Genomic DNA, 288,358 nt, shown 5'->3' on the forward strand with positions numbered 1-288,358 from the left:
ATGGTAGAATATTACAACAATTCCCTTCATAATCCAAGATACAAAAGGAAATCCTGTTAGAAGCTAGGCTCTGTGGTCAAACCTGCCTCCTGATTGCCAGAGGTCATGCACAGTGGAGATTGGCTGCCTGTGGTGTGCTGGGCTCAGGCCATTCCGCCATCCCCTGCTGCAAAGGTCAAAGGCTATGCGGAGCTGGGGTTGCCCCCTGCAGTTGGCTGGGCATAGAGTCTATCCAATACCAATGGTCAACAGCCATTTAAACCATAATTCGTTCTTCAAATGCAATGGTTATGACCTCACATAAATGATAACTAACAGCACCTAATGGAACAGCATCATGAAATAACAAAACATACTCAAACCGATAAATAATGCTATATTCATAACAGTCTCATTGACAGTGATAATGGCAATCTTTAATCTGTAAGATCATTTGACATTTGTAATTGCATTTGTCACATCAATGGTGAGGTCGTGAACACTGCGTTTGGTTTACAAGTTATGGTTTACAAGACTAATGTGTGAGATTAGGTTTGCAGAGTTTTAGTGTTTTTTAATTTTAATCCTTACCCATAACTATAATTTAACATGTGCATGTGTGTCTGTCTAGCTGTCGGCCAAATGAACACAAACCCACATTGGCAATCCTAAGCCTCCATAGTGTCTAGGGCATCTCAATACCTATCTCAATCAGGTACCTGAATGGCTGTACCCCCAGGAAACTAGGGGGCCTATTTACTAGGAGGTTTGCTTCTCATTTGCACCACACAATATAGTACATGCGCAACGCAAACCTTAAGTGAGATTTATAAATCCATGCAACGCTACTATGCGTAGGACCGAGTGGCTTCATAACTCTGTAGTAATGCACCGCAGTGCAAATCGCTGCATTGCATTACTCTCCCCTGGGAAAAAGCTCCATGGGGATTGCGTGGCTGTTTCCACACAACTCCCATGGCTTTTGATGCTTTCCTAGTTTTACCAGTGCTGGTAAACCTTTAAATGCTCCAAAAACGTATGCCTTCCCAGGGGAGGCGTAACGAGGAGATATATCTCTACTTCTCCTTGTTTCTTCTTCTTTCTATGCGTGCTACATTCTGCAGCACACATACAAAGAGGAATCTGCCTCCCAGGATTGTTTTTTGCAGGAAGGTGCCCCTTCTTGCACAAAAACAATCCTTCATGCAACACAGGTACCCTTGTACTATAGAGCAAGGTGCTGCGTTGGGGCTAGGCAGACCATTGTTGGCCAGTGCATGGGAAAGCTCAGGAATGTTCAGCATTGCCTTTAATACGGCGCATTTCTGCCCTTTCCCTGTCATACAGTGCAGCAAGTCACAGCGCATCAAGGTGACCTGCTGCGCTACACTGTATGACTATTTTGTAAAAATGTCCCTAGGTGTTATTGGGAAGGGTAAGTACAGAGAGATAGAGACTCTGCCCCTATCTCTGAGAAACTGACCAGCTTTTGAAAAGCAAGTGCACAGTGTTACCAAATCTTCAAAGCATGCTGCCACTAAACATTCAGCAATAAACAAACAGCAACTTATCTCCCTGAAGGTTAAAAGTAGCTGGTCTGTGGGAAACTGGAAGAGGTACACAGAGATTTTAGCAAACTTTGTGATACTCCTAGGGGAAATTCATAAAGAAGGAAAACAACTAATAGCAGCAACAAGTGCTCCAAAATAAAAGCAAATAGCAGGGCATGTAGAAGTTCAAGAAAACCCATGCTGTGATAAACATAGATATGAAAGATGCTATTAGAAATTGCATGTAATTTCAGATTTTGCACCAAGTACCTATAGTTTAGCCTGTGCAGCGACTAGACCTGAAGTTTCTTTTCGACCTTTGCTCATAATAACATGTTTGGTGCAACAGCCTAACATTGATGTCATTTTAGGAATGTGCTGACTGTAGTATTACATTAATGTAGTTCCTCTTTTCCCATGTTAGATAATTTCCAATAAGAATAATAAACCTATTAAAACCAAATAGAATAAATGGTGATGTAGACTTTGAATGTTACTATAATATTAACTGTATATCAGTTTTCACTTTTGCTGACTAGCCTTTGTTTCTGCGCTGAAACTCACAATGCGTCTTTAGCTTAAGTAAGAGGGTTATCATGAGAACCTTCTTCATGTAGCAATTGCACCAAAAGACTGTATCATTGTGGATGAACCATTTTGATTAGAAATCGAGGGAAGGCATCAACATAAATGGATACATGTGTTGAATGGTTATAATAACGAGTGTTCCTAGCTAGTAAGACCCCCTCACCTCTACTTTCCCTCTTATCCGTCTGCTAGTCTTGCTGCTGGATCTTGCTCAAAACTCTTGTACATGGAGAGTTGATTCCTTTAGAACTTTCAGGGGACTTCTTTATTCATTTTGTGATCGATGTTACAGCATTATTCCGAAAGTTGCTATTTCAGCTTTAGAGAACTCAGCTGAGTTTCCAGAACTACTCTTCAAGAGGAGTTTGTCTTTCTCTTCATCACTCTCTTCCAGCAGAGCCCTTTATGGGCTCTTATTTAGAATAGGTCCTTTAATTAGCTGATTGGGTTTCTTTATGGAACAAGTCTTGATTGCTAATTTCTAATCTTCTTTACATTTCTTTTTATATACCGAATTTGAATAAAGATATTTGAAATCCGAACCATATAGATAAATAAAGTCTTTGAAACTAAATCCAACCTCTCTTCATTGACTCAACGTAATTGTTAATGTCTTTGATGTTTAATGACCTTACTTTGAAGGTGGCTCTGATTCTCAACACAGTGGAAAAGGTCCATCTGACCTCCCCGAATCCTGGAGTATTCTTAAGATCTAAACCATCGAGGAGAGTCATTTTGTGCTCCAGCAGCCATCTTGGAAAGGTTCCTATGTATATTGGGGTGTCTGATGAGCCTTGATGCTGAGAGAAAAGAAAAATAGTCCCCTGACGGCAGCAATGGAAGGCTGCTATGCATCATCAAATGAAAACATGGCGAGACTAAAATTACTCTTCTTGTTTGAACAAATACAAGACTATGGAGGCAAACTATTCAGTTTCAAACAGGGAGCCAAATTTGACAAGGAATCATTGAATGATGAAGAAGGGTCAGGTCCCTCTTCCACGCTAAGCATATATAAAAGTATAGAAATGGTATGTTTGCAGACATCTAAAGCTGTTGATACAGAGCTGAAAATGAGACAAAAGTTTATGTGATTAAATAAAATGCACCCATGAACAAATGGAATGAATTTGAAAAATAATGAAGGACGCTTGGTAGTGTACCAGATTATGAAAGCCGAAGAAAGACTGCAACATTTTATCTGAGACAAGTAGTTGTTCAAGAGTTCCAATGTGAGCGAGGATAAGTGCTTCCCAGTGTGGACAAGCCTGAGTGGAGCAGAAATTCGTTGGCTGTCTCTTTAATGTTTCTTTCTTAATAGCAGGCAAACCTGATGTTGCTGAATGTAAATAATAAACAAAGGATGGAGTATTGTCCCTTCTGTTTTTGATGGAGGAAGGTACAAGGATGGACAAGGGTACATTCACATACATATAAACATGTATAAAGAATACATAAGGGTAACTGTAACATATATTGAAATCATAAATTATGAGGCCAAAAGCCAAGTGTTTTGAGACGGCAATATAGGACCATATTATACATGGTACCCATTGTATAGTTTTTATATCACCTGTTCATTTTGGGTCAGTTAGCTGGAAGAAGCTGTTTCCCTCAAAGTGCAGCCAGCAATAGGCACTGAATGGAATGAGAATATTCAGGCTTTGTTTACTTTGCTTGAAAAAATTGTTAATAAAACAATGGGCAAAGGTGAGTGTTAGTGGGTTTAGGTTATTCAGTGACTGCAATATTTACCACCTGATATTCTATTTTCTGCGTTTACCACAAAACATGCATATTTAACAAACACATATTTTTTTGATCTCAAATAGATTAAAATAATACTGACAGTGGGATGCATAGTTTGCATATTTTTTTGGCTGCATAATTTTGGCCATAATTTAACCTTGCCGCTTGATTTGGTCCTCCATGCTGCATAATGCTTGCAGCCATGACAATGTTAAAACTGTGGAGTGGGGCCTGCCGTTACGTTCATATCCCTATTTCACAGGCAAATGTGGAATATTTCCGAAATGTCATGGTTCTCTCTGAAACCACAACAGAACAGATTGCACATGAGATACATACATCGCTTTTGTATAAAGGCTTCTTAGTATGAGCACAGATATTCAACTGCTACATTGCAGCTTTACAGCTTCATTTTACTGACCCTTCTTCTCAGAATAGAAATCATCTAAAAGAAAGAGATACAGAACTTTTCTATAGCTACAATGTTTTCAATTCACAGTCTATAAATGGGAACTGCAGCTCGCATATTAAGGTAGCTCCCTTTCCGTCTAAGAAATCCTGAATACTTACAGCAATGCAATGGCTCTTGTAAATTGGAAGCAGCCGTAAAGAAAACCAAAGAGACAGAAAGGTGAGATTGGACCGCTTCTCTTTGTGGATCTTACAAAGAGGAGGATCTGGATTTGAGAAGTATTCCTTCAGGGTGTAACTAATAGGAACACTGTGCCTGTGGAGATTTTGAAGAGCACTTCTTCAGTTAAAGAGGGGCCGGTGTGCTCTGTGGTCTATCACCAATTACCGGTGAAATATGAAATAACATTCATTGATAACGGAAGATGACCTGGCATAGATGATGATGGAAGGCTATTCAACAAAAAAAGTATTGAGAAATATTTAAGATCTTCATGTGACAACTAGGACCAGATTTACTAAGTACTTGCGTTGTTCTTGCATGACGCAAATAATCTCGAGGTAATGCAAGAGCTAAGCTTTAAGTCTCTCCTAAACCACATTCTCTCTCCTCCATCATCCGCAATCAAGGTCCCCTCACATATACATCTAAGCTGTCACCAATACTCATGTTACTTGTCCTACATCAAATCTCTGCCTAATAGCCACATTCAAGTTATCATCCTTCCCGCCAGCACAGAAGTCCACTTGGACCAGCCAACTTTGGAAACAATTTCGCAGCATCAAAGATATGGGGAATGCATGTGTCACACATATGTCTAACTCCTTGGATGTAGGTGCTTTTGCGGAGGCTGAAGAAAATGTGTTTGTACCTCTGGTTTAGTCAAGGTTTATTTGTGTTGGTACTCATCAGAGGACCACAAAAAGAAATTTTTACATTTAAAAAAAGATTCAATTTTATCAATACAAAGGTAAAAAGGATTTTAAAAATGTGTACAAATTATAACAAACAAATTCGTTCGGAGGTTGTTTACACAAAGATATAAGTTCTCTCACCATTGTGATTCTACAAGTGCGATAGATAGGATCTAAGAATCTAGTACGGGCTAAAGTTACTTTCTGGTTTGGACATACAAATAGAACATGCTCTAAAGTCTGATCGCCCCCTGCGCACAATGTACATATTGGAGATCCTCCCGGAATCCATCTTGAGGTATATGCTGATACGGGTAGGATGCCCAAACGAAGCATAGCAATTGCCCTCCTTGCGCCATGAGTCAAAGTAAACACGATATAGGCCCGACTTTGTTTATAGTCTATTGAGTCGGCAAAGGGTTTATAAGTGGCTAGTTTGTTACAGTGTCGAGAGTCCACTTCGTAACTCAATTTTGGGGTGAAGCATTTTAAAAACAATTTTACTTGTGCTGGTGTCCAAGTAAGCAGCAGTTCTGTGTTTATATTTGCTATACGAAATGCTTCGATCATATTCTCTAAGAAGATTTGCTTTTTAGCGTCAGACCCAAAAGTCTCTTTTTTCAGCAATGTCCTTAAGGTGTTCTCTTTTGCATGTAATAGGTTGTAGGCCCACCTGATTACATTTGCAATTGCTACAGCATAGGAGCTTGTGATTGATAGTTCCAGTCTCAATGCTTGAACAGGTACAGCATCTGATACTTTCATGATTTTTCTTAAAAATTTTCCTTCTTTGCGATCCATAAATGCCCATTGTTTTATGGGGATGTACTCTGTCGCATAGGATAATACAGGTGGTATTTTTACTCTGTAGATGTTTATCAGTGAGGAAAAATGCCTGCTCCCTGTTGCACTATAAAGTCTCTGGAGGGCTGCAGCATGTATGTCAGATTTCCTTTCTAAATTCTTCAACTGCGCTGTATTTGTTAAATTTTTAGAAAGGATCCTTCCGAGGTAGGGATAATCATTGACTTCTTCTATCTTTTCTCCTCCTATCCTCCAGGTATATTTGGCGTTTTGTTTCCTCCTCGAGAAAGCTATCACTTTTGTTTTCTTAATGTTTGGAACTAAGTAGTTTTCTTTGGAATACTTGTGCAGAATATCCAATGATATTTGTAATCCGAAAGGAGTGAGATCCAAGAACACTATATCATCAGCATAGAGCAATGCATGTATGCTATGATTAGCAATTTTTGGAGGTAGGCTGGAGCCTAATTGCAGATGGTAACACAAGTCACTTAAGTAGAGGGAGAATAGGATCGGGGCTAGAAGACACCCTTGTTTTAATCCGTTTTCGTTTTTGATTCTTTTTGTAAGACCTTTCTCCCCCCCCATTTGAACTTGACACCAGGTATTGGTATGTAGGCTTACTATAGATTGTAGCAGTTGTTTGTGTATTCCAAGCCTCCTCAGTTTTCTCCATAATGTAGGTCGATCTACCCGATCGAACGCCGTAGAGTAGTCTATAAATGCTGCGTAAACTACCTGGGTTTTTCGGGTTACGTATTTATCAAGAATGACCTGGATAACTGCAATATTGTCTGTTACCGAATGTTTGGGTCTGAAACCTACTTGAAACATGGGTATCAGACCTGTCGAAAAAGCCCATTCTTTCAGGCGGTGTAATACTTCTGCTGCAAATACTTTTCCCACAGCATCCATGAGTGCTATTTGGCGGTAATTACTTGCTTGAGTTTTGCTTCCCTTTTTGTGAATGGGGATGATTATGCTTCCCTGCCATGATTGTGGTACCTGGCCTGTATCAAAAATATAGTTGAAAAGGGGGTGTAGCAACTGACTCCATTCCTTCGGGGCGACTTGCAGTACTTTGATCGGGATCTGATCCGGGCCAGAAGCACCCGTTGTTCTTGCATTACGTATATTCAGTTCAACCGATATAGCTGTAGTTTTAGTTATTGGGCATTTATCTTTTCCTGAGGTATTAACCTCACTACTTTCAGATGGTATTATTATGTTTTCTTTGTAAAGATCTGTCAGAAAAGTTTCTCAGTCATTTGGAGGGACCGGTATTGTTTGTAATTTCTTTTTTGATCCAGTTAGTTTTGCAATCAGAAACCAATATTTGCGCTGGTTATTCTTGTTCGCTGCTATCTGAATATCGACCCAATTACGATCTTGTAAGGCTTTTTTATTTCTTTGATTCTCACGTCTCAATTGATTTTTCATTTTATTTATTTCCTTCTTCATATATGGTGTAGAGTTCATATATTGGGCGTGTATGAGTTTATTCAACTTTTTCTTTACTTTTTCTTTACTTCAGAGTTCTTAGAGATACGCATATTTTTATCTTTCTTCTTGCTGTTACCTACTGCCTCCTTTGTTATCATATTTAAGATGTGGTTTTTGTAATCTTTTATAATGAGTTCAAAGTTTTCAATAGGATTTTCAGAAAATAGTTTTGTTAGAAATTGAGAGTGATCAATCAATGAAGTAATTTTATCGAGAGTCGAGGAATTCCAGAAGATGCGTCTCTGTTCGCTGTTTATCACTATATTACTTTTGTGGTAGATGATATGACAGGCTGGTGAGGATTTAGGTATCCAATCACTATTATTCCATGCAGGTTAGTCAATGTTGATAATAGCAATTTACCTCTTTTATCAATTGATATACCCTCAGGAAATTGCGGGGTTATAGTTTCCATACCTTCTTCTAAAAATAGTTTAGCCCACTTATTGATTTCAGAGTTAGAGATTTTACTATTGAAATCGCCAGCGATTAAGAAGGATGAGTAGGGATGGTTTTCTGTTATTTTCACGATCTTTTCCATGATTTCAAGGAATACTATATCATGCTTTTTACCTGGAGGGGCATATACATTAAAGAGGAGAATTGTCTTTAAAGAGGCTGTACTATATGTTTTTGCGGAGATTTTAATGCACTGTAAGTTTTCTAGATTAGTATCTACTATTTCCTGCGCCCACAGATATTCTTCGCTCAATAAAATGGCTAGACCACCTTTAGCGTGTCCTCGTTTAGTTGGTGTTGCTAGGATTTCGTATACGTAATAGTTTTTAAGAGTGATAGGTTCAGTTGCCCACGTTTCTTGTAGGATCAGAATATCTGGCAAATTTCTTAAGGCTGTGGACAGTTTGTTCTCAATTCTACCAGCGATATTCCAAGATGTAATTTTTAAGCCGGTGCTAAACAGATTGATGTTGAGAGTTCTTAATTTTATTACCATTCAGAGTCTCAGAGACCCAGGCCCAGGACTTTATGCTGTTACTAATATCGAGTTCTTTAGGTGCATGGTACCAAACTGCCCTTTGTCCTTTATCCACCGAAATTTTTAGATTTTCTTGCCCTTTAGAGTATGTATCTAAGTACGTGATTTCTTGATCTTCTATCATGTCGAAATTTCTCTGATATGCTTTCAAGTGTGAATTGGAGAGTGCACGTATTTGAGCGTTATACCGAATTGAATTTTTACTAACCGTTGGTTCCACTCTTTCAACCACATCATATCCGTGTTTATGTAGTATCTCCTTTTCATTGAGTATGATCCCTGGAAGAACAGACGACCAGAATGTTACCCTTACTAGTTTGATATTGTCTTTATTAGGAAAGATTACTAGATCAAGTTCATTACTGGTCATTGATTGCAAGGACCTTATATGACGTAATAGGTATATTATCCTTCCTCTATTAAGTGGAGCAGAATCGGTAGGAAAAAGTTCCTCAAATTGTAGAGTTTTGGTGGAAGGCTCTTTCTCCCTTTGATTGTACCTGTTTTTGACTTCCCCAGTATTTTTGTTGTTGCTTTGGTCTGGTTCCTCTGAAAGTCTGTTTGGGACATACTCTATAGCTCTTGGATCTAGTTGAGTCATCTTTTCTTCAGGGTTTTTAATGATTCCTGGTTTTTCGGTCTTTTGAGATGTTATTATATCGTCACATTTTTCCTTTTCAAAGTTATGTATTATAACTGATTTTTGGAATTTTAGTTTGCGGATTTTCTTTTTTTGAATCCTTCTTACTGGCTTTTTCCTCCTTTTCCTTCCTTCTGTGTTATTTTCCTGTGTCGTTTTAACTATCATTTCTTCATTTCCTTGATTTGATATATTGGTAGTATATATTTCCTGAGTATCTGGTGCAGAATCATTTATAAGATTGTTTATTTCGCTTGATTTTGTAAATATTGGGAAGTGTTTGATTTTTTGTTGATGTTTTTCTTTGAAAAGTTTTTTTAGAGAATATACTGTTGAATCGTTTAGATTATCCGGTTTCTGGTTTTGTTGTATTTGGGTATTTGATGTTTGAGTACCAAAATCGCGTATTCTTTTCTTCTGATCTTTATTATATTCTTTTGGTATACCATTTTGCTCGATTTTGGTTTTCGTTGATAAATTATTTTTCTCTGCTGTGAAGAAGTCTTTTTTCTTTTTTTCTTCAACTAAATGTTTTAATATCCCTATTTGAACGTCCAGAGTTTGGTCGGAATTTTCTAAAATGTTTCCCAGAAATGAGAGAACTGATTCCAAAATCTCTTGCAGTGAGAACAAAGCTTTTGATATAGGTGAGGTTGTGTTGATCATATTGTTATTAGTTTTAAGATTAAAGGGGTCCAACGAAAGGTCAAGTGAGATGATTGGAGATGTTTTTTCTTGGATATTGTTGCTTGTCCCAGGCTCTAACTTTTGTGACACTAGGTTTGATTTGTTAATGTTTGAGTCTTCAAATATCATTTCTTGGATATTGTTGCTTGTCCCAGGTTCTGACTTTTGTGACACTAGGTTTGATTTGTTAATGTTTGAATCTTCAAATATCATTGAGCTCCCTCTATTTTTTATCGGTGTTGAGGTTTTTAGAGTAGATGTTTCCTGGTCAAAGTTTTGTAGATCTTTTGGGGTACAAAATAGTTTGTTGCTTGACTCAGGCTCCAAGTAACCCATTTTAGATTGAGAATTAGGTATCGTTGGAGTACTTTCAGTTTCCCCAATGATTACTGAAGAGTTGAGAGATATTTCTTTACCTGATGTATGTGATTCTTGAGTATCTTTAGCTATAAGCGTGGAGAAGTATGTACTAATTGTCGGGGTATGGGTTATGCGACCAGGTTTTATGGCTTTATCGGAGGATTTCCGTACTGCATTCTCCGTCCCCATTCTTTTCATAAATATAGTACGGGATCGCAGTTTTTTGAGACCCATTTGTTCACCGATAAGCGTTAATTAATTAAATTTGTATGTCGCTTAATTCGCCAAGGATTTGATGGATATTATACTGTTGTTTGTGGGATATTGGCTTTCCCCGGCTCTCTTGCAGGGGAAGAACTTTTTCTGTAGAGTTGAGCAAGATGAAAGGGGGGGGGCCCGTCCCGTCCTCGTACGTCCCCGGACGGCCACAGACGGCCCGCCCTTTGCCCGGGCTTCGCTCCGTGCGCCGACCCGCGCGCGTCCCGCATCGCGGTGGGGTTGATGGTATTAATATACATTTCGCCAGTGGGTGTGTCCGTGGGCGTGGCGCCTGGGGGAAGAGGAACCAGCTGGTCAGTGCCAGGAATGCTGGTCCTCGCAGTCCCCCGGGTTGCGCGTGTAGTTCCGCCCTGGCCTCTGACCCTGAGGACTCCAGCTGGGAGCGCTAAACAGAGCTTGCCGACTGCAGCTCTCGCTCACACCAGCGAGTCCTCGGGGAGGCAACAGCTGTGAGCACGCAAAGGCTGTGAGCACGCGAAGGAAGTTGATCCGTCTTCTAGCAGTGACAGCGATAATCCAGGAACAGCAAACAGCCAGAACAAGTGAGTGGCGCCCGCGAAGCGGGTGTCACGAATTAAATTGCCAAATCGCCAGTGGGTGTGTCCGTGGGCGTGGCGCCTGGGGGAAGAGGAACCAGCTGGTCAGTGCCGGGAATGCTGGTCCTCGCAGTCCCCCGGGTTGCGCGTGTAGTTCTGCCCTGGCCTCTGACCCTGAGGACTCCAGCTGGGAGCGCTAGACAGAGCTTGCCGACTGCAGCTCTCGCTCACACCAGCGAGTCCTCGGGGAGGCAACAGCTGTGAGCACGCAAAGGCTGTGAGCACGCGAAGGAAGTTGATCCGTCTTCTAGCAGTGACAGCGATAATCCAGGAACAGCAAACAGCCAGAACAAGTGAGTGGCGCCCGCGAAGCGGGTGTCACGAATTAAATTGCCAAATCGCCAGTGGGTGTGTCCGTGGGCGTGGCGCCTGGGGGAAGAGGAACCAGCTGGTCAGTGCCGGGAATGCTGGTCCTCGCAGTCCCCCGGGTTGCGCGTGTAGTTCCGCCCTGGCCTCTGACCCTGAGGACTCCAGCTGGGAGCGCTAGATAGAGCTTGCCGACTGCAGCTCTCGCTCACACCAGCGAGTCCTCGGGGAGGCAACAGCTGTGAGCACGCAAAGGCTGTGAGCACGCGAAGGAAGTTGATCCGTCTTCTAGCAGTGACAGCGATAATCCAGGAACAGCAAACAGCCAGAACAAGTGAGTGTACCTCTGGTTTAGGGAACTCAATTCTATTTGACATTGATAATTTTAAACCAGCATTTGATTGCTAGACACGTTAGCAAAGGTAAGCGATAAAATGGAAGAATAAAATTACTCCGAGGTGTTCGCTTGTTGCAGTTTTTACTGTGCTTTCCTCTCAATCAACTAAAATATAGTGGTTAAAAACATACATGCCAACATTTCTGATTTACACAGGAGACACATAAGTTTGTAGACCATAAATTGTTTTATTTTACGCTTTCATGCATAAAAACTTCCTCCACTTCATTTCATGTCATTAGGGAAATTAAATCACCCCAAAGTAGTTTCTAATTGTCCCTCTTACCTTTTCCCAAATGTTAGAGTGTATGTAAAAAATATACAGTTTATCTCGACATTGAATGCTATCCCGCTGAAGCCTACTCCTACTATTCCTTTCTATGCCTTAAAATTTTCAAGCGTTACGATAAAAAACTATAAAATGCAATTTTATGGTATAAGGTAAGTAAAACATGAGCAGAGTACATGTCTAACATTAGTCACTTTTATATTTTAAGTAAGAATAGAAGGAGAGAAGGAGGGGATAGGAGTGGATTAGAAGGAGAAAAAAGGGAGAAGAAAAAAGATAGATGAAAAGAAATTTGGGTAATGAAGATAGCGAAGATAAGATTGCGAAGATAAAAACTTTTTAAAGGGTATCCAGAGTAAACCAGATTACAGTTTCTGCGATAACGATGAAGATAAACAGTAGATATTCTATGCTCATCACAAATAAAATTCCACTGTGTTTATTATCTCTCCAACAAGTAAGACTAACCTTAAAAGCAAGTGCAATAAAGGTCAAATAACATTCATTTCGAAGAGCTGTCATGGAAAGACATAGTTCCAAGAAAAACATTTTGAATTGATGATGGAATATGGCACAAAAATATCTTATAACATTTAGTACAAATAGATTTCGAAAAGTTAAAACCATTAGGGCAATAGTATATTAAATGAAGTAATGTGCCATTAGAGGAAAGCCTTAACCAGCAAAGAGGTGAAGTAGAAGGATTGATTTTATGAATAAGAACAGGTGTATGAACAAAATAGGAATTGAGAAAGATTGGCAGCTTTGAAGGTAGTAAACAATTTGTGCCATAATTTATACCATTGTTGAGTCGAGAAGGACATAGAGAGGTCTTGTTCCCATACTATTTCAATTGGGGATTTAAGTCTGGTGGAAATAGGAGCAGATAAGTGTTTATATATGAAAGTAGCTTTAGGGTTAGAATCAAAGGCAATATTGTATAAAAGTGTCAATGGAGTAAACGGAGTAGAGTCAACAGGAAAGCATTTGGTTAATAAAAAAGATTGAAGTGCCTGTGATAATTGGGAATATTAGGATAATCAAGAAGAAGGTAGACCATATCGTTCTTGTATTATAGTGAAGGATAAAACAGAATTTTGAGAGACTAATTGATAAACATATAAGATACCCTTTTCCTTATGGCAAAACTTAATAAATGTGTTATACCAGATAGAAGAGGCAAGGAAAGCTTGGTAAAAAAATTAGAGCCAAGGGTGAACAATGAATGTAATAGATGCTGGGGATATTTTAAGTTAGGATGCATGGAAATAAAAGTACAGTTAGTCATAAAAATATTGTCATAAGAAGAAATTTCATGTGATAGTGTTCAAAATTCATTCATCCAGCTGGGTATAATGGAGTCTTGATATTGTCTTATCTAAGCATAAATTTGTCTAATTAAAAAAGCAGTATGATATAGTTTAAAATTAGGAAAACTTTCATTTTTTGGTTTAATTAATTTGGATAAAGCAATACGGGCAATTTTATTATTCCAGAGAAATTTTGTACAAAGAGAATTAATTTGAGTGAAATAATAATTAGGAATTTTGAACATTAGCAGAGAAAGTAAAAAAAGAATAAGAGTTGCAATCATCATTTTAATAGTGTCCAATCTACCCCACCAGGATAAATGAAGAGGGGACCAAGAGGAGAGTGAATTTTGAATTTTAAGTTTTATTGCACTAAAATTGTGAGCGAGAGTGTGGGAAATGGTAGGTGAGAACCACACTCCAAAATATTAAATCTTAGATTGACACCACATACAATTGATATCAGAGAACATAAATTAATAATATACGGATTTTAAAGGTAAGATCTCAGTTTTAGAGAAGTTTAATTTGTAACCAGTTATTTTAGAACATAGATGAATCTCCTGTAAAATGGGAGGTAAGGAAGTCAAAGGGGTTAGAAAGGTAGAACAAAATATCGTCAGCATAAACAGATAGTTTAATTTCATAGGAGTTGTTTTGGAAACCTGTTATCAAAGAGTTACTGCAAATACGTTCAAGAAAAGCTTCTAGACAAAGAAGAAACAATAGAAGTTAAAGTGGACAACCTTACCTGGTACCTCTATGTGAGTTGAAATAAGGGGATAGAAATCCACTGACGGAAAGACAAGCACATGGTTCTGAATATAATAGATTGGTAAATTAAAGTGATTCGGGGCCAAAACCAAACCAATAAAGAGATTTAAACATAAATTGCCAATTTATATGGTCAAATGCTTTTTCAGCATCAAGAGCTAATGCAACAAGAGGGGCAGGATACCCTTTCCCCAATGTATGAATATTGGAAAACATCCTAGCATTATCTAAGGTAAGCCTGCCTTTAATAAAAGCAAGACTGGTCAGGTTTAATAAGAAGGGTAATAACATCTTCTAGTCTAGAGGCAAGAATCTTTGCAAAAATATTACAATCGTAGTTAATTAATGAAATTGGGCTGTAATTTTTACTCAGGGTATGATCTTTATCAGGTTTAGGAATAATAACAATGAGAGCATCTAAAGAGGAAACTTCAGGTTTGGACTTCAATAAAAAAGAGTTAAAAAGTTAAAGTCAATGCGGCGCAAAAATAGATGAAAAAGAGGAAATCATTTCAATGGAGAAACCATCAGGACCAGGATCATTGGCACTATTCAAACATTTGATTGGCATCCAAAATCTCCTGCAGAGTTATATCATTTTTAAGGATAGCCAGGGTGTCTGTTATAGAGAGTGGAGAAGGGAGACTATTAAAAAATGATTGAAAAGCATTACCAATGTCAAAATCAGAGTTTAGTAGATTGGTAGTAAGGTTATTTTAAATAGGTCCAATATTTTTCTTTTCCAAGTTGACTTTTAGAGAATTAGCCAACATTTTACCAGCTTTATTTAAACCCCCATGATATTTGGATTTAATTTTCAGTAGGATGTTATAAGCATCAATCGTAGCCAATTTGTTCAAAGTAGATTTGGCTTTAATAAGATCCCGTTGGTGGGAGGAGGATTTAGAAGCAAGAGTCTTGATGTGTTTGAGAGTGGAGAGGTACTGGGAATTCAACAGCTTTCTCCTTCTGGCATTTTAAGCAATAGTACAGGCTTTAAAAGCAACTCAATTTTTGGGAACAAAGGTGTCAATAGATTAGTTAAACGGCAAAAAATTATTTTATAAAGGAAGTAGCTTCTAAAATAAAAGTTTGATCAGATAACAAGGACTTGTTAAATCTCCATCGAGCATGTTTGGTAGCATCAAATGATGAAATCGAAAGAGGATAAAACAGGGGTACAGAGAGAGTAGAGATTTAGGGGCACATGCGTCAAGCTTTTTACTGGTTGCAAACAGGCTGATTCTCATAATCGGCCCGTTTATGACCAGTAAAAAGCCATTTCAGATCCATTAAACCTCAATGCATTCGCAAAATAGGTAATCGTAATTTTAGCGATTATCTATTTTGCATTTAGGGATTTGCAATTTGTGATTTCCAAAATGCAATGCATGAAGCATTTTAAAAATGCAGCTTTGCATTTGGGATTCGCAAATTACCATCAACTTCAAGTTGAAGGTAATTTGCAGATCCTTAGGAAAATGCACAAAAATGCATTTTTCAGAGTTCCATATGGCGCATACAAATGCCCTTAGGGCATGTGTGTGTGTCACATGTGCAAACATACCCTTTTGGGGGTGCATCAGAGTGGTCTTAGACTCCCTAGCACCCTTGCAATTGCATTCACAATTTGCAATTACCTCGTTGGTAATCGCAAAAGGTGAAGGCTTTCCCATTCATTCCTATGGGCATCTAGGCCCATAGAAATGAATGGGAATGCATTCCCTAATAGCGAACTGCAATTTGCGATTCGCTATTAGTGAATGTGTAGGAATCGCTATTTATTTTGTGATTCCGAAATGCATAAGAAATCGTGACTCTTAAATAGCGATTCCTTAAAAATCGCTATTACGTATCTTGATGCATGTGCCCCATTGAGACCAAAATTCAAGACATAGTATGATGAATATTTGGAAAAAATTTAAATTCATATGTATCAGGGTTACAAGTTTTCCATACATTGTAGACTGAACGAAAGGCAATAGCAGATTTAAATGGTTCATGTGATTTATCCAGTTTAAATTTACAATTAGATTTCCTATGAGAAACTGGATTAAGCCAATCATTGAAATCGCCAGCAAAAAATATATTAGGATAAGTAATGGAGGACAATTTTAATTTAATACGATGCCAAAAATCCAGATCAGATTTAACCAGGCCATAATATATTAAAAAGTGACGTGTTTTTTAAAGATAGAACCGTAAAGCAATACCCATCACCCATTCGTATCAGATTCAGTTGATAACATTTGGATTTTTAACAATTTGTGGCATAGAATTGCAACATTATCCTTAAGGTTGACAGCAGGGCAAAAAATAACTTGACCCACCCATTGTCGCTTACGTTTAAGAGATTTATCATGATTACAATGATCTTCTTGCAAAAGAGCAATTTGACAATTACGTTTCGATGAATGTGAGAGTACCTTTTGACGTTTAACAGGATGGCCTAGACCACGGACGTTCCATGAGACAATAGTAAACATGTTTATGAATAGAGACAAGGGTACAGGAACATTGATGACAAACTGCAAAATCAACAATGGAAACAAAAAGACATCATGCTTCAATAATCAAATAACACGAAGATACTGCCAGAAAATAGAGAAGAGAAACAAATAGATACCCATACAATTACAAAGAAGGGAATGGGAAGGAACAACAGAAAACATAGAATAGAAAGGAGAGTAGAGAGAAAGAGGAAACAAAAGAAGAGTTAAAGAGAAACAAGAATGAAGGGACAGATCAAGGACATAAAACCAGATCTGAAACAAAGGGAAAAAGAGATGAGAAATAGGCATGTCAGCACTCAGAAGCAAGAACAACAATGGAAAAAGGAAACATAAAATAATAGGAATATTCTGACTATAAAAAAAAGCATATTGAAGAGCAAAATAAAAACAAGAAGAGAGATGCCATACAGCATTAGCAATTTAACAACTTAAGGGCATTGTGTGTTTGTGTCCATGAGTTGCTTTGTGATATTTTGCAGGGACACTTTTAGTTTAATCGGATCTTCAAAAGGGTAAGAGACATCTAATTTTGCCGAAATAAGGATGTAGTATGCCATAGCGAATGTTCAGAGATCTCAGTTATGGGTGAAGGGCTAAGAATTCTTAACGTCTGGCATTGGTGCAGTGAAGATATCCTGAGAAACTAAGATGTTATGACCAGACCAAACAATACAATGTTTTTCTCTGGAAGTTTTCTAAACACACATCAAATTGGTGACTTTCAAAAAGAGCATCATAATACCACGGAGTCTGGTAGAGTGAGGCTGAAGGCGGCCTAAATGCTGGATATTGAGAAGAACAGAAGACTGAAGGTTAAGAAGATCAGGTAGATTTTTCTTAAAGAACGAAAGGAGATCAGGGTCGTCAATAATCTCAGGTAGACCATAAAGGCGAAGATTGTTTCTTCTACTGTGATTTTAAAGATCTTCAATATGTACTTTGAGCTTTTGAATTCCTTGTTCCAGCCACAGTATTTTAGTAGCCATGTCCTGAAGATGGCCAACACGCTGTTCCATTCCCATCATTTTGCCTTCCATAGTAATCCAGCGGTCTTCATTTTGTTGCAGTTTTTCCCAGGTAACATGGTACATGTCCGACACAAACCTTAAGTGAGATTTATGAAGCCATGAAAAGGCACTTTGTGTGGCCCTGAGTGGTTCAATAAATCTGGAGTTAGGCAACGCAGCGCAAATCACTACATTGCCTTACTCTCCCCTGTAAAGGCATTCCATGGTAGTTACGTGTCTGTCCCCATTAAATGCCCATGGATTTACATGCACGCCCAGATTTACAAGAATTGGTAAACCTGGGAATGCGCAAAAAAAAATGCCTTCCGAGGAGTAGCATAACGAGGAGAAATATCTGTATTTATCCACGTTACATCCTCTTTCTATGTGTGCTACATTCTGAAGTACACATTGAGGAATATGCCTGACAAGATTGTTTTTGTGCAGAAAGGTGCCCTTTCCAGCACAAAACACTCCTGCATGCAACGGAAGCACCCTTCCACCATGGTGTCAGGGTGCCTGCATTGGCGTTAGGCTGCCAAAAGGGCACCAGCATAGGGGAAATGGCAGGAACGCTCCGTATTAACTTACATACAGCACATTCCTACCCTTTCGCTGTCACGCAGTGCAGCAAGGTGATATACTGTGCTGCACTGCATGACAAATTTGTAAATCTACCCTTAAAATTGTGCTGGATGTGCAAAACAGAAGTTGTTTTCTACTGAGGAAAAATGGGGTATAGAGTACTAAAAAAGGTGATGAACATTTTTGACTGACTGGCTCCCTACAAATACATTGCTTGAGCTGAAAACAGCAATTTGAGGGATATGTGGAGATTATACAACAGAAGTTAAAATTTGGTTGGGAAGAGTGAAATTGGAATTGTTGGCGTCAATGAGGGAATTAATGTTATCCATATTCCAGGATAGGCATGTAGGACTCATTAGATCTGAGATACATATATGGAAAAATGTTGGTGGTACTACATCGCAAAAAAAGTAGGCCACATTGGTTCTGTAAAGATGTCCTAGAATACTCTTTAGGACGCCCTCTTGTTCCAGCACTCCACCCCGTAGGGCCAGCAAGTAAGCCAGTATTTTAATCCACCAGCAGTAAAGGATTTGGGGCCAAGTCCAGGACCGGGAGTGTAGCGAGTGGAGAGACTACACTCCCCAGGGTCCTTTGCATCCAGCCACGCCACCGCACACCCGCTGATGCCATCGGAGCGCCAGGAGGCGCATACTAAAGAGCCCAGGGGCTCCCGCAGCGCGGGACGCCCTCTTGACCCGGTACTCTGCACCATTGTGCCAGCAAGTAAGCCAGCTTTTTAATCCACCAACGGAAAAGGATTTGGGGTCAAGTCCAGGACAGGGATTGTAGCGAATGGAGATACTACACTCCCCAGGGTCCTTTGCAGCCAGTGACGCCACCGCACACCCGCTGACGGCATCGGAGTGCCAGGAGGAGCGTACTAAAGAGCCCATGGGCTCCCGCAGCTAAAGACGCACGTGGGTGTGCCCGTGCCATGCCTGGGCAAAGCCCGGGCCAAGGACGGGCCCATCTGCGCCCGTCAGAGCCAGGAGGAGACTGGGATGAGCCTCCCCCCCTTCATTGAACTTCTGTTATACTGGTCAGCATTTCTGTTATAAACTGTTCATTCAAAGTGCTTTTGAGTACCTGTTACCAGTATTATGAGTAAGGCTAAATGTAAGGGGATGGGAGGGCCAGGGGTGGTGGGCACACTGGATGCTTTTTTGACACGGGCAGAGTCTGTCTTAATACACAAAATTGAGTTGACAGAAAGGAGACTTTCACTAGATTCACGTAGAGCCTCCCTTGAGGCTTTTCCACCTCCTCCATTACTCATCCCGGAGCCAGGCATAGTTACCGACTGCATGCCCACGGTAAACTCCCCATGCCATGTGCCCCAACCCAATGAGTTGTCTGTGGCAGTTAGTATTCCCTCTCTCTCACTCACACCTCCCGCAAAGACATTTACTCGCCACCAAAGGTCTTTACAACACACAGGTGGGGAGGGTATAAATAAAAAAAGGAAGGCACATGGCTTGCTCAAACCAGGTATGCAAGATAGCAAAAATAAAAGCAACTATCTCGGGAAGTGAACCGGGGCGACTGAAATTCAGGTACCTAGTGATTCTGAGGATGTCATTGTAGCTAAACTGGAAGAGAAAATTGCTGCTATGCGCGACCAGCTGTTGATAAAACGGTCCAGTATAGATTCAAGATTAGCAAAGATTGAGCAACACTTTTTTTTCACAACCCCTAAGACGAGTGAGGGTGTGTCTGATAGATCGGTTGGACACAGACTACCAAGTGTGCCTGAAGTTGGTATCCCGCTGATGTGGTTGGTCACCCTACCCTCACTAAAGTGAAGGATCTCACTGTAAATTCACAGAGCATTCATGCATCACAACCAATATTATCCCTCATAGTGATCGAGTAGAGTGTCAAGTCTTAAGGCTGTTACCAGGAGGTGTAGTGAGTCCTAACAAATCTCTCCATCTTCCACCTGAAGCTACACCATACACTATTATTTTATCGAATGTGCCAGTACTTTCCCCAAGTGTTGACAAACACTGGTCATCACTCAAGAACAAGGCCCTTCATCTCTTGAATGCCAGAACTGGGTTGGGTAATCACCTATCTACAGAATTTAAAATTATACATAGAATTCCCTGGGTAGGGAAAATCCCAAAAACCTTTACAGGTGACTGCGTGGTCCTGAGCTTTGGGTCCCTGCGCCTAGTCAGAACCATTTTAGATAGGGCTGGGGCAGGACACTTAAGCAGCGGAAATATTATTATTTTGCCATTAGGCTTCTTCTATCGGAATAATCCACCCAATGTAAAAGGCAGAGGTGACTATAGGAATGCAGTGCCACCCCCACGACTCTACGATTACATGGTTCCCACACACAATAGATTTATGCTTTTCTCTAACCTGGAGGATATTGACTGACTAGGTTCATGTATGGGTATTAATAAGATTTTGCCCCCCATGGTTGAGTTGGGTGAGGAAGATTGGGATTTAGGTTTTAACACGGTAGGAGGTCCATCCCCACCAATACAGAATGGTAAAAACTGTGGCAGTACCCACGTTGCATCCACGGTGGTCAAGGCAGGGGAGTGTAGCATCCAACTTGCTGGTAATTATTTGAACTTAGGTGTAAGTGTCCCAGTGGAGGGAAGTAGTTCGTCTTATCTGCTGGATCATAGCTGTAATCAAGGTGCTAATGTAGGTCGCACATTAGCCTCATGGAATGTAGCTGGTCTCCAACTAAAAACGGTTTCAGTAGAGTGGTCCGCTTTCATCGAGGCCCACAATGTATTGTTTTTGCAAGCAACTTGGGCGTTGGAGCATGTATTTCGACAGAACGACTTAAATGTTGCTAAGGGTGCGGAAGGTGGGCAGCGAGGTAGACCAGGGGGGGCCTTACAACCTGGGTTAGACAATTAAACCACTATAAGGTGGAGGAGATTTATAATAACTCTAGGGATATCCTTATAATTAGGATACAGCAGGCAAACATACCTGACCTGCTTTTTATTAATGTCTACTCAAGGGGTCTGCAAGGTGGGAAAGCCTCTCCTACCATTGATATTTTAGACCGGCTTTTAACAGAACATAGAGGTGACAATAAATTGATAATAGCTGGTGATTTTAATTGTACGTTTGAACTCCTGGACCTTTATGATGTAAACCTCAGTGCAGAGGAGGATGTCCAGGTGTCTATTCCATTGTTGGATCTTCCCCAAATTAATGGACAAGGTTCATCCTGATATACTGGTGTGTTGTAGTATTAGCGGGAGGTACAATTTATGCAGCATTTGTCGACCTTAAGTCGGCTTTTGACCTTGTACCCCATACCAAGATGTGGCGTATCTTCTTGGCACTGGGAATGCCACAAGATCTTTTGGCTTTTTTGGTTAAGCTACATGTTGCCAACTATACGCAAATGAGATGGGATGCGCAGGGGAGTACTACCAAAATGTTCCCTGTAGAGAAGGGTGTTAGACAAGGGTAAGTTTTAGCACCAACCCTCTTTTCACTATAGATTAACGGGGCAGTCAATATTTCCACAATTATCCCACGAATGCACCATCTTTAGCCGGATTGAAGATCCCTTTGCTTATGTTTGCAGACCATACCCTTATAATTTATAAAAGACATGAAAGGGCCTTCAGCGTGCCCTCTCAAGATTTGAGGAGATCCATCAGGACCATGATCTTGTAGTCAATGTTGAAAAAACAAAATGTATGGTCCTTCGACAAACACAGGACTATCAAGGGGAGAGTCGAGATGAGGGAAGGTACTCTGGAACAAACCCAGGTTTTTACTTATTTAGGAGTAACCATTGGTAATAAATTAAGTTGGAAGCCTCAAATAGATTTGCTCTCCATCAAGCATGCCCAACTTTCAGGAGCCTTGTTAAAGGTGCAGCGACTATCCTGTACCAAATCCACTGCTCCAGCATTACATATTTATTCCTCAAAAATGAGCGCTTCGATACTGTATGGAGCTGAATTGTGGGTTTACGCCCACATAGACTTATTGGTAACAGCACAAAATAAATTCTTGAGGTCATTGATTGGCCTCCCGCAATCTACCCCATTGTTGCCTTTGTTCTTAGATCTGGGCTGCTATTCGATTGATGATGTGGCACATTATCGGCCTGTGGCCTACTGGAGAAGGCTATGGGTTACACCAGGGGTTTCGCATTATGCCCAAGCCTTAATTGAAGTTAGGGAGGCTGATGGTATGAGCAAAATCAAGTGGCTAAAACGAGTAAAGGTCACCCTTTGTGATATGGGGATGACCTGTCTATGGGCTTCCCCAGCTGATAATGTATTTCCGTCAAAAATGAATTAAAGGCAGCATATGCTAGTTATGAGGCAATTTGCTGCTCTAATGGGCCCCTCTTTGTCTAGAGACTGCCTTGACTTTAAGCACAAAGTGAAATATGAGGGGTATTGGGATTTGATAACTACCCCTAAAGACAGGAAACTGTATCACCAGTTTAGGGTGGGTTCACTCCCTACTAATGTGTTTACCAGCAATTGGTGTAGCTCGAATAGTAGCAACTGTCTATTCTGTCCTAACCCCTACGAATCGCTGGCACATATTCTTTTTGCTTGTCCAGCCTATAGAAAACCCAGGTCTAGGTGGTTGAAACCTGTATGTTTAAACCTGGGGACTAGGTCAAGTAGCAAGGCATTCAGGATTTTAAAAACATCCTATAAGACTATTTTGTGATTGCTGACGCTAAGTTCTTGGGCTGGGTTTGGGTGATTTGTTCAAAGAAGAGGAGCTGTTAGTAAATGTTTCATGCTCTATAGTTTCTCTTCGGACGATTGCTTATGTACCATTTACTTTTAGTATGACTTTCAAATGAACCTGAATCTGATTGAATTAAGGAAAAATGGTCAGCCTAGAGGTAGTGTTTCAGGGTCGAACTTCTTAGCTGTTTTGTTTTAGCTGTTTTTTAACTATTTATTGTATAATTATGTATTTTTAAGGAAGGAGTGATTTAAATCCATGTAACACACCTGTACGTTTAATTCAGCCATATTCTTATATATTCTCACCTCTATGTACAATGTATTAACTTTTGTGATTTTATAAATCGAAATAAAGTTTTTGACTGAATACTCTTCGAAATGTTATCCATTGACATATTAGACCCTGTACACCTCCTGGTGAATTTCAAAATATGTAATTGCTGTAGCTTAATTGTATTAGGGATCGGCTAGAGCTGGGAGCGGCTGATTTAATAAGTGCTCAATCTATGAAATTTGTAGCAGAGGTCTTTCATAGAGGAGAACAACCTACATTTTTTGTGAGTGATAATGATGTCAAATTTAATTTAGAGGCGGCTAAGTTCAGAGTTGAGTACAAATGCACCTTATGTACAACCTTAGTCATAATGGCTGATGGATAATTTCAGTCAAGTTTCAAAAAGCATCATTCACTTAGCAGACAAGTCCAAAAGGGAATGTGATTATTGCGGAATATTTGGCACATAGCACCACCATGTTTGTTGCCAACGCTTATTCCCCATTCAATCACATCAGAGGAGTACTCACTACAAATATAATGCTGGGATACGTGGTTCAATCTGGGCAAGGGGGATGCAAAAGTAGTACAAGAATGTTGGCCATTGCTCAAGGTAACTAAAAAAGTTTAATGACAGAAGTAGGAAAGTTACTGTATTAAAACCATGGTGAAATAATGGCTAACGGTATGGATGGTTAAGAACAATGGTTACCAAATGTTTTAGAATCATGACTCACTTTTTAGAACAACTAATTTCTGCACAACCCACTAACCTTTAATGGACACGAGGCGGGCGATTTTGAATGTAACTAAAGCATCCCATGGAAACACATTGTCCTTTATAAGCATCATATTTTTCCCTGAAATGGCCACTACATTTGCACAAATATACAGTTTTACTGATAGAACTCTATAGCATACAAATGATAATGTGTGAAAATCGGGTTTCTGTCAATATTTATCATTAGTTAATCACCAAGTAAGTGTTTTGATTTGTTTCGATCCTAAAAAAAATCTGTTTCCAGCACACTTCCGAATCACAAAACAATTGCTTCATTTTTTAGTTTTTAACTGCAGGATGCATACAGTTTATTTGAAGGTCCTTACATTTTGTTGCGTATTGCAAAAAACAACATACTCCTTTGTCACATAGTTCACATTAAAAACTCTCACTTTGCAGTCAGACAAAGACCAATCCCCATGTTAGAAGAATAAAGCAGTCTGAAGTTTCAACTCTTTCTTTGAATCAGGGCAAATGAAACAAGTTAAACAAAGAATTTAAAGGCACCTTTATTTATTGCTCTTTCACGACCCACCAAAAATCAGCTCACGTCCCGGCATTGGGTCGTGACCCACAGTTTGGGAAACACAGGTTTACAGCAAAGGCGATGATGATGATGAAGTAGCAAACGGAGAATGTAGTTAGTCATGAAGAATGTGTTAAGCATTCCTCTAGAGTGCTGCTAGAAATTATCATGGGACTGCTAATGTTGGTATTTGGGGACTCTAGAGAATCGGTTTGCTGCACTATGGAAGATAGATGGCTCTGACTGAACGTCTGCAAGACCCCTATCTGAGCCGCAAACATGTACTTAGCCACTGACTCACACTTTGTAACTTGTTGCGACCAGGCTACAATTCCTTCGACAAAGAAAATGCTTCTTAAATGAGCAATGCCTTGTCAAATAAAAATAGTTGTTAAAATAAAAAAAAACACATTAAATAACAAGCAAACATTTAGAAAAAAGTTACAACATTTTTGAAAATTGGGTAAAGGTATTGAATGTTATAAAAAAAAGTAAAAACCACCCCATGGGAATGTTCGGGGAAAAGGAGTTCACAGTTATCTATGATTTTATTTTATTTTTTTAAAGAGAAAAATACTGTCCCCATGCAGTTTCTTTTTTCACAAAATCCAAAGTTTTCCACAAGTTCTGGTAGCGTTCCCCATCTGTAGTTCCGTAGTTTGAGGGCCTGTGGTTCGATGTTCTGAACCCGTTCAATAAAGGTTGTCGGAAATAGACGATTTTGCTATCAGCGAACCGCAAATGATGAGTGCGGTGTGTACAAGTGTTTTCGTCAGAATCGATCAATGAGAACACTATGTATTTAGGGATTTCGTTTTGAACCCTCGGGTTCCATTTTGTGTACGGCAGCCATTTTGTGTGGTTGCCCTCACATAGGCCGATGACTACGGCCAAGCGAGTTCTTAGGACACGTACACCTTAGCTGACTTCTGTATGACCTGGACGAATTGATTTCCTTGCCCGAAACTGATCTCACTGAGCCAGTTCCTTGTTGAGCAGCTGGTCAGATAAAGATCAAAGAGCAGGACATGCCGAAGTTTACAGTACACTGCACCCACCTTTCTATCTTGCTTCCAATCTGTTTCTGCTCCTTCTTTTACGATATAATCACTGATTTGGGTTGAGGCTTTATGATGGGTTTTGCCCGGCCCGTCCGAACAGGAATGTTGGAATTTGCTTGGTCATTTCTGGTGGGCTGGACAACGGAAAGTGGGATTGTCGCCATGCGATATGTTTGAAATGTCACTTGCTCATTGGTCAGTTGTATGCTAGTCTGGAATGTTGCCTAAGGCTTGATTTTTGGCATAAAAGACCATGCTCCGCTCATTGAATTTGTGCAGTCTCTGTCGAACCACCCGTGTTGTGCTTCGTAGATTTCTGTTCCTGGTTGCAACCAATAAACTTGGTCTTTGACGTCATCGAGAAGTGTCCCGTGTCTCTGTTTGCCGAGGCAGGGGAACTCAAAGGCATCGGGCGTTTTCCCTGACGCCGCTGGGCTCTAAAAAACCCAGTCCTTCACACCTTGAGGAAAAGTTTTCAAAGCTTCAGGACTGGCTCTACGTGGTTCACCCGAATTCTCTACAAGAAGCAATAGCTTCCTCTGTTTTTATCACCTCCTTCAGTCCTGTCCCACATTTTTGCACTGAATGCAACTTCACAGCATTCCTTTGCACTGGCGGTTGCCTTACAAGGGAAAAAAATAAGAAAACTTGTAAAACGAAAAACACCTATATATTTAAGCAAAGTACCTGTCTTGGAGAGGTGCGGCCAGCTGGAGCCCAAGATGTTGGCGCATTTTATAGGCTTCTGAATAGAGCAATGGTTTTCCATCTGTCAGTGACCCTCCAGGAGCACCAGTGCCACCAAGGCCAGGAAGTGAAAAAGGGTAGAAGGGACAACACTAGCAACAGACCTCAGTTTTTAGAATGGTGGGCACGTTTCAGACACTTGTCCCTTTGACTGGCTGTGGAATGCTGCAGGCCCTGTGGCTTTGAGCAGAGTAAGAGTTCCCCCAGCCGGTGAGGCACTGTCTCGGACTATTGTGGACAAAGAGGAGTGAACCTGATAGGCCAACTGTGTATCGCAGCCTAACCTGGGCTGCAGTGGTTGTCTCGATGGTGCCCAGGGTGAGCGGCAGCTGGCAGACCTAGCTAGAACAGGATGGTCCTTTCCCTCGGGTCCTGATAGCTTAGCAGTTTTGTTCTAGACCCTACACCACCCTGAATGTTAACATCCATGCAAACAGTGGCTGTGCAGTTTGAATTCTAGACTTATCAAGGTTACCTATAGTTGACCTGCTGGCAATTTCCTGATCGGACTGCTGATTCGCAGAGGACATTGCATATAAGAGGTAGAAAAAGGAGGACTTCTTTGACTCTTGTGGCAAAGCAAAGGGCAGAGTCAAGGGAGAGGCAGGAGCCTACACCAGGAGAGCAAACACTAGAGTGTTCTTTCATCGGAACGTGGGTTCAAATGTTGGAAACCTTAAGGCGCATTGAGAGGGTTGTGAAATATTTGGAAGATAGCTGGAAGGAGTAAAGAATAGAGTAATAGGTATGGAAAGCGAGCATAAAGTGACAGGGGGAACAATGAAAGAGATAAAAACTAAGCTTAGAGAGGTGACCTCTGTTGTGGAGAACTTTAAACTTTATAAGCTACAGTGATAGAGTTGCACTGTTGGATTCTAGGTTGGAGCATCTTCACAACTTCTCCTGGCAGTCCCTGATAAAGGTGTTGTCAGTTCCTGCACAGATTCCTGTTAGTTTTTTTCAGGATAAACGATGTACTGTGCTGGGGGACTTGTTGGGTCTGGAGATGAAAAGGATCTAAAAGGTGGTGGTTGATGCCACCAGACTACAGAGAAGAGCCGAGAAATCTACTCTGGAACAGGTGGGACTGTGCCGGTCTACAGAACGAGGATTGGAGAGGTAAAGAGCTAGGAGCAGCGGTTGAGTAGCAAGTAGATACTTGGTGGAGTGTAGCTCCTCTTCTCAAACCTCAGCTCAAAAACACTTTCCAGGGAACGTGCTCTCCTGGCGATCAAACACCAACTTGCAGCAAGTGGTTTAAAAGCCTTCCTAGGGTTCCCTGTAAGGCTGAGAGTAGACAATGCATGTAAACTAATTTTGTTCTCGCAAGTGGACTCAGCCAAGGCCTTTTTGATAGCACGCCTAAAGAAACCTCAGAGTTATCATTCTAGATACTGCTTTTCACACTATGTATCTCTGCATCACCTTCCATCTGGGCCATTAAGCCTTCTTTGCTGGGTGTCAGAGTTATCTTGCAGAGTATGGTTTAAGTTGAATTTACTCAAGCTAAGTATGCTTCTCTTTTCTCCACCAGAATTAGGGAACCTGAAATGGTTACCTATCCGTGGCATTTATGGAAGTGTAACTATAGTTTCGTGTTGTGATTTTAATAAAACAGATTTTAAATCAAAGCACCTTTTCTGGGTTCATTTGGGAGCTGTAGCAACTGATGGAGCAGATTTCATCTGCAGTCAGGCATTGTTTTATTTTTTGTGCTTCAGACAGACTGCATTTAAATTGCCACGCACATTTTGGTGCAAGTTAAAAACATGGCACATGAAAAACATGAAAGTGAGGCCTATTTAGTCTGAAATGCTTTTGCTGAATTAACATGTGTTTTTGCAATGTAGAGAAAAGTGGCCTTTTTAGCTGTGAAGATTAATAGAATATGTTTCCCTCTTCCCAGCTCATCCCTAAATCCACTATTTCTGTCTTAATAGACTTTGACTTGTTGCATATTTTGATAAATATTTTCAGTTAATAACATCTCTTTTTCTTTGTTGCACATTGCCATGTTGTCATAAATAATAGAAAAACTGCTTTACACTAGTAGCTTGGCTAGGTAAACATTTATACATGACATTAATATTATCTTTTTGTTTGTTTTATTTTGGGGCCTACCATTAAATGGCTGCCTGTGAAACCAGGCTATGGCTTGCTTTGAAAGAGAAGAGAGCATGCGCAGACTGTGGCATCTTGACTCAAACCACGAAGAAGTCAAGGACAGCTTGAACTGTACATTCTTGTGACTGTGCCAATGTACCAGTTAGTTAAAAGTATCCATCTGACTGCTCTGTGGCAGGAAGGAAGGAAACTATAGAAACATTTTTCCTAGTAAATGTTGCAAGTGTTTATAAATGTATTATTCATGTATGCTTCTTTTGTTAAAACTAGTAAAGTCAGGTTTTTTAGAATGTGTCAGGGTTGTGAGAACTCATGCCATCATGACAGACCAATCACGTACAGGTTTTCCTGAAAGTTGAAACATTTTGTGTAGTCTGCCAAAATTTTGTGTATAAAAACTGACCTCTCCGGCGGAGGGGCTGGCTTTCTTAGCTCAGCTGGCTTCTTGCTCATTTTGGCTTAGGCTTTGCTTCATTCTATGGGTTAGGTACGAGAAACGTCCCGGGAGATTGCTGAAGGGAGGAGTGGCGTCTGAGGAGTGTCAGGGGGAGGTTTCTTGCTTCCACGTCATATCTTGGCACTGCTGGTCTGGTGAAGGACGGGCTGTCTCCCTCCCTGCTTGCTCTTTAGACACAGAGATGCACAGGGCACCAAACAGATAGAAAGGTTTTTTTAGATTTAGATGCTAAACTTTCAGTTATGCTTTGACTAATGTATTAGGTCTGAAAAGATGTATTTGACTTATGCATTTATTTCTCTTAATGGGAGATTTTTGCAAACTATTTGATTTTTGATTAGCCTTGCAAGACTATTTTTCTTAGAAACTCTTTAAGAATTTTGAATGACATTTTGCGCCACATTTTCTATCCTATATGTAATGCTTATATGCAGACTGTAAAATGTTCTGTATTAATGCTATTTTTTCTGTTTTCCAAATTCTGTAACCTGATTGATATTTTACTAATGAATAAAGGGTCAGAGAAAACGTAACTTTTGACTAGAAAATAAAACCCTTTAAATACTCAACAACTCTCTTTATTGGCTTAAAATAATAATTGCATTTTTGACTGTTCATGATTATTAAAGTCTCCTGAAGGTAATACATGGTGTGAAGGGCCCAACACCTTTTGAGCGGTAAATTAGAGGTAGCATGAGGGTTTTGCATTGAGAAATTACCAGAAGAAATTAACGCTCCATCACAACTACAGGGGGCACAATAACAGCTATCTGGGGGAAAACTTGGGGCATTCATAGAAAAAAGATGAAGTTCATTTCTTGGGCATGTAAGGTAGCTGTCTATGAAAGTCAATGCTAGGGGTTATACCTACTGAGCAAACTAGTCTACACTTACATTGCAGTGTTCCAATTGTTGGTTCACTTCTTGATAAACGACATTGAAAACAATATTCACAATGCAAGAAAGTACTGAGTAGAGAACAATCATTACAGCAGTGGAAACACTGTCAAAATGGTGGATTATCTGGCACCATCTCTTTAGTGTTAGCAGCAGGCAAGGCAGGCAAGGGTGCATTACAGGTGGGGTGGTGGAGGAGAGACATGGCCATGCAAAATGGAATTCATATGCATTTTGTACTTGTACTTTCTAACTAGGAAAACTCACATAAAACAACTCCTACTAAACGCTGGTGTGTCTTTTTAGTTTGGAATATAAAGGATATTTCATTTAGGTGAGAGGCAAGGGCTTTCTCAATGAAGTAAATGGCAGTGGAGGAATACAGAATGTAAAATTAACGATGGGTAACTGTTCCTATAGGGATATCTCTCTGGGTGGAAAAATGGTACAGGTGAGGGGATCTTCCTATTTAGGAAGTATTGCCCTCACAAACGAGTAACGGTGTCATGCTGCATCATTGGGCTTTTTCACCTCGTGGAGTAGGCGCTGCAACACTCCACAGCCTCGCAAGAGAACTTTTTGGCGGAGATCTTTTAATCAAATAGCCGTGATTGCGAATGCGGGTATGTGGGATCGGTGGAGTGGTGAGTTAACACTACCTAAGGAGTACCAAAAAATTATTTATTACGGTATCCCCGTGGTAGGAATAATAGCAGTGGGGTAAGTTAGTTCCTAATAAAGAGGAAAAACAAGTCAGCAACGGGTGTAGGTCATGTAGACCGACATGTTTCAAGCCTCAGTGGTCCAGGAGGGATCCTTTGTATTTCATCAGGACCAAAAGTAGAATTAACTAATATGCCTACCCTTGGTTGTGGTGGGAAGATGAGTGCTGGTATAAAATGATTACCACACCATACTCACAAGTTGAAAAATACCTAGTAGGGGTAAACCAATTGCAGATGTCCGATGTTCCAGGCTAAAAGAAAGGCTGTAGATATTCAAATGTTAAACAGTCCCTGGGTTGCCCTAATGGAGTAAATACAGGTGTACAGACATCATATAATAATAAAAACCGGCTGGGAGCGCAATGCAAAGCTCCAGTCATGCCTCGGGTCACACATCCCAATGTGTATAGAGGAGTGACAACGGCAATCAAAAATCGCACAAGTGTAATAGACAAACACAGACATACAACATATAGTGAAATATCCCTTTTGGCAAGGGTAGGGATTTCATCTTACCCTGCAATCATAACAATTGTGCCCTACAGGTCATAGCAGATGACCGCATCAATGCTGCTGTGTAAACTCTGGAAGGGTGAGTGATTGATAAATAGTCATAGAAAATGTAGTGGTGTTCAGGTTGACTGGAATGTGCCTCTCGGTTTGTATCTTACTTACATGCTTGGCGCGGTGTCGGGCATAATCACTTACCCCTACTTTTCCGAGCCTGGAGAGGTGCGAGTACTGTTCGCTTTTCATTTAAAAGTGTTCTCCAGGAGCCAGTGGGGATAGTGTCCGCCTCACCTCACTGTGAACGTCAGCGCGTTGCTCAGGTAACGTGAGGGTAGGTACAGTGGGGAAAAAGGGGAGAATAAAAAATTTGCTAGCATTTTCACTAAGAATTTTCAATTCTATTAAGGACACGGGGGCGAGGATTATGGTTTCTCTTTCTTTACTGCAAATAAACAGCAGCCAATAAGAACGTTTTTAACATATTGAAAAAATTACATTCCCAGAACGCTTAGCGTAACACTATCATCAACCATAGATACTAGCCCTATAAATGACTCTCCACACCGGAACACTTCCTTTTTCTTTGCCCAATGAGCAAAGTCCAACTTGAACAGATTTATAGTCCCAAAAATATCAGGAATGCATCCAGATCACATCCGACCGAAGACAAAACAGGAACTGTAGAGCTTGCACAAGAAGGCTGAAGACCACTCCTTTCCAAGAGACCATGACGACTGTCTCTGCCTGAAACAAAAAATGGTACTCGTAATAACTGACATAAACCTGTTGTTCAGGGATGGTAAAAATGCCAATTATGCATCATAATATGTATTTTGGGCAGGATAATCCTTGCCTCCGTGTCCTTAATAATATAGAAAATTCTTGGCGTGAATGCTAGCAATTTTTTATTCTATTACAGGACCGGAGGCTTCAGATTATGCTAGTTTAACGCTCATCCAAGACAACAAAAGCAACATCGCCCACAGGTTTATAATAAAATTGCTTGAAAGTAGAACTGGAAGACCAATCAGCCGCTTTCATAATATCATGTAAACTAGTGCCCAACATAACTGATTTTGAGGCCATAGCGCCTCTGACTGAAAGTGCTCCGAATAAGCCAGTACCTATACCCGCCTTCTGACATTACATATCTAAGCCACCTGGCAATTGTAGCAGCGGTACCGGGTTTGAAAAGTTTCTGCAAAGCAATTAATAACCTTGAACAACCGGCTTGTCTAAGAGACAGTGTACAATTTTCATACACCTTGAGATATTTTACCACACAAAGTTTCTCATTCTATGGAAAAGCATTGCAATCAATAGATTTGGAAAATGTTTTGGTGCGAGCTGTAATTACAAATGACATGACTTCACACAAAAATATTCTACCCTCCAATTCTAACACTTTAACATCAGAAATCCTGCGGCATGCAGATAAACAAAGCAACATGGCTAACTTAGCTGACAATTGCTTTCTGGACAGTAAATCATTAATAGGCCAGTTCGCAAACAAGTTCAGCACTTTAGAAACATCCAATAAAGAGGTATACTTAGCCTTAGGAGGGTTTGCTATACGTATTCCTTTCAGAAGTTTACACACTACCGGATGCATACCCACGGGTCTGCCATTCAGATGTGCATGGGCCGCGGAGATGGCTGAATAGAAATTGTTCACTGATCTAAAGGATAAACCAATCGCGGCTTTCTGGGAGAGAAAGTTATCAATTTGAGAGATATCTCCTTCCACAGGATTCACGTTCTTCTCCAAGCACCAACCCAGCCAGGTCTTCCATGCGGGACCATATCACTTCCTGGTCGAAGGCGCCCAGGCTTGTTGGATAAAACTGAAAGCCTGCTCCAAAATTTCTGGCAACGACCATTGTTGCTGGAAAGCCTCCAGGCCATCAGGGATAGCTGCCCCGCAAGGACTAGCGGGTGGAGCTCTCCCTGAGGGCCCTGGAGCATCAATGGAAAACACAGGAGACACATTGAAGAGTCGCATGCCATCTCCAGCAGGACTGGAAACCATGGCTGAAACTTCCAAATTGGGGTGACCAACACAATATTGGCTTCCTGCTGAGACACTTGATTCGCTACTCTGGGTATCAAGACAAACGGAGGAATTGCACAGTGGAGACTCTGAGACCAGTCCTATGTGAATGCATCTGTCGCTCTCGCCAGTGGATCTGGCCTCCAGCTGAAGAAGCACTCCAGCTGATGATTCATCTGGAGGCAAAAAGATCTATGTGGAACAGACCCCACAGCGACTGGAACCGGCGAAAGAGGGACGGGTGAAGCTTCCAATTGCTGTAATCCTTCAGGTGGCAGGACTGCCAGTCCGCTACTGCATTGTCACGACCCAGAAGGTATACCGCATCACTGTGATTTGATGTGCTAGGCCGTAATGCCAGAAGTCTTTGGTGATCTCCGCCAACATCGGGGGCCTGGTTCCCCCCAACTTGTTTATATATCGCACAGCAGAAATATTGTCCATTCTCAATAGAATGTAACACGATTCTGTTGCAGCTGGATTCTTATCTAGATTTTCCTCTTACCAATCTTTAGAATCCTTGGTCGCCTGGACCGTCTGCTCTGCTAAGAAGTGTGAAGGGAAGAACATCAGGTTCATATTAACTTTATATACGTCCAATGAATCTAAATCAAAGAACCACTGACTACTGAATAGCATTTTAGGGGTTTATTACAAAGCCAAAAATAACTGAACATAAAGGCACCTCAGCAAGAGGTTGAGAAAATAAACCAGATTTAATACAAACATAATCCTACGCAAAAGTCTCAGACGACTCAAGATAATCACTAAGGTTATCTCTAAAAGCATCAGGCAAATGATGACAGTCCCTGCTTGAAGCCTTGACTGCATTTGTTCAAAGGAAAGAAAAGAAAGTTAGTCTGTCCCTTCACTAACACTAAGTAATAATGAAGTAACCCAGTAATCAGAACCTGAGTATGAAAGTTTGAACAATAATAGTGGTTCTGTCGGGGATGCAATCGATTTGAAACACTGTATTTAATACAGAAAAAGTGTGTGTATGTATTAAGTACAGTGTTTCAAATCAATTGCATCCTCGACAGAACCACTATTATTGTTCAAACTAGCATCTCTCCCAGGCAAGAGAAAACGTGTCAGCAGTGAAGACTTCCTCAGAAGTACACTCACTTTCCATAGGTAAGTAGCCTAAGCAACAGAGCTCATTCTAAGATGTCCCTTCAATTCTCCTGCCCTCCTCCTGCCATTCTTCTGCTATTCTGATATCTCCCTCGGGGCACTGTCCCTAATACAAAATCCCAAAATTGTTAAACACCCCCTAAACACACCCCTTCGGCAGGTCTTCATGCTTGTAATTTTCCACCGTACGTCCAACTTCATCCAAAAACCGTTGGTGTGTCCTTGGGTCCCAGGCACCTTCTCCGCCAAAAGTATCATCTTCACATTCCAATGTCCTTCCACATCACTCGACTCTACCATCCTAGCACCTAAAACAAAAGGTTATTCTGCCTAACTAAACGTGTGTCCTTGCACCTGCAACAGAAAGCCTGTGAACGAATTGGCCTTGTACACACACAAATTTGCAATGCAAAATTCGACTAGGAAAAGAAGCCTTCCCAAGGAAAAATACATTTTCAGGCCTACAGTCTCTCGACAACCCAAGAAACCCCAGTTAGGCCTCTTATTAATGCTTTTCATAAATCAGTACTTTACACATTTAAACACAATTCTAAACTACATTATGAACGTTACATTCAAAATCATGTTAATGCATTACAATTTACTCATGAATAAGCAAACCTACATGTGCAACTTTTATCATGGTGCACGTTTAAACTTAATGCAACGTCTTATACGTGAAGCAATAATTTCTACATTACTTAAGGCACTTTCTCGTGTTAACTCTACATTCATTTTCAAACGAGATGAATATTCCTAAACATTCTAACATAATTTGATTAATTACTACGTTTCTAATGATCACACATTAATGCTGTCCTCTAAATATGCAGGTGCTGACTACACATGATTATGACGTACTCCTACAATTTATAGAATAACATGGTGCTCTATCAGTTCCCCCCTTTGATGACCTGTGTCATCACCAAACTACACCATCCTTGGGGAAAGAACCTACTTAAACAGAACGTGTTGCCATTCTCCCTCACCTAAACATCTCCATGTTTCTCATATTTCGATATTGACTGTACTGCAGTCTTTCCATTCGCCTCTCTTGTTCTCTCAATGACCTCTCAATCCTGTTGGACTTATACCACTTGTAAACCCTAATCAACCCCCACATTCTGATCACACAAGCCACAACTATAATAAGAGGTTTCAACACATAGCCAAGGAACTCTTTTCCCAAGCTCTCAAACCAACATCCCACCCAAATTCTTTACCACTTTCTCCTAAACACCTTCCTCAGTCAGATCCTCAATCTCATGATGAATCGTAGTGATGTTACTTATATATTTATCCAGATCCTTGCTGTTATCTGGTATATAAGTACAGCACTCTTGAACCTTCAAAAGTTTACAGACTCCACCCTCCTTTGCCAAAAGGACATCTAAAGCAAGGCGATTTTGCAAAACCATAGTCCTTATCAACAACATCTCTTCTTTGACCAACACCAGTGACTTAGCTGTATTCATTGACAATTCATCAACAACAGTCGCCAGTCTCCTGCTCTTCACATCCTTCAAAATCACTCCCAAACTTGGTATCATTGCTCCAAAAACATCTCCAACTATTGATGCTGCACTTTCACCCCTTTTTACTCTCACATGCTGTCCCCCTTCCAAAAGCTCCAGATCTTCTGCATGATAAATCTTTGGAAAAATGATCGCCAAATAACACGTGCCATACCATTTCGCAGGCAATCTCACATAGGCATTCCTTCCACAGACATATTACACAGTTGGTATCACTTGCACCACACTCTGCAAAAAGTCCTTAGCTGAATATTCTATGGTAAAAACATGATCACATGAGGTCTGTCCCATATTAACATTCTCATAATATGTCTGAGGATGCCTTATGCATAGCTTTCCTTTCTGCTTTTCATCTAGTGCTATTGGACCATAAATCCCCTTTGATTTGTGCAACTTTTCTTCATCCGTCCAATCCACTCTACCTTCACCTGAATCTCGTAACTGTATCTGTTTTCTGTATCTACCTTCTACTTGATCTATGAACCTTTTCTCTACATCTGACAACAAACTGGTCAGATTATGTCGATGTGCATAAGCTGTGTCTAACTCTGAAAAAGGTATTAAATATTTTCTAAGTCTATCTTCTGTTTTGTATTAATCATACTTATTCAAATGCTTACAAGCTGGCACCTCTGGAAGCACTGTATCATAATTAGAAAAGAAATACTCAAAATTAGTTCGCCCATAAAAAATGCTAATGAAGTATGGGAAGGGGTCCCAGTAAGCATGTGATAATAACAAAGGATGTATAGAAAATCAAAAAAACAAATCATGAAGGCACATTGTTTTATTCACAATGTGCTAGTATTTCGCATATACTTGACTGTTAAGCATTCATTGGTCAATGACAGTTTTACAGTGCCCCAAAAGTTGGGAAAAAAAGGGGAAGGGGATGTGATATGTGCGGGTAATAGGTGAAGGAAAAGGGTTTGCAGTGACAGTAAAATCAGCGAATAGGACAAGTTCAATAGAGTTACATACTCATGTACCCAGAACCAGACCAATAGGTTCATACAAAATATTTTACAGAAATCATACTCCAAATGCACAATAAATGAGATCAATGCGGTGTGGAGTTGACACGAAAGAGCAATGTGTTGTCGACGTTTCGGCCCTCGTTTGCAGATATGTGTATTGATCTTGCCGTGGGGTCTTCCTCAGGACTAGGGAGTTGGGGACACGTGACCTAATTAATGTACAAATATACATGTATTATCTTACAGGGACACAAATCACCGTAACTTACTCAAGCGTTACATAACACACAATCCATTAAATGGAAATGGCTGAAAATTGACATGGAGTTTTAGGGGTAGAATAGATATTGATGTAACAGATATGTCGCTAATGACATGACTAAAAACAACCAATTAATGTTTTATTAATCCTAAAGTGAATATAGTAGTGGAGCCATAGAGCAGTCTGGAGATAGGTCTAACCGCACAGGGGCAGCCCATCCACGCACACCTGAAGGCAACAGGTGAATGTTACTGATAAGTACGGACTAGTTGTACATATCAGACGTGTTAAAATCTCAAATATCCCATTAATGACTACTAACTACTGGGGTTAATATCGGTAGGGCTCGGAGTGGGTGGAACTTACCACTAACGTGGTGTGCACCGGACCCGTTTGGTGGAAGGTAGATATCTAGACTAGATCTGTAATTAAAAAAATATAAAATTTACAGTTCTTGTGTTGCTGAAAATGCAAGGTTTCTAGAAAAGCCAGGGTGGCCACATTGTAGAAAACTCACCGAGGTATTACTCGGAAGCGCCGTGTAGGTTAATGGTGTGGGGTCCGACAGGGCATCAATAGGGTAATAGCTCTAAATGTGTAAAGAGCAAGAGGCAGATATTAAAAATTAGAAGTAAGGTCAGACGGGTTGACCCCAAAAAGCGGAGAGCCAGTGGTTGACTTACCCGGCAGCCGTTTTGCGTTAACATGCGGCGTGGGGTAACGGGCACTCGCGCTGAAGCATCGAGTGGGTTGCAGGACTGAATAAAGAAAAAAGAGAAATGCGAAGCGTTACAAGTATGTTGATAGGGCTGGGGGACGGAGCGTGCACTCGAAAGGATGCCGACGCTTACCGGTGAGTGGAATGAATCCGAAGCCGTTCGCTGCTTGCAAGAAGAATGGCGAAGCAGAGTTCCGCTTACTATGGTGTTGCCAGGGTGACATGTCACGTGATACATCGACATGGAAAAAAGACTCATTCAGTCAGTGGATCGCGTAGGGCCAGGCAATAGGTGGAAATAAACACTAGAAGATTACAGACAATGCTCATTATGTAAATGCACATAATGATTCAAAGCATTAAAGCTGCCAGGAATTGCGTATTGTGCAACAAGGTAGCCCTCACGGCAGGTAGATAATTACATGTGCAATAACCCCTCCGATGGTGATGGGATCGTAGTGTCTGGGCAGAATTGTGCAGAAAGATGCTGGACAGAGGAGGCGATCTCGTGCTTATGAGGGAGAATATCGGCGTGGAAATGACTCTAATCATCTATAGATAGTAACTTCTCAAATTCATTACTGGATGTTGTTCAGACATGAATAAATGAATAGTAACATCACAATCAAACCATAAATGTCTCTAAGCCAAATGTCCATAAACTAGGCAGAGAGCACAAATCAATGGCGTACCTCGCACAAGCGGGTATAGGCCACTGTACCTCTTTCATGTAACTGGATTAGCCCCTATATTTAAAACAAAGTGTTCACAATTACCCAATCAATTACGGGGTGGTTTCATAGTTTGTAGATAGACAAGAAATCAAACTTACTGCAGCATTATGGTGGTGGCGTACCTCGCACACGCGGGTAAAGGCCATATACACTTTGTGGCTGCTGTTGATGCACAATACAACTACCAGTGTCTTTACTATGTGTGGATAGAGGCTGGACGCAATAGACCACCCTTTAAGGTAGATTAGTCTAACGGAAGGGTGGGACCTCTGGCTCATTGTATACCTAAGTGTAGATACTGGACATGAACCATAGCATAGAACCAATCATCAAAAAAAAATGCTAAGCAACAAACTACACGTAATACCATATGTCAGTGGAAGGTGGTGATATCTAATACCTTCACCCACTGAGGCGGGCAACTGCATACACACATAACAATCCTTCACATCCACAGCATCAATATATTCATACAACAACTTGGCATACGCATTAAGCTTAAAGTCACTTCTAGAAAGATCTATATGAAACCTACGACTCACTTCTAGTAGCAAAGCTCTTTTGTCTCCTATTTTGACCTTTTTCTTGCTAGGAGTGGTGGGTGTAGGTGTTCCCTGTACCTCCACTGCCTGCTTGTGTGTAGCTAAATATGAAACTACAACTACTAGAAGTATGAAAACAATTACTCCTCCTACAAGTGTACCTGCTATACACCTAGACCTACGATTTGTATTCCAGTCTCCATGGTCCCAAAAGATCTTCGATATTCTTTATTAAGCAACAATGTTCAAGAGTCTCTCTTCTTCTCCTTCAGTTGCTTGCAAACCAACTTGAACCACACCCTGAAATCTGGAAGTCCCCTGATTTGTTTTCAGTTCCTTATTTACATCAACAAAAGGCTTCCTTAACCCTTCTCCAAAATCTACAGCCCCTGAATTTCTTCTTCTTCCACTCAGACCTAGGTTATCAAATTGAACTTATTTACAACAAAGTGTCTTTAATACAAAATAAAATTTGCTCCAATCGCTTCTAGAACATGATGTAATAGTTCAAGACAAAGAACAATAGTTTCATGTGACGGAAGTTGAACCTCAAATGTAGGAAATATCAGTCTATTCAGTATCAGATTACGAATTATTTTCAGTATCAGGGGATTTAGAACTGTGATGGTCAGTACTTCCTCAATTTCAAGTCCTGGCACCAACAACACCACGTCCAATTTCACTTTAGGGCTGTTACTAACCACTGTCATTGCCCTCAACCTTCCGGATCTCAGCACTCCTAGCATCAGTCACAAGGTATGACCACTCTGGAGTTGTGTATCTCTGACAAGGTACTCTCGTCCATCTTGATCTCCTCAGACCTCCACATGCTTGCCCTTCTTTGCCTTCGTTTGACTCAGAGGCTTCAGCCACTTGAGCATGATCCTTCTCGGATACCAGCCGCAGATTCAACCGCCTTTGTCTCTCGGGCCACTGCTCTTCTGCTCGCTAGTTCTCCTGCTCTCTTTCTGCTCACCCTGCTCATAACTTCCCTCCGCTGAGTCTAATTCTGGATCACCTTCTCTGCAACTTCCCCTTTCTGATGCAGTCTCAGTGTTGCTGTTGTCATGACCCTCCTCAGCCGGATCTGGTGAGCAACCAGCTTTGACAGCCACCCTCACAGCTTGGCTTGTCCCCTCCTGTGGCTCTGTTACCACAGCTGGATTTTCATTCAGGAGAGGAGCTGTTTCTTTCAAGGGTGCTGAAACTCAACAGGTGTGAGAAGCGTGCACCTAGGTTGGCAGTCCTCCACACTTTACTGCAGTATTCATACCCAGTATAGTTTGGTAAGGGCCCCTCCAGCGAACATCCAGGCAGCTTTCTCTCATGTGCTTCCGAACCAGCACCCATTCCCCTGGGCTCAGATCATGACAGAGATCACTTGAAGCTGGAACCACAGCAGCCTGCACCTGATGAGACACATAACGGACCACATCAGCGAGCCCCTTGCAATAATCAAGGATCAGATCATCTGTGATGTTCATCAAAGCTGTGGATGGCACTGCTGGTAATCTAATAGCCCTCCCCATCAACACTTCATGAGGTGAAAGACCAGTTCTCCCATCTGGAGTACTGCGGATACTTATGAATACCAGAGGCTGAGCATCAGGCCACTTCAGGGATGTGTACGAACACACCTTCGCCATTCAAGCTTTCAAAGTCCCATTAGCCTGCTCCACTATCCCAGAAGCCTCTGGATGGTAGCTACAATGGAGTCTCTGGTCAACATTCAGTGCTGTGCAAATCATCTTCATGATTTCACTGTGGAAATGCGTTTCTCTATCTGATTCCAAAGAGGTCGGAATTCCCAACCTAGGTATGAGTTCCCTCAACAGTAACTTAGCTACAGTGAGTGTGTCACACCTACGTGTTGGATAAGCCTCTACCCATCTTGAAAACACACACACCATGGCTAAGATGTACCTCAACCCATTGCACCTAGGCATCTTGATGAAATCTAACTGCATCCTATTGAAAGGTCCTCCCGACCTCCCAATGTGACTCAATGTAACCACAGTCTTTTTCCCAGCATTCATCTATTGACACGTAACACACCTCTGACACACAGCTTCAGCCACTGCACGAAATCTCAGGTTATACAATACCTGTCTGAACACTCGCACCATCGCATCTCTTCCCAGATGCACTGCACCGTGAATCTGCCTTGTCATTGGGTTCGACAAGTCATCTGACAACACTGCTCTCCCATCACTTGAAACCTAAATGTCAACATCACCTTTCACACATCCTGACTTGATCCACACACTTTTCTCCTGTTCTGAAACCTGTTCCTGCAGGCACTTGAGTTCATCCCAAGTATCCGCCATGGCCATCATCATGTTGAACTTTGGGGCATATTATCAAGGGGGTTTATCTCTGCTTTTTTGGCTTTAAAAGCCAAGAAAGCGGAGATAAAATTATCTCCCTATTACCTAGCTGTCGCTAACACCAGTTAGCGAAAGCTAGTAGGAGATAGCGACCATCTTGGGCCCCACTTTTCATTTCTGTGATATTTATCACTAATGACATGCAAAGTGGGCGTGCCAAGATGTTAGCGACTGAAAACAGTCGCTAACATCGCTATATCCTATTACCAACTTTTGGGGATATTCGCGCTAAGCACGAATATCTCCTAAAGCTTACACCTGCCCTGAGCAGTTCTTAGCCATGTTATCCAATGGGAGGTGGATAACATGGCTAAGAGCATTAGCTCTGTAATGCATGAATATCGCTGACTTTTCAGCGATATTCATGCATTGCAGCGATTTTTATCGCATTTGCGATAAACCTTGGTAATACCAAGGTTTATTTGCTGTAAAAATCGCCGCAGCTCAGCTGTAAATTTTTGTCTCTAACCAAGCAATAGCGATAATTATCGCTATTGCTTGGTAATATGCCCTTTTGTTCTTTCTTGGCTCTCTCCTGTGTGTCTCTCAGTAAAGGTGCAACCTTGCTCGGCACAGAAACGTGCAACTTAGTCAGCGTATCGGTTTCCGAGTGAGACCAAATCCGTCCCCTCTCCATGAGCTGTGCATTTGACAACAGCAATTTCTCTTGGGCGCTGTAAGGCCTCTAAGAGCAGCCTCACAAACGCCCCATTCCTGATGGGTGATCCTGACGATGTCATGTAACCTCTCTGGGACCATAGCTGTCCGAAGTCATGCACAACACCAAATCCGTACTGGCTGTCAGTGTAAATGGTGATTCGAATCCGGTCAGCTGCCAAACAGGCGTGAGTCAGAGCAATAATTTCAGCTACCTGAGTGGAGTATACACCTTCGAGGCAAGCAGGTTTAACCACTCGCGTGATGGTGCATACAGTAAATGCTGCTCTCAACTTACCGACACTGTTCCGTATACATGAACCATCAACAAAGAAAATCTCATCAGGGTTCAGACAATGGTTTATCGACAATGTCTCAATGTGACTGAACTTTGCACCAAGCCGAGACCTGACAGTCATGGTCCACACAATTTTCATCAAGGGTGTTTGGTAACCGCATCAAGGTAGCAGGATTCAAAACAGAACACCTCCTAAGAGTCACATTCTCTGCAGCAAGAATACCTTGCTTGTAGTATGTGAACCTATTATTGGTCAGGTGCTGTTTCTTGGTCCTTGTCATCAACAATTCAACAGAATGCGGTACATAAACAATCAATGAAGGACCCATGACAATGCTTTCACATCTTTCAATGCTGACACCCGTTGCAGCAACGGATTTGAGACATCCGAGCAACCCCGAAGCTACTGGATCTAAAGCAGCTGAGAGATAGGCAACTGGTCTATGGAAACCTCCATGATCTTGGGTTAAGACTGACAATGCACAACCCTCTCGTTCACAATAGAATAATGAAAAAAGGCTTGTTGTATTCAGGCATTCCCAGTTCCGGAGCACGACAAAGGTCCTCTCGCAACTCTAGGAACGCCGCCATACAGTCATTGTCCCATGGTACAGGATCACTCACTTCCTTGCATGTCAGTCTCTGTAAATGTTTCGCCTTCAGTGAGAAGTTGGGAACCCACTGGCGACAATAGCCAACCATCCCTAGAAACATCCTGACTTCCCTCTGTGTGGAAGGCACAGTCATGCTCATGATTGCCTCAATTCTGTCAGATGACACCTTCCTTTTGCCTTTTTCTATTTGATGACCCAAGTATTGCACCTCATTCAAACAGTACTGTAGCTTATTTAGCGACACCTTGTGTCCATTTTCGGCCAAATGATTCAATAAGGCGATTGTGTCAATCCTGCACGCATCCTCAGTTTTTGACGCGATAAGGAGGTCTTCTATGTATTGCACAAGAACGGAATTCTGCAGCAATACAAGACTCTCCGGATTCTTTTTCAAGATCTGATTAAAAATTGATGGACTCTCTATATACCCTTGAAGGATACGACACCACGTTAACACACGGTTTTCCAGCTTCAAAGCAAAAAGATACTGGCTTTCCTTATGTAACGGTAGCGAAAAGAATGCTTGACAAAGATCAATCACAGTGAACAACTCTGCTTCACATGGGATCTGAAACAAAATCACTGATGGATTCGGTATCATCAGGCAACATGGAACAACTATATTGTTGACCTTTCTCAGGTCTTGCACAATCCTGAATTTCCCACTCGGTTTCTGCTATCCCATAATAGGCGAGTTGCATGGACAGCCCATTATCTCCTTCAGGATCCCCTGCTTAATCATGGAATTGATCACAGGTTTTATCCCTGCAACCGTTTCTGGTGCCAGATTATACTGGGGCATTCTTGGGAATTCAATCTTCTGCTTAACCTGAATTTTGACTGGCTCAACTCCTTTGATTAATCCTATATCTTCCCCTGTAAAGTCCCACACCTTTTGCGAGACTGAATCTGTAAAATCAAGTGGAAGCTCATCCACTGTCACTACAGGGTACATCTCTACGCATAAGTGCTGATTTGCAACTTTAAAGGTGGCACCATCGTCATTGGTTTTCAATTCCACTTCCTGAGAGGTGCAATAGTTTGTGTAATTGAGCTTGCACAGAAGATCTCTTCCTAACAGACAGACAGGACTTGAGTCGCACACCAAAAATTGATGCCTGTTGCGGAAAGTTCCTATTCTCACAGGAATCGGTTCAGTCAATGGATTTGTCATTTTCTTGTTTGCAACGCCTGCAACTTGGATTGACTGTCCCGAGAGGGTTAGGTTGGGAACTACTGCAGATCTCACAGAAGAGCTAGTAGCACCAGTATCAACCAGAAAGGTGGAAGGGTGACCATCAACATCAGCTTCTACAAACGGTCCCCTCTGGTCTACCTCCAAGACTGCCGCAAGAGTGCAGTCTTCCTCCCCCCTCGGGCACCATCATAACAACGGGTCTGAGTAGTACTCATCATTTCCATCAAAAAGAGGCATCTGCTGGTACATCTGAGTCAACCATGTAATCGCTTGCTCATACTTTTTCATGACAATTCATGATGGACCATTCATGATAGCATCCCTGTCCAGTTCTGAAGGAGGCCACTCAATCACAATTTTACAAGCTGCCCATAGATCACTTAGGACTACTATATCAAAAGGTTTATTCAAATCGATCCATAACACTTTCGAAATTTTGACAAACCGCTCAACCTGCTTGTACCACTCTAATGGACTCTCCCTCAGCTCAGGGAAATCATTTGTGAATGCTGCCAAATCATCTCTACTCCAAGGCACATTCTTCTTGTACTTCTCGTAACAGGTAGGTCCCTATTTCTGACGTTGTCCCTCCCGGAGGAGGTACCTCTGCCACACTCTTCCTGGTACTCTTTTTCTTGGACCATCTTTCTTCCCACTTGTCAAGTCTGTTCCATGCTCGTATCCCTATGATCAGTTGTCTAATAGGAGTCTTTAACCCAATTACCCTCTTTTTGTCCAAATCTTGGTCACTGTACTGCAACCTGTGATTACCTTGTAAGATCTTCGTTTTAGACAGATCCACCTCACATCTGTTTGCCAATTCAGTTAGTTTCTCATGTGCCGACCTTGCTGTGCAAGTCACATCCTTTGCCACAAACAGCAATTCATCTGGGTCGTAACGTTCCACTCTTTCCAGTGGTAAATTTCCCTCAACGATCTCATCTACCTCTGCTTTTAACCGTGTCACATCTAACCTCTTTGCCTTTATTGCTGCTTTCAGTGTACCTCGACTTGATGTGCAACTCGACTCCCTACAATCGCTATCCTGTTCTCTGCACCTATTCACTTCAGGTGTATCTCTAACACCCATCCTGTTCTCTGCATTCCCATGATCCCAATCCTCCCTTGCCATGACACTCTGATTCCCTTTGGATGAATCCCACATCCTCAGGTCTGATCTTAATTCAGCAAAGGATTTCAGTCTTGGCCCTCTCAGATCCATTGGTCCCCTGGACGAGTCTGCCGTAGCTGGCAATGGCGTACTCGATCACACCGGTATATAAGCCAATCTGCTCACCACACTATTCCCTCCTATGCTAGATCTCCCTTCAGGCTCCAGTCTGGGATGTATTTCCACTCCTCACCTAATCTGGATCATACATCGACACTATAGGACCAATGGTAACCGGCACCGTAAGGGCATCTGGTAACCTCCTAGTATCTGTGTTCTCTGGATTCTGCGTTCCCATCAATCCTACAGAGAGTTTCCCCGCAACCTGCCAACTCAGCGGAGCCTGCAATTCTCTGGCTTCCTCCAGCCGGGCTGATTTCCCCCTCTGACTCTGGGTTGTATGGAGGTGGTCTCTCAGATAGCAGCCTTTCTATCAAGCTATCACCTGTATCACTGTCATCTTCATCTTCAACCTTCTTCTGGGTGTTCCCTTCCTTGATTATCAGTGGGAACAACTTATCCCCCTCGATTGTTTGTACTCTCCATCTTTTCTCCAAGGCATCCCACCTTGCATCTTGAAATGCCCTAACCGACCTTTTCACTCTTTCTTGTCTCCTGTCCCTGTTTCATTTGTGTGCCACCCTAATCCATGCATGTTGTGCCTCAAACTGTGTTGGTCTAGCTAAAGGTTTTAAAAGAAGCCATAATCATATGCAACTGGTATAACACTTCCAAACTAAAGGTTCCATACTTGGGAAAGGTCAACTCCTCATTTCCCTCTGTCATTTTGCACCAATTTTCAAACCAAAGTATAGAATGTAAATCCACATTCGTGGCCATTTAATGAGCTGGGGTGCCCTCGGGCGGAGCCTCTTCTCCTCCCTGAGTAGCCACCCTCTTTTCTCTTCTACACAAATCTCGCAAAAATGTAAAACATTTGATGAGGAAACTAGCGTTTGTCCTTTTGCAGCGCTCTTTTCACTCCCTGATGACAATTCACCAATACCAGCGTGACTTCACACCAACCGCCCTATCGCAGCGCGGCACCTTTTGACGTCACTTTCCTCCGCTAGCGGCAGCTCCTCTCCTTTACAATTCGTCTCTCACCCACTCATGCGTCCCATTCATACGCTGAAATACCTGTCTGTCCACGAAACGACCGGACAAGTTACTTCTCTGACTGTACATCCACAGTCTCGTGTAATTGTCTACCTCAATCTGGCAACTGTCTGTCCAAAAAACGACCGGACAATCACCTCAGCTGATAGGTTACAATTGCACAATGTTCCACATACAGCAACCCACGACCAGCGTCAGTAACTCACGCACTCACACATTCGCTCCCCCAATCTCAGTCCAGGCAGTCAATGGTACCTCACGACTCCCTTCACAATGGTCGACAATTACTCTGGGTGTCTACACTACACTACAACCACTTAAGCTACTTGTCGAGCCTAAGGTTTTCCCTGGTTGCGCGCACTCACAGTCTGATCTCGCAATCACACAACAGTCATTCCAACTCCGCAAGACATCAAAACATTTAAACACCGTAATCTAACAACACTTGAACCTATTGATACTCACTCTCCCACGAACTGCTGCTTTCACCGCACCGTCACTTTCTGTCGGTTTCCATGAAATGCCATCTTCCGCTGACAATCCGCTGGGCAATCATCACCTGAATTCTATGGGGCTCGGGAAAATTTTATCCTAATCTAGGACTAACCTGGTAGATCTCCCCTTACTCTCAAGACTAACCATCCTCTGCAGCTACCAATTGTTGCAGCCAGATTCTAATCTAGATTTTCCTCTTTCCAATCTTTAGAATCCTTGGTCGACTGGACCGTCTGGTCTGCTAAGAAGTGTGAAGGGAAGAACATCAGGTTCATAATAACTTTATATAAGTCCAACTAATCCAAATCAAAGAACCACTGACTACTGAATAACATTTTAGGGGTTTATTACAAAGCCAAATATAACTGAACATACAGGAACCTCAGCAAGAGGTTGAGAAAATAAACAGGCGCTAATACGAACATAAATCCTACGCAAAAGTCTCAGACGATTTAAGATAATGTCTAAGGTTATCTCTAAAAGCATCAGGCAAATGATGACAGTCCCTGCTTGAAGCCTTGACTGCATTCGTTCAAAGGAAAGAAAAGAAAGTTAGTCTGTCCCTACACTAACACTAAAGTGGCATCTCTACTTAGCATCCCTCCCAGGCAAGAGAAAAGGCGTCAGCAGTGAAGACTTCCTCAGAAGTACACTCACTTTCCATAGGTAAGTAGCCTAAGCTACAGAGCTCGTTCTAAGATGCTCCTTCTATTTTCCTGCCCTTCTCCTGCTATTCTTCCGCTATTCTGATCTCCTCTCATGAGGCACTGTCCCTAATACAAAATCCCCAAAACGTTAAACACGCCCTAAACACACTCCTTGGGCAGGTCTTCATGCTTGTAATTTTCCACCGAAAGTCCAATTTCATCCAAAAGCCATTGGTGTGTCCTTGGGTCCCAGGCCCCTTCTCCGCCAAAAGTATCATCTTCACATTCCAATGCCCTCCCACATCACTCGCCTACCATCCTAGATCCTAAAACAAAAGGTTATTCTGCCTAACTAAACGTGTGTCCTTGCACCTGCAACAGAAAGCCTGTGAACAAATTGGCCTTGTACACACACAGATCTGCAATACAAAATTCGACTTGGAAAAGAAGCCTCCCCAAGGAAAAATACATTTTCAGGCCTACAGTCTCTCGACAACCTAAGAAACCCCAGTTAGGCCTGTTATTAATGCTTTCATACAATCAGGCCTTTACACATTTTTTTTTTTGAAGTTCAAAAAATCTTTATTAGTGTACATACGTAAAGACACAGCCAATCGCCTACAACCCTGGGGCCGGCTGCGTATTTTCATTCACCTGTATCTGAAGTTACATAGCCTTTCAGCCGTCAACCCATGGGTCCGGTGGCGACTCCGAGTTAAGTATATTAGGCACGTCTCTAGAACAGTATCTTTCCAGTATAAAGCAGTGGTAGAGAACTTCATTTTCATAACAGCCCACGGTTGTGTGGGAAAGGTAAAACAAACACAACAAGAGACAATAAAGCCAGAACATTTCTGCATTCTTCGTCTATGAGTGTGTGTCATGATCAATGAAACTCATAGTGACATTAGGTCTTGTCTGCCAATGGGCACCATTGTAGGCATATTCCTAGACTTGGATATCAGTAGTCAGGTGAGGAAAATATTAACACCTAGTGCTCTGTGCCTGTGTCGGCGGTTTGCAAGAAATCTGTCAGATAGCACCAGTAATCTTTAGGACGTGACTTGGCTGGCAGTTCTTCTTCGTAGGTAAGTAGTCTATCCCTGCAATAGGCCATATCTGTCAGCCATTGCTTAGGAGTCGGTGCAGTTTTGCCCCCCCAACATTTAGATACTTGCCGCTTGGCGATTAAGAGGGCAACTGCACAAAATGTACGCTTCACAGCCTTGACATTCGACAATATACCCAACAGGCACACCTTCATGGAGCAATCAATGCCCACACCCACCATAGCACTCAGTGTATCCGTTACTTTCACCCAATAGTCTTGGATTTTGACGCAGTGCCATGCTAAATGGGCAAAATCAGCCTCCTGGGCTCTGCACCTCTTACAGTTGGCGTCCTCCCACAGCCCATATTTATGTAATTTCAAGGGCGTATGGTACGTTTGGTGCAAATATTTTAAATGTGTGATGCATAAGTTGCCATTAGGTGTTAGTAGTTTGAGTAGTGTGCACGCTGCAGACCAATCTACCTCCGATAGCACCTCTGGTAGAATCTCATTCCAACGCTGCATTGCTTTAAGTGAGGTATATGGGATTTCACTTTGGGCTGCTGTGTACAGTCATGATACTAGGTGTGAAGTGTTGGACAATGTCAGAATTAGTTGCAGTGTTTGTAAGCTGGGCGGTTCTGCTGGGTAATATGGGTGCAAATCCTGGATCGCCCTCTGCAACCTATAATAAGTGAAACGAAACAGCAGTGTGGGGTTGCTGATGTAGGATAATTCATCCAGTTGACGAAATGTCCCATCATTATATAGATCTCCGAATGTGTCTTCCCCGACACGTCTCAGAAGGTCCCTACCGACCTTTTCAGTGGTCACTGAAATCTCCGGGTGATGTTGAAGTGGGAGTGCAGGTGCATACAGTGGCAACTTGTGTGCCAGTCGTCCCAGTGTACGCCATGCATGCGTGGTGGTGTCTATAGTGTTGATATCCGCTGAGTGTAATGGCGGTCGCTTGGGTGTGATAATTGCAGTTAATGGTATCGGAAAAGCATCTCCTTCCTCGACCGCTGTATGCGTGAGATAGGGGGTGGGATGGTACCAGTGTGCCGCATATTGCGCTTGTGCGCACAGATAGTAGAGGAAGAAGTCTGGGACACAAAATCCTCCCTTTTCGTAGGGTAACATCAATGTGCATAGTTCTATGCGTGCTTGTTTGCCTGCCCAGATTAATTTCAATACCAAGGAGGTTATGTGTTTGAATACCGCCTTCGACAGTGGTATCGGTATGTTATTAAATAAATACAAGAATTTAGGGAGGACATTCATCTTTACTATTGCGATACGATCCGCTAACGATAATGAGAGTTAGATCCATCGACTGACCTTCTCCTCTAGCTCAGAAAGTACCCTGTCATAGTTAGTAAGTATAACTTCCTCAGGGTCTCGGCTGTACCAGATCCCCAGATACCTAGTGGGTTCTGTCTGCCAGCCGAGTGGAAAGTCCGGGACATGGGGTGTCGTGGTATCAGTAAGGGGAATAATTAAAGATTTGTCCCAATTAATTTGTAGCCCAGAATGTCGACCAAATTTGACATACTCTCTCAGCAGTGGACTTAGAGTTTGGCCAGGATCGCAGACGTATAAAAGCATATCGTCTGCATATAGGGATATATGCAATGGTCGCCCAGGGAAGTGGAGTGCTGAGTGATTGTGGGTCTGTCGAATGATGCAGGCCAGAGGTTCAAGGGCAAGGGCAAATAGCAACGGGGACAGCGGGCAGCCTTGCCTCGTGCCTCGTGCTATGTGAAAGGGTTCTGATATGAAGCCATTCACCCGAACCCTCGCCACCGGATTTGTGTATAATAATGTTACCCAAGTTATGAACCGTATAGGAAATCCCATGCGGTGCAGTATCATTTGCAGATATGACCACTGAATGGAATCGAAGGCTTTGGCTGCATCTAACATCACCGCCGCTGCCTTGGTGTGGGGATCCAAATAGTGAGCAAGCGCAAATAGGGTTCTTGTGTTATGTGATGTGGCTCTCGTTGGTATGAACCCAGCCTGGTCGGGTAGGATTAAATTTGTCATCAATGGATGCAATCGACTCGCCAGGAGTTTGGCCAGTATTTTTGAGTCTACGTTAAGTAAAGATAAAGACCGGTATGACTCGCATAATTCCGGATCTTTACCAGGTTTCAGGAGAGTGATCAGTACGGCCTCACGCAGTGAAGGGGGTAGTGTTGCTTGATCGAATGCATCACCGTACATGGCTACGAGATGAGGGGCTAGGAGGTCTGCATACGTTTTGTAAAACTCGCAAGTGTACCCATCAGGCCCAGGTGCTTTTTCATTAGGAAGGGAGTGGATGACTGCAGTCACTTCCTCTGCCGTATGGGTTGTGCTAAGTATTACCTTTGGCGATCGGATAACCACGCGATGGCGATGTCATGCAGATAGTGAAAAGTGTCCTATGGGGGCGCTGCCTGTTGGGATTTATATAGGGTCTCATAGTTATGTACAAAACTGCGCAGTATTCCCTCAGGTTGAGTGTGTAGTGTACCTGTCTCATATCGCACTTGCATTATGGTTTGAGGGCCTTTTCCTTCACATATTTTCCGTGCCAGCACACTACCCGGCCTCCCCACTTCACCAAACTGCCTGGCAAACGGTCTTTTGGTTATATATTTCAGTTCATCCGCCGCATAGGACTAATGTTCGGTATAAACCTGCCTGATCTCACCCAGCAATGCAATATCACCTGTGCTTTCATATTCCATTTCCAACTCCTTCATTCTGTTTTCTAGCCGAGTAATCTGAGCTCTAATATCTCTCAGGATCCCTATAGTGGTACTCATGCACACTCCTCTCAGCGTGACCTTGAACGCCTCCCAAAGTGTACCAGGGTTTTCAACTGAATTAACTTTTATTTGGAAGAACTCCATAATGGCTGTCGAGATGGCCTCCGCATATAACGGATCTAATAAAGCCTTCGCATTAAATCTCCAACTGAAAGGAGGGGGTGTGTAATGAGGTAGTCGCAGTGTTAATAGAATCGGATTGTGGTCAGACAAAGTTCTGGGTAGCGTGTTGATCGTCGTGGTCCACAATACAACGTTGTCTGACCCCAACCAATAATCTATCCTAAACCAACTGCCATGCGACATGTTAACGTGCGTTGCACTCGATGCAGCTGGATGTTTTACCCTCCATATATCCTTGAGAGACAATTCCACCATGATGTCACACACTTTTCCCCTCGCTCTTCTATGAGGTTCTGAGGACTCCGAAGAGCGATCCAGAGCATTATTTAGTGCTATGTTGAAATCCCCACCCCAAATGATATTCGTGTCGGCGAAGTCAAGCAAATGGGACCATATCTCTAGAAAAAACTCAGGGGAGACGACATTCAGCCCATACACATTTACCAAGGTTATACACTGTCCTCGCCGCATAACCGAAACAATCATATATCTACCTTGCGTGTCCAGGATTGTGCGGTCAATTTTGTAATTGATGCCCTTCTTTATTAATATCATAACATCTCTTGAGTAAGACGAATATTCAGCAGAGTGCCTAGATTCCGCCCATCTCGCCCCAAAGTTCCTGCATGTGTGTGGAGCAATATGAGTTTCCTGCAACATCGCTATATCCACATGATGCCTGTCTAGGCTAGCGAATATTTGTCTAATTTTCTTGGGATTTGTAAATCCCCTCACATTCCACGTTAAAAGGTGTAGACTGTTTTTACACAATTTACCAGTCCAAGGTTACCATATACATTTGGTCACATTTCCACATAGTCACATATGACCTAGTAAAGTTTGACATAGCCCTGGTAGACTTTGACCCATGTATATGCGTCACACAATGGAGGTCAGCAATGCATCTTAAGTGTCCTGGCAGTACCATAAAACGTAAACCCCAACTTACCCCAATCCCACCCACTCCAGCATCCCAATTGTATCGAAGCCATGTTTCCCTTTGAACATCAACAAGGAACATAACTGTTTGGGGACCACCCATTTAGAGGTCCACCGAGGGTACACTACACCGCCCCAGTAGAAAGGACGGGGGCAGCTGGATAAGTAATTTGCAGATCACACATGGAACAGATTTCAGTAGTAGCAAGAAGTGGTCCTTCACCTATTAATGTTGAAGAGTTCTGTCTCAAAGCAGGAGGGAGCGGTGCTTGTTTAAGTCGCCTTTTACAGTGCCTAACTTGAGCCCTACCCTCCCAGATTTGGCACCAATGTGAGCATTGCGTGACACCCAGCTTATAAGACAGGTGATGTATATTGCAGCCCAGGCAGTGGCTCAGCAATACAACAGTGCAGCAACTACAGGTCTCCTTATATCTCCAACAGTCATTGCACAATGCCTTGCCAGTGACCAGGCCACAGGACAAATCAGCGACAGAGTAGATCCATGGAGCCCTCGAGGTACACAGTATTAGTGCATTTTGCGCTAAGAGCTCTTACCTTCAGTCCGAGTCTGATTGTCTGTCTCTCTGTTCCCCTCTCTTACCCTTGTTCGCAATTTTCTTGACGAAATCCAGAGCAGCTTTGGGGGTGGCTAGGAACACTGGTTTGTCCTCCTATGGTATTTTCAGACGTGCTGGGTACAGCATAGCATAGGGTATGTGTAAATCACGAAGCTTAGCCTTGACATCGTTAAATTCCCTTCTAGCCTGCTGCACTGCGACTGTGTAATCTGGGTAGAACTCCAGTTTGTTTCCTTGAAGATGGATATCCCCTTTTTCACGTGTCAGCCTCAGAATCTGGTCGCGATCCCTATAGTTTAGAACTCGTGCCACTATCGGCCGCGGTGCAGTACCAGGCGGCGGTCTCGGGGCCAAAGATCGATGCGCTCTTTCAATGATAAAGATGGGGAAACTGCATTCTCACCAAATATATCCTTACATAGTTGTTCAACATTGATCTCAATGCGGCCCGTGTTGGTGGATTCCGGCAGGCCAGCTATGCATATATTATTGCGATGTGATTGTCCTTCCAACTCCTCCGCCTTCGCTTTGATCACATCCAGAACCTTCTCCATCCCTGCGCATTTGGCTGTTGTTGTTTTAAATTGATCCTCCACATTTGATATTCGGGTTTCTGCTGTATCTAGTCTCTTACCCTGTTTGTCAAGTTTGGCAGCCATGGTGTCCATTCGCCCTGTTAGGGCGTCGAGTTTGACATTGATTTCTTGAAGGTTCGCTTGTATGGCTGTAAGAATACTCTCCAGGTGGCCACCTGCTGCAGAGTTGGCTGCTTGGTCGTCTTCCGTGGGCTCACTCTGACCCTTTGGCGGTTTACGCGCTTCGAAGGTGAGTTTGGGCTGTTGCCTGTCTTGTTTACCAATGGTTATTGGCAGAGTAGCTGTTTTATTCCCCAAAAAAGAAATTGCAGCCGTAGTACAGGAGTAAGTTGTAGTGTTGACAGAGCACCAAAATGCGGCATCCAGAACGCACGTGGCCCTGGAGTGCCGAGACTAAGAGGCCTGAATTTGTTGTCGTGGGTCACAGTTCCTCAGTGCGGCAAATCCGTAAGTACACGCGTCAGCGTGATTCCTGGTATAGAAACGTGTTGGTGAGCGATTGAGGGTTGTCTGCCCGGGTAACGACTATTACAGTCAGCATTTAGTCACAGTGGACACTGCAGGGATCCCTGGAGGGATTCGCCACCTCGGAGCTCCCCCCTCCTCCCTACACATTGATGTCGGCGCACTGCGTGACTGGCCGGTGGGACGTCTCTGGGCGACTGAACGCAGAGGAGCGCTGGAGAATCAGGATCCGCAGTACGCCACCCTCGATGCAAGACAGTGGCAAAAGCGTACTTCACCCGTGGCATGGAGCTGGCATGTTAGGCGGACAGGTACCAACCTCACCACGCGTCCATGTGCACGGTTGCGAGGGCGCCGCCATTTTGACCCTCCATCCCCAGGCTCAGTGCGTGGTTGCTCAGAACCGGAGTGAGAGGGCTGGGAAAAGCAGATGTCACCCAGCACGCAGTATGAACAGGTACGGAGGTGCACGGGCCGTGGGAGCAGTTGGGACAATCTGTACACCAGACGGCAGGCATAGAGGTTGAGTGCTTAGTCCGTCAGTAGCCACTCGGCGATGTGGGCGCCGCCATTTTGAGTCACGGAGCTCGCTCGCATAAAGTTACCCAAATACGCTCCGCAAGCGAGAGCAAACACACTCTGTTACAAGCAATCACTCGTACCTTCCGTCCGGCATAGGAGCTCCGAAAGTGGCACTACCTGCGTTATTCACTGGCCCCGGCAGGTCACTGCGCTCCTCCCCGAACTGGCCGAGGTTTCTGCCGCCATGTTGCTCCGCCACAGCCGCTATGTCCACGTAGTTATTTTAGTGGTTAGCATGTCTTTACCAGCGCCGATCGATACTCCTGGCATGCAGCACTTCTTCCCATCAGCAAATTTATATTTCATTCCCGTCGGCGATCTGTTTATGCCATTATTTTTGCTATGAGTCCAACTGCCCGGCGGAGCCGCTCACTTAAGCAGCAGTCACGCTGTGCGCCCCCTAGCGCCTCAGGCCTTTACACATTTAAACACAATTCTAAACTACATTATGAACGTTACATTCAAAATCATGTTAATGCATTACAATTTACTCATGAATAAGCAAACCTACATGTGCAACTTTTAACATTGTGCACGTTTAAACCTAATGCAGCATCTTATATGTGAAGCAATCATTTCTACATTACTTAAAGCACTTTCTCATGTTAACTCTTCATTAGTTTACAAACAATATAAATACTTCTAAACATTCGAACATAATTGGATTAATTACTACGTTTCTAATGATCACACATTAATGCAGTCCTCTAAATGTGCAGGTGCTAACTACCCATGATTATGACGCACCCCTAAAATTTTTAGAATAACATGGCGCTCTATCAATACCTTCCTGTGAGAGAGTGTGTGAATCGCAAATTATCCCGCCAGGAGTTCGAGACAATTGCTTTGCAATTCCAACTCCTGAAGAGACCATCTGCCCCCTGTTGCAACTTCCCGTAGCGGGCTCCCCAACCCGTCCTGCTGCCATGACCAGCTCTGGGTGAGATCCGAAGATTGCCCGACCATTCCAAGCATCCACGTGGGTTAACCACCATTGAATCTCTGCTCGGACTTAATCTGATCAGGGAACCTGATCCGAATAAGAGAGGTCCTTCTGGAGGTGTCTGATCTTGAGACCCTGAAGCGCTTGATAATGCCACGGTCCTGGAAATATCGCCTGTATGGAGGAGGCTAACAGGCACACCGCCCGTAAGGACATCAACTGTGTATCTAAAGTATTCCTCAATTCTCTCTTCAAATCTCTCAGCTTTTGTTTGGGCAACTGTAGCTGGGCTATCTGGGAAATGATTACAAACCCCAAGAACTCCAACGACTGCGTTGGAAGTAGGATCAACTTTGATTTGTTTATGACAAAGCCCGGACTCTCTAACAATGTCATCGTTATTTGTATCACTAGGTGAGCAGAGGGAGCCAAGATCAGCATGTCGTCGAGGTAAACTATTAGGCGTATACCCTACTCCCGGAGGTGTGCGATCACCGGCTTCAATAACTTGGTCAAACACCAAGGAGCAGAGGAAAGACCAGAAGGCAGGACCAAGTATTCCAGGCGCCTGCAGTGCCATTGAAACTGCAGGAACCTGCGATGGGAGGGAAAATAGGAACCTCAGATATGCGTCTTTGAGATCGAGACGGACCAACCAATCCGCTTGCTTGAGGATGTCCACTAGAAGATGGATCCCTCCATCTTTAAGTGACGGTACAGTAAAAAATAATTGAAATATTTCAGGTTCAGCACCAGCCTGTAACTGCCGCCCTTCTTTTGGACCAGAAAGATGTTGCTGCAGAAACTAACAGGCTCCCCTACCTCGCAATAGGCAACTGTGTGTTTCTCCAGCAAGACGTCTATTTTGTGATCCATAAAAAGCTTGTCTTGTTGGGAAAAATACAGATGGGTTGGTGGGACTCCTTGCCGGGGTGTTTGAAAGAAATCTATTTAAAACCCTGCACTGTCTGAAGGACCCAAGTGTCTTGAGTATTAGCATGCCAATTGTGAAAGAAGTGGCGAATCTGACCTCCCAGAGGATATAAAGACAGAGACAGTGGGTTTACCTGCTGTAATTTGAGGTTGGGAGTTCCCTCTGTGACCTCCTCAATGGAAGCGTTGACGGCTAAAACGTCCTGTGGGGTAAAACGTGCTGCCTCTGGTGGGGTCCTGATAGTCTCCTTGACCCCAGCTGTAACACCTCTGGAAGGGCCTTGCTGGTATTGGCGGCCTGGCGAGCAGCCCCTGCCTCGTACGTCCCGTCCAAAAAGGCCCACGAGGAACACCCACTTGATATTTGCTTGGGCCTTGTCTAAAGAGGTGAAAGTCCCCACATGCTTGGAGACGTCTTTTACAAATCGCTGTCCGAAAAGTAAGCCGTCTGCCAAGGCACCCCGGTTCTGCCAATGCCAGCTCTGTTAAAATAGTGTCCATAACCATCAGGAGGGATTTTCTGCGCTCAGAAGAAATGGCGCCATTTGCGTTATCCAAGAAGCAGATGGCAAGCTGCGTCCACCCAGCGAGAATATCCAGATCAATCGGATCTCCAGACTCCTTGGCTACTAGAGCCAATTCCAGGATCTTCAACAAGGGGCAGATGGTGTCTTGCAATTTATCCTGGCACCCTCGCCAGGCTTTATCGATGCCTTTCTTGGGATCCTTCTGAAATTTTTTCAGGAAGGCAAACATATTAGGATCAATATCAGGTGTCTCCGTGACTTTGTCAGGCACATCTGGGCGAGGGCATTTCGACCGCAGCCAGTTCCTGACCTCCCTATCAAAACTGCGCCGCAGATTTTGGTGAATGTAATCGGTCACCTGCGGAGGAGCGGCTCAATCGGATGACCTCGGGTGCACTATGTCCTGTGGGTTGAAGTCAAATGAATTCGTGGGCTGGGAAACAGGAGGGGATTGTGGGCGGATTGAGGCTTGCTTAGTCTTCTTTTTCCTACGAGACACGGTGTGTCCAGTGGAGTCAGTGTCCCTACTAGTGTCAGTATCCGTAACCAACTTGGATGACAAGGAGTGGAGTCAAAGATCTTGAGTACGGGTGATCCCTGGCAGAAGGGGCGGTGACTTAGTAAGGGCCTGCGCATGCGGCCAACAGGGCGCCTTAGTGGAAGCAGGTTTTCCCCCTGCAGAAGACGTGGAAGAATTTGCAGCATCCTGCTGAAGCATACCGTGCATTTCTAATTGCGCGGTAATAGGTTTTAATGTGGCCGCTAGCGTCTTATTAACGGTTTTAGGAACTGCTCCCTCCCCCGTCTTGTTGATGGAATCTTGTACCGATGCATCCAGGGCCTCCACAAGGTTGTCTTCTAAGAGGGGCTAATGCTCCTCCTCATAGTACCCATATTCATCCTCCTTGAAGTAGGCCCAGTCTTCCATCGCCAAACGTACAGCAGAAGACACTTGTATTAATAAAGCAGATCACAAAGGAATCAGTCAAGGGGGAGCAGCCCTGATGCAAATCACAATCAGAAATTAGAATATAGAAATGGTCCTCAGCAAAGCTGTAGTCCACAAATATCTCAGCCCAAAGGCGTCAAGAGACACTTTTTATAATACAGAAAGCCTGAACATAGCTTGGGGCCTGCCTTGTTATTCAGCCCAGGAGAGGCATCAGTGAAGTTCACAGAAGAAACAATCTCCGCTCTGGACCGCGTTTGAATATGCGCGCGGAGCGAGGGGGAAACCATATTGGCTGTTGCGTAGCCCAAAAATAGCCCAAAGCAAGCCCAATTGGGCTATGCAAGGTGAGGCTCAACCATTATGCGGGCCCGTACGAGGGAAGGCGCCGCAGAGAAGAGATGTGGTAAGTTTCTGAGGAGGGCAAGGGCATGCAGGAGGTGGAGGCGTGTGATTTGGGTAACCGCCGCCTTCTGAGAGCACACTGTGAAAAGGCAGCGCGACGTGCTGTAAAAATATGCAAAGAGTACAAGGAGCGAATTACAGCCACACAAAGCAGAGTCTGTTCACAATATAATCGTATACAATATAAATATAACAGAAATAGCATGAACAGTAGCATGCGCGAGTTATAGCAAGAAAATAAAGTCAAGCACTTAACTCTAGGTGAGCAGCAAAGAAAGAGGAAGTTTTCCGGTGTGAAGAGACATTTATAGGGCTAGTATCTATGGTTGATGATAGTGTTACTCTAAGCATTCTGGGAATTTAATGTTTTTAAAATGTTAAAAACGTTCTTATTGGCTGCTGTTTATTTACAGTAACGAAAGAGAAAGCATAATCTGAAGCCTCCTATCCTGTAACAGAATACCAGGAACAGTAGCGGCCACCTTAGAGCAGTGGAAATACCATCGAGAGTAAAGTGTTCTAAAGGTATTAAGTGGCAGCTGAAGTTCTAACATGGAAAGAAGGTTCTGGTGGCTCACCAGAAAAATAGAGATCTATCTCCTCCAGTGATCTGAGAATAATTAAGGAGCTATTGTGGCCATCTTTAAAAATGGATGTATCTTTGTCACTGTGGGATAAGTGAAAAAAGGTGAGAACGAGTGATGATGCATGCAACTCCCATCTTGGGCGATCATGTAATGCGGTACATCTGACATCTGAACTGCAGATGAGGAAATAAAGGAAAAGACATAACTAGAAGGTCCCTCCTAAATTTTTTTGATTGATTTGCCATCAGTCTGGTCATCCTAAGAGCTCACACAACTGTAGGTAAAATAATGGGATGGGGGCAACTTGTTTGAATGGAAGCATGCCTTTCATTTATGAGGGAAACTATATATCAGACCATGCCAGAACTGGCGTCGGTTCAGTGCGGAGAACCATCTATATGTTCAGTAGGTGCTGATGAATAACAAAAGTGGATCAATAGTTACCTGGTGCATTTTTACCAGGCTATGTAATCATTGAGGCTGTGGGTATGTGTCATGAGACGGAAAACCAAATGCTGCACTCTGAAAACCTGAGATTCAGAGCTCCATCTGCTATTGGCTTCAATGATAGTCCACCTTATATTATCTGCCTTGTGGTTCAGTTCTAAAAACTGTTATGACTTCTTAGTGGTGGCCTTTTTGCAGCAGATGTTGCTTCAATGTTCTGTGATCCTAGTTAGGTCGAGCCAAGCAGCAACGCCCATGCGCTACTCACTCTGCGAGACTGCTGTAGTAGAGTATGGGAGAGAAGCCGTGCCCACTCTCCTCCCATATTTTTCTTTGGCTTGTGTCATTGCCTCTCGTAAATGCTGCCTTTGGACTAGTTAATAGGCTTGTTAGTCTATCCTTAGTATGACCTTGTCTTCATTTCCACCTCCCATGGGGAATGGCGTGGCCCCTTTACTTCAGTTGTTACAGGGCACCTGTTATTTAGTCTTTAAGCACTATTTACTTTATTGAGTTTCTCTTACTGCAGGCCGGACTTGCGCTGCTTCAACTGAAACTGCTTGTGTTTTTTTAAGCAGCATGGCCGTCCCCGTATCATGGGCACTTGCTTTCAATCACTTTAACCCGGCATTCTCTTGTGTCTGTTTCAACCCCCAAAGTAATATGGATTTAGAAATAATTAGAAAATGAAGTCATGAGAATTCCAGGTAGCACATACTCCTGTGCTTATGGGCAGAAGCTGACAGCAGCACACCTGTGTTACATGTCATCTGCACTAAAGCCACCTGATGGGTTGTTTACAATAGCCTGTTTTATTAACAACACCACCACCAATTCCACCTCCACCAGTACCACCGCCACCACCAGTACCACCACCATTGCCAATACCACCACCACAGCCAATTCCACTACCACCACCATTACCACCACCCGCAATACCACCACCAACACCAATACCACCACCAAAACCTCTACCACCACCATAGCCAATGCCACCACCACCACCACCACCAATATCTCCCCCACCGCCAATAACACCACCAATACACTACCAACACCAATACCACCACCAATACATCTCCCACCACCACAGCTAATACCACCACCAATACCACAACCATCAACACCACCACCAATACCACCACCACCAATATCACCACCAATACCACCACCTCTGCCACCACTAATACCACCACCACCACAAATACCACAACCAATACCACCACACTCAATAACACCAACAATACCACCACCGCCCCCAATACCACCACCAACACTGACACCACCAGTACCACCACTACCAATACAACTAACACCACCAATATCACCACCACCACCGATACTAATACCTCCACCAATACAGATACCACCACCAATACCACTAATACCACCACCACCAATACCACTAATACCACCAACACCAATACCACCACCATCAATACCAATCCCACCACCAATATCACCACCACCAATAACACCACCACCAATACCACCACCAATACCACCACCACATCCACCACCACTAATACCACCACCACAATACCACCACCAATACAACCCCGACCTCCAATACCACCACCACCTATACCAACAACACCACCTATACCAACACCACCACCACCAATACCAACACCACCAATACCAACACCAATTGCACCACTGCCACCAATACCACCACCAATACCAATACCACCACCACCAATACCACCACCACCAGTACCAAATACCAGCACCATCACCAATACCACTACCACCAATACCACCACCAATAATAACACTATAATCAATACCAGTATCCCCACCAATACCACCACCAATACCCCCACCACCACCAATACCACCATCATCAATACCAATACTACCACCTATTCCACCACCACCAAGAACACCACCACCAATACCAATACCGCCACCACCAATACCACCACTAAAACCACCATCACCAATGCCACCACCACCAATATCACCACCACCAATATCACCACCACCAATACCACCACCAATACCAGCACCACCAATACCGGCAACACCAAAACCAATACCACCACCACCAATACCACCACCTCTACCACCTCCACTAATACCACCACCTCACTCAGCGCCTCTCACTCACTAGTAATGGCAGGGGCACTGTACGAGGCCGGAACTGGAGCCGAGACCGTCTCTCCCTTCCTCCATGCCTGCCATAAAGCACAGCCCACCCTGCACCAGGAAGTGAAGTCAGGGCCCTACTACAGCTGGAGTGTTTTTATTAGGCCAAAGATAGCATTGACATTACGCAATGCCACACTGCACACTCAAATCATGGAAAGTGCAGGAAATAGCCACCCCTCCCACTCTTCCTCCTGAGCCGCGACAGTGCAATCACTGAGCAAAAGGTGGAGGAGCGCTTTGTTAGTGTTTATAACTTAGATAATCTGTAACTCTAACTTCATACTTTGTGTCTGTGTAACTTACAACACTTAGACATTTTCTTCACTTCATTATTAATCACTACTTTGAAGACGTCGCAGGCCGGTCTCTTCCTCTGATTTTTACAATCTAACAAGCGGCCAAGAAGGCAATGCAATAGGTCTCACATTTGCAAGAGTTTGAGCTATTAGTATTTTAAATGACAATGCCTTTTATTTATGTTTTAAAACCCAAAACATAAATATAAGGCATTGTTGTTTGCAATGACAATAGCTCAAATGCTTGTGAATGTGGGACCAATTGCATTACAAATGCTTGTGTTTATCAACCTGGTGGTAATCCCCACTTAACGTAGTTTGCAAGGGCAAGTGATAAGATAGTTGCAGTTCTTAGCGTAACAGTTCGTATGGTTCCTCTGTTCCCATGGGCAGGTTTGTTCCAGGCCAAGCTCCTTTGTTGCTTGCATGAGGGTGCAGACTGAACATCATCCATGACCGGTGGTAATCCCCAAAGAGTCTGCTGGGAGTTTTTAGGAGGGGCTGGGCGTGTATGCACAAGAAGATTTCTCAAGTTGCGTGTGCGCTTATACGGAATATATTAAAAGAAAAGAAAAAAACATGTGTGCATATTTCTGCCAAACCTACTCCAGACAATTATCTGCTGTGCCACTAATTCACTGGAGCACAAATTGAAGACTAGGACAGTCGCGGCCAGCATGACTCGTGGGTGGGGGTGGTGAGGGGGAGGCTGCATGGGGAGGCGGTAGTGCGGGAGGGAGGCGGTTAATTTTTTATTTTTTTTTATGTGATCTTACCTTCAGCTCCGGTCTTGCTCACGTTTCCTCTCTCTGCTCACAGGTAGCAGAAGCAAGCAGCCCCCCTCTCCTCCCCTAAGCCACTCACAATGCTGCAAAGGCAGCATTGTGATTGTCTAGGACAATGACCCCACAGTCGTCTATGGGGAGGCCATTTTCTCTAGGTAGGCTGCATAGACCCTACATAGAGAAAATGCAGAGTGCGTATGACTGTTTGGTTGGCCCTGGGGCGGACCACACAGTCAGCCCAATCAGAGTGGGCAAGCCACTTCTCCCCTGGACTCCTGCAGCACCGACCATGACCCACCCACTCACAACCAGGCATACCCTTCTGCTTTCTCACAGTGCGAGAAGCAGAAACATAAAATGGTATTTAAATAAATACCATTTTATGTTTCTGCTTTTCGCACTGCGAGAATTCAAGGGGGCGACGCTCTCCGCCCACGTGGAGGAGCCGCCCCTGACACACTCTTTGAGCGTTTTATGAATCCTCAAAAAATGTCTAATTCGGCGCAAATCACGACACGTTTCTGCCTACCGCATCGGGGGCCTTATTTATGAAGGCTTTGCGCCACTGGTACGTCACTTTTTCCCATTTTAAAAGTGACGCACCGGCGGCGCAAGACTTTCATAAATAAGGCCCCGAGAGTGCTGGGGCTGGGCGGTCCCACCCTGCTGAGCATCACTAGCTCTTACACGTTCACTGTTAGACAATGCTCCGTTGCTCAAGCATTGGGAAAGGCCCCGTGACGACCACGACAAGTTAATCAGTAATGTTCTCTCAGTGGATGCTATAAACCGAGTCCAAACTCCCTCTCAGGCATGCTATAAGGAAGTGCTCGCGCTAAGCAGCTCAGCTGTGCTTGAGGACCTGCTGTCAATACGCGCACCTGCAGGTAGCAGCATGGCGAACTGCCGTGGATTTCTGCTCCTTGCTTTGATGTTGTCCAGTAGTTTGCTAGCTGCACAGGCCTCGGATCGTAAGTGTTTAAATTAAATTCAGTGACTCGTTTCTGACCTGCACTTTTTCTCTATAATTGTACATTGAAATGAAAACGTTTTTCATTGTTTTCGCATATTATGAGAAGCTTTTACGATCGCCATGAATACAGTCTGTTGTGCAATAAATAGATTTTACTCAAGTATTTTCTTAATGGAAGTTGTGCCGTTTCATGGACACATATGAAATATTTTTTTATATTATGACTACATTTATGAGTGAAAAATACTATTTTAGAAAATGTGACATATTATGGCCTTGTAATGTATTTATTTGTAACTATGAAATAAAGCTCAGAGGGGCAATTCACAATGGCAGAAAGTAAATACAATTGATCTGGTAATTAGCGTTTAGTGATCATCATACGTGTATTTGCTTCCTATTATTTTCTTAATTCGGGCTAAGAATTCCAAATGTGAAATGCGTTTCGACCCTTTAGTGCTTACCCTCTCTTCCTACACATACTTGCGTTTAAGTCACAGTATTTGTGCACTCCCAACAAGGATAAAGGGTCAGGCGCCAGATGTATGAAGCATTTTACCACTCACAAACGGCCCATCGGGCCATGTGCAACCGGTAAAATGCTTTTTGGCATGTACCAACCCTATTATGCCAGTCAATAACCTATTACCGACTTGCAAAATAGGCTTTGTGAGCCGCTATTAGGAAAGGAAGGGGCGTGTTAAGGGCGTCCGTTCCTAATAGCGAGGCGCACTGGTATGTAGGAATATTTTGTGATCGGGAATGCAGTTGCAAATCATTTGCAGTTAACACCAACTTCAAGTTGGTGGTAACCCATTCGCAAATGGTAAGGGGTCCTAAGGGGACCCTTTCCCTTTGTGATTGTGGACCACAGCATTTTTTCAAGAGCAGGCAGGTGTTCCCCCTTGGAAGAAACCAATAATGTTTCTACAGAAAGTGAATTCTGTTATGGTTTAATCCTAATGAAAAAAACAGTGAGTATTTAGAATACATTTGATTCAGCCGAACCAAAGTTTATTATTTGATCGATCCCAGATTCTGAGTCACACAATAAATAGTCAGGTGAGTGGTGAAAAGATATTGCCTGAGGACTCCAAGTGCTAAGAACCACAACTATCAAAGAAGTAAAAGTGACAATGTGAACAAACATACATGGTATATTGGTTAAAGACAGCCAAAATGCATTGCATATATTTTGAAATAAAGTGGGATCAATCCCAGTTTTAATTCACACAGGAATTAGGTCTGTCTTTGTTGGTGTCTACGATATTTCGACCCGTTATCAGATATCAGGGTCTCATCAGGACAGAGAGGAACCTGGGGGGCTAAGGAGATTAAGAAAATACTGATCTGGACTCAGATTATTCATAAATTGAGGTGTATAAAAGATGGTACATACTAGCACTACTCTTATTACCCCACAGAGTACAACGCAGCAAGATTGATATCCATGCCCCTGCCAAATACCAGCATTGGCCGTCTAGTAGTCTAATTGATAGTACTAGACCAACCCACCAACCATCAGTATGTACCATCTTTTATACACCTCACTTTATGAATAATCTAAGTCCAGGTCAATCATTTCTTAATCACCTTATCTCCCCAGGTTCCTCTGTCCTGATGAGACCCTGATATCTGAAAAAGGGTTACGAGGTTATACCCCCAACTCTCTGATGATCATCTGCGCTGATGCGGAGATGGCATTTGAGGTGTGGGGTGGAAAGGGAAGGCCGACAAGACCACACCGTTCTGTAGGGAAGAAACAATATGTGAAGTCAGAGAACTACAGGGGTTTGTTCTGTGGGAAGTGAGAGGTATAGTCAGCCTAGGGGTGGGTGATGACTGATGGGGCACTCAAATCCTTTGTCTGTTTACAAGAAGAATAGGACCTCTCACACACGCAACATTACAAATATACCCAGTTGAGATATGACCTGCATACTAAGCTGGTGGACTGGGCCTCCCTTCCTGACATGTTCCCGCTGGTTGGACCCCTGGGGAGGGGGGTGATATCCTCTACATAATGAGTACAGCCATGATGTCTTTGGAGGCCTCTGGCGATGATGGGAACAAGCCTACATGGAGTTTACATAGCATGTGACACAATCCCACTGCCCAACTGTCTACATTCCAAAGTATATATCAAGTCATTTTACCACACAATATGGGAATGTTCGAAGATACAGAAATACTGTTAAACTATGCGGAAAGAGTTAGGAGACGTACTAGAAGAGGAGATTCAGTTTAACCACTAATTCATGCTTTTGGGAGTGCAGGTGGGGATGGGGGTAATGACCTGGGCCGCAAGAAACCACTGTTCTGTTTGCTGGGTCTCAATGGTATCAAAGAGAGACATAGGGTGGGTCTGGAGGGCTCAGGGTGTCCCCACTAAGGAACAATGGATTGCAGGAATGGTCACTTGAATGAGGGCTGGAAGGATGATATATACCACATGAGAATATGCCAGGAAATTTGAGCCACTATGGGGCCAATGGATAGAGTTATGTGGTCTAAAATCAATAATAATAATTATTTCTTTATTCAATAGCAAATGCGACCATAAAAGATACAAACATACATTTAAATGATGGAGATATACATCATAAGTTAAAACATTAAATACAACTATTAAACAACCAGTTTTTAAAAGAGTTAAAAGAGGATAAAAAACCTCATGAATTCATAAACAACACACCTCATAAATCTAAATGGTACCACATGGATGCTGGCCAAACATAGTTTATTCAGGTCTAGAGAGCCTAGATCTTTAAGCGCCTGCAAAAAACTTGTCACAGCACAGAGGGTATAAGCATTTGACAGGAGTGGTAAATACAGAAGTGCCGCTCTAGCATCCCTAAACGTCATACTCTTTAACAAGGGATGGAGAAATTGTCTTCTTGGCAAGGAAAATAATTTGCACAATAGTACACAGAGTAACGCATCCTGTGGAGATCTAGTATTGCAACCACAGGGACCTCTTTGATTTGACTGGAAAAATTTGCCGGGAAGCTAAAAGAAAATAGAGACGATTACAAATCTATCATGAGCATTGGTAAGAGAAAAAAGATAATGTTCCATACCCAAAACGGACTTTAACAGTACATGAGTCCTCACAGAGGGTTTCCTAAGTTCAATGTCTTTGTGATGAGGAGAAGAGTATTTACGGTGTAGGTCTTTTACACAATGTTTACATCTCCGGGACCTATAGTATTGTGTGCAAGAAAAATGTCTGGCCTCCCTAGAGCATAAAAAGATTCCTTTGCATAACGTAGTCAAGGGATTTTGTTACCATGCTCCAGTGAAAGGCAGTTGGCAAGTTCTCAATGATGTAAGCCCTTATTTTCACTTTTCCATATCTTTATCCAGCACAATAAAGGTTTGATTGCCACTTGATCCACCAAAAAATCAACCCCTAACTCATCGTGCACTGCCAGGCTGGTGTGCCTTGCGGGACTCGTAGAATCTGCTGCAGAAACTTATTTTCAGCCACCTGTAGCCTGTGTGAGGGAACATACCCCCATATTTCACTGCCATATAAAACCATAGAAATAACTTTGGACTGATATACTTTCAATTTGACCTCAGGCGACCATGATCTCAATCTGCTAGCAAAACTGAAAATAGTGCTCATAGCTTTATTCAAACCCCTTAAATTCTCCTCTAAAAGCGATCTCCACTGTAGTTGATCATCAAATAGCACTCCTAAGAAGGAGAAAACTGGGACCTTTGCTAGGGTGTGACTGCTGGCTTTAACATTTTTCAACTGAAGACCCCGAAGACTAGCAACTACGGCATAAGACTTAGTAAAATCAACAGCCAAGTCCAGCCTTTCCATAAAAGCAACAACCCCATCTATTAAAACCTGCAAGCCCCAAGCCGTGCAAGCCATGAGTACCGCATCATCTGCACAAAGTAAAACTGGCTAAGATCTCCTGCCCACCCTGGGGGAATCCAACTGTAAAGCCAAAAGGGCAGATTCGAGGCCATTGATGTAAATTGAGAATAAAAAAGCGGCTAAAATACAGCCTTGACGCACTCCCCGATTGCAGTTAAAATAATTGGTGCAGGCCCCTTCTTGGGAAATTCTAACAGCCGACGTCATGGGAGCATGAAGAAACGTAAGTAGTGGCACAATGGGGGGGGCAACTCCCAAGGAAATCAATATATTCCACAGCTTGCTTTGGTTAACTTGATCGAAAGCGGACATAAGGTCCATAAAGTTCATGAAGGCTAAACAATGAGCACCTAGTTGTGTCACTGTATATTTGGTTATTAAAAGATAGAGGTTAAGGTATTGGTCCGTTGCTGACATGCCTGGGCAAAAGCTAAATTGAACATCCGATAAAATATGGTTATCATTAGCCCATATGGAGAGTCTAGATAAAAGCACCCGACCCAACACCTTAACTACAGCATCAATAATGGAAATCTTTGTTCCCCTTTAAAAAAATTGGTATAATAGTTGTTGTGTACCAGGAGGGCAACGGCCCTTTCACGGGGAAACAACCTTTACAACGCAACTTTTACAACGCACTACCATTACAACAAAACTTTTACAACGCAACATCCATTACAACACATGCCATTACAACGCAACCATTACAACGCATAATAATAATAAATAATAAAGGAGTTTATAAAGCGCTTGGTGACGCCATCCCGGCATGTCCCCGCGCTGTGGAGAGAGCAGCAGGAGAAAGTGAGAGACCTATAGGGTATAAAGGTGGGTTTTTAAGAGTTTCCTAAATATTGTCTCAGTCTCTGCAAGTCTGATGTTCAGTGGGAGAGAGTTCCAATTTTTGGCCACCAGCGCGCGAAAGGAGCGCCCTCCCATTCTGGCCTTGTTTATCCGGGGGGCTTTAAGAAGACCAATTCCCCTGGAGCGAAGTGCTCTGTTGGGTACGTAGGGGATAGCAAGATAGATCCTTCAGGTATTCAGGGGCTTTCTGAGAGGTTATCCTGTAACATATTAGGAGCGCTTTGAACAGGATCCTCTTTTTTATAGGGAGCCAATGAAGAGCAGCCAAGGTGGGCTTAGAGGCAGTTCTTTTGGGTAGTCTGAGGACTAGCCGCGCTGCCGTGTTCTGGAGAACCTGCAGCTTTCTGATGTTCTTCTCTGTAGTCCCTAAGAGTAGCACATTACCGTAATCGATACGGGAGGTGACTAGAGCTTGGGTCATCGTGCGTCTGGCCTCTAAAGGAAGAAGGTCCAGAGTACGGTTTAAGGTCTTCAGCACCCCAAAGCATTTCCCTACTAGCTTATGGACGTGGCTATCAAAGGAAAGCTTGGGATCGACCCATACACCCAAGTTCTTTGCTTCCTTGCAAGGAGAAGGTAGAGGGCCTAAACAAGGAGGCCACCAGTCCTGAGTCCAACTAGCCGTGTTTCCCCCATCACAAGAACCTCTGTTTTAGAGCCATTGAGCTTCAGGCAGTGTTGGTTCATCCAGCCTGCAAGCTCCTGCATGCAAGTTTTAAAGTTTGCGGCTGCTAAGGTGGGTGCCTGGGATAGGGAGATGAGGAGTTGGGTATCGTCGGCGTAGGATACTAATTTTATGCCGTACGATTGGACCACATCCGCCAGCGGGCCATATAAAGGTTAAACAGGGTGGGGCTCAGGGCAGAGCCCTGAGGCACCCCCTGTTCTAGGGCAATGCTGTCTGAGAGGAGATTTCCTCTCTGAACCTGGAAGCTGCGATCTATGAGGAAGGCTTTGAGCCATCCGAGTGCAGCCTTGGTGACCCCAGCCTGGTTTAGACACTGTAGCAAGATGGAGTGATCTACAGTGTCAAACGCAGCACTGAGGTCCAGCATAATGAGTGCCATCGTATGACCCTCGTCAGCTCCTGCCCGTAGAGTTTCAGTCGCTCTCAGGAGGGCTGTCTCAGTGGAGTAGTTAGTCCGGAAACCAGACTGGGAGCTGTGCAGGGATTTATTAGCTTCTAAGTGAGCCATGAGTTGTTTATTGGTAATTTTTTCGGCCACTTTTGCAAGGTATGGCAGGAGAGAGATCGGTCTCAAGTTTTCCAAGATATCCTGACTTACATTGAGTTTCTTTTTGATTGGCAGTACAATTGCCTTTTTCCAATCTAGCGGTAGGCATGCTGAAGAAAAGGAAAGTTGGATAACGTGCCTAAAGTAAGGTTCTAGTACTTGTAAACTTTCTCTAAGTACTTTCGGGGGGGCCGGGTCACGAGGGAACCCGATTTGACGCTCTTACAGATGTTTATAAGCATTTCAGGAGGGGGAACCGAGAAGCATTGTAGGCAGGACTCAGTAGAACTAACATCTACACTTTCCATAAAATCATGGCCAGATGTCAGGTTGTCAGAGAAGCTGGCATAGATGTTGGTGATACTACAACGCATACCACTACAACGCAAGTCATTACAACGCTGTCTTTACAACGCAAACCATTACAACGCATACCATCACAACGCATAGTACCGTTACACTATCCAACACTTACCCTACTGTTGCACCCCCTGGAGTTAGAATAGTAAATTTTACCCCTACACTATCCAACACTTACCCTACTGTTGCACCCCCTGGAGTTAGAATAGTAATTTTTACCCCTACACTATCCAACACTTACCCGACTGTTGCACCCCCCTGGAGTTAGAATCGTAATTTTTACCCCTACACTATCCAATACTTACCATACATGCAATGTAATGGTATGCGTTGTAATGGTGTGCGTTGTAAAGGTAGTATGCGTTGTAATGGAATGCGTTGTAAAGGTAGTTTTTAAAATTCGTTGTAATGGCATGCGTTGTAATGGAATGCGTTGTAATGGATGTTGCATTGTAAAAAATGCGTTGTAAAGGTATGCGTTGTAAAAGTATGCGTTGTAACATCATACATCCCTTTCACGGCCGCCGCATTTAATACTTGGGTCAAATTTGGGGCCTACACCTCAATATTATCGTGGAAAAGATCCAGTGGTATCCCATCGGTGCCCAGAGCCTTATTCTGAGACAACAACTCAATGCTCGTGTAAACCTCCTCCAGGGAGAAGCTAACGAGGCTAGGGATTATATCTACACGGCGCTCATCTGGAAGGCCTGCATTATAAACACTTTCAAAATGGGAAACCCACTGTTCTCGAGTAATATGATGGCACACGGTTGGTCTCCCTTGCTTCGCAAAACAGGGGCTATTTATCTTCCAAAATAGTGCTGTATCACTCAATTTGCCCACTTTGATTCAATCTTCCCATACCTGTTTCTATAATTGGAGCCTACAGTCTTTCAAGGCCTCTTTGTAGAGACAACGGCAGAGCAACACACTGGCCTTGTTCCAGGGCACCTGTTTCAGAGCTACCTTCAGCCGCCTTCAGGCCCATGAACACTTAGAATCGAACCATAAAGGGGAGGCCAGGCCGTGCCCTGCCACCTGTGTCGATAAAAGATCCCAAAACAACCTGCGTGTTGGCGGCAAACAAGCTTAAAATGTCCTCACTAGGAATTAAGGGATCCAAACACCTACCTGTCTCCTGCTGGCAAATGAAAAAGAGGCTGTTATTAAATGTATTTATTTATTTAAGTATTTATATAGCGCTCTACTAAAGGGGGGCGTCTAGGCACTTGTGAAGGAGGTCCACTTGGCATCTGCGTGACTGGGAGCAAGTGCGAACCCAGTTTACAGTGTGTAAAGCCACGTTTTCAGTCCTTTTCTAAAGGACAGAAGATCAGTGGAATTTCTTAAATGAAGAGGTAGCTTGTTCCACCATCTAAAGGTGATGTTGAAGAAGCTTTTGCCACCCCATCTTTGGAGGCGGGAGGATGGTACCCTCACCAGCTTCAGGGAGGCCGAACGGAGAGCGCAGGCTGGTGTATACCATTGGAAGCGTTTAATTAGGTAAGAGGGGCCTGAGTTCTGTAAGGCCTTGAATGCGATACACAATGCCTTAAACCAAAGTTCCTTCTCAATCGTTAGCCAGTGCAGAGTATTGAGGGCCTGTTAAGCGGATGAGTATTTGGACAGCCCGAAGAGCAGTCTAGCAGTGGAATTCTGAAGAACCTGTAGTTTTGTTATTACTGATGTGTTTGCTCCAACTAGTATTCCATTACAATATTCAAGTTTAGAAAGCACTAAGGCTGCCACCACAGTTTTCTGCAAGCCTGGTGGTATAAAGGGCAGAATTTTCTTCAGGATTTTTAAGCTGTAATAGATGGAAGCAGTGAGTTTGTTTACGTGGTGACAGAAGGAAAGGGTGGTGTCTATAATGACGCCAAGATTTTTTGCCTTAATAACTGGAGTTGGGAGGGTTCCCAGCTCTGGTGGCCACCATTCTGAGGATCAGAAAGAAGTGACTTTCCCAAAGAGAAGTATCTCAGTTTATTCTGAGTTTAATTTAAGACAATTCTCGGCCATCATACGCTGACACATCTCATACACTCCTTAAAGTTCTGTGCTATTTTAGGATTATTACTTGAGATTGATGCAATAATCTGAGTGTCATCTACGTATGATACCAATTCAAATCCGTGGGATTTGATCATACGTGCCAGAGGAGCCACATATAGATCGAAATGGGTGGGGCTCAATGATGAGCCTTGTGGTACACCACACGGGAACCTGAACCATTTAGATTTGTAGCCTACTATTTCTATGAATTGTTCTCGAATGAGCAGAAAGGATCTGAGCAATGCTAGCGCTAAGTTTTCTACTCCCCCTTCCAGGAGCCTGTCAATTAAAACTTCATGATCCACCGTATCAAAGGCGGTCGATAAGCCTAATAGAATCAGGGCTGCTGATCCTCCGTTATCAAGCGCACATCTGACTTTCTCCGTTGCAGTGATCAAGGCTTGTTCAGTGCTGTGATGGGCTCTAAAGCCATATTAAGTAGGATCTAATGTGTGATTATTCTCAATGAAAACCGTAACTTCCTGATTCATATGTTTCTATGATGCATTTGCCAGTAAGGGTAACCGGGAAATGGGGTGATAGTTTCCTAATTTTGTTTTATCTAGGTTTGATTTATTTAAGAAAGGTAAAATTTATGTTTTCTTCCGCAATGTTGGAAAGGTCCCTATTTCAATGGCCAAATTGAGGACCTCCATAAGTGGCAAAGCAACCGACTCCCCTAACAGATGGGTTACTGGAGGAGGGCAGGGATCGAGGAGTGCGCCGGATTTTGTTGCTAATAGAAATTTTAGTGTTTGTTCTTGAGAAAGTGGTGTGAAGTTAGGAAAGCGGGATTCGGTAGATTTGGTTGCCGAAATAGGCTGGGCTAAGGTCGAACATGTGATAACAGATTGGATACCTAGGGGAATTTTTTTCTCCTTCGATTTTTTATTTTTTTTAATCAACTCTTTGTGCTGTGTCAGGCTTGACTCGTATAGTTCCTTTCATTAGGGTTGTGGTGTTTGCGCCAACATCTTTCATGACTACGACAGGGCCTTCTTGAGATCTTTAGTTCTTCCGAAAACCAAGGTTCAGTTGGTACTGTCCTGCTGGTTTTCCCCATTCTTAGAGGGACAGTAGTGCTATCTGCTACTGCTATCCAGTGATCGTACTAAAGTGAGGCTACCTCTGGGTCTTCTGTAAAACACAGCTTATTTTTATTCAGCTGGGCGAGAAAATTGTTACTATCTAGCCTATGCCATTGATAGCTTGAATGGATGCTTACTGGGAAGTGCTTGGAAACCGCTGGAAAAGGAAGAGTAAGAGTAAACATCACGGCATGATGATCTGTCCAGTGAAGTTGAAGGGTATGATTATATTTCAGTAGTGGGCAGTCTGTGAATATAGCGTCTAAGAGGTGACCCCTATGTGGGTTGGACCGGTCACAACTTGCTCAAGTCATTAAGTCAAGGAGGGCCTTAGAGTCGTTATTGAGGAGATTGCCTAAATGAAAATTAAAATCGCCCGAGATGGTAAAATTTTGAGAAGTTACTTTATGTTCCAGAAGTTGGCCCATGGTGTGTAAAAAGTTCGTTCTGAAACCTGGCGGCTGGTAAATTAACATCCCAGCGAATGAATATACATGGGTAGCCAATATCTTAAACAAAAGGACCTCAGCTTCCTTGTCTATTGTGATGTCTTTAAATGACGCTTTCAGATGGTTTCTGTAAATTATTGCCAGACCCCCTCCCATTTTGCCTGGCCAATCCCTTCTGGTTATTACGAATCCTTGTGGGACTGCTGTTACCAAATCAGGACCTGATGCTTCATCCAGGGCCAGCTTTAACGTTGGTGGTGCCCATACAACAATAATTTTTGGCGCCCCCACACTCCATGTCCGCCTCCTCGGATTCTCTCACTACCACTTGGCAAAAGTGCCACTCATATGTTATTGCTAAAAACAGCGCCCCCCTGAAGTCAATGAAATTACTAGTGCCTGGAATGCAGTTGCCAAGGCTTGTTGGTGTTCCATCAGAACACTGACCCCCTAGCACTCGACATCCTTCATGGGACAGCTCACCTCCGTACTTTGGTCCTCGTCGACGTCTCCTGGTCCCCGTGGCTGCAGAGTCAAGCATTGCGTCATCTCACCTGAAGCACTCGACATCAGTGGGCATTTGTCTACCGAACCCCTGGTCACCCTGAAGTGACCCAGACTCTGCCTCCTCTGCTTTCAGGTTCTTCTCACCTCGAATCTAGGCTTGGATTCCACCGGACATTTTTCCTCTTCACAGCAGCAGCACCTTTCAGCATCACACCATTGAAAATGACGAAGATTCCCGACATCACACCTATGCACCCGGCTTCCCTGGGTTACGTGACACACGTACTCCAGTGCTCACAAGGGTGATGGTCTATGTTTGAAAGGGTTTGCTCAAAGTCCTCTCCGAAGTGTCCTTAATCTTTCAAATTTGTCTGTGGGTCTTCTATGTCACTATCTTGGTTGGTTCCTTGGGGTTCCAGCAATTCTACGTTCTCTAGGAACTGTGTCTAGTCAAATTGTGGTTGTTATACCACTTTCTTCTTAGTATATGGTTTAGTCTCCCCTTGGAGCCCACTGTGTATTGTGCTATTTACTGTTGTTCTAGTGATTTAATATTGTGTGCTTTGTTCTCTAATCTCATAAAGAGGTTAGCAGAGAGTGTTTAGTAATAAATACATATATTTGATATATTCCTTGTGTGATTCTCCTTTCATTTGGTCATTCAGAAGGTTCTGATCTGGTAAAACGAACTGCTTTACATTGCTTTGAGTCTAGCCTGAAGTCTGCTCTCCATAGCTACCACTAGGATAGCTTTCAATAAAGGTTGTCTTTAACCTAATCATCTATAAGGGATGTTTGGACTGGTACAAGGTGCCCACTATAATTAGTGGTCATCATATACCAGGCCAACTTCTCACAATGGTGTGCAGCTGTTGGGATTCAAGCTTGCTATTGTTTTACCAGATAAATCTCATTGAGTGATTAACTGAAAACAACTAAAGGTATTAGGTACATATAAATCAAGACTAGAATAAGTAAGTTCTACTGAACTTGGAGTTGGGTAGTCAAGGGTCTAGCACACCCTTTCTCCAACTCAAGAGAGTTTCAGTTCCCACTAGGTTAGGTAGGTGCCTACACCACACAACACTAGTATGTCTTCTAGGGCAGAACCCAGTGGCTCCTTGCCAACTACGTATGACAATCTCTCATTCCAAGAATTTAGAAATATGTGTACATCTAGGAAACTGAATACAGGGAGACATGCAGACACTCAACATCTCATAGAGACTTCTTTGCTTTTAGATGATCTCAGAAAGACCACAGGGTCTGATGGGACAGGCAAGTGGGTGGGACAGCAGAGGGGGAAAGGGCAGGAAGTAAAAACGTCTATGACATGGACTCCAATGCTGACCAAGAGGATCAAGATGATTCTAACCTGGATACTCCAATTGTTTCCTTCAGGTGGGGGAGAAGGCCCCAGTGGCCTTCTCTTTACTCCACCAGGGAGAGTTAGCAGTTTACCAAGAAGATCAAGATCTTCTTCTCAGGAGTCAAATCATTCTGGTACTTCTGTAGGGTCCTCAGCTTCTCACAAAAGAGGATTCTCTTATGAGCAGAAGTGCAGACTGCTTGAGTTTGAGAGAGCTAAGTTCAGAATCAAGAGAAAACATTTGGCCTTAGATAGGAAACCCTAAAGCTCCAGAGAGCTTCCAGAAAGTTGGGGCTAGAGCCCCATGGTGGCAGCAACAGTATACCTAGAGGTAGAGAACATTCTCATGACCATAGGAACCTGAACAAGATTGTCCCTCCCTATCAGAATGGGGATAACATCCACAAATGGATAACTGCACTAGAGAGGGCCTGTAAAGTATAGAGGGTCCCCCAAGAGCAGTGGGCAGCAATATTGTGGCTCTCCTTTGCAGACAAAGGTAGAGACAAGCTCCTCACTGTAAGAGAAGAGGATGCTGATAATTACAAAGTCTTGAAGAGTGCTCTGATTGATAGGTTTGGCTTAACCACTGAACAATACAGGATTACGTTCAGAGACACCCAGAAGGCACAGACTCAAGACTGGGTTGACTTTGTAGATTGTGCTACTAAGGCTCTGGAAGGCTGGTTACTTGGCAGTAAAGTGTGTGATTTTAAAGGATTGTACAATTTAATTATGAGGGAGCAGATTCTTAATAATTGTCAAAGTCAGTTGTTGCATCAGGACCTGGTGGACTCTGATCTGGCCTCTCCCCAAGAATTGTATCAGAAGGCAGACACATGGGTCAGAACCAGGGTGAGGCAGAAGGTTCAGAACAAAGGAGGGGACTCCAAGAAAAAAGCTTCAAAACCCTCAGATAAGGGTGGGGAGAAGGGTAAAGATCAGGAGTCTTCTCAAGGGCCCCAAACATATTCTACTGGTGAGGAGTCGCAATCAAACAAGGGAAAAGGCAAGAAAAAGCCATGGTGTCAAATCTGTAAACAGAAGACTCATTGGACAAGTGATTGTAACAAGCCCAAGGAGTCAACTCCAACCACCACTGCCCCTAAGGTAACTGTTTCCTCTAGTTCAGCTCCAAGTGGTGGTACTCAGAATAAGTGTGTATTAGGGTTAACATTGGGGTCTGAGATGGACTCTGGCCTAGTCATAGTTCCAACTCAGGTTGTGTTGGTCTGTGATGGAGGCATGGATATTGCCTCCTTATTTGTCAGTCCAAGTAATCTGTGCAAATACAGACATCAGCCTTTGATGAATGGAAAAGAGGCCTTGGCATTTAGGGACACAGGTGCAAGTGTCATAATGGTGACAAAAGATCTTGTGGCCCCTGAGCAAATCATACTTGGTGAGATGTACCAAGTGACCCATGCTAGCAATACCAGGACAGACCATTCCTTGGCAGTTGTTAATTTCAGCTGGGGAGGGGTAACTGGCCCTAAGAAGGTTGTGTTAAGTACAGACCTCCCTGTTGAATGCTTGTTGGGCAATGATTTAGAAATTTCAGATTGGGCTGAACTGGAACTCAGGACTCATGCAGAAATGTTGGGTATCCCTGCAGATGTGTTTGCAATGACTAGGTCACAGGCAAAAATGTCTTCCAATGAACAGACCCTGGATCCTGGATCCTGGAAAAATGGACCAGACGCCTTCCAAGAGAAGGAGCAGTAGGGGTAAGGCAGTGTCTTTCCCCCTGACTCGGAGTACAGATCAGTCTCTTGAGGGAGATGATCTTAGTCCTGAAGAAGGAACTGTCTCAGAGGAACTTGAGCCTGATTCGAAAGGTTCAAAAAAACCCTCAAGGGCATGATTAAAGGTCTCCCAGAAGAGGTTAGGCGCAGATGGGACATACTTTTACCCTGCCTTCTCTTTGCCTACAGAGAGGTTCCACAGAAGGGGGTTAGTTACAGCCCATTTGAACTTCTGTTTGGACGTCCAGTTAGGGGTCCATTGTGTCTATTGAAGAAGGAATGGGAGTGGGTGCTACCAGGAGGTTGGTTATACCTCTGAAGTTTAGGGGCTTCCTATTGACACTGGCACATGACATCCCATTAGGCCTGTATTGGGCCACAGGTCCATGCAAGATGGAGAAAGTCCGCTCCCTCTATGCCCCAGTGGGCACAGCAGTCATTCGGGCAACAATTGTATCGATATAATCTCACTTGCGTGTAATAGAATCTCTGTAGACATTTATAGTGTATGATACTAAGTCTGCTGCTAGAATTAATGTGTCAATTTTGCAGACAACAATCTTGCTACTGTTCATCTGTGAAAGGTATTCCCAGTTCCAATTCCTAGCTGGCTCGGGCTCCTCCAACTAGGGGTGGCGACTTGTGTTGGGCTGTATGGTATAAGTTGGAAACTAGGAGCTTCTGTGTAGAAGCCTTAGGCACTGCATGTAAAGTGTCCATGGAATGGGGTTCTTATGAGAAATCAGGGGTAGCAGCTTGCACACTGTGCTGTAGTCTAGTGAATAAGAACAAATGTAATGGGGACGGTAGCCACTGTTTGAAAAATTGTTTGCTAGTGACAAATGCGCCATTAGTATAGGGATCACTCTAGAAGGACACCCTGGCTCTGTGAAGCATTTTTCTGCAGGCTTTTTTGTGTGTTACCTGGATAGAAGGATGATAGTCTATAGGAATCAACGGGGAGTATAGCTGGGGTTTTGCGAGCTAGCGAGCCAGTCGGTTCCTTGCTTTGGCGTAACATGCTGCCATTGAGTATGCCGTCCACGTCCCCAGAAAATAAGTATCGGGCCAGGTAACCTTTTCCTCTGGCCAGGTGTGGCACAAAAGGAGCGGGACTATACCATTGAGCTGCATATTGTGCTAGGGTACATAGATAGTAGAGCTCCATGTGTGGTGCCCCAAAGCCACTCCTTGAAAAAGGCTGTGCAAGTTGGCCCTTCAAAGACAATGCCACAAAGTCACGAATTCCTCTTTTAGCAAAATATATACACTGCCGATATACAATGAACATATGGACAGCACCATGAAGCTAAGGGTTTTTAATGATAATATTAGTGACATAATTGACACACTGGCTCCATTAAAACATTGACTTAATAAATCTCAGAAAAAAGTGAATATTGGTACACTGACGAGTTACGGATGGAAAAATCCAGATGTAAAGACCTGGAAAAAAGCTGGAGCAAATCTCAGTTAGATAGCGAAAGATCTAACTTTAAACTGGCTCTCGTTGCCTAACGCAAGAATTTAAAAATAGCACGGAAAAAGAATGTTATCCTAAAACTGAAACAGGCAGGAACCTCAACAAAGGAACTATATAAAGTCCTTAACGCCTTTACTAAGCCCTCAGCTTGCGCACAACAGATTATCCCCTCTCAGGAAGTGTGCGACAACATACCTGCGCACCTGGAGGATACAATTAATTTGATCTATAACCAATTTCCTCAAAATCCCTGTCACGCGGAGCCCATTGACTATAGCTCTCAAACAGTTATGGATTTGGCTGCAGGCCTGGTTGGTTTCAAAGATTTTCAGATTTCTCAGGTGGAAGCCGTGCTTAGTACGTCGAAATCCGGCTCACATCTAGATGTGTTGCCAGCACATAAACATTCTCTGCTTGCTCCTCTTCTAGCCGCCCTAATGACTGAGATTCTGAACACCTCTTTAAGCGAAGGTATTCTGCCTCTTGATTGGAAGTCCGCTCAAGTACTCCCTATTAAAAAGAAAAAACAATTACAGTCCCATTTCACTCCTCCCGTTGATGAGTAAAATGGCAGAGAGTTATATTAACACTCAGCTAGTGGAATACCTCGACAAACAGATTCTGGGTGCTGCTCCTGAGAAAGCTCTATCATAGGTTTTCTTCTTCCGGAAGATGGGTGGTTTCAGTACAAACTCCTTGGCACTTCTCGCTGGTCTGCTTCTTCCTGATAGTTCAATTTTCTGGGCCAGGTAGCTAGGTGTCCTGTAGTGAAGTGCTTTGTGGGTGATACATGCCATTTTTAGTTGAATTCTGGCTTTGTACGGTAACCAGTTTAATGCTTTCAAGTGTGGAGAGATATGGTCGAATTTTCCCCCAATTTAAAACACGCCACAGGGCGCATTTGCTGAGTGTTGCTAGGAGGGGGCAGGCCTCAGGCACGATCGCGGTGTTTTAAAAAAATATTTTTTAGGAAGGGGGCTGTGTGGCCCCTCGCTTCTTTTGACTTTTTTTGGGCCCTGGGGACCCCATCCCCCAGGGCCTTAACCCAATAAAACAATTGGAATGGGAAGGGGGCCGCGGACTTAATCCCCCAACTTAAAACGCGCCACGGGGTGCGTTTGCACAGTGGTGAAGGCAGGGGGGGCCTGAGGTGACATGTGCAGACACGCCCTGTGGCACGTTTTAATTTGGGGAATTAATTCCTCTTCAATCCTGAGGGCCCCTGGGGGCCAACTAGCCCACCAGGCACCTCCAGTAAGTGCCACTGCGCAGCGTAGCAGAGAGGTGGGCCAGGCCACGCCCCTTCATACACCTCTCTGCAACGCAGTTCTGTGGCGGTTACTGGAGGTACCTGGTGAGCTAGTTGGACCTTAGGGACCCTCAGGAATCAAGGGGAGTTAATCCCCCAATTTACAGCACGCCAGGGGGTGCATTTGCAGAGTGGTGGAGAAAGGGGGCATAGCCTTTGTCTACCTCTCATGAATCCCACTGCGTGGTGCTTACTGGAGGTAAAAGGTAGGCTTGTTGAACCTTAAAGGACCCCCAGCAGTGAAGGGGACTTCAATCCCAATCCAAGAGCGTGTCAGGCAGCGCGTTTGTAGAGTGGTGGGCAAAGTGTGCGTGGCCTGGTACGAGTACTTACCTGTGCTGCTGTGTGGGACTGACTGGAGGTAATTGTTTGGGAAGCTGGCCACGGAGGATGTCCTTGGGGGCCAACCACCCCTCTTGTTTCCTCCAGTAATCCCACACAGTGGGATTTCTAAAACGTCTTCGGAGGCCATGGCTCCCTTTCTCTACCACTCTGCAAACGTGCCTTGTGGCAGACTAGGGGATGGGGAATGAAGTCCAATTTCGTCCTGAGGGAGTTTGGGGGCCAAGAATCTCTCCTGGTACCTCCTGTTAGTCCTACGTAGCTGAATTCCTGAGTGTTGGTTGGACGCCCAGCTCCCTTTCTCCACCACTCTGCAAACGCGACTATTAGTTTAAGTAGCATATTTCTGCACCTCTGACTTAGAGGTAGTTTTAATCCCCCTGCCCTATTATGTACTAGGGTCTTACAGAGGAGGTCATGCTAATCACAGGGGTACCCCAGCGCATAGTGTTCCCTAGTGTATGTAGGTGTTTTCACTGTATTCTAAGTGTCTTTTAGCATAGCTCTGGTTCTAGGCCTGGTTAGTCAGAGTCAGTTACCACCAGTACCCATCTGAAAATGTTGTGGGCACAGGATGATTTTACAACAAGGCCTCTTCTGCTCCTCTGTTAGTTCTTTCTGCACGTCTTGCTTCTTCCTGCACTTTTCTTCGTCTTTGTGGACTTTTGTTGCTTCTTTGCCATTCTTGATCCTTCTCAGTCACGGTTTAGACCTAACCACTCCACAGAAACAACCCTTAATCGGGTTACGGAACATACTAAAATGGCTTTGGATGCTAATAAAGCAGTGATACTAGTCTAATTGGACCTGACAGCAGCCTCGACACAGTCTCTCATCAGAAACTTATTTTGCTACTGAGGGAGGCCGGTCTGCAGGGACAGGCACTTAATTGGCTGGTCAGTTTCCTTGACCAACGCACCCAGACCATCAACTTTGGTCCATGCCGTTCCCAAACCTTGAAACTCACTAAGGGGGTGACCCAGGGCTCTAGTTTGAGCCCAACTTTGTTTAATATCTATGTCGTCCCCCCTTGCCAAGGTTATTAGGGAGTACGGTTTCACTCCTTTTTCTTACACTGACGATACCCAATTGCTTTTGTCCTTTGATAAGGACTCTTAGTCTGTTGATCAGCATTTTACTAAAGGGATGTCAGCTATTGCAGAGTGGATAATGAACCACTGTCTGCAACTAAATGCATCCAAGACAGAAATGTTGTTGTTTTGTCAGCCCAGAATGTCTGGTCTCCTGGGTGGTGGCCTGCAACTTTGGGTTCTGCTCCTACTCCTACCTTGGTGGCAAAAACCTGGGAGTACGCTTAGATGTGTTGTTATCCATGAAGGACCAAGTGATGACCACAGCAGGGACTTGTTACCATACATTAAACCTTTTGCGCAGAGTTTTCCGATGGCTGCCTCTCTCTGTACGAAGAACCCTGATTCAGGCTTTGATCATTTGCTGCTTAGATTATTGTAATGGACTGCTGGCAACTGCAAATGTGTCCCTACTAACCAAATTGCAGATTGTACAAAATGTGGCGGCTCGCTTGGCCTTAAAAATCACCACCTCGCACCTCCTCAGGACCATTGCTACAACAACTTCATTGGCTCCCCATCCGCCAGAGAATTAATTTTAAGCTTTGTTGTCTCACCCATAAAGCTTTATATGGTGCGAGCCCCAGCTACCTGGCAGATCAATTTAAAATCTACTGTCCAAATCGTCATCTTAGATCGGAAGGTAAAAGGTGGCTGGTGGTTCCCCAGTTTAAGAGGTTTAGAACCGGAGGCAAAACAGTTGTCCATCGAACCTCACAATTGTGGAATACCTTGCCCAAGGAACTACGCAAATGCTCCAACTTACTCACTTTCAGGAAACTCCTGAAAACAGCATTGTTCAGAGCTTAAACCTGTCTCCCATGTTTATCTGACTTACCTGCTCCTATAGCACGGAGATACCCCTTCAGGGGTGATTCCTGCGCTTTACAAATCCCAATACAAATATTATTTTTTATTATTATTATTAAAGGGGTTTGTAAAGCGCCTGGTGACGCCTCCCGGCATGTCCCCGCGCTGTGGAGAGAGAGTCTAGGAGGGCGGAGAAAAAAACAGGCAGCTAGAGAGTGAATAGATAAGTCTTCAGCAATTTTCTGAAGGAGGACTCATTCTTATCTAGTCTGATGTTAATGGGGAGGGTGTTCCATTTATTAGCTGCAAGAGAGCGGAAGGACCTACCTCCCATTCTAGCTTTTTTTGTGAGCGAGATTTTAAGCAGACCCATTCCCCTGGAACGAAGGGATCTGTTAGGCTCATACGGTATAGCTAGATCGGACATGTAGGAAGGGGCTTTCTGATAGATAATCCTGTGGCACCAGAGAAGTGCTTTGAAAAGTATCCTCTTACCAATAGGCAACCAGTGGAGGGTGGCCAGGGAAGGTCTGGAAGGAGCTCTGCGGGGGAGTCTTAACACTAGGCGCGCAGCTGAGTTTTGCAAGACTTGCAATCTTCTGATGTTTTTTTCAGAAGTGCCCAGCAGCAGCACGTTGCTATAGTCTATTCGGGAGGTAATAAGTGCCTGAGTCATGGTGCGCCTGGAGTTCAGAGGGAGCAGATCCAGGGTGCGATTAAGAGTTTTCATGACTCCAAAGCACTTTCCTACAGTCTTTTTGACATGGCTGTCATAGGAGAGCTTGTTGTCTATCCAGACGATATACAAAATACGAAATATACGAAATACAAATACTAATGTCCCACCGGAGCTGGGGTTGCCCTCCCGCCCAAGCTAGTCATATCAATGGCGTTTGCAGTGACTTAAAGAAATCGTGCCCTGATGGGTAGGGAATATTAAGAAAGATATATAATAAGTTCAGAAGAAGGACCATTTTCTTGAGGGAGAGACGTCCCGCCAAGGAAAGGGGGAGCGATATTCAGCAAGCAATGTTATCCATTATAGCAGGTAGGGCCGTGCCATAGTTGGTTCTAATGGTTTTTTCCTTGCCACATAACACTGCTATCCCTAAGTAGCAGAGTTCCATATCACACTATGTTAATGGATAGTCAAAGGGAAATTTCCGAGTGACTGGGATAAGAGGGAAAGAATTGATTTACCCCAGTTAATTTTTATGCCTGACAGTCCTCCAAAAGAAAATCCCTCAGTATCCCTATTAAAGCTATCTTGTGGGTCCCGCAAGTAGAGTGTAATATCATCTGAGTACAGAGCTACCAATAAATGTCTAGTTGGATATCTGAGTTCATATTCATGATGATGTTGCCTTGCTTTGGCCACCAGAGGCTCCACTGTCGGAGCAAAAATCGATGGCGACTGCGGACACCCCAGTTGCGTACCTCAAGTTATTAGAAACTGCGCCAGCACCATTAACCTGCACTGTAGCTGCTGGTCTGCAATAAAGAAGTGCAATACACTCCATAAAGGCTAGATGAACCCCATACATCACAGGACGGTCATCAATTAATCCCATTCCAGCGAGTGAAATGCCTTGGTGGCGTCTAAAAGTGTTACTACTGTGGCAACGTCCACAAATAAGGTGCGAAGATTCCATGAGGTGGACTGCCCCAGGACAAAGCCCGACTGGTCTGGCTTGACCAAGAAGTTCATCAAAAGACTAAGATGGCTGGCTAAAATCTTGGCAAGCATTTTAACGTCACAATTAATAAGTGACAAGGGCCGGTAGGACTCACAGTTTTCAGGGGGTTTCCCCGGTGTGACAAGTGCAATTATCTTGGCCTCTCTCATGGATGGGGGTAGGTCACGGCATTCCTTAGCTTAAAGAAAGACAGATTTCAAAATCAGCTTAATCATGCTAATATATGTCTTATAAATGTCTGCGGGCAGGTCGTCACACCCAGGGGCTTTTCCAGATTGAAAGTGCATAATTGCTTCTCAGGTTTCATCATCTTCAATATCTGCAGCCAAAAATTCTCTTTGGGCATCGCTTAACCATCCAAATGCCACACCTTCCAGATATTTGTCAATATCTACACCATGCGCCAGGCGCACAGTGTATAAGTCTTCATAGAACTTGGAAAAGGTATGTAAAATGTCCGGAGTGTCTATAATGTTATTGCCGTCCCCATCTCATATATCAAGGATATCATTAGCGAAGCGTTGTTTGCGCATTTTGTAGCCAATGTGTGCCCAGGGCATTCCTGCTCCCCATATACCTTTGCCTTGGCCTATTTGCTGCGGTATAAGCCTTCTCTTTCGGCCGTTTTCCGGAATTCCATCAATGCTATTCTAATCAGCTTAGATACCTCTGGATTGTCCGATGGGCCCAACCAGATCTTCAGAGATGTAATCTCCCCCTCTAGTTTACGCAGATGGTCTTTAATGGAGCATAACACACCTCCACCCTTGTCAATGCAAATACCTCACATTGTCATTTTTATTACCTCCTGTTAGAAATGGGGTTTCTGGTTGGCTAGGGTATGCACCTAAGCCAAGCATAACCCACCGCTCTAGTCAAGGCAAGGGAGCTACACACCTAAGATAACCCCTGTTCACTCCCTTGGTAGCTTGGCAGAGCAGTCAGGCTTATTCCAGATGCAATGTGTAAAGCGTTTGCACAACACCCACACAGTAGTGACACACGGGCACACCACAAAAAAAACACACAAGGTTATATAAAAATATTCTTTGTATTGTATATAAAACACTTTAGACCATAATCACATAAATCACTGTGCCACTAGGCACGTGTCATCACTTCCCACAGATCATACATCACTTTGCCAATAGGGCAATTGTCATAACAACACAAAGTAGTGCAATCCAGTAACTCCTTGGAGATTGCATATATCACAAAAGTCGCCTCACGGTGCACATGTTACCAAAAACACCATCACTGAACACATTGGTGCCACTTCCTGACAATTGCAAGATATAAGTAACAACAACACATCAGGCAGGACATAAGGCCTTTTTTGTGAGGCATAAGGCACAGGAATTACCAGCATAACATGGACCCCACCCAGAGCCGCCCCTGCGCTCTTATTACAGGTTATGCAGTAACTCAGTTATCTTTCTGGTAGGCTTCCGGGCCACCTGCCCACCTACACCAGTGAATGCAGTCTTTTCTGGGAGCTCCTCCCAACTTTTTAGTCGGGGGCCTTCGTCAAGGTCTCAGCCCGTCACTATCCAAGATCCGGCACCCCCCAAGTACAAGTATTCAAAGGGAGGGAGAGGACAACCTCGCTTCAGGGGAACCCACACCTGACCTTCCCCACAAAGGAGATTGGCTGAAAGGCCGCTTTGGCCACGTTGCAGCTTTTCCAGGAGGAAAAGCTGCTCTCACTCTGTGCAACCAAACATGAATATTGCTCCCCAAAGGTCCACAATGGGACCACGGCCCAACAACACAAACTCAACTGCTGGCACAGATGCAGAGTAACGGGAGCGGCCGTGCCCACCCCCATAAACCCTAACTCACCGGGCCTTCATTGCCGCAATCTCCCTGAGACCACTCTTGGCACTGCCCTGGTCTCCTCATCGAGACTTAACACCAACAACCTCTTTTCTCTTCCCTTTCCAGGTGGGGGGGCGTAGAGTGGAGCCCCGGAGGCTCTGATTTCTCCTCAGGCAGCAGACAGCAGATTTGAGCCCACGAGGTTCTGATTTTCTTCCGGGTGCAGCCGGGCACCGCCTTTCTCTGGCATCAACGTTGCTCCAGCAACGTGGCAGACTCCTGACCGGAGTTCTTACTGCCTGCGCGCCATGGGACCAGGTAGCTCGGGCCAAGTAGCAGAGCCCCGGCTGCCGTTAATCAGTTAAGAGAAATGCAGGATCACCACAGGGAGAGGGAGAGCGCGTTGTCTACTTCAGCTCTCCCCTTCCGGCTTTATTACAGGGTGAGCCCCAGCCTTGGCAGCAGCCATCCACGCGCTCACCATGCACTATTTGTTGGCAGAAGGGGTCCAGTGCTCTCCAGGTGTTAGAGTTTGCAATAATCAAGGGGCATAGCAGCACTCCTTGGAGAGCACTGGGGGCAACAGAGCAGGAGGACAGGGAGTAATCCAGCACACAGGGTCCTTGTGGGCAGGTCAGTACAACAAACAAAGTCCCATGGTGGTTCCTCCTAGCAGCACAACAGCTCCTCCTGGCAATGTGCAATTTGTAGAGCCAGCAACGTTTGGTTACAAGTCTACACAGTGTCTTAATTCACTGGGTCACAGCCCTTGTACTTATAATCGTAAAGTCTTTGTTCTTCGGGGGCACTTCAAACTCTGTTTAGAAGTGCACAACACCCCCATTCATATCCCAAGCCCAGGTCCCAGCCACACTACAGGGGGGCAGAGACAGCATTGTAGAAGACAGACACTGCCTTATTCTGGTGCAGGTGCAACTGCTCCCACCACTCTAAAATGTAGACCAGTCCTATTCAGGTGCAAGGAAATCTCCTCCTGCCACTCTAAATGCAGCCAAAGTCCATTCAGCCTAGCACTGAGTCACCCAGGCAAGGCAAGACACACCTCAACCCCCCTTGTGACAGTCTAGAGTGAATGCACATCCCCTCTCTCCTGTCAGTCTAAACCAGATGGTGAATACGCATCCAGGCAGGGCACAAAGACTCATAACCCCACAGAAATGCCCAATTCTAAAGGTTTTATCAGGTTAAAGTGCCTACAATTAATTCTGTTTCAAAATAGTTAAACAAACATTATCAATATAATTTATGAGTGCCAAAACTAATGAACTCAAATATATGAATTTTATAAATCAATTGATAAAATCAAAAGTGAATAAATCAATCAGCAATTGGCGTATACTTTTTTGTAGAAATGTATAATCAAATAGTTTAATTTAAAGGCTACAAAATAATATTCACATATACATAAGTGAAAGAGATTGACAATCTTCCAGATAAAAATGTCTACTAGTCATTTATGTAGGTAACCTAATTAAAAGGCCTATTTTCCAAACAGAAATCTTTATTTAACATTCAGTAAAAAATTCCTATATAACAATTTATTCACGGAAAATGGATTAAACTGGTCGACGTTTTGGTCTTGTCATTTCTGGATGTGTTACATCTAGTAGACCATCTTCAGGAGAGAAAGATTCTTATGTGTACTGAAGAACTCTTCAAGACTAGATCAATGTAGGACCATGGTCCAAGTAGAAAATAAATGAATCGTAAAAACTTTTGCCATCAATCTGCCATGGACAAATCGAAGTCATAGAAAATTTTTGCCAGCACAAATTGGCATGTCAACAATGACTCTTAATTTGTTATATACAGATGGTGCAGTCTGAGTTCAGCATCGCGGCAGAGAAAGACAAAGCAGGTACTCTGATTGAGACACTAAAAGTGCCATTTTTAAAATAGTAAAGACAAATCCGCTTTCACCAAAAAGCATGATTTATCACTACTATTCCAAACATACCAAACATGACCACGCTACCCCTCTCATATCTCCCCAATGCAAACCTATGAGAGGGCAGCCTCACAGCAGAGAGAAACCAAATAGGCTTTTTGTCACTCCCAGGACATGCCACACAGTTAAGGCATATGCCCTACCTTTTACCAACACAGCACTCTGCCTGTAGGGCTAGCTGTACAAAAGGGGGTGGTGATGGACGGAGCATCTGAATCAATCAAACACTCACACCCAGTCAAAAGATCTGGGTTTAATCCATCACCGTTCTTTAGCCCACTCTGCCACCCCAGTTCAGACATGGCTATAGGCAAATCAGTCTGACCCTGTGCCTCATGGGAACAGTCCAGCCCGAACTGCCAAGCCATGTCTTCCCTTGACCGGAAACATGCTTCCGAGTTCCGGTTTCTGGCATTCCAGCCGTCTTCAGCCCAGCTTGCTTGAATCCAGCGGCAAAGTGAGCAAGGGACTCACGTCTGAGCATACCCTGCCACACTTATGGTGGCCAAAAGCGGTACAAAAGGGGGTGGTGATGGACGGAGCATCTGAATCAATCAAACACTCACACCCAGTCAAAAGATCTGGGTTTAATCCATCACCGTTCTTTAGCCCACTCTGCCACCCCAGTTCAGACATGGCTATAAGCAAATCAGTCTGCCCTGTGGCTCCTGGGAACAGTCCAGTCCGAACTGCCAAGCCATGTCTTCCCTGGACTTGAAACAAGCTTCCGAGGACCGGTTTCTGGCATTCCAGCCGTCTTCATCCCGGCTTGCTTGAATCCAGTGGCAAAGTGAGCAAGGGACTCAGGTCTGAGCATACCCTGCCACACTTATGGTGGCCAAAAGCAGTACAAAAGGGGGTGGTGATGGACGGAGCATCTGAATCAATCAAACACTCACACCCAGTCAAAAAATCTGGGTTTAATCCATCACCGTTCTTTAGCCCACTCTGCCACCCCAGTTCAGACATGGCTATATGCAAATCAGTCTGACTCTGTGCCTCATGGGAACAGTCCAGCCCGAACTGCCAAGCCATGTCTTCCCTGGGCCGGAAACAAGCTTCCGAGGACCGCTTTCTGGCATTCCAGCCGTCTTCAGCCCGGCATGCTTGAATCCAGTGGCAAAGTGAGCAAGGGACTCACGTCTGAGCATACCCTGCCACACTTATGGCGGCCAAAAGCGGTACAAAAGGGGGTGGTGATGGACGGAGCATCTGAATCAATCAAACACTCACACCCAGTCAAAAGATCTGGGTTTAATCCATCACCGTTCTTTAGCCCACTCTGCCACCCCAGTTCAGACATGGCTATATGCAAATCAGTCTGACCCTGTGCCTCATGGGAACAGTCCAGCTCGAACTGCCAAGCCATGTCTTCCCTGGACCGGAAACAAGCTTCCGAGGACCGGTTTCTGGCATTCCAACCGTCTTCAGCACGGCTTGCTTGAATCCAGTGGCAAAGTGAGCAAGGGACTTACATCTGAGCATACCCTGCCACACTTATGGCGGCCAAAAGCGGTACAAAAGGGGGTGGTGATGGACGGAGCATCTGAATCAATCAAAAACTCACACCCAGTCAAAAGATCTGGGTTTAATCCATCACCGTTCTTTAGCCCACTCTGCCACCCCAGTTCAGACATGGATGGGTATGCTCAGACGTGAGTCCCATGCACTCCACACCACTGGATTCAAGCAAGCCGGGCTGAAGACAGCTGGAATGCCAGAAACTGGTCCTCGGAAGCTTGTTTCCGGTCCAGGGAAGACATGGCTTGGCAGTTCGGGCTGGACTGTTCCCATGAGGCACAGGGTCAGACTGATTTGCATATGACCATGTCTGAACTGGGGTGGTGTGGAGTGCAAAAAAACGATGGATTTAGGCCCAGATCTCTGTACTGGGGTGAAAATATGACATTGTTCTGCATTCTGTCCATCAACTGTGGTTTTTGTAGGGCTAGCTGGCGCCTACCTTAGAGGTGACATATATGTAGTAAAAGGGGAGTTTCAGACATGGAACCACTTTACATGCCACGTCACTGTGGCAGTAAAACTGCGCGCTGCACTCCCTGCAGCGGCAAATGCCTGAGACAGGTTTGAAGGGCTACTTCGTTGGGTGTTGCAAGCAGCGCTGCAAGTCAACCAGTAGCATTTAATTTACAGGCCCTGGGGATTTGGGGTACCACTGTACAAGTGTCTTACAGGTAAATTATATATGCCCAACAGGTGTAGATCAATCTTGCCAAGTTTACAAGAGAGAGCACATGCACTTTAGCACTGAACAGCAGTGGTAAAGTGCCCAGAGTAATAAAACCAACGAAAACAGGTCAGAATAAGTACAGGAGTAAGGCATAAAGTTCTGGGATTTGATGACCCTGCAAAAATGGCCAAGTCCAACACCTCACAAACATTTCCACACATCCGGGGCAGAGTCTTTATTCCCGCCAGGAGTCTGAGGAGAGTAAAAACCGCTCCTGTTATCAGCGATATAACCTCAGGACCAATCCACCCCAAGCTAGATGCTCAGCAAAGTCCAATGGCAAGTTGGAGAAGGATATAACAACCACCAGGCAATACCTCCATGGTGACGACATGCCCTGGAACTACACCTAATGCATCCTCTGGCCAAGCGTGGCCAGAGGCTATATAGTAAATGGACAGAGATCACATGCAGATTTCTGGCTCACACTATAGCTCTGTGTGTGTGTATGTATGTCATTCCTCCAGTGTGGCACGCTCAGGCCTAGTGTTTGAAACGGGAGACCCTGTTACACATACTAACAAAAAGCATAAAAAACATAAGCGCTATGAACAACAGCTTCTTGCGTTGTGGTCATTCATGTTGTTTTTGTGCTCCCGCAATAGGATTTTTGATTGAACCGCCTTTTATTGCCAACCAGACATAATGCCCTAACATTGGAAATTTCAAGTAACAAGCAGAACGAGAAATGCCGGAAATGACACAGATTACTCAGAGTAGCGAAAATATCCCAAGTATACTGCTATTGGGCATCCTTACACTTCTGTTATTTCTTCTGGGTGATGCAAGTGATATGTGCAGCCACACCTCTCCTGACCTGAGCGGCTGCCATTGCAGAGATGCCCTTAGGCCCAGCAAGAGCACTGCTCTTTGAAAGAATGAAACATGAGTAAATGTAAAATCGTAGAATCATCAAATTGAGACATTAAAGGCCTTTTCTCGATATTTTGATATTGGCCCCCATATGGAAGGAGCTTGGTTGCTAGAGCCCTCCCTTGCCCCTAAGGGACGCCTAAATGTTTTGACATGCAGACTGCCTGGTCTATCCTGACTTGATTCACAGAACGCCAATGATAATACTTAAGCCAAGACCTGATGCAAACTCAAATGTCTTTCAGCTTTAGATCAGGTCCTTTAAGGAACACATCTCATGTTAAAATGATAGGAAAAAATATTTATATTTTCTAATTTATGAAATCATTTTGTAAATAATCCTAAATTACATGTATCAATAAGTGTTGTTGAAAGCAAATAGTGCAAAATTCTATATGCGACCACTGGGCAACTACATGCGCTACAAGCCAACGTGTCTTAGTATTTGAGCAGGCGTAGATTGCATTGTGAAGAGGGAACACAACCCGCAAAGATCCATAATCCAAAAAGATGTGAGACGTGAATGGCAGAAGAAGTTTTGCACACAGTTTCTGGCAAATTCAGGTATAGTGATAAGAGCTATTTTTTCAGATGTAAAAGATTCAATTTAGAGCCTCATAGGGACACAGGCTTGGAATTAACAAATCTGGCAGGTATCTCCCATCAAAATCAAAACATAAACATGCAGATCTGCAAATACTGGGTTCAAATTGTTATCTCCGATTCCAGGGAAACATCCACAGATATTTACTATGTGATTTCAGCGGGGGGTAAACGTCAGCAGGGCAGGCCACAGTGGATTACATTGTTGGGGAGGGGAGTCAGAAGGGTGTGTGGGCGGGGTCTGGAGTGTTGCATGCTTCTCCAGGCTGTAGCAGTGGGCAGGGTGAGGGCTGAGTAAGACTCACTCTGAACACAGTGGCTTTATCGAGTGCTGACTCAGGCCCAGTAACATTCCCTGTAATGGTCTCATGGAAGGGGGGACACCGCTCCGTCAGATGTATTCAGCCTCAGAAGCATACCCTGTAATGGTAGTCTAAGCGAAGGGGGATACCGCTCCTTCAGCTCTTTATGGTAGCCTAACTATAAAAGTTAATCTTATTTAATTTAGTAGGTTGTCAAAAACGACAGAACATTATGTTGCCCCATGTTATCATCAACTAAAGCTGTCTTTCACAAATATACATTGTTAACTAAATGGAAAAATATTACATTGCGCTTCTGCATTGTAAACAACGCTGTCGAGAGTTTGTATTTATTACTTGTCAGGTATGAGGATTATATTCTTATGAAACTGCTACCAGAGAAAATGTAACTAAGAATGAAAACAGTGTACATAAATTTACATTTCTGACATTTTTGTTTTTTGTTTTGTTTTCCAGCCAACTGTTCCAACGTTCGTGATTTTGGAAAATGTTTGGGCACGACAACAAACTTTTGTCCCGATAACATAGAATGTGCCTGTAAGGATCAGAGGCCATTTTGCAAGTATGTTGTTATGTATCATATTTATTTTTATTTTCACAGAATACTTTGCTGGTGACTGGCGGAAAAATATACAAGTACATCTCTGCCATTCTATAAAACCCACAATTGACCCCCTGCACACCACTTTACGTTGCAAACACCTACACACGCATCCATAACGGAGCCCTTTTGTAGCGGAATGATAATATTATAGGGTGCATTCATGCCGTCCACACCCCATAACACGTATTGTGTATCCTTATGCTCCAAATGTATGTCAGAAGCAAATTAAAAAGGATCATAATCTTTCTTCAAGATGATCCGTGAAAAGGAAAAATGGTGATCCCATTTCTTTAACCCTGCCACCCCATGGCTGTCCTAACTCACAATGCAACCCATTAATGAATGTCCCCTCGGATATGTTTGGATGCGTATTTCTTGTTTACACAATATGTAGCCAGGGGCTGAGCTTCCATTGGTGCAGGAGGTTCAGTGACACCGGGGCCCCGGGGCCTCAAGGACCCACTGAACCATGATTAGTGCTGTACTTGACAGTTCAAACAGTAGCTAGGGGGGGCCTTTTCTTTGTTGCGAGAGGGCCTATGACACAGTGGCTAAACTCTTGTCCATTACCTTGTAGTGTGCACGAGTGCAAAACTTTTACCCATAAAAGTATCTTTAATTTGGCACACAGGCCACTATTTATCAAGGCTTTGTGTCACCCATGTACCATGCAAAGAGGCGCGAGGGCGTCACAAAACCCAAGGGAGATTGATCAAGCCACACAAAGCCCCTTGCGTGGACCAGCATGGCTTGAAAAATCTAGAGTCACGCAAAGCAGCGTAAATCACCCCCTTGCATTACCCTGCCTCCAGCAAGCATTCCATGAGTGTTCCTACGTTTCCACCCACGGATTTTGGTGCATTCCCAAATTTTCCATTAGTGGTGAAACTGAGAATGCATAAATATACTACGCCTCCCCTGGTCAGGCATAACGAGGAGAAATATCTTTATTTCTCCTACTTTTTTCTTATCTCTAGGTGTTCTCCAGAACATTCTGCAGCACAAATAGAAATAGAAAAATGCCTCTCAGGGTTATTTTTGTGCAGGAAGGTGTCCCTTCCTGCATAAAAACAATCCTGCTAACAGTGCAGGCACACTTATGCAAGGGTGCCTGCATTTGCGCTAGGCAGCCAAAAGTGCGCCATCGCCAGGAAAGGACTGGAATGCGCTGTATAATGGTGAATATGGTGCTTTACTGCCCTTCCCCTTTAACATGGTTTGCTGCTTTGAATGAGAACTTGATAAACATTAGCCTCAGTGTTCAGGGAGCCAGGTTTATCTGTGGTCCAATCATAACCACAGTGATGAAAACCAAGCAAGCGATTTTCTAATACATTTCGACTGCTGTAAGAAGGCAACACCAGACTTAATGCATGCATTAAGCCACTGCGTTTGTATAATGATTGCTGTAAAATGTAGCATCTTTTATTACATTGCTGGTCGTTTCTATGAAAAGGTGGTCTGCTGAAGGCCATGTTATGTGAACTTTTTAGCCTGGGCCCCTGAAACCCTGGTGCTACATAGCACATCATTGTCGTAGCTTTGCGTATAAGTGATGATAGAAATGAAAAAGGTTCTACTGGTTAAAATATGAATGTTCTTCGTTCATTGAAGACATTTAGTGACTGTTTCACAAAATAATGAGTAACTTTACAAGAAGTAGGCTTCTGTGACTTGTGCAAAGTTGCTAAGTTTTAGGAATTCACAAATATCCCTTTCAATGTGCTCTTTGATCTTTGAAAATCACATGCTTCCACATGAATACCTATTCCTAAACAGTGGATTTCCCTCTTGCACAAAATCTGCCAATTTTGGATTAGGGTTTAGTGTTAATGACAGGTCGCATTTCGCTTAATGTCTTCTTCTTTTTTGAGGAGAGATTATACATGCAACCTCCCCCAGTGCCACACCACCATCCTCCTACTTGACTTAGAGGACAATGAAGGGGGCGCCAGACAAGGTACCAAAAGCCAACCTGTGAATAATGAGATAAAACTAGGCAAAGATGGAGGTATCTCGGCAGGGGAAAAAGCAGAAATTTGCATTAAAAGCCTCTCCCAAACAATAGTACAGAAAAGCTAAACTGCAACAGGAAAATGTGCAATATAAACAATAAGAAATACAATAGCAAACACAGAAATCCCAAGTATCAAGGGAAAGTAGGAACAAATAAAAGGAGTCCAGTGAGTGAATAATGCAATAAGGACAGATCCTTAAATGTTGAGAAGCAAGGGGGGGGGGGGAGATCTGAAACAGACTCTTAAATAGTGTGACAGTACTATGGACTATGGCCCGCATTCCCGGGAAGTGTTTTTCCTTCATTTTGTATTTGTATTCCTGACTTTGCCATAACAAGTAGAATGGTAACTTGCTGCTACACTTTGTGCAGTAATTCTTACTCTGTCCACTGGATGGCTTACAGACATCATTAGTTGTTCTCACTCCTTTTAGCGTTTTCCAGTTTTCTAAGAAAAATGGCTGGCAAAAGTTTGAAGGACTCGTGAGGTAAGTGGGAGGCATCAGCTATGACGGTATGGACGAGAGGTATGAGCAGGGACAAGCGTGATACTTGGGGTGAAGTGACGTGTCCTGTAACTTAGTGGGCACAGTGAACCGTCAACACAGTGAGTGATTCTCACAGCAGCAGGACCTAAAGCGAAGCATAGGGTGATTGGGGTGTGGCCCATGGTACCATCGAGGCCGCTGCGCCATGGCTGATTCTCGAAGCCATGCGACTCGAAAATGTAACATCGGGCGGGATGGTGTCCTGTTGTAAGTAACTTCAGGTAGACAGCAGGAGACTTCTTAGTAGTTACAAGTTAGGTTTATTAAGTCACAGCAGAGAAACACACCTCGCCAGCTCTGACCAGACCATCAACCGACAAGTGTTGAATATTCAAGTGCCACATAGAATGTATACAGGCATTCTGGGAGGCTAGTAGGAAGGACCATAGAGAAAGGTGTAATGACAGCAGGTGGCCATGTTGGGAGGAGAATTAGTTTACTACACATCCTCCTCCTTTATCTAGAAAAGACTAATGACCGCAGATGGCCATGTTGGGAGGGGCATATGTTTACTACACATCCTCCTCCTTTATCTAGAAATGTATTACAAACCCATCCTTCTCCTTTATAATAGAAAGAAGCATAAAGATAGAGAAGGCAAACGAGCGTTAAGAGGCAAAGAGTGTTGAGAGTGAAATGTGAGGTGAGACACACCACCCAAAACAACTAATAGGTATCACCACCACCTATTCCCCTTAGACAGACAAAAACAGGAAAAGTCAGCCTACTTTCTCCTGTCAGTCCTTGACCAGCAATAACACATAAAGAGACAGTTCACTTTCTTCAACCTGTTTAGCTCTCCAAGATGAAGATAAAGGTTAAACTGAAGCTACAATTTGAACTAGAAGTCCTGGTCTGGTTCTGTATCCCTCTAACAAGTTCCTGACCTCTTTCTTAAGTATTGGATCCTTTGCTCTGATTGAGGGCCTCAGAATTAGATTTGTCTTTGGACTCTAAGTTCAAGAAAATAATTTTTTCTGGATTTTCTTTTTTTTATGATACTGGACTCTTTATCTCAGTACCCGTTGCAGGAGCTTCTTCTTGGTTTTGAAAACACTGTACAAACCATGGAACAAGTGTCCCCTCCTGGTTCACAGACAAGGTTAAGAGCTCCCTGACCAGCTTCCAGATGTGGAACGTTAGACCCTGTTCTGGGTCCTCTGACCCACCTCTGGTCGCCATACCAGTCATGGGCTTTGCGCTCTCTTGGATGACCTTTGTCCAGTCCTTGTCCACTCTTGGAGGACCATTGTCCATTCCTAGTTGTGGGAAAACCTTTGTACTCTCTTGGATGACCTTTGTCCCCTGTTGGCCGACCATTGTCCATTCCTTGTTCTGGGATGGCCTTTGTCCATTCCTTTGACCTCTTATATTACTGGGACCTTAGTCCTCAGCTGGTACTTGAAGCTGTGTGTCCTAATGATTTCAGGGCCTTTGCCACCTACTGGTTCTGGGACCAGCATCTCCGTCTTGTTTCTCTGAAGCGGGCTCGCTTTCACTTAATTGAACTCTTTGCCCTGCTCTTGGGCTCTCTGAATATGACAGGTGCTAGTTGTGGGACACAATTTTTCGATGTATTTTGCGATACAGAATCCACAAGATACTCCTTTTAGCGCTTCTTCTGTGACTTTACTATATATATGCTATTGAACATCACCATCAAAACTATTTACTGTTCTGGTCTTGACTTTCATGGTTCTAGACTCTATGTCCTGGTTTTAGAACCTTCTCACTTTTACCCCAAATCCTTTAGTTTTGATGAGGTTTGCAAAAGAGATCTATATTGTGACCATCGCATTCTTGATTTTATAAAAATGAACCACACATACAATATTTCAAAAGTCCACAAGATGGCACTGTCGTCAAGGATTTTACACAGTTTCTTTCTTCAAATACACATACGAGTGCACAGAACAGAATATCCATTAAATTGTGGTTCCTATAATGGACACTTTATAATTAGGACCAATTGTGTGCAGACTGCCGTGCTGAATATTGTTGAGATCAAAGTTTCTTTGTGCAGCGTAAATGTAAACACTGGGACTGGTGGTGATGGCAACATGAGAAAGACCTTTGCGATGTGTGCACCTTTGTTGCAGCAGTTAAGCAGAACAAATGTGTGCATAACGTGTTCAGCACACACAGGACACATTTCCAATGTAGAAAATGATGGTGGCTGCCAGAATTAGGAAACAAAATATAAATGCGCTCGCTTACCTTTACTTTCGGCATGGGGTTGAGGAAAGGGCAGTAACTAGCACGTCAGAGCGCAGCACATTGTGGCATACGAAAGCTGAATCTTGGGATCTTCTGACGTGCGCTGTCTCATGAAACTGACCCGCTATTGAGATCACAAGCGCAAAGGAAAGCCCTTTGTCTTCACTCTCTTTTCGCGCCACACAATCACGAGGAATTCCTTTGAAACATACATTATGCAGTACACACTCGTCTATCTCCATTGCGTTGTGTTCGTGAGGTTCACGTTGCGCGATGATGCACCGAAACCTCTTCTCTGGCTGGGCAGTACGAACCAAGGCAACGCTGGATGCTCACGACGTGTCAAGAGGGACGCGCTGTCCCTCCACAAAGACTCCTGAAAGTTCTACGACGTCATCATTAGGAAAGGAACATTAGGAAAGGACGGATCGGCACGGAGACATGCGGGGCTCCCTCGCAAAAGGCAGGCAGTCAATCAAACTGGCAGTAAGCAACAGAAAACACCAAGAAAACATCAACTGGCTAAGAGACAGGTACTTGTGATTGATTGATGTTTCTCATTTTTCCTTAATCACGTTTTGTCATCAGCTGAGATGAGGGGTTGAAAGGTACTTCAGACTGTTCTCCGGTTACACGGTTTTCCTATTAAAGTTGCTGGCAGGAGATGGGGAACACTTGTGAGAGATTTCCTCTTATATTGGTTTAGAGGCTCAGGTTACTGATTGCTTTTTCTCACATTACCGGCGGCAGATGAGAAATAATTGCGGCTGATTCTATTTCTTCTTTTAAGTTACATTTTTTTTCTCCAATTGGTATCTTCTTATACAGTAGCGTTTCGCAGGTTATTGGTTTCTTTTCTTCTTACTTGTTGATGCAGTAGAGTTAGACGCCTTCTTGGGTTCTTGGTGCGAGATGCTGCTCGTGCTGCGTTTTTCTTCTTGGTCTCCCTCTGGTCTGGTCAGTCAAGATTGTCGCCAAAATGTTGTAAGTAACTTCAGGTAGACAGCAGGAGACTTCTTAGTAGTTACAAGTTAGGTTTATTAAGTTACAGCAGAGCAACACACCTCACCAGACCATCAACCGACAAGTGTGTAACATTCAAGTACCACATAGAATGTATACAGGCATTCTGGGAGGCTAGTCGAAGGAACATAGAGAAAGGTGTAATGACAGGAGGTGGCCATGTTGGGAGGAGAACTAGTTTACTACATGTCCCCCATAACGACTGACTACAGTATAGTGTGAAAACGGCTGCTTTAATGATACAGGTGCCCTGAAGGGTAAACCCCCCTCCGCCCCCAACAACCTTGCTCTATGCCATACATACTAATTATAAACGTTAGCCTCACTATGCATTTTATTAACTACCCCAAAAAAACTAACCCCTCCCCTAAGCAGCCCTTCCGAACCTAATCAAGCATAATCTAATCACACCCTCCTCACTCATAAATCCCTGCATCCATCTGTTTTGCATCCACCACTGTTGTGCTCTCATTCCATAGACTCCCCTTCCCCTCCAAAATTCAACTGGGTCTGAACATGACCAATGCTTTCTTTTATAAAGCTTTTAAACTCGCACCTGCTCATGAAGCGACAAACCAATACTACTTCCTACTCCTCGTGCACCAACCTCATCAAAGCCAACATTTAGGGACGGGTGGGTGGGAAAAGCTGTTTCTGACCTTGCCAAACAGGATGTACCCATTAAAAATGGCACATATCCCTGACACAAACACTCAAAAAACTAGGAAATGCTACCCCGAACCCCTTTGCACCAATCACTGTGCCCTTCACCCTTGGACCCTACAACCTGCCTTCTGCCCACCCTCCCAAAACAATACCTTACATGCGAATGCAACTTTACTACATCTTTCTGTTTTTCTCCCCATCGAAAATGTTTTACATTGGAAGAAATCCTTTCCCTTTCACCCACTTAAAATGGACATATTTCAGGCACCATCACATATTTCACACGCATGCAAGCCTTTTATAATTCTAAATTTACCTGTGCAAAATGATTGTGAAATCCCTTAGCCAAAATGTATGAATACCCCAAAACTTGCAACTCTGTGGATGTTCCTGGCATTACCTCGCAACAACCACCCCCTCTTTTCCCTCCCCTAGAAACCTGATCTCACGCCGAATTGTATCCCTACAAAGCCCACTTATTACAGTGGAAAATCTGCATTCATTGTAAGTAGTCTTTAAAATTGGAAGCCTTTCCAAATCCTAATTCTGTGATTCAGGATTTGGGCAAAAGATAAACTCGCGTCTTCAGTGATCCCTCCTCGACCAGCGTTGGAAGGCTCCTAAGACTCCATGGACTCAACCGTGAGATAAACCTCAAAAGACCCTTAAGCATCAGTATTATGTTCCCCATATGGCCACAATCCAGAATACTTCCCTAATATATTGTACAGCGTTCTCTTTCTCCCCATCAAGGTTCATCCTTCACAATTACCATCACATTCATCACTTGTGATTTTAGTACTAGAAAATGTCATTCTTCTAAGTCAATCAGGTTATACAGTCAAATTGAAACACTTGGTCAATCTACAATGTTCTGGTATCACTGGAGGGTGTTTTTACTACACTATCAGTATTTAAACAATGTTTGTAATGCTCGTAACTTTTTTTTCTCTGCAGATGTCCAAATTACAGGGAATCATGGGCTGATTATTGGTACATGGGACCAAAGTGTGAGCACCTCTGGAATACCTTAGATCTCATATTGGTGATTGTCTTTCCGGCTGTTGCGCTTGCTTCTCTGGCAAGTGTGACAGTGCAGTGGATTTACTACTGCAAAAGTAAGCCCAAAAACGACAAAAAGCATGCAAGGTGAGCGGTTCGTGGATACTGGTTCAAGCAGAGTCAACTATAATTTGTTGTATAAATGTGTGCATGTGTTAACTTGGGTTCATATCGCTCAAAGAGGTGCATTATGAGCCCCGAGGTAATCTGGGTGGCAGTACCACACTCACTCAATACTAGCACTGCAGGGTGCAGTATTTACCAGTGCTTTATTACTGCACCATTCAGAGTTTCATACTTCAGAATGGAGGATAGCGTCGTAATACTGTGCTTTTTCGTTTTTGACGTCCCAAAACTCAGAATGGGACTTTTTCCCCACATCAGCCAACTTTTGCCTAATAAAATTCGTGCAAGAAAAGAACCGAGTGTACAGTCATTACCACAAATCTCAGTATCCCGATTTGGGCACTCCTTCCTGTTCTGTTGTTTAGTGTTACTACCCTGAGCAATGGACTTTCAGTTCTTGAGAAGTGGTTTCAGGTCTTAGACTAGGCTTCCACGAAATGAGTGTGGCCTCGTGGGTCCTTATGCTACAGTGTATATTGTATTGTAGCACTATATGGTGCTTTCTTACCTCTTGTCTGTAAGTATTATTCAACAGCTGTGCATACGAAGGAAGTCTAACTTCACCATTGCAAAGATTTTACAATATAACACCAACCTAACCTAACCTAACATAACATAACAACAAAAGCGCATTTGAAACACGATTCAAGAATAAATGAAGCATTCGAATTATCAAAACAATATCTTTTTTTCAGCTCCAGAAAAGTGGCTAGGAATGAGATGGCACTTCCGAAAATCAATCCTGCATATATTCCAGAGGAACATACTAAGGTAACACTGCAATGGACCTTGAGAGTAAACTGTGAGCCTTTTATCTTGCCATTTTCTGCTTATTTGTTTTCAGTTTTTATGTCTGCTGGTGACTAATCCAAGCACCGCACATAAATCTCAGGAAACAAAAAGGTACAAAACTGCAAAACTGCATTTGCCAAAATGTATTTAATATCCATAAGCTCAGCTGTGTATGTGACCACCGAAAGGTTACACTTGCGTCCATGGGTTGTGTCGAAGATCCATATACTTCGGATGACACTAATAAATACTTCCGTGATTTCTTTATAAATAGGTGCATCAACTCTTTACTCAATGGTTTAATGAAACATATCAGAATCTCTAAAATGTTAGTACCAATTATCTACTTCAAGATGCTTAATATAGCCAGTACTCCCTGGAAGTTCAAAATGTACACTACCAGAGTTTGTGTAACTAGCGCTCCAAGGGTGTGAGGGTCGTAATATTTTTGTTTTTCATAAACAAACTCTCCCTTTTGGGGGGTTGTTTTGGAACACAAAATACCTTGTTCAGCAGCTGCATGAAACGTGGTGGCTGCTCGAGCAAGCTCCAGAACCTTCAAAGGAGCCAGACATTAGGTCTCCCCTCAACCCTCAGATATATACACACATGTTACTGAAGGTTCAAAGAATACACTGCAAATCGAGATATGGGGATTTAAAAAAAAAACAAGACTACTTCTGTATATGTAAACGAAGGCCCCCCGCGGCGGGATGCCTGGCTTTCACCTTGGGGATGCCCTGTAGGGGCTATCTCACAGGGAAAAGCCAGGACGGGTTCCCAAGGTAAGCGCTTAGAGACCCCTGGGTGATAAGCGCTATATAAATCCAATATACAATACAATACAATACAATACAAGGACACATTAGCCACATGTTATTCCAATTTAAAGGCAGACATTTTATAACACATTTGTAAAGGAATGAAACACAGTAAAGTACGCCTCTTTGGGATATCACAAGTCCTCTTGACTTATTGCTCCCACGTGCTCTGCAATCCTACTTCTCATCTGATGACAGTGCTACTATGGGCACTGTGGAATGTATATTATGCACAAGCTTATGCAATTAAGAAGAAATCTAAGCTCATATGATTAGTTATTCAGACAGTTTCCTTACATCCATTCAGGGAATAATGATTTTTGTTACATCTGCTACAAGGTAAAAATAAATATCAAACAGTCAAGCAGCTTAATCCTACTTATACTGTTCAAATAAACTTCTAGGTATTCTATCTTTGTAATTAAAGGCCCTAGAATGTGTGGTTAGTCCTGAAGATGTTACAGCCAACTAGGATCACAAAGCAACATATGTCAATGCTTTTGAATAATATTTTGCTCTGTTATATGCTTAGAATATTTACACACAGTCAAATAATCTTCAATTCATTTGCATTGATTAGGCCTTGAGTAAGAAGACGTTTCACAGCCTTTATTTCGTGCTTTTCTCTGAATTTACCAGATGATTCTCTATTCTTAAATCTGGATTCCATATCATTAGCAAAAGTGGCACAATCGCTCTCAAATGTGCAGTTCATTTAGCCTTTACCACTTCCCCCCTCTTAAAGTGTTACAGATGTAACTGTGAGCAACACAATAGCATTACAGGAGCTCTTCGTTTTGAAAAGAGTTATATCTATTGTGTGATCAACAGCTTTTGTTTTCAAATCCAGAAATGCAATTGCCTCATCACCATTGTACTAGCGAAATCAAAGAAACGAAGAAGAAAGCCCGAGCAGAGCGCCTAGACAGCTCCAGCAGCGGAAAAGACATCTTTGCAATCATCAAAGACTTCATTTTACCAACTGTATCACTCCCTCGCAAGAACTATGGAGGAACATCTCAGAATTATTCAGTGATAAAATCAAAGCTGTATACAACAACTTCGAGCCCTGCACCATAACCCCTAGCCTACCCTCGAACTCCTAATGAAAATCCCTGACTGCCTCCAAACCATCCACTATGGAAGAAACAACCAGCATCATCAGAACCATCCACGCCGGGGCACCTACAGATCCCCTGTAACCACAACATCTACAACACTGGAGCCGCCACCATCAGTAAAGTCCTCTTCCACATCATGAACACCTCCATCACTTCCGAGATGTTATTGGATGCCTAGAAACACGCGATACATGCATGACCGCAGTAACCACGTAGATGAAAAACAACTGTCTCAAACTAACCAGAGACAAAACAGAAGTGGTGATACCCGGAAGAAAAGCCTCCACCTGAGACTCTAATTGGTAGCCAACTAACCTCTAACCCTCAACCAACCCCATCCTGGATGACAAGCCCAACATGACAGTCCAAGTAAATGCAGTGACCTCCACCTGCTTCCACATCCTTAGGACGCTGCAAAAGATCTTCAGACGGCTACTAGAGAACACCAGGAAATAGTTACAGAGGCTTCGATCACCAGCCGACTTGATTACGGCAACACACCCTGCTCAGAAAAAGGTCCTAAACAGGTTCCAGCCCATTCAAAATGCTGCAGCAAGTCTCTGACTCGATCTACCTCGTTGCACTCACATCATCCCACATATCAATAGTAGCCCTGGGCGGAGTTGGCGGAGTGGGGCTTCGCGGAGCTACGCGAAGTGGGCGAGAAACTACGCCCACCTCCGCACTCCGCGTAGCCCCACTCCGCAAAACCACTGGCCGCCAGCCCCGCCACCCGCCTCCCTCCCGGCCTCCCTAAATACTTTGAAATAACGGAATGAAATAATTTAAAAAGCACTTACCTTGCCGCCGCTGCCCGCCGCGTCCCCGGGGCTCGCTATCTTCCGTCTTCTTCAGTAATGCGCATGCGCGGGCGGCCGCGCATGCGCATTTTCTCGTGAAAATGCGCATGCGCGGCCGCCCGCGCATGCGCATTACTGAAGAAGACGGAAGACGGAAGATAACGAGCCCCGGGGACGCGGCGGGCAGCAGCGGCAAGGTAAGTGCTTTTTAAATTATTGCATTCCTTTATTTCAAAGTATTTAGGGAGGGCGGGAGGGAGGCGGGTGGCGGCCAGCTACGCTCCGTCTGCGGAGCGTGCGTAGTGCCGCCTGGCTCCGCCAGCTCCGCAAAATGCGGAGTAGGCGGCACTACGCACACTCCGTGCACGGAGCGTAGCTGGCCGCCCACCCTTAATCAATAGTTGGACTTGGCACTTTTTGAAAGGTCACACCTGAACATTTTTCCTTTCTTCTCTATTTTTTTTACCTGTTGTTGGTGGTTTTATGACTCTGGGCACTTTATTACTGCTGATCAGTGTGAAAGTGCATGTGCTCTCTCTTGTAAACATGGGAAGATTGGTCTACACCTCTTTGGCATATTTCATTTACCTATAAGTCCTTTGTACAGTGGTATCCCATTTACCCAGGGCCTGTAAATTAAATGCTACTGGTGGGCTTGCAGTGCTGCTTACGCCACCCAACGAAGTAGCCTTTCAAACCTGTCTCAGGCCTTTGCCACTGCAGGGCCTGCGCGCACAGTTTACTGTTGCTGTGACGTGGCATATAAAGTGGTTGCCACATCTGCAACTTCCCTTTTACTACATATCAGTCACCCCCAAGGTAGGGCGCATGGTAGGTAAAAGGTAGGACATGTGCCTTAACCGTCTGGCATGTCCTGGTAGTAACAAACAGCCTATTTGGTTTCTCACTGCTGTGAGGCTGCCCTCTCATAGGTTTTCATTGGGGATTCCCTGATATGTCCTTCAGTGGTATCTCCTGACATGAGAGGGGTGACCGTGTTTGGTATGTTTGGAATAGTAGTGCTACATCCTGCTTATTGGGGAAAGCTGATTTATTATCACTATTTTTAGAAGTGGGCTTTTTTGTGTGCTGATATGTCCTTGTGCTCTGCCTTGATGTGTATTGACCATCTTGTTTTGACTGATAGGTGAGAGGGGATGTGCATTCACTCCATCCAGTCCTGGGGCAGTTGAGGTGTGCCCTGCCCTGCCTGGGTGACTCAGCGCTAGGCTGAATAGAACTTGGCTGAATTTAGAGGAGTGGGAGGAAGTTTTATCTTACACCTGAATATGCCTGGTCTGCATTTGGAGTGGTGGGAGGAGTTGCATCTGCACCTCCTACAATGCTGGCTTCTCCGCCCGTGATTTGTCTGGGGCCTGGGCCTGCACTGCTAATGGGGGGTGTTGTGCACTTGTACATTTGTTTTAAAGTGCCCCTAGAACAAATACAATAGGACTATAGGTAAAGTGAAGAAAGATACGGCGTGAACTACCAAAGGACTGCTGTGTGCCAGGAGGAACCGCCGTCTGTGACTACCTGCTGCCTGCTGGGTGGCTGAAGGGACTGCCACTCTGCTAAGGGACCCTACTTGCTGGCCTGCCTGTGCCCTGTTCCCTGTCCCAGTGACCTCCTAGGACTTTGTGGCTTGCCCTATATGATTTTTGCCACAGCGCGTGGTATGCTCTGTGTTCTCCCACCCTGCTTTTGTAAAGCACATGTGGAGCACTGTGCAGGGGCTGGAGAGCTTTCCCCTCCCCTTCCGTGGGCTTTACGAAAGAGCGTGAAGTACCGCTCTTGTGTGCAACAACGCATGCAGCGCTGCCCTGCCTGTGTGGTTCTGCATGGACAAGAGGAGAGAGCTGAGCATGAAGCTCTCTCCTCCCTGAGGCTCCCGAGCAGCCCTAAGACGAGCGCCTTGCTCAGCAGTAGCGAAGCGCCTCATGGGTGCTCCAAGATTACCCTAGATTTCACCTATACCCCCCCCGTGAATGAGGCCGCAACCTACATTGGTAGAGGGACCAGTGGTGTCCCGCCATATCAGTACAATCAATGCCGATGTCCCAGGAGGCGAGGCCAGCGCAACTGAGGGGCAGACGGAGCAAAGCAGAGCCAACTGAGACTTTGCCTCGGGTCCTATTCTTGACCGGCAGGGAGCGAAGATGACTGATTAAGGCTGTGCGAGGACAACGCTGGAAGGAGCCGTGCATTCCCAGGCTGGGGGTGAGTGACCTGCCATAGCTGGCATCCCAGCCTTAAGAGGCCAGCTCAGAGCCTTTCCCCTGCATTTATTGGCAACTATACCATGAGCTTACGGGCAGCTGCCTTGGGGGCGATTCTTATTTTGATTGTCTTGACACCACGGGCGGATCCTCGACGGAGGCCCCTGTGCTGGGAATCACCGCATTTGCCCGGGTAGGTGAGCCTGACATTCGGCGGCCAACGAGGTGGGCCTAAACGCAGAACATAACCTGCCATAGGACCTGGCCACAGGCCAGGCATTGTGGCCAACCCCTCACTGCACACGGACTAAGGCCATATGCAGCATGGGGTTGACTGCATGCAGGAGGTTGGCTGCATGGCCTACCCACAGGTCACACGCAATCCCTGTAGCCTGGCTTGGATTTACATATTATAATTAAATATTACTTTACATAAAAAAACTTGAAATTCCCTGAAATAACAAAGGTTAAAGTAACATTCTAGGATAGGTGAAAGGTTCTGTAGCAACGTAACGTTTTAAACTCTAAAAACCGGAGAAATTGACCAGTTAAAGTTACAGTTATCTCAAGTAACTATAACTCGTGCACTAAGATAACTATAACTTACACTCTAGTTATGCACTGCTAATGACCTCACATTACATCACTCATGACATCTTTTATCACATCATTGATAATATCACAGCAACATTTGAAATTAAATTATTGATGAGAAAATTGTGCACGGTGTGGGCGCGAATTTTAGTTATCTTAAGGCACAAGTTATAGTTACCTGAGATAACTCTAACTATAACTGGTGAAATTCTGTTTTTTTAGAGTTTATAACATTATGTTGTTACTGAACATTTAATCTAATTATAACGTTACTTTAACCTTTGCTTTTTCAGTGAATATATATGTTCACTGAATAAAACAAAGGTTAAAGTAGCATTATAGTTAGGTGAATATGTCAGGGACAATACTAAAGTTTTGAACTTAAATAAAACATAGAAAAACTGAAGCGTTGGATCAAACTGCAACTCCGGGCAAGTGGGCTGTCCGAGATATTTGTAGTGCAAGAGCACACTAGGAATTGATGCCGCCTCCAGTGCCAGGGTATCCCCTGAGGGCTATTATAGCCAAAATACTGAATTATAGGGACAGAGACTGTATTCTAATAGCGGCTCGGTAACAGGAGATCTCTAGAGTTGACTTTCATGCTATAGCCATTTTCCTTGATTACAAGAGGACAATTCAGCAGAAGTTGTGTACCATGAATCTTAAGTACATGTTGCTTTACCCCTCCAAGTAGAAGGTTCCTGTTAATGGGAGCGCATATTTCTTTTGACAGACCCCTGGTCGTGTTGGATTGACTGGAGATATGGGATGGTGAATTGATCAGTGGCCTTGGGAGTCCTTGCCCGTTTTGGGGGGCGGAGGGGCCGTGGTGATTGGAGGGGCTGCACTGGGGGGGAGGCGGAGAGGGGGGGCTGGCCGGTGGGTGAGTCCCAGGATTTGCAGAGAGTAACAATTCAGGCAGTTGGCACCATGCAGATGTCTAAAACTGCTCCCCTGAGAATTGAGGGGGGGGTGTTCCTGACTGGCGATCTGGACTCAGTATTGAATGGCTCTCAACTTCACTCAGTAGGTATTGTACCAGAGACTTCTCTTACTGCAGTGTAATAATCTGTCTTGGGATGTATTGGTTGCAGGTGGAATGATCCAGGGTTCTCTTATGCAGGGGGGTGGAGGGAGGGGTGAGGCTAAGGATAACATCTTTTCCTTTTTGTTTTGGCCTGATCTCTCAAATGAGAGCAGGTTTTAGCTTGGTGCTGGGGATCTGTTTATTTGGTGATGATGTACTTCATTTGTATGTACTGTGATGTTTATATGTCTGCATTTCTTTACTCCAGGGCTTGAGGTTGACCTCTTGGGGCTCAGTGGTGTCTTGTGCTGGGAGTCTGGGGGGGTGGACTGGACGAAAGCTGGAGGGTGGGTTAGATGGCAGCTGGGGGGGTTGTTGTTTTTTTTTATCTCAGTTGGATATGTCAGGGATATTGTGTAGTCCTGGCACATGGTACAAGTGGGCTTACGTAGCATTCTGTGCTACTATGAATGCCCTGGGATGGAGGTTTTTTGTTGTTGTAGTTTTTTGTGTTTTGTTGGTTGTGCAATTTTTGAGGTACAGGGGAAATCGAGTAGAGGGGAATTGGTTTTATTGAGTAAGCTGGATAGGATACCGGCGGCTGGATTCCCACTAGAGGTCATGCAGATGGTGCAGCACTTGGCCTGTTTCTTGGAAGATCATGCACCGCTACTTGGGGAGATGGAGTGGGCGGAAGCAGGTAACTTGGAATTGGGGCTTGCAGTGGATGTCTTGGCTGACGTGGTGGGCAGAGATACGCTATTGCAGTATATTATTGTTTGCAGACTAATTGAGGCTCCACTGGTAACTGCGTAGTTGAGTGGGATGTGAAGGAAGCTACTGCTCGAGTTGCGTGCACAGGGGGAGCTAGCCGATTTGCAGAAGCTGGAACTGGCCGATCCATAGTCTTAACAGGAAGAGTTAAGGGCTCGCTGACAGGAAGAGTTAAGGGCTCGCTGAAGAACAGCAGAAAAGTGGGATAGGTTATGTGCGTATAAGGTTACACAACATAGGCAAAGCTTGACTCGGGAGGGGGACAAGTCAAGTAGGATGCCGGCTTGGCTGTTCTTGAGAGCGAGTGCCCCGCCCGCATGATAAATTTGGTAGAGCCAGGTGGGGGGCATTGTGTCCTCCAGGGTAAAAGTGGTAGCAGCCTTTCAGCAGCACCTGGAGGGGGACATTGGGTATACTCATAGCTCCGAGTCTCAGATTCTGGGATTTTTGGCCCCACTGGAGCTGCCTTGCTGTGCTGGATGCAAAAGTTACATTGGAAGAGGTCAGGGCTGCCCTCCAGTTGCTCCCAGAAAGCAAGGAACTGGGGGGATGGTTTTGCTGTGGAATTCTATCAAGGTTTTACAGCGTCGCTATTGTAGCCATTATTCGGGTTTTTCCGGAAGCTAAGGAAAAAAGAGGAGCTTCCGCCTAGGAAGAGTGAGGGCCTTAAATGTGTGCTGCCGAAGCTGGGGGGATGCTTCTGATCCTGCGTCGTACCGACCCCTAACAATGATAAACACTGATATTAAAATACTTTGTAAGCTATAGGCCTGTCATCTGAGCCCACAGGTGTCTGGTCTGGTACATGTAGATCAGTGTGAGGTAATTCCTTGCTGTAGCACAACAATCAATCTGAGGCACCTGGTGCATGTCCTGCATGAAGTCAAGGGCAGGCAGGAGGACCTAATATTGGCCTCATGGTGCACTGGGGTTACCTTTTGGCGGTTATGAGAGTCATAGGGTTTGAGCCACAGTTTTGAGCATGGATTTAGTTGTTGTACATGGACCCTGGAGCATGGGTGAGGAGTGGCTAGCATAGATCTGCTCTGTGTGATAATGGACATGGTACTCGACCGATGTGCCCTCTTTTGCCGCTGCTTTTTGCTTCAGCTGTGGATCCTTTGACAGTGCCGGTTCGTATTATTTTACGTGCGTTGGGGATTGAGGTGGGGCACTCTTGGCATATCATTGCTCTTTACGCTGAATATGCATTGTTTTATCACAGTGAACCTTCTACTCTAAATTAAGAAACAAAAGTCCCTGGTGTTTTTGCTGGCGGCGCTGACTCATGTGCTCAGTTAACGGTTGCCCGATCTGGGGTTAAGAAGGGAGACAGAGATCTTTCCATACCTTGGTATGATGGTGGCGCATACATACAGGAAACAGCAATAGTATAATATTGAGAGGGTTATTTATCTCCCTGCGCGCCTCTGTCCAGTTTTGGAACCATTATCAATGATGGGTAGAGTTGCGGTCTCCAAGATGGTGTTTTTGCCTCAATGTCTATATGTGATTCAAAATTCACTTTGTGCCCTGCATGCAGGAGTGTTCTGTCAGTTGAATTCCCTCCTCACATGGCTTTTCTGGGCTGGGAAAAAGACTGGAGTAGTACACCTGATGTTGATGAGGGGTATGAGGATAGCGGACTTGGTGTGCCAAATATGAAATATTATATGCTTCTCACATGCTGCAAGTGGAGAAATGGATGGATGAGGGGGGTAATTCGGAGAAGGATCTTCTAGCAGGGTTGATAAGGGGAACATGTCTGATTGCCGGTACTGGGTGTCCCAGGATGCGCCCTACATGCTGTGACAGACAGTAGGGACGGTGGTGATTAGGAGGGTTCCTTTTCATAGGGGACTGCCAATATGGATCTTGACTCCGTTTTACTAGAAGGAAGAGGCTTTGTCTTACCACTCTTGGCGTGAGGGTGGCTGTGAGTTGGTGGGAGCAAGTGAGGTTTTTATGTCTTTTGAGGAAGCACCGAATCAGTTTACGGCATGGGGCACTTCCTCCATTAGGTCCTACCCTGTGTATCAATCCGTCTCAGCTACTTTGAGAGTAATATCTTATTTAGCTGATTTATAAGGCACTGCAGACTGACAATTAGGAGGCACTGAGGGTGCGGAACGCTTTGGAGTTAGATTTGGGGACCAATAGCTCAGGTGTGGATTTTCTCGGACATGTGAGTTATTGAAGACAGTGTACAGTCACTCCTGGTTCAAATTAATTCACTTTAGCTTCATGTATCGCACCTATGTGACTCCTGTGGGCTTTAATAAAATTAATCCTGCGCGTGCCTCAATGTGTCCCCGTTGTGCAGCAGGGGAGGTAGATTTTATGCATCTGACATGTGGCTGCTGGCAGGTAGTGACTTTCTGGGAGAAGGTACTTCTGCCACCCGAACCAACTTTTTTACGTTTGGGCATGGGAAGGTTGTAGGCTGAGGTAGACCTCAGCATCTGAGCTGGAAAATGCACTTGAAAATTATGTTTAAAAAATATCATACCCGTACCGTGTACAGCTTTAAAAGCAATGCAAAGAGCCTTAAAGTCAATGTGTTTCTTCACCGGAAGCCAGTGAAGTTACCTGAGTGCAAAAGTGACAGACTTGTGCTTGGGAATGCCCAACAACAAATGACATGAAGCATTTAGCATGTTCTGGATTTTAGTGAGACAATTTTTACTGATAAAATAAAGAGACCATTACAATAGTCAACCCTTGACACCACCAGGGCTGTGGTGACCAATTTTTGAAGATTGTGAGGGACGAACGGAATAACTTTTATGAGAAGTTTCAATGTGTAGAACGAGGCTGAAGTAATAGTATTGTTATGAGCCTTGAAAGTAAGCTTGGAGTCGAGAATTACCCCCAGGTTATTCACTTTGTTTACTGGTATGGGGAGGGAACCGAACTCCTGTGGCTAGTAGGAAGGTGACCAAAAAGACACATTTTCCTGAAAAGAAGGACCTCAGTTTTATTGGAATTAAGCTTCAAACTGTTAAAAGCCATCCAATACCCCACTTGAAGTAGACAATTGTGGAACTGTGTGACCGTTTTGGAAGGATTGCATGCCACAGATACTATAATTTGGGTATCATCAACATAGTAAATCGCTAAGAATCCAAGAGACTGAATCATTTTTGCCAGAGGGGCGATGTAGATATTAAAAAGGGTCGGGCTCAGGGATGAGCCCGGGGGAACGCTGCAGGGGAGTTTGAAAGTGGGTGACTTAAAGTCAGTTAGGGCAACAAATTGTTCGCGATCAGGCAAGAATGATTCAAGCAATGTCAGCGCTCTCCCATTAATGCTTAGTGGGTCTAGATGATCTAGCAGTCATTTATGATTGACAGTATCAAATGCTAATAAAACTTGTAAACTTGTAAACTTGTAAACTTGCAGATTTATAGAGCGCGAATTGTTGCCCGGAGGCGTCCAAGCGCTAGGATAACCATGACCTACTGATGAGCAGAGGAGGGGAGACCGGCAGTTAGTAGGCGGATGCGAATAAAAAGGTCTTTAATTCCTTGCGGAACACAGTGAGGTTAGGGTTAGCTCTGAGATAGAGTGGCAGAGTGTTCCAAGTCTTGGACGCGTTGTATGCAAACGTCCTTCCGCCAGATCTAGATCTTTTTATTCTTCTCTAATGAGAGATCTAACAGCACCAATTCCGCATTCCCCCCGGCATCAACTGTCTGACTGAACTGTTCAGATGCCGTGATCAGAGCCAGTTCTGTGCTGTGATGTTCTCTAAACCCATACTGGGTATGGTCAAAATGTCCAAGCTTCTCAACAAAATCAGAAATTTCTATGTTCATAGCGTTGTCCACCATTCTCACAGGTTGAGAGAGTCTGGAAATGGGGAAATAGATATTAAGGTCTGTGTTGTACAGATTGTTTTTTTTAAAGTGTGGAAGAATTGGCGGTAACTTCTACTTAAAATACCCAAAGCGAACATTCGATTGAAAATAAGTATCAGATGTATGGCACAGGTTTTTGGCAATAGGTTAAATATCTTAAGGGGGCAAGGATCAAGGGGAGAAGCAGATTTAGTGAGAAGAAGCAGATTGATAGCTTGATAATAGTCAAGTGTGAGAAAGATGATAAAATAGGGGTACTGAGGGATACAATTGTAGTCTTGGATATCATCGAAAGTGTCAGCTGTAGTGTGCAGACACTGGGAGGGAAATGGTCTCAATGGGGAGGTACTTGCAAAATTGCTGTAAACTGCCTCAACCTTATCCTGGATGAAAGTGGCCAAAGAGTTGCGAAATCATTGGCTCACATTAGTGTTTATGGACCCTGGTGGTTTGGTTAGCTTTCTCACTGTAACAAACAGTTCCGTGGAAGAAACTTTGATGGACGTAGTATAAAAGCAAGTTTTTTCCTTAAGAATGAACTCTTCATACGTCGTCAAGGGCTATTTGTATAATTCCTTTGCCCTGAAGTCATAATGGTGTCTCCAGTTCCTCTACAGTCAGTGACAGGTTTGTTTTTGAGACTTGAGGGTTTCTGAGAACAACGGTTCTGAGGGTTTAAATCTTTGGTTTAGATGTTTTTTTCTGGTACTAAATGGTCTATTGATCTATGTAGCCATTGATTAAAAGTGATAGCGGCCTCATTTGGGTCATTTCTAAATGACTGAGGGTTCTGGGTCAAGGATCTATCCAAGGCTTCTGCAGTAATAGTGTTCCAAAGGCGAGTCCACTTGAAGCAAGTAGCGCTAAAAAGGTTACTTTAGGTTGTGCTGGACCGGGACAAAGTCAAAGTTTGGGCCGACTTTGCTGAAGTACAGGACAGCTTTGGGCAAGTGCAGGCCTGCTTTCTGCCACACAGGCCCAGGTGAACACAGTACCTTTTCTTGTCGCAAGCAAAGGAATGCTTCGATCCTCTCCACGCAGTGAAAGCAATGCGTCACTTTCAATTCACGCAGTCAGATTGATCAGTCATAGTTTAGCCGGGCAGTTGGGACCTCGGGTCGGTGCTGTGTGGTCTTTGAACCTTATAGTTGGGTCGATGCATCGAAGTCGACCTCTGACCCATGCTGCATCATCATCAAACCTTGCACTCACGTTCCACATCGTTGTCAAGATGCACGGGCTGCCTCCGGATCGGCTCTGCGTCGGCGTCGAAGGCCACTGTGTCGGTTCAAATTGGCGCAGTGGTGACTACTGATGAACCCACTTCTGAGGCCTAGAACATGGGGAGGGCACCACAGGCAAGGGTAGGGCTCATAGAAGGCAGAGTCCAGCAGAACTATCAGAATTGCAGGCGATCCCTGAGACTTCAGAAAACTGGATTCAAGCAAGGAGGCCCTTGTAGATCACTTGAAGGAAAAGCAGAGTCCAGTTCTTCTTCATCAGAGCAGAGTCAGGGAGCAACAGGCAGCAGGGCATCAAGCAGAAAAGCAGTCCTTCCAGAAAAGCAATCCAGTTGAGACATTTAAGTAATGCTGTAGTCTTTCTGACAGAAGTTCAAGTCAAGATCCAGAATTGTCTAATTTGATAAAGTGGGTGACTTCAAAGCAGCTCTCTGAAGTCCACATGGATTCTTTTCAACCCAGTTCGATCTGCCAGGCTTTTTATGAGGGGTAAATAAGTGCTTTATGTGTGGACAGGACACTACCTATTTAGGTGTGTCACCCCCTCCTATTCCTCCCTGCCCAGGAAGACCAATCAGAATGCAGATGAGTGCTCTGAATGCAGATTAGCCTCTACTTACCATGTTTGTGCATACAAGCCCTGCAGTGGCAAGCCTGAATCACAGTTGAAAGGCCCATTCTGTGGTTGGCTCAATCAGTGCTGCGGGACCACTAGTGGCATTTAATTTACAGGCCCTGGGTATATGGTATACCAATCTATAAGGGACAAGTAAATCAAATATGACAAACAGGTGTAAACCAATTATACCATGCTTAGAGGAGAGAGCACATGCACTTTAGGACTGGTCAGTAGTGGTAAAGTGCCCAGAGTCGCAAAGCCTACAAAACGAAGGTCAGAACAAGAGAAGGAGGAAGGAAAAAGGTTTGGGGTAACCCTTCAGAGTGGGCCATTTTCCAACAGAAATTGTTTGTCGGGCCAAACCTTCCTTTTCAATCCATACCAATCAACTCTAGGGTAGCCCTGGATAGCCCAGAGGGCAAGGTGCAGTGTATTAAAAAAGTTGGGCATGCATGTCTAAGTTTTTCATGTGCTGGTAGTGAAAATCCTTTACATTTGGTTTTTCAATACTGCAAGGCCTACCTCTCAGATAGGATAACATTGGAGTTAAGTAATTTAATTTAATAAACAGTAACTTTCAAATTGGAGCAGATAGCAGTTCATTTTTGGTGTAGTTGAAATTGTTATGGAAAGTCCCCTTCTTATGGTAAAGTTGGATTTTAAATTACAATTTTGGAATTACCACTTTTAGAAAGGTTGCATTTTCCTGCCTTAGCCATTTAGTGCCTTCAGCCTGTCTCTGGTTCGCATGACTGGGTGTATCTGACAGTTGGACTTTGTGTATTGCTCCTAGACAGCCACACAAAATATAGAGCTTAGGTGTGCCTGCATGTGCCATCACTGGCAGCCCTGCTTACACTTGATTAGGCTGTGCCCTTCCTGTATACAAAGGGCTGCATACTCCCTGTAGTCAGTTTGGAGCCAGGGCAGAGGAGGCAGGAATCCCAAGCACTTCAACGAGATACCTCTAGAAGCTTCTCCCCCTTGAAAGAAGGCACCTGGTATAAATATTGGACCTCAGATACCAATTTTTCAGTACACTTCTGGCCCTGTGGAGACTCTGACAGGATGATTGACTGCTGTGCTGCTGAAAGTACTGCCACTCTGCTGGACTGCTGGATTGCTGCCTTGCTAGATTGCTGCCCTTCTGCCCTCTTGCTTGAGTCAGGAACTGGACCTGCATCTCAACCCAGGACCCCCAGAGTAATTCCAAGAGCTAGTCTGCTGGCCTGGTGTTCAGAGCTGCAGGGACATAACAGACTCCCACCCGCCTGAGCCAGCACCCAGATCCAGATGGAGCCAGCCCCTGACCCCCATGCGGTGTCAATCAGGTCCTGGACCCTTGCTGTGGCCTCAGTGGAGCTGAATTGAAGTTTTTGGGCTCTTTGCATCCTCAAACTGGCCCATTGGCATCTAAACCTTGTCACTTGCTCTGCCCGCCAAAGCGAAGTTCCCTCAACCCAACTCTGTCCACTACAGCATTTACATCTCATGGGGAGCACCACCATAAAGCTCTGGCATGACCGTTTGCTACTATAAGAATTTTGTGCTACTGCGATGACCGTCAGTGATGGCAGATCTGCTCTTCATGCTACATCGATGACCATCCATGATATTTCCCTGCTTCTCGCGGCCCTCTCTGCCGTGAAACGTACTCTTTGCACTGGACTCAGCGGGAATAACCTGGTCCCTGTATCTGAACCACACTCCAATTCTGTCAGCTTGAACTTGTGACTTTCACAGGTCTTGCATGACCAGATAGCCGTGAGTGGTACTTTGGGATTTTTGGTGTTATATTTACTTAAATATTTAAAACTGTATGTCTCTGGTTCTATTGATTGGATTTTTGTTGTTTCATTCTTGATTTGTTTATTACATTTTGCTCTATTGTTCTAAATTGGTGTGAGATTTTTCTTGTGTTCTGTTTAGACATTACTACTGTTTGGAGTGCAGTATAAATGCTTTACACATTGCCTCTAAGTTAAGCTTGACTCCTCTGTGCCAAGCTACCACAGGGTTGAGCACAGGTTCATTTGGGGTTTGCTTGTGCCTCACCCTAAGAATGATTGTGGTTGCTGCTCCAGTATGGTTTCACCTTCCTCGACCAGTAACCCAATGTCTTGCAGGGGTTATACCCCATTAACATGTGGCTACCTCCAGGAAATGCTTACTAATAGGCCTTACTCAAGTGTTCCCCTTTGACACTTCAGGAACTAGTCTGAAGCATCTATGGTACTGTAGCGAGTTCTCCTGAGCCTTGCAGGAACACTACAAGTCTTAACTGTTTCTGCAGCACAGGCACATTCAAGTTCTGATCCTGCTCAAATAAGTTGGGCTGCTTGCGCCCCACAAAATAACAGCTGGTGGCACAAGCTCTCTATCCTGAGCGATTCTGCTAGAATTTTCCACTTATTGGAGCAGCTCCCAACTCGTGAAGATGTGATAAGTTGACCTTCCTCAGAAGGATGGTGGGGTAAATCCTTTCTTCAGCCCCCAACTTGAGCTCAAAACGGCTTTACTGTCATCCACAAAGTCCTTGGCAGTCCTTTAGAGTCCATATGGGGCAGTTATTTTGTTGTACATGCCCGACCTGCTGAATGCAGCCTCAGTCTTCTCCTCAGACAATGGCCCAGAAATTCTTGGGAACCATGGAACCAACAGCCCCACGTGGCATACAGAGTTGCCACTGTACTTTACAGCACTGAGGCAGACTTTTCTGTTCCAAACGCCTCCACTACAGCGATTACAAGTTTCAACACTGTCACGGTATCATTTTTACCGGTGGCCCCTCCTGACATACGGGGTCACTGCAGTGCAAAGGTACAGGTTTGGCAAGTTCTGCATAGTGCTATCTCACGGCTCAGTCTACAGCTGCCCTCTCCTTGATTTGGGTAGAGGACAATTCCTCTAATATGCCAAAATTGTGGCCATCAAAATATGAGCCCAGGGGAACCCCAAGCTGCTAGAAGCACAGCTCGTGGGCATTCAGCCTCTATAGATTTAGTGGAGTTTTAACTCAATTATTCAAACATCAAAAGTTTTCTTCTAAATTTTTACTCGTAAACGTTAGTCATAGGAAATGCGTTTATACAATTTTCAAAAACATTCTAAATCAATATCAAAAAATGTAAACACATGAAAATATTAACAAAACATATTTTCAATGCATATCAAGTGTTATAAGCGGTTCATCAGTGTGTGAAGGTCAAAAATAATAATAGTAATAACCAATATCCCAATGCATTTCGGGTTGCTAACAGAACCCTTCTTCAGGGGATAAATAATATGCGTTCAGAAGTTCAATCTTCTTTTCGTGCTTGGTCTCACAAAGTGCAAATTCGACAGGATCTAGAAAACAACAACAAACCAAACTCTACTGAGTTGTTTCATATGTACAATACTGTATTCGAAAAGAACATACTGAGGTAAACACTGAGGGAAAAACCAAGGTACACGCCACCAAAAGGATGACACCCATGTGTTAAAAGACATATGGAAAATGTGAAATGAAAAATGTGAAATGAAGAGTCAACAAACGAACCAATTCATCAAGAAAGATCTAATTCGATGTGCTTCACTATTGTAAGTGTAAAAAACGAAACCCAAACGTGCCAAAGTAAGCACATGCTCATGCTGAAAACACCATTGGTTTATCTAATGTGAGAGTGTTTGCCTTAAAAAGAAAGTACCACACAATACGCAAATACATACATCCGTTCTAACACCTTCACGTTCTTCCAGTGTACTGTCCAACGTGAAAAATCCTTTCTAGCGCGAGCCTACATAACAAAACAGTAAGAGCCTGTTACTATTCCAGAGTAACGTGTGTAAAGTACCATTCAGAGTCTGACTAAATGCCAAGTCTTACCGCCTCTTTAAAAACGGGAAAATGCTCTGGTCGCTTTGGTCGCCCAACGGGAATCTATCTGTAGGAGAAAAAACTCGTAGTGAGTTTAACGGACCAACCGTCCTTTTCTAAAGAAACTGTAGTTTCCGTGTGGGATTGCTAACCTGCCGCTTCTCGCTTCGGTGTCCTACATCAATCTCTCGGAACGGGTCCGCCCTCTCGATCACATGGTGCGGAACTCGTCCGGAACATATTTCCCTAATAGACACAGAAGAGGGACTGTGGGCATTCAACAGAGTGAGTATCCTCTAAACATGTCGGCCGAAAGGCGCCGGAGTCTCAAACGTAAATAACATGTACTCGCCTTTGTAAAAAACCAGTTGAGAGTCTGGTAATTATCTCCATTATCCCGAGAAAAATAAAACGGGTAGAAATAAAATGCGCTGAAATGTGATGTGGTACACGTGTAAAATGAGACAGTCTAAAGGTTCACCTGTTTCATCCTAACAAGAGCTATGTTTATGTTTCTACGTTAAGCGCTGTTATGTGAAGGAAGGTATTCGGTAAAAAATAAAAGAAAATACTACAATAAAAAAAGTGAGTGAAGGGAAATACAAGCAATCATGTGACACCCTGAACTGAGTTATCAGAAGATAAAAAATAAAATAGGCCAAAGGAGAAAAAGTACCTGCCAAGACTCAGTGTTCCCCCTTACAATCTGAAGTATATAGTCATGTGGAGTTCAAAGAAAGCACAATAGTTCATAATGATCATTTAAACCATTAGGATCAACAGTTCCTAAGAATTTTATCCAATGTGTTTCCCTTCTTGCTAGAAGTGTGTGCAGATCCAATCCTGGGGATGGTTCTATGCGTTCTAGGACTGTGTACCTGAGTTGAGGAATTGTGTGATTGGCTAAAAATCCACACAGTCTAACTTTACAAATTGACAACTGGTGTGCAGATCCACTCCACACAAGAGAAAATTGTGGCCATGGCATGCCAGCTAAGGCCGTTATTCCATGAGGCCCCTGAGACAATACAGACATTGATGACTGTGCTCTCCATAACAGGTGGGCATAGGTTCATAACACACATATATCGCACACTGTGTGCAGATAGAAGACTAGTGCTCCTGTTAGTAGAGGATACTTGTCAGTGTGTAAGCGATGAGCCTACTACCCCCAAAGAATGGCTTATAAAGGAGTGTGCAGTGTCGATTAGTGCTAGATTCAAACTGATACAATATAGTATACATAGCCTACCTCGCCCCAAGAGGCTGTACACTATATACCCCACCAGAGCTAGATGTGGTGCTACTTTGGCAGATTTCCTTCACGTCATATGGCACTGTCCAATTATTACAACCTACTGGATGGAGATACTAACCCAAATCATGCATGTGACAGGGTGGGATATACCACACATGATTAAACAATGTGTGCTGGGCCTGCTTCCTGACAATCCAAAGAAAAAGATTAAGTTGGCGATTCACAGTACTGAGACTCACAGTAGCTAAGAGGTGCATTGCGATTAGCTGCCCCCCGCTCACAAATGGAATGGAAGAAAGGCCTGCTGGAATGCGCTGAAGCAGAAGAGGCGCATATGAGGCGAACCCGCCGGGATGAGAGGATGGCAGAAGATCTGCTTTCCTGGAGTGCTATGACACAAGCGCTGCTGATACCTCCTGAAGGCCCCCCAGACAGTTTGGACGACTGCCGGGAGACACCGACAGAGAGAGCGGTGCTCCTTTTACCTGAGCTGCAGCCAGGTGGGGTGAAGCGCAACAACCACTACAAATTGTATGTGGTTGAGCACACAACCTGGACAATTCAGGTGATATCTTTTACTATTTTCACAAAAAGCAGTAGTTTATTAACAACGGGTCCTGATGAATGCATGAAACTCTTTTCGTAGATATGCAGAAACATGTCGACCACCACTGATCACGGATATTATGTCAAATCTGTCTTTGCACTTGTTTTTTAGATTTGGAGGACTGGGAGATAATAATAAATCACTTACATCTATCCAGCTCATCCAATTTTAATACTCTTCACAACTCACTTTCTCTTACTTTACACTGCTTTTTTCAGTCGCCACATCAATACTGGTAATTCCAATCATACCTCCCTCCACTAACACGTCTCTCTCTCACTTACAAACGGTCACGGTAACAACTGACCGGCCGTTCTGTTTTGTCTCCTGGGCAAAGAGAACCCAAATGATGCTAAAGAGGGCGGCACAGTGTGGCTTCTGATGGGAATTTTTCCCTATGCCCTTGAGTCTTAACTCGGCTATTATCACACTAAGTCCGCACTGTCTGTTCCCACTTTTTGTTATCTGTATGGTGTCGAGGTTGGTGCCCACAGTGAATGACCCACTTGTTTTGACTTCTAGGTACCTTTTGTGTGTTGAGATGTATGGTTTTGGGGCATGTACCTAGTGTTAGTCGTTAAACTTGCCCTTGGACCCTTCTTTCAATGTGTCTGGTCTACCTCCTGAAGGTGACCAATCTGGCATTAGCTGATTATATAATGTCGTAGTGTAAAGTTGTTAAATAGGCAGGGTGAGTGGACACCAGAACATAAGTGGATGCTCAAATTGTATTAGAAAATGCAGATGACCTGTAGTTGGCAACCAAAAGTACTCTTTCATGTGTGGTCCAGTAGATGATTGGAAGCTATAGGGGAGGGAGTACCGTTTTAGTTATATAAATTAGTATAAACTGTTATATCTGCTATTGTTGACAGTAGTACTGTTATGTTGTTGACAGCCAAACTGTAACTTACTACCAATGTACTGGCAGAAACTGATGCCTATTTTACTATGATGGGAAAAAGTATTACTTCAAGATGTACACTGTCCTGCTACTTGACATGCTAATAAAGAAATTTGTAAAAACCTATAACAATTCACCTTGTCAGGCCTATTGGCATTCACATATGCTGTTCACAATAAATACTACAGGCACATTGCCTTTGTCATAACCTTTCATAATAAAAAGATCAGGCCATATCCCCTCACTGCACGCCGGGGGCAACCCTGATCTATCATCCCTCTGGCCCCTCTGGCGCCTTTTTGAAGGCCCTAGATGAAGCCATCGTCGATAGAGCTCTGCAAAACACGAATTTCCTACTTATAGGGGACTTCAAAATTCATTTGGATTGCGCGGAGGCCACTTACACAAGGGAATTCAGTGACTCCTTAAATCTTGCTCAACTGATCCAAAGGGTTTACTCCCCATCCCAAAGCGGGGGGCACATTTTAGATGCAGTCTGCTCCAACTTCCCTCTAATCATCCAGGAACCACTTCCTGTTTCCTGGTCTGATAATTTTTTAATTCAATATTCTTGGACTATACAGATATCTCATCTGACCATGAGGCCATCTAAGCATATCCATCCCCAACGAATTGAGCTGGCTGTCCTGGTCAGAGTCCTGTCTGACACCCGACCGCCCGCTTCTAAAGACCTGGCTGATGCTTTGGGGGTTTTTAATAACTGGATCTCACAGGCCGTTGAACATCTTTCCCCACCTCTGGTCAATAAGAGAGTAAGAAACACTCCGTCCAAACCATGGTTCTCTGATGAGCTCAAAAAGCTAAAGCAATCATGTAAAAAGCTGGAGTGCAGCTGGAGACAAGCCTACTGCCCACTGGCAAAAACAGTACTAAGGTAATCCCAGAAAAATTACTATGCTGCCATCAAGAAGGCCAAAGGCAACTTTTATGCGGAGCACATCGCTCAGTCAAAAAACAACTCAAAAGAAATGTTTTCCATCGTCCAGAGTTTCCTAAAGCCTTGCGCAGAACGTATTGCCGTTTCTGCCTCTAACTCTTGGTGTGAGGAGCTGTCCGGGTTCTTCATAGACAAAATCCAATTGATCCAGGACAGCTTCGGCCCTACTATCCAAGTGCAGGTGGCTCACCCCCTACAGAGAGCATGGACCCTTATCCAACCCGCACCTCCCTGACAGCTTTTACACCCATTACTCCGTTGGATACTTTGGCTATCCTCAAATCCCTCAAATCAGGTTCCCCAGCTAATGCTTGCGCAACTAGCAGCAGTGGCGGAGGTGGTTAACCCTGAAGTGAACAATATCATCAATTTATCGCTTCAAACAGCCACAGTACCACCTGAGTGGAAAGAGGCTAAACTACTCCCCCTGCTAAACAAGCCCTCCTTAAACCCGACCACCCTAGCCAGTTACCGACCTATCTCTCTACTCCCGGCTGTGGCAAAGGTGTGTTTAAAGGCAGTACACAAACAACTCTCCACCCAAACCCAGTGGGAATTTAGTGCCACATATAGTACCGAGACTGCCCTGGTTGAAATGTCGGAGACTATTAGGGAATGCTTAGATTCAGGCAGAAGAGCTGCCCAGATTTTATTGGACCTCTTTGCTGCCTTCGACACAGTTCTGCATCGTCAACTTCTGGTTGGTCTCTCCAAGATTGGATTCTCCGGCTTGGTATGGGATTGGATCGAATCCTTCCTAGAGAACAGGACACAGCAGGTATGGCTGCCCCCTTTTTCTTCAGCATCAAGAAAGGTGACCAAGGGAGTCCCTCAGGGCTCAACTCTGAGCCCCATTCTCTTCAATGTATACGTTACACCACTTATCTATCCGGGGGAAGAGCTGGGTGCAAAGATCATAGCCTATGCCGACGATACCCAGCTCCTCTTCACGTGGAAGGAAAATGACCTGTCCCCTTTTATCCAAAAACTGTCTGGCAGCAGTTTTTAATTGGCTGGCAGGAGCTCAGCTTAAATGCAATGAGGATAAGACCGAGGTCCTCCTCTATGGGTCTTTCCTTCCGCACTTCAGGGATGACCTTTGGCCTACGGGCTACCCCATGCCTAAATCAACAGGGAGCCCAGTGAAGAATCTGGGGGTCTAGTTCAGTGAGGACCTCCGATTCTCAACACAGATAAAAAAAATTGCGGATGTGTGCTTGGCACACTGAAATCACTTAGGAAAGTCCTGCCATTGCTGCACAGACCAGCAAAATAAATTGTGACTTGCGCTCTCATCATGTCACGTATAGATTACGCCAATGCCTTATACACCAGCCTCCATGGTAATCAGCAAAAAAAGTTACAGACCATCCAAAATGCAGCAGCAAGAGTGCAGTTGAGCGTTCCGAGTAGGTCCAGTACAAAGCAACACCTCCGGGATTTGCATTGGCTCCCAGTGAGACAGCGTGTCCTATTCAAGGTGCTCACTCTTGCCCATGGTGCCGTATATAAATCTGCGCCTCATAGACATCTACGCTCCGCAGGTCACTGCCTCTCCATTATTCCACGCTAATGCCTTGCCAGAACAGGGGGTAGCTCCCTCTCTTTCAGGGTGGCCAAAGCCTGGAATGCCCTTGCCTATAAATTGTGCAACACCCAAGACCTCAGGCTGTTTAAAAAGCAGCTAAAAACCTTGCTCTTTAATTAACGCGCGTTCTGCACCCTTCCGTCTCCTTACTACTGGATTCCATGTTGGGACACTCCTGAGGATCTGTGCGCGTTATAAATACTTAATAACATAACATAACAGTCCTTCTGCATCTGTCGTAACTTTTACCAATGAATCAATTAGACCTACAGCCATGATCATTGGATTGCTCCCACAGCCATCTCAGGCAAGCTGTAGTGAGTATAATCTGTGCAAAAAAGTACTCTGTTTCAGTGGGAGCACACAACTTCTGCCCAATTAAATCCGGTACAGGGTAAGATCAACATGTGGACAGAACCAGAGCCTCTCTCAAAAAAGTGCTTCAAAACTCTTTTTTCTGTTGGTCACATGAAGTCTCGCGAAAAGTGCGCTTTCAAGCCAGATCTAATGAACGTGCTAACTCCCTATTCACATGTTCCCATCCTCCAAAACGAAATGGGGGGCCATGGACCCCTTTTAAATGAAGGTTGTAGACACGTGGGAGGATACGAGATGATTTTCCATCTTAGAGTAGGCAGTGCTAAGAAGGAAAGGGGGAGCCTTCTTGAGTTTATGCAAAGAATTGACATGAGATGTGATATTTCAGTCTAGCATTGAATGCAGGAAATATCGGAGGTGCACCTTTTGCTTACCTTTTCTGAACTCTAGCGAATTATTTACATGAAAAATAAATGCAAACCAAGCACATGCCCAATATGCGGTTTATCGTATCGATAAACACAAAATATTGGGTACCTGAGATGTCGATGGTAGGTGGCAAGCACTGTATTTTCAAAATCCATGTACATAGAGCTACAATTATCATTTATTGTCAACTGTTGTTGTTCCCAGAAACCACGAACGTTTTTGTATCATTGTGCTGCTAGCTTATTTACGATGCATCCTCATTGACAATTAGTGATGATTTGTTTGTTCAACAATGCAGGATGATTTCAGGCCGTCACATCTACCGAAACAGAGAACTGCGCCAGAGGTCGCTGAAACAGAACGCTATCAGCAGAGGCCAAGGTGTGTAATTCATACAAATGATTCAATATAAATGATGCTATATTTTTGTTTAGTAGCCACAACTACGTGTGCTCTTTAAACAGGTTGTCCAGTGAAATGACTTACACCAACAATTGTGGGTGTGTTTTGTTAAATATATATAATTTTAACATATGTTCATTGAGCTCTAGAAGTTTATCGGGAGAATTAATTACATACGCCTGTTTGCGATTGTCACATACAACATGTATTTAGTTTGCACTCAAGCAGTAAATCACATTAAGAGAAACAGTGGAAATCGCCATCCATTATATGATTAGTTACTAGCCCTCACTTGTAACTGACCAGTCACAACACCGCTAGTCATATCAATACAAATTCCCCCTCTCATGTAAATTGTAAATTGATACTTGTATGGTGCACTACTCACCCGCAAGGGTCTCAAGGCGCTTGTACGAATACCGCTGTGGAACCCTTCCTGGCTTTCCCTGTGAGGCGTCCACTCCTGGGTACCCCCAAGGTGGAGGCCAGGCATCCTTCGCGTTGTGGGGGCCGTTGCGGAGATTAAGCAAGCTATTGCCAGAGTTGCAGAGTGGGACTCCATGATTGGAATAGGCACTGAGGCGAGAATTATCAGGTCCGTGGAATTTTGAGCCCAAGACCCGCTGAGGCGGAGAATTGAACCCTGGTCCCAGGCTAGACCTCTGCATCAGGGTCTGCCGCTCTAATCATTGAGCCACATGAAGTCCCACTACGTAATAATATGCATTGGATATTATTGTGCTGTAAACTGCTAAGGGCACCTAACTACATTCTATCTGAGAGAAGGTTTCTTCTGCATTAAGATATAACATGCCATTATGTGTGTTCTGAAATCTGTGCCAAAGGTTATATATCATGAGGCACAGATCGATATTATTGTAATAAATGGATCAAAATCCTTGTAGCTGTATAGTTGTTAGCAGTATGTTATGAAGGTGGTCTGCTGTCATTGCAGATTTTAGTTCTTCCACCATAGTGTCCCAGCTAGTTACTATTACTTGTTTGTTTTGTTGTATGGTTATGAATTGCAATTCTGCTCCTCCCAGCTATTCAATCAATTCTCATCTCCAGCTAGCTAAAAGCGAAGGAGAGTTTGATTTCCAATTTTGAGCAATCATTCTCTTGTTCAGTATGAACGTTTGATTGATAAATTTGGCACGATCTTTATTCTTTTTTTGTGTGTGTGGCCAACCTTAGAAATCGGTTTTCAGCTTCAATTCTAATTTAATGCCGGTGACTATTTCAGTTGTCTGTATGAACCCTACGGTGAAATCAACCCAGGACCAGAACATATGAAGCAACAATGCTTGATTAGTCATACACATAGGGCACTTTTCCTTTATGGTTTGATACATTTTAAGCTTCTATGATTTAATGTTGATGTAAAAAATATTGCAATACACAAATATTGTAGCAGAAATATTGTAGTGATCAATATCAAGTTTATTTACTTAAGATGTAATCAACAAGGTCTACAAAAATGTTGGTGTACTAAATATCGAGATCATACATGTAAGTATAAATATTTAAAAGTATTTAAAATGATAATATATTTTAGAAAAATAACTAACGTGTGTATGTAATAAAAATAAAGGTGATACAGTTGTAATAAGTAAGACTTTAAAGCGATTTTAGATAATAAAATGTATAATAAACAATATATATAATAAAATATTCTTTTACACATGTTAAAACAAATACTAACAGTACCAACACAATGTAAAAAACACAAAATATATACAATATACATTTATAATACTACATTAAAAAGATTTACAATTATACAATATTATTCTTGGATTACTATAACCGCATTTTAAAAACAGTTATTAAAACCCATGCTACTAACATAAACTACTAAATAAAATATTAAATTACAATAAAAATACAGTTTGGAAAAAAACCATCAACATAAAAATAAGAAAACAACACAACAAAAAATAAAATAAAAAATCATACACCCTAATATTAAAAGAAACTACAACAATTAATAAACAGAGATACAGCTTCAGCAAAAAACAATAAAACTCCGTTACATTTGTTAGACTAAAACGTATCACTTGCACTTCAACCTAAAAAACAGGAGAGAAAGTAATTCACTTTAGAAGCATAAAATGTACTATTCCCACTCTAACCCAAGCAGAAGTAGGGAAAGGGTTCGACTTGGGAGGCGTCAGGTTTACTACTCCCACTATAATCTAAGAAATAGTATGGAAAGTGTTGGACTTTGAGAGGGAAGGGCCACATTTAATATTCCTTCCACAAACTAAGCAACAGTAGAGAAAGCTTTGGACTTTGGAGGAGTCAGACTTTCTATTCCCACCCCATATTAAGCACTATTGGTGAACGTTTTAGACTTTGGAAGGGCCAGATTTACTAATCCCATGCCAAAGTTAGCAATATTAGGGTAAGTGTTGGACTTTGAAGGGGGTGAGACTTCCTATTCCTCCTACAAACTAAGCAACAGTAGAGAGATTGTTGAGAAAAATATATAATAAATAATGTATTTAAAGAATCGCAACATTAAAAAATGAATCTCAAATAAAATGCAATGTATTAAAAAGATTGAATATTTTTTAATAATATTTGTTGAAGCACCTTACAACTGTAAACAATTACTTTAAAATATCTAAGGAAAACAACTTATACAAAATGAACAATTTAAAAATTATTTCCCAATTAAAAACACTAAATAATGTGAATGGGTACAAAAAAAATTAAACAATTCCAATTACCAAAAATGAAAAAAATAACAAATCTTTAAAAACAAATCAACCATAATATACAAAAGAATGTAATCAAATAAATAATGTACATAGTTAATACTGTAATTATCCAATTAAAATGAATTAATTAATAATTCATAACAAATAATTACAAAATTGATCAATTAAAACATTTACATATTACTTTAATTAACCAACTGAAAACTTTATGTTTCTAAAATATTCATTCATTCTTTATTTCGGTTTGTACACCATAAAAGAACAAACACAGATAAGTACGAACAATACTAAAACAGTTTAAAAAGCTAAAAGTCAAGATAAAACAATTGTAAGTAAAAATTATTTTTAGGGTTAAAACAATGGGAATGTCAATCACATAGCCCAGTCCATGGTTGAACTTTAAGAAAATTCATCTGTGCCTACCACATAGAGCTTAAAAAATGGGATACTGCATAAAAGGCATAAAGTTCAGTGTTATATTTTAGGAGCCTGAATGCTTCTTTGCAGTGTTGTGCCAAGGTTCCTACACAATTGTATCAACCGGCTGTGCCTGATGTTGTGGTGTCCCGGGCATAACAAGAAAACATGGAGTTCAGACTTCTCTCCTGAGCTACACTCTGGACACCCCAAAGTAGTACCACTGTACCATTTATTAGTGAAGGAACGCAGGGGAAGGCAGCCATGCCGAAACAGCACATACAATTTTCTGGCTAATGCCGGTCGAATTTCATCTAGGCATGGCTCTATATGTACCCTTCATATCCAGGAAGTATGATGTAAGAGATCCCGTGGTAGAATCTTCATGGAGTTTATCAACTTTGCCCACCCTATAGCTGGTAAAGAGTTGTTTACGAGGGATTGTCAATCAGGCTAAATCTGGATTATACCATAGATTCAAGTCAAGTCAAGTCAGAAATTTATATAGCGCGCTACATACCCAGAGGGTCTCAAGGCGCTTGAGGAGGGGAGGGAGTTACTTGTCGAATATCCAGGTTTAAGTTGCTTTCTGAATGCTAGGTGGTTCTGTGTGAGACGTAGGTGGGTGGGGAGTGAGTTCCAGGTTTTTGCTGCGAGGTAGGAGAAGGATCTACCTCCCATGGTGGTTTTATTGATGCGAGGATTGTCTCTACCAATAGAACGGAGACCTTCCCTGATATGTGCAAACTATGGCAGCTTGCCTATACCAGGGAGTCTCAAAATTTCTAGGAGCTCGGACCTGTATTCGGCCAGTTCGGGTGTCACCCAGAGGCACCACCAAAAGAGTATAGGTCTGCAGCCAATTTCCTCTGCAATGGGTCTCACCCCATGATCCATAAGCAGTGGAACCAGTGTGGAACTCACCGGTAGGCCGAATAGTTGCCTAAGAAAGTTGTTCTCCGTTTTGACAATAGGGCTAAGGTGAGAGTGCCCCCAGAGTTCAGCCCCATATAGGGCAGCACTCCTAAGCTAGGTTTTATAAATCTCCTGCCAGGCCACCTGCAGTCTGGGACAGTTTAAGATTTGACTTATCTTTTTGGGGCCCCAGGCCATAAGTAGTCTAATAAAGATACCCGGTCCAGTGGAGTACCATTCATGCATGGGTTAAATATTAATTAAGTGATGTTACAATTAAATACTTAGCATAATTATAAATCTAATTAACCAATGTAACTACCCAAATTGTAAACAAGGAACACCAAATTAAAATATGTATTAAAATATCTTCTCACCCTACTGCGGTACACTTAAAGATAACAAAAAAAAGTTAAAAATATTGCCAAACTATAAAACAACTACAAAAAAATTGCAGTCAATAAATATTAACTCATTAATAGCTTAAAACACACAGAATCATAAAACATTGCAAAGTAGTACAAAATTGATATTACACACAGACATATTAAAAAATATATTAATACTTAAACCTATGAGATTCTTACCAGCAGTATTCTGTACCACAATATTGTTGCCACGATATTTTTGAGACAACAGTAACATCATGCCCCATCATGCAGAGTCTGCTAGGGGTTATGTTGTATTGGTTTAAATCTGCCATTCATTGATATTGTGTTTTGTTGTGCAAGGATTTGTACCCATTCCCATCAGTTATATCTCTCAAAAGGACTGTTGTCCATTTTGTTTTTAGTAATTGTAGGTCTGGTAAAGTCAGCAACTGTAAAGCCTAATAAAATCATGTCACCTCTTACCTAAGAGAATTTAGGGCCAGATGTAGGTAGCCCAGTAACGGCCGAAATTACAGAATTTCAGCAGTTACCGAGCGGTATTGGGCATTTGAGATGTAGGGGCCAAAATTAAGGATTTGGTTATTTACCGAATCGGTGATTTAAGGAATAGGTAAATTACAGATTCCTTAAAATACCGATTCGGTAAATTACCAAATCCTTAATGTAGGGAGCACTCAAGTGAGTGCATTTACCACCAACTAAAAGTTGGTGGTAAATATCGAAAACCTTTGAAAAAGCAAATTTGTGCTTTTCCAAAAGTGCCACGTGGCAGACATACATGTATGTGTGCCACATGTGCACTCATGTACTATTCAGGGGTGCAACAGGGTGTCAATGTGACACCCTGCCACCCTTGTAAGTCTTCCCCCTATTACCAATTTGGTATTTACCAAATCGGTAATTCCCATTCATTCCTATGGTCCTCCAGGCCCATAGGAATGAATGGGAATTACCGAATCGGTAAACACTGAATCCGTAATTATAGAATTTTACAATTTTATCATTACATACATACCATTTACCAATTCTGAAATACCAAATCGGTAAAATTCGGTATTTTAGAATCAGTAAATAGTATTTACCTACATATGGCCCTAGTCCTTAAATTGATTCTAGAACTGCATGTGTTGACAGGGGTCAGTCCAAGTTGGGTTAATTGGACATAACTTCATAGAGTAAGTTATTGAATATTAGGACTGACCTGTCAGGGTAAGGTATTCTTGTTGTAGGCTCAAAAACATATACAATTCCAAATCATCAAAAAAATACCCCTCCATCATGACACCAGCCTTCATCCAAATCTGCGTGTTTATATTGTGTGCTACTAGCCTACATTGAGGCATACATGACAGTGGGAGAGACTGAGCATATGCAAGTGTCTGTTTAGTTTTACTTATCACCCTGAGGCAGCACCAGTTGGTCACCCCTTTTAATGATGGATTTTGGAGTCTCTGAGTAAATGAAGATACTGCCCTGGGAAACAGGGGTATATCCTTCACTAGTCTTGGAGATGAATGGCCTTTGTCGAGGGCACGATTGCCACCCATCAAGTGACTCACTATAACTTGGTGGCCAAAAATAAATTTTACATTTCGGATGCTGCAAGTCCTTCCTGAGTCAATGGATCATGAAGTATGGCTAACATCAGCTTGTGTCTGTGTCCACCCCATTTCTATTCTTCAGCACTACATCAGTATCTATATGAAAACAATGTGGTGGAATTACCAGCAGAGTAGTAAAAAGTATAAAACTTGGGATAACATGATCATCTTTGCTACTACTATTCACCTCAGTACAGCAAGCCTGTTCCAGAATGTCACTGACAACTGAATACTTATTAATGACAACCACATTATCCTCAATCATATCCTGTTTTTGGTAATATATCCTGTTTGTTATCCTGGTTGTGGGATTGTAGATAACAATGTATTCATTGCTGAATTTCTGGTCTAAGACTTCGACTAGATAGTCCAATATCTATTGTTGCCACCAAGGGAACGCCATTCCCTGTGTAGCAGTGTTCTGTAATGTGTAACAGATGCCTTATTTTCAGTGCTGTATTCTTGTGCAGAAAGAACCCAGATTAATAGGTGGCACAGATTAAGGGTGCAAGTCTTAAACAATGTATGCATATCATTTCATTCCAAATTCGTCTGTGTAGATGAACACACTACAATTTGCAAACGTAGCTTGATCATTGAGGAATTTCAAGTTAATGTGCAGTTAACACAAATGGATTTGAAGGAGGTAGGCTAGAGCACATTCTACATATTTATTGGTTGCTCCACTCTTTATGGATCAGTGGTAAAACCCTTTCAGCAATGGAGTTTCAGACCTTCAGGATGGGCATTAAAGGTCTGTCTTCGGAGTGGGGCTAGCTTCACACAGAGGCAGTTACCATTTTTAGATGATTCTGCAAGTATCTGTATCCTTGCTGTGTAAAGGGCAAGTGACACAATTGGAGTTGGCTGAGTGATGCTTCCCATAGTGGAACTGGTGAGGTATCTAAGGCTGCAGGACCACTGCCACTCCACAGAACAGCAGTTATTTGGAGCCTCCTGACCCATTATTAAACAAGTGCCTTCAAGATGGATGGCAGGTCATGTTGAGAACCAAAAGTAAATACCCTTTGCTACTAGAATTTGCAGACATCCACCACATCAAGCACCAGACCGGAATAAGGTAGAGGCTAAAAGACACAAGTTTGGGTGGATAAGGTAGACAGATTTCTGGACTATGACACAGTAGATGCTGAGGGGTGTGATGAGGAGTTCATGGGTGGGTGTGCAGTAGGTGTGACTGGTGTGCTTGCTTCCTCCTACAGAATGATGACAAATCAACTACCTTGATAAGTGCAATTATAGTGATGCCCTGAAGCAGATCTTCTGAGCAGGAACATCCTTTCACGAGAGAATACCATTGCATCCATGGTGCATTCAAGTCTCCAGTTAGAAAAAAACAAAAGGGCAAAAAAAGAAGGGGATCCTCTTACACGGAGGCCCTCCTTGGGAATGCAAGTTTATTTTACAAAATTAGCAGACCCAGTTGATCAGAAACGCATAATATTGATAAGAGACAAAGATAGATGCCATGGAGTTGGATAAAAGATGGTCATAATTGTTTTGCCAAGAATGAATCATAACGAACTGATTGGACACTGGGGCTCAAACACAAAAAGAGTAATCCAGGTTTCAGGAACTAAAGACCCTGATGCAAAGACACAGATTGCAGGAGTGTTGTTGTTAAGGGAATCCTTCCTGACTGGTGTACAGTCATATTCCCCTGTCCTAGCAGCCAGCAGTGTATCTGTGATGCTGGATTTTGATTTTGGTACTAGCCTCACACTTTATTGGTAACCTGATTTGGACCTGGACAGGCACACCAGTCATGCCCTCATTTCACTCACAGGATTAGGTTCCCTGTTACTGGTTGAACATGCAGAGTGGTGGTGGCAGAATACCATGCTCTTTAAATCAATAGTTGTGATCACATCTTTTTATCCATGCCTCTGGAGTGACAGTCCACTGGCTCACTTGTAAAAAGGTCCTCTTCAGTGAACTTACCATGGCCCCAGCACTCACATCCCAAGTGTATATTGTGCATATTATGTATGTGGCATACTCTGCATTATATGTCAGAGTGAGCCAGAGTTATGGAGACCTGTGAGATCAAATTTGTGTGCACCCTTGCCTGGCCTTGAGCAATAGATGTAGGTGAGGTTGTTTTCACAAACAGTGGAAGTGTCTTGCTGACATTGCTGAAACTGGGGATAGGACACCTGTAGGAAACTGAGACAATGAAGTGAGGAGAAGGAACCCTATATACAGATGTGGGGAGAAAGGAGTCAATGCTATGTTAGAAATCCAGTTAGCCTTTCTGTTAAGAGGAACTGATAATTAGTCTTCATGTAGCACTGCCATTTAGTAGATGATGGGGGTGGGGGTGAAGAGTTGGATTGCAGTCTCTGTTGTTCAAAGTCAAAGGGACCCCATAAAGGTGCAGCCAGCCTTTACTCTAAGACTCTTCATTGTGGCTGATAATAGCCAAGAGCAGAAAATCACACATCTTTGCACCATTATCGTGGGTGCTCCAAGCTGGAGACTACCCTGTTTTGAGAAGCATCACAGTAGAAAAAAGGCTGTGTCTAGAGAGCAGTCTGGAAAGGACACTTGAAAGGAGACCTACCCAAACCATTACTGAAAGCGCAGTGGATCCACATCTCCAGTTCGCTTTGACTGTATCAAAGTAGGATCCACTGACCCACATGTTTCAGTTCCAAATGCTCTATGATAAAGGAAGGGAATGCTCCACAGAGTACATAGAGGACTGCTATGCAACCAGGGCACATCACCTGGATGCTTGCCTAGCTAGAAGAAGCTCTTCATCTGACCTGAGGTACATAGAAGTCATCCTGCTTGCTTTGGGAAGAAAGGAACCTGCCAATCCTCTTTGAGGTGTGACTGTACAGGAAAGAAGACAGGGAAGAGTGACCTGCCTGCCCTAGGTGTCAATGGATACCAGGCATTCCTAGTTCCAAATAGGAACTTTGAAATTATGGCTGCTAAGTTCCAATACGCCAAGAACTAAAACTGTGACTGGACCTATGCTGCTGTGACCCAAATAAATGTAACCACAGCCCATCTTATGCAGCTGTAACAGAAAGAAGTAGGACTGCAGCCCTTCAAATGCTGCTGTGACCCAAATACGTGTGACTGTGGCTCTTCCCAGGCCAGTCAGACCTGTAGAAATGTGACCGAGGCTCATTTCATGTTGCCGTTACCTAGAGACCGGCGTGACTACCCTGCAAAACTAGGCCATGACTTAGCACACTAAAGTGGACCCTAAGTGAAAGCCTAACACACAGAATTGGATAGGAGTGCAGCTGTGATATGATCTGCCTGTGGGACTACCACAACTCCAGGTTACTTGAATCTTCAACCCATAGGGCTCTGATATCATGATCCACCACCACCAAGGACAGGAACCTCTCTGTAGCAAGAGAAGGCCACGTAAGACCCAAATTGAGTGCTGATTCACAGAAGCGGGAGAGGGACTGTGTACTGCTACCGCTGGCCTAAGCTGTGTGCTTCCTGTACATGACCTGAGGTGAGAGCCCAGATGCTTTTTTCAACTGTGATGAATTGAGTAAATTGCGTATACTAGAAGAGGTTAATCTCCACATGAGCCTTTATTTATAATACTATAGAAAATCTTACTATGAGTTGGAACAACTGCAAAGCCCAGAGGAACGGGGGATAAGCCAGGGGGCGAGGAATAGGATTGCCAATCAAAGTTCAGTTAGTCCACAGTCTAGTTCACTAAATTGTTCCTGATCATTACTTGTGTGGTATGTAGTTTTGGTGTATCATAAGGTAACTTTCTTTTAAAGAACTAAAGCACTGGGTTGGACAATCAGTTATTGCACTGCTTTCTAATTGTTGACATCTACGCTCCTGGACCCCCCTCACAACCTCCTTGAGTGGCCTGAGACTGTTCACCATCGCTACCAGAAGGGGTTGTGCATGGCCTAGTTTGCAGAGCCACAATATGTTGGGCCCAGTGATGCCTCTTTAATTCAATACCAGACACACCCTACTCTTTAATGTCACTTCTGCAGGTTTCTGCTTTCTCCCTTTGGGACAGTTTTTCTGTCTTTCTCTTCCTCCATCTTTTTCCCCTTAGTGTGTTTTTCTCTCTTTTGCTCTTGGCAAATGTCGATGTGAACCTTTCCTTGTCCCAAACTCAAATAGAAGATTAGTAAATCTCCAACCATTTCGAGGATGGGCAACAGCTGGAGAGGGTATTGGAATACCCATAAATGTACATATTTGTGGACGTTTTAAAACTCCCAGGGTGAACTATGCTTTATAACACTCATTATAAGTACCCTTTCTATCATACATTCATTGCAGAGAAACCCCTACTCATAAAACCAGTTACACCTGCCTGGAATTTCTGGTAGGGGTAAAAAATGTAAATTTGATCACAAACGTATTTTTACAACCCAATTTACTGTTATGATTAGGACTCTATGGGGTATATGTACAAGAGCTGCTGCTAACTAGCTTCAGCGTTAGTTACTAGCAGTTTTCTTAACGTGGCCTATCACCAAAAACTATCGCCCTGATAGCGATTTATTTACAATACATCGCTACATGGCGATAGTAACAGCTAGCTGTGGTGACAAATGCTGCTAACACAAGCGTCAAGGCGATAAAAATGTTGACAAGAAATGTGATGAAAGGCCCATTATCAGCAAAAAAACTCATGTTAGTCAGCCCAACATGACTATTTTTGCCTCTAGAGGCAAAAATGGCCTATGGCCTATAAGTCCACCTCCAATGAAAAATAGGAAATAAAACCAACGGAATGCAGAATGGAGCTGCCAGGGCCAAGTGCAGCACAGATCAACAGCAACTCCCTAAACCCCCAACAGCCAGGATGACCAGCTAGAGCCCCAGGAGAAGAGGACATGCAGATTCAGGGCTGCAGTTAGGGAAAGAGGCACATCGCTGGGAACAACCAGTGATGCATCACTTTTATAGCACCCTCTTTGCAACACCATACCAGACAAAATCTTGGAAGCGGGGACAGTCCCCGGGGCCCGGAGGCCTCACTGGACCTGCGTCTGTGACCCGGATTGGGAGGCAGAAGTGCTGGACCATGGTGGTAGACATTGTCGTGATGGCAATGGCCCTTACTTGGTGGTGAAGTCAGTCTGGTCGCATGGAGGCACATTGCTGAGCTGTGTGTGAAAGCTGCCTGGTACACCTTGGAGATGTGAACGGTAGAGGCGCACCTGTCCACCAACGTAGAGAGGTCTGCATAGAATACCAGGCGCCACCACTACACCGTGGTGCCCCGAGGAGATTACCAATGGAGGGTCGCGCCTCTCTGCATCACAGGCTGGAGGATGTTGCGCTGGCTTGACACTGTGGAGGGTGAGGTCCATGAGCTGCGCCAAACTTGTGCGGCGGGAGCGCTGCAACTTCACACCTAAGGGTGCCCTGTTGCCTTACCTGCATCAGGAGGTTTCCCAGGGGACCTGGTGGCAACTGCTATACCCTGGTTTGTGAAATCCCTCCTGACTGAGGCTCCTGCTGGCTGAGTCACAGATTTGGAGAGTGTACAGCGTATTGAGCCCCAGTGTCAATGTCCTGTTGAGGAGAAGGTGGGACGCGTAGTGGACGAGGCCCGGGGATGAGTCAGGCCCAGGTCTAGCGCCTGTGGGTGACACACACCGTGCCCTCAGCAATCCCCGTACTGTGGCTGACCTACATCAGTGAGGGCACTGCACAAGACTTGTGGGGGACTTCACTAACTGGCTCAAGTTGCTGAGATCAGCCATTGGTGGCAGTTGGGGCCAGGGGCACGGAGGCTGGTTCTGGACCAGGCCCTTGGGTATGTAACTTTATCCACCGTTACTCCCTGGGGAACACATAATCTGGTTGTCACTGTTATATCGAAAGAGGCAACTGGGTGGTGCTGCCTTTTCTTGCCTCCTGTTAGTTTACTTTTGGGTTTACGGGGGACTAATCCTTAGTGGACTTCCTCTTCCCACAGCTCTGCGCCGTCCTGCTGCTGCTGTCCCCATCTGCTGCTGCTGGTTCCTCTGATCCAGAGGTCAGCAGTTCAAGTCCCTCCTGCACCCACAGGCTCTTGCCAACACCTCCTCCCTGGTGGTCCAGTGGTTGAGGGTCACTGCTCTGCAGCTTTATTGACCTCCAGTCCCTCTTTTCTGCATTTTCTGTTCATCTTTCTGCTCTTCTCCATTGCTTTTCTACCTTTGTGTATTTTTTCTTTGCTTTGTTTGTCTTTGTTTTTCCTTTGCTTTTTTGCAGTTCTTATTTGCCTATCCTCTCCCTCGTTGCCAAACCAATAACCCACGTCCATGCCCCCTCCAGTTTACTTTCCTGAGTTTCCCGCCTCCCACCTGTCCAGCCCCCCTGCAGCACTACTTAATGGCGGACACTGTGTGGCCATGCACTGCGCGTGTGCCACTGGTGCGCCGAAGGCAAGCCAGTCTGCATCCGTCCGCCCCCGTACTGCTCCCAGCACCCGCCTCACCCTCAACCCTGGACACTACCCCCCCGCTCGCCCTCAACCCTAAACGCTACGCCCCCGCTATACTTTATCCCCCTCCAGACTTATATGGCAATGACTTAGCACTGTTCTTTCCTTTTCTCGATCTACAATTGTAATTGTTCCTTCCCAGACCGTCTAGACAATTTTATCTTGCACTTCTGTGGAGGCCATATTTCTACTTTGACTCTCTTATTTTCATGTTGGTGCTCATAATTGCAGCCGATTAGGAACACTTGGTAGAAATGCACGGGCTGTAGATTACCGTTGCGGTTTCCCTTCCACTCCCCCCAATTCATTCTCTTTCCCGTACCCCTAACTGCCCTCACGATCTTCCTCTAACTCTCCACTTCTCAGCCCCGTACCAACATGCCCCCCTCTTATCACGCACACATCCCAGATGACTACACTCTCTCAAGACATGGCCCTACCTCCTGGACCATCCTTTATCCCCCCAATCTGTATAAAAATGCTAAGAAAAACTTCAAACATAAACTACTCATTCGTAACCCTGAAACACTTATTGTTGATAACTACCTCAGCCTCTCTTCCCCCGTAAAAACTAAAAACATCTTCTATTCCGAACGCCCCTCCAAATGGAAAAGCATTTTCCTATGTCAGCTCCCAGTCACTCACTCAATCAAAATTACCTATGGATTTAAATTATCCACTACTCCCTCCCTAATATTTCCAGGTGAAATCGACATCTCCATTTTCAAAACGGGTAAAATCCTCATACAAGCTGCTGAATCACACCTCACCATCTTTGAGCACCACTTCAACACCTTGTCTCTCCACCTAAACAAAATTAACCCTAGTGCTCCGAATACCCAATCGCTCAACACCACCACTCTCTCCCTTCCCCTACACCTCTCTCCCTCTCCCCTGTCTTCACTCCTACCAACACCATACTCCAATCTCCTATTCCCCACTCCCCCTCCCCTGTCATCTCTACAGTCAATGCCATCTACCAACCACCGTCACCTAAACTTTCCCTCCCCCTACTGACATCCCCACTGCACACCCCCTCTCCCTACCACTTACATTCTCCGACAATCTGTCCCCCTCAACCTCTTCTAAAATACCCAACCCCTTCCTTCCTTCCTTCCTGTATGCCACAGCCTGAATCCCTACCCCTCCACCCTGGTTCTCCTATTGTACCACCTCTAGACTCACCCTAATCCTCTCCTAACCCTCCTTCACAACCACTGAATTTTTCTCCACCGTTAATCCCTGACGCAGTCCTACTTTATGCTCTTTATGCCCTCATATCTTCTCTATCCACATCCCTGAGTTCTTAAATCTCTTGTCCTCCATCATGCCACCACCCACGCCTAATTGCCTTAACTCTATTAATTCCAACACCATTGACCTCACACACCTTACACACAATTGCCCCCTGTCTACAACAAACACTATCCACTCCCTCTCACCCTCATCCTCCCCTTTAGAGATTTCCCACTCCCCTATAACCCTGACCCTACACAACATCGATCGCAACCTCTCTTTATTGACAAATGAACTCTTCCGACTTAGAGAAGATGTTAAATCCCTCAGCTCAGGAACCGGACTCTCGCGTGCAAATGCCCACCACCCCAACCATAAAATCCCCGCCAACTTCAATCGTCACCATTGGAATACTTCCCCACTCCACAACCGTATGTCTAGGCCTCGCCACACCTCGTACCACCTCTCCCCATCCGACCTATGCAATTCCTACCTTCCTAGTTCTTCAGTCAACAACCAACCTCCCCCCTACTCCTACATCCCTGTCATTCTAGGGACCAACAGAATTCCTACCACTCCCCCCTCCCACAGACCCCCTCCTCAACTCACCTCCATCCGCCCCTGCCCTCCCTCCCAAAATAACCCCAATCCACATGCCTGCATGCTTGTTAACTGCTGATCCGCCGCCCGACACGCCACTGAAATCTCAGAATCTATGCTTAGTGAATCTATTGACATCGCGTTCCTCGCCAAAACTTGGCTCAATGAACACTCAACGAGCATGCTAGATCTACTCAACCCCCCCCCCCCCCCCGGATACTCTAGCCTCAGAATCAACAGATCTGACAGAATAGGAGGTGGACTGGCCATAATCTTCAAAAACAAACTTCAGCTCTCCCTTGTTAAAAACTCTGGCCACTCCACCTTTGAATACCTTGAAGTTGAACTTAAAATTCTAGGCGCCCACTCTATTCGTTTACACACTATCTATCACTCTCCTGGTGATCCACACCCCTTTATTGATGAACTTTCTGATTTGATTACATAATCCTCATTATCCAACTCAAAAAATCTCTTCCTTGAGGTCTCAACCTCCACTTGAACAACACCAATGATCCCACTACCACCCTCTTCACCAACCTTCTCGAGATCAATGACCTCAAACAACTTTGTCAGTCCCCCACCCACACCAAAGGAGCCATCCTGGATGCCATCATTACCCACAATGACTTAGCCTTCCTCACCAACATCATCCCCATTAATTGGTCCGACCACCACCTCATACTGTTCACCATTTCCATCACGCCGCCTCCCCTCTCCTCGAAGCAAATTAAACCTACGAAATGAACCAGAAATCTAAAACGTATCCTTCCTGGCGAACTTGCGTCCAAACTACAAGCTCACCTGCTCCTCACTCCTCTCTCCCAAAACGCAAATGAGCTTACTGATCCCTTTAATAAAGCTGTCACAGATGTCCTTGACCAATTGGCCCCTCCTAAACTTAAAACTCTAAGAAACATTCCAGCTTATTATAAACATACAACAGAAATTGATCCAGTATAATGTACTTTGCCATAAAGTTGCAAAAAAAAAAAATTATATATATATATATATATATAAATGTTAACAATTCTATGTACACAAAATACACTCATGTATGTCTCTGGATCCACAGTAACATAGGTGACCAAATCTGCATGCCCATTGATCTTTTTTTAGCACCTTTGTTTTTATAAATTGCAACTTCCAGGCTACAAGTGGCTAATAGCCTAGCCCTCCATTGTTTAAATACAGGTAGATCCGGATCTAACCAGGCTGAGGCAATAGTAAGTCGAAGTATTGCCATGGCCACAAATATTAACCCTTGGGTGTTTGTCTCCACTTCCCGATTTGCTACCCCCAGCATGATTTCCTACGTTGAGATTTCTATTCTTGTTTGACAAACGTCTGATAGAAATTCCGAGATGTCATTAATCAGCTTAGTAGGTGTGTTACATGTAGCAAATATATGTATAATATCGGCCCCATATAGTGCACAACGTGGACATTTTGTTCCCTTCCCTGTTCCCCACTTAGCGATTTTCTTAGGGGTGTAATATAGGAAGAAGAAGGTTTTATAAAATTGTGCCTGTAGCTTTATCGACATTAATGAATTTAGAGCTAAGTCATATGCTATGCGGGGGATATTCGAATATAGTCCCAGTTGGTCCTGCCAAATTGCGCAATGTTTATCCATATCATCGGGGGCCATTAAATTCAAAGTTTCATAGATTTCCCCAATCATGGGGGACATTTTTTTACATATATTATCCATCAATTGATTGTTCAGGAAATTCTCCCGCCCACCAGTTTTCTTTGTTAGAAAATCTCAAACCTGCAAAAACTTAAAGAAATCTCTATGGCTAATATTATATTCCTCATGCAGATCCTCAAACATCTTAAGACAACCTTGTTTATAGAAGCAGCCCAGTTGCACCATCCCTGCCGAGACCCATCTGTTTATACAACTATCATGGAATATTAAAAGCAAATCATTATTACTGTTCATTGGTGTATAAAATGAAAATCGCCCTAGCCCCAACTTCTTGCGGATGCTACTCCATGCTTTATAAGCCCCTATAATAGTCTTAAACTTGACTTTCTTAAAATAATTATCGTTTGTATGTCGCCAAAAGCAATCGGCACAATCTTCTCCTAATAAAAGTTCTTGAGGGGACGGGATCTCTTGATTAATACTTTCATTTGAAATCAAATTGGCGCAATATTTCAGAACAGTGGACCAATAATACAATTTAAAATTCGGTAGGGATAAACCTCCCTTTTCCTTCGGTAGTACCAATCGTTTAAGAGCCCGTCGGGGTTTCTTATATTCCCAAATGAAGCTTGAGAGCATAGAGTCGATAGTCCTAAAGATTTTGGAGGAGAATTCAAGGCAAATAGTCCTAAAAAAATATAAAAATCGAGGGAAAAAAATCATCTTAATCAAATTACAACGGCCCCCTATAGTTAGATGTAAATTATCCAATCGTACCATCTCCTTCTTGGTTCTAGACATCAATGGTTTTAGGTTAATATCAACAATGTTTTGAATTTTAGCACATATTGTAACCCCTAGGTAAACGGCCTCCTCAGTAACTCTTGAGTCCCCCATCACAATCTTGTTGTTTAACACAATCTGGGTTTTGTTAGAATTCAATTTATAACCGGATACCAATCCAAATAAGTGTGCTTCCTCTTCTATCACCGGCGTAGCTCTATTTGGGTCTTTAGTGACAATCGCGATATCATCGGCATAAGCCAAAGTTTTGGTATTATGACTACGTATTTTAATTGGTGATCTACATACACAATTGTCCAACCATCGAATAAATGGATCGATGTATATTGCAAATAATAGGGGTGAGCAGGGGCATCCCTGCCTGGTTCCTCTTGTGATCGCAAAGTTCTCTGACAGGAGCCCGTTGACTAATACTCTAGCACTCGGTTTATTATATAGTCCTCGAGTAGCCGTAATGAATTTGTCGTTAATTCCACTATAGGACATTGCCGTCCATAAAAATCTCCAGGAGACCCTATCAAACGCTTTCTCTGCGTCCAGAAGTATAAGCGCCATAGGTTCTCCTGTAGATTCTGTATAGTCAAACAGCGAGATCACCCGTTGAACATGATCAGTTGTTGACCTTCCTGGTATAAATCCATGTTGGTATTTGGATACTATTTTATTTATTATTGGTGCCAATCTGGCTGCCAGGAATTTCGAATAGATTTTTGAGTCCCCATTAATTAGAGTAATTGTTCGATATGACCCTAAATCAAGGGGATTTTTTTTTTTTCAAGAAGACGACAATTTTAGCTTCTGACCAGGAGGATGGGGGGTACCTCCCTGAAATATGTGGGCAAATAAAGTCATCATTATTATTTTTAATTGATCAGCACATTTCAGATAGAACTCAGATGGTATTCAGTCCATTCCTGCCGCTTTCCCGCTTTTGAATGTTTTTAAAGATAGCAGGTTCTCAACCCAATTGGGTAATGCGTCCAGCATGTCCTTGTCCTCATTCTCAAATCTTGGACCTCGATTTACATCTAAATACAGATCTGGATCTCCCAATCCATTTATAGGTTCTGTATATAGATCTTGATAGAATCTCTGAAATGCGGCCCTTACTTCATCTGGTTCTGTTTTTAAGTCTAGTCTAGGGTCTTGAATTGTTCTAATGGTACTTGCAGATGTCTCTTCTCTAATACGCACCGCTAGCTGATGCCCAACCTGTTCACTCAGCTCATATATCTTTTCCTTATTTACTGATGCTTTAATGATAGCTTTTTCCACTATTATTTCTGTGATGAGATTTTTTGCGATGGCTACCTGAGATAATGCATTATCTAGCCCCTGACTTTGTTGAGCTGCACCGATCAGATCTTCTTCGGCTTTACCCAAGTTATAATGTAGTGCAGCTAGGTGGGATTTCCCTTCCTTTTTACTCCTAAGAGAAAATTGTAATGTCTCACCTCTTATACGTGCTTTGAGAGCATCCCATACAAATATTACAGAAGTGCTTCCTAGGTTATCTGCAATAAAGCCGGGAATCCACCCCTTCATATGTTCGCAATATTTTTCATTCATTAACAGAGCCCTTTCAAACGTCCAGCTCTTGGATGATTATTTGGAGTGTATGAAAGCGTTAAGATTAACGGGTTATGGTCTGATAATAGGCGTGGTAATTTATCTATCATACATGCATTTTTCAGAGAATTTGATATGAGCATGTAATCAAGTCTTGCGTGTCGCGCGTGTGGATATGAATAGAATGTTAAACCAGGATCTCCCCAGTGATTATGTTGCCACCCATCTATTAGGCTATGTACCATACTTAAGTCTTTTAGAGCCCGAAAGACTCTAGGTTTCCTAACATGATATTTAAATTCCGGACCCATGGTCCAGTCCCCGGGGAGATGTAGGTTAAAATCCCCGCACACTATAAGGGGTAGAGGCCAATGAGCAAGCTCGTTGGAGACCTTTATTAGTATCTCTGGTTCATCAAAAATACTCCCATATATAGTGCAAATTGTTATTTTATTTCGGCACTTATTGTACTTGCATTCAGCGATTGCCTATCTTCCGCATTTATCGGAAAGTACTCTATCAAATTGGAGCCCCCCACCTTTAGCTAAGATTGCCACCCCCTTAGTTCTGACTCCCTGTGTAGAAGCAGTAATGAGATTATATCCTAGTGACTTCAATAAGTGGTGCTGAGAGCCTTCGATATGAGTTTCTTGTATGCATACGATATTAGCCTCCATTACTTGTAATCCTAAAGCCACCTTCTGTCTTTTTTTATATCATTGAGTCCGCAGATGTTTAGAGAAACAATTTTTAACTTAGCCATAATAAAATTAGAATCATTGCCATCAGCCTGGTGTCATATCCATGTCTTTGTTTCCTGGTCATTTCATGATTACCTGTGACTACAATAATATAGTTTTTTTTGCCCTTCCTGTGATTGTCATTCCTCGGTCCTATGCTCCCTCCCCCTTCTCCCACATCCCACCCTTGGTTCTCCCCGCCCTCCCCTTCCCTTACCAACCTATGAGGCATCCTAGGTCCTGAGTCCTAGGTGTGGGGGCCCGTATGGTCAGATCGCCAGAGCGCACCCCGCGGCCTTGACAGATTTAAAAAAAATTTGATTAGCCGCAACCTTTATACATGTACAGAAATTGCTTCAGCATATAAATTTTAAACTTAAACTCATAATATGCTCCGCCTAGTTTATCCCTTCTAGTCTTTTCCCCTGCATTCCCAGAATGTTCAATGTTCTACTGCTACTATTTAGTTATTTCCCCGAATTTCGGGTCTCCATCTCTGAGATTTCTCTTAAGTATTCTTCGGCTTGTATTTCACTTGTAAAGCTTCTAGTTGAACCTTTAAATATAATTTTCAGCCGTGCCGGATTCTGTAGGAATACCTTAGCACTAATTTTTTCGAATGGTGTAAATAATTGGCGCATTTTCCACCTTCGCTCTACTGTGGTATGCACAAAATCAGGCCTGACAAAAAATGAAAACCCTTTATGTTCCCTTTGGCTTGTGGGTCTTGCAGGATTATAGATTGCTTCCCTAAGAAGAAAGTTCCCAAAGTAGATAAGCATAGCCTTGGGATATTGGCGTGTTTTGTTAGAATGTTTCGATAGAGTCAAAGGAAAGCGATGAACACGCTGAATCTCTCTATCTATATCCCAGGCCTCCAATTCCGGGAATGCAGATTTAATTAGAGTGATCATTGTCCCTCTAGCATCATTTCCTTCAAAATTTTCTGGGATACCAAGAAATCTGAGGTTATTCCGTCTGGATCTGTTCTCGTGATCCTCGATTTTCGCCATAAGATCTTTGATTATTCCCTCATGTTCTTTTTCTGTCTTTTGTAACTTGATGACATCTGTTTCCAGATTTTCGTTACGAGTTTCTACTGTGGCCATTCGCTCGGAGATTTCAGTACAAATATTTTCAACTTTTTTAACTGCGCTTTGCAATTTGTCAATAGCAACACGGTTCCTTTGGCTCTCTTTTTTAACGTCCTTATGAAAATTCTTTATTGAGCTCAGAACATCACTTAGTGAAGGTTCGCTTGTCAATCCAGATCCACAGCTGTTTACCGCTGTTTTTTGACATCCTTCTTCTATCTCGGCCGAGCGGCATTTCTGATGTGGTGTTTCTCCCATTGATTTTACGATCGGGGTTTTTCGAGAAGGATTTGTTCTAGTTTTGCCATGATCAGTATTAATGCCTGGGTCTGTTGTCTCTTCGTTGATGAAGTTACATTCTTGTTTGCTTCTTATCCTCTTTTTTTTTTCCTCGTTTTTTCCTTGGATTTGTTTCACACAATTTTCCCGAGTCAAGTGAACCCGATAACTCCGAGGATAAGGTCTCCATTTGTGGACCTGGGCTAGCTTTACTTATGTCACTTAGTTCACTTGATTCGCTAGATATAGACATCCCTGTTTGATATATATCTGAGTCAGAGTCTTCCTCAGAGTATGATTTATTTTCTATATGTAGATCTTGCCCTTGTGGAAACATCTTACTTTGATCCGATTGCTCCCTTTGATTAGCCATCATTGTTGTTTTTATTTTTATGGGTTCCCTGGACCCTTCAATGCCGCCATTTAGAGCTACGATCTGGTTGGTGGTGTTCGCATCTTGGATGTCGTTTACCTCTCTTTCGATGTCTTCTACTGGCACATCGGGCTGTCTACAGAAGTTCCACTTGTAATACTTGAATATTTGATCTGTACTTTTTCGTTCTTTAGGGCATTAGTCGCACCATCCTTATGTAAAGGGCTGAAGATGTTAGAAATTCTAGGCTGAGAGGTGGTCGGAGAGCCTGGATTTTTTGCATTAGCCTTTAAGTTTTTTATTGTTTGTAGCCTCTGAGCTTTCTTGGCCATTAACTCCAGTTTGGCATCTTCCTCGATATCTCTCCCCTTCTCTTTCTCCTTTTCGAGTTCTTTCTCTTTCTCTCTTTTATTCGTTTTCTTTTCTCCTTCTCCTTCTCTAGTTTTTTTTCCTGATTTTTCTCCGCGTTTTTGCCTTTACTTTTCCCACTCTCATGAAGTTCATTTCTTTCCGGATCCTTTTCCTTTTCCTTTGCTTTGGACCCTCTGGTTTCAGGGCCTCTCTGTCTATCGTTGATTGTTTGTGAAACATGAGCCGGTTCCATTGCTTTTCCCAGCTTGTATGGGAGTAGGTCTTTTTCCGAATCCTGATTGTTTTCTGCAAGTTCAAGTATTTCTTGGGGTATATCTTGGGGTTGTACCTGGGCCTCACATGTTCTTTGCTGGGCCGTGACTTCCCCTTCCCCTTCCATCTTTCCTCCATCGGGTTCCAAGTTGGTCAGCATAGTTGCTGCTCTTCCTGTTCCTCCAGTATCGTCAGCAGCATCTCTTTTTTCTCTTCTCTTCATGTCCTGTTTTTTGACCGATAATCCGTTTTTTTTCTCTCTTAGATACTGTGGGAGTTGTCTCTGTACCTGTGTCTGTTCCTGTAGTTGCCACCAGAGTTGGAGCTGCACCTGTTAGTTTTTTTTGGCTTCCCTGCTTTTCCTTTCAGTTCGCCAGTTGCTTCGCCTCCCTGATATTATCTGTGGGTCTTTACTTGTCTTATTAGTGGTCCAGGCACCTCTTTTGCATGTGCTTTTGCATGTGCTGCGATGCTGGTCTAATTTGGGGACATATATTTTCCCAAATGTTATCCCAATATCGATACCAAGCACGGCTGTATCTGGAGTCAATTTATTTTCACTGTTTCTACTGGCCTCTCTGGTCTCTCTGATCTGTATGAGGCTCTCCTTACCGTCCGAACGCCCCCGGCACAGCGAGCTACGGTTGGCAGCTGAGTGAGAGGTCGCATCAGCAGCACTCTGTGAGCCCGGACAGATTCTAGCAGGAATGAGGAATCTGGTGTTTGGAAATTAGGGGTGCCCTGTTTTATGTTTGTGCTTGTGGACTGCAACTGAAAACTGAAATTGGCCGTAGGAAGCAGGATCATCGCTGTGGGCAGAGGCTGAGGCCTGAATCTATGATTAAAGGACAGCGAAATTGTGAGTAATACGAAACCGCAATTGAACTGTTTGATGTATGATGGAAAACTTCGGGGGATGAAATCTGGCTGCATTTTATATGCTCGTAAGGAGGAAATCTTGAGCCCTTGAGTTCTGGATTGTGCAAAGAATCGAGCTCAGTTGTGAGCAAGAGGCAAAGAGGCATTAAGGGCTACGATCGTCTCTGAATATTTGGTACTTTTAAAAACATTTTCTGAGTCCCTTTGACTGATTTTACTGCTAGCACCCTTCGGTCTTCATGGCCCATTGAGGAAAACTTCACTCCCTTTCACACTGCACTTACGCTGTGCTCTTACCATGCGGCGTACGTTCATCTGGTGATCTCTGATTTCTGGAGCACTCTGTCCGGCATCCGGCACCAATAGCACTGGGCGCCATCTGCACACACACAACAGGTGAAATAAATGCGTACCTCACTGCAGTGGTTGAGAGGTGACGTATGAGTCAGCACGGAGAGAGGCACTGAGAGAGGCAGCCAGCAGGGGGCAGTGAAAGCTTATAAAGGGAGAAGGGGGAAAATTCCTTCCAAATCTTGGTTTAACTTCGAACTTAACAATGAAAGGCTCATTAAGACTAATGGAAAGAACCTGGAGACAGCATCCCTCCCACTCTAACCTGACACTCCTCAGATCAGCTAGGTCTACATACAAAAAACACATTTTTAATGAAAAGGCATCCTTCTTCCGTACACAACTCGATCGGGCCAAAAACAGACCTAGAGAACTGTTCAACATTATCCAGCACTAAACCTCCTCAGCTCGGCCTAACCCGACTGCCTCAACCGCTAGATGTAAAGAAATTGCCCACTTCTTCTCAGAAAAAAATGCTAAAATAGATAAATCCTTCCACTCAACGCAGATCCCAAACAACCCCCTACTTTCTCCTGTCATCTCTTCTAATTCACACTCCACACTCCTGACGCCCCTAGGTCCTCCCTCATACTCAGCCCCTACTTCACCTCAACCTAACCCCTCCTCACACATTCATTCTCCTATTCCCTCCCTAAACTAACCCCCACACCTTCCCACCCCTACTCCTCTGGTACCCAACCTCCCATACTCACTACCAAAAAACAATGCCTACTGGCATAATTTCCACCCTGTAACTGAGGACGAAGTCCACAGCATTATTACTAAACTAAAACCATCCTCCAATACCAAAGACCCCCTCCCTTCTAACCTTGTCCAAGACCTAAAGCACATCATCGTCCCGTCCTGGACCTCAATCATCAACACCTCCCTTGCTACGGGAAGTGTCCCTAGGTCCCTCCAACTTGGTCAAATCTCCCCCATTATCAAAACGCTAATGCTGATCCTAATGACTTAAACAACCTCCGCCCCATCACCAACCTTCCCCTTCTTTCTAAAGCCCTTGAAAAATGTGTCTTGCTCTAATTAGAGAAACACATCGAAAAATTCAATCTTCTGGACCCCTTACAATCAGGCTTCAGAAAAGGCTGCAGCACTGAAACTGCCATACTAAACATTGGTGATGACATCCACCACTCCCTTGATAATGGTGAGACATGTCTTCTTATCCTCCTTGATCTCTCCGCAGCTTTTGACACTGTCAACCACTCTGCCCTACTTAATGTGCTCAAAGATTGCTTCGGCCTCAATGGTACTACCCACAAATGGTTTTTCTCCTATCTTCAACATCGAACCCAACAAATTAAAATTCAAGACTTTCTATCTAAACCCACTCTGGTCAAACTAGGAGTCCCCCAGGGATCTATTCTCTCACCTTCACTCTTTAACCTCTTTGTGGAACCCCTCACCCTCATTCTAAATCAAGCTGGTATCAACTACCATCTTTATGCCGATGATACCCAACTCTATTACAAGATCAAATCCCACGCTGACATCATACACCTTAATAACACCCTCACTAAAATCCAATCCTGGTTCCACCGTAATCATCTCAAACTCAACCCCCAAAAACTGAACTCATCCTCTACTCCCCCAAAAACAACCCTCTCCTCATTCAAACTTGGATCCCCGACCTCAATGCCCTCAACTGCTCTCTCTCCTTGTCCACCCCAGTAAAGTCTCTTGGTATCTCCATCGATAACAGTCTTAATGTCTACATCAAAAATTTGGCTAAAGGAGCCCTCTTCACTCTCCGTCATCTCAATAAAATAAAATCCTTTCTCCCAACTGAAGATTTTAAATTAGTGGTTCAATCCCTGGTCCTTTCACGAATCGATTACGGCAATGCCATCCTCACCGGAATCCCCAAGTTTCACCTAGCTCCACTCAAATCTGTACTCAACCTTGCAGCCAGGCTCATCAACGACTGTAAACGGTCTAACCACATTTCCCCAGCTCTCAAAACTCTAAAATGGCTCCCCATCGAAGGCAGATCCACCTACAAAAATGCATGCATCACACACAAAGTACTCCATCAAAATGCACCACCATACCTTGCCAATAAACTCTGCAAAGCGGGCAGTACACGACCCCTAAGAAGCACTAACGCTCTCCTCCTTGTCCCACCCCTGCTAAAAAAGAAATCCACTCAATTCTGCTTCTTCTCCGGAAATCCCCCTACATCTGGAATGCCCTCCCCAAAGACCTATGGTGCAACCCTTCCTACACCAGCTTTAAAAAGATCTCAAAATCCACCTCCTCAATAAATATTGGGGGTCTTTACCTGCGCCCTAAACTCGCTCTTCCATATCTTATAGGTATTTCAACTCTTTTCTCCGAGTATCTGTTTACATGATATGTATAACTTCAAGCCTTATGTTATTATCTGTCTTACCTGCTGTTTATTCTATAATGATGTTGTAAATGTTGTAATTTTGTTTTTACCTTATTTATCTCAGTCTTGTAAAGCGCTCTGATGTTTTTGTTATTCTTTTATGCTGTAATTAGTCTTTTACCATAACCAGCTTTAACATGTAAAGCGCTCTGATACCTCTGGGTCCGGCCAGCGCTATATAAAACCTCTAAAATAAATTAATAAATAGCATCACTGAAGAATACCCTTGCACCCTGGGGCTGCCGAAACTGCCAACAAACCTCCTGCCACATCAGCACACCAGCACCTCTAGCCGCCTAGCCGACCAACAGCGCACCCAACAGGCTCAAATGCATCCTCCTCAATGTGCGGTCCCTCTACAAACATGCCACATAAATCTGGGACCTTCTCGACACCACCTCTTCAGACATCGCCTTCTTCACGGAAACCTGGACTAACCTCTTCTACGGATCGGACAACGCATTTGCCCTCCCCGACGGCTACAAAATCACCCACAAGGACCATCCTGACCAGCCAGGAGGAGATATTGCCATCGTCTACAAAAGCACACTTTGACTGACTATGCACTGTAATGACCCAAATGACAACCATGGAACACCTCCACTTCCAGATCCAGGTGAACCCCGATACTACCCCCTGGGCCATGAACTAATGCCATTGTAGACTTCCTTGCACACCATTCTCTCCCATCCACCAACTACATCCTGCTCAGAGACTTCAAGTTCCACCTGGACAACCCTAGTAACCAGAACACCATCCCCCTCCTGCGGAACCACACTAACATCGGACACAAGCACCTAGTCATTGCACCAACCCACATAGCCAGACACACGCTCAAGACCGTCTTTTCCGCCAGCAGGAACTTCAACTACAGCCACATCACAGAACTCTCCTGGACTGATCTTCATTGAATACATCAAGCCATCAACACGTCCACCGTTCACCATTGCCATCATTGCCCCCCCCCACAGCTGAATCAAGGCCACCGAAGAACTTCTCGTCAACTCCTATCACCACCACTCTGCCAACGTGACCACTCTACTCTAGCTCTGCCGAAGATATACTCCTCCGCCAGCCCAACAGATTACAGGCTGTCAGAGGATAGCCATCAGGCTTTTTTTTTACTGTTTTGTCACCTGGCGGTAGGTGACAGCTATGCCCCCTCACCATGGGAAAACACTTCCATGGTGTAGAGGGCCTTAGTACTTAGTTTTACTTTTTTCAAAAACAACCTCCTGCTTTGAGAGTTTGTTTTTGAAAAAAAGTAAAACTTAGTGAAAATTTGACAGCTCGCCAGCAGGTTTGACGGAGCCATCTGTCAAACTTTTACAACATTGATACTAGTTCCTGCCGATGTTAAGAGATGTGTCTGGGGCGGCGTCATGGAGGAGGAAACAGAGATCAGCCAGAGACCTTTTAAGGCATGGGCAAAGTGGGCTCTTCAGGGGGCCCCTTAATAGAGTCAGCCTGTTCTGTAAAGAGTTTTTTTCTGATGACCTTGAATAATTCTTAAAAATATTGTTTTAAATTCCTTTTATTTATTTTATTGTGGGTGATGTGTGAGAGTCAGTTACACACATTCTGCAGAGAAATATGTTTTTGTTTCATGCAACATCCATAACAAAAAGTTTTTTAGATGGAAACGGTGCCTCACATATGAGAAATGGGAGGGTGTCACCAAGATTGCCGACATAAATATTTTGAATTTTGACGAGTGTGCCTACGCATTGTCAGTGACTTGGCCAAAGAGGGCATGAAAGAGCTGAAATTGGATCATATATTCAAAGCTGTTCGGAACAGGGGCACTCAAAATACGTTTGGCCCTGGGCCCCCAAAATCCTTAAGATGTCCCTGCGGTCAACCCTAAATTTGGGGGACATGATGTCGATCAGGCTGGCGGAGTAATTTACTCCCTCATCCTGATGTACATTATTCTTTCCTCCAAACCTCTAACTCAGGCCTTAGACTCTACAATTAAAGTAGACTGTTAGTGAGCAGGTGCACCTTACATCACTGCCAAAGAGTAATTTCGAGGAGAACCCTGTTTGCTCTTTCACCAAAAATGAAAGTCTTACTTAGAGTCGGGCTAATGAGGTATATCTGTCCCGTCCGCCATATTTAGAAGGCCAGTGACATCAATGAACTTGTAAAACAGTGGACGGGGCATCATTTCCAATTCAGAATAACTTCCAAAGTTAAGTGGCAAGGAGAACATGCAAAATCCAACCTGCTGCAAGCCGAATAGTGATATATTTTTAATGAAAGTATTGAAAACTGCGTGGTGGTGAATTATTGTGAAGCCAGCATTATCACTGTACCAGCTGCATATCTTTACTGAATTGCAGTTGTTGTTTGTTTGTTTACTCATTCCATTAACGCTATCTAACACAATTTAAATAAATATGTTTACTTTTAACAGCTACCCGCACCAGGAAGCAATATTTCCACATGTCACAAGGAAACCAAATATGTCCTACAATGTCTACACCCAGAGCCAAGAATTTTCCTATGAGGATTCAGTTCAGCCTGTCCAGGACTATGTGGAGAGGATACCAGCGTACAACGTTCTACCGGTACCCAGGGTTCCCAGGCCTGTATGTAGTAAAAAGAATTATATTTTCTGCACGTGCTTTATGCATGCGTCCTATGTTTCATATGTTGTATGATATGTTGAGCAATGTTTGATGTTAGAGGATTTTAAATTTACACTACAAGCTCTTGTGCAATGTTTCTAGAGAAATGGTGAGGATGAGAAAACAAATCCAGCCTTGAAAATTAGGGGGAGTGGAATTTGTATGGAGACTGGATCTGTCACACATTCTTGGGGCTCTGTTTGTGACTTCACTCTCAGGAGAATGGCAGAGAACCAAATAAAGGGTCAGCAAGGATTGCTAAATGTGTACGCTGTTTGCAGGAGTAAGGCACCTGCAAGAGTGAGGAAGGAAGTGAAGGGTGGTGGAAAAACAGGCAAGCACTGACAAAAGAAGACAGGTGGCGGGACACCAATAGAATACATGCTGATGAATAGGGCAGACGTATCAGGCTTATAAGCCCAAAGGCACTACGAGGGAGGATGAGATGGCAAGGACCCATACAGGCGTAGTGGAAGGCTGTGGTTAGGAGGTTGCTGGTTGCTGATTCTGGCATGTAGATGTCTAGAGCTAGGCCGGGCCTGTGGGTGCATGTCCAGCAAGTTGCAGAAACCGTGACACCGGGAGATGCAGAAAAAGTTGTGGATAACCAGTTGTCTAGAATCATTGCCTACCAGAAGGTTACAGTTGAGAAAATGATTTTTCACCTGGCAGTGCAGTTTTTCCCCAGTCCTCCTTGGTGAATGTATCAACTTTTCAATTCGACTTGGTATTTATTTTCAGTCATTTATAAACAATACAATAAAATAGTAAAAATCCAACTACAAACACCTGACCTTCCCCTATACCAGAAACTATAAAAACGATTAGTTACAAGGTAGGTGCGTATATACATTGGTTTCATTAAAATACTTAGAAATGAAGCAAATATCAAAACGTCTATTTTGACAAATTAATTGAGTGGGTTAAAAATCTGCATCCATAAACATATTCCTCTATTCTTGAATCAAGTAAGTACAACAGCACAACTTATACAGCAGATATTTGTAATTATACAATACCTGCACACATAGACTGGTCTGCATCTTTTTATGTTTTGACAAATAATATAAATGAGAAATAAAGCAAGAACTAAAAATTAAGCATTTCTTCTCACCAGTCTCCAGCCAGAATAAGAATTAGAGAACTGATTATAGAGAAGATGGCTGAGGACACAGCCACACCAACAGGTGGGGAATGGACTTGTTGGGATGGAAATGTCCCCTGCATGATGTACAGTTGTGTTTCCCTGCTTGATTGCCACATTGCATATATCTGGTATCCTGTTTTTTTTTTGTTTAAATGTTGACCCTGATATCCTACTAATCTTGCCTGTGTGTAAAGGCCTAGGCCTGTCCCACACATGTGTATGATCCTGGAATTGTCATGTGCTCTTGACAACTTGGCAGTTTGGGCTGGGCTGTTCCCATGAAGCACAGGGTCAAGACTGATTTGCATATGGCCAGGTCCAAACTGGGGTGGCATGGTGAGCAAAAGAATGATGGATTTAACCCAGATCTCTTGACTGGTGGTGAATGTTTTGATTTGTTCTGCATTCCGTCCATCAATTGTGTGTCTTTTGCTTCCTCTCCCTAAGTGCGCCAGGTATGCCTAGACGTGGGTCCTGGGTTCACTGTGCCATTGGAATCAAGCTATCCTAGCTGAAGAGGGGTGAAACCCTGAAACCGGTCCTAGGGTGCTTGGTGCCGGTCCAGGGAGGACCTGGCTTGGCAGTTCGGGCTGAACTGTTCCCATGAGGCACAGGGTCAAGACTGATTTGCATATGGCCAGGTCTAAACTGGGGTGGTATGGTGAGCAAACGAATGATGGATTTAATCCAGATCTCATGACTGGGGGTGAATGTTTTGATTTGTTCTGCATTCCGGCCATCAATTGTGTGTCTTTTGCTTGAGAAGCGCAGCAAGTGTTCCCTCATTGATTGACATAGGGCTATTGTTCATGTCTTGGGTTTAGCACAATGAGAGGTGTTGATGCCATACCGTGTTTTGTGAATCCATAGTAATACCTGATATTATCGTTAAGCATGGGCGTAAAATCCGTTCCGCTCGCGGATTTTGCGGATTTTCGGTAAATTCGCAATCCGCAAACTCTCGCGAATTTACCGAAAATCCGCAAATTTGCACGCAGCAGATTTTTTTGCTTGGTGATACAATATTGCGGCGTGCGGCGTTCACTTACCGTCATTCAGCGTTTGCCGAGTTGTTTTTCTCTATATTTTGCGAGTGCTGCTCCATTTTGGATCTTGCTGCGGGATCCCGCAGGAGTTTGGCGACGCATCGCGAGAGTTCGCAACTGCGAACATGTAGATGCGGCGGGCAGCAACAATCTTGCACTCGCGAAATTACAAAATTTACAATTCTGCACAAGAAATCCACTAGCAAGCAGCATAAACCTTCTGAAAATGATGATTTTTATCAGAATAACTCCTCAGGTTGACATTTGCCTGCACTTTTTTGGATATGAGGCCTTTTTGACTTTCTTTGGATCACTTTTGGATTAGAAATCAACTTTCACAAGTAAGTTTGTTTGGGGCATTACAGTTGCTGTTCTGCAGAAAAACGAGTTTTGCAAAATTGAAAGCACTCAACAGGTGCAAAAGTTCACTCATCATTAGTAACCATTCCCTGTAGTGCTTCCTAAGGGGCCCCTCCAGAGTTCAGTTGCCTATGTTTGTTTGGGGCATTACAGTTGCTGTTCTGCAGAAAAACGAGTTTTGCTAAACTGAAAGCACTCAGCAGGTGCAAAAGTTCAAACTCATCATTAGTAACCATTCCCTGTAGTGCTTCCTGAGGGGCCCCTCCAGAGTTCAGTGGCCTACTTGCAACTATTCTATGACCCTGCTCTGACCCTCACAGCAGGCTCATAGAATAGCTACAAGTAGGCCACAAAGGTCCTGGGAAAAAAAAATTCACTGCAACAGAAAGCAAATTACAGATAAGGAAGCAGGTGCCAGACAGGAAGTTTAAATTCAGTGACACATTAATCAACCCCAAATTAATTCATGTCAGTTGAAGCAGGGCAGGTGTGCTTGCTTCCCCCCCCCCCCATAATCTACAGTGATGAATCAGAGGGTGGCAGTGATGTACCAGAGGGTGGCATGGGTGAATCAGAGGGTGGCAGTGGTGAAACAGAGGGTGCTGTGAACCTGTGATGATGAACCAGATGTAGAAACAACAAAGTCGCGACCGTTGCGAGCTGACAAGTAAGTTCGCAATTGCGAACTGGTACAAAACCCTCGCGAACTGGCAGAAACCCTTGCGAACACACACAAAAAAAATCCGCAAATTCGCGAGAATTCGCGGATTTTGCGGATTGCGAGTTCGCCAATACGCAAATTTGCGAACGCCAGATTCGCAAAATTCGACCATGCTTAATTATCGTTGTCACTGGAGTGGAGGCCTACTGTCCCTCTCATGTACAGTTCTACTTATATCCACTTTCCCAGTCCGTGGACATGACGTCCCTAGTAGGTGCTAGGAGCTAGGGTTTTAGTATAGAGGAGATGATGGCGCTCTGCAAGATTTGCGAAGGTCAGTTGGACACAGTTCCTAATCCTAATGGTGCTAACAGGAAAGGGGTGACCCTATTAACCCCTTACTTTGTGATTGTAGACCAACCACATACAGCAATTGCAAAAGTCCTGTGCACACATATAATCAATGTTACACAGCATATGTTTAGTATATAAGACAACAACACCCTGCCACCCTTGAATTTTTCGGTATTTACCGAATCGGTAATTACCAATTCGGTAATTGACATTCAAACCTATGGGCCTCCAGGCCCATAGGAATCAATGGCAAATACCGAATCGGTAAATACCGATTCGGTAATTACCAAATCTTACCGATTCTGTAAAAAATACCGAATTATTACCTACATCTAATTTACCGATTCTAAAATACCGAATCGGTAAAATTCGGTATTTTAGAATCGGTAAAAAAGATTTACCTACATCTAGCCAAATTAACGATTCGGTAAAATTACCGATTCAGTAAATTTACCGAATCTGTGTTTTGAGATGCCCTACATCTCAGTATCCAAAAACCGGTCGGTAATGGCCAAAAATCGGTATTTTCAGCCGTTTACCGACCGGTATTTGGATACCTACATGTGGCCCAATATCTTTAGGGCTGGAAAACCACTTCCAAAAGGCAACCTGCTATCTTGAGGCCATATATACTTCCCTTAACTGACCCTGCAGATGCCACTAACATGGGCTGAACCCCCGAACTCCTTTATCTCCAGAACTCAAAAATGTTGGACGAATTGTAAGTACAAATATTGCGAGCCAATGTTTGCATTTAAATAAGGTCTATAGGTTGATAATAGGCACACCGTTTGGGGGTCTATCCAAAGTTTCAGGATTCAAGACATGATAGACATGAACACTGCACCTGTAACTAGAGGATGCAGATGAGCATGTCAAAAGGTTTAGAAAAGGATGCTGGGAATCAGCCAGGCCCTGTGCCTTTTCTAGTTTACATGACAATAGTTCTCAAAACTTGTTTGCAGGAAATAGGCTTTAGGGGGCGATCATGGGACACCACTGATTTTCAATTAACACTCCTGATACAAACTGTTCAAGTTATAAACAGTATGCAAGCAGAGGTAGAACATATGGAAATCGCATAATTTAAATGCCTCACATTATCCATCCCTGAATTTGATTTAAAAAAAGCTGTTATGCCAAAAATGTACTTTATTTTTTCTTTTATATTATATTTTCATGAATTCTGTGTCTGTGTGCGGCTGCATTTGATGGTTTAAATAATATCTGCTTTATCTTCCCGTGATTATTTTTCACTTTGCCCGTAATGTGCGCTCGAGATGTGAGTATACTCCTTCTTGAAGTCTTCAAGGTGTTCAATTGGATTGAGAGGATGTGGCTTTACGGCTAGAGCGGTCGACCTCGAAGTTGGGGAAGCGGGTTCGAGTCTCGGCAGGAACGCTCAACATCCTGTGATTTTGGGCAAATCACTTCATCTCCCCGTGCCTAACGAAAATGAATGTGTCTGTAACTCAACTGGTGCTCATGTAAAGAGCTCTGAAACCTTCGGGTCAAGTTTGTGCTATTTAAAACCTCAAGATAAAAAATGTCATCAAAATGGTGTAGGGTCAGATAATCCTCGATTAATTGTTGGGTCGCCACTTTTAGTGCTTGATGGGTGAACAAAGTATACATTAGTTGAAGTAGAAGGTAGAGAAGATAGGGGGTTTAGTTGTAGGGCGGAGAAGTGAAGGGTACCTATAAGTGGGTGTGTCTTCTGAAACGGTCCAATACAGGGACCGTAATATATGGATGAAGTGTCACTTGGAGAGATAGGGCTTCAGTTTCTCCTGAAAGTGAGGTTGGGTGGCTTGTTGGGTAGGAATGGAATTCCAGATCTTCAGTACATAACTCCCATGGCCCATCTCCTTGTGGTTTTCTTCTTTTTAAGCATTGATTCAGCTTGCTTGGGATGCTTGATGACATCTTGCTGATGATGAAGAAGGCTTTAAGAGTGATGTGGTAGGGTGGAAAGGGACAACAGTATCCTCTTCACATGAGTGGATTGTGTCAGCCTTAATCAGTCTCTTAAACAGACTGTATATGACATGGAAGACACTCTTAAAGATGAGGGTGGTGGAATAGGACTATGGGATGCCGGAAAGCAGAATATTGCCACCATCGAGTTTTGACAGAATCAAAGTTTGTACTGCCGTTCTGAAGTCCTTCTTTCTGTGGAGCAGGGGCGATCGATACCAGGCACTGTAATTTTTACGAAGTTGGTTTTAAAGCAGAAGGAGGGATGATTGGGAAAAATCCATTGATTTGAAACAATGGTGTCAAGTCAGGAGGTGTGGCTGTTGAGCTTGGTAGCTGAAAGTGACTCTTACATCAATAATTGTTAGCTGCCACTGGTGAAAGCATGCAGGTGCATGATTTACAATCTCTCATCCGATGGATCTTTTTAAGTTGACTGAAAGGCCAAGAGATTTAGCAATGATAAAACAATTAAACTTTCATGAAGCCCATTTGGATAGATACAAAATAAGGACCAAGAATCAGAGGTTGAAATTAAGTAGTTTTATTACCAATTAATAATCAGTCCAGTATGTATGCAAGTAAAGAGAATATTAAAAAGATACAGGATTACAGCTGGCCAGCTGAAAATTGTCATAGGTTAAGTATCAGCAGGATAAGATAACAAATAATTACAGCAATACAGAAACTGAGAATTAGAAATAGGTGTTCCCTATAGAAACAAGTTCTAAAGTCATGTAATCAAGGCTCTAAGGGGGTCATTATGATGGCAGAAGGACCACGACTGCCAGGCTGACGGTGGTGGTCCTTCCGCCATCACATAGTGATTTACCCACCGCCAAATTAGGATGGCAGTGGGTACCGCGGCGGACAAAACGTCCGTCCGCCACTTCACTGCCAAAGGCAATCGCACCGATTGCTTGGCGGACGGAGCAGGGCCTCTAATATGGTGGCTGTGCCTAGCATGCACCGTCCACCAAATTAGGATGTGGGTTTAATAAGGCCTTTCCATGGTGGCGATGCCGCTATGGGAAAGCTGGCAGGGATTGGTTTTGGGGACCTGTTGCTGGCCCCCCTTGTTTGGGGAGAGGTGTTGCTGCACTGGGGGGTACCCATGGTACCTCCCTGCATTTCCATGCACCAAGTGGCGTGGTGCCTGCCTTGTAGTGCAGGGAAATGCATTGCAAGCACTTTCAACATTGAGGACGGTGCTGCAGCAAGCAGCAATGCCTGCAATGTTAAAAGCCCAGGATGCTCCGGCAGTATGGCGGGCGCAACTTAATCTTAATCGCATGTCTGGTGCGCAGTCCCAAACACCGCTATGATGACGGGCAGACCAAGTCCGCCCGCCATGGTAATCAGCCCCTAAGTTTTAAAAAAACATGGATTATAGAGTGGGTTTCAAGGAAATTCAGAAATGCAGGAAGGTTTCAGCTTAGTAAAGACTCCAGTAGAAGTCTTTCAGAATTGGAATAAGTGTTTAGCATGAAGCTTTACTCTTACAAGAATAAAGGAAGCAGAGAGGCCTGTACACCTCCAAGTCTGAGGGAATCTGGTCTAACTACCAACAGTGTGAACACTAATTAAAACCAACAAAGCTTCAACGACAATCATTACTCTTCTCACCCCACCAGTAACCAATCGTTTCACTTCTCGTGGTGTACATTTGCAACATTATTTAAACCTCCCATCCCACAGAACTTGGACAGTTGCTGCAGCCTTGAGTATTTCCTGATATGCAATGAATAGGAAGGAGGCTTCATTTGCTCATTAGGTCTTACGTTTCAAGTCAAGATCTCTCTTCTCAGGGCTTACTATCAATGAACTATAACATAAAACAATACTCCTGTTCTCTGGCCCTTTCTTGAGGCTACTCTGATTAAATTTGGTATAGGCCCCAACTTTCGGAAATGGGTGGGACTCTTGCATAAAGACCCCAGAGCTCGGGTTAGGGTAAACCGCAAAAATTCAGAAGACTTTCCCATTCGACGAGGTACCAGACAGGGCTGTCCTTTGTCACCATTACTTTTTGCCCTCACTGTAGAAACTCTGGCCTGTGCAGTCCGACAGCACCCTGCGACACACGGGTTTCGCATCCACCCAGGGTATACTTTTGCCCCAGGGATCTCCAGATTACCCATGATGGGTTTATCTACCTGGGAATCTACCTTACCACTGACAGGGACCTTTGCTATCGGAAAAAAATGAAGCACATACTCGCAAACTTTGCAGAAGATGCACAGCGATAGAAAGCGCTCCCACCCACAATACTAGGCCGGGTCACTATGTTTAAAATGATCACTCTGTCCCGATTCCTATATGCACTAAAGAACATAAACTTTCCCCTCTAGCGAGCAACCTTCCGAGAAATAGACGCTGAGCTATGCTCACTCCTGTGGCTAGGGAAACAACCAAGAATTGCACTTTGTACCTTACAACAAAATCAAAACAATGGAGGGATATCAATCCCTGAATAGAAGCCTACTACTGGGCCAAACAACTAAACCCAGTAAATAAATGGATTCATACATCTGGAGATCAGCCCACCTACAGATTGGAGAGGGAAACCATGGCTGGACGCACCTGCCTGCACTATCTTTATTGTGGTACAAAAGGGGGTGGTGATGGACGGAGCATCTGACTCAATCAAACACTCACACCCAGTCAAAAGATCTGGGTTTAATCCATCACCGTTCTTTAGCCCACTCTGCCACCCCAGTTCAGACATGGCTATATGCAAATCAGTCTGACCCTGTGCCTCATGGGAACAGTCCAGCCCGAACTGCAAATCCATGTCTTCCCTGGACCGGAAACAAGCTTCCGAGGACCGGTTTCTGGCATTCCAGCTGTCTTCTGCCCGGCTTGCTTGAATCCAGTGACAAAGTGAGCAAGGGACTCACGTCTGAGCATACCCTGCCACACTTATGGCGGCCAAAAGCGGTACAAAAGGGGATGGTGATGGACAGAGCATCTGAATCAATCAAACACTCACACCCAGTCAAAAGATCTGGGTTTAATCCATCACCGTTCTTTAGCCCACTCTGCCACCCCAGTTCAGACATGGCTACGCACCCACGCACGCACACAAAGCCCTACACAACCAAGGCCCAGGATACCTCAACAGCCGCCTCAACTTCTACGCTCCCAAACGCCAGCTTCGGTCGACCAGCCACGCCCTCGTCGCCGTCCCCCGCATCCGAAGAGCCACACAGGAGGAAGGTCCTTCTCCTACCTGGCAGCCAAGACTTGGAACTCCCTTCCGACCCACCTCCGCCTGACCCAAGACCACCTCGCCTTCAGGAAGCAGCTCAAGACCTGGCTGTTCGAGCAGTAGCGGACCCCCTCCCTCCAGCGCCTTGAGACCCTCCGGGTGAGTAGTGCGCTATATAAATGCTTTGATTGATTGATTATATGCAAATCAGTCTGACCCTGTGCCTCATGGGAACAGTACAGCCCGAACTGCCAAGCCATGTCTTCCCTGGACTGGAAACAAGCTTCCGAGGACCGGTTTCTGGCATTCCAGCCGTCTTCAGCCCGGCTTGCTTGAATCCAGTGGCAAAGTGAGCAAGGGACTATCTTTATTGTGGCAGAGGCAAAGGAAGACTTCTCCCGGCCACCGAAGCCACAATAGAGGCGTGGGGGAGAGCAACAAAGGCAATAAGGTGGGACCAGAAACTCTCTAAACAGACGCCCCTTTGGCATTGCCCTTGGTTTAAAGAAATACGGAAGTTAAGAGGCTTTGGAGGTTGGGGTGATATAGGTATCTCCACCATAGGTGATATTATGGATAAGGGTAAACTTAAAAGTTTCTATACCCTTCAACTGGACTTTGCACAACAGACCTCCCAGTTCCTCAGGTATGCTCAAATCAGGCAAGCATGGCAAGCAGAGAACATAGGTGAATCCCCACTGCCGGATTATGCACTACTGGAGTGAAGATTGCTCCAGAAGGACATTCCTACCAAGGCAGTGTCACTTACATACCGGACCCTTAATAATAATGCCCCGGACAGATTGTGCAAGTTGCGCTCTACCTAAGAGAGAAACTTGGGCACATTCAAAACCATAGACTCAGAGGCAGCCTTAATGCACCCTAGGGAGGTAGCAATTAAATCACGCTTTCGCCTCATTCAATACAAAATACTCCACAGAGCTTATTATGACCGAGCCAGATTACATAAAATAGGACAAGCAAGTGACCCAACCTGTCAAAAATATGGACATGGGGAGGGCGACTTTTATCACAACATTTGGGACTGCACTATAATACAGGCCTATTGGGGGAGGATATTGTAGGAACTGAGTAAAGTACTGGAGGTTGATATACCCTCGGACCCTAAGTTTATACTGCTGGGAATCCCAGGTGACGTAGACCTGAGCCGTCCACAAATACTCTTTACTGCATTAGCACTGGTGGTGGCGAAGAGGGAATTAGCGTAAACGCGGTGTGCCGTCAACGCACCACTACTCCGAGAGTGGAGAGCTGGAGTGGACATGTAAATGGCCGCAGAAAAGGTCACCTATAAGGTGAGGGGATGCCCTAAGAAATTTCGTAGGGTATGGGGTAAATGAAGGAAATTCTATGGTTTCGATTTTGCAGCGGGTGACGACTAGCCGCGTCCAAGAAGGATGTTCCTCTCTGGCTCAATGACCAGAAAAAGGCCCTTAGTGCCTAAAGGAAAGGGAGACCCCATGGAACCGCGATACAAATGTGTAGGTTTTGTAACGATGACTGTGCAAATTGTCCGTTATGGCTACAAAGGTGTACTATCTGATGTATGGTTTACTAATGTATGGCACTGCATGACTGTACCTGATTTTGTTATGGGGTGTTTTTTTGTGTTTTTTAAAAACATAATAGAAAATATTTTAAAAAACAATACTCCTGTTCACTAGGTGCACAAGAAAGAACCTGCAAACCAAGCAAAGTACATTTAAAAATTAAGGCCTTTAGTCGGGCTAACTTTAACTGAACATTTAAACGTGCACTTCAAATACATGAATAAAAGCAAACGTGAGTAAGAACATACATTACACTTTCAAATATGACTTTCAGATTATATGGAATGTGATTTAAAGTAGTAATGCAAACGTGAATACAAAATTCATCTTCATGTTTAAACTGAACAATTGTGCACACATTTATAAAGTTTCAATTTCTCAAGAGTTATATATCCTTAATGCGTTTAAACATCCACACACGTTAATATTAAAAAAAATATTAAATAAAGGCGCACAATAAATGGAATGTCATATTCAATGCAAAATTCCACAATGATAACATATTAAACATGGAGTCTAAATTGCGCTACTCCACTTGTAATAATCGCAGGCTTCATCTTCAAAACATTGAGCTTCAGGAAAGTCTTTGCTAGTTTAGACTGGATTGTGGCAAGACACTTTCAGATTTGCATTCTGGTCTTGATGAAAGCTTCAAGTATAACTGAACATCACCTGCTGATGAATTTTAGTGTTCTTGCCTGGTTGGAGGACTTCAAGGGGTTCCTTGTGAAAAATGAATATACTAGTTACAGGAAAGAGCCTTAGGGAATGCAGCATTTTACAAAGATAGGCTGAGTGCTGGAAGAGCTCATCTGGACAAGCTGACAAGCATGACAATTATTGCAGGATGATGCTGCCAAACATCATTCTTGTGGAAAGAGTGTTGAGCAGGACTCACTGAAGAGTCTAGGATATTGAATACTTCAGAGCAATAGAGCAGGATGAGATGTCACAAAAGTATAGAGGGCATTACTTAATCAATTTTCAATTTCCAGGCGATCCTATTTCAAGCAATGTTTACTTAACAAAGCCAGGATTGTTTGAGAAGACTATGGGTGCAAAAGATAACTTAAATAAGTTAATTTATTACATTTATGAAGATTACAGATATAATCATCTATAAAATAATACAATCATATCCTATTTCTTGTGTATACAAAGGTCTAAAAATATTTACAAATTAACGATGCTTTCAAACATCTTGCGTTTATATTCCACTCATTATTATATTCAGTACCAAGACCTATAGCGCTGTTCATTTTCTTGTCAGAACCATCAATGGAGTAGAACGGAGTTTTTGTCAAATAAACATTTTGTTTGAGGGGCTGTTACTCAAGAACAGTTTTAATAACGATGAATACATGGTTAATCATACAACTGCTCCTTTTTCCCAGGACAACATCTCTTCGACATTTCAATGCCACTTAATTCTTTTGCCACCTTCCTCAGACGCTGTATTGTATATGATGTAATTTTACTTACATTTAGTATGCATGTGATATGTATTGTAAGTACACTTTCCGCACATTACCATAACCAATGCCAAAATACATATCGCAGTGTTCACTAATTTGTGAAAACCATCACCGCATGTAGAAGGGTGTGTTAAATACATGGCCTAATAACCATCTTTTCATTGAGAATAATCTGAACACAAATGAATAAATTATTAAGCAGGCACCCACTTATCTCTCCCATAATGGCATCTCATTGTTTCAGTGTCGGTGAACCACGTGTCATCTTTTGCGCAATGCATTATTGTATATGATTTCATTTTACCTAACATGAGTGTGCATATCATATTTCACCATAACTTCACATAACATAATTACTAGCATATTCCAGATATTACAAAACCAATGGTCACCAATCACTGTTGTCTATCCGGTCATTTCACTGTCATCTACACAATATCTCGTTAGATCAAAACCACTGGCTACTCAATCTAACGGGGCTATGGAGTTCACATGCAGTAGGATGCAAGTGTGACTATCTGTTAACTTGGACTTGGAATCCATGTGGGTACACACCATTTCTTTGAAGTCTAGTGTGTCTTTCAAAAAGTAATGTGCCATGTTGTCTAAACTTAATGTTCCCTGCACTTACTGTACATACTATGCCATCAGACATCAATTAACGATGGATGGATGCTTACCTTGCGGGTATGTGCCGGAAATGGTATTGCAGTCTTGGCCTACATCCAATGATATGTGCTTCAATGAAGTGATCTGTGCAATGATCTTAAGTAAAGTGTCCTCCTTGTAATGATGGTCAATGAGACTCCTGAAGTGGGCACAATGCCTCGCCTTGGCTCATGGGCTATGGGCCTTAGTTTTGGAAAAAATAGTTTTACAGTGGATTTTTTTAGGGAAGGCGTTTTTGAGTGTTCAGCGCTGTAAGAACAATTTAGATTGAACAGGATTCCTTAGTTTCCTATCAAAATGAAGCAGTGTTTCTTAGTAGGTCTTCTTTTATACACAGTTTCTTTCCTGTGAGTTAGACTATAGAGGCCACTTGGAAGTTACCTCCTCTAAACTACGTCAGGTTGAAGGTCTGCAGAGACACCTTTACTTTGCATATTATAATATACACAGCCAGATGGGCCACAACAATTACTGCAGTATTTTCTGCTGGGTAACTCTTATCTGAAGAGTGAATGTAACAATTGTTGTAGTTACAGAAAAAAGGAGTAAACCCAATAAGCCAACTGGGACCTGGGTATAAAGTAGTACAGTAGAGAAGGGTCCCAGTAGAACAATTCCAAAACAGCACAAAAAATTAAAACCCAATAAGCATTAATACACTAGCATTCCATAATTTATAATTCAATTTTATTTAATCATATTGAACAGATGTTCATATAACAACACTGAAGTACAATCTTGTACCAAACAAGTGCCCTACGAAAAGAGAAGGGGAGATAGGGAAAGAGGTAGTGTGCATCAAGTGAGGGTTGAAGGAGTGAAGAGGAGATTTGCGTGTCGCTGGGAGCTGGAAGCGCGACGCATCGAGAGGAAGCGTGTCGCCGCTGCAGCTGAAATTGTCGCATCGCCGGAGAAGCGATCCTTCGTCGCATCTCTCTAGAAGCGTGTGTTCATCGAAGCTGACTGCTGTCGCATCACCAGAGAAGTGTGATGCCATCGAGAGAGTCGCCATCGCATCACCGGAGAAGCGTTTTGCAGGGCATGTTACGGCTCCAAAGTACAGTAATCGCAAGGCTGCCAGGGCTTCTACGCATTGTCATCGCATCGCTGCATCAAGGGCGCCATCTTCTCACATCGCAACCGGATCATCGCATTGCATCAAGGCGCCATCTTGCGCACGGCAACGGGTCCGCAGGCCGAGAATCTACGCATCACCTCCACACCGGTAAGGATTACGACGCATCCCCTACTCTGCACAAGCATTGAGTCACAACGCATATTTTCCCCCGGATCACGGAACCAACACATCTCCTCTTTTGTGAGCCTTACGTTCACTTTGCGTTACGCATCCAGGTACTTTATTGAGAACTTTGTCGCATTTATCATCAGATTGAACTAAGTAACTTTTAGCATCTTTGAAGCAATCTTAAGTATAGTATTGTGGATTTTTGTCATTTGTGGTCTTGTGTTTAAGTCTATATAAAGAATACTTATTTTTACAAAGCCTGTGTCGTGTCCATCTGTAGTGTTTTCACTGTATTACTGTGTATATTCACAAATGCTTCACATGCTGCCTCTGAGATAAGCCTGTCTGCTCGTGCCTAGCTACCAAGGGCGTGAGCAGGGGTTATTAAGGAGTGTAATCCCCGTATCCTGACTTAGAAGTAAGGGTCCCTATTTGGACAAAGGTAAATATCATTGCCAACTAGAGACCCCCAGATCTAACATTGGTGGTCAGCGGTGAGGATTTGGACCTTGCATTTGTGTTTCATATACAGTGATTGGTGTACACTACTAGTTAGTGCAGACCAAACGCAATCACATACTTTTTTTAGAATCTTTTTCCTTGGACTGTTAGTTTTTCCTAAAAAAATCCCAATTTTTACTACCATGAGTAAACCAGCATCTGTTGCATCTATGGATCTTGAATTTGAGGAAGAGAGGTTGGAAACCTACACTGTGAAACAGCTCAAGCATCTGTGCAGGAAATTGAAAGTTGCTACACCAGGCATTTCTAAAAAGGATGACTACCAGAAGGCGCTGAGGGCCTGGGTAGAAGCAAGAAATGCCCCATATCTTGTGGTGGAGCCAGTTGGGAATGCAGATGGGTCCATTGAGAGGCTAGTGTTTTCAGCCAGGGGAGGGGGACTCTCTCAAGCTGGCAGCAGTATTTCTTCCAAAGACCTGTACCCCAGAGAGCTGGAAGACAGGGAGAAAAATATGGCACTCAAGCTGGAGTTGGCTAAGCTTAAGATGGAGAGTCAGAGGGAATCAGAGAATAACAGGTTGTCTTTTCAAAGAGAGAGAATGAGAATGGAACATGAGAGGATGTTGAGGGAGTTAGAAATCAAGGCCAAGGGCTTAGAAATCAATCCCTCTGGTGGCAGCGCACCATCTGTGCCTTCAGAATGCAGGGTACATATTCCCAAGGATGTTATCAAAGATTTCCACAAAAGTGAAGATATTGGGCAGTGGTTTGCAGCCTATGAGATAGCAATGTTGGCCCACAGGGTCCCTGAGAAGGATTGGGGAGCGGGATCGTGGGGCCGCTTTTTAACTGAAGGTAGTTATACTTTGTTACACCTGCCCAGTGATAAAGGATGTCTTATGCCCACATAAAAGAAGCACGGATGACAAGGTATGGTTTAACTCCAGAACTCTATAGACAGAGGTTCAGGAATTGTAAGAAGTAGGAGGGAACCACTTGGGTAGAATATGTGTCTTTCTTTTGCAGAGATATGGATGGTTGGGTGAGGGGTAGCAATGTTGATAATTTTCAAGCGCTCTATGATGTGATTGCTAGGGAGCACTTGTCTGCTAATTGTTTTTCACAGCTACACCAGCACCTTATTGATAGCAAGTTGACTAACCCTAGAAATCTTGCTGAAAAGGCAGACCACTGGGTCAGTACCAGGGTCCACAAGGGTCTTGTGGGAGACTCTGCCAAAGGTGGGCAGGGTCCCCAGCGTAAGAGTGGGGGGACAAGGGTAAACAGAGGGACTTCCAGAAAGGGCCCCAAAGTAATTCCCAAGGGAACCAATGTGAGGGTTCATCCTGGTCTTGGTGGACCATGCTACCCGGCACCCGGAAGGCATTCCGCTCAGGACAGTGACGGCCCCTGTGGTGAGACATACACTGATGGGGATCTTCTCCTGGTTGGGGTTCCCCAGAGAGGTGGTGTCTGACCGAGGTACAAACTTCATTTCTAATTATATGAAGTCTCTGTGGAAGGAGTGTGGTGTTACCTACAAGTTCACCACTCCTTACCACCCACAAGGTAATGGGCTGGTTGAAAGATTCAACCGGACCCTCAAAGGCATGATCATGGGTCTTGAGGAACCAATGAGGCATAAGTGGGACGTCCTCTTGCCATGCCTTCTGTTTGCCTACCGTGAGGTGCCACAAAAGTCCCTAGGGTGCAGCCCCTTTGAGCTTTTGTATGGACACCCAGTAAGAGGACCTTTGAGTTTGATGAAGGAAGGCTGGGAGCAATCTCCCAGGAAACCTCCCCAGGATGTATATAGTTAAATGCTGGCCTTCAGGAACCAATCTCTGCGATTCAGAGATCTCGCTCAGACGAATCTGGAAGCCAGCAAGGAGGAGATGAAGCGGTGGTACGATCAGAATGCCCTCTGATTGAGCTTCAGCCTGGATAGAAAGTTTGAGTCATGGCCCCTGTGGAGCCTTGTGCGCTCCAGAACAGGTGGACCGGTCCATATGAGGTAGTGGAGCGCAAGAGTGATGTCACCTATCTGGTGAATTTGCGGTCTCCCAGGAACCCCTTGCGGGTCCTGCATGTTAACCACCAGAAGCCCTACTTAGAAAGGTCCGAAGTGGGCATGCTCCTAGTTACAGATAATGGAATGGAGGAGGAGACCGAGCCTCTTCCTGACCTCCTGTCTGTAACAGTGCAAGATAGGTCAGTGGATGGTGTCAGCCTCTCTGCCACATTGACCGCTGATCAGCAGCAAGATTGTCGCCAACTGTTGGGCCAATTCTCTGATCTATTTTCCTTGGTTCTTGGTGTCACAGAGTGGTGCGTCCAAGATGTGGACACTGAAGACATTCCTCCTGTGAAGCACAAGGCTTACAGAGTGACTGACAAAGTTAGTGCTTACATTAAGGAGGAAATCTCCAAAATGTTTGCTTTAGGGGTAATTGAGTCCTCAAACAGTCCTTGGGCCAGCCCAGTGGTTTTGGTCCCAAAGGCTGCCACGCCTAGTGCCACACCAGAACTCCGGTTCTGTGTAGACTACAGAGGGCTCAACCAGGAATGACGCAGACCCTATCCCCAGAGCTGATGAGCTCATTGATCGGTTAGGGGCTGCACGGTACCTCAGCACGTTTGATTTAACGTCTGGGTACTGGCAGATCGCCTTGACTGAGGGGGATAAGGAGAGGTCAGCATTCTCCACACCAGATGGGCACTACCAATTCCGGATTATGCCCCTGCCACCTTTCAGAGGTTGGTCAACCAGGTGTTGGCTGTACTGGAGGATTTCAGTGTCGCCTACCTGGATGACATTGCAGTGTTCAGCACCAGTTGGGAAGAACATCTGCACCACCTCTGGGAAGTGTTGATGGCACTGCGCTCTGCAGGCCTCACTATCAAGGCGAGTAAGTGCCAGATCGGGCAGGGTTAACATTATGTACTTGGATCACCAGGTAGGGAGCGGCCAGGTGGCGCCCCTTCAACCCAAGATTGATACCATCCTGGCATGGGAACCCCCAAAAACTCAGACACTGGTAAGAGTCGTTTTAGGACTCACAGGGTACTACAGGAGGTTCGTCAAGGGGTATGGCAACATTGTCGCACCCTTGACTGTGTTGACTTCTAGGCAGCAGCCCAAGAAAGTGAACTGGACTGACACCTGTCAGAAGGCTTTTGATGCCCTGAAGACTGCCATGTGCACATCACCCGTGCTTCAGGCGCCCAACTTCTCAAAAGAACTAATTGTTCATACAGACGCTTCAGAGCATGGTGTGGGGGCTGTTCTATCACAGATTAATGAAGCGGGCCTAGATCAACCGGTAGCCTTCATCAGTGGGAGGTTACTTCCACGGGAACAGATTTAGAGTGCATTTGATCTTGAGGCATTTGCTGTGGTCTGGGCACTGAAAAAGTTAAGACCGTACTTGTTTGGGTCTCACTTCCTGGTTCAGACCGAACACAGGCCCCTCAGATGGCTAATGCAGATGAGGGGTGAGAACACAAAGTTGTCGATTTCCCTACAGGGTATGGACTTTATGGTTGAACACCGCCCTGGTACAGAACATGCCAATGCTGATGGTCTGTCCAGATGTTTCCGCCTTAGTGAAGAGAACTCCCAAGGGGAAGGGTAGTTCTCCCCACGTTTCAGCTTGAGGGGACACGTCTTAGACCTGGCATCATTGGCGTGAGTCTCCCTTCCATTTTTGACTGATTGCCTCCTCTGTTTTGATATGTTTTTTCTGGTTATATGCTTTGTGCACTGTGCCACTGCTATTCAGCGCCACAGTGCAAGTGCTCCCTATGTTAAATTGATATACTAATTGGCGATTCCATGATTGGGTTATTTGATTTACCTGTCAGCCCCTAGTACAGTGCACCATGTGTGCCCAGGGCTTGTAATTCAAATGCAGCTGGTGGGCTTGCAGCACTGGTTGTGCCACCCACAGAAACAGCTAGTAAAGTGTGTCTCAGGCCTGCCATTGCAAGGCTTGTGTGCAGTCTAGTACTGCCCTGTCGACTTGGCAAGTGCACCCACTTGCCAGTCCCTAAACATTTCCTTTGCTTCATATTAGACACCCCTGTGGTAGGCCCAAGGGCAGGGAGGATTGTAAGAATATGGTAGGACATGCTCTGATGTGTGTAGCATGTCCTAATAGTGAACTACAGCCAATTTAGGCTAGAATGGGCAGTTAGATTATTACAGAGAAGTGTGGCTCACTGGTTAGAGCAGGCAGACCTGGAAGCAGAGGTCAGCCTGGGACCAGGGTTCAATTCCCGGCTCAGCGGGTCTTGAGTCCTAAAATGTCCATGGACTCGACAATTCTCGCTCTGGTGCCTACTCCATTCATGTGTTCACACTCTGCGACTCTGGGCAATAGCTTGCTTAATCTCCACAACGGCCCCTCGCGGCGGGATGCCTGGCTTTCACCTTGCGGATACCCTCCCGGAGTTATCTCACAGGGGAATACCAGGACGGGTTCCCTAAGCAAGCGCTTAGAAACCAGTGGTGATTTGCGCTATATAAATTCCTGTACATTTACATTTACATTTACATTTTTATAATCCCGTCTAAGGAAACATGGTAGAAATTCGAATTTAGTATGCCTGAACTCAGAATGATAAAATACATCTTTTAGTAAAGTTGGTTTTAACATTCTGTGTTTGAAAATACCACTTTTAGAAAGAGGGTATTTTCTTGCCTAACTGTCCAGCCCTGCCTCTGCTAGGTTGTGTATTCCTTGTCTGGGTGTGTGAGTGACAGGGCTGGGGAATTTCAGGAGACAGGCTGGGGCAGCCCAGTGGTGAATAGAGAGATCGGCATCTAGATGGGAGGGAGGAGTTGCACCTGGGAACTGCATAGGGCTGGGCCTTCTCTCTACAATGCTGGCTCCACCTCCTGTGGGGCGGCTGGTGTCTCTGACCTGCACAGTGAAAGGAAGAAGAGAGTCATGTAAATAAAGTGCTCAGGAACTCGTTTGGACTAGGCAGAGGCCTCTCTGCCTTCAGAGAACAAAGGATTTTGGGGTATAAATATTGGGACCCTGATCCCAAGAAATTAGATCACTTCTGGAATAAGAAAACTTTTGCCAAGGAGAAGAACCAAGGAAGCTGCAGGAGTTTGACTACCCCTCTCCCAGTGTGCTGTTTGCTGGGTTTGCCTGCAGTGGTTGCTTCATTGCCAAGGAAAGGAGAAGGAACTTTTTAAGGACTTTCATCATCTACAGAATATTCTCCAAGGGCTTGAACTGTGCCTGCTGAAGTCTCAGGGACAAAAGACTTCGTCTCCAGCTCCCCTCTGAATTTCCTTGCTGGGAATTCTCAACTCCAGACATTTGCGTGTCGCTGGGAGATGGAAGCGTGAAGCATCAAGAGGAAGCGTTTCGCCGCTGCAGCTAAAATTGTCGCATCGCCGGAGAAGCGATCCTTCGTCGCATCTCTCTGGAAGCGTGTGTTAATCGAAGCTGCCTGCTGTCGCATCACCAGAGAAGTGTGACGCCATCGAGAGAGTCGCCATTGCATCACCGGAGAAGCCTTTCGCAGGGCCTGTTGCGGCTCCAAAGTACAGTAATCGCAAGGCTGCCAGGGCGTCTACGCATCGTCATCGCATCTCCGCATCAAGGGCGCCATTTTCTTGCATTGCAACCGCATCATCGCAATGCATCAAGGCGCCATCTTGCGCACCGCAACGGGCCCGCAGGCCGAGAATCTACCCATCACCTCTGCACCGGTAAGGATTACGACGCATCCCCTACTCAGCGCAAGCATTGAGGCCCGATGCATTATTTCCCCCGGATCACGGAACCGACGCATCTACCCTTTGCAAGCCTTTCGTACACTTTGCGTTACGCATCCAGGTACTTTGTTGAGAACTTTGTCACATTTATCATCAACTTGAACTAAGTAACTTTTATCATCTTTAAAGAAATCTTAAGTGTAGTATTGTGGATTTTTGTCGTTTTTGGTCTTGTGTTTAAGTCTATATAAACAATGCTTATTTTTATAAAACCTGTGTCGTGTCCATCTGTAGTGTTTTCACTGTATTACTGTGTATATTGACAAATGCTTAACACACTGCCTAGGAGATACGCCTTTCTGCTCGTGCCAAGCTACCAAGAGGGTGAGCACAGATTATTAAGGAGTATAATCCCCTCATCCTAATTTAGAAGTAAGCATCCCTATTTGGACAAAGGTGAATGCCATTGCCAACTAGAGACCCCCAGATCTAACAGGACCCCTTGGTACTTCACAGAGTCATCACACCAGGTCAATGGGTAGTCTACAGTTCTTGTACAGGGAGCGTCAGTCAGCTGAAGCACCTCCGACTTCTCCCAATTGATATGGAGTCCCTAGTTGATGTCATACCTTGTCACCTCCTGGAGCGATGGTGTGAGGTTATTATCAGGTTGCCGCACATATAGAATTATATCATCAGCGTAGAGTGTAAGTAGCAAGGGCCCAGTGGCTATGCTTTTCCAACAAATGTGCACCAATGGGTCAAGCGCAATCACACTCAATAATGGGGACCGAGGTCATCTCTGTTGCATTCCCTGTGTAAGCGGAAACGCTTTAGTCAGCGTGCGGTTCAGTCGGATACACGCCGTGGGCAGTGGGTACAGCACCCGAACCACCGCCAGGTAACGCTCCTGCACACCCAGCCTTGATATCGTTGCATATAAAAAGGGCCATTCAGTCAATCAATCAATCAATCAATACACTTGTAGAGCGCGCTACTCGCCCGTGAGGGTCTCAAGGCGCTGGGGGGGGAGGGAAAGTGCCACTACTGCTCGAAAAGCCAGGTCTTGAGGTGTTTCCTGAATGTGAGGTGGTCCTGACTCAGACGTAGGTGAGCGGGGAGGGAGTTCCACATCTTGGCCGCCAGGTAGGAGAATGATCTTCTTTCAACGGTGGTTCTGCGGATCTGCGGGACGGTGGCAAGGGCGAGGCTGGCGGAGAGGAGTTTGCGTGTTGGTGTGTAGAACGTGAGGCGGTTGTTGAGGTATTCGGGGCCTATGTCATTGAGCGCTTTGTGTGCATGGGTGAGGAGCCTGAATGTGATCCTTTTGCTGCCGGGAAGCCAGTGCAGGTCTCTCAGGTTGGCTAATATGTGACTGTGGCGGGGGATGTCGAAAACGAGTCGTGTGGATGCGTTCTGCATGCGTTGGAGTCTTTTCTGAAGTTTGATTGGGGTTCCTGCGTATAGGGCGTTCCCGTAGTCAAGTCGGCTGGTGACGAGGGCCTGGGTGACCGTCTTTCTAGTTCCGGTAGGGATCCAGCGGAAGATCTTACGTAGCATGCGCAGGGTGTTGAAGCATGAAGATGAGATGGCATTGACTTGCTTGGTCATCGTGAGAGAGGAGTCCATGATGAATGCCAGGTTGCGTGCATGGTCATTGGGTGCCGGTGCGGTGCCTAGTTCTGCGGGCCACCAGGAGTCGTCCTAGGTGGATGGGGATGGTCCGAGGATGAGGACCTCCATCTTGTCTGAGTTCAGTTTCAGACGGCTGAGTTTCATCCATTCCGCGTCGTTTTTCATTCCTTTCTGGAGGTTGAGTTTGGCGGTGGCTGGGTCTTTGGTGAGGGAGAGTACCATCTGGGTGTTATCGCCGTATGAGATGATGTTGAGGTTGTGTTTGCGTGCGATGGTGGCGAGGGGGCTCATGTAGATATTGAAGAGGGTTGGGCTGAGTGATGAGCCTCTGGGGATGCCATAGATGATCTCGGTGGCCGCGGAGCGGAAGGGAGGGAGGCGGACTCGCTGGGTTACGTCGGAGAGGAAAGAGGTGATCCAGTCCAGGCTTTGCCTTGGATCCCGGCGTAGTGGAGGCGGTTTATTAGGGTGCGATGGCAGACTGTATCAAAGGCGGCTGAGAGGTCTAGGAGAATGAGGGCGGTGGTTTCCCCGTTGTCGAGTAGGGTCCTGATGTCGTTGGTGGCTGCCATTAGGGCAGTCTTGGTGCTGTGGTTGGCTCCAAATCCGGACTGGGATGGGGCGAGGGACCCATTGGCTTTGAGGAATGTGGTCAGCTGCTTATTGACGATCTTCTCGATCACTTTTGCAGAGAAGGGAAGAAGAGAGATGGGGCGGACGTTTTTGAGGTCTTTGGGGTCCGCTGTCGGTTTCTTCAGTAGGGCGTTGATCTCTGCGTGCTTCCAGCTCTCTGGGAAGGTGGCGGACACGAGGGAGTTGTTTATGACGTTCAAGGGAATCAAATGCTTTCCCAGCATCTAATAGGACAGCGGCCGCAGGGACCATTGGGGAGATCCTATTCATAGTGGCAAACAGTGTGCGGGTATTGAGAGCTGTGGATTTAAGGGGAATAACCCTGATTCGCGCTGGAGAAATCAATTTCTTCACAATCAAGGCAAGTCTGGTTGCTAGTACTTTGGCTACAATTTTGTTATCGAGGTTGAAGAGGGACAATGGGCAATACGAACTACATTTCAGGACATCTTTCCCTGGTTTGGGCAGAAAAATTATAACCGCTTCTCTCAGAGTGGGCGGAAGTGTTCCTACCTCAATGGCCTCCTGGTACATATTTATAAGATGAGGCACCAGAAGGCTTCTTTACTGCTTATAAAAACACCCCATAAACCCATCCCAGGCGTTTTAGTCCCATCCAACGCATTATTGGCATCTATTATCTCATCCACAGAAAAGGGCTCTGCTAGGAATTCCTGGTAAGCTTTGTCCATCCAAACAAGGGAGACCTCATCAAATTAGTCAGTAGAATCCAAGTGGGGGTCAGACGTTTTGGACGTATACAGTGTTATATAATATTCAAAAACCTCTCTCAGGACCCCCACATTTCCCATTATCCACTCGCCCTCTTCCCTGCTCAATTCTGATATATAGGTCGGCCTGTGGGTTTGCTGCATCAATCTAGCCAATGTTCTACCAGGCCTTTCGCCCTCACCATAGCACCTGGCGGTATTTACCCAGGAAATGTGCCTCCCGCTCTGCAGCTTCGCCAGGAGTGCTGCCCGACTCTGCAGGGAGGGGGGCCAGTGGTAACTGCACTACGGTCCAACTCCATGAGTTTTTCCTTTACCTGCGCAAGCTTGTGGCGCAGCGCTTTAAGTACACCAGCGTCCTTTGAGATACATACCCTCTGGCATAGGCTCTAAAGGCCTCCCACAGTGTAGCCTTAGAGTCCACCAACCCAGCATTGATCCTAAACTATTCAGGGATCGCTTCCCCAAGTTCTGCGGCAAACACAGCGTCCCTCAAAGCCATATCTGGAAAGCACCAAGGCCGCTCTAGCCCTCCTGCCCTAGGGATACCAATTTTACCAGCACAGGAGAATGAGCAGATGGTGTGTGTGGTAGATGAGTGACCTTGTTAACACACACCACCACCGCGGCAGATAGGCACCAATAGTCCAACCGCATCCACGTGTCGTGGGGTGCGGAATAGAGTGTGTACCCTGCCCCATCCGCACAGTGATATCGCCATGTATCAACTAACCCTAGCTGGTCAATAGTATCCACGTTCTTGGTTTTGTATCCACGTTCTTGGTTTTGTAGCTATTGCATGCGTTGTGCTATCATGCCTCTGGTCTAACAGTAGGTTGAAATCCCAACCCATGTAAATGCAATCTGCGCCCATACGAACAATATGATTGTGTATAACTTCAAAGAACCCAGGGTCATCCACATTTAGGGCACATACATTACCAACAACACAGAGTGTTCAAGCAGGGTCCCTTGACCAGTAGGTAGCGACCCTCCACATCCCAATAGACCTCCTTCTCCCTAAATGAAACCTTTTTATGTATTAACACTGCAACCCTGCTAGCGTATGAGCTATAACCTGCAAAATATCTATGAACTCCCCACCCCGATGCCACCGAGTCCCAATGTTTGCCGCAAGGTGCGTTTCCAGGACTGGTTCAAATGTAAATGCCTGACAGATCCATGACTCAGATACCTTGCACATAACAACTTGGTACTGACACTACATAAATGTGCACTGTGGTTGTATTGGGGAACTGGGATGACCCTTGATTTTTGTCTATTCTGTATCTTATAGTGGTGGGGCTCGGGACTGAGAGATGGGTACTCGCATGGTGCAAGCACCTATAATAGCCATAAATTATCCTAATGTGTTGGTTTGTTGTAATTTGTTTTCTATTTTAAATATGCATTACACAATTACCTGTAATAAAGATAGCACAGGTCCGGTTGGGTCGCAGTGGGCAGATGTTTGCCCACTCCTAAGTGCACATGACTGTTTGGTCGGCCCTCTCTGGCCGGTCAAACAGTCATGTGCACTTCGCATTTTCTCCATGCTGCATTACAGCCTGCGTGGTGAACATGCCCAGGCACCCATTCCCTGCTGAGCGCCAATCCACAGTGCTCAGACCTATCACAACGCTGCAATGTAACGTTGTGATTGGCTTAGAAGAGGGAGCCTTGCTGCTTCCTGTCCCGACTCCGAAGAGGAGAAGAGAGACTGAGATGACACGGGAGAGAACGGCAAGTAGGTACCTTTTTTATCTTTCTTTTTTTACATCCTCCGATCCTCACAACCCCCCGCCCGCCCTGCCACTATCAATCCATGCCAGCTACTACTGCCTGAAGATGGTGTTAGCTATAACCTACTCTTCTAATCAAGAGAAAAATACACCATGATAGAAGGGTTGAACATCGCTGAAAGGCCCTAAAGGAGACAATTAAGACCACCACAGGTCAAAGGTCACCAAGGCTGAGTCAAGTCCTCGTGGTCTACATCCTGCGGAGTACATGAAATTGTTTTTGTCTAAATGGGATTCATTCTTATTGATGTCTTCCTTCACCATTTGTTTGAAAGGCAAAGGCAGATAACGGGATCATTTCTGGCATCTGTCTGATGCAAGGTTTTCTTTAAGATGAATGAACTTCGACAGTAAAACCACACCTTGTTCCAAAGAGGTATTACAAGATGACAATTATTAATCAGTACTTTTGGTTTGTAAGAAAAAGCACAACCAGAAAGGTGCAAAGAGCTTTTAAAGTGTTCAATCTTCTGAAGAGGTGCAAGCTCCTCTCTATAAGCCCCTCATTATAAGTTCCACGTTGATTCTGCAGAGAGAAACCTGCTCCAAAATGAACAACACCGACTGGCATCAACCCCCTGTGTTAGTTGGAATCACAAGTTAAACTCCCCAGAATCATCAGTTGTGAAAAAAAAAACTCCTCAGAATTGGGAAATCTTGTTGATTACCAGAGTTTTCCCTGGTTATTAACGCAGATATTTACCACCAGCTCTGGGCTGGTGATAAACATGTTTGAGGGAGGCTGTGGGGTCGGGAAGGTTGGTATGGGCGGCAGGCACAGCGTTTTGGAGGTGGGGGGGTAGTGCACTCTATGGGGGCAGCATAGTCCCACTTTACTGCTGAATAGTGTTGCTGGCGGCCGGTTTGCAGGCATGGAGGGAAAGTAAACAGTGGCGGCTCCTTCACTAAGGCGGAGGAGCATCACCTCACTGTCACGAAGCAGTAAAAGAAAGCAAAAAATGAAATGATAATGACATAATGTTATTATCATTTTATTTTGTCCTCCTACTGTGGCGGCTTGTGTGAGGGGGCGGGCAGGGCTGCAGAGCAGGGGAGGAGTGGTAGAACACTCCTGTGTGCAATGACTGTGTGGACGGCCCTCCCTGTTCTCCATGCAGGCTGAATTACAGCCTGCATGGAGAACATGCCCACCCCTCCAGCCCCTGGCTGAGCGCTGTGTCATTGCACTCAAACCAATCACAACATTACATTGCAGCATTGTGATTGGCTGTGGGGAGCGTGGGAGCCCTGGTGCTTCCTCACAAAAAGCCAGGAAGAGGACTGGACAGGACACCGGAGAGGCGGCGGCGGCCGGCCGGGAGGTAAGTGATTTTCTTATACTTGATTTCCCCTCCCCCGCCCCTTCGGCCCCACCCACTCCACTGCTGCTACTAGGCAGCAGCTGCCATGGAAAGTAAACAGCATCTTCCCATGCTTCTTCTCCTAGAAGATGACACAAAAATTATGAAAAAAGGTGAGCTGTGATACCTGATTAACTTATATAGATAGTTTTTTTCCCCTTGGGCATATTACATGAATTAATATTACATCAGTCAATTTTACAAGACAACGATACATAAAACTGTGAGGTGTAAGAGAAGATGGTTAATGTCACATTGGAGCCATATCTCGAGACTACGAAGGTAGGGTGACCATTTCTTCCATGTCATTACAGACGCTGTTTTGTCCTTGACTTGTGTGCTGTAGTCTAGGTTTGCTTCCTTTTAACTAATTAGATTTACATGCTTGAAATTTATAAATTTTAGGTGAAATGTTTAGGAGTGGAGACGGTATCATAATGGTCTGTAGTGAGGTGGAAACCAGATGTCAAGGACCCATCTCTGATATGTGGAATGCTGTCAGCTAGGAAAAATATCAGTGCATTATTTTGAGTCCTGAATGCAACTTTTTGCGAAGGCTTTGGTTATTCTCGGTTTCTATATTGGGCTATAGGCAGAGCAATGAATAATAAAGTGTCTCTATGTTTTTTCATGTGTCAAACCCGGAGCAGCATGCTAATAAAGCTATGTTTGTGTTCATTATTTTTGCCATAAGCACAACCCTGTGTATAATGCCACAAAGACAACCTTATATGCACACGGGGCCAGGGTAAATGCTAAAATTGCTTTACTCGATCCAACTTTGTCACGTTGCAAGATTAGTCGTCATGGGCATGGTGCCGGAACATGCATCTCCATTTACTGCAGTCGAGAACAATGGGGCATATTATCAAGAAACAGAGTTAAAATTATCGCCGGATTAGCAGCAGAAAACTGCTGCTAAAGCGGCGATAATGGGCTTGATAATATGCCCTTGTGAATTCCAATAGAAGCCCATGTTCTGGTGTCAACATGGACTTCTATTGGAATTTTCAAGGGCATATTATCAAGCCCATTATCGCCGCTTTAGCAGCAGTTTTCTGCCGCCAAAGCGTGCTTGATAATGTGCCCCAATGTTCCATAAAGCAACTGTAGCACAGCTACTGATCCCCGATGGAGAATCATGCATCGGCTGATTACTCATGCTGAGTGAATTGGTTGGCAACTTTGCTATTGCCTTGAATTAGTGGACCAATGCACCACTGAGGATTTTGGGGCAAAGACTGTCCTCCCCACCTTGTTAGAGAATTTGACAAGGTATTATTGCCACATCCTTGGCATACGATGTGATGGAACTAAACAAGAAGACTATTTTGCTGAGGAGACCCAGTAAATTATAAGGGGTCGAAACGTCGACAGTATATCACTGGGTTATCTGATTAGTTACAAATCTCCTTGTTTCTATGCCACAGGCACGTTTGTCTGATCTACATCATTTATAACCAGTGAATATTGTTTTCTTTCTTTTGTATATATTTTGTATTTATTCACACACCTGAGCACTGCATTGCCTGCCCTTATGTGATTAGCTGTACCATTATCTGCATACATGTTGAAGGATAATATAGAATAACCACAGAATCTATTGTCAGCAAGTTATTAATATTTATGGGAACCAAAATAAGAACTCACCATGTGGCGATTTAAATAGCACATTGATTGTTGTCTTACCCAGACACAAGAAGAAGGGTCACACACCTCATAAAAGAGTCCCACAGTGTAGTCTGTTTTGAGAGAATAAGAACAACCCTGTCATGCCCAAGCGACAGCGAACAGTCTTTTATTTTGGGACTTTGTAAGACTTTTATATGTTTGAGGTGTAATTCTGTCTAAAAATTACACTCCCATGAATGCCTCTCGAATGTATGTCGATACCTCCCATACCATTATTTCGCACAATTGTAGGGATGTTTTTACTTAGCATAAACCATTACTTCGCAAGTTTTAACTGCGCATGCATTTATAACGCAAATGGTTATAAACGTACTATGGTTTATGCTAAGTAAAAACATCGCACTAAAACCATGCTTACACTACACTACCCTACACTACTTAAACATCAATACACTACCCTAAACCCTAATACACTACCCCCTACACGACCTTCCCCCTTCCCACTGCCTGGATCCTACACTCTAACACTACACTTCACAACCCCCCGACACTACCCTAAACCATAAAACACTACCCCACACTACACAAACACCACACCACTACCCGAAACCCTAAAACACTACCGCCTGCCTCTACCCTCAGTCCTTTCCCTACACTGAAACACTACCCTGCACGACCCCCCAACACTACCCTAAACTCTAAAACCCTACCCTACACTACACAATCAGCACATCACTACCCTAAAACCTAAAATACCCCCCCCCAGCACGGCCCTGCCCCTCCCCCAAGCCGGTCCCTACAATAAAACACTATCCTAAACCCTACACTAAACAAACACCACAACACTACCCTAAACCCTAAAACACTACCCCCAGCACGACCCTGCCCCTACCCCCAAGCCGGTCCCTACACTAAAACACTACCCTGCACAACTCGCACAACCCGCACAACACTACCCTAGTCCCTAAAACACTACCCTACACTACACTAACACCACAACACTACCCTAAACCCTAAAACACAACCCCAGCACGACCCTACCCCCAGTCCGTTCCCTACACCGAAACATGACCCTGCAAGACGCCCGACACTACCCTAAACCCTAAAACACTGCCCTACCCTACACTACACTAACACCACAACATTACCCTAAACCCTAAAACACCGCCCTGCCCCAAATCCAGTCCCTACTCCAAAACAATACCCCTGCACGACCCTAACAGCCCCTACACGACCCTACACAGCCCCTCTAACCTCTCTCTCCTCGTGGTTCTTCTGTTCTCCTTCCAGCGTGGTTTCTCTATTCTCCGGCTTCCAGCTTCGTCAGATGTGCACGTTGTTACGACAAAACTGAAGCACGTCAGTTTCCTCACAACGAAGTAGATAGCCATTACAACGCATGCGTTGGTACAACGCATGCGAGGAACTTGCGTAGTAAAGGCTAGGAGCTGTTACATTGCATGCGTTGTAATGATTGCAAAGTAATGGTATGCGGACTACTATCCGCTTACTAATGGCTGTTTACCATGCCTCTCATGTTGTGCGGCTTCAAACCACAACTTTCACCGAATGTCGAATCACTTTGATTCATCCTTCACACCAATCTCACCCTCAAGAAATACATTGCCACAAAAAACAAAGACGGCTTGGTACCAGCTTCCTCTTCTAAAGAGAATGAAATCGTTTTTTCCAGAAATACACTTAAGAATTGCTATCAAGCCCTCGTAATCTCACAGCGGGAGGGTGACAAAGCCCTGCACCATAGCCTACCAGCCTCCACGATGACACCCCTTATGGGCATACTACATGCCTCAGGACAACTCATCGAGGGCTTGAAGGAATATGATCACATCACCCCCCCATGCTGGCCCGCGCCATCTTTAAAACCAGGTACATCATCTACAAAACCATTAAGACTAGCACCTCCTCTTATTTTTCAGACTAGTTCACCATCTGTGGCGGTTCTTGAAACAAGTGCAACTTGCTGTCCAACAAGTGCAACAAGTCCAACTATAAGATTGGAGATTAGAAGTATAAAAAGAAAAAATCAAGGCAGCAGGCCTTTTCCCTCAATGCACCAGGATCTGGAATAGCATGCCCGTATCCATCAGAACTACCCTATGCTGGTCCAATTTAGGAAATGGGTGAAGACTCACCTCTAGACTCACCGCTTTAAAGAACCCTATATCATCAATTAATTAACCATCCATAAGCCAGAGACTTCTCCTATCGCTCTTTGACTTTATGCTTGTCTTTGACCCTGTAAAGCACTCTCCTGGCTTTTGGCTAGGTCTGTGCTACAGAAATACCATGGACATAGTTTGACTGATTTCCATACATTACAGTGAGAATTTTCCATCTCCCTCAGCTTGAATATGCAGCTTCTCTCTACTTACAACTTCAAATTCAAATGTCAGTGTAATTTCAAAATAGCCACCTACAGAGTCAATTCTAAAGACGTGGTAATAAGGAACAGCATAATGCTGTTGGGTATTGATATATAAGCAGCTGTTAATGTATATAGGTCAAAAGAATGTCTTTAGGAGAACTCAGAGGCTTATGGTGATCAAAGGAGTTGCACGCTTGGCATTGCATTGGTCAGCGGTAGGCTCATTGCCTATATATAAATGGGCATTCAGTCGTCTTATAAATAGGTGGCTTAGGAAAAGCAATACCTACATAAATATTCTTAATTTTCTAAGGGTGAAAAATATTTAACTAATTTCAAAGCTTCTGTGGCCATTTTATTCTGATGCACAAGGTGGGTGGATTGCTTTTGGAAGTGTGAGACCTTCCAGTTCCCTGCAAGTGTAATAACCTTTTCTGTTAATCGAATCATACTGTGGTACTGCCGTAGGCACTACAGGTAATATTTGAGGCCTCTTTTAAAACCAGACAAACCAACTGAGTATCATAAAGCATTTTAAAGCTTTTCTTCCTATTGTGCTGGGATAATGACAAGACAAATCAGCGTAGCGATCTGTTCTTCATCGCCCTTATAAAAAGAACAAGCAAAGGTCTGGCATTGGCTGTCAGCCTTCTGCCTTTGTCAATGCTTGTTTTACTTTACCATTTTTTTCAATCAAACCTTTTTGTTGGAGTCCTGCTAGGCCTTCACCAATTAAAAAAAAAATGCCTAATGCAAAAATATTTTTTGACTACTGAAGGGAACTACTGTGTGCACGTGCTTTTTGTGAAAGGGTACATTTCCGTCACTCACAGTAAAGTTAGCCAATGACTTAAGCGGGCTGACACACTGGGCCGTGCTTAAGGCTGTAGTGGGCAGAAGAAAAATGTGAATGGCACAACTACAGACCAATGAATGAAGAGAGCTGAATGAAAGCCCCTATAAGTAAGTAGGATTTACTATTCTGATGGTGGTAAGAGCTGGATGTGTGAATGGACATGAACAGAGCTGCAAAGGGTGCTGCAATTCAAAGATCTGATAAAAGGAGTAGCTGTAGGATTCATCCAGATGATCAGCAACATCTAAGAGTCTTTAGCGGAGATTTACTAAGCTTTTGCGCCGTGTTTGCTGCACAAAAGGGATGCAAAATGACGCAAAATAATTTTTTTGTAATTTACTTTCCAGCGCTCAACTTGGTCAGCGCTGGAAATAATGTAAGAGTAATGCGAGCAGCGCATTGCGCTGCTTCGCGTTACTTTGCACCATGAGGACATGCCAAGGGCGGTGCATGGGCGTTCCCATGCAATCACCTAAGGTTTCTCACGCTAAACCTAATTTACTAAAGACAGTAGATTGTGAGAAAACTGTGCCCTTTTCAACTCGGCGCAAGGAAGGAGAAATCCTTTCATTCCTCTTTCCTTTTCCGACTGTGCATGCATGCTGCACTGTGCAGCACACATACAAAGACTGAAACGCTTTCCCTTGTGTCGAGCATAGTGTTACAGGAAGGGTGCCCTTCCTGTACAAAACCTATGCCGGACTCATGCACACACTGCTGCGCTAAAGTGTGTCCACGGCAGCTGTAATCAGCACCTGCGCACGGGAAAGGCGAAGAGAGAGCCATGTCTTTGAAGATATGGCGCTCCCCTGCTCCCTCCCTGTCGCGCAACTTAGTGCAGCCTCGCGGGGGCAGCGCTGCGTTGCACAACTTTTTTCTAAATCTCCCCCTTTGAGTAATTTTATAAATGTAATGGTGCCCTGTGATGAGGAAATAAAGTGAATGCAGTACTACACTCAAAAGCAAGCAGGATAAGAGAATGCATATTACATCTTTCAGTAAATTCATTGTGGAGCTTTAAATGTACACGTGTCAACTTGGACCTAATGTTAAGTGAAGAAAATTAAAACTTACTGATGTCTTCCTTTTTTTGTCATAATTGTGATTTTTTTTATTCTTTTACAGAAATCCGACGTACCAGAGTTACCACTTGAAGACTATGAGCTCAACGCATACCCCTCAAATAACCTTGCACAATGGCCTTCTAAACCATACGTGATGGGGCGCCCACAGGTCAAAAATCCATATGGCTACTAAAGCAAGATAAGATATGGAACAAAGGGTGGAAAATCCAATGCATCCATATGACTTTCCATCTTAGACTTCACATACAAAACCATGTTGTTATCCACAGAAAACTATTCGCCATAATCACTTTGAAATGCAGGTTAATCTATTTAATGCCAGTAAAATAATATGTACGTATATTCATACGTGACCTTTCAAGTATGTTTTGTTATCTACCAAAAGTTGATAATTCTCAACACAATTGTATGTTAACAGTATGGTCCCTTCTTGCAGAGATCCCTCTGGAGGTTGTTCGAAAATTGGAAGGGAAATTTAACAGTGGTGTTAAATACTCCTTGGGGGAGTTTCTTTGGGCTTTTTAGGAACTTTTTGGAATTCTCAAGCACTATCCTTGACTATTTGATCATTTTCTCTTGTACATGGAACCTTCACATATTTTCTAGAACGCCAATATAAACTCTTGAAAGAAATAAAAAGACAATGCATAATGTCTTGCCTTATCTTCCTTTCTTTTTTTACACCTTCTTCAATTACCTAATATGTTTACAATTATTCATATAGATACACATATACATATATACATATAGACATACATATATAGACAGAATATATATCTATATTTAATATATATATATTTTTGGGGGATTGATACATTTATAAAGCACGATCAACTGCTTCAGGAAAGTGTCCTGATACTCTAAAAGGAAGAAATAGCAGAGATTACCATCAGCTCAAGTTGATTCACAGGATGTTATATGCGGATAGTTAGTAAAAAGGTCTTCTGTTGTTGGCTAAGTACACAGTACGTTTTTTTTCGGCATGTAAGAGTGGTAGTAGTGCATTCCAGGCTTCGCTCATAACCACTGCTAAGAAGTGCCTCCCCCAAACTCTAGCTCGCTTGAATTTCGGGACCTTTATCAGACAAACAGAGTGATATCTAACTGCACGAGAGGTTTGATACTAGGAGAGAAATGAGGATATAGAAGAAATCTGTCCCACATTTTTGGTCAAAGGTACAACGTTTTTTACCACTTAGACGCAGCGCACATTCCGCCGCAGTGCGGCAGAATTTGATGCGTGCACAGATCGGACAGCCCCCAGCCGTCAGACGCACACGCCCACTGTGATGTCGGATAGCCGGGGGCCGTCCAACGCACGGAAGTGGTTAAAAGGTCTTTTGTTGTTGACAGGAATCCAGTGTAGCTTCTTGAGCATTTTTGGAGAGTTTGCACCCTGTTTAAAAAAATTTGGGCAGTCCTAGAAGTAGTTCATCCAGACTTTCAGTGAGATTTGTCATGTTTTCAAATGGAAGAAGAGCCAAAGGGTGGCGACTCCCTCATACTCAGGGTTGAACTGAGAGGTATGTATGCTCTAGTTTTCAAACTGTTTTTATAATAAAGGAATAACAGGTTAGTGGTATCAGCTAAAAATGTATATATGTTAATGGACTACCCCTCATACTATCTCATCTTTTCATGGCAGGCTCAAGTTTGTGAGAAGCAGGCCAAATCTTGTTTTTGCTTTTTGCATTTACACTAGGAGTCCTGTTAAATTCCAAAATAATGTCGGTACTATTTGCTACATTAGCTCCATCATCCACCTACAATGTATTAACAGACATACCTAATGGATTCAAAGCGCAACCTGCTCTTTTTACTGCATTCAGATATTCACTTAATGGGCATGCTAGATAAAGGTGAAACGCAAGTGGGCATCTAGCATTCCCTGTGTATACTTGTAGTCTCTTCTACTGCTGTTCAAGACTTCGCAGTAAAAGGGCAGCAGAACAGCCTGTCAATCTCATAGCCCTGTCCCCTCTATCTGTACTGAGGCCCTCACCACCTGTAAACCTGTATTAGTCGGCCACTTCTGCCCTGGACTTTGGAGGTCAACAGGGCCTTGCAGAACAATACATCCTTGTATTTTTCTCCTTAGTTGATACAGCAGATCTGTTGATCCTCCTTCCTGCCCTCTTAATGCAGTTTCTTTTAATCCAGTACAGACCACAAAATGTATCCTAGCCTAAGCTTCGAAAATACAACCAATATATGGCAGATTAAAGATATTTTTATACTCTGTGAATCGTTAGACCATTAATACTAGAAAATAAAATGTTAGTCAAAAGACTTGTGCACCCTTTTGTCGAATGATACACATTCCTTTTCAGTGAAAGTACAACACTTTGCTCTAATATTTAGCAAGCTGCCAACATGCACCCCACATAGCATTCCAGAGTTAGTCCACTGAGCATCAACCCTCTATGGTTTTATGCATCTTATCTTATATATGCCCTTTCTGCATCATCATGCATTCATTCGAAATGTGTGATATTAAACTTTCTCCAGTGCATTTTCAACACCCTACCCTTTGTCAGACACTGCCCCACCGTCTTTGTGTGTGCTGTCTTACCATGCTCAGTCTGTCTCTCCAACAAACATGGTGCCTCAAAAGCAGATCAGAATACATGGCAGCATAACATAGTGTGCCTAATAGTGAGTCTTGTATGGAAGATACCTTGCCAGCAGCAAACATCTTATCTAACAGCCAGAATGCCCAAAGGCATGAATGCTTGCTTTACAAATGCAGATTTTACAGTCCACATTTAAAAATGACTCCATTCCTAAAGCAAAACTTTCCACAATTTCAAAATTCATCACACACACATACAGAGACAATTAATCATACATGTGTAAATCAGTGCTTATAAAATGTTACATATGGCAAATGAGACTACAAGCTATAGCATTTACATCGTATCCATACAGGTAGACACTTTTTAAGAGTGCCTGGTCCGGAGAGGCACATACCCCTGATTCAGAACATAACACAGTGGTTAGGGTTGACTTTAATGATCAGAATTTAACTACCCAAAGAAACCTTTCTTAGCAACATCAGGATAGAAAGACTGGCTGGGAAAAAAGATAACTTTCTAACCTGTACCACACAGCTTGCATGCAGCTCTTAGATGGCAGTTTATGGCTCACTGTGCTATATTGGGAATGTAACTTATGAACTGAACCGTAACAACAGAATCTCTGTGACAGAAGCAGTAACCCACAGAGCTATCCACATAAAATATTGTTTATTGATATGCATGGTACACATTCTTTGCAGAAGCATATTTACCCTCTGCACTACCTCAGAGAAGTGAAAACTGCCACAAGACAAAAGTCCTATCTCTCTCCAGCAGGTACAACTTGACACTTTTATTGTTGCCTGAAAACTGCTGAATATACGAGGAACTTTGAAGGGCTTTTAAAACTACTGCACTGCTACAAAACTGGCCCCCATTAACAAATCCTGTTCCCCATCCTTCCAGCCTCCCGGGAAACGCCCACTCGTTGCCTTCTGCTTGGTACAGCCATTTCGGCCTTGGTGGTGTTCGAAACAGATAATTTCTTGTTGGCTGGTCCACCAGCACTGACCTGCATGCACATGCTGTGGCTACATGGATGTATTGTTTGATATAAACCAATTGCAATTAATGAGTTAGAAGGTTCAACCTGAAATGTGTGCTCTTTAACAACTATTTTTGAAGTTTTACAGGGCATTTGAAAATCTTTTGTCAAATCCAAAAACAGATAATCTTATCTTACTTTACTTGTCCCCTCTGATAGAGGTTTGCCCAGTGTCTGCAGCTCATAGGAGTCACTACAACCAGCACCACTAAGGGGAGTCGCTGAGCCGAGACTGTTGTCGAGTTGATTGGACGACACAGACTATCTCACTCTCACACAGGGCTTGCGCAATCAAACAGTTATTAATGGTATTGTTTATGGCCTGCCAGAGTGGTCATCTAAAGCAATTTTATTCTGCTAACCATATTAACCCTAAACAAGGTGCTTGTAGCCATGCAAAGAATCACTTGGCAGCACAACTACCTGCAGCCCGCCTGAGGTCAAACCATCTGACTCAGTCAGAGAGTGACAATTGAATGAAGCAAGTCACTCATGGCCCAAACAGGAAAGGGAGTCTGTTCCCGAGCTTGCGTTGAAGTCAGTCACTCACTCTAGAGACTAGTGATCCAGCGTTTCGGGGCCCACAACATGAGTTTTAGGTTTCATTACTTTACTGGATCACTAAAACATATACGTACTTTCTATCGTAGTCCTTGAACCTTTAATAGTCGCACTGAGGGAAAAGAGAGTTAGCAATATTTGTCCGATCAACTCTATTACAGTTTACAGCAAACCAATGTGGCTACACAATGAGGACCAGAAATCAATAGCCAAGTACAAGAGTGTTTATTACAAATTAGTAATTACGTTCAAATAGATCACTCCCAAGACCATACAGCAGAGATACAAGCTGACAACAGGGAGGCCAAGCCTCCTGAAGAAGTTTAGGCGAACAAGAATTAAACAAACAAGGAGCTCCACTGCTGCAATACAGAACAATAACATGAGAATCTGATGCTTGGAAAATAATCTCAATTGGTCTTTTCTGTGCACGAGCAATCTAAGTCTTCCAAGCACAGACAAAGGTGCAGGAATGCTCAGAGTTCAGAATCCATGAGCTATTTAATTTAATTTACAGGAATTTGTATAGCGCTCGTATACCAAGCGGTTTCATGGCACTGAAGGATGCTTAACCCAGGGCTAGGGCAACGGAGTTACTGAGGTGGGAAGGCGTAAGAAAATAACAAGGTCTTGAGGGCCCTGCGAAATTCAAGATAAGAGGGAATGGATCTAATGTGAAGTGGGGGGGAATTCCAAAACGTAGGGGCAAGGACAGAGAATTTCACACCCCCAGATTTCCGTTTTTTGAACCGGGGGACAGAGAAAAGAAGTTTAGTAGAAGAGCGAAGCTCTCTGTTAGGGCAGTAAGCACTGATGGAGGACGAGATGAAATCTGGGGCAGTCCCCGCCAAGGCCTGAAAGGTGGTACAGCCCAGTTTGAAGAGAGCCCGTTCTTTAATGGGCAGCCAGTGTAGGGATTTGAGTACGGGCGTGGTGTGATGGAATCTGGGCAGGCCATAGATCAGGCGGGCGGCCTGATTTTGGACTAACTGAAGACGGCGAAAGGCATAGGCTGGAGCGCCATTATACACAATATTCCCGTAGTCCAGGCGGGACAAGACCATTGCCATCAGAATCAGTTTAAGGGCAGGAAAGGAGAAGAACCGGGAAATTTTCCGTATAGTACGGAGGGCAAAAAAACAGGAGGAAACAACAGAACTAATCTGGGAGTGAGGAGTAAGGTGTTTATTGAGTGAGATCCCTAGAGTTTTTACTGAGGAAGAAGGTGTGGGGGAGATGCCCAAGGAGGGGGGCCAAAAGTTGGGGGACCAGGGGCTGGGGGTGATACCAGTGACTGATGGTTGGTGACATCTAGCGTAGATGCCAACTCTTTGAGCACAACCTTAATGAAACAAACGAGGTTTCTATAATAGATGTTCCAAATGTTTCCAAAAAATTTAACAAAATTTGTGTCCATGTTTCTCATGTTTTATTCACATGAATTTCATCAATATCAACGATGATCCATTTGATTTATTCAACCAAATTCATTGTGTAAATAATCATGTCCCAATGCATTTCGGACTCTAGGTCCTTCGTCAGGGGAATCCTAGGAAAAATGATAATGGTGCAATCTAAGTATAATACACCGAGTAGCAAGTCTAAATTTACAGCTGTTTTTTTTGCTCATGCATGCGTTTTTTAGAAAAAGTGATAAAACTAGCGTAAAAAGAAGCATCCAACTGCGTGTTGATCACAGTTTCATAAGAGCGTAACCCAACCTCCATTCAGACCCATCGTGTCCACACGTGGCAGCATTCATGAAAACACTGGTAAACTCATTGACAGGTATCTCCAGCCACTAATTCAACAATCTCGTACTTACATAAAGGACACAACCCATCTTCTACAGATAATCAATGGGATAAGTTTTGGAGAGGATGAAACCATCTGGCTATGTTCAATAGATGTGAAATCTCTATATACGAGCATTCCGCATGATTTGGGGATGGAAGCAATTGAGAATATTCTAGTACACTCTGATCTTTCACAAGATTTTCAAATTTTTCTAATGCAACTTATGTACTTCACTCTTTATCAGAGTTATTTTTCTTGGGATGATCAAGTCTTCGCACAGTTGTCCGGGACTTCCATGGGCAATTGTGCAGCACCTGTCTATGCCAACGCTTTCATGATATTCTTCGAAGAAAAACATATCCTGAACCAGCCACCTTGGATCACACATGCCATGACATTCTTGCGATACATAGACGATATCCTTGTTCTATGGAGAGGAGACTATGACTCCTTACACAAAGCAGTAACAGATCTCAATCAAATCAACGATCGCATTCAATTTACATCGGAAATGAGTCAACAAACTATCACCTTTCTGGATGTGAGAATAACGAGACATCAAGATCACTTAGAGACCGATCTCTACAGAAAAATCACTGATAAAAACAATACTCTCCATTACAGTTCCTATCACCAAAAACCATTAAAGAATCATCTGCCATTTTCACAACTTTTACGGGTGAAACGAATCACATCTGACACCACCAAGTATGAGGAACAAGCCTCCAACATGTTGGAACGTTTTGCTAAAAGAGGATACCCTGAAACCATCTTAACTCATGCGAAGGAACGCTGTGACAAAATCACACGCCAAGATGCGTTGGTCACCAAACCCAAAGACAATAAGAAAAGACCAGTGGTCGTATCTAAATATTCTGAGGCCTCAAGGGCATACAAAACCCCTATTCTGAGACAATGGCCAATCATCTGTCGAGAACAAGATTTTAATGGTATCTTTAATGAACAGCCACTGTTTGCCTACAAAAGAGGCAAGAATCTCAAAGAACTTATTAAAGAGCCCAAATCAACATCTATGGTCAAATACAAAGGTAATCAACCTTGCCTCAATTGTCAAAATTGTAATAACATGATGAAAGGTCCTGTGCTTAAACATCCCATGAAGGGCACCGACATCAAATTGAAATTGAATGCCACATGTGATACGGAAAATGTCGTATATATCATCAAATGCCCATGTGGACTGATATATACAGGAAAAACGACACGAAAACTGAAACAAAGGATAAATGAACATAAAAGCAATATAAGAACTGTTAACATGAAATCCAACCTGGCAATCCATTTCAAAGACAACAGACATAACATCAGCCAGCTCAGGTTCGCTGCAGTAGAAGTGGTCAAGAAGCGTGACGACAGAGACAATAATAACTTTTTATTGCAGCGTGAAAACCATTGGATTAAATTCCTTCAATCTATGAAGCCATCTGGTCTTAATGATCGGATGGAATTTTTATGTTATTTGTAGATCTGTTTATCATCTGTGGGAATGTAATTTTGACATGCATGATTATGTTGGTTTTCATTTAATTGCACATAGCTCACACACCATTCTGATCACCACTTTGCCTTATTCCGCTTTCATTTTATCTCTCTATCCTTTCCTATACTGCGCACATGATGTCTACTCTGTTTTGGCTCTTTCGCTTTCCGACACCACTCCAAGATGGCCGCTAGATCTAGAGTCCTTTCTCTATACACATTGCTCTGCTTCATCCACTTCCGTATTTACGGGACGATTGTTTCACACACCTTAGCGAAGGGCGTATCGGCAGGACGCGTGATCATGCATTTAATTCTCCGTGAGTACTGGAACACCGTGTTAAACGTTTTCACTTGGTTCACAACCTGTAGACTTTTACGGGGGTCTATCCTTTCTTATTCACGGTGACTATTAAATAATCTCCGGTTTTCTGGTAGTACCTATTTCATCTCGAACTCGCACAATCTTATAGATTAATAGCAACTTCCTCTTCTTCTTTTTTTACTATTCACGAATTGTGGAAACTGTGATCAACACGCAGTTGGATGCTTCTTTTTACGCTAGTTTTATCACTTTTTCTAAAAAACGCATGCATGAGCAAAAAAACCAGCTGTAAATTTAGACTTGCTACTCGGTGTATTATACTTAGATTGCACCATTATCATTTTTCCTAGGATTCCCCTGACGAAGGACCTAGAGTCCGAAATGCATTGGGACATGATTATTTACACAATGAATTTGGTTGAATAAATCAAATGGATCATCGTTGATATTGATGAAATTCATGTGAATAAAACATGAGAAACATGGACACAACTTTTGTTTAATTTTTTGGAAACATTTGGAACATCTATTATAGAAACCTCGTTTGTTTCATTAAGGTTGTGCTCAAAGAGTTGGCATCTACGCTAGATGTCACCAACCATCAGTTTGATTCCCACACCTTCTTTGTCAGGGGGTGATATCTTTGAAGCACGCCACAACCTGTTTACGCTTTCACACTGAGGAGTGCGTGACCCACACCCCAGTGATACCAGTGACGACAAGTTCAGTCTTGTCCGGATTTAATTTCAAGTGGTTGTAGTTCATCCAATTGCTGATGAACAGCATGACAGACTGGAAATTAAATATGCTGGTTGGGGAGTGAGACAGATGGAAAATGAGTTGGAGGTCATCAGCATAGTTGTACACGTCGACCTCCATTTTCTGAACTGCAAAAATAAGTGAAAAGATATATAGATTAAATAATAAAGGAGATAGAAAGGAACCCTGGGGGACACCACATTGAACCGAATGAGGGGGTGCAGTGAATTCAGCAAGATGAACGGCCTGGGAGCGATCTCTCAGAAAGGAGCTAATCCAAGCCAAGGCTGGGCCCTCGATGCCCGCCGCCTTGACACGGGTGAGAAGGATGGAATGGTCAACCGTGTCAAAGGCGGCGGAAAGATCTAAGAGGACGAGGGCCTGGGGAGTGTTGGTATCTAGCCCCTCTCTGAGCTCGTCCATCACAGAGATGACCACCTTCTCAGTGGAGTTCCGGGGACGGGAAGCAAGTCCCCTACTCTCCTCCACAAAGGCGCCAAGGGCCTGAGTGACATGAGCCTCCAGGGCCTTGGCCAGAAAGGGGAGGAGGGAGATGGGACGATAGTTGGAGGGAGAGGCGGGGTCAGCCCCAGGTTTTTTTAAATGGGGATAACAATAGCGGCTTTATGAAGGGTCAGTACAATCCCCTGTTCAAGAGAATCATTGAGGAAAGTAAGGGGGGGAAGGTAGCAATTAGAAAAGCTATATAGAAAACAATAGGGATAAGGTTCAAGAGTATGAGTAACATAGGCAGTAGCATTGCGTAAGCGCGGTCAAGAGTCTTCAGTAGGTTGAAAATAAGTGTCAGTCTAATGCACACTTAGGGAAAAGCAACGGGACATAGGGACATTTCTCAAAGAGTCCATTAAAAAGGCAGTGGGGAGTCAGGAAATGGTTTGCATAATAGTCCACGGAAGGGTCTGCATAAGGTCTACAGAAAGGGGTTCAGCAAAGAAGTCCAGCATATAGTCAGCAAGACAGCTCAAAGTCATCTGCGTGCATCAGCCCGAGCAAAAGCTAAGTTCCATCCATAGAATTGATCAGGAACTCCCCTTTGTGTCAATCATCAATAGAAGTCCATTTTATTTGTTTCATTCTCCGTGTAAATTCAGATGATACATATCTTATTAAAATGACTATGTTAGTTAAAGAAGCATCAAACAAAACTGAGCCAACTCGCCGCCTAAAGAGACCTTGGCACAAACTTTCTACCAGTGACCTACATGTCACCCTAGGAGAAGTCCATTGTGAGGCAAACCAGGACATCAATATGACCTATGACGCTTTTCACGACTGGATTACTAGAGGACTAGATGCTCTCATCCCAGCCAAATGGACCAAAGGGCGCAGCTCTCCCTCCAACCCATGGTACAACGACACCCTAAAATCCATGCGAAAAGACTGCAAAAAAGCCGAGCGTATCTGGAGAAGGGAATACAATAATGGGGACAAAGTCCTCTACCTATCCAAACAAAAACTTTACCACAAAGCTATCTGCGCTGCACGTGCCTCCTTTTACGCAGAAGAAATTAACTCGAGCTCGAATCCCGCTAAAGTTGTCTTTAAACTGGTACGAGAACTGCAGAGCAGCAGATCTCCTTCCTCCAGCATTTCTTCCGCGCAGCAATGTGAGGACCTTGCCACGTTCTTTGTAGAGAAAGTACAAAGAATATACAGATCATTTCCACAGCACTCCCCCAATTCGACCAACCCCACCAATTCCATTACCAACGGCACCACCATGACACACATACCAGAAATCTCATATGAAGACCTCACTAAACTATGCAGGAAAGTTAAATCCGGCTCCCCAGCAGACCCCATGAGGCCTACCCTATTTATGGAATCACTCAAATTTTTTCTGCCTTCCCTGGCCTCCATACTGAATCTCTCCTTCTCATCGGCTAGTGTCCCGACAGCCTGCAAACAAGCTTGGGTATCATCAAGAAGCCCACCCTAGATCCTTCCAAACCGGAAAATTTCCGACCTATCTCACTGCTCCCATGGCTGTCCAAACTTGCAGAGGCCCATGCAAACAACGTCCTGTCCCTACATATGGACCAAAACAACATCCTGGAGCCATCTCAAAATGGGTTCAGACCGGGCCACAGCACTGAGTCTGCCCTCCTGGCTACGACTGAACATCTCCGGACGATCCTCGATGCCGGTCAGAGTGCTGCGCTGATTCTACTAGACCTCAGCGCAGCCTTTGACACGGTATCCCATAACATCCTACTTAATCGTCTGGAAACAGTAGGGATCTCCGGTCTTGCCCTGGAATGGTTCCGTTCCTTCCTGAAGGACAGATCCTTCCGGGTGTCAGCGCCCCCATTTCTATCAAAGCCCCATCCCATTGGACAGGGAGTCCCGCAGGGCTCTGCACTGAGCCCATCCCTTTTTAATCTTTACGTGCAGCCACTTGCGGTAGTGGCTAAAGAGTGGGACCAAATGCTGGTGTCTTACGCTGATGACACGCAGCTGGCCATCACTCTCACGGGAGGCCCTTCCACCTCGGCCTCAAGATTTAGGGATGGCCTTGCTGCAGTAGCCCAATGGATGACGGACAACTGCCTGCAGCTTAATGCAGGCAAGACGGAGGTGCTGCTCCTCGGAAAGAACACCAGTTACTGGAATGAGCCCTGGTGGCCCTCGTCACTAGGCACCATCCCACCTCCTAAATCTCTGGTCAAAAACCTAGGAGTCTGGATGGACTCCTCACTCAGCTTTCAGACCCACACAAAAAAAGTGGCAGCTACTTGTGTCGGCCTGCTGAGGAGTCTCAGCCCTATACTTGGCTTCTTTGACGCTAAGGTTCGTCAACTCATTGTCCAAGCCACAATTCTCTCCCGCCTGGACTACGCCAATGTTCTTCTTCTTGGCGCCAACAAAGGAGAGATAGCGCGACTGCATTGCGTGCAGAACTCTGCGGCAAGAGCCTTGGTTGTTCTTCCCCGCAGATGCTCGGCTAGAGCCACTATCCGTAAGCTGCATTGGTTACCTATCGACTCCAGAATCCAGTTCAAAACCCTCATTATGACATTCAAAATCCTTAAACTCGGATGCCCAGAACTGTTGCGACCTCTCCTTACACCGTACGTACCGCGGCGCAACTTGCGCTCCTCAGGCCAGTACCTACTGAGCGTACCCCGCACAAAGCTCTGCCGCACTGGCGGTCGCTCCTTCAGGGTTCTGGGAGCCAAGCTTTAGAATGCTCTCCCATTGAACATCCGTTCTTTGGAAAACCTGTCTACCTTCCGGAAGGCCATCAAGACCCACCTGTTCCCCTCTCCCTAGGCCACCTCTATTCCCACTCTTCCCATCCTCAGTATAGGGTCTGTGGTTCCTTAGCGCCGGGACGCCTCTTTGCTGGGGCAGCTGTTTGCGCTTTACCAAAACTATAACATAACATAACATATTGCAATAGTTAAGAAAAATCCCACACTGGACATGGGAACACCATCTTGGTCATACGCTCAGGCTAGAGCATAACAGTAATTTCTTCATCCACAGGTTTATCACTTGGTCATAGTTAAGGCTCCTTTCCCAGGTATGTACCTATTAATGTTACAAGAAATGTACTTATTTTAAACTTGCCATGCATGAGCACACCTGCAAGAAAAGCAAGTAGCAAAGTACGGGAGCACAGTAAATTATGAAGTGAAATACAGGCCTTTTGAGTAATTGCTAACTTAAGACATTATATCAAGGGTGCACATTTAATATGCGTGAGCACATATAAACATATATTAATATATTATTTCTTTAGTACTTATAGTTCATATTACGTAAATCATAAGTGAATAATCAAATGGTACGATAGTAAGTATGACTGAGAACTATGTTGAAAGTACATGGTTATTCAATGTATCATGAATGCATACATTGAATAACCTTTGTAGTTTGACTTGTACAAAGATGGCACACATGTAAGGATCACAGACAATATAGCACACATTTAGGATTCATGAGTAATGCTTCAGCAGTGAAGTAAAGAGGATAGTTTTTTAAACAATTACACATTACTAATTTCCATCTTTGTAATGTAGCACACATTATAACTGTAAAGTCAACATCTACATGGCCCCCCTCGCAGACATCGTCTGACAGCACGGCCTCAACACCGTATCCTACGCCTACAACACCCAGCTCATCCTCTCACTCACCAAAGACCCGAACACCGCAAAACTCAACTTCCAGAGACAAATGCAATAAGTGGCAGTCTGGATGACCAATATCTGCCTTAACCTCAATGCTGAGAAGACAGAAGTCCTCGTCCTTGGAACCACCTCTTCAGCATGGGACATCATCTGGTGGCTGACCGCCATCGGAAGCCCACATACCCCCTCAGACCACGCCAAGAACTTCAGCATCATACTCGATTCATCGCTCTCCATCAGTGGCGGTGCGTCCATTGGGGGCGTTGGGGCGTTGCCCCACTAGCCATGGACGACCCCACACGCCACAAATGCATTTAAAGGCTTTTTTAAAAATGCATCGATGTCCTGATAAATAAATCATCTAGCGCACTGCGCGCTACCTGCCCGGAAAAGCCTGACAGAATCGGGCATCGTATAGGAAGTGGGCCGTGGGGGGCGGGGCTACGGGAGAGAGTGACAGGAGGCAGCGCACAACAGAGCAGTCGGAGACTCCGAGTAGACAGCGCAACAATGCGCATGTGGAATCCAGGAGTCTTACAAATTTCTACTTGCCCGCGCATGCGCATAGTAGTAGACCTTCCCTTCCCCCCCCTCTATGGTACTCGAGACACAGGGACGGCCAGGCAGGGACCCGGGGCCCCCGGTCTCCTAATGGGCAGATAGTAGCCTGCTCGTAGCCCAATCCTGGCGCAGTGTTGCTGTTAACGCTGCGCCAGGATTGGCTGCTGCAGCAGGATGGTGGCGCGCGTGGCTGTTGGCTGCAGTGCTTAGGGACCGCACTGTATGGCCAATCACCATATGGCTAATTCCAGCCCATGTCGAGGTGATTGGCCATTTCTACGCTGTCTGTCACGTCACCGTGCGTGGTGCACTGCTGCCTGGCACAACAACAAGTAGTAAAAAAGAAAGTGAAAGTAGTAAAGTACAGAGAATCACGAACGAACGAAGAGTCTAGTCACAACAAGACCAGTGTATAGAGAGAGTGACCACCAGCAGCCAGTCTGTCTGTTCATTCCACTCGAGTCGAGTCTCCAGTTCGTCGTCGTTGGTTGTGTGTAAACTAAGTGCGAGCTGAGGGAGTCTCTAGACTGTGCCACAGACTGTACGGGTCCGGACCGCCACACCACCCACCACGACCACGTAAGTTTTTTCCTGTGCCGCCACTCCAGCACTAGCACTGATGATAAGACTTGGCATAATAATGATTGATAATGCATTCTTTTTAATGTGACATGCATGCTGCCATGTTGTCACGCGCACACTCAGCGATTGTGGTGGTGAGACTGGAATGCACACACAGCCGAGATTTGCTGCAGCCTGGGTATGTAATGTAAAAAAAAACGGCCCTGTTACCGATGTAGTATGCTGCTGGCCAAACGATTGGTAAATGGTTGCAAAGCATTGGCGTGGAAGAAACGTGCCCAACTGTTGGCTTAAGCAAGTGAAGTCAGAGATTGCATACTGCTCCCGCGGCCCTAGGCGCTACAGAGCAGCAGACGTAAGTGCTGAGGGAGTCTCTAGAGTCTGACTAGTGACTGTGCCACAGACAGTGTGCTGCAGCCTGCCTACTACGGACGGTCGGGTCCGGACCGCCACACCACCCACCACCACCACGTAAGAAAGGAACTGCTCCCTCTTTTGAGGAACAGGGAGGCACTGGGTCTGCCAAAGCGCGCTGCATGTCCCCTCCGAGGTTTCTATGATGTTGGACACAAGCGCGGAGAGCTGGCGCGCGCGTTTCAGGGGACAGCTCTAGGTCGCTGCTTCTGCAAAATGCATGAGATAAACTTGACAAAATCTTTCGGCTTTAACTTCACATGAAATAATGTATTTCAGTCGCAAATGGCTTTTTGCAAAGCAATGAAAACTTGTAAATGCTAATGCTTCTAGAAGTTTATTCTCCCTCATACCGAAATTTACATCCCCCTATCCAACAAGGCTTACAGTGAACCACCCTCAGCCTTTCTATCTGCAGAAAGCAATACCTATTTTCCATGTGAGGCTGCTGGTGCCCCTTGCCACCCCAGATAATCGTTGTAATCCCCGCCCTTTAGATGTGGTAGCAATCGAGAGATGCTAGGACTGGTACACGTTTTTGTGCAGCTCTGGCCAAACCTGTTATCACCGTTGCTGCACCCTCCAGCCTATTAGTATCTCATGTTTAGCTGTGTGGCTACTAGAGATCTGTTAAATGTGTAGTTTAGCTATATCACAAGTTGTTAGTGGGAAAGGCAAATGAGTTGGATCCCGCCAAAGAGCTTAGTCCTGGGTGTACTAAAGGACTTTTCTGGTTTTTGCTGAGTTGGAAAATCATTTCTTCACCTCCCAGCATATGCAGATTGTTTTCTAGAGAGCGTTGTCAGCCATGATGCAATGTCGTGAGCCTAAAGGTGCAGTAGCTTTTAAGTTGCCTTTATCTCGATGATTCTAAGATTTGTTTTGGTAAGTGGTGGAACGAGAAGGCAGTGCTATTCAGTTTGTTTGTGCTTTCCCAACGACATGTTTGGGTGATGTGTATGAGAGAGTATCCGGTAGCCTGTGTAGGGTTTTCTGTCTGAGAAAGACCAATTATATGTGCAATATAATCATGTTGTGCAGTTAGATGAGTTGTGGCATATCAGAATGGTGTGGGGTACATGTCGTTTGCCTACTCATTAGGTGGTTGTTTAGTATGTCTTGGATTGGGGGATGTTTATGGCATCATATAGCGCAAATCCCAGGCTGGATAGGAGCAGAAGAACCAGGTGGGGTTAGACGGCTGGATTTACGCCCTACATACAAATTGGAATGTGTTAAAACACGTCTATGAAGATATTATTTTTATTTGTGATAGTAAGATCAGGAAAAGGTCCTAATTATGTTAATATATTGGAAAAAAGAGTTATTCTCCTAAGCATTCACTGATTTTGTTATTTTTTTCTTCTAGTGTAACTCACTCCCATAGCTTTTGCAGTTCAAATACTAGAAGCAGGCTAGAACTCAGTCTTTAGCATTAAAGGTCTGATAAAGTACAGCAAGGCTGAACTTCAGTCCTTCAGCTAGTACTAGTAGCATAATTTCACTATAATCAAAATAACCTAAACTCTTTCTGATACTAGGCAATAACCCATTATCATTAAAACTGAGGACCTGGCATGTGATTCTCGACTCTCTCACTCAAAGAAAAACACTTAGAAAGCACAATATCATCCGACATTGGGTCCCCAGTGTCAGGATACAGATGTCTAGTCAAAGATTTCTGGCCGCTGATTGAAAGACAATTTAAGGACTTGACTGTATTGGTCTGCCAGAGGTGACGGCGACTTCTTCTAGTAGCCACGTTGCTGCTCATGCAAGTACATCTAAGTAGAAAAGTGCCCTCCAGAAGGAATCCCAACGGAGAAAAGAGCCATAGGGCAAAAAACCTCCAAAGTGGCAGTGAAATTCCTGAATGAGAATTCAAGGTTGGGATTTAGGATAAATTGCACAGAAGAAAATACTTGAGTGACAGAAATGCAGGAATTTAGCAAAGACTGGCTTAGCTATCAGTGGAAACAACCAGGAGGGACAGTTGCAATGAACGTGAATGTTAGTAGCTTAAAGCATTGACACTAGGAATGAACTTGACCTTCTTCCTTTTGTAGGACTAAAAACTGGAAAATCATAGGAATCCATCTTGGTGTGGGAAAGGAGCTTTGGGAGTCTACTTGGTGTCAGCCATTTTGGATAGGGCAAATATAAGCCCACAGTTCCTCACAAGGGAACTCAGGGAAAAGGAAAGTTTGGGGAAATGGTGACGCCAATAGCATCTTTCATGTGCGGCTGCACGGCAAGACTGGTGGGTTGGCTGTCGTAAGGTAAGTACGAGCGCGCCACGCATGACCTGCCGGTGTCTCTCTGTCTCTCTCGCTAGGCTTCTGCTGGTATCCTGCAACACGTCCTGCCCACTCAATATCACTTTGGGCATCAGGGTTGGGCGAGGTATGAGTGGGGGAGCCTCACCCAGACATGCAAGACAGTACATGAGAAGATCAGTCTTAAAAGTAACATGAATACACAATACAAACTCCCTCAAACCACAGGTAAAAGAACTGAACGTTTTTTCCTGTGCCGCCACTCCAGCACTAGCACTGATAAGCCTGGCATAATGATAATGCATTCTTTTTAATGTGACATGCATGCTGCCATGCTATCACACGCACACTGTCGGCGATTATGGTGGTGAGACTGGAATGCACAGCCGAGATTTGCTGCAGCCTGGGTATGTAATGTAAAAAAAACGGCCCTGTAACCGATGTAGTATGCTGCTGGCCAAACGATTGGTAAATGGTTGCAGAGCATTGGGGTGGAAGAAACGTGCCCAACTGTTGGCTTAAACTTTGAATCTGTCTTAGGGATCTATACTCACACAATATCCTAGCAAAGCTCTACTATGCACAACTTAATGGCTGAAATCCAAGAGCAGATCGAATGGGAGTGGTGACGTCCAATGTCAGCCACATTCTGTGCCAGGCCACACTGGCCTTCCCTTGTCCATGCGGTCGACATGGCTTTGTGCTGTAGTTATCCCCTTGCACACACAACAAATGTGTTCTCTATGCTGCGTTACTTGAATAATGATTACATCATCTGCACTTATGTGTACGCTGCCCTTAAGTCTGTGTTGCCATTAGGAAGATATTGCAATTAGCCAACAGTAGGCGGGACCTGAAATTAATTTAGTGCACTGCTATGTGAGCAGTTAATAGTCCGTGAAACAACCAGGCCCTGCTCACCCCGTTCACTTTAATGGTGAGTGTGGCAAAGCAGGCCTTTTGGAAATGAAATAATGATGGCTACTCGTCTGGGAAAAGTCAATCTGTCACACTGAAGCCTGACATGAAAGATGTACGAAGCCCTTGGCTGTGAACTGAGGGAAGAGACTAGACCAGCGGGTCTTTGAGTGATGCTGGTCTGGTGCTGCTACAAACAATGCAATGGCAAAGTGTGGTTTGTTTGATATTGCTAATTATAAACCCCCTAGGTGTGCTTCTATTACATATTGATGCACTAAGACGTAGTACACATTAGAGAGCTTTACATAATAACATTCTTGAAGCATATATTGTGGAGGAGTTTAAATACTGGAGTATTTTAAAAGGGGAAGCAAATATTTCACATACTCTAGGGAAGGGTAGTATTACTTAGGCATTTTCACAGATTAGCTGTGTAAATCTGTGTAAGTGGCATTGCAACCAACTGAGTCTGAGTATGTTAATGTGCCACTGTCTGCCACCACCGTGAAGCGCCGCAGCTGAAAGGCGAGCGCAACAGGCCATAACACAGTGTAGATACCAATCATCCAATATCAATGATGGGCTTCTCTCCCAACCATATTATAGGTATCCTGCTACTATCTCCCCAGAGGGCTCCATCAAGTGTAATCTAATGTTTACCCTTGTAAAATGGACCGATGGTTTTGAAATAAAGAGATTGTCCTCTTAGTAGAGCATAGAAGTATGTTGTAGAGTGCTCCTGTAAAAATGAGTGTGATTTGTGAAATCAAACTGGTGCTCGAGTCATGTAAAGTGCTTCAATGCCTTTGGTGCGAGTTCACGCTATACAAAACCGGGAATAAAATGCACAAAGAGGTAAAGCAAACAACAAATAGACACCTACCCACTTGTACAAAGTGAAAGCAGAATGCCTGCCTGGGTAAATTGCGGCTTTCCGCTTATATTGTGTGATCTTAGGCAAATATTTTATGCTACCAAGACTTATTTCTTCATTGTCACGTATGCAGGTATTTTCAAATATGATTTTATAATATCAGATGTGTGTAAACTACAGAACAAGCATTGGCATAGCCTACAGGTCGCGCCTTTGGAACCTTATAAATGTTTAGCCATGCAACACTTGTTGTTGCGCCAAGGATATTGTTAATGTCTTACCTAGAGAGAGATCCGAGTTTTGTCTAATGGAAGTTTTGACTCATGGAAAGGTAGCGCAGAAGGTTAATGTGCCTGCTGCAAAGAACATGTACCTGATGCAGATCACAAAATGCTGTAAATAGGTCAGTGAGTCACTGCATTTGTCAGCTCTTAAATAATGTAATACCTGCACTTTCACAATTGCTTTATTAACCTTCCTGCTTTCTCAAATTTGCTTGGAAATGCTCCATTTTTCCACTATTTTCTCAAAATTTTCCCCCCGAACCCTCCTTGGGGGGTTCAGGCTCGCTGGCTATGCTCGCTCGCTACGGTGCAGTATGATTATCAGTTTCCGACACACCACTTTCAAATGTCACCAGCCGCCACTGCTCTCCATGAACCGACAGGTCAACACTGTCACCTCCAGCTGTTTCAACACCCTCCGAAAGACCTTCAAATGGTTCCCCCCCGAATCGAGGAAAACAGTCACCCACGCACTCATCACCAGCAAACTCGACTATGGCAACGCACTCTACGCCGGCATCAACAAATCCCTACTCCGCAGACTTCAAACAATACAGAACACCACGGCCAGACTCGTCCTCGGCGTCCACCGGCTTGAACACATCAGCCAACATCTGCGGCGACTCCACTGGCTCCCCGTGGAGAAGAGAGTCACCTTCAAAATCCTCACTCATGCCTACAAATGCATGCACAACAACGGACCCAAATACCTCAACGAAGGAATAAACTTCCAAGTACCCAAAAGAGACCATGGATCATCCAACCTCGCACTGGCAGAAATCCTGTGCATCCACAGAGCCAGATCAGGCGAAAGATCGTTCTCCCACATTGCCTCCAAGACCTGGAACGAGCAACCTGTAGACATCAGACGCGCCCCCTTCCTGAACATCTTGAGGAAGGCCCTCAAAACCTGGCTCTTTGGCTGAACGGAGCAGCATACCCCCACCCCCCCCCCCCCCCCGCCCCCACCTCAGTGCCTTGAGACCCTCACGGGTGAGTAGTGCGCTTACAATTCCCTGATTGATTGATTGATTGATTGATTGGAAGCCCTTTGGTTGCAATGAAGAATATATGTTTTGTTATTACATGTCAGTCACTTTATGAATCAATGTCAAAGGATTATTTCAAGATCATTTTTTATTAATGCCATCTCTGTTTAGTGAAGACAGTTCCTAAGTTAAACATCAAATGTATTTCTTTCAGCATTAGTAAACATTCTAAATAAGAACGGTAAATTCCTCAGTAAAGACTATTCTGCAACTGCAGTGTCAGATGCATTGTGTGCATGAATCATTATAACAGGTAATGCTCATATGCAAAGTGCAAGCTAATTTTGGTTGTCAGGTAACATTCATATTTAGGTTTTAGAGACATGACAAGAATGGGCAGTGTTGCGCAGCACCAATGGCGAATCAAGTCATCACATTAATGTCTTATCAGATGTTCAGATTACAGCTTTGCTGTCTTCATCATTATCCTTCTGAGATCCTCCAGAAATGCCATGTCATCATAAAGTTTACTCTGTCTCTCTTTCTAGTTCTACATCTGTTCTCTTCACTCTCTTTTTCACTTGTTCATGTTTGTACACTTTATCATCATGAACAAGAGTAATCCGCAAAGAGCAACTATCACTATGTCCCCGATTATGAGTCTGACAGTCCACTGACTGCCAGACTCACAGGGTATGACAGTGATGGTGGCCCTATTATGATATGGGCACAGTACCGCCGCAGCTGCCAGGGAACTGCGGTTCACTGCCATGAAAACATAGCGCAGGAAAAGCAAAGGGGGCCTCACACCCTGTGGATGCACACAGGGGTCAAGGGGGCCCAATATGTGCCGCCTGTGTGCATGCACACCAGTTCCTGCATCCAGGGCCGTGCAGGAACTGTTTTTGGCATTCCTATTGCAGTGCCCATTTTCAGGGCACCGCCGTGGGGAATATCACAAACACAGCCTGCCAGACAGGAAGAAACTCCTAATCTGACAGGCAGTCTGACAACGGCTTTGGTGGTATAGTGGCAGGGTGCCACACCGTCAAAGTTGTTATCGGGCCATTAGGGTCTCAAGATGTTTCCAACAATTTCACTCCCTAGATTACCAAACCATCGGCCAATAGTAGAAAATCTTTGGTGCCCCACCACAGACCAAATGTTCCTTGACTATTGTAACATGACATGTGGCAGTTTCGGGCTGGACTGTTCCCATGAGGCACAGGGTCAGACTGATTTGCATATGGCCATGTCTGAACTGGGGTGGCGGAGTGAGCTAAAGAACGGTGATGGATTAAACGCAGATCAGTTGACTGCGGGTGAGTGTTTGTATTGTCAACGCTCCGTCCATCATCACCTTTGGTTTTTCCTTGTTCGCCTTAAGTTGGCAGGGTATGCTCAGACGCGAGTCCCTTGCTCACTTTGCCACTAAAGTCAAGCAAGCCCGGCCGAAGACGGCTGTAATGTCAGAAACCGGTCCTGGGAAGGTTGATTCCGGTCCAGGGAAGACATGGCTTGACTGTTCGGGCTGGACTGTTCCCATGAGGCACAGGGTCAGACTGATTTGCATATGGCCATGTCTGAACTGGGGTGACGGAGTGAGCTAAAGAACGGTGATGGATTAAACCCAGATCAGTTGACTGGGGGTGAGTGTTTATATTCTCAACGCTCCGTCCATCATCACCTTTGGTTTTTCTTTGTTCGCCCCAAGTTAGCAGGGTATGCTCAGACGTGAGTCCCTTGCTCACTTTGCCACTGGAGTCAAGCAAGCTCGGCCGAAGACGGCTGTAATGCCAGAAACTGGTCCTGGGAAGCTTGATTCCGGTCCAGGGAAGACATGGCTTGGCAGTTCAGGCTGGACTGTTCCCATGAGGCACAGTGTCAGACTGATTTGCATATGACCATGTCTGAACTGGGGTGGCGGAGTGAGCTAAAGAACGGTGATGGATTAAACCCAGATCAGTTGACTTGGGGTGAGTGTTTGTATTGTCAACGCTCCGTCCATCATCACCTTTGTTTTTTCTGCATTCACACAAATACCTGTCCTGACATGACACACACAATTTTTAGCAAACAGGGTTTACACCCAGTTAGTGTCAATTTGACCACCACATTATCTGTGCTACGGCGAGTCCGTTTACATAACATATGTTAACGGCTGCTTCTTGTTAACTGTTGATAGTTTTAAACAACTCCCTCACTTCTCCATATACCTAATCACCTACCTACAACATCTTATGTGTTGTGCTCTAATCTCCTTTTCTTTTAACCTGCAACCAACACAGTACATAGGGAAATTACTTGTGTGATACCTACTGGGTATTTATGAAGTAAAATGAGAAACCAGACTGGGGTGAGTTCATCATTTTTTTCTGCAACCATGGTGGTGTTCCACCATACGTGCCTATGTAATTTTCAGGATAAAAGGTCAGTGAGAGTCACCCACACGCCACTTATATTGTGTATGTTTTTAGCCATCACCACTGTGCGCTGTGAGCTTGTCACACTGGGAACACGAAAGTTTTGTTTATACTGAAGTCTCAGATCTTAATATTTGTTTTTATTCTTTCACCAGGTTGGTCATAATCTATCAGGTACTACACATAGTATGTGTTAGGCTGATTTAAAGAGGTATATTACACCATATAACCACCCATGTGTAGATAGATTTGATTTTATAAGGTCCTGACAAATCGCCACCAGATTGATTAATTACTAGGCGAGAAACATGTTGACCACACAATAGAGTGCCCAACCTGAGACATAACCTCAGACATGCGCCTTTGTTTCTTTTAATCAGGTTGGGAGACCTATTGATTAAAATTGTTTTCGTTGGTACTTCCAAACCCGTTTTAACTTCCTTGAGGTTACACACCTCCACTCACTCAGCTACACTGGTTAGGCCCCTCACCCCCACAGCACCAAACGGCAATTTGGAATGAAAGCTCTCCACCAAGGAGCCCCTCATAGGGAGCCCGTGAGGTATTGCAGCAATGACCTGACGAGGAGCAGCCCTATGATGAAGCATGAAACCCAGCTGGGTGTGTGAGGGCACCAAATTCCAAGAGGAGGAATCCCCGTCCTCCTACATCTCATGACCACGCAAAACCGGTTCCCCTAGATTTCCCTTGTGTCATAATTAGGACCAGCATACTTTCTGTATCTTTACCTGAAAAGTCCCAGACTTCAGGCAACACTGTCTCTCAACTCCAAGGCCAACTCATCCTTAGTCAGCAAAGGGTACATTCAAATGTTCGACCTCTGTCAGGCAAGTTTGAAAACAATGTACTCATCATGAGTGTAGAACTCAGTACTATTTGAGGTACTGTAAATGGAACAATTTAGTTTACATAAAAGGACTTGTCCAAGTAGATTGACAAGACTCGAATCACACACAACAAATGAGCCTCAAAAGACCTTATTTTGACAGGGACCGCTTTTGAAGCTGGTCATTTATTTATTGGCAACTGCTACAAATTGGATTCTTTCTCCGGAGAGGGGTAGGTTAGGAACCTCTGCTGCTCTCACAGTAGAGTGGGTAGCAACAGTGTCGACAATGAATGAGACAGGATTCCCATTTAATTCACTATCCACATAGGGATCACTCACTTCTACCACAGAGGTTGGGCCAAGTATGCATTCCTCCTCCCCTCTCAGGCCCCATCAATGTGACAAGTCGGAGTTGAAATCCACAGTTTGAAGGATAGAGTATTGTTGGGACATGTTATGATTCACAAAGTTATTGGGGTTTGCACTGGGGACCTCTTCGTATTGTATCTCTAGACATTCACATTTTGTTGTGGCATCAGTGCTTGTGGAACTGGCATTGCTTGGGGTGCATTAGGATTTTTAATTCTTTGTCTCTGTACGTGCTGGGGTTAAACGCTGAGACTACACAAATCTACAATTCTGAACATGATTTCCATAAACCATATTTCCTGTATTAAATTGACATTTGCACTTCTAATACGCAAACTTGCCGTACATGTGGCAAGGGTTGGTTTTCTTTAAAGTTGGTACATTAACACCTGTCCTTGGATCAATCGGCACACCTGGTTGTATTTCCAGTGGCTGAAACCTTTGCTGTTGAAAACCATTAACACCTTGCATCATTGGGACCTTTTGATATTCTCCGTGCACTGGACCTCGATTGTCAGTGACCAGCTGATTCTAACCTCTCTGTGCTGCCTTGATTTGTGCAATCATCAACTTTTCTTTTAACTTTCTATGATTCATTTCCAATTCAGTGCTGCAATATTTTGCATATCACAGGATCTCATCAATAGGCTTACTCTGCCAACAAATCAAATGCTGCTGAATCATGGACTAACCTCCAGTCTCAACCTATGCATGAACCCCGTAAACAAAATGTCCCATTTCCTTGGCTGGGATATTCTCTGCCCCACTGAAGTGCTTGAATGCCTGCCAACATTTTTCAAAGTAAGCATGAAGTGACTCTTTGGATTCTTGGGTTGTCCTGTCAATTTTGACCTAGTTGATATTTTCAATTTCAAATGGGTAATACCTGATAACATTTTTTTATCAATATTGGGATGGCGCTTGTTCTTGGGGATGTCTCATCGGCTCCACGTCGGGCCACTCAACAGCAACCTGGCATTCAACCCACAAGTCACTAGGAACCACGATTTAAAAAAAAACTTGAATATTTTCACAAATTGCTCAACCGGTTTGTATCAGTTGAATTGTATTTATGGATTGGCATTTCCATCTTTGGCTTATTTGATTTACCTTTAAGTCCCTAGTATAGTGCACTATGTGTGCATGTGGCCTGTAAATCAAATGCTACTAGTGGGCCTGCAGCACTGATTGTACCACCCACATGAGCAGCCTAAAAATGTAACTCAGACCTGCCACTGCAGTGTACTGCCATGTCGACCTGGCAAGTGTGCGCACTTGCCAGGCCCTAACCTTCCCTATTCCTACATGTAAGACACCCCTATGGAAGGTCCAAGGTAGACACCTGGGCAGGGTGCAGTTTATGTGAAAGGTATGACATGTACTGAGGTGTGTGACATGTCCTGATAGTGAAATACAGTGTATTTTATTTTTCACTATTGAAAGGCCATCTGTCCTGTAGGATAGAATGGGAGTTTATTTATAACATCTTATATATATATCTTCCCATTGGGACAAGATATAAAGTTGGAGTTTAATACGCCTTAACTCAGAATATAAAAATGCATGTTTTAGTAAAGATGATTTTTATATTGTGTGTTTTGAAAATGCCCCTTTTAGAAAGTGGGTATTTCCTTGCTTAGCCATCCTGTGTGCCTCTGCTAGTTTGTGGATTGATTGTCTGGCTTTGGAGTAATAGGGGCTTTCTCTCAGACAGCCACAGGAGGGGTGTGGGTGGGTGTTGATATGTGTCCTACCTTTCCTGAATGAGTCACGGCTGGGCTGAATAGACCTGAGCTGCATTCAGAGAAGTGGGTGAAGTTTTCACTAGCACCTGAATAGGCCTGATCTGCATTTAAAGTGGGAGGAGGAGCTTTCTCTGGCCCCTAAATAGGCCCTGTCTGCCTTGGACAATGCTGTCTGCACCTCCTGCTGGGAAGCTGGACCTGAGAGGACAGAACTGGTTTGGGCTTAACACAGACACTCTCTGCCCCAAAGAGAAACTGAGTATCAATATTGGGGCCCAGACCCCAGAACTTTAGATTACTGCTGAACTAAGAAACCTGCCAGGAAGAAGAGCTGGAAAAGCTGTCAGGAGAGACTGCCACTTTGCTGAGTGCTCTGCTGTGTTGGCCTGCTGCTTGACACTTCTGTCTTTGGCAGGGAAAGGACTGGATTTTACTTTCATCGTCCTGCTGTTAGAGTTTTCTCCAAGGGCTTGAAGTAGAGCTTGCCTCCTGTTGGAAGTCTCAGGGAGATAAAAGACTTTAGGGAAGTCGCTGGAATCAAGGAACCTGTCAAGAAAAAGAGCTGGAAGAGCTGCCAGGAGGAGTGCTGCCCCTTTGCTGTGTTGTTGCTTTGTTGGGTTGGCCTGCAGTTGCTGTTTCTGCCTTGAGTAGTGAAAGGACTGGACCGAACTTTCTTTACTTGTACTGAGTATTTCCAAGGGTTTGAAGTAGAGCTTGCCTCCTGTTCTGAAGTCTCGGGGACTGCAAAGACTTAACCAATCTCTGGGTACCGCTGCTGGAACAGTTGTTTCAATTGCACAGAGAGGGGAAAAGCAACCAACTCCGTTGCTGGATCCATGACCTGAAGACACTGCAGAAGGCACCGTTGCACCTCACACCGTGACCCTTGTCTCCCCTACACTGCTGCCACCGAGCCGCTGCTTCCGCTGTGACCTGTGGGCACCGCACTCCGCACCATCGATCCTCACTTCACAGCCCTGGTCTCACCAACACTTTCCCTGCCTGCTGACCTAGACATCCGTGACGGCACTTGTGGTTGGAGGCTCCGCTCATAAGTTTCACGACACACTGCCTCGTTCCACACAGCAGTCAGGGCCGACCGACACCAGCTCACGCTAACCGGCTCTGTCGCTTGCACCATGACCTGCCATTACTACAATGAGCAACACCTCACTCCTCGTCTTAGCCCTGGTCTCACCGACAACGCTAGCAAACCATCACCAACCTGCTGCCAGCAACATGCCTTGAGGGCACTGCAGCGCTTCACTTCACATCGCAACCGCAACGGGTGCCACGACCGGCTCGCACCCATGTGTTGCCACAACAAAAAAGGTATTTTTACATGTATGCGGACCCCCCCCGACCGACACAGTCAGACGGAACTGTTGGATTCTGTTGTTTTCAGTATCACGGTAGCCCCAGACAGAGCTACTGACTCAGAAGGACTTTGTTTCTGAGATATTTCTGCAATTTTAACGGATATCTTGCAAAGTATGTATCTTTAGTTACTTTATGTTGGATTCTTATCATTTTGGTCTTGTTTTGGATATTTAAAAAAAGTGGATATTTTTCCAAACTGGTCAGGTGTCCTTTTGTAGTGTTTTCACTGTATTACTGTTGGTTATGAGCAAATACTTTGCACACTGCTTCTGAGATAAGTCTGACTGCTTGTGCCAAGCTACAAGGGGTGAGCAAAGGTTACCTTAGGAGTGTATCCCCTTACCCTGACTAGGAAGAAGGGTCCCTACTTGGACAACGGTACAAACCATTGCAAACTACAGACCCCCATTTCTAACAATCTCCCTTCCCACTTGACCAACTCATACAGTACATACCCTCCACCAGGCATCTCTCTCATGGGAAGTATGTGTACGTTTTCAGCGTCCTCCTCTGTCTGGAGACAATTGTATCCTGACTTTCTTTGTCTCCTTTTTGACCATATTCCTTCCAACTTATCCAGCTCGCCACATTTTTGTACATATGTTATCAACTCTATAATCTGTAATTTCATTCAGGGTGGGAGCATTTTTGCAATGTCTCTGTCGCTAAAGCTCAACCTGTAACTTCTCTGTAAGACTTTGGATCACTGGATGTCAATACCATTTTTCTGCTTTAGTTTTGCAAGCCTAATATGAGGCTGTCCTGTGTGTCTAGTAATTTTTTCACATGAGAACAATAGTTCATAATCCTGGTAAACCTGTAATCAAGTCGGGCTAAGAGTTCCAACTATCATTTTGTCCATGTTCATTTTCAGTTAACCACATCCATGACCCTCTTTCTATTAGGAGTTTAAGCAGAAGCTCTCCATTCGTTCCAGGATTTCCAATATTTGTCGGAGTATGCAGACCTCTGAACCAATCATAGAATTCTGGAGCAGAAAGATGTGGCTGTTCTGAGTATTTAGAATTATTTCTCCACTGTAGGTACCACTGCTTAAGGTAAGTGGTGAATGCAAAAGGGACATGTCAGAAGCTGGCATTCCCATAGGCACTTCTGCCCAGGGGACTGTAATTCATCATGGGTAGGGCACTTGAGTTGGGCATGAAAAAGGGTTATGGTCTCTTTGAAACCTTCCCGACCATTCTAGTACTGTCTGATTTGAGGTGGAGGTTGCATTGGCAACGCCTAAAGTGTTAACAACGCAAAAAACCTAGGGGTCTATAAAGAGGATGTTAGAGAACCTCTACATTGAGACCTGGGTGTCTAAATTAAGTACAACCAGAGCACAGCCTAGATCAGTTAAATTCTGACTAAGGGCCTGAGCATTCGCAAAAGTAAACCAACAGTGATTGTGGAAGAAACACATTCAGGATTCCCATCAAAAGATTGTATGATCAATATTATCATTTGGTCATCCTTCAAGGGTCTAATGTCTCTAGATCAAGATCGTACAGTCAGTCTAATGCTGTACAGAGGATACTCAGACGACATTGGCGTATATCAGGGGTGGGGGAATCATATCGCCCGACGCCCGAACCAACTAGAATTTTATGAAGGGCAAAAAGATTTATTGTCTATTTTGTCCGAAGGACAAGTAGACATTAAATCACAAAAAGGAAATGAGCTGTCGGCACTCTGGGGCTCACAGGCAATTGAAATGCTGTCAGAAAGCCTTTAGAGACCTTTGACTGGCTGGAAGCACATGACTGGGCTCTATCTAGCCAGTGATTGGCCGGGGGAGTCTTACGCTAGACGTCCGTGTTCTAGCGTGAGTTCATCACTGGCGCAGCCCACCTGCTTTTGGAGCCCAGCTGCTGAAGTGCAAGGGCGGGCGCCGAGGCAGGAAACACTTTTGCGACTGTCTGGGTTCCAGCGCTGGGGGCAGGTCTCTGTCACTGATTGCTGCACCACTCGATCGCCCTGTCCATTGGGATCCGTCCAGGGCAGTCCACTCATCTTTGGTGCGCTGCGGGGCACTTCCTGGAATCAAGAGCGGCAAGTCGTCATCTCTGACACAGTGAATGCTTCACCAACAGGCGAGTCAATCTGATAATGGGTGTTGCAGCGGTCAGAGCCTTATGCTAACTGTGATGCTGCATGGAATGGTCTGGTTTCAGTGGGCGTGGGGGCAGGGTCAAATGTGTGGCATGTTAATACAGTAAGGCGAGGAACTTCTCCACTGCCATCGGCTGATCAATGAGGCGCCTATTGCAATGGAACAATGCCACCAGCGTTGATAACGAGTGAGTGAAAACACAACTAATGGAGTCTCTATTTAGAGACATTGACCTTTTCTTTGTCAGTCTGCTTTTATGGACGAGGCCTCATTCGGGGGCTCGGAGCAAACTTTAACACCTGGCAGTCTCACAGAAAAAGCAGCTTTGCAAGTTTATGCGTGCGCTGTAAATGGAAACATTTTTTTAAACTGCATCTTTTTCTCGGGGTTAAACAGTAAAGCTAAATTTGAATAAAAGAAACGGCACATAATGAAGCAGGAAGAAAGTATCTTCGTGTTCCAGGCAATGTTATGTGTGCAGCGTATTTCACACAGTTTACTATAACGTGGGCCACTCATGGTGTCTGAAACATCTTAATGTCCACATTTTTGCCTGGGGTCTCCGTTCCTAATACCATCCCCCACAGACTTGCTTGCCTTTTCCTTATTCCATTGCCCCCACCTTCCCTCCACTGCTTCTCGCTTAATCAGCGCCCCCACTTTATTTCCTAATCTTGCTGCTGCAGCAGAGGAAAAGTCTCACATCCGTGTCAATTTTACAGGCTTAATCTGGCAAGAAACCGGCTATTCTCCACATTTTGGGCACATTCCTGTTAGCCTGTACTTCTATTTGGTTGCATTCTCGTTTCATGTACCTACTGTAAACCACCACCCACCATGCAAAGTGCTCTGGCAGTTTGTGCTAAAAACACAGAGCCGCTGTGATGAAGCAGCAGCTGAGGTCTAAATAATGCAGCAGGGTTGACTGAATTATGTGGTCACAAAAAATTAGAATTATGTAGCAGAAGGCAGCACATTTTTGTTTATCGTATTACTTCATTTTTTTTACATTAGTATTGTTAACCCTGTCAGTATAAATGTTTTGTCTCATTACTTGCAGATTAACACCCAAATACAGCAATAGCAATGAAAAAGTGACCAGTCACTACTTGTGACGAGCTTTTCACTTTGTGGCAGGATGGGTTACCCTCTTTTTAGAAACCTTTTATCTGGTTGAGCTAGAATCAACATTTTTGTTAAAATATGCAATATAGCATCATTATGTGGCAAATTATGAGGGAAATGCCTCAGCTCTAGAATCTCATTATTAGAGTGGCTCTGTTATAAATTACGCATGTACACAGGACCTGCCATCTGTGGGGGACCATCTGTCATTTAAAGTAATTAAAAATGGCAATAATTGCCGAATCAATTTCAATATAAAGAAGAAATGATCATAATGTACATTTGTAGGTCTCACAATCACGTTTTATTGACAACTGCGTGAAATTGTACAATATTCCCACCGTAATTTTAAGCAACAGCTGTATGGTTGCATTTTTGTTGCACAGTTACATCAGCAGTAAAAATGAACCCATACCAGATCCAAGGAAAAGTGACACTGCCACCTGTGTGAGCATTCGTCCTATGTAGACATAAAGGCTTGTTTTCTAACGCTACATGATTTGACAAGGAGTGTTTTTCTTGTGTGCCTGACTTTGTGCCTTCTTTATGCATGTGCCCATTTCGAAATATCCACGCATCATCCCATAGACCATCAGAACCATCAGAACGCTCAGCTTCTCAGCTTCTGAATAAAAGACACTGATTGCACACGTTGCTGCAACGTTAAAACCTTCTCTTTCAGCAGGCCTCCCAATACTCGTATGTCAGCATCCGGCAACAGAATTACAGGATTTTCCCAGAAGATAACAGGCACATCTGGGTGGGTAGGTGGGGGGTTGGGGACATTGGAAGGAGAGAAACCAGTGGCAGAGACTCGGATTTGAAAGAAAAAAAGTGACTACTTACAAATCTAAGTGAGACAAACTTGTACATCAATTGTGGAGCTGCACCAACTCATGTTTAGGGAGCTTACTCTTCTAGTGCCATTACTATAGCACTACTGTGCACAAGAAAACCCGGTTACTACTGCCTGTGCTGCAAATGCTCCTTGTGTGGGAGAAGAATGTGGAGATCTAGCAGTGAGTGCACAATAGTATAATCACACCTCACCTGCCCAGGAATGTAAATGGTGAGATTGATTTAACTGCCCATTACTGCCTCTTGTGTATTTGTACTTGTGGATTCTGCCTCAGTGGACCACAGCACCTCTGCCACGCAATGTTGGCTGCCCCATGAATCGTTCATAAGCTCTGCCAAAAAGGGCAGTTATTTCCATCCACACGTTTATCATATGTTCACATGTGAGTATTTTTAAAGCTGGACAGCTATGAGCTGGCCCTAGGATGGCGAACACAAGTCTCTACAATTGAAATTTTGTCACATGCATACCGTTTGATAATTGGGTGCAGTGCAAACTGACACATCCACGCAGATACTGTACACCAGTTGCATTTAAGGATGCATGTCCATGCACTGCATAATTAGACTTGTGCTTGGAATAATGTTGCACAGTATGTTGCACTGATTACAGTGCAGGTTCTCGCCGTGCAGACCCACCTTAGTGATTTATGGAATAAGTGGGGCAAGCAGATATCTTCCCAGGACAAGTAGATTTCTGTAAAATCTTGTCCATTGGCCAAGTAGATTTTTGACAAATTTCCACACCCCTGGTATATTGAACTGCAGTAACATTGAGACAAAGATCGTACCCTTGTCGGAGAGAAGGAATTCGAGCCCACAATCACTGTATGGCCAAATAATATAGATCTGATGAGATTCAGTGCAGTGCAAAAAAGCAAAAGTGAGGGTGGTGAATCTAAAATAGGATAGAGGACCAACAATCGGAAATACTTTATTAATGAAGAGGTCCCTTCCTATTAAAACCAAGAACAGTACAAAACTATATGCAGTTTAACCAAATACCTGCATGGGGGCCAACATGGTCCAGCCTCTTGGGAATAGGACCCTAGGCTTTCTTCAGGGCCTCTGTTCTATCTAGTACTGCGTGTAACGACTAACGGGTGAAAAAATCATAATGACATTAAAGGATATAGTTTTCCGTCATCTGTTTAATACTTCTCCGTGTCAGCTGGTGTTTCATACATCTAAAATAACAATCACAAAAGGGATACAATGTTAAAACACTCTCTGTACCCGACAAACTCTCCAGTGGCATTAAAAGAAACGCCCTATATGACAGTATCTACTCACCCAGTGTGTCCGGAGAACACACCTCACCTCTCCTGGACCTCGCTCAGGAACTGTGAGACCCCGCTCTGTAAAGGCAAGAAAGGCTAGGCTTTAACATCAACAGGGGGACAATATCTATCCTCTTCTGTGTGGTGTTTTTCATGTAAGCCCAACAGCAATATTTCTCCCTTTAAAGAGAAACTCACTACTTTCATCCAACCTCCACAGAGTTAACCCACTATGGACAACCCTTCCATTCATTTCCAAATTGAACCAAAAGTATTCGCTTTTTAGAAATTAGCATGTAAAAGACAAATCCAGCATATTATCTTGTAAGGAGCTATCAATCCATCTAAAAATCCTCCTTAGACTAAACATTGCTATGTATAACAAATGTACAAAGAGAAATCATATCTCTAACATATTTGTGGCCTCGCAAGAGGAGGCTTAACTGTCCGTCGTTGTCTAGAGCCAAGTACTGAGTCAGGGGGAGGCACCGAGCACGACCGGAAAGGTCAAATTTAACTGATCGAGTGGAGGACCAATAAAAACCTTGCTGCAGCGTTTAAACATTCACTGCACTTGTTTTAGTATAAATAACATATGAAAACTTTTACTGATCAAAACTGTTTCGAGAGTTTAACAGAGAAATCACTTCTGTAAACAATCCGGAGCCCGTTTACGTGTGGAGCAAGTTCGTACCAGTAGTCTCGCAAGAATGAGCCAGGACTACAAAATGACGTCATCCGTCGTCAGTAATAGTAAATAGTTATGAGCCAAAAATCTTTATTTTATTCAGACACCAGCTAGGTTAGCGGTCTCGATTCTAATTGTAAAAGCTAGGCAGAAAATCCTTCAGGGGGGGGGCGCATAAAAGGAAAAGGTTACGCTCAGAGATCGGTCCCGAAGGAGGAAGTCTCGCGAGGGAGGCGAGAGCTACCCAATTTCGTCATACGTTTCACATTTGTAGTTCTAATCGCTAGCCATGTCGAAACGCTGTCTAACAATGGAGATCTTTATTAAATAAGATAGCAAGAAAGTCGCTTAGTGTTCAAACTCGGGACAGATACTACATATACTACACTTTTGTAGTTTGGTCAGATGCCAGGTAGAGGCGCTATCTCCCTCCACAAAGTCTTAATGTGGTAACAGGAGCAAAACACTGTGCAGTATATATCTTGTGTTCTAATTACGAAATGGCAGATGTTCACAGGAAGACACCTATTCACAAGAAAGAAAGAACCTGGTGAATCAGGGTTCTTATTGGTGTACAAAAGATCAGACCTTCAGAAGAAGATAAAGATAAGTCCTCTGACAGGAACAGCTATTATTTTGCCCATCTTTAGTTGAGACTGAACCAAGGAATTTCATAGTTTAACCCTTGGCTATCAGTACGCAATTTGTATACCCATTTCTGCTCTTTGTAGAGCAGAAATTTAGATACATCGCGGATGTGAGAGGGAATAAAAGGTTTTTCAAGGACCAACCACGTGAAATCTGATTCACTGTGGTTGTGTTGAATGAAGTGTTCGGTCAATTTAGAAACGTTCTTCTTGCACCGGAAAGTACTTTTGTGTTCCAGCATTCGCGTTCGGACCTTTCTGGTAGTCATGCCGATATAACGCTCATTGCAGGGACACTTCAGTTGATAAATCAAATTGGGGCTATTGCAATTCGTGAATTGCCTCAAATCCCAAGGTGGATTGGTGCCAATATCTACACTAGTAACCTTAGATGTCTGTGGGCAAACCGAGCAGCCACCACAAGGGTGGTGTCCAGTTACTGCTGGTAGATCCCATAGTGTACCTATAGGTTGTCTTGGTACTTCTTTCGGGTGGGTATGTACTAAGTGGTCTCGTAAATTATTAGACCATTTGAAAGCAAATAATGGATAGTCAATCTTCTCATTACTGCAGTTCAATATACGCCAATGTCGTCTGAGTATCCTCTGTACAGCATTAGACTGACTGTACGATCTTGATCTAGAGACATTAGACCCTCGAAGGATGACCAAATGATAATATTGATCATACAATCTTTTGATGGGAATCCTGAATGTGTTTCTTCCACAATCACTGTTGGTTTACTTTTGCGAATGCTCAGGCCCTTAGTCAGAATTTAGCTGATATAGGCTGTGCTCTGGTTGTACTTAATTTAGACACCCAGGTCTCAATGTAGAGGCTCTCTAACATCCTCTTTATAGACCCCTAGGTTTTTTGCGTTGTTGACATATTGGTTAACTGACATAATGGCCCCTAGGCTGGTCTTAAAATACTCCTCAGACCCTCCACCACTAAGATTGGTTGTATATAACGCCTAAAGTGTTCCCTGGGTGTCTGAGGAACTTTTCTCATCTTTGAACCAATTGAATTGTCAATTACAGCGGGTATCCAGTAGGAACAGCCAAAGTATGTGTAGTGTTTCCGGTTGCTCCAGCCTCATACAAAAGGACTACTGGACCTATAGTGACTGGAACTGTCACTGCATCTGGGGCATTTAGAGCATGTGAGGTGGAACAAACTGTTGTCTCTGAATTTTCTCTTACTAAATTTGGGTTCCCACTGAATGATGCAAAAGGCACATAATACGTTACATCAACAGATGCATTACTTGATCCAGCGATCAGTATTTCATTTTATGGAGAAGGACGGTTTAACAATAATTCAGTCACAAAATCCCACTCTAATTCACTGTCACTATACTCAGGATTATTCCCATTCCCTTCTGCCTCTACATGCTTTTTCTTTTCCTTGCATGTGCCTTCTCTTCTCCTTCAGTTGTCAGTACAGGATATAATCGGGTTCCCTCAATTACGTAAATTCTCCTGGTTTTCTGTTGTGCATCCCACCTAGCATCTGCACAAGTGTGTGTGGCTTTAGTGACTCTTCCCTGATATCTCACTCTCTCTATAAGACGTGAAACATGTTCCCAAGCATTAAGCGCTTCATATTGGGTAGGTCTAGGAGGCGGTTTCATTTTGTGCATTTTCCTCCTCAATTTCTCAATCATTCTCAAATTTAATGTTCCGTAACGTAATGCACCATCTTTCTCGGTGAGCTTATGCCATTGTGTGAGCCAAAGACGTGTGAAAGCCCTCATCTGTCACCAAAATGCGACCTGGTGTACCTTGAAATGGTGTTTCTTCTCCTTCTCTTAACGGGCACAGTCACATCTCTCCTTACTATATGTTGTATGGCTTTCAAGAATTTCATTTTCATTCAATTTAATACACTGTTCACAAAGGACTTTCTGTTGAAACTAGTAAATTAATTTCTCCCACAAATCTCTTGTTTGGAAGTTACACCCAATACCAGTGCTGCTCTCTATGACATATACAACCAATCACAACATGGCTTCACACCAACCTACCTATACCAACACAGCACACTGTGACGTCAATCTCACTATTCTCAGTGAATTACCCTAATTTACAATTTTCTTCTCAAGCACATTTTCTAAGCAATACACACAAAAAATGCAAGCAACTTCAACAACTAAGTCTGTCTGCTACATTGTTTCTAAACACACAAGAAAATTCTGAACAATAACTTCTAACCTATTCTAACACTTGCTCCAAGTGGAACCTTGACCAGCAGGGTTTTGCTCAGATTGATACAGTTATTCCCTGTGCACTGAGATCAACTATACCAGCCATATCTCACTACCACACAAAGAACAAGTTTCTATCTTAAGGAGAAGGGGGGGCCGTCATGGTGAATAAGATGGCCGTCTGCCTGTGAAGCTCCGGCGACTGCGGGCAGTTACTTAGCATGGGTCCCCTTTTTAGTGACATCTAACCCCATCTGACCCATGGAATGGTGCTATTGCTGGGGTGTGCTGCAGGCGACTGCTTTCCCCGGGGTGAAATAAATCAGTATGCCCATGATTGTTTCGTAGGACCCATGCCACCCAGCATTGCTTCGCAGGCCCTGCGGTGACTGGGGCCACCGGCAAGCCTGAATCCAGGACCCTTAGCTCTTGCCGGAGCAGCAAGACCCTTCTCCTGATTTGCCTAGGAGCTGGCCGACCTGCGAGATTGGAGCAGCAACATCCAGGCTCTGGATCGCATCTGCAGACAACCGACTGCAGCACTATCCTGATACCTGGACGCCATTTTGCTGGAGCTGCCTCCTGACAACTGAGGGCCACTCAGCAACAAAACAGTATCTGGTGAGTGAGATGCCTGCAGGTGCCTGGATCTCTTAATATCCTCGCTACCCAGCTTTCTGGCCTGTTCCACATCATGGGCTACTCTCTGCCACTTCCTGCCACCACATGGCCCATGACACGCAGCTGCCAATTAAACCCTGCTTTGCCCGGCGCTTTTCTCCGACATCCTGTCTCCGCCGTACATGCAATGCCACTGCTGACTACAGCTGCCTTGGTCCCACACCATTGATTTTTATCAGCACTTGGGCCCTCTGTGTACCGGACTCTATTGGGATCTGATCCACCTTTCTTTTTCATCAGTAAAAGTACTGCAGCCGCAGTCAATGATCCTGGTGGCTAAAGGAGTGATGGAGCGGAACCCGGTGGCCCCAAACAACTATCTCACACAGGCTGCCTTTTACTGAAACTTATGCTGCTACCGCCCCCACTGGCCTGGGGCCCGATGGCACAGTGTGAGGACTCAGACAACCCCACCCAACCTAGCCCAATTGTGGTGAGCGACATCAGGTCACGCACCAACAACCCTTCTTTAAAAATTCCATTGCAAACTTTGTCCTACCTTGCAGCCGCAGTCCGTGCAGGTAACAGTGGTGGGTGGTGGGGCTTTGTAAAGGGGAATCCTGAGGGACGATTCAGAGGGGAAATTAATTATTTATTTAATTTTCCCGCAGCATTGTCCCTCGGAATCCCCCCTAACACTGCCCCACCACCCCACCGCTGTTACCTGCATGGACCGCGGCTGTACCCTTGCAATACTGGTGCTGCACTGGGCAACTTCTGCATGTAGGCCTCCCGGATTCTGAAACTGTGCCTTTATTTACCTCATTGTACCTCTCTGTGCTCATACTGGCCAGTTATTAGCAGTTCTCACCAGCAGCCATCTGCACTGCACATATCCTGCCCGTTAAGGGTCACGTGAAAGTAAAAAGCAAAATTGGAGAGCCTACATACCTAGTTGAAAGCACAGTTCAAGTTCATAACCCCCCACTCTCCCTATCACATCATCCTACCTTTTGCCTCAGCTGATCCTCATGATGGGCAGAGGAGACCCTAAACAATGCAAGCTTCTATTTGAGCAATCTAAGCCAGCGTTCCAATGGAGTTCTAATTCGGATACCAATGAACCACTGGACAGGGGGCATGCTCTGGTGCTAGGAAAGGTACGGCTGCCATAGTGGCAGAGCTACGGGCCCGGTTCCGGTCAATGGACAGCCATTTTGGTGTCATTGTTGGCCACCCTGATTGCATGAGCGAGTGCCTGGATCATCAGAACGCCAGACCGGATGGTGCGGAGGAGCACATCTCTTGGTTGGAGGATGGTGCTATGTCCACAGTGAAGCACCTCGAAAAATTGTAAAGTATTCTCAAGGCGGTGGCTGTCAAGAACGAAAATCGGGAGGCACATTCCCGAAGGAACAATGTTTGCTTTTGGGTATTGCAGAGACAGCAAACATGGGGCTTCCAAATTTGCGGTCTTTTTAGCTGAGATTGGCATGGTATGGGTGACAGATGGCCACCGAAGCTTCCTGAGCGAGCCTTTAACATGTGAGGAAATTATGCAGGCAATAGACAGCCTGGATGGCTCCAAAGCCCCAGGTTTTAATGGTCTCACTGGAAAATTTTATAAAGCATATAAACATCTACTTGCCCTTCACCTCCTAACCATGTACATGGAGACCTTTGTCACCAGCTCTCTACCCCCCCACAGAGCAGAAGTCAGTACTCATGCTTCCCTTGAAACTTGGCAAGGAACAACACCTCTGCTCCTCATACCGCCCCCTCTCCCTCCTGAAGTTTGATAATAAAAGCTTCACCAAAGTACTTGCCACACGATTATCCTTACTAATGAAGCAAATCTTCTCCCCTATCCAGTATGGTTTTGTCCCTCACGGGTCCACCTTCATTTGCCTGAGGACAATATTTGCAGTCCTAGATAGGATCTCCCCAGCTACCCCTGCAGTAGTAGCACTGCTAGATACCAAAAAGGTGATCGACTCTCTGGAATGGCCGTTCCTGAGAGCAATATTAACAAAGCTGGGTGTTCTGGGATCCTTTGAAACCCCATTTATGCCCCTCCACTCCAACCCAGTGGCATCCCTAAGGGTGTATGGCTCCCTCACTGATTGCTTCCCGGTCACCAACGGGTCAAGACAGGGCTGCCCTCCCTCCCCTCTCATGTTCATCATCACAATGTCCCCTTTGGTCCACCATTTTCAGGAGTGGCATCTACACTGCAACCTTTAATTCACATATGGCCCTCTCCTACTTTCCCTGTATGTGGATGATATATTATTGTTCATTCAATCCCTCTGCCAATCTCCCCCTCTGAGCTGTGAGAATATAAGATTTGGTAGTCTTTTGGGCCTCCTTATAAAATGGGCCAAGCCTGAGCTCTTTCGATTAACTGAGAGCACCCATCCTGTAGAAATTTAATATTGCCTATCATGTAACATAGACTCCACTAAATACTTTGGTGTTTACCAGAAAGACCAAATACTTCAACTCAATTATGATCCGGCCATCGACAAATTGTCGACACAGGTAGAACGCTGGATAAAACTTCTACTTTCAATGGCAGGCGAGTAGTGATAAATAAAAGGGTTGTCCTTTCCCGATTTTTGTATCTTTTTAAAAATATACCAATACAACTCGCACAACATTTTTTTGATCCCCTCAACAGCTTCCTATTATGCCTTATGTGGGCGGGACTCAAACCCCTTATCCAGTGGGATACCTTAACTCTCCCTTAAGAGCGTGGAGGTTTCCGGGTCCCGGATTTTCAACTATATTGTTTTGCTATGCAATGCCAGTACACACATCACTTGTATCATCCAGATGCATGCATCCCCTATCTCGAACCGGAAAGAGATCACCTCGGGCACCTACCTCTCTCATTGATACACCCGAAAGGTATCCCTTTGAACTCCTGTGATGTTCATACCCTGTCCACGACCTGCTCGGCCTGGTGGCAACTCCACTGCATATTGGGTGGGAGTCTTCTTTACTCTACTGCTCTCCTACTGACTTTTAACCCATGGCTCCCTCTCACGCAAGAGAAACTTGTTCAACGTACACTACATTATCATAACCTCTATATCTTAGGAGATGAATTTTCAGATGGCCATCTTGTTACACATACTGACAACATTCACTTCCAAACGCCTCGTATATGGATCATTTTGTACTCCGAAGGCTACGTAACAGTCTGTACTCCAAAGTACTCATATACCCACTTGCACCAGATGCCTTCCTACCACTAACACTTATCATATCCGACACAGACGGATATCATCTCATCTCCAAACTGTACCGATCTAGCTTGTACATGAAACCTTACTCCACCAGGTGCGTCCACCAGGTGCGTTAGGAAGCCTGGAGTACTGACCTGGGCTATCAGCTCGCTGATGAAATCTGGTCCTCCTGTTGCTCCCAAACGAAACATGCCTGTCAAACACAAACTCATACACTTTAAATTCCTGCACTGGGCCTACAAGCCCCCCCTGCTATTGCACACTTTGAACTGGCATGCTCCTCTCGGTGCCCAAAAAGTTATTCCCCGGATGCCAAATTTGAGCATTTAACTTGGTGGTGCCCCCTGGTGGGTTTTATTGGAACACTATCTTCACTCCTATTTCCACTATGATAGATACTGAAATCTTTCCCGACCCCTTGATGGATCTACTGGGGTACTCACACGACATACCCAAAGCTACCCTCAGATTCACCTCTATGGCATTAATACTAGCCAATTGGGAGCTGGCATTGCACTGGGGCAATGGTTGGGTCCCCACAAACTCTGCTTGGCTCAGAAACATGACACACTTCAACAAAGTCAGTGAAGATTTAGCACAATTACAGCCTCTCACTTCCAGCCCGAAGGATGTTTGGCAGCTCTTGTGAAACTACCTCCTCAACCTCAAAGCAGATGACCCATGCTGAATTGTACTGTGCCTGCTTAATAAGCATTTCCCTATCAGTCTCCCTTATTGCAAAGTTTCATATCCAATTCTATCCTATCTCTTTCCTACCACCCTCCACCCTCCTTTTCCCAATGCATTGTCATAACCACTAGTGCTATAATATATGTTATAATATACCATGCACTCGCTTGCCCATGCTTCTGTCTTCATACAATGTATGTTTTATATGTTGTAACCATTTGTGAAAATTAATAAATATTTTTTTTTTAAAGTCCCTATTGTAAAGGTGCTGTCTATGACGTTTCACAACAAGCACCACAACACAGCAGACAACTATACCCAGTGTTATCCACACTGAGACCCACCACTTAGGTGTATGTATCCCAGGATCTTAAGCCACGACTGACCCAATTACCACTTCAACTTCTCTGCATCAAGCTCCACATTCACACATCAACTTAAATCAACAGCATTACACCACACAGCCATTACTAAATACCACAATATAAGCTTAAGCAAATACAATGTCCAACTCTATTATTGCAGTCCTCTGCTGCTTCAATGATACTCCATTAATCCTCCAACCGAACCATGGGCATCTGGGGTTTGGATTGGGCTTGGGCAATTTCTAGATCAAACACCCTTACTCTCTCATGCCAGTGGACAAAACCATCTGACATGCTACCAGATTTGATCCAGAGTTTTTGGGCCCACAGCAGGAGTTTTAGGTTTCACTCCTTTACTGGATCACAAACTCTTGCTTACTTTCTAACTTGGTCCTCCAATGGTTCTTTATAAGTTGCACTGAGAGTAAAGAGGGTTAGTAATTCTTGTCCGATCACCTTTATTACAGTAAACAGTGCAACCAATTTGGCTATAGAATGAAGACCAGGAATCGGTAGCAAAGTTAAAGGGTATCTATTATAAATTTGTAATTAAGTTAAAAAATATCCCTCTTAAGACCACACTGTAGAGATATTAGATGGCCAAGCCTCCTGAAGAAGTTTAGTCAAGCAAGAATTAAACCAACAAGGAGCTCTGTTACTATAATACAGAACAATAACATGAGAATCTGATGCTCTGGAAATAATCTCAATTGGTCTTTTCTATACATTAGCACTCTAAATCTTTCAAGTACAGATGCAGGCAATGGAATGTTCAGAGTTCAGAATCAAAGAGCTCTATAGAAAACGATAGGCATAAGGCACAAAAGTATGAGTAACACCAGAAGTAGCATTGCAGTAGCTCGGTCAGGAGTCTCCAATAGTTTGGAAAAAAGAGTCAGTCTAATGCACAAGTTAGGGAAACGCAAAGGGACATAAGGTTACTTCTCAAAACGTCCATTCAAAGGACAATCGGGATTCAGGAAATGGTTCCGATAGAAGTCCATGGAAGGTTCTGTATAGGGTCTGCAGAAAGGGATTCAGCAAAGAACTCCAGCAAGCAGTCTGCAACAAAGTTCGAAGCTATTTGCACGCATCTGTCAGGGCAAACGGTAAGTTATATCCATAAAATCTGTCGGCAACTCCCCTTTGGCTGCATCATCAATAGAAGTCCATTTTATTTGTTTCAATCTCCGTTTGGATTCACGTGGTAAACACTGCAAAAGTAGAGAAAGATCCCATACTGGACATGGGAACACCATCTTGGTCACAAGCTCAAGCTAGAACATAATAGTATTTAGTCATCCACAGATTTGTCATGAGCTCATAGTCATGGTTCATTTCATAGGAATGTATCTATTGCTGTTACAAGAAATGTATCTATTCTAAACTAGCAATGCATGAGAATCCCTGCAAGAAAAGAAAAATACGGAGGTACAGTAAGTTAAGAAGTGAAATTCAGGCCTTTAGAGTAATTGCTAGCTTAAGACATCAAATCAAGGGTGCGCATTCAATATGCATGTGCACATTTCAACATATATGAATATAATATTTCTTTAGTAATTTTAGATAACATTTCATAAATCATGCAGTGAATAATCAAGTTGCCCAACAGTAAACATGACTGAGAACTATGTTGAAAGTCCTTACATATAACATGGTTGCATACATTGAATAATGCTTGACTTGTACTAAGATAGCTCACTTATAAGGATCATTGAGAGCTAAAAACGATGTCCCTAACAGTAACACAGACAATATAGCACACGTTTAGAAATCATAAGTACTGCTTCAGCAGTAAACAGGATGTTTTTTGAAAAAATTGAACATCACTAATGTTGATCTTTGTATAGTTTAGCACACTTTATTACTATAAATCCATTTAGTTGCAATGAAGCATATACCGAAGCATATAGGTGTTGTTATTACATCTCAGTGACTTTATTAATCATCATCAAATGATTATTTCTAGATCGTTTTCATTAAAGTAATCTCTATTTAGTGAACGCAGTTCCTAAGTTAAAAATCAAATGTATTTCTTTCGGCATTAATGAACAATAAATGAGAACTGTAAATTCTACACAGAAAAGTCTCTTCTGCAACAGAAGTGCCATATGCGGCTTTTGAATAAATCATTATGACATGCAAGACTTGTGCAAAGTACACGTTCAGTTTGTGTGCCAGGTAACATTCATATTTATGTTTTAGTAACGAATGGGCAGTTTTGCACTGCACCACTAGTGACACCAACGCAACACAGCAGGCACGAGTCCAAATACGACTTCCAGGCCGCATCGTGTGTCACACGTTCTTTGCAGCAGGCATATTAACCATCTGCGCTACCTTAGTATCGTTAAAACTGCCACAAATCATAACTCACATTTCTCAACTCCAGCAGGTACATTAATAAATCATCAGAATTAACTTGACAGATTTATTGTTGTCCAAAAACTGCTGAATATAAAAGGAACTTTGCAGTGCTTTTAAAACTGCTGCACTGCTACAAAAACAGCCCCATTAACAAAACCTGTCACCCACCGTTCTGGTCTCCCAGGGAAACGCCCGTCCATTGCCCGATGACTGGTATGGCCATTCCGGCCTTGGTGATGTTCGAAGTAGAAAATGTCTTGTTGGCCAGTCCAATTAAAGAAAAGGGGTAAACCTGTGTCCCTCAGAACCTGGGTAAGTAATGGTTAAACAAAAAGGTTGCTTCTGTTGGGTAAGAAAAATCACTTTGAGGCTGCTATTAATGCAATCAAGAGTAAGCGCTCTCAAATACACACATTAATTAAGAAATAAATGCTCAAATAAAAGGTCATGAGATCAAGTGATTATGCTATGCAGTTTATATCAGAATTACTTCATTCTTTTTTTAAAATATTTTTTATTAAGAATGTCTGTTGCGTTACAAAGAGAAAAAAGATACAAATACAATTCATTATTCATAGAACATTGAGCCAATCTGGGTCCAGCAATTAAAATGATAAACAGTTGCAGCTTCAGGAAAGTTACAATATTAGTCACAGAGTAAAACGATGTTAATGATAAAAACTCTACGAGTTGGACAAGTTGAAACAAGGTATACTGTATCCGGTAATTACAATCTTTGCTCCCTCCATTCTGTGAGTGGAGCCCAAATGCGACTCCCCAACTCCCGCATTTTTTTGCCCTTCTGTTCATAAAGGCCAGACCCTATATTATGTATACCCAATAATCTGGAAAGCCACATTTGAAATGAAGGAGCGATGGTATCTTTCCAGCCCGAGGAGATTAAAGTCCGAAGTACCGCTACTGAGATAAAGACCAAGGCTTCCTCATCTTTCCCCAGTCGTAACTTCTCATCTATACCCAGTAGCATCAGGGTTGGGGATAGATCGATCTTATGATCTAGCAGCCCCTCCAAAAATTCCTCTATCTCATCCCTAATTGGAACTAGCGCGCTACAATGAAAGAACATATGTAGTAAATCTGCTTGTCCCTCATTGCATTTGGGGCAACAATCGTCCTCCCTAACCCCCCAAGAAAAAAGCTTTGCTGGCGTATAGTATAAGTTAAACAACGTTTTATAGTGCTGGGCTCTCAGATTTGAAGACCGAAAGATGTTCTTATTCAGGTTAGGGCGAGATCCAGATCTACATCAGGATTGCACAGTTTAATTGCCAAAGCAGATTCAGTCTTCTCCATATCATCTTGGATTCCCGTCAAAAGAAGATTATAGACAATTTTTATCTTCTTACACTATTTGGCTAATGAGTCCAACAAAGGAAAGTCGATCGGATGTACCAGCTTAGGCCTCAGTGCTTTCAGAGTACATTCGATTTGGGCTTACAAAAGCCAATGAGTAGATGGGATGGAAAACTTATACTGCAAGACATCAAATCTTGCTATTTCCTTGCCTTCCATAATATCGCCTATAGTCTTAATACCCAGCCCTTTCCAAACCTGAAGATTACCTTCAGCACACAATTGGGAGAAAATGCTAGAGTTGCAAAAAGGTAGGTGTACATTAACCTTAGGAACAGACAGAGTATGGAGACAGACTTCCATATTCTCCATGCCCCTTCCAGAATCTTAAATCGAGCACTCTTATAGTACCTGCGATCAATTTCGCACAATAATAAGCCTAATGCCTTTCTCCCCAGCAAAAGCTCAAAGATAGGAGGAGGGCTCTGAGTTTCTGCACCTACGGAATCCACCTCAGGCTGGAACAGAATTAACATTTGTGTAAGAAGACAAGTCCAATGATATAAGCTTGGATTGGAAAGACCATCCCCCCCTCTTTCCATAGAAAGTGACATATAATTAGTGGAACGCCTAACCTTGCGGTACTACCAAATAAATCTTATAAATACAGTTTCCAATCTTTTCATTAATCCCTCTTCAATAAATAAGGGTATGGCTCGAAACAAGTACAGCACTTTAGGGAACATTGTCATCTTCACCACGTTTACCCTCCCGATCAGTGAAAGGTGAAGCACATCTATTCTTTTCAATTCTGTTTCTATTGATTTAATGAGTGGAAGGTAGTTTTCATCCAATATTTTTTCGATTGAGGCATTTATTCTGACCCCTAGATACACTGCAGCATCAACATCTTGCTTTGGGCTCAGAATTCCATCTACGGGCGCCATCTTGGAGCGTCCTCGCGCTCGCGCTGGGATTGGATCGCCTATTTAAGGCGGATTCACCTTTCATGCAGCCTTGACAGGTACTAGCACTGCTGCGCACGCGCTGCTGCTGGCGCTTCTGCATTTTAAATCGCCCTGGTTTTGTATTTAATTTGATTGTTCATTTCATCACTTTTCCCCTGCTTTTAGCGGGATTTGGCTGGGTCTCGCCCCCCTCCCTCTTACCGCATTTAAAAGGTTGTATCACCGCCGCTTTGGCGGGTCCGGGTCCCGAGGGTGGTACTGTGTGGGCGCCATCTTGCTTTGGGCTCAAAATTCCATCTACGGGCACCATCTTGGAGCGTCCTCGCCCTCGCGCTGGGATTGGATCGCCTATTTAAAGCTTTCCTCTCCCGCGCAGCGGGACGCGCAGGTGGGGCGCCCTCGCTTAGCCGGAGTCGTGCCAGAGTCCTGCCCGTCTGCGCCCGTCAGCGACGAGGAAGCGCGAGACGTGGTAGGGCTCTGTACCTTTGTTGCTACTGTTATCTGGCACGCCTCACCTATGCCTAATTACACTCGGGCAGATTTGATATCTATTGGGAACAGGGTCAGGGTCTGCTTATGTGACCCTGTGGACCCCCTATCTGGCCCATATGTTTGCGCATGTAAGGGCTGGTCTCTAGATAGCCCGACTAAGATCCGCTCTCTGGAAGATGTCACCCCGATCAAGCGCAATATCAACGCAGACCGGGGCCTCCGGATCTGGAGCTTGAATGTGAGGTCACTGGTCAAACATCACCAGTTCATATATGACCTCATTGAAAAAGACGATCCTGATCTTTTTCTTCTTACCGAAACCTGGCTTCAGGACTCGGATGCCGCTATCCTGAATCTTACCTTCCCACCGAATGATACGATCTTTACGCTGAATCGGACTACGAGAGGAGGCGGCATCGCCATGGCAGTTAAATCCTGCTTTCCTGCTGAATGGAAAGTTCTCGGGCTGCCTGCATGTGAAAGCGCCCTCTTCAAAGTTGCTTTTAGCCATCATTTTACGTTCAGTGGTATGCTCATCTACCGCCCACCTGGCAATGACTTAGTCTTCAAATCCGCTCTTGCCGATATGGTAAGCTCTTTAGCGTTCGGCTGTGCGAATTTTAACATCATGGGCGACCTTAATATTCATTTTGACAACAGGTCGTCCACAGCCGTTAACACCTTGCTTGCGGATCTTGAAGCCCTTCAACTTGTCCAGCTTGTTACTCTTCCCACTCACACTGGTGGTCATATTCTTGATCCCTTTTTTTCCACTCTTGTGAGGGTAAAGGTGTCTGACCCGATGGTGATGGGATGGACGGATCATTTGCTGGTGGAAGTCTTTTGCCCTATTCACGATAAGCCATTTAAACCTGTGGATAGGCCAATTTTTAAAAGACATTGGCACAAGCTTAAACTTGAAGAGTTCTATAGGCTTCTTGAGCAGAAACCCCTGAGCGCTTTTCTGAATGTGGATCTTGGTTACCAGCTGTTCTGCACATGGATTTCAGACGCTCTTGACTCCCTTATACCCATGCGCTGGTCGAAAGGTTATTCGAAGGCACCCAGCCCGTGGTATAATGATTCCCTTTCCGAGCTCAAAAAAACTTGCCGGAAAGCAGAGAGGGACTGGAGAAAATCTTATGATCCCGCCCTGAAAACCCTGTACTTTGCCAAACTTAAGTTTTATCATAGGGCAATCTGCAGAACACGGGCCGCATTCTATGCTCAGGAATTTCTAGCCAGCACTAACCCATCTAAATTAATATTCAAGGTCCTGAAAGACCTCATGAATAAAAAAGCTACCTCGGCAGAGATCTGCACTGACTCCCATTGCGAGAATTTTGCAACTTTCTTTCTGGAGAAAGTGCAGAAAATATACCGAGGATTTGACCCGTGTCGGTCGGATCCAGAGTTAGGTGACCCTAATTCTCTGGGATATGAGACTTTGACCTTCTTACCTGATCTGTCTACTGAGGCTTTTGACAAACTTAGCCTCAGCATTAAATCAGGCTCTCCTCTGGACCCGCTGAAGCCAGCTCTTATTAGTACACTTTCCCCGCTGTGCCGAGCTCCTATACTAACCCTAATCAACATGTCATTGTCAACTGGGACGGTTCCTCCTTCGTGGAAGCAGGCGGTAGTTACCCCCCTTTTGCCTGAAAACTACCGCCCCATATCTCTTTTGCCTTGGATGGCTAAAGTTACCGAAGCCCATGTTAACTCGATCCTGTCTGACCACCTGGCCCGTAATCAGATATTGGATTCCAGCCAGAATGGCTTCCGGCCAGGACACAGTACCGAGACCGCTTTGCTCTATATTATCGAGCATCTACGCCTGGTGCTTGACTCCGGACGGACGGCAGCGCTCCTGCTATTAGATCTGAGCGCTGCTTTCGATACTGTGTCCCACCATATATTGATCCAACGCTTAGAGGAAGCTGGAGTAGCAGGCACCGCTCTTCAGTGGTTCCGATCCTTTCTTTCAGATCGAACCTTTAAAGTGGCAATACCACCCTGCCAATCCACTATTCATCCCTTGGACCTGGGGGTCCCACAGGGCTCCTCGTTGAGCCCCACCTTGTTCAACCTTTATGTGAAACCGCTAGCTGCAGTCGTCAAACAGTGGGGTCTGACGATGACCTCATATGCTGACGATACGCAGCTGGCGGTGACACTAAGTGGAGACCCTGAAGTGGAGGCCCCCAGACTCCGAGCTGGACTTGTGGCAGTAGCGAGCTGGCTCCGTACCAATTGCTTACAGCTGAATGCCACCAAAACTGAAGTGCTGGTCTTGGGGAAACATGTTGAGCTATGGGGAGACCAGTGGTGGCCTCCAGAGCTAGGCATTATTCCTATCCCAGCCTCCGAAGTGAAAAATCTAGGAATTTGGCTGGATCCCGCGCTCACCTTCACAGGCCACACGAAGAAGGTTGCAGCCACGTGTTACGGTATCTTGCGTGGCATAAGACCGGTCTTGAAATATTTTGACCCCCCTACCCGGCAGCTCGTGGTCCAGGCCTCTATTCTATCCCCGCTGGACTACGGAAGTGCGCTGATGTTAGGGGTAAACCAGGCTGAGGCATCCAGGCTCCAAAGGGTTCAAAATGCCGCGGCGCGGGCCATTGTGGGTCTTCCCAGACATTGTTCTGTTTCGGGTACCATCTCGGCCCTACATTGGTTACCGGTCAGACAGCGGATCAAGTTTAAGGCGCTCTGTCTGGCCTTCAAAATCATGAAACTTTCTTCGCCGCCGGCTCTTGCCAACTTGCTCATTCCCTACATCCCTTCGAGATCTCTAAGATCAGAGGCTCTTCATCTGGCAGTCTGCCCCCGTTTCAAACTCAGCGGAATGGGTGGCCGCTCCTACCGGGTGCTTGCTGCGGGGCTGTGGAACTCGCTCCGGTGCACATCCGAGCTCTGAATGATCTGCCCACCTTTAGGCGCGCTATTAAAACCTTCTTGTTCACCGCTTCCGAGTAGCCGCCCCCCCTTCTTTTTCCTTTTGTGTGTTATGTTATAGTACCTGTCTAAGCGCCAGGACGCCCCTTGGCTGGGGCATCTGCACGCTATAAAAAATAATATTAACATAACATAACATAACATATCTAGGGTCGGATTTAACGATATTTTTTGTGCAGATAACCTGTGTTTTTGTTTCGTTCAATAAATACCCTGAACGGCTGCCAAAAGCCTTAGCCAATTGAGCGAGAGTAGGCATCGCCTGCTGAGGATCAGTAGTAATGACAGCCAGATCATCAGCATATGCCATGATTTTGTTTACATGGCCATTTAGTACAACAGGGCTAATCCTGGGGCACCCTAATATTTTCTGGATAAGAGGATCGATATAAAGGGAAAAGAGGATCTGGAAACAGGGACACCCCTGACGCATACCTCTCTGAATGGCAATCTTATCTGAGCTCTCACCCATAACAACCACTCGCGCCTCGGGTTCTCTATACATAGCTTTGAGGGCGCCAATGATTTTATCCCCAAAACCCCTACCTGCCAGAATAGACCAGAGAAACTTCCATACCACCCGGTCAAAGGCCTTCTCTGCATTGAGCAGGATCAAGGCCATCTCCCCTCCGTAGCAGCCTGAGCGTCGAACAGAGCAATTGCTCTCCTTGTGTGGTCTGTCGTACCGCATCCTAGGACAAACCCGTGCTGCCACGGGGAGAGGAGACCGCCTATGATCCTGCCCAACCTCTTAGCCCAGATCTTGGAATACAATTTAGTATCCGCTTTTATCAACGAGATAGGGCGATAGGACCCCGGGTTCTCCCTGGGTTTCCCTTTCTTATGAAAATTACTATATTGGTCTCTCTCCAAGAATCTGGAATCTTTCCTGAGTGCATTACACCATTAAATAAATCCACAAATAGCGGGGTAATTTCAGTTTCGAGACACTTATAGACCTCCAGGAGGATCCCATCCGGGCCCGCAGCCTTACCCGAGGCCAACTCCTGTAGTGCAGCAATAACCTGACCACTAGTAATATACCTATCCAGCTCTACCCTCGCTGAATCATCTAATCGAGGGTAATTATCCCAACCCTCCTCCCCCTGTACTCCATCACGGTCTTCCTCCTCATACAACTTTTGGTAGAAATTCTTGAAGACCTATAGTATTTCTTTAGTCTCGGTGTATTCTTTACCATTTTCTTCTATTCTAACAATTGTATTTTTTGCTTTTTACTGTCTTATCCTTAATGTTAGGACTGCCTGTTCGCCGGTTTCTTATCGCCTGGCTCTGGATGTTTGGTACTCCGCAGTGGCCTTCTGTGTTATTACCCTCTGGAGCTCTGCTTTGACGCTCAACAATTTCATTTGAGTCTCGCTACCAACCACCCCATGGCTATATCCTTAATATGCTGTTCTTCTGCCGCAGTTAATTTCCCCATTAGTCTCTCCACCTCATTCCTGTCCTCTTTCTCAGCCGAGCCGAGCAGCTTATGGATTCGCCCCATAAAGCAGCCTTAAATGCTTCCCATACCCCATTCCGTGAGGTACTATATCTATTAGCTGCAAAGAATTCATCCGCCCATTTGGTGAGGTGCTCCACAAATCTCTTATCCCCCAGTAACTTCCTTTCAAAGGTCCAGCTGGTCCTTTTCCTAACCAGTATATCCAGTTCATAGGTTAAGATCAGCTGATTGTGGTCTGAAATTAATCTAGGAAGTTTTGTTATCCCTACCTTATTTATTTCGGGGGAAGAGATGAAGAAATAGTCCAGTTTCGTATACCTCTTAAAGGGATTTGAGAAGTATGCAACCCCTGAATCATGTGGTTCTTTGACCTCCCAAACATCCCTCAATCCGTGAGAACTCATGAGAGCCTTTACTGCCCTAAAAACTCTCGGTTTACGACCTGCATATAGTGCACTATTATCCCAATCTGCTAAAATATTAAAATCACCACACATTATTGTGGGGGTCGTCCAACCAGCTAATTCTGTTTCTAAAAAATTGTAGATCTCGGGGTCATCTTTACTTGAACTGTAGACTACACATAATGTAAAGCCCATTTCCAGCTCGACGATTACCCATCTTCCAAGACTATCTGTCTTCGCCCGTTTCACCCCTCCCAAGGATGTTCTTGCTAAGATTGCAACCCCCCTGATTGTCGAGGATTGAGTAGAACAGGTGAGCAGCTCAAAACCACTGAGAAACATTAAGTTCCTCTTGGCCCATGGGAGATGGGTCTCTTGTAGAGAGAGAACATCAATACTATTATATTTCACAAAATGGGCCAATCTTTGACGTTTCCTCCAGTCATTCAGCCCCCCAATGTTAAGTGAGCATATTCTAATGTTCACCATCCTGACAGACTAGTTGGCCAACTACATTGACCTGAACCTTAATTAAGCTATCCTTCAATTAATTTATAAATTGTAGGAAAAAAAGAACCAAAATATTCCAAAACGCACTATTTTTCTTAATTTTTCTGATTTTCTCCCCTACCCAACCCAACCCTCTCTCACACCCCTCCAACCCCACCATGCCGCCCTCCCCTCCCCTAAGACCCCCTGAGCACCCCCCCAGAAACCCACTCCGTGAAGCGCTCAGACCTAGTCTGTGCACGTGATGGTCTTACAGTATGAGCAGTGAGGTCTAAAACTGAGAACAAAACCTAAAAGATTCCGATATAGCCCTACAAATCAGTGATCAAAACAGCCAAACAATAACCCCCCAGTTCTTAAACAGTGTCAGCAAGCTTCTCAGTTTCATAGAGGACACTGAGCCCAACCTTAGTTTTTACATTTGAGTCTGTTAACCGACAGAGTCTAAATACTCCTTTGCTTTGATTTCTGAAGAGATGTATAGTGTCCTCCTTCCATTGATTACTTTTAACTGGGCCGGATTTATCAAAAAGGCGTGAATCCTTATGTCCTGAAAAGGCTTAATCATTTCCCTCAAGTGCCACCTGCGCTCTACGGTCGAGTGGCAGTAATCCGGGCGGACGAAGAAAAAGACCCCCTCGCTGCTTCTCCTGGCGTTGGGTCTGGCCTTTTCCGCAATTGCCTGCCTTAGAATAAAATTACCAAGGAATATTAAAACTGCCCTAGGTTTGTCCCCTTCCTTAGCGTTCCTTCGTATTTTGAAAGGAGTACGGTGTACCCGCTGTAGCTCAATGGACCAGTTCCAACTGGAAAGCTCGGGGAAGGCTTTCTCGAAGAGCTTGATGATTTACGCCCTTATATCAGAACCCTCGATCCCCTCCAGAATTCCCAGGACCCTTAAGTTGCTCCGGCGAAGCCTGTTTTCCATCTCCTCGAGCTTCCATTGTAGATCTATCACCTGAGCGCAGTGGGCATTGACCTTACTGGTGGCGGCAGCCGCCTCGGCCTCAGTTGACACCACTCTCTCTTCCAAGTTAGAGACTCTGTCCCCGGTGTTGGTGCAGACTTTGGATAACTTCCTGACCACCCCCTGCATTTTCCTCATCGCGGCCTGGGATTTCCGGTTGTCTTGCCGCGTTTCCTCCCTATGGGCGAGTATCTCCTGGTGGATTGTCTCCAAAAGCGACATATGGGTGAGTTCCACACGAGGACTTCCCTGCAGAGGCATGGCAGAGGAATGATCCCAGCTCAGTTCTCGTTGCGGATGAGCCTGATCCTTCATAATCGCCTGAGGTTTTATCGCGGTTGCTGGCTGATCTAGTTCGGGGTCGCTCTCTGAACCTAGATAAAAGCTGCGTTCATCATCCTCCTCCGACCAACTGACCCCAAGTGAGACTGAGTAGAAGGCTTCACGTGGCACTTTCTCCTTTTCGTTGCAGACTCCACCCGTGGCCTGATCTAACTCTACACTCTGTGTATCACTCTGGATATCCGTGTAATCCGTGGCCCCCAGCTCCGGTAATTCTACCATGTTGGATTTAATGGGATCCTGCGAGGGAGTCTGGTCGTCACCCACCGGTGCTTCAGTTACTGGACACGGAGAGGAGATCTCATCCCCTTTCCCCAGGCTTGGGGTTAATTTTCCTAGGGACATCTCCACAGTTACAGCCTGCTGTTTCTCACTAAGCACCGACGTGACCGCAACCGAGAGTGGGGCCAGGTTAGGGGGCGGTTCATTATTACCAATAGTTTGTTCCTCACTAGGTACTTTACCACATACCTCCAGCTCAACCGCAGAGCTTCCCCCCACTTCTTTCGCCTCCTTGGCTTCTTTCACCTCCTTCTCCTGACCCGCCTTGGCGAACATGTCCGCAATTGAGGCTGCAGCCAAACGAGTCCTCCCCACAACTTCTTGCCTCTTTTTAAGTTGTTCCTCCGGGGGTGAGAGATCTCGCCGTGTTTCCTCACTCTCCTCTGTCTCCATTCCCTCCCGGGCGGCTTTTTTCTTCAAATATGCCGTTTTCGATCCGACATTTATTTTAGGAGCCATTATTACTTTCCGAGTCTCCCTCCTCCTGCTGCGGGGTCTGATCAGAGCTCCCCGGTGTCTGCTCACTTCTCCGATCTCGTCTCGGTGCTCCGCTTCACTCCGCCAACTCCGCACTCGGCTCCGCCCACCACCTCTCGCAGGGCGTCCGAGGCCGGGACAGAAGACTGTGAACGCCAACAGCAGCGCTTGCAATAGTTGTCTGGCAGACCCTCGACAGGTGAGTGCTGTCAGCATGACGGTTTGTTTGTGAGGGCGAATCCTCTAATTACGATATCGGGGATTTTCTCGGCTGTGAAAAGTTACATCTCCCCTGGGCTCTCTCTCGACCTCACTGCTCCGCTGTAACGGCCACAGCTACACAGCCGCCATCTTGCTTCGCAGAATTACTTCATTCAATGATAACGTACAATGCATGGTTAGACCGTCAGAATTGGTGTTAAAGTGCAATTCCGTTACATTAGTGAGTAGTGCTTAACAAGTGAAACAATATGTACAGTGGGAAAAAAAAAATTCTATATACAGATAAATACAAGTGTTTCATTGGCCAGATACTGATTTGCAGCCAAAGATTCCTATTGTTCCTATTGGGATCCTGGAGGTTCTGGACCTGTGACAAGTGTCGACGTTTCGACCCGAAGGCGCCCCAAAGGGTGGTCGCGGCGGGTCTTTTTCAAGACAGGGATGTGGGTGAGTTATGGCAGTTTGTGCCACAGACCTGGAGTCTCAGCCTGAGTCAGCGCGGCGCAATGGCCAACGTATCCGAACAGGAGATCAATCGAATCGGCGAGGACGGAGGTGCAGCGTCCCTTCCGTCGCCTGCATCCCTGTCTTGAAAAAGACCCGCCGCGACCACCCATTGGGGCGCCTTAGGGTCGGAACGTCAACGCTTTTTTTCCACCTGTACATATTGTTTCACTTGTTGAGCACTACTCACTAATGTCACGGAATTGCACTTTAACACCAATTCTGACGGTCTAACCATGCATTGTACTTTATCATTGAATGAAGTAATTCTGATATAAACTGCATAGTATAATCACTTGATCTCATGACCTTTAATTTGAGCATTTAATTCTTAATTAATGTGTGTATTGGAGAGCGCTTACTCTTGATTGCATTGTTGGCCAGTCCACCACCACTGACCAGCGTGCGCAGGCTGTGGCTACATGATGCATTGTTTGACATAAAACAATTGCAATTAACCCCTTCCACGCTCATGACGAGCTGGGCTCGTCATGGCGTAGCCTCCTCGCACGCTGATGACGAGCCCAGCTCGTCACGTAAAGTGCGTTTTTAAAAAAGTCAGCGCAGGAGCAGAATTTTGCCAGCGCGGATGCGGTTAATGTGTTATGTACATTACCTAAACTATGGCTAGAGCGCTATAAGGGTTGAACCTGAAATGTGCACTCTTTAACAATAATTTCTGAAGTTTTGAATGGCATTTAAAAATCTTGTGTCAATTCTGTTAGAGGTTTGCCTAGGGCCTGTAACTCACAGGAGTCATAACGACTGACACCACCACTAGGACAGTCAGAGAGTCAAGACTAGTTGAGTCGATGTGAGGACTCAGTCTAACTCTCACACTACTAGCCCTTCGGCCCACCCTAGGTCCAACCATCCGACTCAGTCAGAGAGTGACAATTAAGTGAAGCTAGTCGCTGACGGCCCGGTTAGGCCTGGGAAACAGTTCCCAAACTTGCAATGAAGTCAGTCACTCTAGAGACTAGTCACACTCAACACCCACGTAGCAGGCACAAGTCTGACTCGACTCTGAGGCCATGCCCCCAGTGCCGCTATTTTACTGCCCCATGGCGGGCCAAACATTTTTGCCAGGGCCCTCATCATTGGTAGCGCTTATGTGCACTACCAGATTGACAGCCCGGGGTCACCATAGCAACAAGGAGTGAGACGAGTTATTTCCCCCACCCAAGCTCAGCTTGCAGGCCCTTATGATGTCTCTGTAGGTCGAGCTGCAGCACAGCAGTGCAATCAAGTGCTTCTCACACTGCATAATTTATTCCTACAGACCACTTGCCAAGGCTGTCAAACAGCCTGGGTTCATAACCAAGCTGGCAGGGATCACAACGGGTGGCTTAGGGGTCATAGTTGCGACACTTGGCACACCTAATTGACATCCATGAGTAAAGGAGTATTTTTAAAATTCCGCTCAGTAGGTGGAAACCAATGGAACACACAGTCTTCATGTGTTCCACAAAAGACAGAACAGAGTCTACAATCACTCCCAGGTTACAAGCCTGGTATATGGAGGATTGCATGGCCCCTAGTGCCACAACTACCTGCTGCTGCAAAGACCACTATCTTCATTTTACTACGGTTGAGGAAAAGTGAATTGACATTCATCCTCTTGAACACTTACTTAAGGCATATCCTGAGATCCAGGACATCCTCTCTAGGGTCCATCGTCCAATCTGACATTCAGCTGAGTCTCGTCATCATAAGTACTGAAATGTCAAAGTGCTCAATCATGCAGGTCAGCAGCCCCATATTGAGATTAAAAGGAGTAGGGATCAGAACCGAGTGCTGAGGAAACCCATCCAGAACAGGATTTGGTTCAGGTCTAACATTGACAAGAGCCCCCGTTGGTGTCCAGTCCTGCAAAAAAGATGAAAACCACGCAAGGACTGTGCCAGATGCCCCACCTGTTGCAAGCCTTTGCAGTAGGATGGAGTGGGAGATGCTATTATAGGCCGCTGATAGATCTAGCAATATCAGAGCCACCATTCCATGCCATGCAAGGTTCTTCCGATGTCTTCCTTGACTCTGGATAACACAGTCTCTGTGGAGAGACCCCTGCGGAAATCTGATTGAGCATTGTGTTGTAACATCCATAATTCTAAATGTTGAGTGAGCTGATTGTTGACTGTGATCTCAGTCATCTCGGCGAATAAAAGAAGAAAATTGGGCAACACAAGTACACTGACAGCAAGCCGGCTCAGCTGAATCGATAATACTCAGACATATGATACCGTTTACAGAGCTGTTCTTCTCCACCTGCATTTTGGGCCCACATTGTTGACAGAGGACTGCATTTCGTCGCCGAGTCCTGGGAAGCGATTCATTTTAGTATTTTTCTATTGACAGAAACATGTGTTGTGTCTGATTATGGTATGTATAACAATCCCAAATGTACACATTTCCTAAATACTGTGTAATCAAAGTTCTTTCTGTGTGACGATCAAGAATTTTTTTTAAACAAAAATAAGAGGGATGAAAAATCAGGACGGCCAAAAGCTCGTCCAAACAATATTTGGGAACAATCCTTAATATGTGGTGGACATCGCTTAACAAGCTCAAGAAAATGCAAACGATGTGGCCGATGTAACTAACAGGACGATCCTTCAGACTTGAACAGGTATTCTGTGTCTTTCTTATGTAAATTGCTACTGAATATAACTTTCCTTTGGCGGATATAACTAAAAACATAAAATTATTAATCGGGTTTCGTAGAGCGCAAACAACCCGGAGGCCTCGTAGCGCTAGGTACCGTCATACTAAAAGGAAAAAAAGTTAAATGAACAGGTAAGTTTTCAGATCCTTCCGAAATTTTAAAAGGCTAGGTTCACTGCGAAGGGAGGTGGGCAGAGAGTTCCATTCTTTTGCGGCATTCCAGGAGAAGGAACGCCCGCCCCATCTGGTCCGTCTGATTTTGTTGACAGTGGCCAGGAAAGCAGTGCTGGATCTTAGGGGTCTGTGAGGAAGATAGGGTTTTGCCAGGGAACAGATCATAGTGGGGGCATTCTTCCACATGGCTTTGTGCATAAAACAGAGAGATTTAAACAGCACTCTGGCCTTAACAGGAAGCCAGTGCAGTTTCCTCAGGGCAATGGTGGCTGATTCTCGTTTGTTGAGGCCTAACAGGAGGCGAGCTGCGGCGTTTTGAGTCACCTGTAGCTTTTTGATTGTAAATGCGGGGGCGCCTAAGTATAAAGAGTTCCCGTAATCCAGGCGGGACAAAATGAAGGCTTGAACCATTATTCTGCGAGCTTCAAAAGGGAGAAGAGGCAGCACTTTTCTCAGCATACGCATTAGCCCAAAGCATGTGGCAGAGAGAGTAGTAGCTTGCTGCATGAAGCTGAGGTTGGAGTCCAACCACATGCCTAAGCTCTTTATATGGGACTTTGGTTGAGGTGTGGGGCCCATGCACGGTGGCCAGTCTGACAAAGGACTGGGAATGGTTGAATTGCCTAACACCATGAGCTCAGTTTTCTCGCCATTTAATTTTAAATGTGAGGTAGCCATCCACTGAGCCACCGCTACCAGACAGTTACTTAGATTGGAAGGGGGAGAGTCTGCCTGATTCATAGATACGACTAATTGCGTATCATCGGCGTAGGTTATTATATCAAGGCCGAAAGAGTGCACTATATGAGCTAACGGCTGCATATAAATATTAAAAAGAGTAGGGCTCAATGAAGAGCCCTGAGGTACACCTTGATCCAAGGGCCAGACTTTTGAGTAGGTAGTACCCTCAACTACCCTAAAAGAGCGATTCTCTAGGAATGACTGGAGCCAATGCATGGCCTTCCCAGATATTCCCATCTGGTTGAGGCGGTGAAGGAGAATGCTGGTGTTAACGGTATCAAAGGCGGCACTAAGGTCGAGCAACATGCATGCCGCCTTGATCCATTTGCTTCCTGGCCAGCTCAGTTACCGCCAGGAGGGCCGCCTCAGTTCCCAATTTTGGACGAAAACCAGCTTGGTAATCGTGGAGGAGATGATGGTTCTCTAAAAATTGAGTGATAGATGAGTTGACGTGTTTTTCTAGGAGTTTGCTGATCCACGGAAGGAGGGAAATAGGCCGGTAATTGGCCATATTTTCCGGGTCCAGAGTGGGTTTCTTCAGCAAAGCCTTAACCTGTGCACATTTCCACGCGGTGGGTACTGAGCCTGTGGAAATAGAAGTGTTTAATATGTTGAGAATAACAGGTTTGACAGTGTTCTCAATTTGTACTATCTGACAGGGAGGAGCAGGGTCTGTGGGAGATCCTGATTTTATTTTCGTCATGATAGCCGCAAGTGAGTTCTCATCCAGCAATGGAAACTCATCTAATTTTGGAGTCGTGACGTTAGGTAAGCTGGTTCCCATATCCTGGGATAGATTAGGTGATTTAAAAGCAGAGGCAATTTTTTGTATTTTCCTATAAAAGTACTCAGCTTGACTCTCATAGCGAGCCTGAGCTTTACTCGGGTCAGCAAGAACCAGGGGGATATCAATCAGGAATTTTGCTATCTGAAAGATTTCTCTAGAAGAGTTGGAGGCAGTAAAAATACAAAGTTATGTACATAACATATATTAGGACACTTGAAACATAGGTTATTCAGCACCAGAATGCTCCCAGGGGTAAACATACACTTTACAGATACAGCTTGTATTATGTTATTTTATGTTCTGTTGTGTTTTTGTTTGTTTGTCCTGATTCACCTCTTGCACCTCCAGCTGCCAACCTGCAGCCCCTTGATGCCACCTGGGTTTCCAACTTCTAGGACTGGTGTAATCATGGGACATTAAGTCTGCCCTTCCACCAAATTCTGCCCTAGCCATGCAATCAATGGTCCCCCAACATATGATGTTCTTGGCACTCTAGAGGAGGTGTCCAGTTTCAAAGTATACATCGCTGAGTTTAGCCAGTCTGATTTAGTAGGTGGAACATTTGCTACCCATTCCTGCAAATCGCCCGCCTTGCCAACAAAATTAAATTAAACACCAGCTTGCTGTTTCTTCTGTTCAATTTCGCAGCTTCTGCTGCTTTCTTCAACATCTTGAATCCAAAGCTCACCTTAATATCCACTCAGAGCATCATACTTATGCTCCTAATCACGTCTTCTTAATACAATTGTATCTTTGAGCACTCCATGAAGAATATTGTCAACTTTTTCCAGGCCACACTTCTTTAACACGCTGGTCCCTCTTCCCCATTTTCAAAATCCTTTTCAGGGACCAAAAGTCTCCATGAAAGGAGAAGATATGGTTCTTTCTTAAATATGCAGGTTTTACTGTACTATAAAGCTTACGCAGTGATACTTGCCATAAGTCTTGAGTCTGTAGCTGCGGCAAGCTTCTTGTCCATAATTCCTATGGAAGTACGAAGTCTCCATCCATGCTGTCCAGAATCCGCGAATACCATCTTGATCGCTCTCTATTTCTTATTTGCACCTTTTGTAGCTGCTCTTCAAGCGCATTTGAGTGTCCATCCTCAGTTCTCAGACCTCGGGACCAACTTTTTAATTGCAGCAACTTGGGCTACCCTTTGTGTAACTTCCCCCGAGAGAAGTTTGTGATCCTGTATTAGCTGCCACAAGTATTGTATTTCAGTCTGCCTAGCGGAGGTTGCCAAATTATCTCTCAAGTAGTCAGGTGTGCCAGGGGACTACTACACTGGTTCACATTTGCTATAGTATGCTATCATCGTTGCCCTTCTTATCATCGACTAGAGGTAAACCATTGCCTGTAACACTTTCAATCTTACTTTTTTGTACAATTTACATCCCCAAACTTGTACAGGAACTGAAATAATTTGCTCCATCAACATTTTTCAGCATAACTTTGAGTAGGCTCCCCCTTACAACTGTTTCCCTCAGTAGGCATCTGCACTTCTACAACTGAAAAGCCCATATATAAATCTGAAAGTCTGCCAGTGAAACCCCCCCTTCTCTCGTCTTCTGCGGAGCTTCTTCCATGAGATTTGTGAACCTTTTGACTCCCAGATAAAGTAGTTAATGGTTCCTTTCAGCCTCCCTAGCCACTCTTTTGTTTAAATACATAGGAATAGAGTTAAAAAGGTAGGTGATTTTTGGGAGAATTGTCATTTTTATCAGGTTGGCCCTACCAAATATAGTTAACAGTAGATGAGACCGACTCGCTAAAAGATAGTTGGTGTCGTTCATCCTGTTTTTGAAGATGAGTTCTGCGATGCTGTCTCTATCCCCATGTGATTTCTATCCTGAGATATTTCATTTCTCTTTTAGCACCTTGACTCACCCCTTCCAGATTCCCGGCCATAATTTCAGTTTTTGAAAAATGTACTGCCTCTCCAGATACTTCCACAACATCTGTTAATAGGTGCTCAATTGCTGGTAGGGATGGTTGCAAGTCTGCTGTATATATAATCAGATTGTATTGTATTGTATTGTAATTGCATTTATATAGCGCTTACTACCCCTGACGAGGCGTCAAAGAGCTTTTTCGGCGAGTAGCACGCTACTCCGGGACCCATAGAGAATTAGTGTTGAATTAGTATAGTGAAACATGCAAGTACATTTTAAGTGGTGGATGGGTTAGTCAGTTATTTGGATTTGGAATCATAGCAGAAGGATAGAGGAGGAAAAAGGTTTGTATGTAGATATAGCTTGTTGACGCACACTATTCAGGAACCCTACAAAGGATAAGTGGTGAATTAATATGGTGAAATATGAAGTAATTTCAGTGGTGGATATTAGTCAGCTACTTGGAGTGAGAAGGATAGTGGAGGGATAAAAGGGGAAGAAAGATTTGCATTCATATAGCTTGTTACCCCTGATGGGTGTTGAAGCGCTTTTCTAGCGAGTAGTTCGCCTCTTCGGAACCCATAAAGGATTAGTGTTGAAAATTAGTATAGTAAAAAATATGAAGTAATTTGAGTAGTGGATATGTTATTCAGTTATTTGGGTAGTATATTAGTATAGTTTAATATGGAATTTGAGAAGTGAACATTTTAGTCTGGTAATTTTGATTGAAAAGGATAGTGGAGGGATAAAAGAGTGAAGGATTTTTGTTTTTTTTGTTTTTAGGTCTTAGCAGTAGGAGGAGGCTTTTGGATGAGTAAAAAAGAGTTTTGGAGGGGAGGACTCAGAGGGAAGAGTTTAGAAAGGCTTTATTTAGGGAATCGGTATAGTAAAAGAGGTGTCAGATGATGCAAGGAGAGTTAGAGTAGGAGAGAGTCTAGAAAGGGTTATTTTGGCAATCATAGTAGTGGTATGGGGTTTTGGATAAATGAGAGAGTGGATGCAGAGGATATATTGATATATTTATAGAATGGGAGCTAGGGTAGTGCATTGGAAGAAGTAGTAGAAGAAGTTTGAGATGAGACAGAAGGTTGGGCTAGAAGATATATTGAGCAAAGTATAGGCTGATAAATAGGGTAGTGCATTGGAAATGCTAAATTAGAAGAGAGTGATAAATATATAGATCCATAATTACCTTGAAAGTATATAGATACATAAAGGAGGTAAGTATATGTAGATTAAAGATGTTGATAGAGGCACCAGATAAGAAATAGGGTAGTGCATTGGATATGCTTTTTCAGGAGTAAAGTAAGAGACCCACAGATCCAAGTACATAGAAGGTAAATAGAGGCACAATGGAAGTATGTACATGTATATCAAAGATGATTTTTATTTATTTATTATTGTTATTATTTTTTCTCTCAACAACATAATTATTTTACATGTTTATACAAAGTAATATACAAAGATAGGTACATATCTATAGTGAAAACAAGTTTTTTGAAGATAAGGTGGTTGTCGGTGGACCTTATGTTGGGGAGTAAAGAGTTCCATAGTTTGGCTGCTTGAACAAAGAAGGATGTGCCACCTATGGGTTATTTCTTCTATGGTGGGATTTTGAGGCGAGATGCTCCTTTAGAGCGGAGATTCCTTTGTTGAATGTGTTTGGTAATTTTATTCCTGATGAAGAGTGGTCCCATTCCATGTATTGCTTTGTGGGTGATACAAAGCAGCTTGAACGTGGATCTTCTGGCAACCGGTAACCAATGCAGGGCTTTCAAGGCAGGGGAGATGTGGTCTCGCGGTTTGATATGCAACAGTAGTCTGGCAGCCGAGTTCTGGATCTGTTGTAGTCTTTTCATGGTCCTTAAAGGTGATCTGTGGTAGAGGCTCTTGGCGTAATTGAGTTTGGACAGAACAAGGGAGATGGTAGCTTGGACCTTCTGTGGAAATCCCAAATGAGGGAAAATTCGTTGTAGCGTTTTTATAGTAGCAGAGCTTGATCCTGCTAGTTTATCCACTTGGGCATTCATCAACAGCTTGGAGTCCATGGTCATTCCAAGGTTTCTCACTTCCTTCGATACTTTAGGCAGTGATCCCAGTTCATCAGGCCATGCAGCAATCGGGTTGTAATGTTTCCAATTGCCACAAGTGAGTATTTCAGTTTTTGAAGCATTCAATTTGAGATGGCTCCAGGTCATCTACTGATCCACAGCTCTGAGACAGCTGAAAATTGGTGATTTTCCAATGTCTTTGGTGCCTTCCAGTTAAAGGAGTATTTGCGTGTCATCTGCATAGTTATAGCATGGCAGGTGAAATTTATTGATCAGTACTGGTAATGACTTCATGTAGATATTGAAAAGCATGGGCAAGATGATAGAACCTTGAGGGACCCCTGCTTTTGTGGAGTACGGTTTGGACGAGAAAAGTGGGATATGGATGACATTAGTTCTGTTTCGAAAGTAGGACGCGATCCAGTCTAGAGCGGTTCCCTTTATGCCGGCTTCATAGAATCTTTGTTTCAGAGTGTCTTGGTCAACCGTGTCAAAGGCAGCTGAGAGGTCCAAGAGGAGAAGTGCAGCAACCCCATTGCGGTATACTGTATTCCTTAGGTCATCCCAGATGGCAAGGAGGGCAGATTCAGTGCCTCTTCCTCGATGGAATCCTGTTTGGAAGTCTGAAAGTATGTCATTCTCTTCAATGAATTGTGACATCTGGGTGAACGCTGCTCTTTCTCTTAGTTTGCCGATGAACGGTCCATTGGTAATGGGTCTGTAGTTGTCAGGGTTCAGCGGGTCCAAGTTTGTTTTCTTCAGTAAAGGGCGTATGTATGACTTTTTGAGTTCTTCTGAAAATATTCGAGTAGTTAAGAAATTGTTGATGATTCTTCTTAGTACTGGAGTGGCAGCAGAGGTTGTTAAAAGAATTGTCTTGAAAGTTTGTGGCAGGCAGGGGTCAGAAGAGCTGCCGGCAGGCCAGCTTGCTTTGATCAGGTCCATAAATTCATCATCGTATAAGATGTGTTGGAAGGACCGAAGAGGCTTGATTAGAGCTTTCTTGGATTGTTGTTTTGTACAAGGGTTAGTGTTGGTGCTTTGTTTCTGTTTTAAGTACGATTCCAACGTGTCTGCCTTGTCCGTGTAATGATTTGCCAGTTTGTCTGTGAAATTTTGAGTAACAGGATGAGTTCCTTCTAGGCAATTTAGTTTGCAAAATTCATTGAGTATTTTATAGAATTCTTTATTTGCACATTTAGCATTTTGAATTCTGTCTGAATAGTACCTTTTCTTAGCTTTTTTGATAGCCGACTTGTATAATCTGTTAATTTTCTGTTGGTGAAGTTTGTCTTGTTTGGCATTTGTTTTAAGACAGGTACATTGCAGCTTTCTAATTTGTTGTTTTTTGTCTTTTATTTCTATGTTTCTCCAAGGCGATTTTTTTCTTTTGTTCTGTTGTGTGGTTTTGAGTGTTATCAGGATGTCAAAAGCTTCCTGTAGCCGCTCTTATAGATTTTGAACAGAATTTATGGTTTCCAGATTTGTACTGATTGTTAGTTGTGTTCCCAAGGGTTCCAAATTGAGTTTGTTCCACAGCCGATAGGTGGATGGATGTAAGGTACTTTTAGGTGAGTCGCTTAGAGTTGTTTTATGTTGGAAGGCAAGCAAGTGGTGGTCTGACCATGTGACTTAAGTTATAGTTTGAAAGGTAACTAGTTCAGTATTAGCAAAAAATGACGTCTAGGATATGTCCAGCGGTGTGTGTCGGATTGTGGACAATCTGATGCAGGTTCAATGCGTCTAGGCCGGTGATTATTGTTTTTGGATGGGTCATATTGGGTTTATCAAACCAAATGTTAAGGTCACCCAGAACGCATAGGTTGGAGTGTATTGTTATCAGGTTTGAAACTGTACCTAGAAGTGCGTCTGGGAATGTTGCCTTGCTAGGTGGAGGTCTATAAAGGAGCAGGAAGTTACAGGAGGAAGACGGTGTAGGATTGCATCTTATTAGAACAGCCTGACAATTCTTTATGGAGATGTTGTCAATTTTAGTGATATGTAATGTTTGCCTGAATACAACAGCTAGACCACCTCCTTTTTGGCTATACGATTTTGGGTGATTATTTGATAGCCGGGAGGAATGGCTTCATGCAGGACTGGAACCATATCTTCTCCCAACCATGATGTGGTTATGAATAGTATGTCTGGTTTTGCATCGGTGAGAAGGTCGTAGATGTGATGCTTGTTTTTAGAGAGGGATCGAGCATTTATTAGTAGACAGTTTAGTGAGTGGCCTTTGGTGATAGTGGGACTTTGTTTGATAGAAGAGTGATCAGTATTGTGTGGGTTTGTAGCAGGTGTGTTTTTAGGGCTGGTTTTAGCTGTATTAGGATAGCAATCGTGTAGCTATTCTGTATCCTGTTCCTCATCCAGCATGCTAAGAAGGCATTTTGATGGGTCTGTGTGTGTATGTGTTGGAGATGGTGTTTGAGGGTGAGTTGGAGTGCTGTGTTGCTTTTGTGGTGTAACATTGTTGTGAAGTAGACATGGGAAAGCAAAGTTGTGAGGTGTGGCATGTTGCTCACATTTTTTGTGTGTGTTTAAGGTGGAAGGTATATGAGTCAGGGGAGGTGGTTCAGCAGTACTGTTCTAAATTGTCCAATGGATGAGAGGCGGTTAGAAGAGAGGTGCTGTATTGCTGTATCTGTGTTAGGTGAGGTGGAAGAGTGAAAGCTTGGCATTGGAGTTTGTTCCTTTGTGTGGTTTGAAAAGAGGGTATATGTTTGTATTTTGTGATAGTAAGTATTATGAGGTGTTGCGCTTTTAAGATCTTGTTGTGCTGGTGTGTGTGATTTGTTTTGCTTTTGAGGAGTAGTGAAAAAGGGTGCTGATGTATATGTTTCATGTAATGGATTTGGTTGTGTAGTATTGTTTGTGAGAGGAGGTTGTGACGTAGAGGGAGTGGTGATGTGTTCATGAGTAGAGTGTATGTTGTGTGTAGGAGGGAATGAAGTAGAGGTGAGAGTGTTTATCTTGGAATGGTTTGTTGCAAGAGTTACAAAGTGGGGTGGTGTGCAGTGTGTGTGTTGTGCGTTAGTGTTATTTTGGCAGAAGGGAGAGGAGGGTGTTTGTTGGACAACTGATGGAAGGATGATTATATGTTTGTTAGTGATAAAAGGTGGTCTGTTAGGTGTAATTACAGCAGGGTGAGTGTGTCTGAATGGGATGTAGGTATGTATGATGTTGATTGGCATGTTAGTGATGAGTGTATTGGTTAGTGGTATAGGATAGAGTTGTGTACTGTTTGTAGGTGATCCTGGATATGTGTGGTATTTGGGATAGTAGGGTGTGTAGATGTGGTTTGGTTGGGTTTGTAGCGCATGCTGGTACATTAATCTGTGTGTAGTGTTGTGGATGGTGTACATTTGGGGGTCGATTCCGATTCGGGAAAAACCGCTCCGAACGGCTATTCGGAGCGGTTTTTCCCGAATCGGAATCGTACCCTGCAACGTCCCTCGTACGTACGATGTAGTACGATTCCCTCCCAATGCAGCTCCCCGTACGAATCGTACCAGGAACCGTACAACTCGTATTCCCGTACGAATCGCCGCCCGAAAACGCAGCAAGTGACGATTAAATGTTTCGTTGCAGGTTTTTCTGACCCAGCAAGTACGATCCGTGTCAGGTATGCACCGTATGACCCTTTTTCTACGGGAGCTGAAAACTGCCGTAAAAGCAGAGTTTGCCTCAAAACAGGTACGGAACGGCCCTCCCGGATACGGTGCGTACACCCCATGATCGCAGGGGTACAGTGCATACCCCCGTGATCATGGGGCGTGCGCACTGTACCCCGCGATCATGGGGTGTACGCACCGTACCCCATGTTCGCTGGGTCTACGGCGCGTACACCCTGTGATCGCAGGGGTACGAGCGTACACCCCATACTCACAGGGATACACACCGTACCCCTGCAATCATGGGGTGTACGCACCGTACGGTGTGTATGTGATTGTGTGCTTTTCCGTACAAATCGTCCTTACCTGACGTGGACCGTACGAATTGCGTACTCATCCCCCGGTCCGGATCGTTATCGTCGGGTCGTATGGCATGTTTACGGATCGTACGGTTCACTGTGCAGATCCGTGTCGTACGGTTTCAGCCTTGCAATTCGTACGGTTCGCGACGATTCGGACGGATTGACGGGAAACGTATCGTACTACGCAATTCAGACAGACGTGTACGATTTGTACGGCGAGCGCTCCGGATAGGATTCGGACGGACGCTTTTTTTCCTGAATCGGAATCGACCCCTAGGTGTGAGTGTGTTGCTCTGTTTGTGGATGTGGATGGTGTGGGCTGGGTATTGCTAATTGAGAAAAAGGGCAGCATTTCTGGCCCTAGTCCCGACCAGTCTCAAAGAGGCAGCTGCCCTTGTCCTCTCTGCCCTTAGCCTTGACGCCCCGGCTGAGATGCCCTAACCCTGGCCTTTTATAGCCCTAGTAATCAGGTGACCCCTTCAGCCAATGGGAACCCTAGCCCTAACACTATCCAATCACAACACTAGCCCTAAAATCTAGAACTAATAGGAGACCAGGACCTTACAGCCAATCTTAGCCCCAGTCCAAGCACGCAATCAGTTCAAAAACCCTGATCTGTACATCCAATAGAGGCCCTAGCCCTTCCTTTTTTTTTTTTCTTTTTTTTTAAATTTTTTTGTCCTCATATATGCCACCAGAATATATATGCTCTAGATGGGTTTCGCTGTTGCCTCTTATACTGTTGTTTTTCGAGTCCGCCATGGAAAACAGTATCATAGCAGACAGGGGTTCCCAGAGGTAGGCTGCTTTCCTTATCCTACTCCTCCAGGCCTATTTTAGGCACCCTAGGCCTGGTGGAGGACAGGACCGACACAACCTCTGGCATAATCACAGGACTGCTCACCTATTTATCCAGACCATCAGTTTAGACCAGACATTCTCCGTGTTCTCGCTGCGGCCAGCCTGATCCATTTTACACACTTCCATTAAATACTTCAGACATACTGCAAATCTAGGGGGAGCCGCTGACTTCCACTCCATGCAGATTTGTCTCCTTGCGATAACTATTGTGTAAAAAATGAATTGATTATCAAAACTCTTGATATTATATTCTTTCAGTAAACCAAAGAAGACTAATCTGCGAGAACATGTAATAGTTATTGAAAGTACATCTCCCAAAAAATCCATTATCGCTTTCCAGTAGTTTTGAATGACTGGACATTCCAAAAAAATGTGGATATCATCAGCAGCGTTATGATTACAACGGGGACAATAATAGTTGTTTCGTGTTATCTTATGCAGTTTGGCCGGAGTCCAATAGACTCTATGAGCCGTAAACAGGTGGTTGCGCCTTAAATTAGCAGGTTTAATTAGCCTCTGTGAAAGGGAAAAGGAGTCTAACCATGCCTTACAGACTTCTTCAGGGGGCTCAGCTATACAGTTTCCCCATAACTTTATTATCTCCAAGTACAGTTTACTCTCCTCTTCTTTGATCATTAAATTGTACCAAAATGATAGCTCTTTTACCCATTTCCCCCTTCTGCCGATTGCATCAAGAATATCTGTATCTTCCTCCCTTTGCATGTTTTGACTGGACCACCAGGCGGACAACTGGTAGTATTTAAACCTAGTCAACTGTCCCTCTGTAAGCTGTACCAACGTGTTCCAACTCACTAGGCCCGAATCTGCCCAGAGATCTCCCCATTTTTTAAACCCAGCTGTTTTCAGGGGTTGTGATAGTTGATCCTGGAGGCATTGAGGTGTACCAGGAGAGTCCCATATTGGGGAGTGTGTGTGGTAATAGGGAATATTGAATGTCTTCCTCATGAACCCCCAATTTTTTAATGCAGTCTGTAAAATTTTAAGGCGAATTTTTAAAAAGAATTTCTGGTCTCCAAACTTGAAAATAAAGTAATCATGGTCATAAGGTGAATCAGTTAACAAGGCTTGAAACAGGCGGCCCTGTGATGATGCATCCAGCTTGTTTGCAAGAAGCCTAAAGTTTTTAAAATGAAATGCATGACAGTATGACAAAAGGTCAGGGAGGGCGAGCCCTCCTGTTTTTAAACCCCTCCTCAGTTTCTTCCATGCAATTCTTGTTGACTTGCAGGCCCATATAAAGGATCCAATTTTACCCTGTAGAATGTTAATGTCTTTCAGTGAAAAAGATAAGGGGATGCAGTTAAATAAAAAGGTCAATTTAGGAAGAATTGTCATTTTAATAAGGTTGACCCGACCGTAGATATTTAAAGGCAAGTTCCCCCATCTTGTTAAAGTTTTATTAATATCTTTAACCACCTTTTGCCAACTGAGTGAAGTGGTATCTTTTAAAGATTGAGTTAAGTAAATTCCCAGGTACCTCATGTTCTGTTTTGCACCAACTATGTGTGTGTTGTTATTCCACCCCATGATCTCTGTTTTATCCTTATTAATCTGGTACCCGGACAGTTTCCAAAATTCCTCCGATAGAAAAAATAACCTTGGAATTGCTGCCGAGTGATCAGAGGTATATAAAAGAAGATCGTCAGCGTACAACGCCACCTTCAAAAGCAGATTTCCAAGCTGAAATGGTTGAATGATATTGTCCTCTCTAATCCCACAAACAAAGGGCTCCATGTAAACATCAAACAAAAGGGGGGACAGAGGACAACCTTGCCTGGTGCCTCGAGATATGTCAAACTACTCAGATAAAATTCCATTGACTAAGACCTTAGCCTTTGGGCAATGATATAAGGATCTGACCGCCTCTATAAAAATTTGGGAGAACCCGAAAGCCGCCATTGTGGCCCATAGATACTTCCAATTGACCTGATCGAAGGCCTTAGCCGCATCTATGGCTACCAGCGCCAGTGGGAGATTTTTAGCATTAGCATAATCTACAGCCCCTATTGCTTGAAACGTTAGTTCATTTAACTGTCTCCCTGGGATAAAGCCTCTCTGGTCAGGGTGGATTATGGATTTTATAACCTTTGATAATCTAGTGGCTAAAATACCTGAGTAGATCTTCATATCCGAGTTCAGTAATGAAATAGGTCTGTAGGACTCTATTCTTTTCAAGTCTTTATTTGGCTTGGGTATAAGCGTAATGATGGCTTCTCCCCATGAGGAAGGTATAGAATAGCCTTGGATCAATAAAAGATTGAAGAGTTCCCTTAATGGAGTTATTAATTGATCTTTATTGTCCGAATAGATCTCCACTGGCAACCCATCAGAACCTGCAGCTTTCCCCCTTTTCATTTTCTTCAATTGACCTAAAATTTCCCCATCTGTTATCTCACTTTCCAAGTATGGTTTTTCTGATTCGGACATTTGCGGCAGATGTTTTATACTCAACCAGGATTCTAAATCCGCCCCCGTAGGATCTTTATCTTCCGTGTAGAGACTCCTCATAAAGGACCTGGCTTCTTCTCTTATCTCTGCGTCTGTTTCTATCAAATCTCCTGACTGTCTATGTACCAGGGCTTTGATGTTGTTTCTCGTTCTCTCTTCTCTAGCTTTCCAGGCAAGGAGAGCTCCACACTTCTCTCCATACTCAAAAAATTTTAATCTGCTGGACTCCCATTTTTCTTTAAGAATTCTTTCATCCGAAATTTTTAACTGGAGCTGCAAGTCAACAAGTTCCTTCTCTAACACATGTATTTCTCTGGAGTTTGTTAGAATTGCATTTTGTAATTCGAGATCCTTTCTAGTTATTGCTGCCAAGTCTTCCTTTCTTTTTATTTTTATACTTTTTCTCTTATGGTACATTAAAGAACTTAAAACACCCCTCAAGTAAGCCTTGTAAGTTTCCCATACTATCTGGGAGGAGGAGGATCCTGAATTTATTAAAAAGAATTCTGATGTTTTGTCTTTAACTACTACTTTTATCTGATTATCTAATAGAAATGATCTCTCCAGTGTCCACCTTGGTTTTGGTGAAGTTATATTCAGTTTAATTACCAATTCTAATACAGCGTGGTCCGATAATCCTGAGGGCGTGAAAGAGAGATAGCTAATGTCTTTGAGAAGGTGTTGGTCAACTAAGAAGTGGTCTATTCTGGAGTAATTCTGATATTTTTTACTATAAAAAGTAAAACCTGGTTGAGATCTGTACTTTTTTCTCCAGACATCTACTAGAGTAAAGTCTTTCATTAAAACATCCAGGAAGGCAAGCGATTTTAAGGGAGCATGGTATTTGGCCCTAGAAGTTCTATCTAATTTTTGGTCGAAGACCAGATTAAAATCCCCACCAAGAATTAGAGGACCAGTTGTCGTAAATAAAGCTAGTTCTAATTTGGAGAGCGGAACCGGATTGTCCTCGTTAGGACCATAGTACACTGCGATTGTATATGGGGTAGTTTGAATGTATACTTGTGCGACTAGCCACCTACCCGATTGATCCGTCTCAAAGCTTCTCAAGCTTATCCCGCTGTTTGCTCGAATTATAATAGAAACTCCCCTAGTAACACCTAATTGCCTGGAACTGATTATATCCTGAACCCACCTACACTTTTTAAAAAGAGAATCACATACTGCTGCCTCCAAATGTGTTTCTTGTAGCATTATAATTTGGGCATCCGAATTTCTTAAGAATTCACAAATTCTATTCTGTTTTATTTTTTCCCCTATACCATTGATATTCCATGACAGAACCTTAAGCTTATATGGATTGGTCATAATTCTAATGTACGCTCATACCCATCCATTCCTTTATACATCAAACAATTATTTATATATGAGGATTTTTTTATTTTTTTATTTTTCCCCCTGACTCCCCCCACCCATTGAACACCTCCCCCCTGAGTAAATCTTCATGTCCCCCATTTTTATCATACAGCCTACTTATACAATCATTTGCTTTTTCAGATTCTCCCCACACCATTCCCTAGTTTACTGTATTCGAGCGAGACCAATTACATTACAAATAAATCTTCATGTCCCCTATTTATCATACAGCCAACTTATACAATCCATTGTTTTTTCAGATTCTCCCCCCACCATTCCCCTTTTCTTTTTATTTTTTCATTTCCTTCCTTTTTTTTTTTTTTTTTTTTTTATTATTTCCTTCCTTTTATTATTTCTTCCTTGAAGTACTCAGCTTATCTATCTGGTCCTATTCCTCCTGCTCACTTCTTATTCAGTCTAAAAGATTGTCGACCTCTTCTGGCTGTGTGAAACTATATGTCTTATTTTTCCACATAATCCTGAGCATAGCTGGAAATCTCATCTGGACATGTGCTCCCAATGACCTTAAGTCCGGCATTCTAGTGCCCAGCTCCCATTGTCTTTGCGCAGTTTTTGCACCAATGTCAGACCTGATAAGGTAAGGGCTGGACTTATAACGTAGATCTGTTTTCGTAAGGGATTGCCCTAGGATAAGCTCTTTAACGCTGTATGTCTGAAAGTTTATAAGTATTTTCCTAGGAGTTTTCCTGTCAGTGCGCCTCTTGTAGGGGTCTCTATGTACCCTCTGGATTTCTTCCTCCAAATTTATATCCGGACGATCATTTAAAACACCGTCCCTCAAGAGTTTACAGACAAATCCCTTTAAGTCCTCCAATTCTTCCCCTTCAGGTATTTTCAAGATCCTTAGGTTATTCCTCCTAGCATGGGTCTCCATCCGTTCAATGTCCATAACCAATGATCTATTCTGGGCTTTAAGATGTTCTATGTCTTTTTTATTTTCGTGTACCGTTTTGTCCAAAGCAGCCGCTTCTATTTCAAGTCTCCCTGTACGCAAAGTGACCTCCTCTAACTTAGATTCTAGCACATCGAATCTGTCCTGTATTGTTTTTTGATTGGCTTCCGATATCTCAAATTTCGACATCATGTCGCCTCTCAGGGATCGAAAAAGGTCCCCTAGTCGGTCACTTTCCTGCTCGCTTAAGTCTGATTGGTTATCTTTACTTGCGTGCAATCTCCTAGTCTCCTCTTCTGCCTCCTTAGAGCTGCTTTGTGCAAGTTTAACTGTTGCAACCTGACTCTTGGGTCTGGTGTCTTGGTTTCCTCACATTTTATCTATTGAGGGAGCTTTATTTGAGTTAGCCGAGGTTTCTGTTATACTTTCAGCCTCATCCCCATTTTCCATATTGTCTAGGTTTTCTAAGACCCCGTATCTGTTTGTTAAAGGAGTAGAGCCGATATTGCCCTCCGACTGCACTGCGGAACGCTTAGCCTGATCCAGGACCTTGAAGAAAGATTTTAGGGATGGAGTACTTTTTACCACTTGGCCCTCATGAGATACACCTTTGAACTTTTTGACTGAGATAGTCTTTTTCTTTTTACTTTTGCAGGGGGTTAATGGCATAGGTCTCTCTCTCTTCAAATTGTAGAGCCCCTTTCTCTTTTAATCCTACCCTGGATCTAAGCTGATACCTATTTCTTCTTACTGGAAGGATGTGCCCCTGTTTTACTGAAATTGAGCTTATCTCAACATTGGCTCGCTCTATAGTCCTAGATGTTACTGCTTCTGTTGATTCTTGCCCACCTAACTTGGGAACTTTCAACAGAACCGGCTCTTGCGCTATAACTTCAGTAACTTCAGTGACTTCAGTGGTCCTATAATAATCTGGAAGACCAAGCTGCGTTTGATCCATGCAACCCCCCCTCCCGGTAATAAGCCCACGAGTCTCTTCCACTCTACTTCCCCTCTCCCCGCACTTTGCTGCAAGAGAGTAAAGTTTCTTTCTCTCAAAGTCTGTTTTAATAGGATGTTGTTCAAGTGATTGTATTACTAGGCTTCCGAGTTTAATTTTGAACAGTGCAGAGCGAAATCTGCTCCATAGACATCGTCGGCGTTCTTCCAGCATAAATGTAAATGTAAGTGTGCACTAAGTGTAAGTGTGCACTAGTCCGTGATCTGACCAGCCTTAGCCAACCTTAGCCAACTGCAACCTCAGTAAAAAAAAAAATAGGAAGGTATGTAAATGTATTGGCATTTATATAGTGCACTACTTACCCGTAGGGTCCCAAGGCGCTTCGACCGCTGCGAAACCCTTCCTGGCTTCCCTGAGAGATGGTCCCTTAATGGGTATCTCCAGGGTGAGACCAGGCATCCCCGGCGGTCTGGTGGGGCCGTTAGTGAAGATGAGGCAAGCTAATGCCCAGAGTTGCCGAGTGTGATCGCTGATCAGAGTGGGCACCGAGGCGAGAGAATTATCGAGTCCGCTGACCCTGGTCCAGAAACCTGCCGCGCCGGGAATCGAACCCTGGTCCCGGGCCGTCCTCTGCTCTCGGGTCTGCCGCCTCTAACCAGTGTAGATTTTCTGTTTTCTATCTTCTATTATTCTTTTTTTTTTTTTTTTTCCGTGCAATCGAATGGTGGAAATGCGCAGGGGCTGCTACTGTCAACTACTGTCAACACCCCCCCTGAATATCTCCTTACCGCTGATTACTGCTTTCCACTTTCGCCGCAATGTCGATTTTTAAGACGTTTAAGCGTTTAAGCGTTTTAAGGGATGAGCTGCAAACCTACAGACACAGCATGCGTCTTGGTTGTCCACCTCCGTCTCCGTCTATGCTCGTCCTGTAGAGGCGTCTCCTCTCACGGCGAGCCGCGCTGATCCGACCCAGTCCTGAAAGCCCGGCAGGTCCTAACACCGCCTGCCGCAGTACTTCCTGAGACGGCCGTGATTCCTCTGGGAAAAGAAGCAGAGGAGGCGGCTTAGAGTTACCGTCAGCGGTTGCAGGGAGAAAAACGCGTCAATCGCTCACCTAGACGCGGGGAGACTAGCGACCTCTCGCTATCGTGCTGCACTCATTTCGGCCATCCGGACACCACGGTGCTGCCGCGACCGGCTCTCAGCCCGCCGCCATGTTCCTCGTGGGCGTGTCCACTGCCCGCCCTAGCCCTTCCAGTAGTCCCAAAAGAGTTCATGCAACCAATGGCACAGGTAGCCCTAATCCCTACTTCCAATAGAAAGCCTAACCCTACTCTAAGTCCCACACCTAGTCCAGCAACCAATCACACCAGAAGCCCTAATCGCTACTTCCAATTAAAGGTCTAACCCCATCCCTAGTCCCACCCTGCTCCCAATAACATAGGAAGCCCTAGTCCCTACTTCTAATAGAAATCCTAACCCAAGCCCTAGTCCCAACACTACAATGATTGAATCACAGACCCAGAAACCAATAAGAACCCTCAAATACCCAACCAATGAGGGCATTAACCCTAATCCAATAGAAACACAAGATACAACCACCAATCAGTGTAGACATGTACCACCACTAGCAGACCATATAAGGTCCCAGCGACCTCAGACAAGGTTTGCTGGACAGGGAGTTGGAAGCTGCTACTCCTGTTCAGAATCTTCTAGGAGACAGACAGGCTCAATCCACACTTTGGACTTCAGCAGGTAAGGGCCTCACTAACTTGAAATCTAACAATACTGTTTGAATAAAACTTTACTTCCTCTGCTGGCCAAAAAACAAAGTGCACAGGCCCTAGTAAACACAGTTTAAACAGCTCACAGAAGTACCCTCTGATCATCCAAATACAGGAAGAACTTTCTTTCCCATATGTCATGCTTAAAGAGTATTATCTTACTCTCACCTCTCAGCTTCCTAGTCAGTGGTTAGAAATATCCATTAAACCACAGTGGGGAGAGAAGGAATCCCTGCCTCGTCCCTCTCATGATTTTGAACTCTGTTAGTCTACTATTTATAAGGATTTTGCCTGAGGGATTTGTATATATTAGAACTACACTTCGGAAGTTATCTCCTAGGTTATGTAGTTTCAGTACAGCATTCAGATAGGACCAACTTACCCAATCAAAGGCTTTAGTGGCGTCAAGTGGCAAAACAGCTTGGGGGGCTCCAAATGTGATCCCTAAATCAATTGCACCTATCAACTCATGTGTAAGTTCATGAAGGTATCTTCCCTTAATAAATACCTTCTGGTGTACATGAACCAGGTGCCCCGCTACCTGACCGAACCTTTTGGCTAAAATATTAGTGAAGATTTCATAGTCACTATTTAAAAGCGATATAGGGCTATGAGATTTGCAATGCTTCAATGTTTTCGCTGGCTTTAAGATTAGAGGAACTACAGCTTCTCCCCATGATTATGGCAGTGTTGCACCATTCTCTAAGATTTCAAAGAACAGCCTGGTCATGATGGGGGTTATTGTTTCCCCAAGAATCTTATAGAGTTCATTGGGAAGGTAGCCTAGACCTGCTGCTTTCTCTCTTTTACCTCAAAAGAGGTAAAAGAGGGAAAGACCTGCCTGACCTCGTGTTGCCCAATATCTTAATTTAGTCGTAATTTCTGATACTCCATTAATTTATTTAATGTATTTCCCTCCAGCCACTACCCCGCCTTCTTATCTGTGACTTTCACATACTCCGAGTATAGATCCCAGTAGAAGTTAAGGAAGGCCTTTTTGATGTCCTGAGTGCTTGAGAAACTTAATCTCATCCCTACATCCTTTATTTCCTTCACCACATTCCTGACATGATCCGTTCCTGTTTTCCAAGTCAGCAACTTCCTGGCACTGTTGTTGTACTCAATATGTGCCAACTTGCTTGCCTCCCATCTTGCCTTCACTGTTGTCTCCAATATTAGGGTACCAGTACGATGGTGTAACGGTATGCGGGACCTTCCGCCAGGGGTGCGGCGGTCCCGCACCTGCAATTAGGATGCTACTGCCACTGTGGCATCCCCCATTCTCAGCATTGTGGTGGGCAATGCTCACAGCACCGCCCGCCACAATGCTGGGAATGCACGCTGTGCAAGGTGATAGGTACCGAGCGGTGCCTGCCACCTAGTCTGTGCCAGTGTAGTAGGGTACCACGGTTAATCCCCAAGTGCACCCTCCCACCCCCAACACTCAGGGGCCCCACAACAGGCCCCGAACACCAGGCACCGTTTGCATTTCCATGGTGGCAACACAGCCATGGAAAGTCTCCTCTCCGCCCTCTTCATAATATGGATGGTGGTGTCTTACAGACACCGCCACCATATTGTGGCAGTTTTCAACCCGGTTGATGTGTCGATCAGCGGAAGTGCAGTGGACGGTCTTCTCGTCCGCCGCGGACCCCCCAGCCAGCCTAATGTGCGTGGGTGAATCCAAGAAGGATGGCGGAAGGATCACCCCAGCTGGGCCGGCGGTGGCAACCGCCGGCCCAGCGGGGCTGATCCGCCCGCCATCCTAATGGGCCCCTTAGTGACAGTTGATCCTTTCTCTCCTGCATTTCTTTCTCCATTTATATTTTGTTTTCAGGTACTTGCTGCTGAGCTAAAAGTTGACTCTCTAGCTGACTTACTTCTTCCTTTAATGCCTCGACATCTAATCTATATATCTTGTTCTTCTGGGCTGCAATGCTGATTAGCTTTCCCCTAATAAATGCCTTACAGGCATCACAAACCATGCTCAGGAGAGCTGAGCCTACATTTATATTCATGAACTCCTCTGTTTCCATTCTTAAGCGCTCAATAACCTCTTGATCTAATAACAGAGTCCGGTCTAAGGTCAACCTCCTTGATTCTTACGTGTTAACAGTTTTCACTTCTAAAATAACTATTGCATGGTCAGAAAGATGAGCTGTTACATGTTTAACATCCATAATATATTCATATATTCCTTGATCCACTTATATAATGTCTAACCTGGATAAGTGACCATACTAATTGTTATGAAAGGAAAACCCTGCGGAATTCAGCATGCTAAAAGCGTAACATGGCAAGGGAACTGCACAATTAGGGGGTGAAGATTGAGACACCTACACCATCCACATTATTATTATTATTATAATTACATTTGTTAAGCGCGCAGCTACCCGGAGGTTTCCCGGCGCTAAAGCAAACTGAGCGGTATGAAGGGTGGGAGGAACATCAGACCAGAAGTTAGGTGTTGAAAAGCCAAGTTTTAATTCCTTTACGGAATGTCAGGAAGCACGATTCAGAACGCAAAGATTGGGGTAGGGAGTTCCATAAGGAGGGTGCCAGCAAGGAAAACGAGCGTCCTCCCATTTTGGCTCTGTTGACGCGCGGAGTCCTGCACTTGTTCTGAGTGGAAGACCTAAGTGTACGGGGGGGGGATGTATTGCTGCGCCAGAGCAGAGAGATAGTGAGGGGCTCTTCCAGTCATAATCTTGTGCATGAGGCAGAGTGCTTTGAATTTAATTCTGCTCTCGATTCGCAACCAATGCAGTTTACGCATATGCTGTGAGACCGAGGATCTGGCAGGCAGGTGACAGATAAGGCGAGCTGCCATATTCTGTACCACCTGGTACTTCCTGGTTACCTCCTTACAGGCACCCAGGAGTAGGATGTTCCCATAGTCCAGGCGTGAGGTGACAAGAGCCTGGACTACAGTCCTCAAGGTGTCAGCAGGCAGCATCCACGTGATTTTCCTCAGCCACCTGATGATGGTGGTACAGGTGGCAGAGACTTTCACCACGTGTTGCTTGAAGGATAGTTGGTTGTCGAGGAGAACCCCAAGATTACGAGCTGACACGGTTGGAACAGGTAGAGGGCCCATCTCCGGTGGCCAATGTTGTGGGCCCCAGAGCGAGGTGTTTGAGCCAAACAGGAGCAGTTCTGTTTTGTCCCCGTTTAATTTTAGTTTGTGCTTCAGCATCCAATCAGATATTTGTTTCAGCCCGGATTGAAGAGAGGAGGAGGGGAGGTTTTTATTGGTAGAAAGTGAGTAGATGATTTGAGTGTCATCATCATAGGAATAAATTGTGAGACCAGCCTGTTCCGCCAAGAAAGCAAGAGGTCTCACATACAAGTTAAAGAAAAGGGGGCTAAGGATAGACCCTTGGGGAACACCTGAGTGGAGGGGAGTATGGACGAGACAGATGTGGAAGAGAAGACTTGGAACGTGTGATCAGAAAGGAAATTAGCAATCCAGGCCAGGGCGGAGCCACCGACACCAACAGCCTTCAAGGAGGACAATAAGATGGAGTGGGAGACGGTGTCAAATGCGGCACTCAAGTCAAGCAAGATGAGTGCCACAGTCTCCCCATTGTCCGCTTGACGTCTGATGGTCTCCGACACACCAAGGAGAGTGGTTTCCGTGGAGAAGCCAGCCCTGAACCCGATTGAGAACCATGAAGAAGATTAAAGGTTTCAACATAGGAATTGAGCAGGGAATTGACGTGTTTCTCCAAGATCTTGGAGAAGCATGAGAGCAGAGAAATAGGGCGAAAATTAGATAGGTTGTTGGGATCTGCGTTAGCCTTTTTTAGTAATGGGACCACCATTGCGTGCTTCCATTCATTTGGAATAATCGCTTCTGTTAGTGAAGCGTTCAAGACATCCAGAATAATGTGGAGTAGGGCAGGGTCCAGAGAACTCAGAACTTGAGGGGGCATTGGGTCAAGGGGGGAACCAGATTTGATGTCTAGGAGATACTTTTTTAGAAGCGTGGGAGAAATAGGATCCCAGACGTGGAGAGTGGAAGTAGTGGGGGTAGGGCAGGGGATGGTAACAGGGGGGGAGTTGCGTAAAACTTGATCAGAGTGAGTGGGAGCAGCGGGAGTGGAATTAAAAATATCATAAATCCTATCAATTTTCTCGAGAAAGAAATTTGCTAATGCATTACACTGGGCAGTGTCCAGACAGGGGTCCTTGGGTACAGAGGACGCACCTGACAGCTCTTTGACTATTTTAAACAGGGCCTTGGGTCTATTTTGAGCCGTAAGTATAGTGCTGTTAGCAAAATTGGCTCTGGCGATGTCACAAGCCGAGTGGTAGGCTTTAAGGGCCGACTTGTATTTGGCTTTGTGGTCTGGGTTGTAATTGGAACGCCATATGCGTTCCAGTTTTTTGCAGTTGGATTTTACTTGGCGAAGAGAGTCATTAAACCAGGGCGCCGGTGGGTGATGGATTTGTGATTTATTTTTTTGAGTAGGGAGACAGGAGTCCAAAGCAGTTGTCAGCCACGATCTAACAGCAGGAAGCTCTTTAATAGTCGTGCTGGAAAACGTGGGTTTTGAATTGGCAAGAAGAGAATTTAATTTGTCTACGTCTAGACGTTTCCAGTTCCTGCTGGCTTTATGAGGGAGAGCAGGATTGGAGGAGTTAGCCACAGTCGTTTTAATTGAAAAGTTGACAATATAATGGTCCGACCAGATGACCGGAATTGAAGATTGATAGGAGATACTAGTAAGGTTAGAGATGATGGGGTCTAGAAGATTGCCGGCCTTATGGGTAGGGTCGGAATTGTGAAGGTGCAAATCTAACGCTTCAAGATCTTGTAGGAGGCGTTTAGAGATGGCACACGAAGCAGAGTTGAAATGAATGTTTAAGTCACCAACGATAGTAAAATTAGTAGATTGTGCTAAGAACGGGGCAATAAGTTCAGGAAGTGAGGCAGCCCAACTGCTAGCAGAGCCCGGTGGGCGATAGATCAGGGTACCAGTTAAAGTAAAATGAGGAGAGAGAGTTAGTTTAAACAAACCAGCTTCACAGTTTGGAAAATCAAGGTCTTCCCATTTGCAAGAGATCTCTCTCTTGAAGATAATGTCAATTCCCCCGCCATCTTTAAGAACTCGATTTCGCCCCACATAGGTGTAATCATTGGGGAGAGCCATGGCGATGTCAGGGCCAGAGCTATCATTTAACCAAGTTTCTGTGACAAACATGGCAGCTGGACTAGCTGTCACCAGAAGGTCGAAGATGTCTCTCTTGTGTTTCGAGAGAGATCGACAGTTAATGTTGATGAAGCTCAGGGGGGGGCATGAATTGTGCAAAGTGGGAGGAGGGGTGTGCTTAGGGGAGGGAAAATTCCAGAAAGTAGAAGATATGCAGTCTAAACTTGAATTGAGAGAGTCCAGGGCAAGGGAGCAGTGTGGGCAAGTGATGGGAGCATATTGGCAGTTCAGGACAATGTCCGAGGGACAGGGTAACCCCCGCAACCGAAGTAAGGCGGTGCGAGAATATGAAGTAAGTGCAGGGGGACTGGTCCCTGGGCCCGTGCTGGCGCGGACGGGCGCAGACAGGCAGGACTTTGGCACGACTTCGGCGCGAAGTCGGCGCTCGCGCTGCGCTCGTCCGCTACGCTTTCGCCATTGAGTCATGATATAAGCAGGGGGAGAAACTCACTAGACCGCTAACCTGCCAATTGGCCAGCAGGGCGGAAGTGAGTATGTGGGGGCGGAAATGAGGTTGTGCTCGTGTGGCCACCGCCGCTGCAAACGGCACAAGCACAAGACATTGAGGCCAAGATGACACACACTCACCCTGAAGGGTGCACACTGCTACCACAACACCCACATTGCTCAAGGACGACATAAATGAACTGCCAGCCCCCCAAACTGTTGGCACCTAGCGGAAAATGGATGTTGAACACATGGACAGGACCGTACAATTAGGGAATACTATAGCTTGATTTCATGTTTTTACATTGCAAATATCTGATGTGCCATGGACCTCGTGTTCCACTGGATGTATGGTTTCCCCACACCCTCCTCCTCCCCACTGCTTTCGTACCGGAGATACAGGTGGTGTGGGAGAGATCTGACCTAACCTGGAATGTGAACCCACTTCTTTTCATACATTACCGCTTCAGTGCTTAGGCCAAGATCCGCTCTTTTATGGAGTTTGTCAGGAAGTTACTTGGCTTGCTTCTACTGCGGTGTTTCCTAAAAGGATCCAGGTATACACATTGGATATCACTGGTGAGGACCTCCTCTGAATTTTCTAGCAGACCCCCTGTTTTAAGAAGGGTTACAATAAACCTGTTGACATTCTGCCCTTCTGCCCCTTTTGGGACATTCAAGACTCTTAAGTTGTTTCTCCTTGCACCATTCTCTAATGACTTGAGTTCATCCTGGAAATGTTGCCCCTCTGGGGCCTCTCTGAGTTTTACTGCCTTCATCTCCTCTCTATCTGTTATGGCTGAAGCTTTCAATTCTGCCACTGTATCCTCTACAACTCATGTTCTTAGAGCTAGAGTGTCTATTGTTCCCACCAGGCGATTACACATACCTTGGATTTCCCTCTGATTTGTGAGGAAGTGACAAACCCATTTTTTACCTTTGCCGCCAGAGAATGTAACATATGTTCGATTAGGTTCCCCCTAGAGGGTGATGTCCCGATGTTACAGTTTATTGGGGGGTATCTTGAACTGCCTCTTTCATAATGAGTACATTATCTTCATCCTTGCCCCACTCTTCAGCCTATTTTGTGAGTTCTACAAGGTTTCCGCTCTCATTTTCTTCCATCTCTGCCAATTTATTTATTTATTTATTTATTTGTACCATTTGTTGAGCGCGCTGTTACCGGGCGGTGTCCTGGCGCTGAAACGATACATTATCTCCAAGAGGCAAAGAAAGTTACTGGAGGTTAAAAAGCCATGTTTTGATATTTTTCCTGAAGGTCAGGAGATCATTGCTTTGTTTTAGGGCGAGAGGCAATTCATTCCAGATGTTAGATGCTCCGTGGAAGAAGCTACGGCCTCCCCAACGGGCTTTCCTAATACGGTTAGTCATGACCAGGCTTTTATTAGCAGATCTTAGTTGTCGCCCTGGTTTGTACAGTTGGAGGTGTTCTTGAAGGAAGGATGGACCTATTCCATTTACTGCCTTGAATACCATACAAAGAGCCTTAAACATTATACGTTTCCGTATTGGAAGCCAGTGTAGATTTTTTAATTCCTGAGCTACCGATGCAAACTTAGGTAGACCGGTAATCAGTCGGGCAGCAGCATTTTGTAGCGTTTGCAATTTGTTCAGAACTCCCTGCTGGGCCTCCAGATACATGCTATTGCAGTAGTCAAGGCGAGACAGCACAAGTGCTGTCACCACCGTTTTCCTGCTATCACTGGAGAGGAAAGGAAGAATTTTCCTAATAGTTTTAATGCTTGGTACCTGCTGTTTTGTGCTGCCCCGTCCATCCTCCACATTTAAGTTTGGTGTGCATGCTTTCACCACCCCCTCCCCGGCTGCTGGGAGGAGGAGTAGCTGGGTAACTTGCTTTTTAGGGTGTTAGGCTCACTTCCTCAATAGTACAGACACCCACCTGCCCCTCCAGTTCTCCCTCATGGGCAGAATTTTTTATATAAGTCCACAAACAAGGGGTTACTCTCATCAGCTGTTGTTTTGCAACCCACCCGTTTCCCTTGAGTGAGGGCTGATATTATGGTTATGTCTGAGCTAATCATGAGTGGGGCATGTTACACCAGCTCAATCGATTTTCTCCCTTTACCCAACCACTGTTTTCCTTAATTTTGGTGAATATGGTAGGCTCATGTGCATGTTTTCCAGCGCTCCGTGGGGCCCTAAATTGAGCTTTAGTTGCACTCTTTGAGAGTGCATGTTTCTTTTTTCTGGACTGTCCCCCCCTTCTGGGTAATTAGCCCAGAGTTGACCTTCTTTATGTTTCTTCCCCACTTTGTGGGGTTTTCATCCACTCATTTTGGGTGAACAGACAAAATATTGAGTTTTTTATTTCGACCTACCTTAATATCGAGTTTAAAATATCGTGCAGACAGAATATCGAAATCAAGAATATCGGTAACCAGAATATCGATCTGAACGTAAGGAATATTTTTTTTTTAAATATCGAAGTTAGTAATATCGATAGTAAAAATACTGATGTTAATATCGATGTTTATGTTAGTGTTATGTATTTTAATATGTATTTTATACGTATGCATTCCACACGTTTTTTTTGTAGTTTTTTTTTTAAATATATGTATTAATTGTTAAGAAATTAGTATTTTTTTTTTTAAGTACATTTTGCGTTTTAGTATCATAGCAGGTTGTGGTTTATAGGGGAATAGGGTGGGAAGTAATTTAATTATAATAAATTAATTTATAATTTTTAGAAATTATTCATTATTTTTTATTAATTTTGCATTTTAGTTTTGTAGCGGGTTGCGGGTTTATAGGGAAATGGGGTGGGAAGTAATTTAATTGTAGTTATAAATTGCTATTTATTGGTATTGATAATAATTAATTTTTAATTAATTATTAATTGGTATTTAATTTTTATTAATTGATAATTATATTAATTGTATTACCTTTTTTATTGGAGCGGGTTGTGAGATAATAGGGGGATAGGGTGGGAAGTAATTTAATTGTAATTAATTATTTATCAATTTTTATTTATTGCTATTGATAATTAATTTATTTGTAATTAATTATTAATTGGCAAATACTTTTTATTAATTGATTAGTTGATAATTATATTAATTCTATACATGTTTTTATTTGAACGTGTTGTGGTTTTATAGAGGAATAGGGTGGGAAGTAAATTAAATATAATAAATTAATTATTATTTTTCATTGTTTGGTATTGAATAATAATTTATCATTTATTAATTATTCAATGGTAGTTAAATTATAAAAATGTATTAATTGATAAATATACTAATTGTGTTAATTTAGTTTAGGAGTGGGTTGTGTGTTTATAGGGGAATAGGGTGGGAAGTAATTTAATATAATTAAGTAAATATGTATTAATGTTTATTGGTATTGATAATTTACGTTTCATTAATTATTAATTGTTAATTCATTTCAATTACTTTTTATTTATTGATATGGATAATTAATTGATTGTTAATTAAATAATAATTGGTAATTAATTTTTTATTAATTGATTAATTGATAATTATATTAATAGTGTTGAATTTTATGCAGAGATAGTTGTGTGTTTATTGGCGAATAGAGTGAGAAGTAATTTAATGTTATTAAAATAATTAGTATTTTTTATTTATTGGAATTTATAATTAATTTATTGTTAATTTATTAATCAATTATTATTTGATAAAAAAAATATTTAATTGATAATTATGTTATGTTTAACCCCTACGCTATCCAACACTTTCCATACTTTTGCACTCTCTGGAGTGGCAATAATAATTTTTACCCCTGCGCTATCCAACACTTTCCATACTGTTGCACTCTCTGGAGTGGGAATAATAATTTTTACCCCTAAGCTATCCAACACTTTCCCTACTGTTTTACTCTTTGAAGTGGGAATAGTAATTTTTACCCTTACGCTATCCAACACTTTCCCTACTGTTGCACTCTCTGGAGTTGGAATAGTAATTTGTACCCCTACTCTATCCAATACTTTCCTTCCTGTTGCACTCTCTGGAGTGGGAATAGTAATTTTTACCCCTACGCTATCCAACACTTTCCCTACTGTTGCACTCGCTGGAGTTGGAATAGTAATTTTTACCTCTACGCTTTCCAACACTTTCCCTACTGTTGCACTCACTGGAGTGGGAATAATAATTTTTACCCCTACGCTATCCAACACTTTCCCTACTGTTGCACTCTTTGGAGTGGGAATAGTAATTTTTACCCCTATGCTGAGGTACCGGGTTTTTATGGATCCGGCGGTGCCAGGGGGAACACCCAAAGACCTCTTAAGTTCTTCCTGTTTCGGACCACAGAAACACAGAGTCTTCTAGGTGATGTCAAGGATCGAGTTTATTGGCTGCAACCAGTAACAGGTATCCTAGAAGTACAACAGCATGAAGCGCATGTATGTTCTCAGGAGACTGCTCGTTTTTACAGAACCAGCCTCTTCTTTTTATACACAAATATAAGCTTCAGGCAAGAATTCTTTGTTTTATGGTTCGACCATATACATATTTTCACTACAAAGAAAAAGCAGAGTCATGATGGCAAGCCCATATTTTGGTTTATCCAGTTCGTGATAGATTACCCGGCAAGGCCCAGAACTTCCATCAGATATCGATGAACCCCCAATAAAATCAGGCACCTCCTCCTTGTAAAACTAATCATAAAGAAGAAACAGGGACAGGTGTGTGTGTGATTAGCGTAGCTTGTATGCGATGAACGGTTTATGACATGTTGTGCTTTGATGCTAATCTCGCTCGGCCATTGGGATGGGAACTGCCCGAACAGGTTTGGCTTGAGGCAGTGGAGTCAGCTTGCCCAGGTCACAGAGGAGTCAGCAAAGGTGTACGTGTCCTTTCAAATCGAATTCGGCCTTGGTCATTTTGACTATGTAAGGGCAATCACAAAATGGATGCCGCTCACAAAATGGAACCCGAGGGTTCAGGACAGAAAGTACGATTTCAAGGTGATTGCATCACTCAATCATGACGCAAATGCATAGGTATAATGTTTTGATCATTACCGGTCTGTCGATACCAAAATCGTCATGATACGATGATATTTTCGACACGAGTGTAAAACTTCGGTACCACACAATAGCAGGGTCCAGAATTTTCAGTACCACAATGCTATCCAACACTTTCCCTACTGTTGCACTCTCTGGATTTGGAATAGTAATTTGTACCCCTACTCTATCCAATACTTTCCTTACTGTTGCACTCTCTGGAGTGGGAATAGAAATTTTTACCCCTACGCTATCCAACACTTCTACTGTTGCACTCTCTAGAGTTGGTATAGTAATTTTTATCCCTATGCTATCGAACACTTTCCCTACTGTTGCACTCTCAGGAGTTGGAATAGTAATTTTTACGCCTACTCTAACCGACACTTTCCCTACTGTTGCACTTTCTGGAATTGGAGTAGCAATTATAACCCCTACGCTATCCAACACTTTCCCTACTGTTGCACTGTCTGGTGGGGGGAATATTCATTTTTACCTCTACGCTATCCAACACTTTCCCTACTGTTGCACTCACTGGAGAGGGAATAGTAATTTTTACCCCTACGCTATCCAACACTTTCTCTACTGTTGCACTCACTGGAGTGCGAATAGTAATATTTACCCCTACGCTATCCAACACTTTCCCTACTGTTGCACTCTCTGGAGTGGGAATAGCAAGTTTCACTCCTACGCTATACAACACTTTTCATACTGTTGCACTATCTGAAGGGGGAAAAAGTAATTTTTACCTCTACGCTATCCAACACTTTCCCTACTGTTGCACTCTCTGGAGTTGGAATAGTAATTTGTATTCCCTACGCTATCCAACACTTTCTCTACTGTTGCACTCTCTGGAGTGGGACTAGTAATATTTACCCCTACGCTATCCAACACTTTCCCTACTGTTGCACTCTCTGGAGGTGGAATAGTAATTTTTACCCCTACTCTATCCAACACTTTCCCTACTGTTGCACTTTCTGGAGTTGGAATAGCAATTATAACCCCTACACTATCCAACACTTTTCCTACTGTTGCACTGTCTGGAGGGGGAAATAGTAATTTTTAAAAAATACACTATCCAACACTTTCCCTACTGTTGCACTCTCTGGATTGGGAATAATAATTTGTACTCCTACGCTATCCAACACTTTCCCTACTGTTGCACTTTCTGGAGTGGGAATAGTATTTTTTTACCCCTACGCTATCCAACACTTTCCCTACTGTTGCACTCTCTGGAGTGGGAGTAGCTATTTTTACCCTTACGCTATCCAACACTTTCCCTACTGTTGCACTCTCTGGAGTGGGAATAGCAATTTTTACTCCTATGCTATCCAACACTTTCCCTACTGTTGCACTCTCTGGAGTGGGAATAGCAATTTTTACTCCTATGCTATCCGACACTTTCCCAACTGTTGCACGCTCTGGAGTTGGAATAATAATTTTTACCCCTATGCTATCCAACACTTTCCCTACTGTTGCACCCACTGGAGCGGGAATAGTAATTTTAACCCTACGCCATCCAACACTTTTCCTACTGTTGTACTGTCTGGATGGGGAAATAGTCATTTTTACCTCTACACTATCCAACACTTTCCCTACTGTTGCACGAAGCATATGGTTCCATCCACAGTGTACAGAAAGTATTTCAGGGTAAGGGAAAACACTTTGGTCCCAGGCACCCATTTTGTTTGCACTTGCATGACTGCATATTGCCTACTCCCAACCAATACCAGCAATACCCAAACTTGACGGTACAATGTCTGTTAATGCACCAAAAAGTAAGGATGCCAGCAGTGGCATCATGCATGACCTTAGCATTGCAGTAACAACTTACAAACCCAATTTCATTCCCTTGAACTGTCTCTTATTTGCTGATGAGGGGCTAGTAAAACGGTAAAGAGTAGAACTAAAAAAAGCAAACATGGGTTTTCGACATCTGTTTATTTCCTATCCTGAGAAAATAAACAGTCCGGGAGTAAGAAAGGCAGTGACAGAGGTCCAAAGAGCAAGGCTAGTGTAATAGCTGCTACATGTAGCTCCCTTAAGAGAATCCCGTGTCCTACTATTCTTGCTGACAGAGTTGAAAAGAAATGCTGAATACCTACACATCTTTCAGCTCTGGGATTAAGAAGAAAAGTGGAACACCATTGAAATCAAGACTGTCAGAACACAACAAACTTACATTAACCCCATCTTCAATGCTCCTACCTTTGTTATGAAACCTATACTGAATCTGGTGTTAGTAAATGTTTTCTATTGCATCCCTAACAGTCCAAAGTTTAGGGCACACACCCTCTCAAACTGAAACAGCGCATTTGGATGAGCCACCAGGTTAGATGAGCTGTCTCTGGTGACAGCAGTTTATGAATGCTGGATACCTGCTTACCAGAGAAAACTTTTTCAACAAAAAAACAAGGTCATAGAAGAAATGTTTTCATTGATCTCAGTCACTAATGATGGCTGCAGGCTGTGTCTCAGACCATTGTTTTGTACCGACTGTGCACTCCTGCACTGAGTTCAACCATAGGCAAATCATTTTTGGCGGAAAACAGTCTGGGGTGCTTGTAATATAGCTAAATTGAGACCAGTCTTGGCAGCTCAGAGTAGACTATTCATATTCGAGCAGGAACAAAGCTGTATTACGTATGGTTAATTTGCAACTGAGGAGGCATGGTGAGCAACAAAATTGGATTGGAAAGTTGTTTCTAAGTAATTAAAAGTTGATTGTTGACAATCTTTTTGATGACTTTTGCCGGGAACCGAAGAAGGGAGATGGGCCGGAAGTTTGGGCCTGCTGTGGGTTTCTTGAGTAGGGCTTTGATCTCGGCGTTCTTCTAGCTTTCCGGGAAGGTGGTGGTCTCGAAGAAGCTGTTGATGATCTTCCGAAGTTGGGGTGCGATGATGCGGTTGGCTTTGTTGAAGATGTGGTGAGGGCAGGGGTAGGATGGTGAGCTGGAGTGGATAGTGTTCTTGGTCTCGATGGTGTTGTCGTTGTTAAGGAGAGGAGGTGGTTGGTGAGGCTGGGGGGTGGTGAGTCTGCAGTGTTGGCAGCTGTAGGGAGGGTCTGGGTGTTGAAGCTGTCGTGGATGTCGGTGATCTTGCGGTAGAAGAAGGTAGCTAGGGAGTTGCATAGGTCTTGCGAAAGGGGATGTCGTTGAAGCTGGAGCTGGGGTTGGAGAGCTCCTTCACGATGTTGAAGAACTCTTTGCTGTTGTGTGTATAGTGTAGTTCCTATATTCCCAATAGGCTCTGCACATTGGAATAACATAAACAGCAGTGTAGACGTAGGACTGAGGTCATCTAGGTCTCAACTGACTATGTTAGACATAATTAGTATTGCCAGCTAGCTCAGAGGTCACTAGAAACTCTCTCGAATGAATAGGGAGGGGTTAACTTCCCTGATTTAGACAAGAAGGGATTAGCTTCTGACAACCATATAACATGCCAACTTTGCTCCCCCAGAATAAGGAGTATATCTCCAGAGTCGTGTGAAAACAATAGACAGCTATTTCACTCAGTCAATTGTGCATTCTTAATTTCACCAGGGTGCAGAGAAAATAGAGAGACTGGCGTTTTCAATAAAAGGTGTTATTTTATTGAGCAGTCTTCTTTCTCATGCAAGAGAAATGAATTGCCACAATTGCAATACTTATTATGAAGTAAAGTGCGTACAGTAAAAGGAGTATTATAAAATACTACTGTAAAGGCGTTGATAAAATATTTACATACATAAAAACATTGACTAACTAACTCAACTGGTGCTTCTAAGATACGCCTACCCCGGTGTACCTGACCTATGCCTAATAGGAGTAAGTAAGTTGCAGTTTTAAGTTAAGTTGGGTTTTTTGCCAAGAATCTGAATCAAGAATTTTCTCTAAGGTTTGAATCAGCTCCGTACCTTGGTTATAGAATGAAGGAGGTCTTGTATCTCGTTTCTCAGGACTCGATCTCCCAGTAACCCGCAAGGGTGACTGGAAACACCGGAGCTGGATTTCTCTGCGTGAGAAAAGGCAGCTTCTCCAGTGTGTCAAAGGGGAGGGACGGCTTCCTTCGGCTCTCGCATCAGCTGGGCTTCGGATAAGTAGATTGCCGCTCTGCTCCACACCACCGTATGTTGCTTAAGGCAAGTGTTGGTATATTTATACCTGGAAGGTGCCGTGTTTGACGTAAGGTTGGACATAAGACGTCAATAAAAGATGTCACTAAGAACTGACTGTTCCTTTAGTGCTCGCAGGAGTTCAATGACAAATCAAAACAAAGACATGGGGAATTCCCAGGTTGCTGAAGGTTTGGTGTGTCGAAAGAACTTGTTGTGCTCTCTAGGAATCTAAGGAAGTAGCCTTGCCGTATTTGGGCTGCGTGGGCTATAACTAAATATGGGTAAGATTCTTATGCCTTCATAAGGACATGATTTATCATAACCACATAAGGGCATGAAACAGGAATATTTAATTAGGGTCCTAGATACATTCACAACACCCACTCCACATATAATGTCCATCATTGCTAAATACTAAGCAATATATAAACATATAGGTATGCATGTGTTTTCCAGCCCACCCCAAAATACAATGAATGCATTTGAAATGGTATAGATACACGAAATGAGTATTATACTGTACGCTTTCAAGCAGAGTTATCATTCAGGAAATGCAAACATGAATATTGGCTGAATGAATTGCAAAAATACATTTATGAAATGGCTCTGAATACAGAAAAAATGTCGAGACAATTTCATCACAAAGTTATACAAGATTGTACATAGGCTAGAGGCTGATTCGAAATATTGTCTCTATAGTCTCTAAAAATAGAACTTCTGTTTTCTAAGAATAGTTCTACTTTAAGCAGAGTACCATGTGCCAAAAAACGGTAAATATTTTGGAAATTTGGGGGAAAGAATTTCGTTCTTGGGAAGGGAGAAAAAAATAATATCACTGTCTTTTTGGAGTTCTGTTTATAAAAACTCAAGGCCGATTTCAGAGTTCAGGGAACGCTGCGAGCTCGCTCTTTCAAATATTATTTTCGTTGTTAGGGGAGAACATTACTTCTGATAGGCCGGTAAAAAATTTGTCTACAACAGTAGGTCAAGGTTGGGCCAACTCCGAAAAGGTGGAACTAGTGCATATGTGCGATGCATTGCCATCATCGATGTCAGGATCAGCAATGTTCACAGAAGGTTGTACCTGTGTGGTGCCACTTTCACCTCGTACCTCACCGCCACTTAATCGTAATGGTGAAGTGTCAACGAATGCCGTCATCAGAATAGGTAGCCGCTGGGGACAATACGTTGCATGAGTCGTTACCGGACAAAGCAGAGAGTCGATATCCAATGGTACTGCTGATGGTAGTGTAAGACAAACGTCCAACACGCATTCTTCTCCGCATAGCAGACATCGAAGCACAGGTAAGATGCAATCTTGCCAAATTGGTCTGAATGAAAGAAACCAGGTAGTATTCAGATCTCTTAGCCGGGCCAATCCAAGGACATTACTGATACGTTCTCGGTATCGTATTGCTTGGATCGTTTCTTCCATCGTTGCCAGAGTTTTGTCTGTGACTTGGCTTGCCATAGCGGAGCAGAAGGAACAAAAATAAAATTCCTGCTACGAGTCCCAAAATAAGAGGCAGGCCACCGAAGAGAGAATGCACAAAATTCGGGAAGATGCCAAGACTGCTTCGAAGGGTGTTAGCAGTCCCGAAAAAATTGTCTTAAATACATCTGCGATGCCACTGGTATCTGACATGTTTAAGATTTGGCTTAACATTTCTACGAAATGCACCGGGCAATTTGTCGATAAAAGGGTATGTATCTCTGCCGCTGTCCTTGCAGCTTGCAGGTCATACGTCTCTTTGGACGAGGTTAAAGGCACAGTTGTCTGTAAAAGAATAGACTTCATTCTGCTTAAAGTATCAATTCGAATAGAAGAGATATTCACATAAGGCCATATTGCCGCCTCCATGTCTGGATTACTGTTTGGATACGATACTTGCATTCAGCAAATGACCCTGGACGTTACAGTTACGAGATAGGGTTTTCCTGGCACCATACCACAGCAGCTGTGGTCACTTATTAGAACGTAGCTACCGTTGGAAAGCTGTCTGTAAAATGGCTCTATCTGTGTAGTAGGGGTGCCCTGCAGATGACATGAAAGGTTGTTCAGGCCCCATGCAAGTTAATACCTTGACACAGGAGTGTACTGCTTAGTGATTTTTTACAACATTATCACTAAGAAATACCTCTTTTTTCCCCTGCACTGTAACATTTGTGTGTATAAGTTAAATGCCAGGTCGATTTTATGTATCCTTTACCCAACCTTTCATACAGGCCTGCTGGTATATATTTTTGGCAGTATTGGAACTGAAAAGTTGTTATCGGGATTGTAATGGTGCCATGTATTATCCATTCAATGACAGGTCTTTCTGACATTGTCAATGGTAATCTCTCAAGTTTTTCAATGCTCAGTATCGTATAGTCTGCTCCTTTTTGTGCCAAACTGATTTGTTTATCAGTAAGGTTAAAGATAGAAAACAATGACGTTGTGTTGATTAAACGCCATGGCACATAGCCTGAACGCAGGTTTTGCATCGTCCAGCCTAGCTGTACAATAGAACGTAATTGGGACTGGCCATGTTGTAACATTAGCATGCCCTGCTCTATTAAATAAATAGCAGATGATACAATGCTGTCCAGTGAATAGATTGTGGAGGACATAGTCGTTAACCCATTGTCCACTACAGAAAGTGATTTCTCCAAATTGATACAGTAAATTTCCCATATTTTTTCTGCAGTTTCAATTTGTTTTAATTTCCAAGCTTCATTGTAAGCTGCGTATATACCGGCGTATATGAAACATATTTGACGCTGTTTGCGAGGTCCCATTATGAAATCTCGCAAGTCAGCACCTTCTTTAAGTAAAGTTAAGTGTTGCTTTATTTCGGGAAGTGTGGATTTCTGTAGCCAGTCAAGGCATAGTTTTCCTACACTATATGTTGTAACTATCCCTGGATGTTGTCTCTGGGAATATCTAGGGTCTGGCCTGTTCTGTTTGAACCCCTGTATTTTGTTCAGGAATCTATTTTGACAGTTATTTGTGTGTATGGGCCAGATCAACCATTTTTTCCAATCAGGATTTGTTCTGTTTTGTTTTAAAATATAGGAAACGTCTAACCCCTCATCTGTAGTGGTGTTTCTATCAGGCATAGGTTTTGGTATAGACGGGTTATTTAAATCTTTTATCTTAGCTAAACCAAGACAGGTTGTTTGCTGAATTGTGTCATTCAAGAACATTATTTGTTCTAGGATCATGCAGGCTCTGAATAATGCTTCTAGACCTTGTACCTGTCATTCTTTTGTTCCCCAGATGGTTTTTGTTTCAATGCTGTTTTTCCAAAACTCAAAACCAAATGTTGACATTTTATCATAACATTTTTCAGAATAAATTAATTTAGTATTTATCAGCATGTTTTTCATTCCTGTCTTATAATAATATCTTGAAATAAAACATTTCTGGATCAGTGTGATTAAACCCTGAAAAGTATGGGAATTTTTCATAAAACGTTTTTGAACTGCCTATTGGCGGAGTTGGACAATGTTCCCACTGATTATAAGTAAAAACATTTCTAGGATTCGCAGACTTATGCAGATAATGATGACCATAGTGGTTATAACAGTACATTTCTTCATAATTCGATGAACCCTGCAAATAATCATGTTCTGTAAATTTTGCTGACATTTCTAAATCTGACATCATATTATTAATATTTTCGAAGTCCCAATCATCTGAGAAAGAACTTGGTGTCACAAAGTCACTCAATCAAATCTTGAATTGGTGTGGATACTTCAAGAGCTCTACCGGGCCATAGATTTTATAGTCAGTTCTGTCCCATGCTATACCACCAGGTATAGGCTTTGCTGAGATGTTCACTGATGATAGTTCTCTTTTCTCTATGTGAGAGGATCTGTGTGGTTTCAGGACCAAGTTGATATTCTGACTTGCTGTGTCCATTGTACTGTATTTTCCATCAATAAATGTTCCCAAAATTAAAACTAAGATGAGCCAAAGTAGTAGGATAAGTACACCTAACACAATCCATAGTTCAATCCAAGGGGAAATCCGATATGTTTCTTTGAGTTGATGGAAAAGCTCTGCAATTTTCATTTTGAAAATTTTTGTTGCTGGCTTGTCTCCATGTTCACTCGGATCATCGGAAAAATCATCAAAGTTGATAAAGTAGCCAGATGCAGTTCTGTCAATTGGTAGGCTTGCTTCCGGATTTCTATTGATCTTTGCATTTTCTCTTGTTACATTTGTATAGTCCGAGGCTACATAGTTGTAGAATGGCGTTTCTTCATGAACTGTTGCAATTTGGGTTTCAAGCGGCACAAATCCCATGGCTTTGTTGCATAGTCCTTTTTTATTCACTGAAGGTTTATCGAAAGTGATTAGTCTTTCAGTTTGAACCTCTTGGATTGTAGCAAGATTTGGTCTTCTGCTACTTCTTGGGAGTCCACAGGGCCTACTACTTATTATTGGCCACATGATTGTGATACAACTCTGTTCTCCTTTTTACCAGCAAGTGGCGGTAGTACTACTGATCTTGTTCCGCTGACAGCTTAGACAGGTACTGCTTTTCTGTAGGAAGGCCCAAATTCCTTCTTCACCGCGATCTTTTCTCTGACCAGATCCCCAATCTTTGGAATCCAGACAGGTCTTGCTGGGACAGGTGGTTCTTCAGTGGTTGTTGGCTTAGAGTTTATGCTACTTAGACTTTTTCTTGTTTCATTCAAGTCCTGTAAAACAGCGAAACGATCTTTGATATCAAAGGTTTTTTCTTCCACCACTGAAGTTTGACAATCTAAATCCTGGATTTTCATTCTAGTGCCGAACAATAGTTCGTATGGAGTGAAACCCTTTAGAGAATTTCTTGGCAGATTGTTAAGACTACGTTGGACACTTGTTAGATGTTTGACCCACCCATCAACTGAATCTAATACCCTCGCTGTTATAGATTGCTTTATGTCACGTTTTTTTCTTTCCACAACCGCATTTCCCTCAGGATGGAAGGGAGAAGAGTACCGCAATGCAATGCCCATGCTGGTCATGGCTTCTTTGTAAGCTCGAGAGCTAAACACAGGACCCTGGTCAGAATGTAGCATGCCAATTGCGTATGTGCCGATAAAGACTCGCAAATCTTTTATAACAGTTCTGGCGTCAGCCGAGTGCTGGGGCCACATCTTCAGTGAATCTAGTCTTAATAATTATGGGGCCGTATTTGTCCGGTCGGACGTCTGCGCATAGATAGCCTGATGCTGTCTAATAGTGGTGTCCGGGCTGGTGCCTGGTCCGGTTCACAACTGCGATCTCTGTTGCAGTCTTCACAATTCCTTGCAAAATTGTAAATTTCTACGCTCATCCCTGGCCACCAGTATTGTGATTGTAATTCTATCAGAGATTTCAGGATCTCTTGGTGCCTCAGACCCAATCCCATGTGTGCTTCTTGTATCAAGAAGATTCTCCGGTTCGTGTTTGGAATTACTCTATCCCCCACTCCAGGGATCGAGCAAACGGAATGGAGTTCGCATCAATTATGTATGTATTATTGAGTGGATAGTTGAGAGGTAATGCTGCATAGTCTCCTTTTAATGAGGCTTTTACTGCCAGCATGGTTTCTCCGTCTATTTGTTTTTCTGAACACTTTTTAGTGGCTACAGAAGCCGGTTGTCCAGCTACCGCTGTGGCTCTATCAGCCAATGAATTCCCTGCAACGTGAACGCCATCACGTCGATGACTCAGTGCATGTATCACGTGAGTCTTTTGTAGTTCTTTCTGCAAAAGAACTACTTGTTCCCAAAGCTTTTTATGCTTTATTGTGACACCTGTGTCATCTTTGTTACCGTTTTGAATCCAAGTCTGCATGCTCTTATTGTAAGACTGCACGCAGTAATGTGAATCGCACACTATTAGTGTGGGGAATTTGCGATCGGCATTTTCAAGAGCCATTACTACCTTTGGAGAAGAACTGGCGGCAATTGAGGAGTTGTGTTTCATAATAGTGTGGACCTCGCAGAATTTCAGCCCATACTTGTTTGGTATTAGGTTTGTACTGCAAAAGGATCACTCACTATTGAATTATTTCATGAATGTGAAGGGAGAGAATACCAAGGGGCATATTAACAACGGCCAGTGATAATTATCATTGGCCGTGGTTAGCGATAATTATATTATCGCAGGCTATCTCTGGAATTTATCACCCTGGTAGCGCATTATTAACAACGCGTTACTCCAGGGCAGGGAACATCGCTGGTTTTCCAGCGATGTTCCTTGCAAAATGGCGATAACCTTGCTGATACGACTCACAGGGTCGTATTAGCATAATCCACCCCAATGTTGGGGATAGTTTTTGGAGAAAACAGCAGTTTTCTCCAAAAACTAACATGTGCTAAAATGCTGGGCAGCCTTGTAAATATCGGGATGTGAACATCAGCGAGATTTGCAAGGTTGTCCATCCGGGGTACGCCCAGTGATGTCCACTTTGCATCTCATTAGAGATGCAAAGGGAGGCGTTGAGTAAAAGGGTGCTAACATGCGATTATGCATGTTAGCACCCTCTTGTAAATAGGGTGATAGTTTTATCTCCGCTTTTTTGGCATTTTAAGCCAAAAAAGCGGAGATTAAACCCTTGTAAATATGCCCCTAAGTCATTGAGATGGTCAATATCACGCACGGATTAGGTTTTGGAGTACTAGGCCGGATGAAACCACGGGAAAGTAGATTGAAGTTTGTTTTTGTGCATCAAATGACCCAACCTCACCAGGTTAAGACTGGTGTCTGCTGAGATAGAGGAGTCTCTTGTATGATGACAGATTTGCACCCCTGTCATGAGTGCCCACCTGCAATGATATATTGAGCCCTGGTACTCATTTTTGGTCATGTGCAAACATTGATCATGTGTTGGCGGACCGTGAATTAGGCCTGTCTCATGATAATGCAGTCTGTTTAGGCTGGGAGGTGCCTACCAACTGCTACTTTCATAAAGTTAGAGGGCTACTGCCCTTACTTAGATTTAAGCAACACAACCATGCAGGTGGCCGTATATCTGTTTTTTGTATTCACAGGAGTGGGACCTACTGACCCACTTGTGTAAAGTTTCATGGCAGTGTACTAAACTCACCCTTGGCTTGCATTGGGAGTGTGCAGCAACTGACATCGCATGATACTTGTGTGCACATGCTACAAGAGCCTGTGAAACTAGAGTCTGTGTTTTCAGGGCTGCATGTGTGTGCCTGTGCATAGTATTTAACATGTAAGCCTGTAGGTTCGATTTTGCAAGCACAGGGCCCGCAGAGGCTGGAGAGGTGAGGACTGCAAACCCCAGACAGGGAGATGCGTATTGGTACCATTACTGAGTGCTGGGGCAGACACACTGAAGAGAGAGGAGAAGAGCATACTCTGTGCACGCCAAGGGGCCCTATGAATCCAGGAAGCATTACTGACCTGTGAAGCCTAGGCTCATTGTCAGGGAGATGGTAGAACTGATACGGCTACCACTACCAGGGAATCTGATAGAGAGAAAGGCTTTGTCCTTTGAACCTTTGTGGGACATATTTTAGTGGAGGCTGACAGCCAAGTGGGATCCCTTGTCACTTCCTTGACCTGTGATGTGGTTCACTCAGAGTTGAATCCATTCCTGCTGTCCAGAGTAGAGGGCACTTCAATGGAGGTGACAAGTCAACACTAAATAATGTATGTGTCTCGATATGGACTATAAAGGTCGGAGATTGTGCCCCATACTACGTTGAACATCACAATCTCATAAGGTGAGGGAAGATCACCAAACTTGTTTACTTCTGGAACCAGGACTGGGGAGCAAGGCCTGACACCCTCCCATCTGGATGAGGGGCAATCACCCAGAAGCCAAGAACACTTGCCCTGTGCCAGCAGCACCAGCAGTCTGCCTGCCAAGACCAGTGGCCTCTGTGAGGAGGAGAGGGTCTGGAGGGAGTGAGGCCCTACAGGTCATCGCCAAAGATACTTTGGCTAAGGGAGGCACTGATGTTTTTAAGAAGCGTTGGAAGAATATTACCATGATGAGATTCGGTCACAGGTGAGAGGTCATCTTTTAGGGTGTATTCTTGAGTGAGTTGAAGATGCCGTTGAGCTTGAGGGGAGAACCAAAGTTATTCCACTTTGGGGTGACGCAATGAGGAGCTGGAAGCAAAGGGGCTTTCTGTTTCTTGCGAAAGTAGGATCTGATTTTTATAGAGTTGGTGATATTGCATTTGATAACTGAATGTAGGATTTGTGGGCCCGAGAGAGGTGAGACATTGCCTGATAGCATTAACTAATGATTGGCTTCTGAGGACCTCAGGACACAAGTGGACTTCGACCTCTGAGCAGCAGTGCGCCAGGAGGTGCATTTGCAGAGTGGTATAAAAAGGGGACGTGGCCTCTGACCACTCTCATTAATCTAGCTGTATGGGGCTTACTGGAGGTAACAGGATGGCTAGTTGGCCCCTAGGGACCCTAAGGAGGAAAGGGGACATAATCCCCTAACTTAGAACGCACCAGGAGGTGCGTTTGCAGAGTGGTGGAGAAAGGGGGCATGGCCTGTGTCCACCTCTCAGCAATCCCACTGTGTGGGGCTCACTGGAGGTAAGAGGTAAGCTAATTGACATCTAAGGGCCCCAAGCAGTGAAGGGTACTTCAATCCCCATCGTAGAGCACCCCAGGGATTGCGTTTGCAGAGTGGTGGGCAAAGGGGGGGTGGCCTGTTATGAGAATTTAGCAATCCTGCTGTGTGGGACTTACTGGAGGTAATAAGAGGGGTAGTTGGCCCCCAAGTACCCCTCTTGTTACCTCCAGTAGTCCCACACAGTAGGATATATATATAAGACATCTTAAGAGGCCATGCCCCCTTTCTCCACCATTCTGCAAACGCGTCTCCTGGCAGACTATGGGATGGGGGATGTAGTCCACTTCAGAAGGAGGTGTGGTGCCGCAGCCAGGGCGACTTACACCGGACGCTGGGGATCAAGGTTCGATCCCCAACTCCGGCGGCAGGGGTCTGACCAGTGCCATATGACTCTGGGCAATAGCTCCCTTACAGCTCGATTCATGAAGCCAAATTGCGATCGCAATTGCTGCGAAATTGCAATTGCAATCGCAAATTGAGTTAAAGCAATTCATGACAGTGAAAGTAGCAAAAGTGCGGAAGCGCTAAATAAAAATAGCGAATTCGCAAATAAATTCGCATAATCCTGAAACCTGCCCATTTGCGAATTAGAAATAGCGAGAAACCACGGATTCTGCGAATTCATTTGCGAAATCGCTAAATAATCGCTATTGCCATTCATGAAAAATCGCAGATTGCGAAAAACACGAAAATCGCAATTTGCGACGCGTTATTTAAGGAGAACCCAAACCAGGTGGTAACCAGCAAAAAAAAAAAAGTTGATTAAAGTTAACTGCAAACAGGTGCTGGCCTGACCAAACACACTAAAGAACATGCAGCTGGAGAGTGAGGACTCTCACAATGCCAGGACTCTACATGGTGGTCAGGCGGCATAGGCTGCAGCGAGCAGCACAGAACAGGCGTAGGATCCAGGAGCGGATATTCCGTCAGCGGGTCACCCTTCTGGGGCAAACCAGGGAGCAAATCTATGCAAAGTACCGCCTAAGTGGCCCAATGATCATTAAGCTGATCCAGGACCTAGACCCCCTGCTGCAGCATCCAACAATGAGAACCAATGCCGTTCCCACCCATGTACAGGTATTGTGCAGCCTGCACCTACTGGCCTCCGGAAGCTTCCAGGGGATAGTTGCTGTCGCTGGGGGTATATCCCAGCCCACCATGTCCCGCTGCCTAAGGAGTTTCCTGGACGCAATGCTGACCCGGCTACACCACTACATTTCATTCCCCACCACCCAACAGGACCTAAATGACACCAAGCTGAAATTCTACAACATTGCACATTTTCCGCATGCTATTGGATGCATTGACTGTACCCATATCCACATCTGCCCACCAGCACAAACGGAATACATGTACCGCAACCGCAAGTCCTACCACTTCCTCAATATCCAGATGGTGTGCAACGCCAAGAATATCATCACGGACATAGTGGCACAATATCCGGGCAGCACACATGCACCTTCATCTTCCGGCACAGCGGCATTCACGCACGACTGGCAAGGAGAGACTTTGGTGAAGGACACCTACTGGGTAAGTACACATGTCCCCAAATACTACACTTTGAGCATGTATCTGCGCAGAATAGGCACTCACCCTGTGCTTATTACCCGCAGGTGACAGCGCCTACGGTCTACGTGAGTACCTCCTCACCCCATACCTCAACCCTGCCACACCACAGCAGCGGCGTTACAATGCTGCACACATACGAACAAGAAATTGCATAGAGAGGACATTTGGCCTATTGAAGAGCCGTTTCCGCATACTGCACAAGACTGGTGGGGCCATCAAATACACACCTGAGGTCTGCTGCCGCCTCGTGGCCGTGTGTGCAATACTCCACAACATTGCTACCAAGCGCAGGATATCAGTGGAGATATCTGGCAGTGAGTCTGAAGGTGACATGCTCCACATGTACGTCATGCACGCGGAGAAGATCCTGCTGAAGGACACAGGCGCCGCAACCACATCACTATTAACTGTTTCTAGTGCACCCATTCCCCTCTCACAACACTGCACCCATGCATGACAAATGTAATAATGTGTAACCTTTTGGTACAAGGAGGGACAGAGCCAAGACTAAGAAGTGGGCAAAGTTGATTTATTTGTAACACAACAGTCCAATCAATCAAAACAACAGTGTATCTCCTAGGGGCTGTCCTGGGGCTTCGGTCTCCACCTTGACTCTCTTCCTTGGGGTTCGTCGTTCTTTTCTCAGAGTGGAATGCCCCAAAAAGAAAACAAACGTGGCTGTTACTACACAGCAATACTCAACAACTGATATGGGAGAGGGAGTGAGGGAGTCGTTTCGTGCTCTCATAGATGCCAACACCAAAAGCCTGTGTCACATAAGGGTGTAGTGCAAGCTGGCGCTTCGTTCTGCTACACGCCTCCCTTCCTACCCGGTCCCTCCCCGCTTAAACTTAAATAGGGTACGCAAACGATCACGCACCTGAGGTAGCCACGCGTCCTCCTGCGCATGGCTGGGCGATGGGCAGTATCGTTGGCCTCCTAGCTTTCTTGGCTCCTCTCCTTGTCTAGGTCCTTGCTCGAGTGTGCCGTCCCGATCCTCCGGTTCCTCTTGCCTCCGGAGCTTCCGACCTTCTTCCAACGGCGTCGCTGAAGTACCCGGATCCTCAGGTGGAATACCGTTCGACAAAGCCTCGTCCTGCGGAACCTCCTCTGCTTCTCTCCGTCCTCCGGTCGTGGCGAGAAAGTCCCCGCACACCAGCGAGACGGCGTCTTCCGTGTCCGCCCTTCTATCCGCAAAGGCAGCTCCTGATTGGAACATAGGTCGGCTCGTCACAGGGGCGGAGTCGGCCGCCTCGTAGGCAAAGCACGAATTAAAGGGGCCAGTCCACTCCTGTAGGGAAGAGGAAAAGTCCGTGACGGGACTGCAGTCCTCGACCCTGTGACATAATGACATGAGTGTGAATCAAGTTTGACCATTACTCTTTATTGTTTATGCACAATAAATTGGCCTTTACTTATTCAACTGTCTGATGGAGAGAGTATTGCTCCATACCTCCCCATGCTGGGGTAGTGGGTTTGCAGGGGTTGCCTGCATGGCCTCCCTCAGAGTGTCTGAGTCCTCACGGTCGGTGACAACGAGACGCCCCAAGTCGTCTCTCCGTATCCTGAGGGACGGTGTTGGCCTAGTTGCTGCTGTTGGCCTGCTGCTGCGGCGACGTGCAGGCATCGGTAGCAAGGATGCACTGCAGTTGGTTGACGCAGCCTCACTTGCGTCGTCAGCCCCCTCTGCTTCTCCATGGGCAGTGGCCTGGCTGCCGAGCACTGCTGCGGTGAGTAGATCTAGTGACCTGGCCACATCCTCCGAACACTGCACCATCTGGGCCTGCATGGCGAGTGACCTGTGTGCCAGCTGTGATGTAGCATTCCCAACTACATGATTAGATCTAGGATAGGGCGATAGGCGGGCCAGTAGTTGGCGGTGGCGTCGGCGGGTCATGTCCTGCTGGGCTAGCAGCAGCTGGTTGTTCTCACGGACTGCAGCGGTCAGTTGGGCTATGATTTGGCTGTTCGCCTGCATCTGGGTGAGCATTGCTGCCATGTGACGCGCCTGTGTGTGATGCACCGCCAGCATGCGGCGTTAGATGGCTAGGCCTGGATCTGGTGTTTCAAGTGCCCTGCCGGTGCCTGCTGGGCCCTGGCGCTGCTGGCGCCTCAGTGCGCTGGTGTGTGACCTGGCACCAGCTGTGTGCCTCCTAGGCGCTGGTGGTGGAGCCTGTACCACTGCTGTGGCTGTTTTCTGGGGTGTTGGCTGCACGGCTGTGGCTGCAGGGGTGGCCCTGTCCGCACGGGGTGGTGGTAGTGGTGGGAGCACTGCTGTTGGCTGTGATGGGCCGGGTCATTGGGAGGACTGGCCCTCACCCTCAGTGTCCTCCTGGCTCTCGGCGATGTGCAGGGCCTCGCTGTCTGTGCTGGCTTGCTCACCTGCACCTGTAATGTGAAAGGGTGCATGCAATGTTGATACATGCATGCAGCCTTGCTTTCCCTGACTGGCATGTGGATTTACTTTGCATTGAGTGCTCTGGCAGTGTTGGGCTAACTGGGGGGTACATGATTACACTACAACTTCCACAATGAAATGGGCCTTTTTTGGTGAGCATGGGCTGCATTGTTGGGGATGTCATATTGCTAGCTCAGGACTTAAGGGCATTTTTGGGGGACAGGGTCGCAGTCCCATGGCACTTACCTTCAGGTTGTTGGCTGGGTCGAGATGAGTCCAGCTGAAGGACCCCCACGCAGGCTTCTGGCGCAATGGTGTCCTCTATCAGGTCCTCCAATGGGGTGTTCGGTGTGGCTATAGGTTCCCCTCCACCGGTGGCCAGTCGCTCCCCAAGCCTCTCAGCAATCCGCTCCTTAGAACGACCTCTCAGGTCGTGCCAGCGCTTTTTTAGGTCGTCAATTGAGTGCTGGGTCACTCCAACAGAATTGACCTTAGCGTGGATGCCCTGCCAGATCCTGCACTTGTCTGCCTCTGGCACCCTCAGGGAGTCTTTTTCCAAAGAGCCGGACATAATCCTTGCAGACCCCCTCAATTAGATGCTCCAGTTCTAGTTCAGGAAACTTAATTTGACGCTTTCTCTCCTGCCCACAGCTCCCTGCTGCATCCTGGGACATCTTGGGAAACTTTTTTTCTGGCTGGGGTGCTGCACAGTGTAGGTTTTGGAGCTGCTCAGTATCCTGCTGCCACTCCCTGGCTCTGTGTTCTGTTTGTGGGTGTGGTGAGCCTACTTCCTGGTTGTGATGTCATCAGTGGACTCGAAATGCGACTTCCCGTTTTTGCGATCTCACAGTTAGCGAGATCGCAAATAGCGATATCGCAATTTGCGATATCGCAATTTCAACAAAGAAAATTGCTGATTCTACGATTTATATGCGATTGCGGCAAGATCGCAATCGGCAATTGTGATCTATTGCGAATCGCTTTTTTTCATCGCATTTCTACATGAATTCCATTCTGCGATTCTCAAACTGCGAATCGCAAATTTTCGCAATTTGCTAATCGCAGAATGGTACCTCAGCGCCGGGATGCCTCGGTTAGTTGTGCGCTTTACAAATAATGGATTTGTATTTCTTATTTTTATTTTTCCCTGAGGGACTTTGGGGGCCAAGAGGCCCTTCTGGTACCTCCTGTAAATCCTACGCAGCGGAATTCCTGAGTGCTGGTCGGACGTTCAGTGCCCTTTCTCCAACACTCTGGAAACGCGACTACTAGTTAAAGAAGTGTTTGCAATGTAATAGGTTTCACATTTGCAAGAATTAGAGCTATTGGTGTTGTAAAAGTAAAAGTTTATTACTAATGTTTTTTGGAGTGGAGTGGATGCTAGTTGTGTGTTGTGTGTTGTGGAATTATGTGGTATGTTGTGCAGTGAAATTATGTGGATAGAAAGTACTTGGGATTTAGTGCATAGGGTTTATTTAGAGTGGGATTATGTGTTATGGAGAGTAAATATGTGATATTGTAGTCTGTGTTGAGGAGTGGTAACCACAGGTTTAGTCTTCCTCGTTTCCATAGAAGCTCAACTATGAACTCAGTGAGACAAAAAAAGAAGGAATCACTGAGGAGCACTTGTGGACCTAGTCAGAGGTATGAGCATGGCCACTGGAATTATGCAACTGTTTGGCTGCACCGACGTTCGCACAATTATACATTATCTGCATTAGCCACATAATTCATCTGCTCCCTAATCTGCAGATTGAACAAAAAAAGCCTTGCTTCTAGCTGAAACAGGCCAAACGTTACCAAAAATGCAGCAACAAGTGTTACAGCGTGGTGGGAGGCCTTTTCAAACCTAGAATGGTCACCAGTTACTAATTGCTAAATGTGGGTGTTAAATTGGTACTAATAGTGTGCAAGCCACTCTAGCTTCCTTTTGCGCCTTTCTTGCCTCTTTCTGCATTTCTGTTGCTTCTTTTTGCACATTTCTTTTTCTGCACTTCTCTGGCCTCTCTGCAAATCTCTTCTACTTTCTGCACCGCTCTTCCCTCTTTCTGCACTTCACTTGCTTTTTTCTGTACCCCTCTTACCTCTTTCCGCACCTCAATTGTTTCTTTCTGCACCCCTGCCGCCTCTTTCTGTACCCCTCTTCCATATTTGTGCAACTCTATTGCTTCTTTTTGCACTTCTCTCTCCTCTTTCTGCACCCCTCTTGCATCTTTATGCACCTCTGTTGCTTCTTTCTGTACTTCTATTGCCTCTTTCTGCACATTTCTTGCTTCTTTCTGCACCTCACTTGCATCTTTCAGTAACTCTGTTGCTTTTTTCTGCAGATCTCTTGTCCCTTTCTGCACTCCTCTTGTTTCTTTCTGCACCTCTCTTGCCTCTTTATGCACCCCTGTTTCCTGTTTCTGCACCTTTCCTGCCTGTTTCTGCACATCTCTTGCCTCTTTCTGTACCTCTGTCATCTCTTTCTGCACTTCTCTTGCTCTTTCTGCACACTATGCACCTCTTTTAGCACCTCTCTTGCCTCTTTCTGTACTTCTCTTCTTTCTTTCTGCATCCCTCTGGCCTCTTTCAGTACCTCTCTTGCATTTTTGTGCACCCTTTCTACCTTTTTCTGTACCCTCTTGCATCTTTTTTGCACATCTGTTGGTTCTTTCTGCACTGCTCTTGCTTCTTTCTGTACCTCACTTTTCTCTTTCTGCACTTCTCTTGCTTC

The 288,358-nt window shown here is 44.2% G+C and overlaps 1 protein-coding gene across 2 annotated transcripts; it reads left to right on the forward strand.

Moving 5' to 3' along the window:
* Positions 1–63,587: 63,587 nt before the first annotated feature.
* Positions 63,588–184,808, forward strand: LOC147718794 (uncharacterized). Of its 2 annotated transcripts, XM_086918774.1 has the most exons (7): positions 63,588–63,750; positions 92,345–92,450; positions 99,921–100,112; positions 100,847–100,922; positions 124,242–124,324; positions 151,904–152,078; positions 184,198–184,808. In XM_086918774.1, exons 1-7 carry the CDS (start codon positions 63,675–63,677, stop codon positions 184,327–184,329), a joined length of 840 nt encoding a protein of 279 aa, XP_086774900.1. In that variant the 5' UTR covers positions 63,588–63,674; the 3' UTR covers positions 184,330–184,808. The 2 variants fall into 2 exon arrangements, with proteins under 2 accessions (XP_086774900.1, XP_086774901.1); XM_086918775.1 differs by lacking the exons at positions 63,588–63,750; positions 92,345–92,450 and adding an exon at positions 97,600–97,807.
* The last annotated feature ends 103,550 nt before the right edge of the window (positions 184,809–288,358 follow it).

Source organism: Lissotriton vulgaris, chromosome 4_1 (genome assembly GCF_964263255.1).
Source record: "Lissotriton vulgaris chromosome 4_1, aLisVul1.2, whole genome shotgun sequence".
In the NCBI taxonomy this organism is placed as follows: Eukaryota; Metazoa; Chordata; class Amphibia; order Caudata; family Salamandridae; genus Lissotriton; species Lissotriton vulgaris.

What these genes read in the sequence shown, in the direction of transcription:
- LOC147718794 (XM_086918774.1), top strand. Translation starts at nt 63,675, where the DNA reads ATGGCGAACTGCCGTGGATTTCTGCTCCTTGCTTTGATGTTGTCCAGT. An exon ending in AACGACAAAAAGCATGCAAG is followed by an intron (nt 100,113 to 100,846) that starts GTGAGCGGTTCG and finishes TCTTTTTTTCAG; the next exon opens with CTCCAGAAAAGTGGCTAGGA. An exon ending in TACCCAGGGTTCCCAGGCCT is followed by an intron (nt 152,079 to 184,197) that starts GTATGTAGTAAA and finishes ATTCTTTTACAG; the next exon opens with AAATCCGACGTACCAGAGTT.